The sequence below is a fragment of the Lissotriton vulgaris genome, chromosome 11, assembly GCF_964263255.1.
Source record: "Lissotriton vulgaris chromosome 11, aLisVul1.2, whole genome shotgun sequence".
NCBI classification, from domain to species: Eukaryota; Metazoa; Chordata; class Amphibia; order Caudata; family Salamandridae; genus Lissotriton; species Lissotriton vulgaris.
Window position 1 is genome coordinate 413,993,153 of NC_141699.1, and position 288,358 is coordinate 414,281,510.

The following is a 288,358-nucleotide window of genomic DNA, read 5'->3' on the forward strand; positions in this document are numbered from 1 at the left end:
ACATATACATTTAGTCTGTAGTGTTCATAGGCCAATCTGCTATAACATATCAAAGTAAGTCAACAAAAGTCAACTTATCTGTCCGTCCTACAAACCTACAAAAAGGGCATTCTCGAAGCAAAAACTGAATACTATACTAACAGGATAATGACAGCTGAGTCCCAATCGAAGGAAATCTTCTCCACCGTCCATGAACTAGCATCATCCAGCAGAGCCACGGCCACCATCCCCCCTTCCCAGCCCCTCTGCGACTCGCTCAACGAGTTTTTCATTGACAAGGTTGTCAAAATCAAACACAACATCCCCCCGCCCTCCCCCACATTTGTCAACCCCTCCCCACCCGCCACTACCCTTAAATTGACCAACATTCCATTATTAACCAACGACACACTCCTCCCTTTGCTTCATCGGGTCAAATCAGGCTCTCCCCTGGATTTTGCCCCTGCTCACATCCTCAAGGAAATCTATTCAGCCTGCCCCACACCACCTTTGACCCTCCTTAACGACTCACTCATACATGGTATTGTCCCCAGCCCACACAAATCAGCGGTGGTCATTCCAATCCTAAAAAAACCTGACGCCGACTCATCCTCCCCCTCCAATTACCGCCCCATTTCCCTCCTGCCTTACCTTGCAAAAGTCCTTGAAACCCATGTTACTACCACTTTGAGCACCCATGTTGAGGCAAATCATTGCCTCTCCCCCTGTCAAGCCGGTTTCCGTCCCCTGCACTCTACGGAGAAAGTGGTCATCTCAGTTATGGACAAACTGCGCGGAGGTATCGACATCAACCTTCCGCAAGCCTTGATCCTCCTAGACCTGTCCGCCGCTTTTGACACGGTGGACCACTCCATCCTCCTCAACCGTGTCAGGGCGGCGGGCATAGAGGGCTTGGCCTTCTCATGGCTTGAGTCCTTCCTTGCTGGGAGAGCTCAAGCGGTCCACCTGGCTGGCTTCGCCGCGGCCTCCCGCAAGGTAGAGTGTGGAGTCCCCCAGGGCTCATCACTTCCCCCCTTTTGTTTAACCTATACATCTTCCCCCTCATTTTTATGTTACAGCAGCTGGAGGTCACCGTGTTCAACTACGCAGATGACCTCCAGCTAATTTTCAACCTGTCCCACCCATCCTCATCCGCCCAGAACGTCCAGACAGTAATGACGTTCATTCAAGACTGGATGAACTGCAACCACCTCAAACTCAACCTGGACAAGACCGAGCTGGTCCTGACCGGAGGTGGTTGCAGTCCATGGTCCTCCTCTTTCTGGCCCCCATCCCTTGGTGCCCCTCCACTTCCTGTACCCAAAGTAAAAACCCTTGGGATCCTCCTTAACCCACAACTCACTGTTCATTCACAAGTTGGTTCTGTGGTTTCCTCTTGTTTCTTTTTCCTCAGAATAATCAGAAAAGTCTCCCGTTTTTTTTCTCCCTCTGCTTTAAAAATAATTGTGCTGGCCATGGTACTGTCTCGTATAGACTATGGCAACATAATCTATAATGGGGCTCCTGCCTACGCGATTCACCGCTTGCAACTGGTACAGAACCAGGCTGCCCGCCTGATCCAGGGCCTACCCAAATACCATCGGGTCACTCCACTGCTCAAAGCATTACATTGGCTCCCTGTGAAAGAGCGTGCCCTTTTCAAACTCGGCTGCCTCACTTACCAGGCCAGATCGGGCACTGCTCCCGAATTCATCTGCTCTGCCATTAAGCCCTACCTTCCAGGCAGAGAACTTCGCTCCACTCATTTGGCCCTCCTAACCATCCCCCGTTTTAAAAAACAGAAGGCTGGTGGAGCGAGATTCGCTGTCCTGGCTCCAGCCTTTTGGAACTCCCTCTCGGTTACCCTGCGTACCTCGCCTTCTTCCCTCCAGTTTCGGAAGGACCTCAAAATCTTCCTTTTTATGCAAGCCTACTCTACTTAAATTCCTTCAGCTGCTGCCGTCCACTGTTTCACCACTAGCGCCATGAAACCGCTGGGTAAAAGAGCACTGTATAAATGTTTTAAATTCAAATTAAGTAACGCACACCTTATTTCAACCTTAATTGACCATGATTTTTTTTAAATGCTCAAATGCAAATGTTTTGGCGCGCAAACCCAGTTATGCTGGGCCCCAATAGCTCATGAAACGTTCCATAGCTAACTGGTGTGCCGTCCCTCCCCAAAGCTTAGATACAATTCAATTCAAATGATCTTTATTCGGATTTAGTACATCCATAAAAGTACATACAGAATGAAAATACATTTTAAAGCATTTTAAAAAACACACATAAAAAAGTTAAAAACAAATTGTCCAATTAGGTTAAAGCAGCATATGTGACTTAAAGTGCATAATATATAAAGTGCAGGATGCATAATACAAGAGGAGCATTAGTCCGTTGATGTCCAAATTTCAAGATATAGTTGTATTCTCCCACATGGATTGGATCAAACAAAGCACATGTACAATGGAATCACTATTTAGTAACTGGCACAATGGTAAAGTACACATATACATAGGATGGCATAGTACTACTGTCCATTAGCCGTGTTCCATACTTGCCCTCGATTTCACACAGGCTTTTATGAAACAACTAACAGAATAAATGACTTCATTAGTATGCAGCAACTGCAAAAATTGCAGTGCAAGAATGGAGTCTCGTAAATTATATTTGCGAAGGATTGGTCTTAAATATTGGCAGGTATACAATTTATAGTGGCCACAAAAGAAGAAATAGTGTAATAAACTTTGTTTTCCACCTTGAAAACAGGGGCAATCCAGCTCTTCTAATTTTTTGTTGTAGCCAATAGGAAAGCTAAGCAAATAGACTATGCTTCCCTCCCGAAACCTGAATAAAAGACTCCGATTCCATCTTCCTATTGGAATTGACAGGTATCTTATACAATTATTTGTGTTATCAACACCTGAATCAATAATACGCAAATATCTACTGACCACTGGTTTGATGGATTCTGATCTCATCCTTTCCTCATTATATAAGTCCATAAATGCCCGTTTAATACTATTCTTGTGAGCGGGTACAATAGAATCAGGGGAGCTAAATAAAGAACCTTGTCCCACACACTGCAGACTGTTTTTGACAGCATTTAGCCAGGGTATATGGTGAGATCTATCACTAGACAAGCAGTCGGATATAATACTGCGCGTTAATGCTGCTGCTGGGTTTAGCCATATTTTAATCCAAAATAGCGCAGGCCTTGACTTAATGAAATCGACAATATATGGCAGCCTTAGTTCATTGTGACAAATCAAAGTGGGAGCACAAGGAACTCCCCCCAGCACCCTCCTACAGAATCTATTTTCCTCCACCTGGAGGGCCGAGCTGTTACAATAGCCCCAAACTTCAGCTCCATAAGTCCCAGTTGGTCGGCATTGGGTGCGATAGATGGTGAGAAGGGGGGTAACTACGTCAGCCAATTTTGGTTGACGAAGGGATAAGATCGAATTAATTGACTTGCCAATTTTATTGCTCGCATGGACAGCGTGCTGCTGCCATGAGCCTGAGTTAGAGAATAACAACCCTAGATAAGGGAAAGTGCTGGTGCAATTTAGAGTATTGTTACCAGATTTAATGGATGTGATGTTATACTTCTTTGGTCCGCAATTCATTATAAAAGATTTTTTAAAATTGGTATTTAGACCAAGGTCGGACATGAAGGTAACAAACCCAGAAATTAAAATGCGTAAAGCATTCGGTGTACGCCCCATTAATACTGCGTCATCCGCATAGAGTAGGGTAGTAATGGGGGAACCGTTTATTATTGGAACATCCTTAATAATCTCACTCAGAGTACTACTTAACCTATTGATATATAAGATAAAAAGCAGTGGGGCGAGTACGCAGCCCTGTCTAACTCCTCTGCTGATAGGGATATCATCAGATAAATCGCCATCATTATTAATTCGTACTCGCGCTTTTAAATCCCTATGTAAATAAGAAAGAAAATACACCAGTGAGTCGTCTAAACCATAATCAAGCAAAAGTGACCACAACCTGGAACGGTTAACAAAATCAAACGCAGAACTCAAATCCATAAAACCTAAATAAAGAGGGGATTTTTTGACAATGATATATTTAGCCATAATCAAATTTAAATTTAAACATTGTTCAATAGTACCTACTTTACTTCTGAATCCCAGTTGGCTACAATGGAGAACGTTGTTATCTTCAGCCCAGTCCCTTATCCGTTTAAAAATTACCCTTCCCAGGACTTTTAACGTATTATCGATCAGTGAGATCGGGCGGTAACAGGCGGGGTCAGACCTGTCACCTTTCTTGAATATAGGGACGATGACACTGTTCGACCAGGATTCGGGGATTGAGCTGTCATTCAGGTTATTAAATAGGTTGCATAATAGAGGGGCCCAGAAATTAATTTCTGATTTTAACTGATCTATAGAAAGGCCATCAGGGCCTGGGGCTTTATTACTAGCACTATCAATGATAGCATCCTCGACCTCAAGTAATGAAAAAGTCAAAGGTTCAGCGCTATAGGGTAGAGAGACAGTATCTAGAGTGGTAGCTGATATGGCGTAGATTTGGGAGAAATGCTCTACCCACGCCTCGCCTGTTATATTACTATTAATTGGGTTGATGTTAGAGCCAAAAGATCTTAAGGACTTAACTTCTTTCCAGAAACCTGTTGTGTTCTTCAATGTGGCAGTACGCGTAAGGGATTCCCAGTGGTTAATTACTAGGGCCTCAGATCTAATTCGTAAGGCACTTTTATAATTTAATCTTAATACTCTCACGAGTTGAGAGTCCCTTGGGTTGGTATTAAGGGCTGCCCTCAAGTCCCTATTGGCCTTGGGGCAAGAGGAATCGAACCAGCGGGGACCCTGGGAGATATTCTGCCTAGCGGGTTTGGAAGATTCAATTTTAATGGCCCCGCATAAGTCTCCAAAAGCGCCTACCACCTCATTACTAGGACTTGTGTAAGACAGGCAAATCTCGACTGTCTCGGGATGTTTTTTAATTACTCTGGAAAGAATTCCTTTATTATCAGCTCCCTTCCATACTAGTCTCAATCTGTCCGTTGATAATGCTAGATTTTGAGGCCCTGCCTCTTGCTTCACTGCAACCCTTGAGGTCTGGGGATTGTGTAAATTAATTCTAAGCGGGTAGTGATCGCTATAAGCGGAACAGACAACTTCTGCTTTTAAAATTTTTTCACTAATGTTGGGCATGTGAAAATATAGTCTATCGTTGAAGCACAGCCCTGGCCTATAAAAGTGGGGGTTGTTATATTATTTGCACTTGTACCTATAATTTCCATAACATTTACCAATTCACGGGAAGCTATATGATTTTTCAGTTCTTCCCCATTTTTACATACTGGGCTATGGCGATACATATGTGCATTAAAATCCCCTCCAATGCAGATACCATCAAAGGGTCCGTACTTTTGCCCCCCCATAATTTCATCTATAAAATTAAACAATAATATAAAATTACCATTTGGACGGCTAACAAAATCATTATTATAAAAATTAATAATACATCATTTCAATCTGTTAATGTACTTCATAGCCATAAAACAACAATTACCCGGTGTAGGGATCAATTTAGTTTGCACCCCGCATTTTATTTTGGACCAAATAGATAATCCCCCACTGGGTCGACCCATTTGAGACGGGGAAGCCTTGAGATTGTAACAGCAGAAACCCTCAATTGTTGGAGACGTTGTACTCCACGTTTCTTGTAGCAACAATATATCACAGTTATTATCGACCCAATTGAGCCACTCTATGATTTTCAGTTTAGATTTTAGGCCTGCTATATTCCAGCTAACAAGAGATAGTTCTGAGTCCAAAGGCAAATGAGTAAGGGTCTGGGGAGGTTTACTCAGGGTACTTTGAGGCAGGGATTCTGAAGCAGTCAGGGGTTCGAATGTCGGAGTCAAAGATAATTCGACAAAGGTAGTCGAAGGTGGTCAATCTTGCATATCCAAATCCGACAAAGGTGCAAATCTATTATACGTTTGGAATGGGAAATAAGGTTGTTGAAATTGCATAGGTGGTGGCCGGAAATGCATAGGTGGCGGTTGGAAATGCATAGATGGTGGTTGGAAATGCATTAATGACGATGGAAATTGCAGAAAAGGTGGGCGAGGTTGTGTTGCCATTTGTCTATAAAAGTAACTCAAGGGTAACATAGTAGCAACAGTAGAAATGGTTGAATAGTTGCTATTTCTGTTAAGGAGGTTTCTTACAGTCCCAGGGTTTTTTAAATTAAGAACTATACAGTCACCTTCCTTATCCTTGAGTAGAGGGCCGACCCACGATACCCTACGGGCAGATATAATCTCTCTTGAGATGTCAAATCCAACGCCTTTGTGCTTGGTCAGCCAGTCTATGCTCTTATTTCGCAGTTGCACCCATGATTCCCCCTGGTCCTCCCTTAGTGGCGGAACACCTGCTAAAACCAAAACAAAAGGACAAGCATCCGGTGGCAAATGTAGGGCTGGTCCTTGATGTTTAAAAGGTTTAATAGACCCTTGAGAGCCAGTACCCACGTTGTTGATGGCAGCAGTCGGTCTTGGAGCTGCGGTTGGTTTAGTTGGGCCATTATTGCTGTTTGGAACAGGAATGTTAGAAGTAGATGGAATAGCAACTTTTCTGGGAGCAGGTATTGGAGTTGGTTTTATGGATAAGTTAGCTTTATTCATAGTTGGCCCTCTTTTAGTGGTTGTGGGTTTGTTTATAGATGGCGCAGTAGGTGGAGATGAAGATGCAGAATTGCTCAATACCCCACCCAAAGTGCTGGCGATTTCCTGTTTCTTTGATGACAGTATATTGTTTGCAGTTTCCAATTCCTTCAAGAGGCGATCTGCTCTAACTTGGTCCAGGATGATTGACCCTTTCCTTTTTATTTCTACAGTCTTGACCAGGTTATCTAATCTGTCCAGTCTTTTAAAAACGTTATTAAACTGACTGATCATTTGCTTTTCAATCCGGTTAAAAATAGTATCGACTATGGTTTCTATTATGTTCCCGTTTCGTCTAGATAGGTTGTAATTGTCACCCATTAATGCTGTTTGGGTCCATATGGTTTTAGAATTCCCGCAAAGGTGAGTGGTAGTTGCATCGGAAATACTGTCCATATCAGCTGAGTCTTTATCCTCAGTAAGGACAATTTGTGCCCCCGAAGATTTATTTTTATTCCACAGACTTTGCGGTGTGGGCTGGTTTTTGTGGAATAAGGGCTGTTTCCTTTTATTAGCACTTTGCTTAGTTGTGCCTCTTTTGCGTTTTTCCCTTCCTGATTTGTTACGACTAGAGTCAGTGATGTCCAGAGTAATGACATCATCCTGCGAGGCAGTTGTAATTGTAGGAACACTCTCTGTCTGGAGGGATACTGGGGATGTCGCTGTCAGTATTGGCTTATGCATTGTTACCGCTGGTGTTGTAGAGGCGGAATCTTGTGCTATGTAGGTGACAGTATTTTCATCATCCAAAATAGTGGGCACGTCAACAAAAGGGTGTGATGGTTTTACCACAATTATTTCCGGGTTTATGTGTGCATCTCCATTGGCACAACTTGTACTGCTTGTTAAAGTCGTTTTATTGTTAATGGGAAAGGAACCCATCGAGAACCTTCTCTCAGTCTCCACTATTTCATTAAAAGCGGAGTCTATCATTGACTCAAAGGAAGTGATGAGGGAGACAGAAGTGTCAACACCCTTGTTTTCAACGTCAATGTTATTGCTATCACCCATTATGTACACCAAAGTAAGTGCTCACCTTTGATGCAGATGTTAGAGGGGTGGCCCGCCCGTCCACTGCAGTCCACTGACGGCCACAGACGGCCGCCGTTTGCCCGGGCGCTCCCCGCGCGCGACTCGCGGGGCGAGAGGTGTTGCACTCTTTTTACGCGCCTCCCGGCGCTCTGCTGGCGTCACGGCCGCCGGGGCACCTGGGAATTGTAGTTCCCTGCCCGCTCGGCGCCGTCGATCAAGGTGTGGCTGTTCGTTGCGCCGTTTCCCTCACGGCGGTGCTGTCTACCTCAGGAAGCTCCCAGTGCACGCTCGGCGCTGCACTCTTTTTACGCGCCTCCGGGCGCTCTGCTGGCGTCACGGCCGCCGGGGCACCTGGGAATTGTAGTTCCCTGCCCGCTCGGCGCCGTCGATCAAGGTGCGGCTGTTCGTTGCGCCGTTTCCCTCACGGCGGTGCTGATGCACAGTTCTGGCGTCCCAAAGGAGGTAATTTCGAAAAGCCGTTTCCCTCACGGCGCTGCTGTCTACCTCAGGAAGCTCCCCTTATGCTTAGATACATAACCATCAGTTGAAAAATAGAAGTCCAATTTGAACTATGTAATCCTTAGTAATCAATTTTTTTATCTGATTTCTTCAGGGTTTTCAAGGTTCATACAGAGGCAACATAATTCCAATCTTCAAATTCAAATGAAACATCTATGCTTAGTTCCACAGTAGTATGTCGGAATTCACTTTTCATTCTCGTTAACCATACTTATATTGCCAATGGATTACAGACAGAAAGCCCTTCCTCATGGGTAGCTATAATATAGAGAAAGAGCCATCAGTAACCAGTGTGTTAACAAGTGTAAACTATGTGTGACATGCAATTCATCAAAAGTAATGTCCGAAAGCCATCACCAAAACAAGCTATGAATGATTTCACCACTGAATTCGTACTTGGTTTAAACAACCCAAGTTTTTGTCTTTTTTTAATGAATAACGAAGGTTAAACAATGGCTCAAGTTTCTACTGTTGCTCCATTACTGAGAATATGCCCCATGCTAAACTGTGCCACCTAAAAAACAATGTAAAAAAACAAAATCAGAAATCTCCGTACAATAAACACGTTGTGTGAGCAAGAATGTAATCTGAATTTGCTGTAATATTAAGCCGGTTCATAGCATTTTTAGGTCTCGCTCTCAAGACCTATTGTCGTCAAAATGCCTCTCAAGGGAGACAGATCTGGACACGCGCGTCGATTTTACATCGTGGACGCGAACGCCCAGCCCCCGGAGCCATGCACATCTCTTTGCCCTTTCCAGTATGCAAAATAAGTCGCATTTGAAAAGTCAGTATATCCTAGAAATAAAAGTATTTTTTAGACTATTTCCTATGAATAATTATTCAAATGTCCATACTAGAACTTTTTATAAAGAATCCAGTAAGCAACACCTGTTTCATTTTGTGTTGCACACTCTGTACCGCAGTTTGAAATTAGCCTTAAAATGTTCTTCACAAATCTTTGCCGCACACACATCTTTTGCTGTTTATCAAAAAACCCAATTCCCTCGTAGACCGCACTAAAATCTTCAAATATTTCCTCTCATTAGTTCTTATTAAGTCCACAATGTGGGCAACTCTCTGATCGTTGCCTTCAATTGCCATTTTAAAATAATTCATAAGTATATCTTTAGCAGCCTGGACTTCAGTAGAAAGGTATTTTTATGCTAGGTTTTCCAACTATTTGTTTAAAATGATTATTTATTTAGTTTTACCTTCATATACAGTAATATAACAGTCGACAAACCGACATAAAAGTTTACATCAAACATGCAGATAGAGCACTTCATACAGCTTTTCAATCCAAGCCATGGTGAGCAATCCAATTTCTGCAACACCGTCTTAACCTTTTGACATGTAATTCTACTCCTCGAGTTTAGCACACTGGTGTTGTAATTGGATTGTAGAATGTAGAATGCTGTTAGAAGATGCTGGGTTACTGGGGAGTGGGGCAGTTAGTGGAGGAAGCAGGGATGGGAGAACGTGTGCTGCCTTTATACCGGATTATATGTTCCTGGCAAGGATGATGTTATGGCCTAATTCCTTTCTAGAATGCGTATTCATTTGGAAGAATGCGAGGATGAAATTTGAAATGAGTTCTATGTCGCATTCGTGCATGACGGCGGTGTGCCTGTTTTCAAAGTGGATGAGTGGAACTCAGTGCAGAAATTTTAACTGTTTACAAGAAGTGTTGAGGTATATTAATAGTGAATGGCCTAACAAGTGTAATATTACGTAATCCATTTGACCATTGTGTGAGGTGAGAGTTGAACGTACAGATGACAATGGTACACTTGTAAGAGGAGAAAAAGTGATTCCCTCCTTTTCTTTGCGTAAAACAGTTATTAATTTAGCTCATGGGGGTCATTTTGGCATATCAGTTCAGTTCATTAAGCTTTATTCGGTATGTATGACAACCATAAAAGCAATTGCAGATTAAAAATACAATTCTAAAAACAGTTCCAGCCATACATAAAACAATCAAGATAAATATATATATATATACTAGCAGCCCGCCCCGGCTTTGCCCGAGGCAGAAGGGGGCTGGGGGCAGCATTTCAAGCCTCTGTGCACCCCCCCGACATTGCCCAGACCGCATCCCTCCCGCCTCCCGCCCCGACATTGGCCATGCCGCCTCCCGCCTCCCGCCTTAAGCCTTCAGCCTCCCGCCCGCCCCCGCCCCGATATTGGCCATACCGCCTACTGCCTCCCGCCTCGCGCCTTGCGCCTTGAGCTTTCGCCCGCCTTCCGCCTCCCGCCTCCCGCCTCCCGCCGCCCGCCTCCCGCCTCCCACCTGCATTTGCCTTACCGTCACTCCTCGCTGCAAGTCCACTCCTCGCCGCAAGTCCACTCCTCGCCGCAAGTCACCGCTCCTCCCCACATATCATCATTACGTTACGTGTCGGTTGCGATCAGCGCTACGTCGCGGCCGGCGCTTGTTTTAGGGGACTACTTTGTTTACAAATTTAATTTTTTTAATTTACGTTTTTTTTTTTATTTATTGTCGCCTATGTCCATCTACACACCCTGACATTTTCATAGATGTATCGGGTGTGTAGATTGGCGCTGTGGTTCCCGAGTTTACCTGGCTAAAAGGTGCAAGTTCTCTCTTTATAATAGTAGTATAGATGAATTATCAAATATCAAGCACAATAAACCTCCTTACATTAATTGATTTTTGAATATATGATGCAACATAGAAGCATTTCCCAGGATCATTTAGAGTAACAAGTAATTTCATTGCAGCATGAGTTGTTCTCACATTGAATGTTATAAAAAGTGGTTTCAAGTAATAACTTCTAAAATACAGATACAAATTACAGAAGAGCATAAAGTACATTGTGCTTTGTTTTAATAGCTCATCACATGGGAAAGGAATAGTAGAACACCTTTTAATTGTGGGGAAAGCGACTAAGTGATGTACTGTTCCTAGTCTTAATCGAATCAATACAAAGCGATGTGAGGGCTCAGCCACAAAAGACCGATAATCTTGTATTCCTTGATAAAATATAAAAGTGGTTTGCTTCCCTGCCACCATTTGGGCATATCGAGAACCAAAGTAACAGTAAAAAAAAAAAATTGGCGGCCTAGTATTGACCGTGAAATTGAGAAATTTGTGAGGGATTGTACCAATTGTATTCATGCTGATAAATGCTTATTTGTTGCCAGACCTCATATGAGGATAACTTATGGTCCCCAGACCCATTGGATTCTGTAGCTGTTGACGGGGCCTACTGGTATGCCACAAAAGTTTGCCCTTGTTCTCATTGATCCGTTTACGAGATGGCCTGTTGTAAAGATTGTTGACCATCCTGATACTGACTCTGTTTTGGAATTTTTAGATAAGTATTTGTGTCAGAAGGTATCCCTACTACCATCTTAAGTGACAATGGTGTCCAATTCACTTCTCTCAAGGCTAACTCTTATTTTGAAAGAGTAGGTGTAAGACACAAAACCACTTCCCTCTATAATCCAAGCAGTAATGACTTTGCTGAGAGATTAAACCTTGTCATAAAGGAGGCAATCCATTTAACCATTGGAAGCAAGGAAGATTGGAAGACCCAACTCTTTTTGGAGTGACATCTATTTCCTAGTTGTAATATAATACAATTGCTGTTTGTGAAACAATTACATGTTTGAAATGCTTTGGCTATGCAGAGTATTTCCTTAAGAATCATTGGCAAAAACAGTGTATCTGCTTTTTAGGTCTCACCTATTAATCCCGCAAGGGATAATAGACGAGAGTATAGTGGGAAAACCAGGCTCTGAAACCATCGCGGATTTCGGACAGTTCGTGTGGTGCACTCATGCGGAAAGCGCGTCCACATCCAAGCCATCAGCCTCCCTCCCACAGGCATCTGAAGCTTCCCCCAGCATGCGCTCGGCCTCAGGCTGTTTCACTTTCACGGCCGCGAGGACGTGCTTCAAAGGGATCCACTCCCCCGCCCCCTGCTTCACACTTTAAAGGAATGCTCTCCCCTGCCCCCAACGGCAATGCCAAGAGCTTGGTTTTTTTTACTCAAGGGCCTCTCTTGTTATTTAATCGATGAAAAACACCTATTGACATATCGAAGAACAACTTTGAGTGTCAGGCTTCCTTCTTATGTCAAGGTTCTTACATTTAATTGTCTTCTTTCTCAAAGCCCACATACATAAGCAGCGACGCACAGTGGTCGATAAAAATGCACACAAAAAAATGTTTTAAAGCTAAGGTGTTTTTGCGAGTGAGAGTCTTGCTCAAATATTGCCAGGTGAGTTCCCTAAAGTATGGGCAAAACTGTGCGATTTACTAAAGAGTAGCATGACTTCTCGATTGTTCGGTCACATATTCACTTCTTGTTATCTTCAGTCACGCGCTGTTCTGAAGATGGGGGTTATTATACAGCTTGGTTCCACTCTGAGTGTTTCCATTTTGTACATTCTTTTGTACATGCTGCGACTGATATTAAGGGCATTAGCACGAGCACAAATCTCTGCCGCTCGCTCCCGCTCTTTCTCTCTCTCACACACACACGCAAGCACATTTTCGCACACACACTCGCACTCACACTCTCGCTCACACACACTCTCAGTCAAACGCTATCTCTCGTCTAAATCTCACCAGAGCTGCGTATATTGTTTCACTTAATAGTATTTATTGCTATTCAAAAGCGAGCTTGGAGTTTTATCACTCTGCTGAATGGTGCAAAGTTTACTGACCTCACAAGGATGAGAGGCTGGGAGGTGCACTCGGGTTCGAACCTTCGACCTTCAGACTGCACGTGTATGTCTGCCATTTATTTGGTGTGTTAGTGTAAAGATGTATTTGCACCTTGTCTGGTTTCTTTTACCGCCTCTCTCTCTCGCTGTTGCCCTTCTTTGCCGCTCTTTCCGCTCCATCCCTCCAGCTGCCCTCCTCTCTCCCGCTCTCTAGCTGTATCTCTTGCATTGTGTTCTCACTGCCAAGATCCATCTCTCTCATTCCTTTTCGCCTCTCTCTTGATGTCTGATTTTGCCCTCTCACTCCCCCGGCCTCATTGAAAATCCGCGCAGTCCATTGTTATCTCTCTGCACTGTCCCTCCCTGGTTTGCTCTGTCCGCGTCTCTCTGTCACTCTCTGCTCAAGTCACTCGTTGCTATTCCTCTGCAGAAGCCCTGTAATTCGCCCTCTATCGGTCCCAGTTTCTCTTCCTCTCTTTATCTCGCTGTTGTCTCTCTGGCTCTCTGCTTCGCCCCCAACCCGTTATCGCCCGACTTTGTCCTGCCAACTCTCTGGGGAGTGGGGATGCCCCCCGCCTCTCTATTCTATTGTCCCGTCATGCCTAAATCTCTTTCCTCCTCTAAGTCCTTCTCTGTGCCTCACCCCCCTTGCTTTCTCAATGATTCTTTACTCTTCTTTCCCCCTTTCTTGCACTCCCTCTCTCCTCCAAGCCCTTCCCCCGCAGACTCTCTGTTCTGGCATTCTCTAGCTCTCTTTCATCTCTCCATCATCCTCTATTTTCTGCTGTTTGTAGCTCAACCTCAGGCTACGACCTGGCTGCTGTGTTATCAGATGTGTGTGCAGCAGCCATTCCTCCTACAGTTGTCAAGGCGCTGGGGCTCGCTTTTTGCACTCATGTATGGGAGTGACATAACAACGTTTAAAAAAAATTATGTTAGGCTGGGAATACAATCTGTAAGTAAAACAACGATATTCATGGAGACGCTTTCCCTATTTTATTTTAGGTCTCTGCCACAACCCTTGAAGAGCATCTGCGCTCGCTGCTGACAAATGAGGCGACACACTACTTTAGTACACTTCACCCACACACTACTTTAGGCCGCCAGGCGCGTGCCCATCAAACACCATCGGCCTCGGCATCAGACTTCAAAGGAATGCGCTCCCCCGCCTCAGACTTCAAAGGAGTCCGCTCACCCACCCCCTCCCCGCCCACCCACCCCACCACGCATACTTTCTACTTTTCTGTCTTCCCTGCTTGTATAACTACCGCCCTCCTCTCCAGTCTATGAATTACCTTTACTCTCTCTTTCTTTTACATTTTTACACAGCCTGGTCGTAATTTAAATATGTTGGTGAAATTCGACATATTTCCGACTTTTACGTTATGTGAAATTTCACTTTCTATGATTTCTTGTAACTTTTTTTGAGTAAGCGGTCAACTTGTATTAAAAAAAGAAGTCTCACGAGATACCAGCAGGAGAATGATTCGCACTGAAAGTATGTTGCTGGGGAACATGTTTTCTCAATGATAAATGTTGCATTCTACTACCACATCAGCAAAGGAAGCTGTTCCTTGCATGCACCAAGGCCAATGGCATCCTTCTATACCACCGCTTCGGAGAGAGTGATTTTACTCTCTGGGTCTATCCCGCGTCTTTCTTCTTGTGTCATTGTCTTCCTTGGCAGTCTGTCCTTTCTCTCCACTCTGGATTGCATGATCTCTTTTGAACCCTCTTGTTTTTTCACTTAACAGTATTTATTGCTATTCAAAAGCGAGCTTGGAGTTTTATCACTCAGCTGAATGGTGCAAAGTTTACCGACCTCACAAGGATGAGAGGCCGGGAGGCGCACTCAGGTTCGAACCTTCGACCTTCAGACTGCACGTATATGTCTGCCATTTATTTGGTGTGTTAGTGTAAAGATGTATTTGCGCCTTGTCCGGTCTCTTTTACCGCCTCTCTCTCGCTGTTGCCCTTCTTTGCCGCTCTTTTCTCTCCATCGCTCCAGCTGTCCTCCTCTCTCTCCCTCTCTAGCTGTCTCTCTTGCATTGTATTCTCACTGCCAAGACTCATCGCTCTCATTCCTTTTCGCCTCTCTCTTGATGTCTGTTTTTGCCCTCTCACTCCCCCGGCCTCATTGAAAATCCGCGCAGTCCATTGTTATCTCTCTGCACTGTCCCACCCTGGTTTGCTCTGTCCGCGTCTGTCTGTCACTCTCTGCTCAAGTCACTCGTTGCTATTTCTCTGCAGAAGCCCTGTATCTCGCCCTCTATTGGTCCCAGTTTCTCTTCCTCTCTTTATCTTGCTGTTGTCTCTCTAGCTCTCTGCTTCGTGCCCAACCCGTTATTGCCCGACTTTGTCCTGCCAACTCTCTGGGGAGTGGGGATGCCCCCCGCCTCTCTAGTCTATTGTCCCGTCATTCCTAAATCTCTTTCCTCCTCTAAGTCCTTCTCCATGCCTCACCCCCCCTTGCTTTCTCAAATATTCCTTACTCTTCTTCCCCCTTTCTTGCTCTCCCTCTCTCCTCCAAGTCCCTCCCACGCAGACTCTCTGTTCGGGCAGTCTCTAGCTCTCTTTCATCTCTCCATCATCCTCTCTTTTCTGCTGTTTGTAGCTCAACCTCAGGTTACCACCTGGCTGCTTTGTTATCAGATGTTTGTGTAGCGCCCATTCCACCTACAGTTGTCAAGGCGCTGGGGCTCGCTTTTTGCTCTCATGTATGGGAGTGACATAACGACGTTTAAAAAAAATTATGTTAGCTGGGAATACAATCTGTAAGTAAAACATCGATGTCCATGGAGACACTTTCCTTATTGTATTTTAGGTCTCCACCACCACCCTCAGAGAGCATCTGCGCTCGCTGCTGACAAATGTGGCGACACACTACTTTAGTACACTGCACCCACACAATACTTTAGGCCACACACACTGCGCCCACACACTACTTTAGGCCACATACCCTGCACCACCCACGCACTACTTTAGGCCACACACACTGGGCCCACACACTGCGCCCACACACTACTTTAGGCCACACACACTGCACCCACACACTACTTTAGATCACGCACACTGCGCCCACACACTACATTAGGTCACGCACACTGCGCACACACACTTCTTTAGGCCACACACACTGCGCCCACACAGGCCACACACTCTGCACCCTCACACAATCTGCATCCTCACACACTCTGCACCCTCAATGCAACATACACTCCAAATAACACCCAGTGCCACATAATTACACGCCACATAATTACACTGCACTCAATGCAACATACACTCCAAATAACACTCAGTGCCACATAATTACACACCACATAATTACACTGCACTCAATACAACATACACTCCAAATACCACTTAGTGCCACATAGTTACACACCACATAATTACACTGCACTCAATGCAACATACACTCCAAATACCACCCAGTGCCACATAGTTACACGCCACATAATCACACTGCACTCAATGCAACATACACTCCAAATACAACTCAGTGCCCATAATTACACGCCACATAATTACACTCTACTGAATGCAACACACACTCAACACAATACCACTCAGTGCCACATAATTTTATGCTACATAATTACACTGCGCTCAATGCAACATGCACTCCAAATACCACTCTGTGCACAAAATTACACACCACATAATTACACTCTACTGAATGCAACACACACTTCACACAATACCACTCAGTGCCACATAATTATATGCCACATAATTATGATGCAACATACACTCCAAATACCACTCTGTGCCACATAATTACACACCACATAATTACACTCTACTGAATACAACGTACACTCCTCATAATACTTCTCAGTGCCACATAATTATATGCTACATAATTACACTGTGCTCAACGCAACGAACACTCCAAATACCACTCACTGCCACATAATTACACTGCACTCAATGCAACATACACTTCAAATACCACTCAGTGCCACATAATTATATGCTACATATTTACACTGCGTTCAACGCAACATACACTCCAAATGCCACTCAGTGCCACATAATTACACGCCACATAATTACTCTATCCATATATCTATCTATCGCCCTCACTCTATCTATCTATTGCCCTCACTCTATCTATCGCCCTCACTCTATCTATCGCCCTCATTCTATCTATCGCCCTCACTCTATCTATACCCTCACTCTATCAATCTATCTATCTATCTATCGCCCTCACTCTATCGCCCTCACTCTATCTATCGCCCTCACTCTATCTATCGCCCTCACTCGATCTAGCACTCCCTATCTATCTATCTATCTATCTATCTATCTATCTATCTATCTATCTATCTATCTATCTATCTATCTATCTATCTATCTATCTATCTATCTATCTATCTATCTATCTATCTATCTATCTATCTATCTATCTATCTATCTATCGCCATCACTCTATCTATCGAACGCCTTCACTCCAACTATCTGTCTATCTATCTATCTATCGCCTTCACTCTATCTATCGCCCTCACTATATCTATTTTTTTTGTCCTCATTTGCCTGTACCTCATAACCAGAAATTGTGTAGCCAACCACCTATCCATGCGCCCCAGATTGAAGCGCACGTTCCACCACCATAACCTTGTGTACCATCCTGGCGGGAGACTTAATCTGGGTTTCCTGAGGTATTGATGGTGAGTGACAGACTGCCAAACCCACCCCAAACTCCGTCAAGATAGAAGTTACCACCAGGCCCAGCTCATGTCTAACGGAACCACCACAATGGACCCTGGAGTTGGAGGCCTAATCATAGGACCCGGGGAAAAAGAAAAAAAAAACACTATTAAGCATGTTACCACTAACTCCAAGAAATCAAAAGATTCCAAAAGGTGAGGTTGTTACTGCTGCAAGATCTGGCCAAATCGACCTTTGATGTTTCAAAAAGGGATGATAGCCAACTGGCGTGTGTTGGTGCCTTGGAGTCGATCCAATGTTTACATATCTGTCACCGCGCAAGTAGGATTGCATAGAACAACAATTGCCTTGCTGGGCCAGTAACTTTGTCATCCATCCCAGAGATTACCAATGTTAGTGTGCAGGGTAAAGTTATTTTAAGTATTGAGCCCAGTGTTAACAGAACTTCTGCCCAGAACGCCTTAATTGGGGGACAATCCATAAACATGTGAACATCTGATGCGCCCTGGAGATTACACTTGTTACAACATTTTCCAGGTTGAAACTTCGCAAGCCTTTGTGGTGACCAATAAGCACGATGCATCGAGAACAAGTGATTCCGCCTCAACCAAGCAGGCTTGACAGTTTTATAAAGAAGAGTGAATGATCTTACCCACCATTCTTCCCCTCGAAGGTCCATGTCCATGGCCCACAGTTCATCCGGGAGTTCAAAGTCTCCATCTACCTCCTCCAATATAGCCCGATACCAGTGTGCTACCTCCTTGCCCCCTGGAGGTTTCTCCACAAGCTGTTGTTCTAGCACACTACACCTCCCCACTAGGGTATTCTTCTGAAGGAGCTCTCTAGACCAGCTTACAAGTTGTGTGTATTTAAACCTTGATAGTCTTTGGCCGACCCCTTCGTACAATTTATCCCACTTTATTAATGTCCCGCCTGCCAACAAGTCGCCCCATCTCAGTACCCCCCCCTCTCTTAGGGGTATCGATAGGTTATCTCCCAAGCACTGGGGGAGCCCCGGAGACCCCCAGATTAGAGCGAGATTTGAATAATAGGCCAGCCCTGCAATCCTCCTAATCCTAGTCCAGGCTCTGGCCAGCGATTGCAAGACCTTCAACCTCACCTTTTTGAAGAACTTCTGTTCCCCAAATTTAAATAAAAATCCGTCCATTGGCAGGCCCGTTCCAGTTAGCATGGCCTTAAACATTCTCCCTGCTGATGAATCTGTTGGGGTTTTCAGTAGCATTCTGGAAAATGACAGCTGAAAGGCCCAAGCGTAGTATTGTATGTCTGGAAGAGAGAGCCCACCCTTTTCCCTCCTCCTCCTCAGTTTCTTCCAGGCTTTCGTGGTGGACTTGTAGTTCCATATGAATGAGTTTATCTCCTGTTGGCACTTCATAAGTTGCTTTGGCTCAAATGCTAGAGGAATACAGTTAAAAATAAATGTGAGCTTAGGTAAGATTGACATTTTTATAAGACTCACTCTCCCATAGATAGTCAGCGGGAGAAAGGTCCATGCCTTTAAAAGCGCCCGACATTCTCGGGAAACCCGATCCAGATTGACCTGGGGTATATTCCCGACCTCCTGGATGATCTTAATTCCTAAATAGCGCATTGAGTAAGTTAAGTCCAATTTTGTGTTGTTGATATTCCATGCCATTATTTCCGTTTTCCCTGCGTTTATTTCGTACCCCGAGATCTGCCCGAATTCTACTGCTCTCCTAATTACTGTCGGGATGGCCTGAACAGGGTCTGGCGTATAGATACGGATATCATCCGCATACAAGCCCAGACATTTCACCCATCCGCTATACTCAAAAGGGATAATATTATGTTCCTCTCTCAGTGTCTGCGCAAAAGGCTCTAAGTATAGATTAAACAGGAGTGGGGAAAGGGAACAACCCTGCCTGGTTCCCTGTGAGATTTTAAATGGCGCTGTGAGTGTGTCATTGACTAAAAGTTTGGCGGTGGGGGCTCTGTACAGAAGCTGGACGGTTCGACAGAAGTTCTCACCTAGCTGAAACTTCCTTAATACTGCATCCAGATAGGGCCAGTTGACCCTATCAAAGGCTTTAGTGGCGTCTAGGGTTAATGTAGCCAAGGGTAAGGAAAAGGTTGTGGCGATATCTATAGCTGTGACCAGGTCCCGGGTTAAATCTGGCAACTGGGGCCACCTTATGAATCCTTTTCGGTCTTCATGAATTATCGAGCTGATCTCGCTTGCCAGCCGTGCTGATAGTACTGCAGCGAAGATCTTATAATCATTATTTAATAGCAAGATCGGCCGATAGGACCCGCAATCAGTTGGATCCTTACCCGGTTTCGGTATAAGAACTATGGTTTCTTCACTCCACGAGTGCGGAGGCGCTAACCCATTTGTGAATATGTCGTTAAATAGCGCTGTCAATGTTGCTACTAGGACCGGACACAGAACCCGGTATAGTTCCCTGGGAAGGCCATCTGGCCCTGCCGCCTTCCCTTGCTTCAGTTGACCTATCACCTTACTTACTTCAGCCTCCGATATATCTCTATCTAGGCGTTCTGTCTGATCACCCGTTAGGGTGGGCAGTTGGATCCTGCTTAGCCATAAGTTTCTTGCAGGGGGGTCCTCTTCGATATTCTCGGTGTAAATGTTTTGAAAGAACTCCTGAAAAGCGCAACCAATCTCCGTGTTAGTAGACCTGACAGTAGAGACCTCCTCTTTTCGAATTCCACTTATAAACTTTTTAGATCTGTCTGTTTTGATCTTCCAGGCTAAGACCTTACCAGCTGCCTCCCCATATTCACAATTCGAGATCTTACTTGCCGCCCACCTCCTCTCTACTCTTTCCTGTAATACTTTGTCCAGCTCTGATTTCACCTTAGCCCTCTCTTCTTCCTCAACTGAGGATTCCCCGGAGGTACCACACCTCCTATCCAAGCTATCTAGTTCTCGTTCTAAATTCCTGATTTTTTCTCTATAGACCTTTCCTCTATATGAGGCTCGATTCATAATATACCCTCTTAAAAAAGCTTTAAGGGTTTCCTATACAGTGCTAATTCCTGCTGAGTCCAAATTGGTTTCTAGGATTTTAGCCACCTCCTCTGATAGCTGGTTGGTCTCCGCCTGATCTAACAAAATCATCCGATCAAATGACCAAGACGAGTGTTTTTTCTGTTGGGTGACAGTCAGGGAGAAGGCAATCGCTGAATGATCTGAGAGATGAGGGGGTAGATACCGTAACCCCTTCACCTCCTCTTTGATATTATAGCTAAAGAGAGCATAATCTATCCGTGAGCTGTGTCTATACTTAAGGTTCCTGTATGAGACCCCGGGAGCAAGACCCGCCCTTTCTCTCCAGACGTCTGCCAACCCCACAGACGACATGATAGACGTCAGAATGGGCCTTGATTTGGATGATCCCATCGCTTTGGAGCTTGAGGACTTGTCGAGCTTGGGATTCAAAACGATATTAAAATCTCCCACCCATATAATAGGGTCATTCACAGTGACTAAGGCCCCTTGGATTTTTTGAAGGTAGGACGGATCGTCTTGGTTTGGACCATAATAACCTACCAAGATATATTGTTGACCGTCTAGCCGCATTTTACACACCAACCACCTCCCACTAAGGACCTCCTCATAGGCCAAGATCTGTGCTTTTGCTGATTTTTTAAACATAATGAGTATTCCACGGATGTTAGCAGTCTGGTTTGTGCAGATGAATTTGTCCACCCACCTATGCGTTTTCATGATTGTTTCAACCTCATGTTTGAGTAGGTGTGTCTCCTGTAACACTATGACCTGTGCTTGGGAGTCCCTAAAATATTGCAAGATTCTATGCCTCCTCCCCTTCACTCGCAGACCATTGATGTTCCAGGATAAAAATTGCACTTCCGTCATGTTATCTTTTTATACCCCCTACCATTAACTGGATAAAACACTCTCAGAAAGTGATTGCGGTGATTGGAAAATAATTTGGAATAAAAAAAAAGTATAAACAGGCTTATGAGGATTTTGTCTGTTTTGATCTTCCAGGCTAAGACCTTACCGGCTGCCTCCCCATATTCAAAATTCGAGATCTTACTTGCCGCCCACCTCCTCTCTACTCTTTCCTGTAATACTTTGTCCAGCTCTGATTTCACCTTAGCCCTCTCTTCTTCCTCAACTGAGGATTCCCCGGAGGTACCACACCTCCTATCCAAGCTATCTAGTTCTCGTTCTAAATTCCTGATTTTTTCTCTATAGACCTTTCCTCTATATGAGGCTCGATTCGTAATATACCCTCTTAAAAAAGCTTTAAGGGTTTCCCATACAGTGCTAATTCCTGCTGAGTCCAAATTGGTTTCTAGGAATTTAGCCACCTCCTCTGATAGCAGGTTGGTCTCCGCCTGATCTAACAAAATCATCCGATCAAATGACCAAGACGAGTGTTTTTTCTGTTGGGTGACAGTCAGGGAGAAGGCAATCGCTGAATGATCTGAGAGATGAGGGGGTAGATACCGTAACCCCTTCACCTCCTCTTTGATATTATAGCTAAAGAGAGCATAATCTATCCTTGAGCTGTGTCTATACTTAAGGTTCCAGTATGAGACCCCGGGTGCAAGACCCGCCCTTTCTCTCCAGACGTCTGCCAAGCCCACAGACGACATGATAGACGTCAGAATGGGCCTTGATTTGGATGATCCCATCGCTTTGGAGCTTGAGGACTTGTCTAGCTTGGGATTCAAAACGATATTAAAATCTCCCACCCATATAATAGGGTCATTCACAGTGACTAAGGCCCCTTGGATTTTTTGAAGGTAGGACGGATCATCTTGGTTTGGACCATAATAACCTACCAAGATATATTGTTGACCGTCTAGCCGCATTTTACACACCAACCACCTCCCACTAAGGTCCTCCTCATAGGCCAACAAGATCTGTGCTTTTGCTGATTTTTTAAACATAATGAGTATTCCACGGATGTTAGCAGTCTGGTTTGTGCAGATGAATTTGTCCACCCACCTATGCGTTTTCATGATTGTTTCAACCTCATGTTTGAGTAGGTGTGTCTCCTGTAACACTATGACCTGTGCTTGGGAGTCCCTAAAATATTGCAAGATTCTATGCCTCCTCCCCTTCACTCGCAGACCATTGATGTTCCAGGATAAAAATTGCACTTCCGTCATGTTATCTTTTTATACCCCCTACCATAAACTGGATAAAACACTCTCAGAAATTGATTGCGGTGATTGGAAAATAATTTGGAATAAAAAAAAAGTATAAACATGCTTATGAGGATTTTTTTTTTCTTTGCGCCCCCCTTCCCTTCCCCCTCCCCTGGGAAACCCCCCCTCACTTCTCCTGGCATGTTGGTTCGCCAGGTTTACGTTGGTGAGTTGGTCTCTTACTCCATCAACCCCCTATAGAAACTCAGTTTACTTGCCATACTTTATAGTTTTATGAAATCGTATGTCCCCTTATTAACTACATACGGAGAGAAAAGAGAACAAAAAAGAAAAAACCCAGAGAGAGTCCATCATTCCTATTTTCACTTCCCCTCCCCTTCTTTCAATCTTTATCTTCCTCTCTTCCTTCCTCCCTCTCTTTCAGCTTTAATTTGAATATGGATTCTCTCCTTGTTTTTAACTTCTGTCATATCTTTTACTCAATTCTATTGTATTCTCTTATATATTTTTATTTTTTTCCTCTTCTTCTCTTTCCCCATTAAGTGTAAAGGCCCATGGGTTTTATTCCTCATGATTTCTTTTCTTTTTCTTTTTTTTTTATTTCCCTTCAATGTTGTTTCCTTTTTTTTCTTTTCCTATATATTTTTTTTTACGTTTTCCTTATGTTTTTCCTTACATTTTTTTTCCTCGCCTTCCCTCTCTTCCCTCCGTTATCTGTTAAGACCAAATCTGACAAACTTGAGATTTATTTTTACGAGTTAATTCTTCGCCCCCTAGCATTAGCGCGAAAATGTTAAGGTTACTCATGCTTACTTCCCCGCTTGTGAGTGCTCAGAAATGGAAATAATTAGCTCATCTGCTTCCCTAGGGGAACGTATGTTATACATTTTGTTATTGTACATAACTTTTAGGAAGGAGGGAAACCTCATTTGTACTGTAGCCCCCGCTCCCCTAAATTTCTCCATTCTTTGCCCCAGCTCCCACTGTCTTTCTAGAGTGACCTTCGACAGGTCCGACCTAACCTCAAAGGAAAAATCCGTGGCTTTCAATGATTTCGCCTTTAGGGAAAGATTGAGAATCTTCTCTTTCAGGGAGTATGTCAAGAAGTTCAAAAGTATTTTCCTTGACTTTACTCTCCCCGCATTAAGGCGAAACGGATCCCGGTGGATTCTCTGAATGTCTTTGGCTAGCTCTTCCTCTGTTTCTTCCAAATTAAGGGCATTTTTTAATAAAGACACCACAAAAGTCTTAAGGTCTCCCCCTTCTTTCGCCTCTGGGATCTTTAAAAGACGTAAATTATTTCTTCTGGAAAAATTCTCCAGAGACTCGACCCTGTCTCTCATCTTATCCCCCTCCTTCCTTAGGGATTGAATCCGGGACTGTGCTGCCTCCAGGTTAGCTTTTAGCTCCCCAACAGATCCTTCCAGACTCTCAGTTCTCTCCGAGAGCCCGTCCACTTTCCGCTCCAATGTGACACATGCTATCCTGATCTCATTCTGGTTTTGTTTCGATTCTGCAATGCCCATCTTTATCTCCTCTCTCATGGCAATAAGCAGATCCTCCAGGGGGGTCCCTCCCTGCTCCTTTTCAGTATACGTTATGTCCCTCTCTGTTACACCTCCTGCTCAATCCCCCTCGGTAGCCTCTGTTGGCAATGTACTCACCACAGGTGCAGGTGTGGGTGCTGGCGTAGGTATTTCTAGCAAAGCCCCACCTGGAACCCCCAAATTTGCCATCTTCTGTGTGAAACAACCTGTGGGCTCTAGTCTTTGTATAACTGGGCTATGGGTCACCTCCAACACCTGTGGTAGTACCTTGAAGTAAGCACGCAATGAGGGTGTTATTCGTGACACCAGGCATCCTTACGTTTACTCCTCGCCTGAATATAGGACTCGGGACTCACTTTGGCCCTCTGCCCTGCTTCCCAGATTCCACCTGCGCAATCGGTGACCCCTTTGACTCCCCCCCCCGCAACTTCGCTGTGCCCGTCAGTCAGCTCAGGGTTAATGTCCTCACAGCACTCCTTTGCCCCTAAGCCTTCTCCCCTCCTCCTTCCTTTGCCACCTCTCTTCTTCGGGGGGCTTTCTTTTTTTTTGCTGCTGGTATTGATAGTATTAATGGGGGACTGCCGTGGATTTTTTTGGGATTTTAAATCGGGGAATGTCTTTAAACTCCCACCTCCCTGCAGGTCATCCGTCCACCCCCTCTCCTTACTGACACTGTTGCTGCTGCTGCCACCACCGGTATCAAGCTCGCCAGCAGGGGGTTCAACTGCACTGGGTCTCTGCCTTCTCTCCTCTCCCACTGCTTCTGATTTCAGCCTCCGTGCCGCGTCTTTCCCTGCCTCGAGTCCACTGTCCTTGTCCAACTGGGTCCGGGGGGGTGTTAATATTGGGTGGGTCTTTTCACGCCCTTCTCCCTGTCCCCCGAACTTGAGGCATCAGCGAGCCGCCACCCGGCGTCCTCGTCGCAGCTCCACGGCTGCTCGGAATCACTGCTGCAATGAGAGGGGAGGGGCGGGCAACGCCGGAGCAGAAACCGCGGCCAAACACATCCGTGCCTGACCGGTAACTTCGAAGAGCGTAAAGTACTGGAGTTCCAGACGCTTCCGGGGGACTTAAGGCAAGTTATTCGCAGGTATTTCTCTTAGTTCAAGTCCGATGGAGGAGAGACCATCACCTCCGTGCGATCCGCTCTAACTCGCGGCCGCCATGTTTTCCCCGTGCTTCCGAATTTGTCCCTCACTATATCTATTTATCTATCGCATTCACTCTATCTCTCGCATCACCACAGCATCACTCAGCACCACCACAGCATCACTCAGGGGCATCACAGCATTACTCAGGGGCACCACAGCATCACTCAGGGGCACAACAGCATCACGATGCACTACCACAGCATCAATCTGTGCAACGATTCAACAACTGGTTCAAATATGTTCTATCAATGTTTGAAGCTTTATTACAAATGTCACAAAAAGATGTTAATATTTCACTTCTGTTCTTGGATTTTTGTCACAATAAAATACACTGAGCATAATATTCACAAAAGTTATATACAAAAGTTTAAGTTATTCCCATTATAAATTACAATAACTTTTATTTAATATTAATTATTTAAAAAAATTAAAAGCAATTGTTATTTGTAATATCAATACATCTAAGTCACGTAAATACAACACATATTGCATTACAAATGCTATAGGTGTCACATTTGCGAAAGTTATAACTCAATCAATCAATCAATCACAGCATTTATATAGCGCACTACTCACCTGGAGGGTCTCAAGGCACTAGGGGGGGGGGGGATCCGCTACTGCTCGAACAGACAGGTCTTGAGCTGCTTCCTGAAGGCGAGGTGGTCCTGGGTCAGGCGGAGGTGGGTCGGGAGGGAGTTCCAGGTCATGGCGGCCAGGTAGGAGAAGGACCTTCCTTCTGTGGTGGCTCTTCGGATGCGGGGGACGGCGGCGAGGGCGTGTCCGGTCGATCGAAGTTGGCGTGTGGGAGCGTAGAAGTTGAGGCAGCTGTTGAGGTATCCTGGGCCTTGGTTGTGTAGGGCCTTGTGTGCATGGGTGAGGAGACGGAAGGTGATTCTCTTGTTGACCGGGAGCCAGTGCAGATCTCTCAGGTGTCCGTAGATGTGGCTGCGACTGGGGATGTCCAGGATGAGTCGTGCTGAGGCGTTCTGAATCCGCTGGAGTCTCTTCTGGAGTTTTGCGGTGGTTCCGGCGTAGAGGGAGTTGCCGTAGTACAGACGGCTGGTGACGAGGGCCTGGGTGACCGTCTTCCTGGTCTCGGTGGGGATACACCGGAAGATCTTACGTAGCATGCGCAGGATGTTGAAGCATGACGAGGAGACAGCGTTGACTTGTCTGGTCATGGAGAGGGAGGAGTCCAGGATGAAGCCCAGGTTGCGTGCGTGGTCTGTCGGTTTGGGTCGCTGCCCAGGGCGGGGGGCTACCAGGAGTCGTCCCAGGCGGAGGGTGAAGATCCCAGGATGAGGACTTCCATCTTGTCCGAGTTTAGTTTCAGGCGGCTGCTCATCATCCACTTGGCTACGTCTGTCATCCCTACGTGTAGGTTGGCTCTGGCGGTGGCGGGGTCATTGGTGAGGGAGAGGATCAGCTGGGTGTCGTCGGCGTAGGAGATGATGTTGAGGTTGTGTTGGCGTGCGATGGCTGCGAGGGGGCTCATGTAGACATTGAAGAGGGTTGGGCTGAGCGAGGAGCCTTGAGGAACGCCGCAGATGACTTCGGTGGCTTCTGATCTGAACGGGGGGAGGCGGACTCTCTGTGTCCTTCTGGCGAGGAACGAGGTGATCCATTCCAGTGCCTTCTCCTGGATTCCGACGTTGCTGAGGCGCTGCACTAGGGTGCGGTGGCAGACTGTGTCGAAGGCCGCGGAGAGGTCTAGGAGGATGAGGGCCGCTGTTTCTCCGTTGTCGAGCAGGGCTCGGATGTCATCGGTAGCTGCGATCAGGGCGGTCTCTGTGCTGTGGTTGGCCCGGAAGCCAGACTGCGAGGGGTCGAGGGATCCGTTCGTCTCGAGGAAGGTGACCAGCTGCTTGTTGACGGTCTTTTCGATGACTTTTGCAGGAAAGGGGAGCAGCGAGATGGGGTGGTAGTTCTTGAGGTCGGTGGGGTCGGCTGATGGCTTCTTTAGTAGAGCGCTGAGTTCGGCGTGCTTCCAGCTCTCCGGGAAGGAAGCGGTGTCGAAGGAGGGGTTGATGATGTCCCGCAGGTGGGGTGCGATGACAGCGTCGGCCTTGTTGAAGACGTGGTGAGGGCAGGGATCGGTCGGAGATCCGGAGAGGATGGAGTTCATCATGCGGATGGTGTCTTCGGTGCTGATCGGGGTCCAGGCGCGGAGGGTGGTGGTGGGGGGCGGTGGTTCAGTCGTGGCGTGCGTCGGTTGAGAGCTGAAGCTGTTGTGTATGTCCACGATCTTGTTGTGGAAGTAGGAGGCGAGGGAGTTGCAGAGGTCTTGCGAAGGGGTGATGTTGTTGTTTCCGGCGTTGGGGTTGGAGAGCTCTTTGACGATGTTGAAGAGTTCCTTGCTGTTGTGGGCGTTGTTGTCCAGTCGTTCCTTGAATGCAGTTTTCTTGGCGCGTGGATCAGTTGGTGGTGTTTTCGGGTGGCGAGCTTGAGGGCAGTCATGTTGTTCGGTGTGGGGTCTCTGCGCCAGGCTTTCTCGAGGGCTCGGCAGTTCTTCTTGGAGCTCTTGAGTTCGTCGGTGAACCATGGGGCTTTCTTGCTGCCGAGTCTGCTGGGCGGGGTCTTCAGAGGGGCGAGGTCGTCTGCGCAGTTGCTGATCCACTTCGCGAGGTTGGTGGCCTCCTGGCTTGGGTTTGTTGCGCTGGTGGGAGGGTTCAAGCTCAGGCGATGTCCTTGCTGGATGAGAACACGGGGTTGAGTGTGTGTCCGGCGTAGTGGGTGGGGGTGGTCACCAGCTGCTTGAGACCGAGGTTGGCGAGGTTGTCCAGCAGGGTGGTGGTGTTGCGGTCGTTGTTGTTCTCCAGGTGGAAGTTGAGGTCCCCGAGGAGGATGTAGTCAGCGGAGGGGAGGGCGTGCGGGCTGATGAAGTCGGCGATGTCTTCGCAGAATTGTGTGCGTGGTCCCGGGGGTCTGTAGATGAGGGTGCCTCTGAGGGTGGTCTTGGGGTTGATGTGGATCTGGAAGTGCAGGTGTTCGGAGGGTGCGAGGTTGTCGTCGGTGTTGGTCGTGATGCGGATGGAGTTCCTGTGGACGATGGCGATGCCACCTCCTGTTTGGGTGACGCGGTCCCTCCGGATGATCTTGTAGCCGTCCGGGATGGCGATGGCGATGTCGGGCGCTGAGAAGGCGTTCATCCAGGTTTCAGTGAGGAAGGCGACGTCTGGGGCTGTGGTGTCGAGCAGGTTCCAGAGCTCGACGGCGTGTCTGTGGACGGAGCGGGTGTTGATCAGGATGCACTTGAGGTGGTTGCTGCTGGAGTTCGGCTTGGTCGGTGCTGGTGTGGTGCAGGTCCGGATGCAGGTGAACTTGCAGGAGTGGCAGCAGAAGGGTCCGTGGGTGCATCTCGGGGTGGCTCGATGGCAGCCCGGGATTCTACCGGCGTTGAGTGCGTAGAGTTCGGTGGCGTCGTAGGTCCGGCGGGTGGGCTGGGGTCTGCGGGGGCCAGGGGTCCTGGCACTGGGCGCGGTCCAGGCGCCGACGGGTGCAGACGGGCTTACCTTTGGCGCAACTTCGGCGCTCAGTCGGCGCTCCCGCTGCGCGCTCCCGCTGCGCGCGTCTGCTGCGCGGTCGCTCTGGGGGTGTCATAAGAAGGGAGCCGGGAGGGAGGGTTCGCTGGGAGGCGGAAGCGTGTGAGCCAATCGGCTGGTGGGGGGGCGGGGCCGCAGACAGGCAGCGGCGGGAGAACGAGTGCGGGCTTGGCGGGCGGCCCTGCGGCGGCTGGGGCGCTTGTTGTCGAGGCTGACGGCGTAGGCGAGCAGGCAGGCAGGCACAGCAGCAGGAGGCAGGTAAGGCAGGATCAGGAGACACGAGGAGCGTGGGGGTGACCAGGCCGATGAAGGCGCAGTGGTTGCTTCCGAGAAGGAGTCGGGGTCCCCTTAAGAAGGGAGCCGGGAGGGAGGGTTCGCTGGGAGGCGGGAGCGTGTGAGGCAATCGGCTGGAGGGGGGGCGGAGCTGCAGGCAGGCAGCGGCGGGAGAATGAGTGCGGGCTTGGCGGGCGTCCCTGCGGCGGATGGGGCGCTTGTTGTCGAGGCTGACGGCGTAGGCGAGCAGGCAGGCAGGCACAGCAGCAGGAGGCAGGTAAGGCAGGATCAGGAGACACGAGGAGCATGGGGGCGACCAGGCCGATGAAGGCGCATTGTAAATGACAAAGCTATTAATTTCGCTATTTTCAAAACCAACACATAAATGAAAAATGTGTCATTTACAATACCAATAGCTCCAACTTTCCTAATGCGAGACCTATTGCATTGCAAATGCTTGTTTGGTGATAGTTTTTGTGCACTGCTTTTGATGAACAGCATGTCACACATAGTTTACACTTCCGGTCTGGGTGGTTACTGATGGGTCTTTCTCTATATTATATCATCGCCTGATGATGGGCCTTCTGTCAGAAACGCATTGGGTGTATCAATAAGGGTACCTAGGAGGAAAAGTGAATTCTGACATACTGTGGAACAAAGCCTGGGTGGGCGTTTCACTCATTTGCATTTCAAGAATGGAATCACGTTGACTCAGTATGAACTTTGAAAACACTGAAGAAAGCGGATTAAAAAATTGATTACTATGGATTACTTTGATTAAATTGGACTCCTGTTTCTCCACTGATGGTTGTGCCTCACGTGCCTGGTGTATGTCGGTGCACCAGTTAGTTATAAATCTGCTATAAAACTCAATAGGGCATTGATAGAATAGTAAGCGGGAGAGGGAGCCAAGTGAATAGGTGGGAGGGGGGTGTGGGTGGGGGCAGTAAGGCAGGAAGGAAGAGAGGAAAAAGAGTGGATAAGCGATAAAACATAAATGTATTCTAAGTAAGTACCATTATGCATGGGGTTGACACGTTTCTTAGAAGAAGAAAAAACAGGCACTTGTTTACCTTTTGCTATCTTGAACAACGAGGAGCTGAAATGAACAGGATTTTTTTTTAACACAACTCCTCACTGTGCTAGTCATTCTAAAACGATTTATACTTCTTAGAAATACTTCTTAAGTGATTTCTTCGTGCTTGCTATTTTAAGGTTATGTTTCAAAAGGGAAAAATCCCGCATTTCACTGCTTTTCCAAATATTTTTACCTTACCGACCTGGACTTGAAAATTCAGGCCAGGCCAGTAAGAAAAAACACAGTCTGGTGGCAGCTCTATTTACACAAGTAATCTGTAATTCTATTATTATGAAACTGTAAGAGGTTCTAGTTTTTCATTATTTGTAGAAACAGCAGCTATTGTTTTCCATCGCATGTGTTTATTTAGAATGTTATTACAGGACTGCAAATAAGCACAACGTGGGAAGTTGTTGAGTCATGAGTGTGTGGGCACATTGAACACGCACCAGACTGGTCCTCACAGGACTGGAGAACAATGACTAAGCCGGAGGTACTTTCGAGCCAGTCATCAAAAAAGTGAAATAGCACTAAATATATGTGATTAGGATTCGAGTAACAATGAGCTCAGCGACATCGGAGGGGGTCCCTGGAGCACCAGCTCACTCAGCCTCAAAAACCGTTTGAGCTCTAATTGTGTTGACCTATGTTTCTGTGCGGTGGTGCAGGGTGCATGCATGTGAATTGTCTCTGATTTCTTTTGTTCTCTTGAGCACACAAAGCCTTTCAAGATGGCTGGGGCAGGAGGCAGTGCGGCCGTTGGTGGGAGTGCTGCTGGACGCCGACGTGGGGCAGTGGAGGGACAGAGTGGGGTTTAGTAAACTACGGATTACGGTCTAATAGAGGTAAGTAAACATATAAATAAATAAAATGAATTTCTTTGCGCGTGCTGCATCGCATTTAGCAATGCAGCGCACACAACAAAATTTGTTTTATTTATTTATATGTTTACTTACCTCTAATCGGCCGAAATCTGTAGTTTACTACCCCCTGCCCCTCCCCCGCCCTACGTCAGCTCCCGATAGCACTCCCACCACGGACCGCTACAGGGCAGGAGTGTTTCTTGGATTTATGAGAAAACGATTTAGAGTTGCAGATTATGCCACTCACATGCGTCTTTCGCCCCGCTTTTGTGTGAAGTGCTTTAAAAGTGTGCATTCACTGTACATGTAGGAAACAGGGTGAGTGGGTAAGGAGTGGGTAAGGAGTGTGTGTTGCGCTTCCCTCTATGCCTCTGAACTCCATTTTGGAATTCCGGCCATACAAAAGGGAGGGTTTGAATGGCTGCCCCGGGCCACCAAAGGTGGCCACCTACGAGGGCGGCCACCCTTAGTGCCAGAGGATGGCACAGACCTCGGTACGGTCTAGTGTTGGGGGGACCGGATGGTCCCCCAGTGATGTCACTTCCGGTTGGGGAGTGGTCCGAGGAGGCTATATAACCTAGAGGGCGAGGGTCAAGCGCCCTCTTTGTTCCTGGCCGCTGCTCGCGCTGACCCTCGCCCTCCCCTGCCCGGACCCCGAGCTGGTGACTGCCCGTTGCTGTTTTTCCCTCCCATCCGCTTACCCTGCTTTCGGGCAGTAAGTGGGGGGGGGGGTTGCTATAAATATTACTGTCTTTTGTGTTGCAGGCGGAGTTACAGGGTGATCCAATGCAGGAAGGTACAGAGGGGTACCCTCTACAGGAGCACCCGAAGGGTGCAAGTGCAGAATTATCCCCAGGGAGATCCACGCTGTGATGGATCCTGGAGGACCGACGGCGCCCCGTTAGTCCTTCGGGCGGTTGTAGACCTGAGCAACCGGGGGTTGCCACAATGCTCCGGCCCCGAGGGGGAGCGGCGTGAGCAAGGGGCGGAATAGAGGTCCACCGAGGGGAGGGGTTAGCCCTTCCCCCGAAACTGACAATGCCACCTGCGGTTAACACCCCGGGGGGTTATGGCTCATCAGGTGGGCGGGTCGCGAGAGGCGGCCTGCTCTTGGATCGCCCGTAAGATAACCCAACATGTTGGCATAATAAAGCTGCAACAACTTTCCCCAACGAATCATAGTGTGGTGTCTGTTATTTGGGAAAGTTGGAGGAGGAGCGGTCCGGGGTATGGGCCGATATTGGCACCATAGGTAAGGCAAGCTGCCTAAATCGTTTTGCTTTGAACCTACATGCAGACCTGGGAAATTCCCTAACCTTCCCAAGAGATGTTGACCACAGCAGGGCTCTTGTGAATGGGACAGAGGAATATTCTTTCTTTTCTCGCACTTGAAAGTGAATACTGAAAGACACTGCGCCTCCCACTAAGAATGTCACTTTAGCCAGGGTACAGCTAGTTAGGCACTGGCAACATTTCCATTATGTGGGCATAATCTCACGTATTATTGGCAATTTTGCTTTAAGGTGCTATGCTGAAATGTCAAAATGATGTTATTATGCCATGTTGAGTAATTACACACAGTTTGCAGAAAATAATTTAGCTCATGGGAACAATGCAAACGACCATGGATGGATGTATTTATAAATATGTATTTTTATTAAAGATTTTTAATGACTGTTGACTTTGTATGATTTTTATTTACGGAATAATGTTTATTTGACCTGAATAAATGCAAGAGTCTGCTGTCTGTAGTGCTCGGCTCTTTGCTCTATCTTTTTAAGGCGATATGCGTCCTCTGGCCTAAGATGGGCAGTATTGTTAGGTAATAAATCTTCCAACCCACCTCAGAGCAATGTAGGGAAAACACAGACACCAGGCAGGCACCCACACAGAGGAAATGTATTTGCACCTTTCTTCTTTTATTGCCATGCCAAGGAAGAAGGCAGACGCGCATCCCAGTGTCACATCTTGGAACAATGCTTCTTCTGCCCTACTCTGACTTTCAGGGGAGCTTATACACGGAAGAAAGTGCTGTCACCAGTAAAACCCTCAGATGTGGATGAAGTCCATATACAGGTATATATACAAAATAGAATTGCCATGCAAGCAGAAGACATAGAGCAAAATATATGTATTGCAGTATAAGCAAACAAGGGAACAGAAAATAGGTTGAGCTAAACTTGTGAGAAACAGAGGCCTCAGAGTGTGTTTGTTGACAGCTGTTAACCAAGGACTTGTCAGAGAGGGCAATGAAGGTCCTTGAGTCAGGCTGGAATCGTTTTGCAAAGGAGGTGGTATTTTAGGAGTACAGAGCAAGCAGTTTGGTCAGAGACAGACATAGCTAGCTCAGTGGGTCTACCTTTTGTAGTTTAAGTTCCCTTTCTCTGTATCACTATTCTAAGCTTCATCCCCTCCCCTTGCTGCATTTGGGTGACAAAAGATGTGACTATACCGCTCTAAAACGAACACATAAGAAATCATGCACTGACGCTTACCAGCTCCAGAGAAGGACTGCAAGAAATCACTTCCACAGCTGGAAGATCTGATTGGAGAAGCTTCTAAAAATATGAACAAAACCAGAAATTGATTGGCCAAGTCTCAATTTGTTTGTACACTAGCTTTATCGGATTTCCCATTTTTCATGGCGTAAACATCAATACAAGAAAAAGAAATGTGATATTCAATATTTGAATGAGTACATCAAATGAGAAACAATAAAGTACAAGAATATGGAACAAGGAGAATACAATAGTAAGCCTGATCATATGTGATTTGTTGTGTGAATCTAGCGTGTCAGCATGAGTGACTGCGTGCACTGGCCAACACAGCACTGTCCCTAGCCAAGAGCTGGCCAAGCCTGAAATAAATGCTGGCCACTTGCTGTCCTCAAGTTGCCTAGAATCCTCATACTAGTATCAAACCCAACCCAGCAGTGTAGGAGGAATATGAATATGATAGTGATTCATAAAGCTCAAACTCTTGCGCTAGGGTGACTTGGCGCTATAAATACAGGCATAGCTACGCATTTAATAGTTCTTGCATATACTCCGATATCTCCTAGTCCTGAGAGAAGAGCCATGTTTTCAAGGCCTTTCTGAAGGTAAGTAGCGATGGATCAGATTTTAGTTCCAAAGGTAGGCTATTCCAAAAGAAGGCTGTGGTCCTGAAAAAGCTCTTACCACCTCAGGTTGTCCTCCTAAAAGAGGGGACTACAAGGTTCCTAGCTGAACCTGAATGAAGTGTCCTCACTGGGTTATGCCATTTAAGCTTGTCCTTGAAACGGGGAGGAGCACTTCTTTTGTGCCAAGACTGGGATCTTTAAGCTCCAGCCTTTCTTTTAGGTTAGGTAGAAACTTGAAACAAGGCTGGAAAAGGGACTGCGTGGGAGAAGGAGGATCTGCCTGCTGTATCCAGGAGGTCAGTGCCATCTTAAGGCATTGTCTTGCTGGATAGCAGCTTGGCCTCCCCACGAGCATAGAGGCACCATGCAGACCAGAATTTAACACAAATTTTCCAATAAACATATTTATTCCTGTGAGTGGTTGAGTAGGCAGGGCCCAGTGTGTTGCTTGGCCTGGGGAGATATAATGCTGTTAAAACAGCCCAGCAGGAGTGCCTGCCTTATGGAATGATCAGCCCAGCAGTTTGGTGACACACAGTTGTGCATGGGAGCCTGCCAGAGTAATGGCTGTACGGGCGAAGAGATCATAGCACAGTGGCCTGCTATTTGAGAAGGCTTCTCAGAGGGACTAAAGAAACCTCTATACATCATCACTGCTAGGCTCAAGTGATGGTCAGCCCTACAAGGACCAGCGAAAAGCCAGCTTCAACAGTGGTTTGCCCCTGGGTAAACTTAACAGGTCCTTGAGCCTGTTTGGTCCTCTTCCCGAAGCGGTACAAAAGGGGGTGGTTATGGACGGAGCATCGGAACCAATCAAACACTCACACCCAGTCAACAGATCTGGGTTTAGCCATCACCGTTCTTTAGCCCACTCTGCCACCCCAGTTCAGACATGGCCATATGCAAATCAGTCTGACCCTGTGCCTCCTGGGAAGAGGCCAGCCCGAACTGTCAAGCCATGCCTTCCCTGGACCGGAAACAAGCTTCCTAGGACCGGTTTCTGGCATTACAGCCGTCTTCAGCCAGGCTTGCTTGAATCCAGTGGCAAAGTGAGCAAGGGACTCACGTCTGAGCATACGCTGCCAACTTATGGCAAACAAAGCGGTACAAAAGGGGGTGGTCATGGACGGAGTATCGGAACCAATCAAACACTCACACCCAGTCAACAGATCTGGGTTTAATCCATCACTGTTCTTTAGCCCACATTGCCACCACAGTTCAGACATGGCCATATGCAAATCAGTCTGACCCTGTGCCTCATGGGAACAGTCCAGCCCGAACTGCCAAGACATGCCTTCCCTAGACCGGAAACAAGCTTCCTAGGACTGATTTCTGGCATTACAGCCGTCTTCAGCCAGGCTTGCTTTAATCCAGTGGCAAACTAAGCAAGGGACTCACGTCTGAGCATAGCCTGCCAACTTACGGCGAACAAAGCGGTACAAAAGGGGGTGGTGATGGACGGAGCATCTGAACCAATCCAACACTCACAGCCAGTCAACAGATCTGGGTTTAATCCATCACGTTCTTTAGCCCACTCTGCCACCCCAGTTCAGACATGGTCATATGCAAATCAGTCTGACCCTATGCCCCATGGGAACAGTCCAGCCTGAACTGCCAAGCCATGCCTTCCCTGGACCGGAAACAAGCTTCCTAGGACCGGTTTCTGGCGTTACAGCCGTCTGCAGCCAGGCTTGCTTGAATCCAGTGGCAAAGTGAGCAAGGGACTCACGTCTGAGCATACCCTGCCAACTTATGGCAAACAAAGCGCTACAAAAGGGGGTGGTGATGGACCGAGCATCTGAATAATCAAACACTCACACCCTGTCAACAGATCTGGGTTTAATCCATCACCGTTCTTTAGCCCACTCTGCCACCCCAGTTCAGACATGGCCATATGCAAATCAGTCTGACCCTGTGCCTCATGGGAACAGTCTAGCCCAAACTGCCAAGCCATGCCTTCCCTGGACCAGAAACAAGCTTCCTAGGACCGGTTTCTGGCATCACAGCTGTCTTCAGCCAGGCTTGCTTGAATCCAATGACAAAGTGAGCAAGGGACTCACGTCTGAGCATACCCTGCCAACTTATGGCGAACAAAGTGGTACAAAAGGGGGTGGTGATGGACGGAGCATCTGAACCAATCAAACACTCACAGCCAGTCAACAGATCTGGGTTTAATCCATCACCGTTCTTTAGCCCACTCTGCCACCCGAGTTCAGACATGGCCATATGCAAATCAGTCTGGCCCTATGGGTCATGGGAACAGTCCAGCCCGAACTGCCAAGCCATGCCTTACCTGGACCGGAAACAAGGTTCCTAGGACCGGTTTCTGGCATTACAGCCGTCTGCAGCCAGGCGTGCTTGAATCCAGTGGCAAAGTGAGCAAGGTACTCGCGTCTCAGCATACCCTGCCAACTTATGGCAAACAAAGCGCTACAAAAGGGGGTGGTGATGGACCGAGCATCTGAATAATCAAACACTCACACCCAGTCAACAGATCTGGGTTTAATCCATCACCGTTCTTTAGCCCACTCTGCCACCCCAGTTCAGACATGGCCATATGCAAATCAATCTGACCCTGTGCCTCATGGGAACAGTCTAGCCCGAACTGCCAAGCCATGCCTTCCCTGGACCGGAAACAAGCTTCCTAGGACCAGTTTCTGGCATTACAGCTGTCTTCAGCCAGGCTTGCTTGAATCCAGTGACAAAGTTAGCAAGGGACTCACATCTGAGCATACCCTGCCAATTATGGCAAGCAAAGTGGTACAAAAGAGGGTGGTGATGGACGGAGCATCTGAACCAATCAAACACTCACACCCAGTCAACAGATCTGGGCTTAATCCATCACCGTTCTTTAGCCCACTCTGCCACCCCAGTTCAGACATGGCCATATGCAAATCAGTCTGACCCTGTGCCTCATGGCAACAGTCCAGCCCGAACTGCCAAGCCATGCCTTCCCTGGACCGGAAACAAGCTTCCTAGCACCGGTTTCTGGCATTACAGCCGTCTTCATCCAGGTTTGCTTGAATCCAGTGGCAAAGTGAGCAAAGGATTCACGTCTGAGCATACCCTACCAACTTATGGCGAACAAAGCAGTACAAAAGGGGGTGGTGATGGACGGAGCATCTGAACCAACCAAACACTCACACCCAGTCAACAGATCTGGGTTTAATCCATCACCGATTTTTGCCCACTCTGCCACCCCAGTTCAGAAATAGCCATATGCAAATCAGTCTGACCCTGTGCCTCATGGGAACAGTCCAGCCCGAACTGCCAAGCCATGCCTTCCCTGGACCGGAAACAAGCTTCCTAGCACCGGTTTCTGGCATTACAGCCGTCTTCATCCAGGTTTGCTTGAATCCAGTGGCAAAGTGAGCAAGGGATTCACGTCTGAGCATACCCTACCAACTTATGGCGAACAAAGCAGTACAAAAGGGGGTGGTGATGGACGGAGCATCTGAACCAACCAAACACTCACACCCAGTCAACAGATCTGGGTTTAATCCATCACCGATGTTTGCCCACTCTGCCACCCCAGTTCAGAAATAGCCATATGCAAATCAGTCTGACCCTGTGCCTCATGGGAACAGTCCAGCCCGAACTGCCAAGCCATGCCTTCCCTGGACCGGAAGCAAGCTTCCTAGGACCGGTTTCTGGCATTACAGCCTTCTTCAGTCAGGCTTGCTTGAGTCCTCCTCCCAGGCAGGGGGTCTTAAGTGGAGTTGCCAGTTTGGTTGTAAACTTTCAAACCCTACAAACTACATCCCAAATGTCCCAAAGGTTGTGAGACTAACAGTGGCATAGCAAAGGGTGGCCGGGAAGGGGGAACGGACTGACTCTGGTAGCACAAGTTTTGGGGGTGGTGGCCAGTGGCCCCCTGCTCTTACCTGTGGCCGTCACAGGGCCGCAGGAACCCCAGCACCACCCAACTCTTAGATGAGGCCGCTGCGAGCAGCTAACACAGGGGTGGCCATGGGCGGCCTAAGGCCTAGCTACGCCACTGGGGTCTAATTGAATTCAAAGTTCACAGTTACTTTCATACTTTCATACATTAAACCTGCTATCAAAGCTCAAGGGAAGTGGGTGACTGGTTGTGAAGATAAATCGAATAGGCAGTAGCTTAGTGTTTATGAAAAATCCCTTGTCAAAGTCTGTATGCAGAGGCTGATTTATTCTGAAAAACCTGCTGTTATACTCAATAGGCAGTGTCATATTTATTATGAAATCATTTGTTCAAGAAAGGCAGTGGGTAAAGATATGTTCATTGTGTAAAGCCTTCATTTGTTGCTTATTTCTCCAAGTACATTATATTTGCATCTGTAGTATTTCACTTTATTTTTAATAAAGTACTTTTCCATTCAAAGTAAACGCGTTGTCTGGTGTGCAGGTGTTATCCAGTGGTGCTATGGTCTCTGCAGTGTTCTCACTTTCCAGCCTACACCACCTCCCTGAATATCCCTTGGACCGGCATGCGTCCAGTTTCGAGTCCAATAGTATGGAAACGTGAGGTAAAGGGCTCCAATTAACACAATTGAAGCCCTATAGCTCCTGACCATCCTGTGACCCTCTGAACCAGATTCCCTTATGTGCTGACAGCCTTCAAAGCAAATAAAGGCCCAGAATAAACAGTTGTCTCATGAGTGGTAGAACTACACCGGATGGCTTCAGGGAGTCTCTCCTGAAATACACTGTAGGGTGACCACCTCACTCCATGTCCTCGCGGACACTGCTTCTAATTCTGGGTGCTGTAGTCTTCATTTGCTTCCTTTGAGCTCACTACAGGGACACCCCTGATGCCTATGATGTTAGTTAAAACCCCATGACTGGAAACATACCCATGGTGATTTGTGGTGACATGGTCACCCTGCTACAGATCATCTCTTTCGGGGCTTTCTGCATTTTTCACCCACAGATTCATTCACTGAGGCCCTCCAAAGACCTCAGTGATCAAGCAAAGCTCCACGCCCTTAGGTACATTCTGTGTGTGCTCTTTTCCTCCAAATCCCTAACCCTCATACATGTTGCATTTTTTCTCAGTTCAGCCCCCACCTTCTCTCCATGCTGTTGAACGCGCTGACTGTCAACACAGAGAAACGACTTCAGACCCATCTCTTTGATTTTTCATTCCTCCTGCCTCCGCTCCTGCACTCAAAGAAAACACCTTGAAAGATTCAAGTCTCAGAGCTGTACTTTTCAAGTGGCTGAATATGTTGTTATGAAGTGTTATGCGCTTTTTTTCCAACAGCTCACTCAGTCCCTTGGTGTAATCACTCATTCCTCTCTGCTGAATGATCTCTCACCATATGTAGGATGAAAGTAACAAGCGTGAATCCTGGTCGGGTGACTCAGCCTTTCATCTTTCCGTGGTCGATAAGAAGACAATTCATTTGAGCATTAGAAGTATATTTTTAACAAAGCCTCACGGAGCAATCCTGTTTGTGTTGTTGGCTGAAAAATGCTTAACAATAAAAATCATACTATTTCCCTGCTGATCCCACAAACATTGCATGCAGTAAGCACGAATTCACACAGTTCCCTATACCTTGCAAACACCTCTACCGTGTATACTTACCAGTTGAAAACTGTCACAATTTGCAAATATGGGCCACGTTTAACTATCTGATTCAGTAATGGATGCCACTTGTTTAAATGCCGCGGACAATTATCTGTCCCCATTTGACCCTGCGCAGAATTGGTCCCTCTACTCTGACTGGAGCTGTCCTAGCGCCAAAACTCATTCTCGAAGTCTCCCTCTGGCGACGACAAAACACATTATAGGAGACCTGCTGAGGTGAGACCTGGCTGCTGAAGTGAAACCCGCTGTCCCTGGGCACTAAAAACTGGCCTTCCCTGCCAACCCCAAGCCCAAGTGTACTGCGAGCTGCGCGTGAGCCAACTATACCCAAACACCTGCTCCTAGGCGCAAGCGCCCACCTTTGCTACTGTGGGCAGCCCCACTGAGAACCCTTGAATCCTGGTGATGGCGACTCTGGTACCCGAGCTTTCGAGCTTGTGGAACACTCAAGGAAGGGCTCCTCTCATGTTAGTCTGTGTAACAATAACAATGCACTTTTATACAGCTCGCTGCAAAGGGTGGATCGCCTCTTCTGTTCACTGAAATAAAGAATCACCGATAGTGAACATTTATATTGATCTTTTATTGGTATATGTATTTCATGAAAGGAAGGAGCAATGTTACTGAACAATATTCGAGGGGGGGGGGGGTGCAGGGCAGACACAGGATGTGAATGAGGCCCGGTAAAACCATTTCATATGTACATCAATGGCGCCCTGTGTAGGTAGACTGTGACCAGGAGACTTAAGGTGAAAATATCATTTATTTTACAGGAAGACTAAGGAAGGGCCACATTCTAAAATTAAATTGAAAGTCACCTGTCTTTCCAGCAACACGAGAAGCATTACCCTGCAAATGGAAATGGAACACTTATGCTATCAACTGCTCTTCAGTGTGATGTCACGAGGCCCACGGTACGAGAAGAGGGGGAAGGGGGGGGGGGGCTTGGGGGGGTTCACTGCAGCAAAGGGAACATGAGAGCCCACTATCGGGTACTAAGTCGGGTAGGAAAAATACGTCTTTCGGGTTCTTCGAAGGATCATTTTTTGTGACAAAATGGTTGGATTTTCTCAAGAAACATGAAAACTCGCGTGTTACTTGCCTCTCCCTGTTAACCGTAAACACATGGCATCACCCGCAACGTGGTGCTCTATGATGACGTGATGAAAAGGATCCATTGTGACGTGTCGTCGGTTTGAAAGGCTGGTAACCAGGGAGCTGCAGCACTGCACTCGAGGACACCGGCCAGGGATGAGCTCTGCTGGCGGCTGAAGGTGCGACCGTTACGGCCGAAACTACAGGGACCGAGCAGGCCCCTAAACAAGGAAAGGGATAGGAATGGTGTAAGGGCCAAGGTGAGTAAAAACAAACATAACGAAAACTGAACTGAAAACCATCTAAACAGAAAACTGAACTTGAAACTGACGACTTTCCAATTTACCTTAAATCCTTAATGTCTTCACCCCCATTCTTTCACACAAACTCTTGGAATCCATAGCTTCTCAACCCTATGCTTCCCTTCTGTTAAGATGACCGGGCACAGGTAGGTTTACAACTTCATTTTAAGTCATCAGGTACAACACACCGGCAGGTGCGACTGTCATAGCTGCCGGTCAGGGTTCAAGATAGTCAACTGTCAAACTGGTTATCAGCTGGCATTGTAGAACGCCAGCTGATGTTACAGAGTGAGCGCGGGGGCAGGGGACGCGCGAGGGGACAACGGAAGCCTACAAGGGACACAGTATAAGGAACGGATTATAGGTGGTAGCTCAACACCATAGTTCGCGTTTCCAAAGCAATGCATTCCTTTCTCTCCTAACCCTTGTCCTGCGTCCTGCCCGCTTCTCTACCCCATCTGTCCTTATCTCCCCTTTCTCTCACTCCCTCACCAAATGTTCCCCCCTCATTCTCCAATATCTTTCCTACTACTTCCTTCCTTTCTTTTGGTTTTACTCTCGTCCCGTTTCCTGCAGCCGTTCGATACACTATCCCTCTTTTCCCTGCCCCTCAGCTCCCACTACATAACCCTTCAACCTCCTTTCTTATTCTTTCCTCCCCCTTTCCTCTCTTTCCCCATTTAATCTTCCTTTACATCCACTTACTTCTCCCATCCCCATTCTTCTATTTTACTCCATTCCTTTCCTCTCTCGATCCCCTTTCCTCCCCTCCCCTTCCTTACAGTTCCTTTCCGTCTCTATCTTTCCTTCCCTTCTGTATCATTCCCTTTACCTCCCCTAATTTTCGATGCCCTTATCCCATCCCTTGGTGTTCCCTATCTCTCGCTTCCCCATCTCTCTCTCACTTCCCCTTCATAGTCCCTTTCCCTCCCACTCCTTTCCAATCCCCTCTTATTCGTCTACCTTCATTTAATCGCTCCTCTTCTCTCCCCTTCACGAGCCCTTTCCTTTGCCTCCCTCCCGCTCATTTCTTCTCCCAATCACTTACCCTTCCGTTCCTTCCTTTTCTATCTCTCCTCCCTTCCTCTCCCCTCCCTTCCTTACCTCTGCTCCTCCTATACAATCCTCAACTGTTTCCTCCCACTTCCCCTCCATCTCTGAGTCCTCTTCTTCCCCCTCCACTGCCCTCCCATTTCCTTTCCTCTCCTCACCTTTACTTCCAATGCCTTCCCTTCACTTTCCTTCACTCCACTTTACCTCCCTAGCCTTCTGTTTCTCCCCTATCTTTTCATCTTCCCTCACCATTATATATCCCCTTTCTTATCCTCCTCCCTCATCAAGCCTCCCTCCTTATTTTAATTTCCCTCTCCTCTCCTTCCTTTCTCCACTTTCCCTCTGTTCCCTTCCCTTCCTTACTCTACTTCCCTTCCTTTTCCTTTCGTCCCCTTTGTCCTTCCCTATCTCTGCTCCACCTCTTTCCCGTTCTGTTCCCTCCCATTCACTTGCACACCCTCCTATTCCCTCCCCTATACTCCCTCCTCTTGGCTTCCGTATCATTCCATTTGCATCCCCACATTTTCGCTCCCCACTTCACTTGCGCCCTTCCCTAACTTTTGCCGTCCCTCCCCTCCCCTCCCTCCCACTCTTTTCCCTTTCCCTCTTTTTCCTTTCTTTCCCTTGTATTTCCTTCCTCTCATGTCTATTCCCCTTCTATTCCCTTTCTTCAGTTAATCTCCTCTTTTCTACCCTTCACTATCCCTTCACTATCATTTCGCTTTCCCTCTCTTCTGCTCTTCCATTCTGTTTCCTACCTTAACAGTACCTTCCCTTCCTTCCCCTTCTGCTTCCCTTTCCTTCAGCTCCATACCCTTTCGCCCTCTTTTCTTTTGCCCTCTTCCTTTCTGTTTCCATCCTTAACAATCCCTTCACCTCTCTCTTGCTTCCCCTCTGTTTCCCTGTTTTTCCCTTCTCTTATCTCTCTCCCTTCTCTTTCCTCCCCAACTGTGTGATGATTAGTAGTTGTGTTGCTACTATCATTCCAATGCTGGCTGGGTCCCCTCTCCTCCCCACTATTTTGCATCACGTTAGTCTTCTTTTCCTTCCTCAGATCCCTTCTGCAACCCCTTACCTCTCCCTTCCCTATCCATCCTACTTTCCTTTCCCTGCCCATTCTGGCACACTTGTTTTCTATACTCCAGCCACATCTCACCCTCCCTTCTTTACCATTCACATTCCTCCCGAGCTTTCGTTCTACTGGCTTCCCTTCCTGATCCTTCATTCCCATCCACTTCCACTCAATATCCACGCACTCCCTCTTGCTGCCTTCTCACCTTTCTTCATTCCATATTCTCACCTTGGATTGCAAACACACTCCTCCATTTTCCTCTCTCGAACCATACCTTAATATTTGGAATTAGCAAATATAAAGAGCAAACTCTTGGGGCCCGATGTAGGTATCAAATACCGGTCGGAAACGGCCGATTTCGGCCGTTTCCGACCGGTATTTGGCCTACTGAGATGTAGGGGACCTTTTTTTGTCCGATTCGGTATTTTACCGATTCGGTAAAATTACCGAATCGCAAAAATACCAAATCGGTAATTTTACCGATTTTTAAATTTGGGATGTAGGTGAGACTACTTTCTGTCCCACAGGCCCTTCAGATTCGGTATTTTAACACCCAATCCAATTGGGTGTTAAAATACCGAATCCAGGTGTGCATGCACATGTGTGCATGCACACCTATGCCCTGTGACAGACAGACATGCCCTTAGGGCATGTCTGTGTGCCACATGGCTCACATGCCTGTTTTGGGGGTGCTAGAGGATGTCAAAGTGACACCCCCTGCACCCATGCACAAATCGGTAATTACCAAATCGGTAATTACCGATTCGGTAATGCCTATTGATTCCTATGGGCTTCAAGGCCCATAGGAAGCAATGGGGGATACCGAATCGGTATTTACAGAATCGGTAAATTTATTTATTTATTTATTTATTTATTTTAAAAATGTATAAAGCGCAGCATATACCCGTGGGTGTCTTGGCGCTATGACTTTAGCTAACAATCTCTGATTAATCAGGGTATCTACCTTAGGGAATGTTTGTGCTGAACGGTTATTGGTCAAATAACCACGTTTTTACAAGTTTCCTGAATTGGAGTAACGAGGGTGCCGATTTTATTTCCATTGGAAGCATGTTCCAAAGTTTGGCTGCGGAATTGATGAAACATCTGTCGCCCCATTTAACCGTCCTGGTTCGTGGTACTACCAGTAGAAGTCTCTGTTCAGATCGAAGAGATCTTTTCGGGAGGTAGTGGCAAAGTTTCTGTTTAAGAAACGCTGGGCCCTGACCCTTGAGAGCTTTAAAGGTATTTACCGAATCTGAAATACCTACATCTCCCCCCCTCTAATTTACCACTTCATAAATACCGATTCGGTATGATTCGGTATTTATGAAGTGGTAAATGTAGATTTACCTACATCGGGCCCTTGGTCCGCAGATTCTCTTTTGAATCAGGCAGATCACCAGTTTTCTGATGGTGCTGCCTTCGCTAACTCAGGGGGCGTCTGAGTAAGGGCCTCAGATCACCTGCTCAATTTAGAGCAGGGGTCTCCAATCTCTTCTGGAAAAAAAGCTACTATGTACATTTGTCTTCCCAAACTACAGTCTGAAATTATCAGTGATGTGATAGTGACCAAGTCCATTATGTTTACATTGTCGGCCAACCTATGCAAGATTACCTATAGTGAACACCTAAATGCATCAGGTAGGGTTGCTGGAGTAATGTATAAAAAGCTTCAGTTTGGAATGTTCCCTACAAGGGCAATGTCATAACATCTCTAGGTGCAATGCCCCTTCCACCAGGCTAAACACGTTAGTAATAAGTCTCCCCCACTACCAGCTTCAAATATATTTAGGCCATTTGCATACATTTCCCCAAGCGTTCTGAAAATGTGCATTCAGTATGCGTACTAAATTCAAGGGAGCAAATGCTTATAATTTAGTACGCTGGGCTGCATATAGGAAAGCTAATTACTGGAAGTTGGAGAGTTACCAGTAGCTCATGAGCCACGTGTTGGAGAAGCTTGATGTAGAGTTTTATGTAGTCGGACATGCTTTTTTCTGCCTTGTCACAAACAGAAAAAACTAATTGCCCCAGACTATGGGAGTCAGATCTGAGGAAGTGGGACCATTAGTCTTTTGCTTTTCATAAACAAAGTGCTCTGGTTGCTTATTTCCGAAAAACAAAAACGTGTTCTGTGAAACATGACAGACATGAAGGAAACGTTTTTTACCTTCACTGGAGACACTATGGCGGTGGATCCTGCGAAAATAGATTACATCAGGGCAGGTGAGCATCTCCAGATATGGACAACGACCTGCTTGCCATATCTTAAATCAGTCCCTAAACCTTGATCTATCTTCAATTTTACCGATGAGAGGTATGTTCACCTATCTACATTCCATCCATACCACCTATTCACCTCTACCAATTCACTGTATACTACAGACCAGGCATTAATCTTCATACATCCTGTCTCCCCTTACCTATTCATGATAATGTACGTTCATCACCTCACTCTCTCCATCCTCTAAGCCCTTTTCACCCTCATCCTGTAAAATCAATTCTAATCATGCTTGAATCTGTTCTAGATCACTCTTTACCCTAAACTCATCAAAACACATATTTTATCTTTTCACCAATCTCTCATATCTCCATCCCAAATCTGGTGGATTCTTCTAAATGTCAAAGTGATGAAGAAACCGTTTCTCCACATCAGGGGTCACATATGGGAGTTCAACATGATCCATTCTTGACAGAAACAGGGTTGAGTGATGATGCACTAACCATATTAGATGAGAACCACCCTACTGGTTGTAAGATACTATATAAGAGTCGTCCTGCAAAAAAGACTGGAGACATTGTAGTCTTAGTCCACAAAGTTGCCTTGCTGACCAAACAAAGGAAATTGAAGCCTCCGAATGTGCTGGGATTGTCAACCAAATAAAATGAAAGCTACTCCAAGCCTCAAAACATACACCGTTGCATGAATCGACCATTAAGTACTTCTGCCCACCAAAACCATAAAACTGGCAGTGGATTCCAGCACCTGAATATTACTCAAACAAAGGTCTGACAAGCTGGCATCCGAATCTTTTGTCAGCTTGCTGTGACTTGATGGATACCGTACTGGATATTCAGAAATAGAAAAGGGGGCTATTGCAATAAAGTTAGGATGCTAACATATTTACCTATATGGTACAGCCATCACTTGAAAATCATCACAGAACATACAGCAATGAACCCCATAGTTCTTGAATCTGGTGTTCACCCACCCTTGATGCCAACATATGTAGAAATGGGTGCTAGAGCTGCAAAATTGTATTTTCAATGGTGACCAGGTATAACTAATCTGCTTGATCACTTGTCTCAGTGAATATGTGATGTAACAACGCAATCAAAATGATTGCGGTATGTTACATCGCAGTCTTTACAACGCAAGTCATTACAATGACTTGTGCCAGAGGGCTCTGGACTTAGGAGTAGTAAGATTTACTATTCCAACACCAGTCTACACACAGAAGGGAAGGTGTTGGAGTAGTAAATCTTACTATTCCTTAGGTTATAGCACCATCCAGCGCAAGTCGATGTAACACGTTGTAACGGCTGCGTTGCAACGGCATCGTGGTGTAATCACCGGGATGTAAAGGATGTTTCCCATCTCAGTATCAATAACCTTGCACCAACGTGTAACAGCTTCATGTGGAAAACACTGAATTACACCAGAGGCTTATGGTATAAGGTATGTGCTCCAATGCCATCTGAGTGGAGGAACTATGATGCATTAGTGGACTTAAAACTGAATACATGGGAGGCATTTTTACAAGGGTAATACAATAATCTCTCTACCCAAAAAGCGCGTTCTCCTGGCTAAAAGTCATATATGACCTATGTTCCGCTGAAAAGGAAACTGCCCTGAAGGTTGGCTACATTGTTATACCAGCAACCATGATTGTTAAAGCCATGAACTTAGCTCAACTGATAAGCAGAGAAAATATCCCCTTGAAGTTGAATCACATGCACTCAAAACCTTTTTCACACGCTCAAATGGCTCTATTCATGCAATTTCAGAATTCAAACTACTAATCACCAGTAAACTCACGTACAGTGGCATCAAAATTAAACCCCACGTTGAAATGTAGTGCTAGGACAATTTTATTTATATAAAAAGGGAGCAAAATATGCTTCAATCCATACACATGTTAAAAACTTTCATGCATACCTGAGAGGATAAGCATGAAATGGTGCATATACTTTTAAAAAACCAATACAGTACTGTTGGACTTGGCCTTTTTCCCCCAAAATTTTTCGCTTTTGACCCCCTTACCTAGGATGTCTCCCCCATGGGATTAAACCTGTATAGGCCATGAGTGGTGTGAGACCCCTTTTGAAACATGTAATTACCTGACATAATGTGAGCACTTGTAAAATCCCCCATTTTAAAACTGCACCCCCATTTTGGAAATGTACCTGACTGAAATGTATTGTTTTTAAAATGGATGCCATGGCCATGGGTTTTGCCACTGGACTGACATAGGTCAGCGGTCTAGTCATTAATACCCAGCAACCCCTAGCTTTTGGAGGGAAAGCCTGGCACCCAGGGTGCTCACCCCCTCCCCTAGAACCAGTTTAGGCTAGATGTGCCAACATTCTAGAAGGTCCTGGCACTGCCTGGGAGGAGGGTATAAATAGGGGGAAGTGTCACCAGAGAGTCAGTCAGCGCTGGGACAAGGAAGGGAGGGGGACCTGCTGTGAGGTGCGACCGCCACATGGGCCTGTGAGCTGGGCCCTGCACCCCTATAAACCCCCCCGCTGCTGTCCCCATGGGCCCCTGACAAAGGAGGGCCCCTACCCAGGTCACTGACGCCGTTTTGGACCAGGTACCACGTCAGCGCTGCGTGAAGAAGCGCCCAGGAGGTGAGGAATGTGCCCCTGAGGAACTGCTGTGGGACTGTCTGCCCCTTTGAAGCACCATGGGGGAGATCGTGCCCCCAAAGGAAATGCTGCTGGCTGAGGTGCTGTGAGGCCCTGTGAAAGCGCTGGGCCCTGGGACTGTTGTGGCCCCCTAGAGCTGTGAAGCCTATCTGACAAGCGCTATAACTGCGAAGCGCTGAGGAAGTGCTAGATTCCTGCCCCCCTGCGTAGTCTGAGGAAGGAGCTGAGGTGGTGGGCAGAGGGAGGAGCAGTGCGCTGTGAATAGCGCCGTTTTCGCTATTTTCTGAGGAGACTGGCAGCCTGTGAATAGCGCTGTTGTGGAGGCGCGCTTTGGCCGATATAAATAATTAATTAAAAAGGGAGCCTACCCCTTGTCGCAGCTGGAGATCACCGTCGCAGCCCGGGTGCTGAGGAGACTGTGAGGGGACTTTATACAAGAAAGGGAGCCTACCCCTTGTCCTGTCCTCGCGCTGTGTGGCAGCGCCGAAAATCACCGCCGCGGCCCGGCGCCGCCTTGAGGAGCCCCCCCCTGCTGGGGTGATCGTTGCGGCGGCCCCCGGTACCAGGAGAGGGCATGCCGAGGTGAAGAGAGGGCCGCGCTAGGCCCTGAGGCCGGCAGATCCCCCATCACGTGACGGGGGCCCGGCCGCGTCATCGGCCCGCCCCCGCCGTGCACTGATTGGCCTGCGCGGCCGTGACCTTTGAAGGCCGCGCAGGGATTGGTTATCGGCCGAGAAGGCCGGGAGAAGGGAAATCGAAGCCCCGGGTCCCCGTGAGGTAGGAGGGGGACCCGGGTGAAGCTCCGTTGCGGGGTCCCCATGACGAGGAGGGAACCCCGAGTGAAGCGACCGTCGCGGGAGGCTACCCCGCTGGTCTGTGCCCCACGCGAGGGGCCGGTGGAGAAGGCGGGGCCGGGGCACGCTGTCGGTGCCGGCCCGCCAGATCGAGGAGAGCGTCGCCAAGCCCTAGGTCCCCGTGAGGCAAGGGGACCCAGGTGAAGTGTTGGTGTGGGGCCCCCGTGCCGAGGAGGGAGCCCCGGATTGGAGCGACCGGAGCGGGAGGCCACCCCGCCGGTCTGCGGCCCTGAGTGAGGGGCTGGTGAGAAAGGCGGGGCCGGGGTACATTGTCGGTGCCAGCCCCGCCCCCTCCAACGAAGCCGGCTGAAGGGGCAGACTGCCTGTGGGGCTCCCACGCAAACGAGGGAGCCCCGATTGCGCTGCAGGAGCCGTGTGACGTGGGAGGAAAGCCAGGCAGGCTTCCCCCACGGGTGCCCAGACACCGTGTTGAAGCCCCAGGCCCCTGTGAGAGAAGGAGGCCCGGGTGAGGCGAGTGTGGCCGTCCAGAGGCCGTCTTGGAACCCCTGGGCCCCGGGTGACGCCGCGGAAAGGGGGGGCCTCGAGGCACATTGTCGGTGCCTGGTCCCCCCCCTACAGAGGAGACCCCAAAGGACGCCCCGCAGGACCTACTGAGCCCGGTGAGTGGAGCCTACGCTTAACGGTGTGGGGGACAGAGAGGGCAGCGGGGTACATTGCCGGTGCCCGCCCCGGGGACTGAGTTGCCTTATCAGGTGCCCAAATGACAGGGGGCACCTGCGACTTGGGCTCCAGATTTGCTGAACTGCCCTGACGTTCCTGAAACTAACTGCCCTTCTAGACAACTCAGGAGCAAGCTGGTTGTCCTTATAGCATATTCTGGGGTAGAGAGATTTATTCTCCCTTAGTGCAAGTATAGGTCCCTGCTGTACGGGTTGCCCTGAGGTCCCCAGTTATTAAGGAACCCTGGGGAAGGAAATGTCTAAGGGAGTCCAGAAGTAAGGAGGGTTGACTGCTGTGTACACCCTGATGTTGATACCCCTTAGTTGATGGTAAAGGGAGCCTAGTTGAGTCCTGACAGGTGTTCCTGATCTAGGAGGAGGGCCCCTACCTGATATCTATGCTGGGCGATGTATGTTCCGCCTAGGTTGGTCAATGGGTTGGCCTGATGTTATTCCAGGCCCTTGTTATGTACCAGATTGATGGGCCAGATAGGCTGATTTATTGCAGGTGTTCCTGCCCATGTTATGCCGTGATGCCCTAATGTTTTCTTTCCCTAACAGGGTTGGGTTGGTGTTAATGTGCATGAGGTATTTCTATGCTAATGTAGAATTTTGCAATTACAGCCTTCCCTGTAGGATGAGACCCTGAGTTGGCCCCGCCAGATTGGCCCCAAGTCTAATGTTCATTTAACCAACCATTTTTATTACAGCATGGACTTTGGACTCAACCCTTTTTGTCCCATGTAAATAATTCCCCAGGATGTACTCGGCTCTGGCGCCAGTTGGCGCCTTGTTGTGATTACCAGTGTATTTTTCCTTTTTGCCTTGCAGGTTGGAGATACTAAACTGCTTAATTTTCCAACTCAGATTGGTGTCCTGCCTCTTTTGTAGTGTGCCTGGTGTGTTGTCTGAGGGTACTGCGTGAGTGCTTCACATGTCCTCCAAGTTTGACCTGCCCGCTTGATGCCATGCTACCCCCTTTGAGACTTGGGCAACCCCCATTTCCATTTTTTTGAGAGGATAAGCATGAAATGGTGCATATACTTTTAAAAAACCAATACAGTACTTTTTATAAAAACATTTATACATTAAAAACACATTTTCAAGAAAACGGAGACCCATAAAGTACAGTTATCATATTCTGTTATAACCCAATAAGATCCAAACATAGTAAATTATACAGAGATCGTTTGGTAAAAAATATTTTTCTTATCCAAATGTCCCTTGTTTACTGGATTCTTTGTAGGAGAGTGCGTCAACGCGTTTCGGTGGTATTGGAGCTTGTTTAAAAGAACCACATTCTTCAGGACCAGATTATTTGGAGGGTCAAGTTTCTCCACATTATAAATATTTTATCTACATGAAAAAAAGACAGGTATCAGCCAAGCTTTTCACATCACATATATAGTTGTTATTATCATATTCCCATTATCCCAGTGCCCTATGTAGACACGTGTTCAAGATTACATGCCCTCTAGGAGCCCACTTGTCCCTCTAGAGGATATAATATCTACATGCACTACATTTCAATTTAGAGTAAAACAAAAGGGTGCCACTCCCTTATATTGCATATTTCCCTTATTCATCCCTATTTTGCGTTATTTCATCCCATACTCAATCATTCATACTTGAATAGTTCCCTTTTTCTTACTTGTTTTTCTGACTATAGCAAATGAAGATTTATATCATACGATCCATGTGCACATTGTCTTATTCATAAACCTTCCTATGAAGGAGGCTACTACACACCATTCAAACTATATCAGGGAATAGAAGGAAAAAGGGTAAGAGGATCTCTTATTGATTCTTTAGAATTTTCTTAATAGAAGTATTATCGTCTTTACCCCTGCCTCTTATCTCTTACCTTAGGGCTGGGTATTTATAGGGTGCACCTCCGCTTATTTTATATCACTGCTAAAATGGCCCACCTTTCATCTTTTCAAATAAACACGGTGCCGTGTATGTAGCAATTTGGCAGCTACACCTTCAATGAAAGCATTATCGAGAGAGGGAAAGAGACTTGTTTTATCTCTATTTTCATATCATTTCTAGAGTTCCACCTCGATGGTAGCTTGAGTTGCTTACCTTAAATTAAAATACTTGTTTGTTCTGCACAACGTACTGTGGGGGTCCGTTATTCTACCCACATTCTGAGATTACTCCCGTAGACTTCTGATATGTCTATCTGTGTTCACGGGTTACCGATAATTCAGACTTGCCCGCTGTATCTGTGAATGGTAAAGATATACCATCTTTATTTTCTTCTCTACTCGTGGCTTCTACATATATCCCGTTCCTCCTGTCTCTTAAATTGGTTGCTTTGCTAGATTTCTAGGGTTAAATATCCTGCTCGTTCGTACTGCATGCAGCTTTAAGAACGCCACCCTTTCAGTAATCAGACTATACTGCGTACGTAGAAAGCCCCCTTTTAAAAAAAACAAAAAACTTTACTTTGAGTAACTTGTAACAGCACCTTTGGGACCGCTCTACCGCACCCTTACACTCCCCATATAGTTAGGTCTCCTTCCTGCTCTTCAAACGGACCCACACAGGAAAGAAAGTTATCACTAGTCCCGAACCGAATTCTTCCCTTCCTATGGCAGCGTCCTTATTTCAACCGCCTCCAATGTAAATGCGGTTACTGGATGCTCCTTTTTTATGCGCCGCTACTGCCCTCAGCCACGTGAGAACTCATGCATTCTCCACGCGGCATGTCCCATTATTACTGCGCATGTCCCGCAGCCACATTGGAAGTACCATCTCATTCTTTTCGTGTTATCAGCCATCACGCGGAGCCCTACATTGTTATTCAGAATTATCTTTTCGCCATATTTAAATTTATTAACAATACCGCTTACCTTTCCTTTGCATTTGAAAGAAAGGAGAACTACACACCATATAATGAAGATGTTAAATATAATCCTTATTCATTTTACGTGGCAATCCATTGTCTTACTCATACTATTTCATATTTGGCATTATTCTTTGTCTACCTACCCTTTTCCCGCTTTATACCACTTCTTTCCTTACTTTACTTGGAGATAATAATCTCCCAATCCTCCCTACTGTTCACGCCATTTTTAATTGTGTCAAATTTAATCATAAACCATTGTTCTTGATCATAAACCATTGTTCTTGATGTTTTCTACGTTGCGTACAGTTTCCTGTTCTCCTCTGTTCTTTTATCTTTTCTAATATCACCCATCTAATTTCATTCACTTTATGTCCCTTCTCTCTCCAATGGCTCAATAAGGGTGCATTTTCCTTATTAGTATTGATCGCAGACCTATGTTCACATACTCTCTGTCTTAGTTCTCTCCCTGTTTTACCTATATATCCCTGCCCACATGGGCACAGGATGAAATATATGATGTTTTTACTTCTACAATTGTTCAGTGTTTTGATATCATATTTCACTGTATTTAATGTTATACTCTTAGTAGTGATACAGAGATCACATACACTGCAGTTCCCGCATTTATGATTACCCGTTGCCTTATTTCCCAAGATGGTTCATTGGGTTTCCACCACATCCTCTCTATATGTGTGTACCAGAGAATTACGCAGGTTCTTGTTTTTTCTATATGCAAACATTGGTCTAGGCAGCCTGGTATTTTCACCATCATTCAAAATCTTCCAATTATGGTTAATGATATTCTTCACCTTATTACTTATGATAGAAAACTGGCTGACCATCACTATTTTTATCTTTCCTCTTTCCATCCAGGACACTGCCTCTATCGTAAAATCTTGCCCTTTTAAAAGAATGATTAATACGTTTCTTAGGATAACCTCTTGCTTTAAACTTGCTCTTAGTCTACTCTGAATGTTTATAAAAATCTTGTAATGAGGTGCAATTCCTTCGTGGGTAGTAGCTATTGTAATGCAGTAATCTATTGCGATCTGTTTCTTTAGAAAATAGTTCCACTGTCAAATGTCCCTCATCATGCTTAATACTAATATCTAAGAAGTTAACAATGAAGAGATTAGTTTGGAAGAATTCAAATTTTTAAACAATAGGAACCCCAAAATACCGGCCTTCTTTGGACTCCCTAAAGTCCATAAGAATCTGGAAAATCCGCCCCTAAGACCTATAGTAGCAGCTATAGATTTGTTATTGGAACCGCTGAGCAAGTATGCAGACACATTTTTAAAGCCCATAGTACAAAAACAGAAATCATACATAAAGGATACTACGGCTATGATCACCAAGACTGAAGGTATTAATTTTAACAGCAGCAGTGAATATATGGTGACCCTCGATATAGAGGCACTGTATATGAATATTCCTCAGAGTGATACAATAGAGGTCATTAGTAATATATTGGAAACAACTGATATGATAGGGGGCAAGCACCATTTTTATTTTGAAATGTGTGTCAATGGTCCTTTGAAACTATATTTTTCTTTTTAAACAAGATCTCCACATCCAACAGAAATGGGCCAGCATGGGCGTGAACTGTGCGCTAAGCCTGGCATGTACATATGTAAGCTCCTTTGAGGAGAGACATATATACAATGAGATGAGTCCATTCTTTGAGAACATACGTACCTGGGTACATTTCATAGATGATATTTTCTTCATATGTACTGGCCCAGAGGAAGAGCTTTTTGAGTTCCTGGAATGAATTAACTTAGGGGATAAAGACTTAAAGTTTACAGCCCAGTACAGTAATAGTAAGGTTAACTTCTTAGATATTAGTATTAAGCATGATGAGCGACTGTTAGACCTGTCAGCCCTAGGGTGGTCTTTCCCTGTGTTTTTTTCCCTTGCCTCATTTTTCCCACTTTCTTTTTTTTGGCCTTAGGTCTTCGAGCACCTTATCATGGCTAAACCTTGTTAGGGTGCAGGTGCTCTCTACTTCAAACATGGCTGCCACTGGGCCCTGCTACTGCAGCATGGTCTTTTAGTGTAGCACCCTAGCTGCCAGGAGCAAGCTGGATCCCCATACAATGTTGCAATGCCAGCCACCCATCCCCTGTCCATAGGGAGAGTGGGGAAGCTCCTGGAACCTTCCTGAAGAAAGGCGGAGTTGGTTTTTGCCACCTTAGAGAGTGATCACCTGACCTGGGCATACTTAAGCAAGGGAGGGAACTTTTTCTAGTCAGTTGGGGCATCACTGACCTGGGGAACCCACACAGGAGTTTTAGGCGGGAGGGCCTAGTTGGGAACCTATGCTACTGGGAGTGACAGGATTTAGGTGCTGCCTCTTAAGCTGGGTGAGGTGTCCTAGATTAGCCCCCTGATATGGCCCAGCGGTAGGGAACCCCAGGGTCCATCTGTAGTGACTGATCCAGCCTCCACCCCCCCCCCGTTTCAACTTCAAGAAACCAACATCCATGGGCGCAGAACCATCCAAGCGCCAAGAAGTCTACTTTTCTCTGACCAGAGACTGCTGGGGGATCGACCAGGTACTGGACTGTGCTGCCCTGCGCACGCCCCGCCGTCATCTGGGCTTCTCTGGCCCTACCTGTCTCCCCCCCTGACTGAACTGTGGGCAGTCCCTGTTGAATTGTGTGGGAAAGCGCTATATTCTGCCCCCTTTGAGTCCGGGCGCTGTTCTGTCTGAGCCAGCTGCATTCCTGACTGGAATTCTCCACCGGCGCTGTGGCCTTACTACTCCCTCCGTCGAGCGCTGGGTCATCACTGCCTAGAATACTGAGCGCTCCCCTGAGCTAGCTGAACTGACCCCCACGAGTAGCGCTAAAGCACCTGGACACCCTCTTCCCGAGGTGCCATTGAACCCCCTCTCACCGCCGCAGCCCGGAGCTAGACGTACCGTCTGTGGTGCCTCAGGAGATCTCCTCATCATCGTGGCTCCGGCGCCATCCTGGTATCTCCCCCGAGGCGCGGCCGGCCTGCCCGCGCGGCTGCCTGCCGTTGTGCTGTGGCGGTGATCTCCCCCTTGGCGACCGCCGTATGTGAGGAGGGGGCCGCCGCCTCAAGTGAATTAGGCCGCGGTAGGCCCGAGGCCAGAGTGCGCCTCACGTGACCAGGGAGCTCCTCCGCCCGCCCCCTGGCGCCGCGCTGCCATTGGCTCAGGCAGGCGCGCCCTCGAGGAGGGCGACGCGGTTGATGGGAACCGCCCCGTCCCCTGCTCTGGCTAGACCCCGGGCCGGAGCTTTGCCTGGGGGCCCGCAGAAGACCCGGACTCATCGCGGAGGGGGCAGTGGAACCCGGAAGCCCCCTCTGTTCAGCCACACATGCTGGTCTCGCCTCGTCCCCGGCGTGGGTTCCCAGAAGCTACAGCTGCATCGCACCGGGCCGAGTGAGGCCCCGGGAGAGCCGAACACCCCTCCCTTCTGTCAGTGCCGGTGCAAGGGCCCTGGAGGGCCGAAAATACAAGGTAACCCCCGGGGAGGAGGCCGGAAGGCCGGGTAAGGCCCCGAGGTCGCCCCTCCCCTGGGGAGAACTGTGACTGGGCCTTGTTGGCCTCATTGAGCCGGTTGTATGTTCTTACAACGAACTCCATTGTAACGCATGCCTTTACCACTCATGCACTACTACGGAATACTAGTTTCACGCTTTTTCACGTATTTTTTCGTGGTGACGTCATACGTAGGAAAAAAACCCAACTGTTTCCTTCCTCTGCGACGCCGATTGCCTGCACATCTCATCTAAAGGTTAGTGGGTTTTTTGGGGGGAGCCCCCCCAGCCCCCCTTTTTTATTTGTACCCTTTACCACACATGCTTTTACTACGTACCTCGTAGTAAACGTATGCGTGGTAAAGACAGTCGTTGTAACCATGCATGCCTTGTAATGCATGCGTGGTTAAGGTTTTCGTTGAAACGGCCTCGTTGTAGTGGCTGTTTCCCCATTGAGCCTCAAGTAGTCGTGAGGCCAGTTAACTGTGCAGGCCTGGAGAACAGGCCCATCCTGAATTAACTGTTTCCAGCCCTTGGTAATAGGATTATTCAGGTCATCGACTGTTGGTGCATGGTGGCAGTTTAGGGTGCCTGTACTGTTCCGGCCTGCTTACATGTTTTCAAGCCTGCTGATGGAATGATTATCTTTTCCCTGTACTGAATTTCTTGCAGGGGCGGGCCTCTACAGTTCCTGATGGTGATACATTCTGATCCGTTGTGATTTATTCCATGCTATCTCTGATGATCTGATTCTGGTTGATATTTACAAGAGGAAGCGTTTATATGTGCTTCCTGAATGCAAGCCCATGGTTTATGAGAGAACCCTTTCAGCCTGCGGAATAGTATAACGCGACAGGCTGTGCTATGTGACGTTTCCTGCTTTACTGAAAGTACTTAATGAAATGTTTTGCCCCTTTTACAGAAAATGCAGTTTGAAAGGCGTATATGCAATGGTTTAATGAGATACTTTAATGAAATGCTAATGAGTTGCTAATGCCTTAATTGCTTTAAACTAAAACCTATATAAAAGATCTTGATTTTCAAACACAACTATTGGTGTGGTCTCCATTATTGCGCCCACTTCGTGTCTCAGCGGATGAGTGTGTTGAGTAGCTGCTTTACACGTAAGCCCCTGGCTGCCTTCCTGCTCCAGCCATGCTACCCCCCGGAGAACTGGCGGTCCCAGTTCTTACAGCGACATTTGGCGGTGAAACTATTTTCTAAAGAAACAGATAGCAATGCATTACTGCATTACAATAGCTACCATCCCAAATGCCAAAAAGATAACATACCAATTGGTGAATTTCTTCAATTACGAAGGAATTGCACCTCATTACAAGATTTTTATAAACATTCAGAGAAGACTAAGAGCAAGTGTAAAGTAAGAGGTTATCCTAAAAAAAACATATTAATCATTCTATTAAAAGAGCAAGATTTTACGATAGAGACAGTCTCCTGGATGGAAAGAGGAAAGACAAAAATATGGACAAAATAGTGATGGTCAGCCAGTTTTCTAACAAAAGTAATAAGATGAAGAATAGTATCAACCATAATTGGAAGATTTTGAATGATGTTGAAAATACCAGGATGACTAGACCAATGTTTGCATATAGAAAAAACAAGAACCTGCTTAACTCTCTGGTACACACATATAGAGAGGATGTGGTGGAAACCCAACAAACCATCTTGGGAAATAAGGTCATGAGTAATCATAAATGCGGGAACTGCTGTGTATGTGATCTCTGCATCACTACTAAGAGTATAACATTAAATACAGTGAAAGATGATATCAAAACACAGAACAATTGTAGAAGTAAAAACATCATATATCTCATCCTGTGCCCATGTGGGCAAGAATATATAGGTGAAACAGGGAGAGAACTAAGACAGAGAGTATGTGAACATAGGTCTGTGATCAATACTAATAAGGAAAATGCACCCCTAGTGAGCCATTGGAGAGAGAAGGGACATAAGGTGAATGAAATTAGATAGGTGAGATTAGAAAAGAAAAAAGAACATAGGAGAACAGGAGATTGTACGCAATGTAGAAAACATCAAGAACAATGGTTTATTATTAAATTTGGCACGATTAAAAATGGCTTGAACAGTAGGGAGGATTGGGAGACTATTATCTCCAAGAAAAGTAAGGAAAGAATTGGTATAATGCGGGAAAAGGGGTAGGTAGACAAAGAATAATGCCAAATATGAAATAGTATGAGTAAGACAATGGAATGCCACGTAAAATTAATAAGGATTATATTTAACATATTCATTATATGGTAATAGTTCTCCTTTCTTTCAAATGGAAAGGAAAGGTAAGCTGTATTGTTTATAAATTTAATTATGGCAGAAAGATAATTCTGAATAATAACGTAGGGCTCCACGAGATGACTGATAATATGAAAGGAATGAGATGATACTTCCAATATGGCCGCAGGTAATGCACAGTAATGGGACATGCCTTGTGGAGAACGCATAAGTTCTCGCATGGCTGAGGGCAGCAGAGGCACATACAAATGGAGCATCCAGTAACCGCATTTACATTGGAGGCGGTTGGAATAAGGACGCTGCCATATGAAGGTAAGAATTCGGTTCGGGACTAGTGATATCTTTCTTTCCCGTATGGGTCCGTTTGAAGAGCAGGAAGGAGACCTAACTATACAGTGAGTGTAATAGGGTGTGCTAGAGCAGTCCCATAGGTGCTGTCAGAAGTTGGTCAATAAAGTTTTTCTATTTTTTTAAAAGGGGCTTTCTACATACACAGTATAGTCTGATTACTGAAAGGGTGGCATTCTTAACGTTGCATGCAGTACGAGCGAGCAGGATATTTTCCCTAGAAATCTAGCTAAGCGACCAATTTAAGAGACAGGAGGAACGCAATATATTTAGAAGCCACGAGTGGAGAAGGAAATAAAGTCGGTATACCTTTACTATTCACAGATACAGCGGGCAGGTCTGAATTATCAATAACCCGTGAACATAGATAGTCATATCAGAAGTCTACGGGAGTAATCTCAGTATGTGGGTAGAATAACGGACCCCCACAGTATGTTGTGCAGAGCAAACACGTATTTTAATGTAAGGTAAGCAACTCAAGCTACCATTGAGGGGGAACTCTAGTAGTTATATGAAAATAGAGATAAAACGAGTCTCTTTACCTCTATTTATATTGTGGAGCAACTTGACCCTCTAAAAAATCTTGTCCTGAAGAAGGTGGTTCTTTTGCACAAGCGCCAATACCACAAAAACGCGTTGACACACTCGTACAAAGAATCCAAAAAACAAGTGACATTTGGATAAGAATAATATTTTTTACCATAAGATCTCTGTATAATGTACTATATTTGGAACTCATTGGGTTATAACAGAATATGATAACTGTACTTTATGGGTCTCCGTTTTCTTGAAAATGTGTTTTTAGTGTATAAATGTTTTTATAAAAAGTACTGTATTGATTTTTTTAAAGTATATGCACCATTTCATGCTTATCTTCTCAGGTATTCATGAAAGTTTTCAACATGTGTATGGATTGAGGCATATTTTGCTTCCTTTTTATATAAATAAAATTGTGCTAATACTACATTTCAGCTTGGGGTTTAATTGTTATGCCACAGTACGTGGGTTTACTGGTGATTAGCAGTTTTAATTCTGAAATTGCAGGTATAGAGCCATTTGAGCATGTGAAAAAAGTTTTGAGTGCATGTAATTCTACTTCCAGGGGATATTTTCTCTGCTTACTGGTTATAAGGGCTAGGTTCCCTGGAACCTTTTGGGCCACCTCTCTTGTTGTTTACTTAGCTCAACTGAGATATCAAGGTACAATGAAAACCATAGCACACGTATGAGAGAATCTGATTTCTAACTTAGATTAGTTGGTGTATGGAAAATGGTGTCTTGATGTCATCTCTTCTAGACCCCAGGAAATGCTGAAAATACAGTGTGCATTATTAGTGAAGAATGTGCCCACCCTTGGGCTACAGTAAACTGTGAGAGGTCTAATTCATAAAGGTACCTACATGTGTATATTTATTCATGGTTATATTTACTACTACACTGTCACAGGTCAGAGGACTGTATAAAAGAACTACTAATTCATAGGAGTTGAGGATCATGATCTTTATTTACATAAAAATTAGATAGTCTTGTACTGAGGATTAATTCTTCAGTTCCTTTTTTATATTTATTTTCCTTCATTCAGTTCCACTGAAGTATGCTTCCATTTGATCCTGGTCCTTCTGTCTCCTTCTGGGGCCGTCTTTCCACAGGGCTGGACGCCTATGAAAGTCAACAAGTATGGGTAAGTATACCTGTTTTTCTGTTAATACTTAATTTCTAGTGCTTGATGTTTTTCTACTGCCTGGTGGTGAGAGGGGCCACCCAATGTCATACCTGGATCTTTCTTCTGACTCCAGGTCTCCCTGGTTGGGTTCTCTGATGTTCACCTCACCCCCACTCCAGGTTCTGAATCTCAGCATCTTCATATTGCCCCCTCGTACCTGTTGTGGGGGCTGTAGACTTAACATGCAGGAGTGCCTAAAAGCTTGAATGACCCAAAGAAAGACACACAGACACTGTGCTTGCTGTGTCTCGGCCAGTTTAATATATAACCTCTGGTCACAGGATGTACATGGTGCGGTTCCGGGACAGACCGCCATTGCTTCCTTATCTGTAATTTGCTTTCTGTTGCAGTGTAATTTTTTTTCCCCAGGACCTTTGTGGCCTACTTGTAGCTATTCTATGAGCCTGCTGTGAGTGTCAGAGCAGGTTCATAGAATAGTTGCAAGTAGGCAACTGAACTCTGGAGGGGCACCTCAGGAAGCACTACAGGGAATGGTTACTAATGATGACTTTGAACTTTTGACCTGCTGAGTGCTTTCAGTTTTGCAAAACTCGTTTTTCTGCAGAACAGCAACTGTAATGCCCCAAACAAACGTAGGCAACTGAACTCTGGAGGGGCCCCTCAGGAAGCACTGCAAGGAATGGTTACTAATGATGAGTGAACTTTTGCACCTGTTGAGTGCTTTCAGGTCTGCAAAACTCGTTTTTCTGCAGAACAGCAACTGTAATGCCCCAAACAAACCTACTTGTGAAAGTTGATTTCTAATCCAAAAGTGATCCAAAGGAAGTCAAAAAGGCCTCAAATCCAAAAAAGTGCAGGCAAATGCCAACCTGAGGAGTTATTCTGATGAAAATCATCATTTTGCGATGGTTTATGCTGCTTGCTGGTGGATTTCTTGTGCAGAATTGCAAATTTTGTAATTTCGCGAGTGCGAGATTGTTGCTGCCCGCCGCATCTACATGTTCGCAATTGCAAACTCTCGTGATCCGTCACCAAACTCCCACGGGATCCCGCAGCAAGATCCAAAATGGCGCAGCACTCGCAAAATATCAAGAAAAACAACTCCGCAAACGCTGAATGACAGTAAGTGAACGATGCATGCCGCAATATTGTATCACCAAGCAAAAAAAATCCGCTGCGTGCGAATTTGCGGGTTTTCGGTAAATTCGCGAGAGTTCGTGGATTGCGAATTTACCGAAAATCCGCAAAATCCGCGAGCGGAACGGATTTTCCGCCCATGCTTAGTAGAGATGCCAAAATTCTGACATTTTTACCGGCGCAGCCCCAAGTGTTTTGAAAATGTGGTGATATACCCGCTTTCTTCAGAAAGAAGCAGTTGGTGATTTCTGAAATTAAGGTTTAGGTTGGAGAATCCTCTGGACCCATTGAGGTCAGTGATGATGTTGTCTATCGTGGCACATGTCGATGCAGAGATTAATCTTCATTGGCTGTTTTGGATTCTCTGTCATGACCATGGGGGATACCCATAATGATGGCCCAGATACCTTCTTGATGGCGCTGATAGAGCGCGCAGGTCACCCGACTAGGGTCTTACCAATAATCGCCTTGGCCCATAATTCAAAAGACATCAATATATTATCTCTGACAGGTAACCCACACTCTACTACAAGTTTGTGTTTTCACTAATTCCTATACCAGTAACATACCAATCCTTGTCACTAGATACCTAAACATGATGAATCAGGGAGTTTAATAAAGAACGGCACTCAAAATACCATAACATTTGCATTTATATAATAACCACAGACTCAGGGTAGGTTCGAACTCTTTATCTAATCATCATCAAAAGCCATGAGCCACAGATTGTAAGCAATTAAACCATCAATAACCAAGATCAGAAACAGTGTATAGCTATGTAGGAGATAGATTAAGCCAACCATTTAGTAAACTTCAAATAAAGGGAAGGAAAAAACAAGGAACATGCTAATTTTAGGAAACAGACTTTCGCAACTTGATTAAAGGAGGCTAAAGAAAGGGAACATACTAAAACCCAAAAACTTTCGTATTTCATTGGCAGTTTGGAAAAGAGAACACAATTATGCAATTCTAGATTCAGATTTAGCACAATAACAATTGGTAAGGTAAGAATTGGAACACCCTATAAATTCAACTTAACTCTGAAGGGAGGGTAATAAAAGGAACATATACTAATATGGAAACATTTTAGCATTGACTAAAGGTGGGTTGAAAATTGGAACACGCTAATAAACAGTAATACATGAAAATTTTATTGGTAAGGGACGGGAAAGAAAAAGGAAAGTAAGTTTTGCAAATTTCAGGGAAGGTAAGAAAAGGACGCGATTTTGGAAGACGATTAGCAACACAGATTTATATTTACCTAGAATAGTGTGAAGACCCACCCTGGCCACGGGTCAGTTGGAAATGACAGGAGAAACCCCAAAGACTTCAGTGCCAGTAGGCAAGCAGGTGCAGCTCATGGACAATCAGGACAGGATAACCTCAGAATTAGTATCAGGACCGGATCACCAAAGGTTAGGACCAGCAACCGCAGTTTCGGTTGCAACGCCTGCGCTACTCCCTCTCTGCAAGGAATCTGCCAAAACCCCGATTGGGTTACAGCTTTCACCAATAAAAGTCCTTCACCAGCACTTCCCAAAACCCCGATTGGGTTCTCAAACCTCCCGTCAGAGTGCTCCGCAGCCCTCTGCTCTTAGTCACCTATTGAGAGCGTTGGGTGAGTGACAGGTCAGCTATTCAGACAAGTCGGACAATATCTCTAGCTAAGCCTACGCTAATTATACTGTTTTTTAGGTCAGTGTACCACCCCCCAATGTTGCAAGTGTAAGGATCCCCAATTTTGAATGGACAAAGGAGGAGGACAGGCCATCACACCACCTACATTTTAGACTTTCTCGGTCTCCTTATTCAAATTTCGTCTACGCTCATTAAATTTCAGGTTCTCATGACCTACCCCTTCCATCTAACAATGGTGAATTTAACATAAAATACAATGTAATAATTTCAGTACAGTTCAGCTTCTTCTAGCAGGGTTAGGGTTCACCTGAGTCATGAAAACCTCTGAAACAGAGATCAAGAGCCTAGCTATGTTACTATAGTCATATTCACAACACTCATTGGTGTTTGAATAATGTGTTTAGTAGAAGAAAAAACAAAAATTATTCTTTTTCTTAGTGTCCCCTCACTCACCAGGGTTGCCCCACGGTGACATGCTTCATCATTGGGGCCATCCCAGTCCTCTACGGGCTGGGGCTTGCTTCGATTCGCGAACTACGTAGGAGCACTTAAATTAGACTATGTGTGGTGCGAGAACTGTGATGTGGTGGGGTGGGATATGTGTAAGTGATTAAAAATACCTGCCTAGTAAGCTATAAATTATTTATTCTTGCTCCTAGGTGGTAGAACTAAAAATGGGGTAGAATAAATAGGGTGCCTAAAGAACAATGAGTTTAGGTGTACCTATTAGTTCCTATCTGTCAACATGTTTCGAGTGTCCCCCAAGCTCTTCCTCAGGACTACACAGGGACGAGCCCTGTAATCGCCACTCCTAATAACGCCCAAATGAGCTAATAATGAAAACATTAGAAAATAAATCAAATTAATGCTGCAAGGGAATAAAGCATGCATCCAGTACCTACGTAAGAAAATATTCACATGGTATCTGTAAGAAAGAACACAACATTGTGGTTATGGGATAGCAAGACCCCTCAGGATATGCACATATTTTTCACACACAACACATAAAACATATAATATATGCGCCTTCTTATCCATAGTAGCCCAATGGCGTGCGTAATTTAAAAACTTTTTTCTGAAAAAAAACGTGGTTAGCACCTCGTGAAACTCCATACATACTTCAAACACACAGAACTGTTTTATTTACATACATGTAGCAGGGCCTAACTTTGCCCCATTGACTCGGAGGGTTTGTATCCCATCAATCTGGTGGTTAAAAAGAAATGGGAAAAAGTTGGAATAATGCAGAGTTAGTGGAAAAGGGCTAATTATCGAGGCAGCGGTCCCCCGGGACCTCCTGGGTCAGCAAAATCACTTACTTGATTACAGGATACTAGTTGCCGATTCACCTACTCTCACGCCTCCGGACCGAATATTAGAGAAACGGTGCCGGAAGGTTGCTTTTGTACTTCATTTCCGCATTGTCATTGTAATGCAGTAGACCGTATGAGTAGCTAACTGTTCGTGTCTCTTTTGGCTGCCATGTTGGGTGTATACCGGCCTCGCTGAAGTCATAACTGGCCAGAAACTGGACCGAAAATTTAAATAATTATTCTGTCACTTATTTCTCTTGAGGCACAATTCAAATGGAGGGGTCTTGCTACCCCATAACCACAATGTTGTGTTCTTTCTTACAGATACCATGTGATTATTTTCTTACGTAGGTACTGGATCCATGCTTGCATGCCAGTTTCTGGCCAGTTATGACTTCAGCTGGGCCGGTATACACCCAACATGGCCGCCAAAAGAGACACGAACAGTTAGCTACTTATACGGTCTACTCCATTACAATGACAATGTGGAAATGAAGTACAAAAGCAACCTCCCGGCACCGTTTCTCTAACATTCGGTCCGGAGGTGTGAGAGTAGGTGAATCGGCCACTAGTATCCTGTAATCAAGTAAGTGATTTTGCTGACCCAGGAGGTCCCGGGGGACCGCTGCCTCGAAATTAGCCCTTTTCCACTAACTCAGCATTATTCCAACTTTTTCTCATTTATTTTTAACCACCAGATTGATGGGATACAAACCCTCCGAGTCCATGGGGCAAAGTTAGGCCCTACTACATGTATGTAAATAAAACAGTTCTGTGTGTATGAAGTATGTATGGAGTTTCACGAGGTGCTAACCACGTTTTTTTTCTCAGAAAAACGTTTTTAAATTACACACGCCATTGGGCTACTATGGATAAGAAGGCTCATATAATATATGTTTTATGTGTTGTGTGTGAAAAATATGTGCATATCCTGAGGGGTCTTGCTACCCCATAACCACAATGTTGTGTTCTTTCTAACAGATACCACATGATTATTTTATTACGTAGGGACTGGATGCATGCTTTATTCCCTTGCAGCATTAATTTGATTTTTTTTCTAATTTTTCATTATTAGCTCATTTGAGAATTAGTAGGAGTGGCGAACACAGGGCTCTTGAGGAAGAGCTTGGGGGTCTCTCGAATCATGTTGACAGATAGGAACTAATAGGTACACCTACACTCATTGTTCTTTAGGCACCCTATTTATTCTACCCCGTTTTCAGTTCTACCACCTAGAAGCAAGAATAAATCATTTATAGCTTACTAGGCAGGTATTTTTAACCACTTACACATATCCCACTCCACCACATCACAGTTCTCACACCACACATAGTCTAATTTAAGTGCTCCTACGTAGTTTGCAAGTCGAAGCACGCCCCAGCCCGTAGAGGACTGGGATGGCCCCAATGATGGACTCATTTATTACACTTCACATACAACCCTAGCACTCGTGAATATACTCATAACACATACTTATAGTGACTAACAGGCAGAACCACAAAAAAATCAGAATGGCAGAAGTCACGGGTCTCACATTCACAAAAGATGAAGTAGATAGGATCATAGCATCCATGCTCCCGCTGACAGAACATTAAATAGAGACACCGGCGAGGCCAGCCAGTGCTGGGACGAACTTACTGAACTCAAGTGGAACCAAATTAAAACAATAGTCCATGGGATTGTGATGAGCGTGTATTTGAGGGCCAACACAGCACCACGGGGCCTAATAGTCAGGAATGAACCGTTTATTTTCCAACATGACGTGGCTTTTAAAAAAGATTGGTCGCTAATCTCCTGGCATTGCACCAGGGATTGGTTAGTCCTTATCGTAAAAACAGCAGCACGTCTGGCAGAGGAGATGAAGACAGAAATACATGATCTAGAGATTAAACTCAAAACATATCAGACTCCAGCGGAACTCAAAAAGAGACTAGAAGAACTTAATAAAACAATGAATGAGTTCGTGATCTCTTTAAAAGACACCAAGTATGTGAAATTTCACAAGGACAAGAAGTCTTTCTCTCATGACAAAGTCTATCCGTATATTAAGGAGGACTATATCCCTTCAGGAAGAAACCCTGGTTATAACACGGATAGTGAGGGATCTGACACTGGATCCGACACCTCGGATTCCAGCTATAACCGCAACCAGTCCAGAAACAGGAGACCAAGAGGAGGCCGGATGAGGAACAGAGGAGGTTTTGGATGGTCACCTTATCAAGGGGCACCACCATACGGTCCTCCACCACAATTCTTCTACGGACCTCCACCTTTCCATCATCCATATCAACAGCAACCCTACCCGGTTTGGGAGAATACACAAGCCCTAGAACTTCAACAACAGCCTTTTTTAGGGAGGGGCAAGATGCTGCAAAGACAAAAAAAGAGAAGAGGCCAACAAGTGCAATGGGCACAGCCACTAGAAACAGGCAGGAGCCACACACGGAGCATGGGTCTGGTGAACATGCCGTCAACCAGCAACCATTGAGCCTGGTTGTTAATCTTTTAGATATCAGTCTGACACAAGATCAAACCAGTGTCTTAGAAAAGGGTTTGGGTTTTGTACCTACGGCTACATTAGACAAATTAAAATTATGTAGCAAGTTGAAGGAATTCATCCACAGAATTAAATTGGAAGTATTCTTTAAAGACAAAGTACAACCAGAAGTGACCACTAACGACACAGGGCTGAAGAAAAAATCTACATTCACTCCACCCACAGCCAGCATGCCAGTAGAACTCCTGGCTTTTGAAAAATCTGTTCTCAAAGAGGTGGCTGAATTAGATCCAAGAATGATCAAATCCTTTCATAACACAAGCAAAAAAGAGAAGGAAGCTATACAGCAACTATCAAAAGACACATCCTTAACAATAAAACCAGCTGATAAGGATGGTGCCATAGTGGTACAGAATATCGAAGACTACAATACAGAATGCCTACGCCTCCTAGCAGACCAATGGGACTATGAGATCATTGAGAATGACCCGACACAACGTCTAAGGATTGAAATTGCAAGTATGGGAGAGGAATCACTGATTAATGATTGGATGTCTAAGAAAGAGGCAGATTTCCTTGAAAACAAGCATCCTACTACTCCCTACTTTTATACGATCCTAAAAATCCATAAAAGAATGGAAAAACCGCCTAGTAGACCAATTGTCTCAGGGATAGGTTCAATCTGAGAGCTACTGTCCAAATTTGCAGATTCCTGCCTAAGACCACTAATACAACAAATAGACACGTACCTTCAGGGCACTAAGGCCGTCCTTTGCCTTATTAAAGACCTAGACTTCAACCCAACTACCAAGATGTTGGTAGGACTCAATTTTGAGATTCTATATACAAGCTTGCCCCACAAGGAGACCATAGAAATCCTAGAGGAATCCTGTTCCAGAATACATGGCAATATAAAACTCCCAGACATTTGGTTTTAAAGTGTTGCCGGTTAGCACTTACAGAGAATTTCTTTCAATTCCAACACACCCTGTATCGTCAAAAACATGGGACGAGCATGGGGAGTACCTTTGCGCCGAGCGTGGCAGGTTTGTACGTATACCGTCTTGAGAAACAAAAAATCCTCCACCCTGACAACCCCCATCTAGGGCATATCCACATGTGGAAACGTTACATAGATGACATGCTACTCATTTGGGAAGGTGATGAGAGTGAAGTCAACCAATTCCTACTCTGGTTAAACTTACAAGACCCTTTCCTGAGATTTACATCCACACAGAGCAGATCCCGGCTTGTATTTCTTGGTCTTAACATTCAAGCCAAAGATGACAAATTAACTACAACTACACACTTTAAGCCTAAAGCCAGGAACTATCTACTTAGATTCAACAGTTTTCATCCTAGACAACTGAGGGAAAATTTGCCATTTGGCCAGTTTTTGTGCCTTAGGCGCAATTGCTCAGAGAAACAAGATTTCAACATACAAGCAAAAGACCTGAGTACCAAACTACTACAGAGAAATTATCCCCAACACATTGTATCAAAAGCCCAAAAAAGGGCAACTAATATTAACAGAGACGCCCTTTTGGAACAAATGACCACAGCTCAAACTGACAAAGAGAACAGGAGACCAATCTGTATAACAACTTACAATGTAGCCTCTGATCAAGTAACCAAAATTGTAAAAAACATTGGAGAACACTGAATAGTGGTGGTCTCAATTTCACGCAGCCTATGTTCAGTCACCGAAAAGGTAAAAATCTCAGGGATTTTTTGGTCCACACCCCCTATCATCGGGTCACTACCCATGCACAAATTGCAGTGTCTGCCATTTGACCACAGCAACAAAACAAGTACTCTGTAATAATGGAGTGAACTGGGATCGTAGATCCTTTTCCAATTGTGACACAACAGGTGTGGTTTACATGATTACCTGTACGTGCAATTTGCACTATATTGGTGTGACCACAAGGAAGGTTAGCACACGTATTGTGGAACACCGTAGTAACATCAGGTGTAAACATTCCAACACAAAAATGACAACACGTTTTTTGGAAAAAGGTCATACTCCCAATGACATGCGGTGGGTGGTTCTAGACACCATGCAGAATCACAGAAACATGGAATAGAAATTGTTTGAGAAAGAGCAACGCTGGTTTTTTAAATTGCGTTCTCACACCCATGACCTGAATGATGATATACCATTGGGGCAATTCACACAATAAAAGCACCATCCGACAGACATTTCTGTAAATACAACCCCAATGTTAAAAACTCGCTGGCTGCTAGAAATCAAATATGAGTTTGTCCAGGGTAAAAATCATACAAACACAGTAGAAAGCAATATGTATTTTGAAATTCTATGATGGCAGCATACCAGATACAAACTAATATTGATTTTCTGGTTTTTGCACAAAAAACTACCAAAATGGCTGACACTGCACCCAGCTACCCTGATCTAAACTTTCAAAAGTACATGGGGAAAACTTTTTTCCTAAATTTTCCGTTTGAATTGTGCCTCAAGAGAAATAAGTGACAGAATAATTATTTTAATTTTCGGTCCAGTTTCTGGCCAGTTATGACTTCAGCAAGGCCGGTATACACCCAACATGGCCGCAAAAAGGGACACGAACAGTTAGCTACTCATACGGTCTACTCCATTACAATGACAACGCGGAAATGAAGTACAAAAGCAACCTCCCGGCACCGTTTCTCTAACATTCGGTCCGGAGGCGTGAGAGTAGGTGTATCTTGTAATCAAGTAAGTGATTTTGCTGACCCAGGAGGTCCCGGGGTTCCGCTGCCTCGATAATTAGCCCTTTTCCCCTAACTCGGCATTATTCCAACTTTTTCCCATTTCTTTTTAACCACCAGATTGATGGGATACAAACCCTCCAAGTCCATGGGGCAAAGTTAGGCCCTGCTATATGTATGTAAATAAAACAGTTCTGTGTATATGAAGTATGTATGGAGTTTCACGAGGTTCTAACCACTTTTTTTTCAGAAAAACGTTTTTAAATTACACCCGCCATTGGGCTACTATGGATAAGAAGGCGCATATATTATATGTTTTATGTGTTGTGTGTGAAAAATATGTGCATATCCTGAGGGGTCTTGCTACCCCATAACCACAATGTTGTGTTCTTTCTTACAGATACCACGTGATTATTTTCTTACGTAGGTACTGGATGCATGCTTTATTCCCTTGCAGCATTAATTTGATTTATTTTCTAATTTTTTCATTATTAGCTCATTTGGGCATTATTAGGAGTGGCGAACACAGGGCTGGTCCCTGTGTAGTCCTGAGGAAGAGATTGGGGGAAGCTCGAAACATGTTGACAGATAGGAACTAATAGGTACACCTAAACTCATTGTTCTTTAGGCACCCTGTTAGACCTAGGGTATCCTAGACTACATAGGGTAGCCTGGCGCAGTAGAGGAAACAGCTAAACTCTAAGGCGTTAGTTAAGTGCTTACAGGACCCACTCACAGTAACTCAATGATTGACCACTAAAAATAAAAGACACTACACCAGTTTAGAAAAATACCAGTACCTTTTATAAAAATAATGATTGTTCTGTCTCTTATGCAAAATCCGTTTACATTTAGCTCAGCATAAATTCACATATGTTACACAGACCTCAATACATTTCTCACTCTAGCAATGCTAAATCACAGGTACATTTCACTTGAGATAAGTTACTGTTAATTTCACAGAATTACTTCTTCAATTAGTGATTACAGAAGGGAAACTTCACTTTATAGGTTCACAGTGTTGCTTTACATAAACCTGGCAGGTACATTACCCATCTGTACTCAGAGCCCCGGTCAAGCTTGTCAGACTTCTACCCCCAGCAGCGCTGTTCTCAAAGCCCACAGCCAACTAAAAAGCTAAACAGGAGACAAGATGGATTAATAAGGTTTCCTTTTGTTTACTTGCTGGCTACACCGCTCTGGTAGTGAGACTAACTCCAGGCGATTAATTGCCTGCCGAGGTCCTGTCAGGGAGCTCTACACGTTACTGATACACTCAGGCCCAGCTTCTAGTACAATTGCGCAAGCACCTGAACCTAGAGCCTCATTACCCTCCTCATTCCCTTCGTATTTCTATGTTCACAGTCAGCTAGTTGTTATTATCGTTCTCACGATGTTTACTTCATGAGGTCCCGACCTCTCACAGTGGCGCTGGCTATTGCCACCTCCTAAATCTCCTGTCCGCTGGCACAGCCGCCTCCCGCTTCCCCACGTTCCCTGCTTACTTCAGTTGTGAGACGATCCGACCGGAGTTGTCCCCGCGCTCAGTTGTCTTCCCTCAGCGCATACGACGGGGCCTCGGTGGAGTCGGCTTCGGGGTGGGGGGAACGGGGAAGCTTACGGCTGGTCTGGACGCTCCTCCGGCGGGACCGTGGTGACGTCGCTGCCTCCTTCCGCGCTCCCTCAGGCTGGCGCTCCGCCTCGGGCGCTTCTCCGATGACGCGGCCGAGTCCTTCCTGCAAACAGGCTCCGCCTCAGGCGCGCCTCTTCCGACGCCGCCGGCTTCCTCCTGGCTCCGGACTCCGCCTCTTCTCCCACGATAATGTCTTCCGGCAATACACGGGTCAGCTGGGCACCACCCTCGCGTCTGGGTCAGACGCGCTGTCGGCGCTCCACACAGGTAGGAGACTCCGCCGGTGTCACCGCCTTTCTTCACAGGATGAGAGCCTGTCACGAGCGTAATGAATGTGACTGGCGCACCTCAGCCGGGTAACACAGCTCTGTTTCGATGTCCACCTGTTGTGCTCACAGCCTTCAGGGTAGGTGCGCAGGTCGCTCACAAAGGTCGATTTGGTTGCAGTTTATGAGGGTCTTCTTACACACGACCCGGTGCTCTGCAATCAGTTCCCAATGTCTCTGGTCACACTTGTTGGCTGTCGTGACAGTGGGGTTTGGTCAGCCTGAAAGGGGGCACTTCCCAATAACGCGACCGCCGGCCCACAGGTCGATCTGGTCACCTCTGGTGCGCAATCCTCCTCCACAAGTCGCCTCTCTCCTCACTGGTCACTCCTGAGACTGCACAAAATGGCTGCTGGTCACTCCTTTTATAGAGTGGCCTGAGACCTCTGGAAGCCACTAGATGTTTCTGGAACCTTCCCCATGTTAACCTATGGGTCTGTTCTCCTGGAATGTCCGTTATGGCAGTTGGTGGACACCATTTTAGGTTCCTGAGTGTCCCTAGATTTTCCAGGAGCATAACTAGGCCTCACAGAATATGAGGGGAAAATGGCGTCCTAGTCAAGGAACACCTAGCCCCCTGACAGCACTGAAAAATCCTGGTGGACATATAAAAAAATAAAAATAGAAACACTGGGAGGCTAAGGGGGACAAAAATTAATAATGTTGGTTTGAACATCCCCAGATGCAGACAGGTCTAACACGCGTCCCCCCCAGCTGAAAGTGGGGAGAGCTACCCGATCCCTTGGGAGTTCTCATCACTAAGGCGGAAATACCTGGATAGACCATCTGCATTGGCATGGTCCGATCCAGGCCGATGTTCCACCCGAAAGTCCATTCCGTGTAGGGAGATGGACCACCTTAACAACTTGGGATTTTCCCCCTTCATTTGCCTTAGCCAACGAAGGGGTCGGTGGTCGGTCTGAACCAGGAAGTGCTAACCAAACAAGTATGGACGCAGCTTCTTCAGAGCCCAAACCACCGCAAAGGCTTCTCGCTCAATGGTACTCCACCTCCGTTCCCTGGGGAGTAGTCTCCTAGACAGGAAAACCATGGGTTGATCCAAGCCCTCATCATTTAGCTGCGATAACACTGCCCCAATGCCATGTTCTGACGCATCTGTTTGGACAATGAATTCTCTAGCAAAATCAGGGGCCTTGAGTATTGGAGCGGAACACAATGCTTGCTTCAAGGTCATGAAGGCTCGCTGGCAAGCCTCCGTCCAGACAACCCGTCGGGGTTGTTTCTTGGAAGTAAGTTCAGTGAGGGGTGCCACGATGGTGCCATACCCCTTCACGAAGCGACGGTAGTATCCAGTGAGGCCCAGGAAGGCTCGGACCTCAGTTTGAGTCTTGGGGGGCTCCCAGGCTATGATAGCCTCAATCTTTGCCTGGAGGGGCTGCACCGACCCTCTGCCCACCAAGTGACCTAGGTACACCACCGACCCCTGCCCAATCTGACACTTGCTGGCCTTGATTGTCAAGCCAGCCTGTTGCAGGGCATGCAGAACAGCTTGCAAGTGTTGCAAGTGGTCCTCCCAGCTGCTACTGAAGACAGCAATGTCATCCAGGTAAGCAGCAGAAAAAGCTTCCATACCAGAAAGGACCTTGTTCACCAGCCGCTGAAAAGTGGCAGGGGCGTTCTTGAGCCCAAAGGGCATCACACAGAACTGGTAGTGTCCCTGAGGTGTAGAGAAGGCTGACCTTTCCTTCGCCCCCTCAGTAAGGGAAATCTGCCAGTACCCTGAAGTTAGGTCAAAGGTACTTAAGTATTGGGCAGCTCCCAACCGGTCAATAAGTTCATCCGCCCTAGGGATGGGATGAGCATCTGTCTTGGTTACTGAATTTAGTCCTCGGTAGTCCACACAGAATCTCAATTCAGGTGTGGTGCCCGGCGGGGCAGCTTTTGGTACCAAAACCACCGGACTAGCCCAAGGGCTACTAGAAGGTTCAATCACTCCTAGCTCCAACATCTTAGCGACTTCACTTTTGATGCTGGCCTTCACCTTGTCTGACAGCCGGTAGATCTTAGACTTCACAGGTGGGCTGTCTCCTGTGTTCACGTCATGGGTACACAGGTGGGTCCTACCCGGGACAAGGGAGAACAGAGAAGAAAATTGCCCCAGGATCTGGCGGCAATCCCTCTGCTGTTCAGGAGTCAGGGATGGTGAGAGAATCACTCCCTCCACCGACCCATCCTTTTCTTGGGACGAGAGAAGATCAGGGAGAGGTTCGCTTTCCTCTTCCTCCGCTCCATCGGTCACCATCATTAAGACAACCTCGGGCCTCTCATGGTGTGGCTTGAGGCGATTGGCATGCAGCACTCTGTGGGGCTGTCTCGGGGTCTTAAGATCCACCAAGTAGGTGGATTTACCCTTTTTCTCCAATACCTCAAAGGGGCCTGTCCAACGGTCCTGGACGGCATTTAGCTCTCCAGGTTCCATTACCCACACTTTTTGTCCAGGCTCCAGTTCCACTGGGTGAGCGTTGTGGTCATACCACTCCTTCATAACTGCTTGGCTGGCCTCCAAGTTGTCAGAAGCTTGCTTCCACAACTTAGCCATTTCGCTCCGGAAGGCCAGCATGTAGCTCACCACGTCCTGGGGAAGCTTCCTGGGAGTCTTTTCCCATCCGTCCTTCACCAGGCTGAGAGGACCCCGTACAGGGTGCCCGTACAAAAGTTCGAAGGGGCTGAAGCCCACTCCCTTCTGTGGCACTTCCCTGTAAGAAAACAAGAGACAGGGTAGGAGGACGTCCCATTTCCTCCGCAGGCTCTCAGGCAGACTTCTTATCATGCCTTTCAAGGTTTTATTAAACCTTTCCACAAGACCATTGGTTTGTGGGTGGTAAGGGGTGGTAAACCGATAGGTAACACCGCACTCCTTCCACATAGCCTGCATGTATGCTGAAAGGAAGTTAGTCCCCCTGTCGGACACAACCTCCTTGGGGAAACCCACTCGGGTGAAGATCCCCATCAGGGCCCTTGCCACTGCGGGTGCAGTGATGGTCCTCAGAGGTATTGCCTCTGGGTACCGGGTGGCATGATCCACTAAAACCAGGATGAACCGGTGACCGGCTGAAGTTGGTGGATCCAATGGCCCTACAATGTCGATGCCCACCCTTTCAAAGGGGGTGCTAACGACAGGTAGTGGTTCCAGGGGAGCTTTTAGCTTCACCCCTGTTTTCCCACTGGCTTGGCAAGACACACACGTCCGACAATATGTCTCAGACGCCACTTTCATTCGAGGCCAGTAAAAGTGGGGGACAAGCCGGGTAAAGGTCTTGTCCTGTCCTAGGTGTCCTGCCAATGGTATCTCATGAGCCAGTTCCAAAAGAAAGGCTCTAAAGCATTGAGGGACCACCAAGGCCCTGGATGAACCATGTCCAGGTGCCTTGGGCTCACTGTAGAGGAGTCCATCCTCCCAGTGAATCTGGTAGCTCCCTACAATGTTTCCTGCTGCCTGGGCTTTGGCCTGTTGCCACAGCCCCTCAAGAGTAGGACACTCCTTCTGAGCTTTGCAGAACTCTTCCAGGGAGGGACCTCCCTCCACATGCCATTCAGTAGGGATGGGTAGGTTCTCCAAGGAAGCAACATTCTCCCCTGTGGACTCCAGATCCACCTCCGCCGGTGGCCTGTCTGTCTCACGAGGCGGAGATGCCGAGGCAGGGTCCTCCTGCCTCCTGTCCTTCTCTTCTCTGGCAGCCGGCTGGGCCATTGTTCCAGGCTCCAGCGTAAGTGAACTCCCCCTTCGGGCAGTCATGGACCTTGTGCTGACACAGGCCCAGTCAGGGGGTCCCAGCATCTCAGAGTGAGTCTGGTACTCCACCCTCCTCCAAGCATTGTGCTCCATATCATTTCCTAACAGGCAGTCAACTGGCACGGCAGGGCTTACGGCAACTCAAAGTGGACCTGCAACCCCTCCCCATTCAAAGGGAACCTCGGCCACCGGATAGTGGCCCAATCTGCCGTCAGCCATCACGGCGGGATGGAGTACATCTGGGATGACCTGCTCTGGAGACACCAGTTGACTCCTTACCATAGTCATACTGGCTCCTGTGTCTCTCAGAGCCTCCCCTCTTCGGCCGTTGATGGTGACCCACTGCTCATACTTGGTAGTATTAGAGGGCAGCTGGGTCTTTGGCACCATCTCCTTATCACCCAGGGACACTAAAGTGACACCGGCCCGCTCCCCTCCGTTAACCAAAGGCATCTCCTCCCCGAGCACTACACTAGTTATTCCCGGGGCTTTTTCTCCAGTGGGAGGGGGTGGTCTTTTTGGGCATCTCACATCTCCTTTATAGTGTCCCACACCACCACACTCAAAACAATGAACAACCCTGGGCTGCTGGCTTTGGCCAGGATTAGGGTTGCGAGGGGGGTTACTCTTAGGGATGAATCCTCTGCCCCTTCCTTGTGAAGTATTTTGTGGACCTTTTGAGAACTCCCTCTTATTATCCCCGCCCCCTTTCTTCTGGGGGGCGCCCTGTCCAGACTTCTGGGAATCCCCTCCAGTCCCCTTAGTCGACACCCGGGTACTAACCCAGATGTCCGCCTCCTCCGCAAGCTTCCTGGGGCTGGTCAGCTTGCTGTCCACCAAATGCTGTCGCAGCTCGGGAAGACACTTCTCGAGTAGGTGTTCCTTGAGTATGAGGTCATATAAAACTTCATAGTCCCCTACCTCGCTGCCTTTCACCCAACCCTCCAGGGCCTTCCTGGCGTAATCCAGAAAGTCCACCCAGTTCTGCTTGCCCAGTTTGTGGCTACCCCTGAACTTCTGCCTATACTTCTCAGGGGTTAGCCCAAACTTCCTTATCAGCGCCACCTTCATAGCAGGGTAGTAGGTTTGCTCACGCTGCTCCAGGGCCAATAAGGTATCCCTGCCAGCAGGTGGCATGTATTTATATAACCCACCCCCCCAGTGGGCTTCCAAGATCCCATGGGCCCTCAAGGAGACCTCTTAGGCGGCTAGCCATTTTGCAATATCATCACTGGGTACATAGCTAGCCATGACATCTTTGGGTAAGTAGGGTCTGGGTTCTCTGATGTTTACCTTGGTATCGCTGCCACCATTATCGGAATTGAGAGACCTTAGGTTTAGGGCTTGTAGGTCCATTTCTTTAATGGTTCTCTCATGAGCTAACCTCTTGTCCTCCCTTTCCATATCCATCCTGGCTAGTTCTAACTTCATCCTCCTCTCCTCCCTCCTATCCTCTTGCTCAGCGTCGGTCAAACCCCTCTCCGATACGCTGCTGCCCACCCTGGAAGGTGTCCTGGGACCTGTAAGAAGATTCCCCCCTCCCGCTTGGTACAGCGTTGCGGCCTCAAGGACAGTGTCCCGGTCACTCCCCTCTGGGTCTACTTCCTCCCCGGAATGAGCTTCCACCCACGCCCGTATGCTGGTCAGCAGCTCGCCTTTCCTGGCGCCTTTCTTAAAAAATACACCTTGCTGCTGACACCAGTCCTTTAGTTGGGTCACGGTATAGTTTTCCAGCTCTTCCACATTTACCTCCATTTTTACTTAGAGTATAAACTTTTACACAGGAGAAAACAAAAAAGTGACCTGGGGTCAACCTCCACCCACCACCAGGAGTAAATTTAGAAAAAACAAAATTCAGATTAGGAGGGCCGCAGGGAGAAAACTCCAGGTGTAGTCTCGTGGTAGGCACTGCGTTACTACTAAGTGAGTGTAAGCACAAATCCGTGATCCCACCGCTGAAACACCAATTATGTTAGACCTAGGGTATCCTAGACTACATAGGGTAGCCTGGTGCAGTAGAGGAAACAGCTAAACTCTAAGGCGTTAGTTAAGTGCTTACAGGACCCACTCACAGTAACTCAATGATTGACCACTAAAAATAAAAGACGCTACACCAGTTTAGAAAAATACCAGTACCTTTTATAAAAATAATGATTGTTCTGTCTCTTATGCAAAATCCGTTTACATTTAGCTCAGCATAAATTCACATATGTTACACAGACCTCAAGACATTTCTCACTCTAGCAATGCTAAATCACAGGTACATTTCACTTGAGATAAGTTACTGTTAATTTCACAGAATTACTTCTTCAATTAGTGATTACAGAAGGGAAACTTCACTTTATAGGTTCACAGTGTTGCTTTACATAAACCTGGCAGGTACATTACCCATCTGTACTCAGAGCCCCGGTCAAGCTTGTCAGACTTCTACCCCCAGCAGCGCTGTTCTCAAAGCCCACAGCCAACTAAAAAGCTAAACAGGAGACAAGATGGATTAATAAGGTTTCCTTTTGTTTACTTGCTGGCTACACCGCTCTGGTAGTGAGACTAACTCCAGGCGATTAATTGCCTGCTGAGGTCCTGTCAGGGAGCTCTACACGTTACTGATACACTCGGGCCCAGCTTCTAGTACAATTGCGCAAGCACCTGAACCTAGAGCCTCATTACCCTCCTCATTCCCTTCGTATTTCTATGTTCACAGTCAGCGAGTTGTTATTATCGTTCTCACGATGTTTACTTCATGAGGTCCCGACCTCTCACAGTGGCGCTGGCTATTGCCACCTCCTAAATCTCCTGTTCGCTGGCACAGCCGCCTCCCGCTTCCCCACGTTCCCTGCTTACTTCAGTTGTGAGACGATCCGACCGGAGTTGTCCCCGCGCTCAGTTGTCTTCCCTCAGCGCATACGACGGGGCCTCGGTGGAGTCGGCTTCGGGGTGGGGGGAACGGGGAAGCTTACCGCTGGTCTGGACGCTCCTCCGGCGGGACCGTGGTGACGTCGCTGCCTCCTTCCGCGCTCCCTCAGGCTGGCGCTCCGCCTCGGGCGCTTCTCCGATGACGCGTCCGAGTCCTTCCTGCAAACAGGCTCCGCCTCAGGCGCGCCTCTTCCGACGCCGCCGGCTTCCTCCTGGCTCCGGACTCCGCCTCTTCTCCCACGATAATGTCTTCCGGCAATACACGGGTCAGCTGGGCACCACCCTCGCGTCTGGGTCAGACGCGCTGTCGGCGCTCCACACAGGTAGGAGACTCCGCCGGTGTCACCGCCTTTCTTCACAGGATGAGAGCCAGTCACGAGCGTAATGAATGTGACTGGCGCACCTCAGCCGGATAACACAGCTCTGTTTCGATGTCCACCTGTTGTGCTCACAGCCTTCAGGGTAGGTGCGCAGGTCGCTCACAAAGGTCGATTTGGTTGCAGTTTATGAGGGTCTTCTTACACACGACCCGGTGCTCTGCAATCAGTTCCCAATGTCTCTGGTCACACTTGTTGGCTGTCGTGACAGTGGGGTTTGGTCAGCCTGAAAGGGGGCACTTCCCAATAACGCGACCGCCGGCCCACAGGTCGATCTGGTCACCTCTGGTGCGCAATCCTCCTCCACAAGTCGCCTCTCTCCTCACTGGTCACTCTTGAGACTGCACAAAATGGCTGCTGGTCACTCCTTTTATAGAGTGGCCTGAGACCTCTGGAAGCCACTAGATGTTTCTGGAACCTTCCCCATGTTAACCTATGGGTCTGTTCTCCTGGAATGTCCGTTATGGCAGTTGGTGGACACCATTTTAGGTTCCTGAGTGTCCCTAGATTTTCCGGGAGCATAACTAGGACTCACAGAATATGAGGGGAAAATGGCGTCCTAGTCAAGGAACACCTAGCCCCCTGACAGCACTGAAAAATCCTGGTGGACATATAAAAAAATAAAAATAGAAACACTGGGAGGCTAAGGGTGACAAAAATAAATAATGTTGGTTAGAACATCCCCAGATGCAGACAGGTCTAACACACCCTATTTATTCTACCCCATTTTTAGTTCTACCACCTAGGAGCAAGAATGAATCATTTATAGCTTGCTAGGCAGGTATTTTTAATCACTTACACATATCCCACTCCACCACATCACAGTTCTCGCACCACACATAGTATAATTTAAGTGCTCCTACGTAGTTCGCAAGTCGAAGCATGCCCGTAGAGGACTGGGATAGCCCCAATGATGAAGCATGTCACCGTGGGGCAACCTTGGTGAGTGAGGGGACACTAAGAAATAGAATAATTGTTCTTTTCCTTCTACTAAACACATTATTCCAACCCCCATGAGTGTTGTGAATATGACTATAGTAACATAGCTAGGCTCTTGATCTCTGGTTCAGAGAAGCGTGAGGCTTAGCATTTTCCCTCTATCTGCTCTTGTTGTATGATAACTTAGGGTTCATCTTCCCAGGCGCATCTTGGCTGTGGCTTTCTTGGCTCCCATTCAATGTCAAATCTTTCACACTTCCCACTGCAGACTGTCATGCGCAGAAAGGACTTCCAAGATGACGTAATAAGCACCTCCCAGGCCCAAAGAATACGATACATGAAAAGGAAACAATTTAGAACACAGAAATAAATGATTACACTGTATACAATGAATTTCTACACTATACCCATTACTTTAAAATAAACGATAGAATTAGGATTAAGCAGGACAAACAGCTTAGCAAAAGCAGCAGTGCAAGCTTCTAGCATGTGAGAACACGAAACAGCCCCATTAACACTAGTGCGCAGATGCAACAGATTTCCCTCCACAACTGCGAGTACGTCATGTCACGTGGGTATGACAGACGCATGCGCATTAGAAATTCCTGCGTAGCAGCAGCCATTTTAGACGCAAGTGTATTAGGATTAGAAAACACATAAGCAAGCTTCGCTTAGATACCCCATGTAAATGTAATATGTGCGAAATTAGAAAAACAAACAGATTGGTTACTTCGTTAACGTTAGTTGAGGTTCATGAGTACGAGCAAGTCGCTTCGTATGCGAATCCTTGCTCCATCAATCCCCTCTTTGATGATATTTTATATCATCACTAATTAATGAAACAGATGTCAACTTTTCACATTTCGGCCATTTCAATCTCTTCAAACTTTCTATTCTGCTTTTTGTCATTATTTCTAGTCGGATTAGAATTTTTCATTTTTTTATAAATCTGGCTATTCAATTCTTCTAACTCAAGTTTTTCAATATTTCTTTTTATTCCTCGGTGATTCACGGAATATTTCTTCTTATGTTTTCAACATTTGCAACAAATTATGATCCCTAAAACTAATAAACCTATTCCCGCCATTGGCATCAGTATTTTACTCACAAGACTCTTACCTAGATTAGAAAACCAACTACCTACAGAGGAGAGACCATCAGTCAATCTCTTCCAGGCACTATCAACCTCCAGTGGTTCAAGCTCTCTTTCCAAATTAGTAATTTTTTTCACATACCTCTTAATTTCAACACTTTTGTCTGGAATGTAAGGGCAACAATGTTGCGCTTTCAACATTCTACAGACTCCACCCTCTTTTGCCAATAATGTGTCAAGAGCAAGTCGATTTTGTAAAACCATAGATCTGATCACAACCAATTTGATATTGACCCTCAGGAAACCTCCAGCAGTGTCAGTTGACAACCGATCTACTGTTGATAATTTGCAGATTCTGTGTGTAGTCAGAGCCACTCCCACTGTAGGTATCAATGCACTAAATATATCACCTACTATTTCTCTAACACTTTCTCTTTTGCTACGTACTAATCCATTAGGTTCTTCATTGCTTCAAGTGATTTTATCCACATGGTATATCTTTGGGAAGACAATACCAAAATAACAGCTTCCATACCAATGATCTGGTAATTTGAAATAAGCCTTGTTCCCACATATATAATTAATTCCGGGAAACACAAGTTCTGACCCATCTTTGAAACCCCAGCCCCCAATTACCTTGTAATTGTCCTCACATTCACTGGAACCAATGAATATATTGTTATAGTAGCTAGTTTTTTCTCTATGAAGACAGAGTTTCCCCTTCTTTTCGAAATTCAGCAACATAGCAGCATTAGCTTCACCATTTGAGGTGCTACCTATACTTTCAGCCCATTAAGGAGTTTTCCGATTCTTGTCATTTGCTTTTCTCTGGAAACTCTCTCTTCTTTTCTCTACCATGTTCCGAAATATCTTTTCTTTTTTGTGTAATAAGCATGTTAAATTGTTTTTATGTGTGTCACCTATATCTATTTTCCTACTGTTAGAAAATATTCACTCATATAATGTGCTACATCTCTAGTAGTATGATTAGGATTTAGGTTTCTACCTACAGGAAGTTCAGAAAATATCACATCTGAGTTAGAATAATAATACTGTAAAGGTCCTTTCTTATAAAATAAGCTAGTTAAAATACTACAGGAAATTCCATATGTTAGCGGCAAATGGTGATATGTTACACCCTCAGCTACTGAGGTAGGCAGCTTCATACAGACATAGCAGTCTTCTATCTCCATTGCCTCGACATAGTGTACTAAAAGGTTTGCAAATACATTTAAATGAGTTCTGTTTTTGATTCTATTATAATGCAGTCCTTCATCATCTGGTGCATCTAAGTCTATTTTAGTTTATCTAAGGCTAAATGCTCTCTCTTGAGTGTCTACTCTTTGTGGTCTATTGTTCGTTTGCAGCTCTTCTGTGTCCATTGTCACTGGCTTAGTAAGGTACAAATTAGTATCTTTACTCATCATGTAATTAATAGCTATGGCTAGTCCTTTCCAAAGTATAAGTACTATTGCTACACTACATAAACATACTTTGCAGCATGTTTTTAAACACATTTTTTTCGGTCTTTCGTTAACAGTTGAATCAGCTATTTGGTCTAAAGGAGTCTCAACCCCTCTTTGAAGCTTTTACACAGTCTTTACCCTGTGCAACTCTCAGGTGGGTCTTACTTCTTCGGTAGTTTGATCAGCAATCAATTCTTCATCAGTCTCGTCACTTATCTCTAGGTTCTCAAATTCTTCTAATTCTATGTAGGTCCACTCAGGGCCCTTGTACTTGTTGTTCAGTCTTTTTAGTCATGGACTTCTTCTTCTAGGTTGTATCACAGGTGGATCAGTTTGACTTGTTACTTCATCCACTTGTTCAGGTTCTTCATTAATTTTCTTTAAACGCAGTCTCAGTCTTTTGACATATCTAGGCCATTTGTCTCCTTTTCTAAGTCTTTTAACTGGCACTGTGCTTTGGCCCTCTTCGAATGCTTTTTTGTTCTCGATCAGTTGTGGCACATCGATTTCAGTGTTTTCTTCTTCTTCCCTCTCTATCTGACTAGTTCCAGGTCTTATTTCTGTTTCTTCCGCCTGGTCACTAAACTGGCCTTGTTCAGGAATCTGTTGGATTTGCCTTTTATCTGTTTCACTTTCTTCGTCCCGAACACAATTGTCTATTCCTACCTGGTCCTGCTCAAGCTCTTCAAACTCTTGATCTTCTTCCGCTTGAGTTTCCGCCCTAATTTCCATCTGTCCCTTTTCAGATTCAGGAGTTCTGGGTGGAGTATCGATTACCTGATCTTTCCCTATCTAGTCCTCCTCAGAATCACTTTTGACATGGATTTCAATGACCTGAGTATCTTGTTCTACGCCTTTCTCATCTTCACTATCACTCTGTCTGTCTAACTAAGTTTGACTCCTTGTTCGAACATATTATGCAGGTTTGTCGATTACTGGAGTCCAATCATCTTGACTGGTACTCGGTTGTTCTTCTTCAGCTACTTCAGGATCGATATCTTGAGACCCTTCAGCTGCGCAACATTCAGCCTCAGTTTCATCAGCTTCCGTCACCTTCTTCGTGTGACTGACATGGATCCAGTGTGGAACTCCTGCACACTTTACTGCTGTGGTGGTAATCAGAATCACTTGACGTGGTTTACTCCACCTGGGTGTGAGGCAAAATTTTCATGTATGTTTCTTAATGACAACCCAATCTCCTGGGTTCAAGTCATGAGCTGGAGTTGCTGGTCTGGCGATAGCGTCTGCCGCAACCTGGCGAGAGATAGAACGCACTTGGTCTGCCAGTTCTTTGCAGTATTCCAGTACCAAATCATCAGATATGTTTAGCTGTCTGTGTCCTGGCACCCATGCTTGTCGCATTAATTAATTCATTAATTGTGGGTTTGTAATGCGCTAGAATCGACTCCCGAAGGAGTATCTCTGCGCAGTAGACCGCTGGGGAACCCGTCCTGGCTTTCCCTGTGAGATAGTCCCTACTGGGTATCTCCAAGGTGAAACCAGGCATCCCCGGCGTATGTGGGGGGCCGTTGTGGAGATGAGGCAAGCTAATGCCCAGAGTTGCCGAGTGTGATCCCTGGTTAGACTAGGCACTGAGGTGAGAATTATCGAGTCCGCTGACCCTGGTCCAACATTGCTCTTCCCATCAGTATTTCATGGGGACTTAAGCCTGTGTTCAGGTCTGGAATACTTCTAAGTCCCATCAGAACAAGTGGCAGAGCATCTGGCCTAAGCATGGGTGAATTTTGCGAATCTCGCGTTCACAAATTTTGCGGATTTGCGAACTCGCAATCCGCAAAATCCGCGAATTCTCGCGAATTTGCGGAATTTTTTTTTGTGTTCGCGCGGGTTTCTGCCAGTTCGCGAGGGTTTTGTACAATTTCGCAAACGCGAACTTACCTGTCGGGTCGCAAGTTTTGTGAACTTGTTGTTTCTACGTGTCCAGCCTGTTTGGGACACTCTTCTTCATCACTGCCACTCTCTGTCACCACTGCCACTCTCTGACTACTCATGCCACCCTCTGGCCCACCCATGCCACCCTCTGTTTCATCACAGCACCCTCTGGTTGTCCAGTGTACATTATTGTGGCAAAGCAAAGCACACCTTCCCTGCCTCAAGTGACCTGAATTAATTTGGGGCTGATTAATGTGTCACAGAATATTTTTTTCAGCTGGCACCTGCTTCCTTAGTGCTTCCTGATTAGTGATCTTTTGCACTTGCTAAGTGCTTTCATTGTTGCAAAATTAGTTACAACACCTGCCCTGCCCCAACTGACAATAATGAATTAGGGGCTGATTAATGTGTCACTGGATTTGAACTTCCAGCCTGGCTCCTGCTTGTCTGCCTTAGCTGTAATTCAGGACCTTTGTGTAACTATTCTGAGGGTCAGAGCAGGGTCACATAATAGTTGCAAGTAGGCAACTGAACTCTGGAGGGGCCCCTCAGGAAGCACTACAGGAAATGGCTACTAATGATGAGCTTGAACTTTTGAACTTGGTAAGTAGTTTCAGTTTTGCTAAGATCGTATTTTTGCAATTTAGCGCTTATTCGCGGGGCGCGAAGTTGAACTGGGAAGCAGCGAACTCACGCGAACAGTGCGAGCAAGCTATAAAATCCGCTGCTCGCGGATTTGCGGATTTTGCGGGAAATTCGCGAATCTCGCGGATTGCGAATTTACCGAAAAACCGCAAAATCCGCGAGCGTAACGGATTTTCCGCCCATGCTTAATCTGGCCACTCCAATCAAGTTGACTCATACATCTTTCCCAATCTTGACTTTATAGTGCCATTCAATTGTTCTACCACTCCAGATGCTTGTGGGCGATATGCACAGTGCAGTTTTTGCTTAATTTGGAATGCTTCACAAATTAGACCCATTATTTCACTGTTAAAATGGTTTCCTCTGTCTGATTCAATTGTTACTGGAAATCCGAAAGGTGGGATAAGCTCTCTAAGTAGAAGCTTAGCCACGGTGATGCTATCGTTCTTACGTGTGGGATAAGCTTCTACCCATTTTGAAAACAGGCAGACAATGACAAGTACATATTTTAGTCCTCGACAAGGGGGCAACTGAATGAAATCAATCTGCAATTGAATAAAAGGACCTTCTTCCTTTCCAATTTTTCCTGGCAATACCGCTGTTCTCTTCCCTGGATTAATTTGCTGACAAATCAAACACCTTTGGCAGAGTGCCTCTGCTATGTTCCTGAATTTCGCATTAAATCATGTTCATCTGAACAGACATATCATAGCATCTCTCCCCAAATGTGAATCTCCATGAATCAACATAGCCATAGGAGCAAGCAGACAGTTGGGTAATACTACTGTTTCATCAAGGTAAACAATGACACCATCTTCAACCCTTCTCTTACAGCCTAATTTCCTCCATTGTTCCTTTTCTTTAGGTTCTGCTTCTTCCCATGTATCCACACCATCCAGTAACATGAGTTGGCAGCTGTTTCCGCCCACTTCAACCTTTTTATTTACAGCCATTTTGTATTTGGCACAATGTTGGGCTAACTGGTCAGCATATCGATTACCAGCTGTCACTTTGTCATTGCCAGATTTGTGAGCAGCACACTTGACCACAGCCACTTCTTTTGGCAACTGGATTGCTTCCAGTAAATCTTTCACATATTGACCATTTCTGATAGGGGTACCTGCAGAAGTCAGAAACTCGCTTTGCATCCATAATTGGCCATAGTCATGCATAACCCTGTAACCATACTGGCTGTCAGTGAATATGGTCACTTTCCAATTTTTCCCAAATTTACAGGCCTTTGCCAGGGCAACCAATTCGGCAATTTGTGCAGACTTGACTCCAGGTAAATAGGATGTTTCCACTGGACCTCCCAAGGTACACACTGCATTGGCAGCGCTTAAACCTCCTTCCTCATGTCTCATGCATGAGCCATCCACAAACAGCTCATAGTCTGATTCAATTAAGTCCGGTCTTGGCTTTGTACTGTATTCTGTCAGATCAATGCAGTCATGCTCAACATCTTCCTTAAGTTCTGCACTATATGACTTAGGCAGTCGGGTTGCTGGGTTCAAAATGTTACACTTAGCAATGGTTACATTTCCTGCACCCACAAGAATCCTCTCATACTTAGCTGACTAGGTGTGAGATACTGAGTCTTAGTCCTGGTTAGCAAGATTACAACTGCATCTGGAACATACACAGTTACAGAATGTCCCATAATGATGGACTCACTCTGCTCAAGACTCATGCAAGTTGCAGCTACTGCTTTCAGACATCCGGGTAATGCGGCGGCCACTGGGTCTAATGTGGATGAAAAATATGCCACAGGTTGTCGCACTAATCCATGAATCTGAGTCAAAACTGAAAGTGCACAATTATCTTGTGTGTCACAGAAAAGTGCAAAATCTTTCGAATAGTCAGGCATTCCCAATGCTGGAGCTGTACACAGGCAGTTTCTCAAATTTACAAAGGCAGTCATGCTTTTGTCATCCCACTCTACTGGGTCTTTGGCTCTTTTCTTTGTGATTTGTATCAGAGGCTTTGCCAGGACTGCGAATCCCACAATCCATTGCCTGCATTATCCTACGACTCCAAGAAACATTTTGACCTCTTTTTGTGTTTTTGGCAAATTCATGTTTTTAATTATCCTGATTCTTTCCTGTGATAACTCTCCTGACACCTCTCTCTATCTGATGTCCCAGATATTTCACGGAGGCAGCACAAAATTGCAATTTCTCTGGGGACACTTTTTGTCCTCCTTCACCCAGATGATTCAGTAAAGCAATGGTATCGACAAGCGACAACACAGTCTTTTCGCGATTTTGAGGCCACCAAAAGGTCGTCTATGTAGTGAATCAAGACTGACCGTCCAGGTAGTACTAACGACTCCAGGCACTTTTTAAAAATCCGATTAAAGATTGAGGGGCTTTCAGTGTACTCCTGAGGGACACGATTCCAAACATAGACATGACTGTCGAATTCAAATGAGAAAAGAAATTTGCTATCTGGGTACAATGGGATCAAGAAAAATGCATGACATAGGTCCATGACAGTAAACTATCCAGCTTCCCATGGTATCTGATAAAGAATTACTGCAGGATTTGGCACAACTGGATAGCAAGGGACAACAATCGTATTAACCTTTCTCAGGTCCTGTACTACTCTGTACTTACCGCTGGGTTTCTTTATACCAAATATGGGGGAGTTACATGGACTGCTCATTACTTCTTGCAAAATGCCTGCTTCCAACAACCGCTTTATCTCTACTGCAACTCCTGCCTTTATTTCTGCATTCATTTTGTACGGTCGTGTGTTTGGGTAAACTGCGTCTTCCTTTATGGTCACTTTTATGGGATCAACATTTGCCATTAATCCCACATCCTTTCCAGTAAAGTCCCATACCTCTGGTTTTACCGTCTGTTGCAGTTCTTCTGGTAATTCCTTTATTGTCATTCTGGCAACTTCTATTTCTGGTCTTGCTAACATTAGTTTGTAAATGCCATCTTCTTCTGGAGTTTGAATTTCAACGCCATTTGGAGTGCAAAAGATGGTGCAATTCATTTTGCACAACAAATCTCGTCCTAGCAAGTTTACAGGACTTGAGTCACAGACTACGAATCTATGCATTTCTTTAAAATTCCCTATTTTTACTTCCATTGGTTCTGTGACTGGGGTACTAATCTGTTTATTAGAAACGCCCACTAATTGGATCGCTTCTCCCGAGAGGGGTAGGTTTGGAACGTCTGCTGTTCTCACAGTAGAACGGGTAGAACCAGTGTCCAACAGAAAGGTGACATCATTTCCTTCAACATTTCCTTCTATGTATGGCCCTGACTGGTCTACCGGCAGGGAGGTGCCAAGCACGCACTCCTCGTCCTCCCCCCTCAGGCACCGTCAGTAAGGTTCTTCACAAAAGAATGGGTCATTCAAAAGAAATTGTGAGGTTGATGCATCTCTCTTTTCCCTTCCTTCCCAATTCTGAGTCTCTACATTCTGTTGTGCTTAGCCCCTATAATTTGGCATAGGCGGTGGGGGTATCTAGTTCTGTGTTACCTGCTGCTGGGTCTTCCGTGGCACCTCAGGCTGCGTCTGCGGATTTAAATAATTAATTTGCACATTACTACTCTACACAGCCTTACACTTGTCTTTCCAGTGCCCCAACTTGCCACATCCGTGACAGGGGAACTTCTTTTTTGCCTCTTCCCTATTAAATTTTTCCCTGGGCCTCCCCCCACTTCCATTGCCTTTATTCTGATTAGTAGTCATCTGATTCAACTGTTGTTCTTGGTGCTCTGCTAATTTTACTTGTGCCCACATAACCTTTTCTTTCAATTCTTTCCGTTTGTTTTCTAGCTCATCTTCACAATATTTTGCATATTTCAGGACCTCATCTATGAGCTTAGCTTGCCAACGAATTTTATTGTCTTTAATCCATTGTGAAATTTCTGGTCTTAATCCTAACACGAGCCGATAAATAAAATGTGTTATGTCTTTCATGTCAATGTTGTCTAATCCACTTTATTGTTTAAAGGTCTGTAGTAGACGTTCATAATATGAATGCACTGATTCATCTGTATTCTGAGTAGTTCTATCTATTTTCATCCTATCTGGCTCTTTTGCAGGCACCTTTCCTTTCAGGTAAAGTATTACCTGATTATATTTCTTCATTACATCTTCAGAAGGTGCTCCTGTCTTAGGGTCTCTTGGGTACTCATCACTAGGCCAATCAACAGCTACTTTGCAATCTGTCCACAAATCCACGGGGACGACAATGTCAAATAAGCCATCTAAGTCTTTCAAAAGACACTTTGACACTTTTACAAATCTCTCGACCTGTCTGTACCACTCTACAGGCTCTTCTCGAAAATTTTGGGAAATCATTTGTAAATGACAAAATATCCTGTCTGGACCGTGGAACATGCACATAGCCTCCACCTGGTACTTCTCACATGGGACACAATTTTTCTACCTTTTGTGCTTCTTTTAAAACATATTCTGAAGTCATTTTTCTTGATCGAATTTCTTCCTTTTTCTTTGCCCATCTTGCTTTCCATTTCTCTAGTTCTCGCCATTTTTGCATTAAAGTCATCAGCTCTCTTATCTGCACCTTTTTCCCCGACACATTCATGTTTTCTAAATCTTTGTCAGAGAATTCTACTCGGTAGGGTTTCTGCAATACTTTAGATTTACCAATGTTGATTCCCATGCTAGCTGCCGTGTCCATTAATTTTTCGTGAAACACCTTTGTATTTCTGGTGATGCTTTTACAGATAAACAGTAATTCATCTTCACTAAGGGTATTTAGGGCCGGATGTAGGATCCCTAATACCGGTCGGTAACGGCCGAATTCGGCTGTTACCGACCGGTAATAGGGTTTTCAGATATAGGGGGCCTATATTTTACCCATTCTGTAAATTTACCGAATCGGTAAATTTACCGAATCGGTAAAATACCGAAACAGTATATTTACCGATTCAGTAAATCTACATGTAGGTGGGACTCTTCTGAGTCCCAAAGGCCCCTTAGAATCGGTATTTTACCACCCAATCCTATTGGGTGGTAAAATACCGAATTCAGGTGTGCATGCACATCTGTGCATGCACACCTGTGCAATGTGACACACAGACATGCCCTTAGGGCATGTCTGTGTGCCACATGGCACACAAGTCCAGAATTTGGGTGCTATAGGGTGTCAAAGTGACACCCCCTACACCCTTGCAGGATTCGGTATTTACCGATTCGGTAAATATCGAATCTGCATTTCCCATTGATTCCTATGGGCTTCAAGTCCCATAGGAATCAATGGGAAATACAGATTTGGTATTTACCGAATCGGTAAATACCGACTCTTACAGATTCGGTCATTTTTTACCTACATCTGCCTCCTTCCAATTTACCGACTCTTAAATACCGAATCGGTATGAGTCGGTATTTAAGAGTCGGTAAATCGGATTTATCTACATCTGGCCCCATATCTCTCCAATCCCACATTCCCAGCCATCATTTCTTCTATTTCAAGCCTTAATTTATATATGTCTAATAGCTTAGGCTGTGTCTTTGGTCTCTCTATTTCTCGTGTCCATCTGTCTATCTCTTCAAGAGTTACTACAGTGGCATTTCTCGTACCTGAGGAAGTCTCTATCTGTACTTCCCTTGAGGTTGTAGGTGTGGTTTTCCGCATTGAACCACCTTCAGGTTCCCTTACTGGTAAATCCATTAAAGATATCACTGATTCACATTCACTTGCCTGATCATCTAATATCAGTGGTTCTTTTCTTGGCTGTACTACTGATGCAGTTATAACTGGAGCTTTTGGACTAGCTTGTTTATCTCCGTACAAAGGAACAACTGGGCCAATAGTTACTGGAATTGTCAACCTCGGGACTGGTATTTAATTGGGAAATTTTCTGAATTAGTTCACTTCTCTTTTTGTTTAAAGCTTCTCTTTCTCTTTCTTGTAATACCCTTTCGATGGAGGTCTCATGTATCACTTGTGGAATTAAAGGTGGTTTTAAAAACGGGGTAGTCGGGTTTGAAGTGCTTGACTCCTCATTATAAGGTGGCTTAAAAAATGAGTTATTCGGATTTACTATTCTTGTTTCTTCATTAAAGGGTGGTGGATTTTTCATTAATAAATCCTCCATGTAATCATCATCAGAATCACCACTGGTCATTAAATGTTTAGCTTTCTCAGTCCTTTTACCTCCCAAAGGCTCCTCTACTGTCGTGTTCTATCTAGGACCCCGATCAATATTGTGACCTTATGCCCCTATATGGCTATAATGAATCCATATCCCTATAATGGCATAAATGATCAGAGCCATATTTCAGAAACTCGTCTCTGCAGCTCATTACAGAATATGACACAGCAGAAGCCACTATCTTAGATTCCTAGATTACACTCCGAGTTCTTTCAACAGATAAAACCCCGAGCAACCTGGGAAAGCTCCGCTTGCTATGTTTTGATTAGTAATAGAACTCTAATGAGCACTGTAAGAACGATCGGTTCTTAGTGACATCTTTATTGACGTCTTATGTCCAAAAATTTACGTCAAACAAGGCACCTTTCAGGTATAAATAATACCAACGTTGCCTTAAGCAAACACAGCGGTGGTGGTGAATACAGGAGCAGACCAGCTGTCCCTTGCAGAGCCCAGCAGATGTGAGAAGCCCACGGACGCTGCCCCTCATCCTCCTTGACGCGCTGAGAAAGACGCTGTCTTTTCTCCTGCCGAGAAAACCCAGCTCCGGCGTTTCCAGCCTACCCTTGCGGGTAACTGGGATATCGAGTCCTGAGGGGAGATACCAGACCTCCAACATTCTATTCTAGAGGTACAGTGTTGACTAAACCCTTAGAGAGAATTCTTGAAGCAAACCCTTGGCAAAACCAACTTAACTTAAATTGCTACTTACTTACTCCCTCCCAAGTATTAGGCTTAGGTCAGGTACACTGGGGTAGGCGTAGTTAGAAGCACCAGTTGAGGACGTTAGCTAAATGTATATATGAATGTATATATTTTACTCATTTTAACTATCGTATGGCTAAGAAACCATATAAATGCTTTTACAGTATTATTTCGCAATACTCCTTTTACTGTACACACTTTTCATAATAACAAGTCTTGCAATTGTGGCAATTCATTTCTCTTGCATGAGAAGAAAGACTGTTCAATAAATAATACCTTTTATTGAAAACGCCCGTCTCTCTATTCTCTGCATCCTGGTGAAAGTAATTCTTGCACAACTGACTGAGTGAAATAGCTGTCTATTGTTTCACACGACTCTAGAGATTGACTCTTATTCTAAGGAGCAAAGTTGTCATGTTTATGCGGTTGTTGGAAAACTGAATCCCTTCTTGTCTGAGCCAGGGAAGCTGATCACTTCCTATTCAGTCAAGAAAATTTCCAGTGACCTAGGAGCTAGTTGGTACAAACCCAATTAAGTTGAACATAGTCAGTCGAGACCTGGAAGACCGCACTTCTACGTCTACACTGCTGTTTATGTTATTCCAAGGAGCAGGGCCTATAGGGAAAATAGGAACTAAACCACATGGCGCCCAACGTTTGGTAAGGCGATAAAACTAACGCAAGACGTTAGAGTAACTCAGTTGTGCTTTTTCACACTGACCCTTTCTCCCGTAAATACTCCAATAGACGTCTGGAGTGGGTGAAAGGTTAAACTCCGCCCGAACTTAGTAGGAAGAGATTCCTATGTAGAGTTTCTGGTTTATTCAACGTTGAAGGATACAGTGTTCCAAAATATTGTGCACCTAATCTTTGTTTCCTTGAAACCTGATCTGCAACAAAACCCTTTCTGACAGTAAAATGAGTGAAGAAGAAAGGGATGCTACTATATTAGCACTTCAACTAATGGAGGATGACACGAGAAAGAACCGGATGCAAAAATCATCCCGGTGAACTTAAGAAAAACTATAACGTTAAAACATATAGAAAACGGACTGACCTCACGAGGTGGTACCGTCATTTTCGTGATAGGGGCACACGAATATCGGCAGACAGAGGTATTCTATTCTAGGATAAACTTTCCAGCGGCAAACGCTACAACACACGAGTTCCACTATTACAAAATAGAGGAACCACCGGATGAGTACGCTCCTTTCGAGGAGATTGAAATCCCATTAAAATACCAAGAGCATCTGCTCTGGTTTAAAGGCGCCCTAAAACACAATGATCATATTACCAGGCTCGGTCCACTAGGTAGACCAGGAGCAACGTGGCCGGTTCTAGCCAGCTACACACCACATCCGGACATTGATAAAATGTCAAAAGAAGAGCTGTTAGCACAGCTAAAAACATTAATTAAAATACATAGACAATTAGTTGAATATGTAATGCGGACTGCAACAGTCCAAACAGCTGTTAATGTACCACAGCTGGCCCCTCATCAGGGGAACACAAATAAAATTACACCACAGAACATACAATCATGTCTTGGTAAAACACCCATAAGACGGGAATAAATTCCTTTCTGGTTAGCACAGAAAATTACTCAAATAGAGGCAGTATTTCCGAATACTACCCCTATTGAGAAACATAGAATTCTGACCATCTGCCTTCCAATGGGGGTCGCACCACACGTGGAGGACTGTGACACTTGGGGTACAGTCTTTGCTTCCATTTACACAAAAGCACATGGTGTCCCGTCAATGGCGGTAATACCAGATGTGCTAAAACAGATTCAGAATGAATACGGTCCAGAACCTGCTTTAACTCTTCGTATGAAATTACTGAAAGACTTCAAGCAGGTCTCGGCTATATTACTAGCCAACATAAAGGGAGAAGCAGCATCTGTGGCGATCCGCCAGAAATTGAAAGAAACAGATATAACAGATCAACCAATTGAGCTTGCCAGAATTATAGAAAAATGTTATGAAGAATTAGGTAGAGATAGTTTAGGTGGGAAACAAGTAAAACCCCAACTACTCGAAAATCCTGAAAAATTGTTTATTAAAAATAATTTAAACACTCCTAAAAAGAGCTGGGATGGAAATAAACAATCCACTCCCAAGGAAAAAGTTTTCCAGTCCAGAGGAAGGTCTCCTCGACGGAGGGAAAGAACTCGAGAACACCAATCTCCCCAGTGGGAGCCCTCTGAGAAAAGATATAACCTTAGAAATAGGGATAACTTGAAGAAGCCTGATAGATATCAAAGTATTGATACACGTCCCTTCTGATCTTTTTCGCAGAAATCGGAAAGAAGAGGACGGTCAGACCCAGGAGAGCACACCAAGTCCAAAGACAAGGAACCTGCTCAAAGTAAAAAATCACAATTTCCAAGAAAGAAGGTAGCCAGTATTAGAGTAATCGAACATGCCGAGAATACTGAGGACACAGCTGAAAAAGGGGGAGTGGGCACAGACAATGCTAGACAGTGCAGCAGAAATCACCATAGCTCGCAAGATCCTGATGAGTCATCTGGAGACAGTGGACACGAATGAATACATTCAAGTAGAAACTGCTGACACCAGAGTTAGCGAACCTCATAAGATATACGAAATAACACTGCGTATAGAGGGAGATAAGACTAGGAAAATAAGGGGTCTATTTTGGGATAAACTCCTAAAAGGCTATGACATCCTGTTAGCTGAAAAGGATTGGTCCTCGGAGTTTGTCAGGGAGTGCCCTCGTGGCGAAGAAATGATTATGCCTGCCTTCTCAAATCACATTCCGATTCACACTAAATGTATATATGCAAGGAAATGGGCAGTAGCCCAGGCACCAGCATTGTTGGAACTGGGGTAGCCTGGCCTAGGGCAAGACGGTCATTTCAGAGGCACAGTGTAAAGGTTGCAGACCACCCAACAGTAAAACCACGCAATAGCACTCAAAAAGAAAACGCTACACCAAAAATGTGGAAAAATAAGTACTGCTTTATAAAAATAATATACTTTTCTCTTCAGTTTCAAAATGTACAGTTTAGGCACTTCAGTTTGTCATGGAAACATTAACTCCACTTTTAAGTTCTAAATCATTTTAACAACCAGCATTTACAGTACATTACATATATAGTTAGATCTCTTTTTACCAAAAGTGGCAGGTAATTCTTATACCTCAATAGATCAGTGGTGCATTTACTGTACTTTGCTTACTCTAATGCATCTCTCATTACAGCATTACTTTAACCATTGGCAAGATCAGCCCTTATTTTAGCTCAGATAAACAGTGTCCTTTACATGAATAACTTTACAGTTCTCCTCCCTATCTTATCAAAGATGAAGTTGGTAAATACCACTTAATTCAGCTTCCCATAAAACCTTGTCAGGGATTCCTCCTGGACACTGTACTCAAGGGGCCAGAATCTCAATTCATGGCACCAGTTAACTGTGTGAAAGTCACTCCCCCACGTGTCTACCTCCTTACTTGATACTCGAAGCTGGGATCGTCCTGCTTCAGGCTCACAACGGGAACAGCAAACGAAGGGGGTCGGGGAATTGCAGCTGGAGAGGCCCTCAGAGCTCAGAAGGCTCCACAATGCTCACTCCCCCGCTCGGGCCGACTCCTCAGTGGGGCTCTCGAGCGAAGGACAACCGGGGCAAATTACACGAGGCTCCACCAGCCCCTCTCGGGCCTCTAACCACTCCCTCCCTGCTCGGGCCAGCTCCTCAGTGTGGCGCTCGAGCAGGAGGGAAAGAGCAGATCACTCGGCGCTCCCTGGAGACCGGTGGCGCCTCTCCTCAGCGCCGGTCTTCAAGAACACTTCTTCCGCGGGCATGCGCTGTAGCGCTCAGCTGGCGCCGCCTCCCTCTGCGCTCGCTCGTAGAGCAGACACTTCACTCCTGGGCCTGCCTACTCCTCTGCCCCTCCTTCCGTGGAATACAGCCACAACCACTCATGCGCGAAGGCGCCGACTAGAAGCGTCTGACCGGGCTTTCCCTTGACAACCGGTTGTCACTCGGCCATACAGCAGAAGCGCGGAAGGCGCCCCCGGGGTCCCGCTCACGAGAGGAAGCCTCGCAAGGTTCCTCAGCCTCAGTGGATCCCGGGGGGGGGCTAGTCTAATGCGCAAACGGTGCCCCAGGGGTCCCGGGCCCGGCCGAGGCGGTGCTCTCCCAATCACAATCCGGCGCCGATCTCTCCTGGCCACAGCTCCACAGCAGGTGAGAGGTAACTCTCGATGGGGGTAATTGAGTGAAGGGACAGTCACTAAAACCAGGGCAGGATGGTTTTGAGGGCTGAATGAAAGGGTGGGGGCCACCAGAATTATCCCTCCACAGTTATAGGGAATCACAGCAGAATTCCTTCCACTGGGCAGAGGACTGTGCTCCGCAGTACCACAGTCTCCTTCTCCTGTTCACACCCCCCTATTTTGAAGCTAGGGGTCAGTCAGGCGCCCAGGGTCTCCCTTAACCAGCCACAGCGGGGACAAGACAAGGATCCCAAAGGAGGAGTAGAGAAGTGGATTAGCTAGGCTGCTTCCCAGTCCAGGAGATCAACCCTCACACTAGCCTCTCCCCCACCTTCCAAGATAGCCTATCCTCCAGCTGACTCTCACAGGTAGACAAAATGGCTGCCCTGCATTCCGCCTTATATAGGCTGCCCTTCAGTGGTCCAGAATGGACCAGAAGGTTCTAGAATGCCCTATGCTAGGCTATGGCCAAGTTCTGGGTGTGACAGTTAGGGCAGTTGGTAGCCACCATTTTGTGTGGTTCCAACTTTCCTGTCAGAACAGGCCTCTGGGCCTGAGGAGAAAACTTATGAGGGGGGGAAAGAACACCTATCCCTCTGGCCAACACCTATAAAAAAGTTAGTGGGACAAAATAAATAATAAATTGGAGGGACTACGTCAAAAAGCCAGTCAGGTCTAACAAGCACTATATAAAAATCATGTAGGATGGGATGAGGACTCTCCTCCTCACAAAATCCAGTTAAAAAGTCAACCGACTGCACAAAGGCAGTATCCAATTAAGCAATAAGCTAAAAAACAGGTCAGGGAGATTTTAGATCAACTTGAATACCAGGGGGTGATTGAAACATTCACCTCTCAAATGAACATTCCTTTGTTTCCTGTCTCCAAACCGGACGATTCATATCGTCTAGTCTTGGACTACAGACACCTTAACTCAGGTTGCAAAACATTTGCAGTACAAAATTCGCATAGTGCTGCACTAATGAATAACATAGTTCGCAAAAAATATAAAACAACATTAAACATATCTAATGGTTTCTTTTGTCAAAATATTGCACCAGAAAGCAGGTACTTGACCGCTTTCTCAGTAATGGGGTCACAGAAAAATTTCTGTAGGCTCCCACAGGGATTCAAGAACAGCCCAGGACTATTCTCAGCCAGAGTAACAGAGTTACTACAAATATATGATGATGAGGCACGTCGATGACATCTATCTAACAGACGACGACTTGGAGACTCACTTGAAAAGGGTGAACACCATAATACTTGGGTTCGCTGCAGAGGGTTACAAATTCAACTTTAAAAAGTCTCGAATTGCCCATCTCACAGTCTTATTTTTAGGATACGAATTATCAAGTGAAGGAAAAAGCCTAGCGGACAACTTCTTAGAGAAGTGCGCTGTACTCCAAGCACCAAAAACGCTGAAGAACTTACAATCAATTCTAGGCTTCCTGAATTTCGAAAGAACTTACATTCTAAATTATGCGGAGAGGGTTAAACCTCTCTACGAACGAATTAAACCTGATTTTAAACCAATCAACTGGACTCAAAAACACACAGAAATTTTGAGATCATTGCAAACAGACATGTTAGCAAAAACAAAATTAGACACACGTGACAATACACAAATTCTTGTAATCCGAGTCATCCCAGGAAGATGCGGATTCACTTACCTGACCTCTAATGAGGGAGAAACGGTACCAATAGCTTACAAATCTCACTTGTACACACAAGCAGAAAAAACATTCAGTCTCACAGAAAATACTGTGAAAGCAGTGCAAACTGCTATAGCAAAAGAACGAGAACTAGCACATGGCAAAAGGATCAATGTCCTCACAGCGGAATCCGCCTTCGGGGCGCTATTCAGCCCAGCAAACCTGCCTACAGTGTCACTGGATCCGAAATGGATACAGTGGGAAAATTCTCTTGCTGCGGAAGACGTGGAATACTATTTCGCCCCGCACATGAAAAAACTGAATGATTTGACTTATGAAAAAGAATATCCTCTGCCAATCGAAATTTTTCCTCTACAACAATACTCCTGTATAATCTACACAGACAGATTTGTACAGCACTACAATGTAGAAAATAAATCCTACGATGCAGCCTGAGCGATTGTTAAAGGTCGCTGGCTCTGCGGTAAATTCAGACCGAAAATAACAAAAAACTGAATCACTGAGAAAATGTTCGGCTCAGCGAGTTGAAATTAGATCTTTAAATATGGCGCTTGAAAATGCAGAACGTGAATTCCCGACACTAATCCTGTGCGATTCGCATTTTTGCGTCAACTCTTACAATAATAATTTGCAGAGCTGGGTTCAAAATGATTACAAAGATGACACAGGTGCCACAATCAAGCATAAAATGCTTTGGAAACAAGTAGTTCTATTACAGAAAGAACTACAAAAGACTCACGTGATACACACTCTGAGTCATTAACGTGACGGCGTTCACTTTGCAGGGAATTCATTGGCTATTACAGCCACAGCGAAAGCAACTAAACGGGCTTCCGTAGCCACAAAAAAACGTTCAGAAAAATATATAGACGGGGAAACGATGCTGGCAGTAAAAACGTCCTTAAAAAGCGACTGTGCAGCACTACCCATGAACTATCCACTCAATTATGCTTACGTAATTGATGCAAACTCCGTTCCTTTTGCTCGAATCCCTGGAGTGGGGGATAGGGTAATTCCAAACACGAACCGGAGAAAGTTATTAATAGCAGACGCACACATGGGTGAAGGTCCAAGACACAAACAGATGAAGGAATCACTGACTGAATTACAATCAGTATACTGGTGGCCGGAGATGAGCCTGCACCACTATAAATATGTAAAGAACTGTCCGAACTGCAGCAGAGATCGCAGTAATGAACCGGTCCAGTCTGTTGCCCAGTTACCGTTTATAGACAGGGTAATGCTGTCTATATGCAATCCAGCGTCCTATTAAATATTTAAGACTAAATTCACTTTAAAAATGTGGCTCCAGCGCTCGGCTGATGCCAAAACTGCTATAAAAGATCTGCGTGTCTTTATCGGCACATACGCAATTGCAATGTTCCATTCTGACCAGGGTCCTGCTTTCAGCTCTCGAGCTTATAAGGAGGCCATGGCCAGTATGGGCGTTGGGTTGCGATTCTCTTGTCCATTCCACCATGAGGGGAACAGTGTAGTGGAAAGAAAAAACCGGGACATAAAGCAATCTATAACGGCGAAGGTATTAGGTTCGGGTGATGTGTGGGTCAAACATTTAATAAGTGTCCAACTTAGTCTAAATAATTTATCAAGAAATTCTCTAAAAGGTTACAGCCCGTACGAACTATTGTTCGGAACTAGAATGCATATTCAGGATCTTGATAGTCAGGCTTCAGTGGTAAAAGATAAGAATAAAGACTTTGACATCAAAGATCATTTGGCTGTTTTACAGGACTTGAATGAAACAAGAAAATCCTTAAGCAAGATAAAAATAAAGCAACAGCCAACTACCACTGAAGACACACCACCTGTCCCAGCAAGACCTGTCTGGATTCCAAAGATTGGGGATCTAGTCAGAGAGAAAATAGTGGTGAAGAAGGAATTTGGGCCTTCTTACAGAAAAGCAGTACCTGTCTTGGCAATCAACGGAACAAGATCAGTAGTACTACCGCCTCTTGCGGGTAAAAAGGAGAACCGAGTTGTATCAATCGACCTGGTAAAACCGCAAGCATGTGGCCTATAATCAACAGTAGGCCAAGTGGACTCCCAAGAAATAACAGAATACCCAAATTTGCAACAATCCAAGAGGTTCAAACTGAAAGACTAATCACATTTGATAAACCTGCAGTGCACAGAGAGGGACGATGCAATAATGCCATGGAACTCGTGCCTCTTGAAACACAGATTGAAACAGTTCGTCATGAAACACCAGTCTACAATGATGTGGCATCAGAATGTGCTACCGAAAGACAAATTAAGAAAACAATTCCAACAATTGATATAACTGCCTCTGGCTACTTCATCAACTTCAATACCTTTTCTGAAGATCAAAACGACCCTGAAGTGACGCCAGAAACAAAGACTCTTAAAGAAAAGACAACTGAACTTTTTCATCAACTCAAGGAAACGTATCTTATTTCTCCATGGTTAGAATTCTGGTTTGGGCTAGGTGTATTTTTCCTCCTGCTTTGGCTAATCGTGATACTTTGTTTGGGAAAATTCATTGAAGGGAAATACAGTTCAATGGACACAGCAAGTCAGAACATCAACTTAGTCCTGAAACCGCACAAATCATCTCACGTCAAGAAAAGAGGACTATCATCAGTAAATGTCACAGCCATTCCAATACCCGGTGGGGTAGTGTGGGACAAGACTGACTATGAAGTATATGGCCCGGTCGAGATCTTGAAATATCCTCACCAGTTCAAGGTTTCATTAAGTGACTTTGTAAAACCAAGTACATTCTCTGATGATTGGGACTTTGAAAGTATAAATAATAGGATGTCGGATTTAGTGTTGTCAGCAAAATTTACAGAACATGATTATTTACAAGGTTCGTCTAATTATGAACAGATGTACTGCTTTTCACATTACGCAGACCACTACTTACATAAATCTGCACAACCTAGAAATGTTTTTAAATATAACAAATGGAAACATTGTGCTACTCCTCCTAAAAGTAGTTCGAAAACATTCTATGAGAAATTCTAGTACTTCTCAGGGTTTAACACAAGTGATGCAGAAACGTTTAATTATAAACTGTTGGATAAAACAGGGTTGAAAACAATGCTGACAAATACTAAATTGATATATTCAGAAACATTTTATGAAAAAATGATGACATTTGGTTTTGATTTCTGGAAAAACAACATTGAAACAAAAACCATCTGGGGTATGAAAGATTGGCAGGTACAAGGCCTAGAAGCATTATTTCGAGCCTGCATGATCCCAGAACAAATAATGTTCTTAATTGACACAATTCACCAAACATCCTGTCTTGGCCTAGCTAAGATAAAAGACCTTAACAAACCGTCTATTCCAAAGCCAAGTCCTGATAATGCAACAACAGAAGTTGAAATAGACGTATCACAAATTTTACATCCAAACAGAACATATCCTGATTGGAAAAAGTGGTTAATCTGGCCTACTGACATGAATAACTGTCAAGATAGATTCCTGAACAAAACACAGGGGTTAAAAATTACCAGACCAGACCCTAGATACTCCCAGAGACAACATCCAGGGATAGTAACAACATACAGTGTAGGGAAACTCTGCCTCGAATGGCTAGAAACATCCACACTGGCAGAAATTAAGCAACACTTATCTTTACTTAAAGATGGCGCTGATTTGCGCGATTTCATTATGGGACCACGCAAACAGCATCAAAAACGTTTCATAGCGGCAAGTGTATATGCCGCTTACAACGAGGCATGGAAAGTAATGCAAATTGAAACAGCTGAAAAAATACGAGAAATTGATCGTATTAATTTGGAAAAATCACTTTCTGTTGTGGACAATGGGTTAATGACTCTGTCCTCCAGAATATATTCACTGGACAGTATTGTATCATCTGCCATCGATATAATAGATAAAGACTTGCTAATGTTACAGCATGGCCAGTCGCAATTGCGTTCTATTGTACGTTCAGGCTATGTGCCATGGCATTTAATCAACACAACGTCATTGTTTTCCATCTTTAACCTTACTGATAAACAAATCAGCTTGGCACAGAAAGGAGCAGACTATACAATCCTGAGCATCGAAAAACTTGAGAGATTACCATTGACAATGTCAGAAAGACCTGTCATTGAATGGATAATACACAGGATTATCACAATTCCGATAACAACTTTCTAATTTAAAAATTGCCTTGAGTATATACCAACTGGCCAGTATGAACGATTGGGTAAAGGGTACATTAAGACAGCATGGAAATTACCATATACACACACATGCTATAGTGACAGCAACAAAAATGTATTTCTTAGTGGTGAAAATTGCAAACATTCACTAAGCGGTATACTTATGTGCCAGGGTATTAATTTACACGGTGCCTGTGAAGGAACTTCAAACAACCTTTCATGCCATCAACATGTCACACCTGCAAGCAGATAGAGCCCTTCTTTGGGCAGCTTTCTAACGGGAGTTACATTCTAATAACGGATCACAGCTGTTGTGGCTTGGTGCCAGGGAAAGCATATCTCGTAAGCGTAACTTCCATGGTCACTTGCTGTATGCAAGAATTGTTTCCGAACGGCCCTGAAGATTCCGAGACGCCGATTTGGCCTCCTTTGAATGTCTCTTCTATACAAATTGATACTTTAAGCAGAATGAAGTCTGTGCTTTTACAGACAACAGTGCCCATAACGTCATCAAAAGAGACTTATGATCTCCAAGTTGCAAGGACAACATCAGAGATACATGACCTTTTATCAACAAATTTCCCCGTGCATTTCACAGAAATGCTTAGCCAAATTCTAAATATGTCGGATGCCGTAGGTATCTCAAACGTATTTAAGACGATTTTTTCGGGACTGTTAACACCATTCAAAGCAATTCTGGGAATTATTCCCAATTTTGTCCATTCAGTCTTTGGCGGCATACCCCTAATTTTGGGACTTGTAGCAGGCATTTTATTTTGACCCTCCTGCTCCGATATGGCAAGCCAAAACACAGACATGACTCCGGCAAGGATGGAAGAAACTATCCTAGCAGTACGCTACCGGGACCGCATAACTAGAGTCCTTGGATTGGCCAGGCTGAGAGATCTGAACATGACCTGGTTTCTTTCATTCAGACCTATATGGCAGACCTGCATCTTACCTGTGCTTCGATGTATGCTATGCGGAGAAGAATGCGTGTTAGACACCTGTCTTGCACTACCATCAGCAGTACCAATGGATATCAATACTTTGCTAAGTCCTGTAACGGCTCATGCATCGTGTTGTCCCCAGCGGCTACCAATCCTGATGACGGCATTCGTTGAGACTCCTGTGCTACGACTAGGTGGCGGCAGTGGAGCGATACATGAAAGCAACATCACCCAGGTACGGCCTTCTGTGAGCATTGCTGATCCAAACATCGATGATAGCAATCATTCTCACACCTGCCAAGTTACAGCATTATCGAACTTGGTCGAACTGTCACCTGAATATGTAGACCTATTCTTTAAGAGCCTGTCTGATATGATGTTCTCCCCTGAACAACAACAATGATTTTTTGGAAAAGCATTCCAGCGCACAGCGTTCCCATGAACTCTGAATTCGGCCTTCAGTTTTGATCAACAAAAACTACTGAAAAGCGTTGGAACTCTATTCTCCCGTTCACCATGAAATTTTTTCAAATTGAACATTTTTCAAAATATTTACTTTTTTTTTCCTGGCACGAATACCTTTGCTTAAAGTAGAACTATTCATAAAGAACAGAACTTCTATTTTTAGTAAATCTAGAGACAAAATACCTTTAGCTCAGCCTCTAGCACATTTTACAGCAAATGCATTTATATGTGATGAAATAGTCTCGCCCTTCTTTTCTGTACTAAGAGACATTTCATGTGTAATTTTTTCGCAAAATCATTCAACTGTTTACATATGCTATACTTTTTGAATGATTTCTATGCCTAAAGACGTACAGTACCTATATTTTCATGCATTTCAAATACGCCATTTCAAATGCAAAATGTATTTTGGGGTGGGAAGTATTACACGCACATCTTATTGCTTTAGTTTTTAGTAATTTGATGGACATAAATTCCTGGAGTGGGTGTCGTGTTCTATCTAGGACCCCGATCAATATTGTGACCTTATGCCCCTATACGGCTATAATCAATCCATATCCCTATAATGGCGTAAACGATCAGAGCCATATTTCATAAACTCGTCTCTGCAGCTCATTACAGTATATGACACAGCAGAAGCCACTATCTTAGATTCCTAGATTACACACCGAGTTCTTTCAACAGATAAACCCCCCAGCAACCTGGGAAAGCCCCGCTTGCTATGTTTTGATTAGTAATAGAACTCTAATGAGCACTGTAAGAACGACCGGTTCTTAGTGACATATTTATTGACGTCTTATGTCCAAAAACTTACGTCAAACAAGGCACCTTTCAGGTATAAATAATACCAACGTTGCCTTAAGCAAACACAGCGGTGGTGGTGAATACAGGAGCAGAACAGCTGTCCCTTGCAGAGCCCAGCAGATGTGAGAAGCCCAAGGACGCTGCCCCTCCTCCTCCTTGACGCGCTGAGAAAGACGCTGTCTTTTCTCCTGCCGAGAAAACCCAGCTCCGGCGTTTCCAGCCTACCCTTGCGGGTAACTGGGATATCGAGTCCTGAGGGGAGATACCAGACCTCCAACAATCTATTCCAGAGGTACAGTGTTGACTAACCGCCTGATTCATCAAGCTAAATTGCACTCGCAAAGGGCAAGATTCTCAGAATCTTGCCTTTTGCGAGTGCAATTTTTGCATTTGGGATTCATCATCCCAAATGCAAATTTCGCTATTTAAGAATTCGCACATTTGCGAAGAATTGAATTTAAGGAATCTCTATTTGAGATTCCTTAAATGCAATTCATGAAGCATTTTAAAATTGCGAAATGGCAATTTTAGTCCGCTATTTACCGAGAGGTCAGACCTCTCGGTAAATAGCAAAAACTTAGAAAAATGCATTTAAATGCATTTTTCTAAGTTGCATGTTACACACACACATGTCCTTTGGACATGTGTGTGCGCGCAACACCAATGTAGATTACATTTCAGGGGCGCTACAGGGTGTCCTTTGGACACGCCTGCACCCTTGAAATCGCATCCTTATTTGCGGTTAGCTAATTGCTAATCGCAAATAAGGAATAACTCCCCATGCATTCCTATGGGCCTGTAGGCCCATAGGCATGCATGGGGAGTTATTCCTTATTAGCGATTAGCAATTAGCTAATCGCAAATAAGGAACATGTAGGAATCGCAATAATTATTGCAATTCCTACATGAATCCCGTTTTGCAAGTCCTTAATAGCGATTCGTTATGAATCGCTATTAGGGGCTCGCAAAACGGGAGAATAATGAATCAGGCTGTAAACCCTTAGAGAGAATTCTTGAAGCAAACCCTTGGCAAAACCAACTTAACTTAAATTGCTACTTACTTACTCCCTCCCATGTATTAGGCTTAGGTCAGGTACACTGGGGTAGGCGTAGTTAGAAGCACCAGTTGAGGACGTTAGCTAAATGTATATATGAATGTATATGTTTTACTCATTTTAACTATTGTATGGCTAAGAAACCATATCAATGCTTTTACAGTATTATTTCGCAATACTCCTTTTACTGTACGCACTTTTCATAATAACAAGTCTTGCAATTGTGGTATTTCATTTCTCTTGCATGAGAAGAAAGACTGTTCAATAAATAATACCTTTTATTGAAAACGCCCGTCTCTCTATTCTCTGCATCCTGGTGAAAGTAATTCTTGCACAACTGACTGAGTGAAATAGCTGTCTATTGTTTCACACGACTCTAGAGATTGATTCTTATTCTAAGGAGCAAAGTTGTCATGTTTATGCGGTTGTTGGAAAACTGAATCCCTTCTTGTCTGAGCCAGGGAAGCTGATCACTTCCTATTCAGTCAAGAAAGTTTCCAGTGACCTCTGAGCTAGTTGGTACAAACCCAATTAAGTCTAACATAGTCAGTAGAGACCTGGAAGACCGCACTTCTACGTCTACACTGCTGTTTATGTTATTCCAATGCGCAGGGCCTATAGGGAAAATAGGAACTACACTACACTACAGTTAGTACTGGGTAAAGCCCTTCCACTAACGTATTCTGTCCCCATTGTTTCATTTGTTTTTCTTTTGAATCTCGTGGAACCTTTGGGTAAAATTTACTCAGTCCTTTGTCAATCCTAGGTCTATCTCGCTCAAAAGCCTCAATCTCCCATTCTTCTAATGCCTCATATTGCGTTAATCTAGGTCTTGGATGTAAGTCGATCATTCGGGTCCTTAAATTAAACAATTCTTCCATTAAAGGTGCCTTCTAAGGGAAATGCTAGAATCCCATCATCCTTTGTGTATTCCACCCAGTTTTTCAACTATACACAGGAATGGTATCCCCTGTCAAACATCATGAATGATGCAGGAGTATTCGGTGGTGGAATAATGACTCCTTCTCTAGTTTTAATGGGCTTGTCTTTTTTAAAGTAATTTCTAACTTTATCGACAAGTGACATTTTTCTCTTACTTCCGTACATTTTGTTAGGTCTGCCTCTTAACATCTGATCCCTAGCAAACCCTAAGTATCTCGGATCAGGTCAATTTGGATACCACATATATTTCACAAAAATTCAAATTGTGCAAAAATACTTCTTTCTGTTTACTAAATGCTTCCAATGCAAGCGCGTCTTTTATTTCTTGACAACCAACCAACACTGTGATTTCAAATAATTTCAACCAATGGGTGCGCGACCTTTCCTGTGAGATGAGTTCCCACGCTCCTGCGCTCACCCCTCCTTTACAATGCTATCTCAGCTACACGCCCGCTGTCTTGACCAATACCAGCGTGGCGCTGAGTGACGTCAAAGCAGCTCTGTAACTGGCTCCCTCCTTCACACGGTAATTTGAAAAATAAATTATGTTATTTTAAAGTGCAAATTTTATTATTTAACAACGGAAACACATTCGCCACTGTACCCGAGTGACTAGATAGGAAAGAAATATCTCACTGCAAGTAAATCCCTTCCGTTTACTTTTCATACACTACGAGTAGAACCCTTCCGCCTACCCTTCACACAAGCATTAGAGAACCTGCTAATCCTCCAGACTCATCCACTCCGGGATATATACTGAGACCAAAGTTTCACTAGCGAGCCCCTTTGCTATCAATCAAGCTTAGACAAACCTGCTACTCCTTCCGTGTGACCCTTACTAGGTTATATCAGAAAAGAAGTTTTGCTAGCGAACTCTTTGCTATCACTTATTCACACATTCATACGAAAAACCCTAAATAGTGCTTCCGGTCCTGCCCAACCATGCACTAACTTCCTCTGGTAAGTGACCTCGCCGCGATGTGGCTTCTATTTACCACCTATTTACCACCTGCTATTCTGCCCCCGGGGATTCCAGACAAAACATATAACAGGTACGAACGATTCTGATAAATACATCTGCCAGTGGATTCCTCACCTTGTGAATATCCCCCTTGCGTCAGCAACATTCGGAAATTCATTCGTAGCTTCGCACCGACGTGGGCGACGTCATAGAGGCACTGCATCGCGCACGACTCCGCTGACGTCACCAACACCAATATTAGGCCTACGCCGGCGTGATGACATCAGTTCCCTTTTTTCCACGTCGTCGACGCTAACGGTTTTCTAGGGATCGTCCGTAGCAATTGCTGTAACTTTGTTACTTTGAAATAATTGTGCTTCTTTGTCTTCTCTCTCAACATGTCTTCGAAGAAGACCGGGTTTAAAGCTTGTGGCGAGTGTGGGAAAACTATGTCCATTACAGATCCACATGAATGCTGCGTATGGTGTCTAAGCTCCGACCATGACGTCGAAGACTGCCAGTCTTGTAAGAAGATGACACCTAAGGACCTCCAAGAGAGAGAAACCAAGCTTCTCGGGGCCAAACTTAAAGGCAGAAAAGAGAAGAAAAGTTAGAGGTCGCAAACTCGCCGTTCGAGGTCAAGGTCTCGATCGAGGTCGCGCTCGGACTCGTCCTCGGCCTATGCTTCACAATCTTCAAAGAAGAAACATAAGAAGAGAATCCATGAGTCCCGGCATCACTCGAGGAAGGACTCAGGTTCAAAGCCGAAGTCGCAGGTGAAGCTGGTTTAGAAGGTCATTGTGTCTTCGGCTTCGGAAGAGCAGGACGCCGAGGGTGAAGTGCCAGGTTCGCCGAGGCAGGTAGCGAATCCATCTCCGATCCATTCCATCCTTCAGGTCAGGAGGATGAAGGTGAGGAGGAGGTGGTTGGTGAGGGAGAGGCTTCGTTGCCCGAGTGTCTGTCGACTCCGGTGCACCAGCCCGAAGAGGAGGTCGACGTCGTATCGACTCCGCGCCCTCAAGAGCAGCCCGGGGGTTCGTACCTGGCCTTCCCGGCTCCTGAATGCAATGTTTGGTATATATTCCAGGGCTATGTACCCCACTGGGGCTCCTGCTGGTCCCACGGGTGCGATGGCGTTTGGTTTGGGTGTTCCCCAGACCTATGCTCCTGTGCCCTTTATGCCCTTTATGCCGGCTCCAGTGCCGCATTGGCATTTTCCGACGCCGGCTAGGCCTTCAACTCCAAAGCCTTCTACGCTGGAGCCATCGACGCTGAATCCATCGACGCAGATTCAATCAGCTCCGATGCCGAACCCTGATCGACCTCGTATGAAGATGCCTCGTCCGACCTCGGTATCGGCACCGGTGCCGGCTCCATCGGAGTCGACAGTGGATCCGTCGGCCTCGTATTTGAAGCACAGGTTGAGGCATGAAGCCCAGAGGCTTTTGGAGAAAGAAAGGTTTTGAGAAGAAAATTTGGAAGAGGGTGAGATACAGGAGTCTGAGGACCCATTTGAAGATCTGACTGTGGCTAGTGGCCTTGAACTGTCCCCTGAGTGGGATTTAGCTTCAGTGCCGGACGCACCCTCTAAAGGTGTGGCTCCTTACCATGTCGTGATAAGGAAGGTGGCAAGTTTATTGAACATTACTCTGCCTACTGCTGAGTTTAAGTCGAACCTTCTCACAGAGGTCCTTCACTCACCATCTTCAGTGGCTGAGCCAATACTGCCGTTTAATGATGCACTGGCAGAGCCAATTTTAGATGTTTGGAAGAAACTTTTGTCAGCTCCTGCAGTATCTAGGGCTGTTGCCAGGAGATACAGAGTTGCTCCAGATGACCCGGAATTTTTGTCCACTCACCCTCTGCCTGAGAGTTTGGTGGTGCAGGCTGCCTGTTCCAAGAGGTCAACGGGAGCTTTTCCACAGGTACCTGCAGAAAAGGAGTCGAGAAAACAGGATCAGGCATCTAAGAAGGTTTTCTCCACTGCCAGCATGGCGTTGAAGTCCACAAATGCAACCTGCCTGATGGGGCGTTATATATCCACGCCCTTATGGATACTGTAAAACAATTGGTGCCAAAGATACCGGAGGATGATAGAAAAGACTCCAGGAGGTAATCTCGGACACTCAGGCTGCATGCAGCAAGGCAGGTGATCCAGAGTGGTTTGGACACTGCGGATTCTGTGGCGAGGGTCATGGCTCTTCAGTGGCTACGAGAAGAGCTGCATGACTAAAATCTTCTGAGTTTTCTACAGATGTCCAGTCTGCATTAATGGATCTACCATTCGATGGATCTGGTCTGTTTGGCAAAAAGGCAGATGCTGCTTTAGAACATTTTAAAGACAGCAGGGCGACGGCTAAGTCGTTGGGCCTTCAGACCAGGGGCTCCTTTGGAAGACGCTTTAGAGGGTTTGGCAGATCTTCTTTTCGTTCCTACAAGTCAACTCAGCAGCAGCCCCAGCAGCAGCAAAACACACTGTACAAGGCGTACAAAGGCAGACAGAGAGCACGTCCCAGGGGTCGTCAAGTCACCTCCTCCTCTTCTTCATCTTCCCCTTCCCAGCCCACTGCCAACGCAGCAAAGCAGCCCTAGATCCGCCATTCCCGATCATGCGGGCCCAGTGAGGGGCCGGCTTACCCATTTCCTGCGAGATTGGGAATTGATTACATCAGATCTTTGGGTTCTCAATCTCGTGGGGAATGGGTATGCTCTTCCTTTTCGGGAGTTTCCCTCAAATGACCCTCCTTACCAGGGTTATTGTTCGGAGGACCACCTGCTTCTCTTGCAGGAAGAAGTCCTGGCGCTGTTCAGAAAAGGTGCGATAGAGGTGGTTCCAGAGCAGGAAAGGGGGTATTTTCTGATCCCCAAGAAGGATGGCAGGCTTCGGCCAATCCTGGATCTCAGGATCTTGAACTTGTATCTGAAGCAGGAGAAGTTCAAGATGCTCACCCTTGCTCAGGTTCTTCAGGCGTTGATGGAAGAAGACTGGATGGTGTCAATCGACTTACAAGATGCGTATTTTCATATTCCCATCTTGAAGTCGCACAGAAAGTATCTCCGTTTCACTGTTGGGTCCCAACACTACCAGTTTGCGGTCCTTCCGTTTGGCCTTACTACGGCAGATCGAGTCTTTACCAAGGTGATGGCAGCACATCTCAGGAGGTCGGGGATACCTGTATTCCCGTATCTGGATGACTGGCTGATCAAAGCAGAGTCGCCGGAGAAGGTGCTCCATCACCTGCAGGAGACAACTCAGTTGTTGCACAGGATGGGTTTTCCGATAAATGTACCCAAATCTCACCTGGTGCCCTCCCAGCGCAACCTGTTAATAGGTGCGCTACTGGACACTACTGTATGTCGTGCATTCCCTCCTCCTCAAAGGATTCGCGACATACAGGAAATGATTCCTTTGTTTTTCAATGGAGCGGTCGTTCCAGTCCTGAAGTTTCTTCGCTTGCTCGGTCTGATGGCTTCTTGCATTCTGTTGGTCAACCATGCATGCTGGCACATGAGGGCACTCCAGTGGTGCCTCCGCAGGCAGTGGTATTAACACAACGGAGATCTCAGGGAGTCAGTGAGGATCTCCAGAGAAACTGCAGCAGATCTGACTTGGTGGAGTGTGGAAGGCAATCTGTCTCAAGGAAAGCCTTTTCATCTACCTCCATCTGTGGCCACAGTGATAACGGATGCATCCACTCTAGGGTGGGGTGCTCATCTGGAGGATCTGGAGATAAAAGGCCTTTGGTCTCCAGAGGAAAGGTTGCTTCGCATCAACCTTCTAGGGTTGCGGGCAATACGTTTGGCACTCAAGGCCTTCCTCCCTTCCCTTCGGGGTCAGTCAGTTCAAGTTCTGACGGACAACACGACAGTGATGTGGTATGTCAACAAGCAGGGAGGAGTGGGGTCGCAGTGTCTCTGCAGAGAGGCTCTGCGTCTCTAGTCCTGGGTTCAGGACCATCAGATTTGTCTGATGACGAATCATCTGGCCAGAGTTCTGAACGTGCCTGCAGACAGTCTCAGTTGGCAGTTCTCGGCTGACCACGAGTGGAGGCTTCACCCGGAGGTGGTTCGTCACGTCTTTCAGACATGGGGGACTCCTCGTGTGGACCTGTTTGCCACTCACGAGAATGCTCACTGCCCGTCATTCTGCAGTCACCAGTATCCGATGCAAGGAGCCTTGGGGGACGGGTTTCAGTTGAGTTGGGGAAGTCAACTCCTTTACGCGTTTTCTCCCATACCTTTGATTCCTCAGGTTCTGAGGAAGATTCGCCAAGACCGGGCCCAAGTTATTCTGGTCACCCCGATTGGCCAAGAATGGTGTGGTACACGGATCTTCTCCACCTCTCCTCTCGCCCGCCGCTCCGTCTCCCGTTCAGGGCAGATCCCCTCTCCCAGATGGAGGGGCAGGTTCTACACCCCCACCTCCAGACATTACACCTTCATGCCTGGAGATTGAACGGGGCAACCTGAATTCCTTTTCTCTCCCACACGATGTGGTGGATGTCATTCTTTCAGCTAGGCGTGACTCCACTAAATCCATTTATTCATACAGATGGTCTAAATTTGTCTCTTGGTGTGGGGAGAAGTCTGTTGACCCTTTGAAGGCTCGTTTGTCTGATATTTTAAAATTTGCTCTGTCTTTGGCACAGCTGGGATTTGCTGTTGCAACAGTCAAGGGTTATCTTTCGGCATTGTCAGCATTTCTCTGTTTGCCGGATCAGCCGTCTCTTTTCAAGTCTCCTGTGTTTTTAAGGTTTTTGAAGGGCCTCACAAATAAGTTCCCTCCTACTCCCTTTATTGTGGCTCAATGGGATTTAAATCTTGTTTTAACCTACTTGATGGGTTCTCCCTTCAAACCCTTACACAAGTGTCCCATGAGACTTTTATCTTTTAAGACGGTCTTCCTGGTTGCGATCACCTCGGCAAGGAGGGTAAGTGAGCTTCAAGCTCTTAGTTCCAAGCCCCCATTCTTGACCATTCATGCTGAACGAATGGTTCTTAGGACCAGGGCTGCTTTTATCCCTAAGGTGGTAACTCCCTTCCATCTAGGACAATCTATTACACTTCCTACCTTTTATCCTCCTCCTCACCCTTCCAAGGAGGAGGAGAGACTACACCGTTTGGACCCTAAGAGGGCGGTGAGCTTTTATCTTGATAGGACTCGAGACTATTGAGTGGATGACCAGCTCTTCGTTGGATTTGCTGGCTGCAAGAAAGGAAGAGCCGTGCACAAGCGCACTCTTTCAAGATGGATCATCCATACTAATATAATAAAGAGAGAGCCCAAACATTTGAGGCGGGTAATCTCAGGAACCACAGCACCAATCACAACACCCAATACAGCGTTGGAAAGGGCAGTTGCAGCATAAGGACATAGGCTATGCAGACGCCCACAATATACATTTAAAAGGTAAAAGAACCGTGCCAGCAAAGTGGTCCCTTGTGGGCGTGTCTGCGTTGTGCTGGGGGCATGACAAACGCTGGGGGCGTGTGGTACGTTCCGTTCTTCATGCCATTTCTCATATCGTGTGCTAAACCCACCCTGCTCCCTTTGAATACCCCTGCACCTCATAATCATAGCCCATCCTTACTCCTTAAAATACCCCAACACCCTTAAACACTAACCCATCTTAACCCTATAAATATACCCTGTATCCAAAACCCAAACCTATCCCTAAACCCTAAAAATACCCCTGTACCCCAAAACCCAAACCTAGCCTTGAACCCTATAAATACCCCTGTACCTCAAAACCCAAACCTAGCCCTGAACCCTAAAAATACCCCTGTACCCCAAAATCCAAACCTAGCCCTGAACCCTAAAAATACCAATGTACCCCAAAACCCAAACCTACCCCTGAACCCTAAAATTCCCCTGTACCCCAAAACCCAAACCTAGCCCTGAATCCTTAAAATACCCCTGTACCCCAAAATCCCAAACCTACCCCTGAACCCTAAAAATACCCCTGTACCCCAAAACCCAAACCTAGCCCTGAACCCTAAAATACCCCTGTACCACAAAACCCAAACCTAGCCCTGAACCCTAAAAATACCCCTGTACCCCAAAACCCAAACCTAGCCCTGAACCCTTAAAATACCCCTGTACCCCAAAACTCAAACCTACCCCTGAACCCTAAAAATACCCCTATACCCCAAAACCCAAACCTATCCCTGAACCCTAAAATATCCCTGTACCGCAAAATCCATACCTATCCCTAAACCCTAAAACTACCCCTGTACACCATAACCCAAAACTATATCTGAACCCTTAAAATACCCAGACACCCCAAAACATATACCTCAGTACCCCAAAACATTTACCCCTATACCCATACTTACCTTATCTAAACATTTTTTTAAAAAACATGCTTTTACCATTCATGCATTTACAACGAATTCCGTTGTAAATGTATGCGTGGTAAAAGCATATAAAATGTAATGCCATGTGTTATAATGGCATTGGGGATTCATGGTACTTTCGTAATGAAAGGATGCGGGGTGATGGTATGCGGAAAGAAAGTTGCGGAATAATGGGTGTTTACCCTCCCCGGTAAGTACATTGGTGGCACGGTGGCCCACATCTCCAGCAACATACTCATATTTTTTCACCACCCATTTGAAAAATACACAGGTCTCTCTCATTGATGGCCAGCGCAGACATACACTTTTAGGCACATCTCCTGCCACAAGTTCTAGAATTGCGAACTTTAGAGCTGGGGAGCTACGTTCGAATCTCGGCATCAGCTCAACATCCTGTGATTCCAGGCAAATCTCTTTGTCTCCCCGTGCCTACCACAAACAAATGTTTTCTTCTGTAATGTAAATTGTGCTCATGCCTTGTTGTCGAGTTTGCGCTATATAATATTGCAAGGAAAAATAAAGTAGGGAAACTCGAGTTCACACACTACTGAACGCGCACTCTTAAGTGCATCAGCAGTGCACTGTGAATCGGAGCGCTTCACAGGCCTGTCACAGATAAGAAATGCTATCAAAACGAAATCCTACAAAACAATATATTACTGGCGGGCAGCATTTCATACCCGGACAACGTAAGGACGGGCTGCTAGTCCTCTGTATAAAGATCTGCTACTCTTTGGCCGGTAAGGAACCTCCAGAGGGTATAAGAGCTCACTCTACTAGAGCAAAGTTGTCAACTTCTGCTTTGTCTAGGGGTGTACCTGTAGAGGATATTTGTAGGGCCGCAACTTGAACCTCCCTCCACACTTTCGCGAAGCATTACTGCTTGGATGCCGAGGTGAGGAGGGAAGGTCACTTTGCACGCTCTGTTCTCCAGGATTTTTTGGTGTAGAAGAGTGGACACCCTCCTCTGGGAGTGGGGACTGCTGTGGGACTCTATTCACAAGGTGAGAAATCCACTGGCAGATGTATCTATCAGAAGAAACAGTTACTTACCTTCGGTAACGCTTTTTCTGGTAGATACAGTATCTGCCTGTGGATTCCTCACTGACCCACCCGCCTCCCCGTTGTCCACTCTTCTATACCAGAGTTACTGTAATGTATTTACTTTATTGTCAAGGAATTGCTTATTTCAAATGTTTTATTGCATGTGTTTCACATTGTGTGTGTTACCTTGATATTTGTGTACTGTGTATACTGTGTATATTTCTACTGTCATTGGTCCGTCCGTGTGCCTCGAATGCATGGAAAAAAGGGCGGAACTGATGTCATCACGCCGGCGTGGGCCTATTGTAGTGTTGGTGACGTCAGCGGAGTCGCGTGCAATGCCCTGCCTCTATGACGCCGTCCACGTCGGCGCAAAGCTACAAAAAGAATTTCCGAATGTTGCTGAGGCAAGGGGATATTCACAAGGTGAGGAATCCACTGGCAGATACTGTATCTACCAGAAAAAGCGTTATCGAAGGTAAGTAACTTGTTCGTTAGTTCTCTGTTATTTATCCTGCCTATCTGTCCATCACCCTAAATTAACCCTTTTATTGCTGCCGTCGGCCATTGGCTGACGGCAACACTACCTCCCCAGTGTTGCCGTCGGCCAATGGCCGACGCGGCCCCGCCCGCGCACGGAAACGCCCGCACCGCGGTGGAATTACCACCGCGGTTAACGGGTTAATGTTGTTTCTTTGTTTCTTTTCTCTTTAGGGCTAGTAACGTTGGACCCTGTGGAGCCTATCGATGGAATATGGGGTCAGTATTCGATTCCATCTATCTCTTGATCGTCCCATTTCTGACATAAACCTAGATGTAACTGCAGATTTTGCTATTCACCATTATTGAGTGTATCTTTATACCTAGGTGTAGACTTGCAAGTTTCCATTCCGATATTGGGGGCTGGGGGAAGCTCTACTATTAATAATTTTTCACACAATGGCAAGATCTATGCCACTGTGGTGGATATATCCTTATAGCAAAGAAAAGGGAAGATTCTTTAAAAAAATATTAGAAATATTCAATGTCTAATATGAATGTAAATTAATTTAAAACATTTTCTAAATTGAAATTACATTTTCATAGCAAATTAACTAATAAAATTACATTTGTTTTAAATAATTTACATTTACATATATACATTTAATGTCTAAATCATTTTAAAACAATAATTTTATAAATGACAATTTAAATTATTTAAATGTTTTAATGAAAGTTTAAAAGTTTATTTCAATTATTTTAATTCCATCTCCATTGTTTTCTATAGCAGTCACAGCACTTCTGAGTAGCCATGTGAAGTGACTGACTTACTCACAGCATGGACTGGGGTACATGTATATCCATTTTGACACCTTTATTGCAAATGTGACCTAAGAAGTATAGTTTTTAAATAACATTAGTCTTACTCCTTTGTGGGTGTATTTGTAAAAACATCCTTAAACTTCCCTAAACCCCTCCGGTTTAGTACTGAGTACCGCCCCTTTGCCAGTCAGTCACCCTTGTCTCTCCCACATTTGTTACATAAATTTACTTGTGCTAAGATATCCATACAGAAAAGATAGGAGAGGCAGAGATGAAGGTCTCCACCCGTAGCTTTTTTCTAGCATTTTGACTGATGCAGCTTTCACATCAAGTGGGGTTATCCTGAAACTGGAAAGGTATTTTAAGCCTATGGTGATCCTTAATAACTTGAGGTACATCCACGTTTTTGGGCCCACAATGGCCTACATTTCAAGGTGCATATCGTCCAACACCTATGCCAATTAAGCATCAAATATCAATCTGTCACCTCTGACAGGCCAGTGGTAAAGCATTCCTGCAAAAATCCCACAATGCCAATCAAAATTCTGTAGCAGAAGGTTGATCCTGAATAGTATGGGTGGCCACAAGGCTCCCTTGATGGCTTACTCATCCAGCATTGTGGGTGACAATCCCACCATGGTGCTACCATTATGAACCTTGATGCAAGAAGTGGTTAGACTGCTCGTGGATGGCAAGTGCGATAAACCTTCATCCTAATCCTTGTCCTTGATAGAGTCTATGGGACTATGAAGTTGAGTGAAGACACCTCCTGCCATGTATATAATAATTCTCATCTTTCTAGTCCAGTGCTCTTTAAGGTTTTGTATACCAAGAGATACTTCTAATCAATAAAAATAGCCCTGAACTATTCCCGTCTTTAAACTTTGCTGCAGTAGTGACCACATCGGATTTAATCAAAATATTGTCCTCATCTTGCAGGATTATTGGTAGTAACCACCCAGATGAATGTGACAAAATATCCTCATGACAAAATATAACGTCCAGAATATTGAATAATACATTTTCATGATGCTGTTTACGTATGTGGAAAATATTGATTTACTTTTTTAACTCCACCTGTATGTACTTTGAAGATAAATATATATCTCCCTCCCTCCACTAGCGGTAGTGCACACGACTCCATCTCGCCAGAGAAGGGGAAGGAGAGTACTGAATCAGGGGAGCTAAGCAACTTCCCTCTACCATCCTTTGAGGAGTTTTGCTCTTTGGCTGATGGGGTGACTTCTGGTTCACCTCTTGATCCTCTACCCCCTAAAATCTGGAAATTCGGTCGGGAAGAGCTGTTCTCCCCACTATTTTCCATCTGCTGCCAGTCTCTCACTTCAGCACGGGTGCCTGACTGTTGGAAACTAGCGGTGGTTTCTCCACTGCTTAAAAAGGAGAATCTAGACCCCACATGCCCAGCCAATTTTAGGCCCATCTCCCTCCTGCCATTTCCCATTAAAATCTTAGAGAAACTGGCCACAAAACACCTTTCCAACTTCTTGGAGGTAAATCATCGGTTGGATGTGGCTCAGTTTGGGTTTCGACCGGCACACGGAACAGAGTCGGCTTTGGTGACTGTTCTCGATGACCTTCGGACGTGTGCCGACCAGGGCCAAGCAGCCTTTCTAGTGCTGCTTGACATGTCGGCCGCGTTCGACGCGGTCAACCATGCAATCTTGATCAGGAGATTGAGAGAGGCTGGGATGTCGGACTTGGCCCTTGAATGGCTGGTGTCATATCTCGATCAAAGACACCAGGTAGTTGCTCTGCCACCCTTTCAATCGAACATCAAGAGGGTCGGGCAAGGAGTACCCCAGGGCTCAGCCATTAGCCCTATCCTCTTCAATTTATACCTGCGTCCTCTGATCAGGCTGATCAAGTCGTTTGGTATAACAGTCACCAATTACGACGATGACACCCAACTTATCTTCTCGTTTGAGGGTAAGGGAGGGGTATCACAGGAGGTTTTCCATCGGTGCATGTGTACTACGGCAGAATGGTTGGGGAATAACTCCCTCCAATTTAACAGCTCAAAAACTGAGGTACTAAACTGCTCCATGGACCGGATTCCCAGACCCCTACCACAGGGTTTCTGGCCTCCTGATTTCCAAGGCACTAGTTTGCCTGCTGACTCGGTTCAGAATCTGGGGGTTATGTTCAGCTCTGACCTACAGCTGGACATCACAGTAAATAAAACGGTGGCTACATGTTTGGCGCTACTTGGCTCTTTGAGAAAGATCCTACACTTGCTTCCGACACAAGCAAAACCAGAGGTAGTGCGGAGCATAATATTAAGTCGTCTCGACTATTGCAACGCATTGCTGCTGGGGGCCCCGACTACTGTATTAGAAAAACTCCAACGCATAGAGAATCTCGCTGCCAAACTGGCACTGTCGCGACGGCGTTCGGATTCTTCTGCCAAGGCACTCAGGGACCTTCATTGGCTCCCTATTTCTCAACGGGTAAACTTTAAGGCTCTATGTCTGGTCTTCAGAGCGTTACACAATCAAGGCCCGGCCCCTTTGCAAGATCTCTTTTCATGGTATCTCCCATCAAGAACAATCCGGTCAGCTTCGGCTTACTTGGTGGTAGTACCTAAGTTCAAAAGGTCTCGAATGGGCGGACGGTCCTTTAGGATCACCGCAGCACGGCTGTGGAATTCTTTGCCGTTAGGTATAAGGGGCTTGGATGATTTTGCCATCTTTAAAAAAGCGTTAAAGACTCATTTTTTCCCCAGAGCAATGTAAACAGAGTGGTAGCTGGTAAAATCATGTTCTGTGTCAACATAGTCTAAGCGCCAGGATGCCCGTCGGGTGACAGTGATAGCGCTATACAAGAACGCCTATACATACATATAAATAAATGTGAAGTTAAGAATTTAAATTAAACTACATTTAGCTATATATAATTACCTTCCTGGGATTCAGTATAAAATATTTTGGCTGTATTATATTTAAATTTTGATATTGTAGTAGAACTCCCTCCACCTCAATGCATAAAACGTCAGGAAAAGCGTTATCAATATCACATGCTTCCACGTGACTTATGAAATAACAGCAAGCCTACAATGGCACAAAGAAACAATTCAGTTATAAATCTCTCCAACTGGATAAAAACTATAATTCAAAGCAGAACTTCAAATATGTTTTGGATTGTCAATCATTTTGCACCTATATATGTTGTTTTCATAGTTTAAATGCATCACATTGACATATTCTACCACACCTGCTCAGGTATCCCCATCACATCCTGGTATGCCCACAATAATTCTTAGGCTGCTTGGTAAGGATGTCCACCATTATTATTCCAAGGATGGCCATGATTATGTGGTAGATGGCCACAGTTAGGCCAAGCTTACTCACAATATGGGAAGGAAAGCTGTCATTATGCTATGATTAGTCCAAGGATGCCCAAAATATATCAAGTTTTACCATTCTTATGCTAGGCCCAACATTATGTCATGGATAGTCATAATGGTGCCAGGCACAAACTCCTTATAGTAGTGCACCATAAAAATTTGGTATTCTCTGGCAATAGGAATTTGGGAGAAACAGTGTTTTTCGAGGGGGGACATCATACGAACCCTATACAAACACATACATAAGACTGCACATATGTGTACACATGCAAACAGAAATAGCTAAACAAATACACATAAATACATGCAAACTGAACTCCCAATATCTGAAACAAACAAAGCCTTTACCTGTCTCTACTCTCAATCAAGTCTCTGCTCTCCTTGGCCTCAGGATTGCTAATGAAAGTTTCTCACAAACTTCCACTCTATCTCCAGCTGTCCCACACTTTAGCCACTCCATTCTTGCAGGAAGGTGAAGGTGACCTCTGACACACCCATTCTTCTGGACATGGTGTGTGTGTGTGTGTGGGGGGGGGGGTTCTTTCCAGGTAGATGCAATGGGCAATGGGTATTGAATGAGTCACAAACAGACTGATTATACTAATGTTTGCTGCAATGTGTTTATGTATTGCCTTGTTATATTTTTAAGTTGATGGGTGTTTACATAATATGGTTTATATGATACCCATAGTTTATGTATGGGCATATGATTTGCATAAACCGTAATGATTCTTTATTGAATTAAATATTCTGCTGTTGTAGGTATATAAACAGATCTCTCTGGGGTGTTCTCCTTGTAATTACAGGTAACAGAATGTGCTTATTTGTCACACTGCTTGACAGTTAAGCGGTCTCAGCAAGCACTGGGTTTCCTTTTCACTGTGATCGATGTCACCTCTTAACTGCCTCTAGAAAGATTGTGTAAGCTACATTTCTTAGGAGCAGAATTTAAAAGTGTTTATTTTCAACAGGTTTACATCCACTAATTGCATGGAAATATTCTGCGGCTGCGATATTGATTAAAATCCTGCATATCAAACTTTTGTTATTGATAGTTACCTCCATACTTTTTTTATTCTCTACTGCCTCCCCCTCTCGTATACAAGTTGCTATAAATCACATGCCTATCCGTCTTAAGCTCTTTTGGAATCCATAACTATCTTATTAATTCCATCAAGCAATTGCTTCTAAATAGCCCCCTCTAGTGACCACAGCTGTGCCAATAATGAACCACAAAGAAACTGGCATGAACGAATGGCATGAGCATGCAAAACTAACCAAAAAAATAATGAACTGACCACTTACTTTGGGCGCCCGGGTAACGTGCTACTTGCCATAAAGTGTTTCGATGCTTCGTCTGAGGTAGAGAGCACTATATAAAAGCAATTTTTTTTAACTTCTTTTCTGGCCCAGTTTTCACATGTATTATATGACTGCTAGAGTGGTGCCTTCAAAGTGACTAATTTATAAATAACTTTGCTGAATTGAGAGTGGCGACAGGTGGTTATGTTGCAGTGTATGTTAGTGTGAACATGTATGACCCTCTCATTGGTTCATCTGGTGGCCACTCCAAGGACAAGGAGATTTGTAGCACTGACTAGACCATGTGAAATATGTATTGTGTTGGCTGCTATTCAGGAATCCACTTCCAAGGTACTGGCTAGTATTTGCTGGGTCACTGCAGTCACACCTTTAAACGGTCTCAACCCTACACCACCGCCTCTCTATAATGTATCCACCCTTTCCGACTGGGTATTTATTCTGTTTGCCACTGTATACCCTTAACTGTAAAAGTATAATAAAATACAAAAAAAGATTCTGGATGTTGGGTCACTGTAATCATGCCCTTGCAAGGGCTCAGCTAGCTGGCAGAGATAAAAGCAATTGGCCGGGTTATGTTATGTATGTTGTCTTACTGTGCTCACTCTGCCACTGGGGGACCCAGTAGGATATCCTGCCTGTCTGTCAAATAAGTCTCCACTAGCTCTTAGTCCAAACACGCTACGGTACAAAACGTAAGAAGCTTTTCAGTACGAGTGATAAGCTCATGTCACTTCAGCCCTGTATACCCTTGACAAATCTTAACTCTAATATCAGTACAGTGCCTAACTAAGATATCAACATATTTGGAAAAATGGAGCAGAGAAGTTGAGATTTCGATTTGGAAATGTGAAAACTGGGAGGGTAGGAGAAGAACGGGGGTATGTATGGCTATTGACGTTGAATAAAACCAAGGAGGTACATGGCAGTTAATTAAAGACATGTTGTGGTCAGACGGTGGTAGGAAAAGTATGTAGATAGAGGAAGAGATGAGAAAAATTAGGAAAGGCAGAGAAGGAAAAATGGGGAAGAGTAGCAAAGATCAGTAGTAAGTGGATAGAAGGACATGGTTGGGAGTAAGGCAGGAAGGAGAGATGAATGGATGGGGGAGGGTAGGATAGGATAGGATTCGGGTAAGGCAGGGAATACAAAATGAAGGGAAGAGAGGATGAGAGGAAGGTAGTGGAGGCGGAGAGAGAATATGTAATGAGATCAGGTAAGATTGAGGAAATAATTGCGGGTAATGAAAGGCACAGAAGAGGAGGAGGGTACAGGAGGAGGGAAGGGTTGGGAGGGAAGGAAGGGGATGGGCAAAGGGAGGGGAAAGGGAAGGGCAAGGGGAAATGGAATGAAAAAAATGAAGGGACGGGAAAAAATGAAGTGAAGGCAAAGGGCTTGACAAGAGAAGGGCTTGTCAAGGGAGGGGAAGGGAAAGGACTTGTCATGGGAAGAGAAGGGCATGTAACGGGAAGAGCCTATCAAGAGAAGGGCATATCTAGGGAGGGGCTTGTGAAGGGAAGGGCCTGTCAAGGGACGGGCTTGTCACAGTAAGAGAACGAAAGTGATGGGCTTGCCAAGGGAAGGGGAAAGGGCTTGTCCAGAAAGGAAGGGCGTGTCATGGAAGGGAGGAGCGTGTCATGGAAGGGAGGAGCGTGTCAAGCAAATGGAAAGGAAGGGAATTTGAAGGAAGGAGAGGGAAACAGAAGAGCAGGGAATGTAAAGGAGTGGAACAAAAGGACTAGAGATGTTTTTTTAGGGTGAATGTAAGGGATGTGAACGGAAGGGTAAGGTGGATGTGGAAGGGAATATAAAGGAGTTCATTGGAAGGGAATGACGTGGGTTGAACACGGCAGGGATCGAGAGGGAAAAGAAAAGGAACGGGTGCACAGTAGAAGAAAGAGGATTGGAGAGGTGACTGAGAAGAAATATGGAGGACAGAAAGAAGGATAGGAAAGTTGAAGGTGGACATAAAAAGAGCTGAGAAACAGGTAAGAAAGGGAGTGTATAGGGTAAGGGGAGTGCTGGGTATGGACGGAAATGCAAAGGTGCTTGGATAATAGAGGAATGGATGGAAGGAGTATGGAAAGGTTGCAGCAAATGGGAGAGGAGTTAAGATAACAGTAAGGGTTTGTGGGACGGGAATCAAAATAAAATGAAAGTAGAGAAGTGTTGAGAAAGAAAATGGAGAGTAGGAGCACGTGGTGCGAGAATGGAATGGAGAAGGTTTGGAAAAGGAAGGGAAGCAATGAAGATGTAAGAAATGGGTGAGGAGAGAAATGAAGGGTTTGATTTGAAAATGTGAAATATATGGTAGGAAAGGGAAGCATAGGGTTAGAGACAATGGGTTTCAAGAATAAGGCTGAAAAATTAAGGTAAACTGGAATTTCAAGTCAGTTTCAATGTCATTTTCGTTTTGGTTTCAAGTTTAGTTTTCAGTTTGGTTTGCAGTTCAGTTTTTGTTTTGCTTATGAACTCACCTTTTTCCCCGTGCATCCACCCTTGCACCCTTGCTTTTTGGATCCTGCTTAGCCTCTGTAGCTTCAGACCCTCACTGCCGCCAGCCCAACGCAGGGTCGGATTGGGATCACAATTTGGCCCGGGCACTGACGAGAAAAATGGCCCACGTTCAAGGGGCGTGGCATACATTTAAGGGGCATGGCCTACAGTTAAGGGGCGTGGCCCACATTTAAGGGGCGTGCCCTTTCATGAAACACTATTTGGTTACTCTTTGAGGTCTAATTCGTAGAGAAATATTTAGTAAATTAAGCCTTTTAAAGCTTACAGAGCAAGTAACATTGATAAAGACTAGGAGCACTGCAGGTCTGATAACCGAATACTTACATGCAGTCTTAACGCCCTGCACAAGGTCGTTAGATACTCTTTCCCAACCAGCTAATCATTACATAAATCAGAAATCTAGTACAAAGTCAAGGAGAAAGGGTAAGACTGGAATCTCTGGGAACAGAACATGTAATAACAAAAGTAAGAATTCACAAATGAGGAAAAGACAGTCTGGGGTGTAAAGAATGCTGAAAAAATGTATCTATACAATCTAGTCATAAATTTATTTCACAGCCAGCAAGTGATGTCTATATACAAAAAACATAGTTTTATTCACATCTGTTGCTGCCTTCAAGTCTGGGCCATGAGGAGACTGAGGATTACTCAATTAACCATGAAAATGATATAAAATCTTCAAAAAGGAATTCTAACCTGAACATGCTAGAAAAGTTAATTGTTCTGCACAGAGAAAGAAGTGCCAAGTTTGCAAATTTTGCCTAGGCCTCGAACAAGGCCTAGCATAGAATAAGGCTAAACAGCTCTCTTTTGAGAAATCACATTACACAAAGTCTTAGACATGTCCTGAAATCAACACACAAACATGTTGCCTTATTCTGGCCTAGGACCTAAAATAGAGTGCAGTCAGACCTACACACTACAAACAAAAACTAACCAAAACTTACTAATTAATATTTTTGGCATATAGAGAAATATGCCCCTTGTCTGCATTTTGGATGAGGCCTTTAAAATAAAGTTACATTATTAACTGGCACACAAATGAATCAGTAAATTGTGCAAAGAAATGGTAAACAAAATGGGTCCTACCGGTTCCTTCTTGCTTCAGAGGAAGGGATCGGCTAGCAACACATTGCATTTCTGGGTGCTTGTGGCAAGTCAAGTAAACCTTTGAGGAAGACCTGAGTCTAGTGCAGTATTTTCTGGATTCGGTGGGTTGACAATTGAGGTACACTCTATGTAGCTTTGAGTACTGCTTTGGTCAGCCCTGTGGAGAGTGGGATGCCAAGGGGATTAGATGGCCCCTCTTGAGTTAGAGATTGGCAGTGTGGTGCATCTGGTTACAAGAGTAACCAAATAGAAAAGGCAGGGTGAACACTCTGTAGTTCTGTATGGGAGTGTCAGTATTAGGGTGACCAACTGGCATGGGTGCAAATTCAGGATGGGGAGTGCAAAAATTCAGGACAAAGGGTTAAAATTCAGAACAAACCTTCTGGACAAAAGGTACGTTTTACAGACCCATCAGAGAAGGCTGCGCATTATTATGTAAGTAAGTAAATAGACAACCATTTAAGCACTAGTCAAAATAAGTTTAAATCAGGTTGAAACAATCGTGTACTTCACGGTTTTTCAGTATGCACGCAGCTTTGATCAACTGTGCAGGTCTTTTTGTGATATTTTATATGATAATAATCTATATATATGGTTACAGCACTGGGTTGTCCAGTCTGATATTTTGTTTACAATTCATGGTTCTGAGCAAGCATGTTTGGTGAGAGAAATGGTCGGGAAGATCTGCTTGGATAGTCATTGTGAGATGTAAAGTGGCAAACATAAGATGCCGCTAATCCAGATCCAGACATATTCAACCACTTCCAAACCTATCCATCATGTATTCTTCCATCCATCATTTCACTCATCCATCCCTCCATCCACCCTTTTACTCATCCACCCATTATCCACCCATTCATCCACTCTTCCACCCATCCATCCATTCACTCATCCATCCATTTACCCTTTTACCCATCCTGCCACCCTTTCACTTACTCATCCATCCACCCAGTCACTCACCCTTAGACACATTCACCCTTTCAGTCATCCACACATCCATCCTCACTTTTTCTCTCCATCCTCCCTTTCACCCAATCCATCTCTTCACTCATCCATCTAGCCATTTGCCCTCTCACCCATCCAGCCATCCTTTCACTTTCTTATCCATCCACCCAGTCACTCATCCTTCCAACTATTCACCCTTTCAGTCATCCATTCTCCCTTTCTCTCTCCATCGACCCTTTCACTTAGCCATCCATCCTTCCTTCCATTCATCCAACTATCCATCTACTCATCCATCCATCCATTGACCCTATCACTCATCCATCCTTTTAATCATCCATCCATCTTTTCTCTCATCCATCCTTTCACTCCTTCACTCATCTATCCAATCTTTTGCCCATGTACCCTCCCTTTCACTCACTCATCCATCCTTACGGCCACCCTTCCACACATCTGTTCATCCATTCACACTTTCACTTATCAATTAATCAATCCATCCATCATTTCACTCATCCATCCACCCATTCTCTCTCATCATCCATCCATTCACCCTTTCATTCATCCATTCACCCTTTCACTGATCCATCCAGCCATCCCTTCACTTACTCTCTCACCCACCTTTTCACAATAATTGTGAGCTGAGCCTTTGTACGCAGAGTTGCAGACAGAAGAGACTCATCAGGAACTCACCCCTCGCTGTAGTTCCTAAAGCAAAGGGAGGCGTTCAAGATGCCCCTGCACATAGTCAATCTGAAACCTTGGAAGTCATGAGTCATGCATGATGCACAGTGCCAGGCCCCGAGGTGTCTGTGACATGGTGTTGTTTCCAGGGCTTTAAGTTGGATGACAAAACTGAGGGGTCTCTCCAAAGGGGGTGTTCAATGTAATTATGGGCGTAGCTTAAAACACCTAAGCTACAAATCTGTGCTTAGCATAGCGTGCCGCCCGACTAGTATTTTGCTGCTTCTGTCATTGCGTTCAGATATATAATACAGCAAGTAATGTTACACCTACAACAAGCCAGAACTATAGGTTTTGTCAATGGTTGTTAGTTGCATAAAATAAAAAAGCTGCAACCATGACTTCCTTGAATGTAATATTGAAAATGCATCAGTTCTAAAATGATGCCACCAAGAAAGAACTTCTTGCATTGGGGGAAGGGGGGGGGGGGGGGGGCTAAGGTGAAGATTGTGCGCTTTCAAAACATCACCTGGCCTCCACAGCCAGACCCATTCTTCCTCGCCCATTGTGCCCTGAATGTGAGGGGCTGTGGGCGAGGTGTTAAGACTATCACTGTTTCCCCGGCGGCGTGGGCCCCAGTGGGGCCATGGTGAAAATGGCTCAAAAGGCCTGAGAAACACCTGGCCCCCAGGGAGGCCGATTTTTGTAAACAATCACCCCCTCCCCAGCCACCCTCAGCGTGATTGCTTTGCAGGGCAGGGGGTGCAGTAGAGGCCACAGCTGATAATCGCTGTATGGCCCACAGTGAAGCGCTTTTATTTCTGTCTCTGTCTCCGTACTGTGGTCCGTTTTTTTTCTCCCATTTCCCAGTCGACAGAGAGCAGACAGCAGAGAGCACTCTCTGTGGACTGGGAAAGGGGAGAAAAAAAAGGCCCACAGAGGGCACTGAAACAGCGGCCCTTCAGCTGATTCCCGAATGCCCGCAGTGTCAATCCGCCCCTGAGCCCAAGCCTCCAGCAGTGGTCCTTCCCGTCTGGTGGTGTTGTGTGGCCTTTCCCGTCTGGTGGTGTTGTGTGCAATGCTGCAGCTGCCTGGTTACCCTGCCTTTTATACAAAGACATCACATTGGAGTCTTTTAACAGGTCATCAGTCATCAACCCTTTGTGGCGTATTTGCCCCGAAAGAATGGTGTGTCGACTGAAAGCAGTCTCTGTTCTGTGACTGTTGAAAAGGGCTTATTGTGAACTCAGTTAGGGGTTTTATTCGGACTGGTTGGGGTTTAAAATATGATTACATTATAGAATCCATCTCCAACACTAGCCTCGTTCATATCACAGCACCGACACTCAGTAGCGGCTGCCACAACACAAAAGTGGGGGAGGGTGGGGGACGGATGGGCGGGTGGGGGGCGGGAAGGAAAAATAATCATTTTTTAAAACGTACCTTTTCCCCGTAGCCTCAGACGCCGACGGCTGCCGCGGCCTTAGAGCTCTCCCAGAATTCTCTGGGAAGGCAGAGGCTGCTAAGGCAATTTTGGCGCTGCTCGTCCCCTAGGAGAGCAGTGCCACGATTGGTCTGAGTGGCCTACTCTGTAGCTCAGACAATGCATGTGCCTGCAGCATTTCTCCAACCCGTTACGAACACAGCTGGGTTGGAGAAATAGAAGTGTCATGTATGTTTTGCCGGCCTAGGATGGCCGGTAAAACATGCATGCGCACTTTTAAGTGCCACCAACCGCCTGTCATGACCCGGCCCCGCCCGAACGCATTTCAGAATCAGCCAAAGAAAAATAAAATTATATTTTTTAATTATCATTGTATTTTTCTCAGACTACATCTGACGAGTGGGGCGACGCTCCTCCGCCATTACAGAGGACTCGCACCTGAATTGACACGGGAATAGGAGGAGGAAGCTCTTGTACGCCCAATGCAGATTTCCATAGGTCTGCTTCCAAAGAAACCGGGCCTACACAATTTGGAATATCACTGCAGGAAATGAGGGGATTCAGCTGGGTTGTGAAATTGGCACCGTTTCTGACCCAGAACCGGGATCCAGCCAGGACCAAGGTAAATGTGTTGCATTTGTCCAAAAGCGATAAGCCCCTCTTTATCTCCAGTATCATCCTGACTGGGAGCTATGTGGAGCAAAACACAGAGGGGCAGATTTACAAACCCCTCGCGCCAAAAGATGCGCCATGGTGCAGGGTATTTACAACGTGACGCATCTCCCAGATGTGTCACATTGTAAAGCCCTGCACCAGAAGAGGCTTACCATCGCAGGGGGAGGCGTTCCGGCGCAGGAACACCTCCTAAAAGTGGCTGAGGGAAATCTACAAGATTTTACTTGAAGCAGGCGTAAGGATTGACTCAGCATTGTGAACATAGGACCCCCCTGATCATTGCTGAGCTGCGTTGCGCTTGCGACGCAACTCCAGCAATGCTCCACTTTTACGGCACAGATGCGTGACGCATCTGTACCGTTTTTGCCCCATGGTTCGCCGCATTGTAAATGCGGCTCATCAAGGGTGGCGGAGCTGCGGCGCACAATTACTGGTGCCTCCCTGCCAATATGCAGGGATGCGCATTAATTGTAAATCTGCCCCCTAGATACCAATGTAATGGAGAGATTGTTATCACTTCACAAGTACATAAAAAATCTGATCTGAAGGCAGGTGTTTGTCGTTGATTAACTCCTATATGTATGTGATATGAATGCTTAGTAAGAACGTCAAATGTCCCTGTATGAGTAATAAACATATAGCAATTTAAATAGCACTTACTGCTTTGTTTTTTATTTCTTTTATAGTGTTACACATACTATTGTAGGGATATAACCACTTTACTTCACACATACAGCTTATACAGAGGCATTACATCATACAGGTGTGTCAATCAATGTACAGGAAATATTACACAGGGTAATGAGGGTTACAACATGAGTCTCATATCGCCCATGCTAGTTGTGGGCATTATATGCTAAGAATGCATTGTGGGGAGAAACACCAAATCAGGATTTAAAATGTAACACAGTGGTTAGCTTTTTCTGTGCTATTAAGACTTTATTATTACCTAAAGCAACCCTCTTTAGCAACCTTAAAAAAAAATAGATTGAGAAAAAAAGCAATAAGGTTCTAAACCCAGGCCTTGCATTTTGTAAATCGTTTTATTGCATAAAAACTAGCTCCAAAACATAGCACATCAGTTGGCAGCGGAAATTCATTGACAATTATTGATATTTGCAAGTACAGTCACAGTAAGATATTCAACCTACCCACCCTGGCCCACCATCCCTCCTGACCTAGACCCTGCCCCTAAACTACCCCAATGAATCCCTCAAGGCATATCTGCAAGTACCCCCCCCCACCGCCCACTCTCACCCTGAAGGTGACGCCCTGGCCTGTAGGGCTTCCAAAGCCCAGGGGGAAGCCAGAGCATGGATGGAGCCGCCAATCCACAGAGTTGTCAAGGCACATCCCTCAGCTAAAAGGCTCCATCCGAGCCCCTCTCACATCGGTTCCGCAGTCGGCTGCGAGTCCAGCCACTCCCCTCTATAGCGCCTCCAGGCCACCCACACACTTTCTCATTTCTTAGGGCAACCTCGACGTTTGTAAATGACCTTCTCTGCCCGCTGGCACCAATCCAGATCTCTTTCCCATTCTTCCACCGTTGGCGTTAGATCACTGCCCCACAACGGTGCGATGTTTCCTTTTAGCTACCATGCTCGTCAGGGCTAACCATACCTTGTGCCACTTCGGCCAGGTGATATCACTGGTAACTCCCAACACATGCCACGAGCCTCCACCTGCAGCTCTGCTCCCACCACTTCGGCCATGATGCCCGTCACACTCGGCCAGTATGCCTTGATCTTTGCACAATCCCACAGGGTATGGAAGAAGGTCCCTTCCTCCCCGCACCCCCTGAGACAGAAGCAGGAGTCCACATAGCCTATTCGGTACTGTGTTGTGCGTGGAGTGTACGATCTGTGCAGGATGCGAAGTGGAACCAGCCAGAACCTCGCGCGAAACGCTAACTCTCTGTCTGACTCCCACCGTTCCCGCAGGGGCCCCAGCATGTCCGGGATGTTGTTACTGAGTTTTTTATATGTGAGTGTGATTGCTTTATCGATCATGGGGTCCAATAACAATCTGTCCTCCAGTGGGGCATATTCCGGCAGCTTCTCCCCTGGGGTCAGATGCCTGTGCAGAGAGAACTTGAGCTGCTGGTAGTGAAGGAATTCTCCGCTCTCCATCTGATATTCTGCCTTCAGATCAGCAAATTTCACCATCTCTCCACGTTTCCAAACGTCCCCCAGCACGTCAATATCTATTAGGCCCCATCTACGCAAGTCTCTCAGTTTCGCCACTGCCGGCAGGAAGGATCCCACCCACAAAGGAGTCTGCTCCGTGAGCCGCCCCCCCCCACCCGAGCACTTTGGTCGCTCGTTTCCAGACGGCGACCACCGCTGCTGTCTGGGGGGAAGAGGACGGCCCCGCCCACCTCTAGTATATAGCGCTGCTAGGTACGTGTCGCTGCCAAAAGCCAGTCTGTCCACCCTGTAGGCTGGTTCCTCCAGAGGGGAGAACACCCATCCATTCACATTGATTAGCTGTGTCGCCCAATAGTAGAGGCGGATGTCTGGTACTGCCAGCCCTCCCTCCTATGGGCCCCTTTGCAGTTTCTTGAGGGCTATCCGAGGACGCCCGCCACTCCACAGCAAGTAACGCTGTTCAGATTCAATTGCCCTAAAAATCTGGTCCGGGACCAGGAAGGGAGCGCATTGTAAAACATAAAGCAAGCAAGGGAGGGCCATAATTTTAAATAGGACGGCTCGCCGCATCAGCGAAAGCGGGAGAGACCTACAATGCTCCATGTCTCCGAAACATTCAGACGCAGGAATTCCGAATCAGAGCGCGTGATCCTTATCCCCAAGTATTTGAAAACATCCTTCCATGCGATCACTTCACAATCTGCCAGTAACTGGGGTTGGGACCCCGCCAACACATGCCCCAGGGACTTACTCCAATTTATGCGGTATCCAGAGTACATACCGAACTCTCCTATTATGTCCATCAGCCTCTGAATGGAAGCCGCCGGCCTCTGCACATACAGGAGGATGTTGTCAGCGTATAAAGAAATACGCTCCTCCCAGCCCCCTCCCAAATCGATGCCCCACACTAGCGGATCCGTTCGGATCCAGTGCGCCAGTGGTTCTAGCGCCAGCGCGAACAGGGTGGGTGAATGGGGGCAGCCCTGACGCGTGCCCCGGCCAAACGGAATTCTCGCTAGAGCACTCCAGTCGCCCGGACTCTCGCCAGCGGTGCAGTGTACAGCAACTGCATCCATGCTCGGAAGTGTTCGCCAAAGCCAGTTTCTCCAAAACTGCATAGAGATACTGCCACTCTATACTATCAAATGCCATATGAGTGTCGAGAGACAGCAGGGCTGCCGGCACCTCTGATCTTGCGGAGACCTCCTGCAAGAACCCAAACAAACGCTGGAGATTGAGACGAATGCTTCTGTGAAGCATAAAGCACGACTGGTCCGGGTGTATCAGGGGCTGTATAACCGTCCCTAGTCTCGTGGCCAGAATCTTACCGAGGACCTTGGTCTCGAATTTTAGCAAGGAGATGGGCCTGTAGGAGCTACACAGCTCTTGCGGTTTACTGGCCTTATGTATCACCACGATCGTAGCAGACCGTAAGTCTTTGGGAAGTACCCCCACCTGCTTGGCTTCATTGAACATACTCAGCATGTGAGTTGCCAGGCGACTGGACACGCAACTAAACGCTTCTGCCGGGAACCCATTGGGCCCCGGCGCCTTCCCCACCTGCAAGTCTCCCACCTCCTGGACCGTTATGGGAGAATCTAGGATATCTCTATCAGCTTGTTCCAAGGTAGGCAGCTGCAAGGGAGCCAGGAAGTTGTGGTAATCTTGTTCCTGTCGAACAGCGTGAGACCGGTAAACCGCCTCGTAGTATTGTGCGAATTCTGCCGCTATCTCCTGCCCTGTTACTCGCATGGACCCATCCGGTCTTTGAATTCCCGGGATCAAGTTACGGTCTCGGTCCCGTCTCTCCAGCCAGGCTATCATTTTGTTAGCCTTGTCTCCCATGTCGTACACTCGTCTCTGGGTTGCCAGGACATGAGATCTCGCCTGTTCTGTGAGAACATCTCTAATCTCCTTTAGGAGGCGTCGCTACCTATGCATCCTGTCTTGCACCTGCTTTGGGGACTCATCCGATGCAGTCTCCAGGGACTGTAGATCCCGCTCTAACGTATCAATTTGTGCAGATTTCTCCTTACGGTGTTTCCCCACCTCCGCCTGTACAAAGTCCCTAGCCACCGTTTTGTACGCCTCCCCCACTACCCCTGGAGAGCTGACAGAGCCCACATTTTCTACAAAATAGAGGTCTAGCCTTTCCCTAAAGGCTTCCTGAAACTCCTGGTCTTTAAATAGAAAGGAGTCCAGACGGGGGGACCAGTGCGGTCCCGGTCCGGGCCGCGCAGATTGACTTCCACCGGTGAGTGGTCATATATCCCTCTCGCTCTGTGGCACCCATTCTGGAACAGATCCATGCTTCCACCCTGCGTGAAAATGTGGTCAATCCTGGACCCAAAGCCATGAGCAGCCGAAATATGGGTGTATTGTCGAATCATGGGGTTATGCGCCCGCCGGAGATCGACCAGTCCCATGGCTTGCACAAAGTCCCGAAAGTAGTTAGTCCCACCCCTAGCAGGGAGTGTTCATGACCTGTCCAGATCCCTCTCCATGACCGCATTCAGGTCCCCCCCAGGACCAGTATCCCGGGGGCATGTCTAATAGCAACTTCCCAATGTCGGGGAGGGTTGTACCGTGTAGCCCAGGCGGGATATACAAGGAGCAGATACTAATTGCCCTCCCCTCCCATTGAGCAGTGAGCGCTGCATACCTCCCTAGGGGGTCCAGCCATTGTTGTCTGATCACCAGAGGTAAGGTGTTCCTGAGGAGGATTCCTGCCCCCCTTGAGCCAGGGGTGAAGCCAGCATGTGCCCGCATCGTATAGCCAAATCTGTTGAGAGCCTTGTAGTGGTTCCCCAGCAGGTGCGTCTCCTGAAGCAGGACTATATCTGGAACACCATGGTAAGCTTAATCTTGTTTTGTAGGCCATTAACATTCCAGGAGAGTATACTAATGTGACTGGTATGTGGTGTATGCATTGTGGGTAATTACCACTAACAGCCGGGGAGGCAAGCGCCTCCCCTCCCCACCCCCCTCTTCCCTCCCGCTCGCCAATAGTTCCAAAAGAGCCAAATCAAAAACAGTAAAAACACAGCAAAACAAAATGAACATTCCCATACCCGACATCCCCCAACCCTTAGAACAATCTCCCCTCCCTGCTACCCTGCCACGCCCGCCAACCTGGTCAGGCATCCCCCAACAAGCAGAGCTTCTGTAGCCCTTGTAAACGAAAACTACGGGGGTGAGAGCTGCTACCTAAACCTGCAACCTGAGGACTACTCTCGACCCCTCTTCGTAACCTGTAACCTGCCTCGTCCTGCCCAGTTGAGTCCTGAGTACCACAGATGTGGGCAGGTCAGTCCCGGGCCTCACCTTTCCCCCAAAACCGCCACCCTTACCAAGCAACCCAGAATTAGGCGAATATATAGAAAAAAAACCCGGCTCGCCAGGGCCTCCCCCTCCAACGGGCACCTTCATTCAGTTATTCATTGTTCATTAAGCAAACCCCTGGGCATTGTCCAGGACCCCCTCCGATGTCAGGGCAATACAGAAAGACAGGAAATGTCAGTATACATCACGTGCACGCCAGCAGTCCTTCGTGGTGCAACTCAGTCCTGGCCCCTTCACCCCATGTCCGGCGAGGCTGACAGGCTCCGGGCCCGATTCCCACAAGGGGGCAAAGATGTCCGCCGGCGCCGACTTCCACCGCTTCGGAGAGCCAGCCGATGATGCAGGCGACCGAGGCGCCATGTTCCTCCAGTTGCCCCCCTGCCCGGAGCTCGCCTCGCCCACACGAGCTTCCAGCCAGGAATGAACATCTTCCGGAGAGGTGAAGAACCAGGATTTACCATCTACCAGGAGCTTTAGTTTTGCCGGGAAGAACATCATGTACTTGATACCCTTTTCTCAAAGCACTTTTTTGACCCCATCGAATGACTGGCGCTCCTGCTGCACCTTCAGCGTAAAGTCGGGGAAGAACCTAATGACTGCATTGTCTAGATGAAGATCCCCATGTTAGCGGGCTGCCTGCAGAATGGCGTCACGGTCTCTGTAATTGAGGATCCTCGCGATTATCGTTCGCGGCTGGGCCCCTGGGCGCGGCGGGGGGACTGGAGCCCTATGGGATCGCTCGACGGTGAAAACTTCGAGAGGCGTCTGGGCTGCAGATGCTTGAGGATGAGGTCCTCCAAAAATAAGTCCACGCTCGGCCCCTCCATCTTCTCCGCCACACCCCCCATGCGTATATTATTGCTGCGGGCCCTCCCTTCCTGGTCCTCCAGGCGGGCCACCACCACCTGCTGCTGGTGCGAGAGCTATTGAACTTGTTGCTGCAGTTGTTTCGTGGTGTTCTAGAGTTCTGCAACGTCCACCGCATTTTGGGTGGCCTTCTCAGACGTTTTATTTAAGTCGGCCCTTAGCAGTGTCATTTCTATGGAGACCTTGTCTATCTTTGACTCCAGCGTGGTACCCAGTGATTGTATGGCCTGCAGTATCGATTGCAACGACTGTTCTTGCGTACCCGTCAGGGAGCCGGCCTGCGCCTCGGTTCCACCGCCCGTCGCGGCAGTGTAGTTGTCCATGGTGTTAGTCTGAGTCGTCGTGAATTTTTCGGGTCTCATGGCAGCGTTCACCGGCACCGGATCCACCCGCGGACAAAGGGAAGAGGGTGCCCTTAAATCCGCAGCGTCGCCCAGCCGTCCGGTTCCATCCGATGGGGGTAGTATAGCCCGCACCAGCTGCTACCCTGGCCAGCGCTCCCTGAGGGTACCTCACCCTTGAGTCAGTGGCTCCGAAGTCGCACTCTTCAACCCACTGGAAGGGGGCACCGCCTCCACACCCCCCTATCCGCGGAGCTGCGCCACGCCAATTGTCACCTTGCAAAGTCCACGGGGTCTCTTGGTCCGCTGTGTGGTCTGCGTCCGTCCCAGCACCCGCACGCCCACTGACCAGCTGCGTGCCACTTGCACAGCGACCCCGCTGCCACCGGACAGCCACTGCACCCACGGTCTCACCAAAGTCCACGGCCAGGACGCCTGCCGGGCGGTCTCTGAAGGGGTCCGCTTCCTCACAAGCGCAGAGAGACCCCCCTGCGTGCCTGGCGCTGTATCTGCCAACGGCCCCGGGTCCCGAGTCTCGCCGGCTCCTCCGATTTCCCCCGCTTCACCCTTCTCAGCCTGCGGGAGGGAGGGTGGGGGGGGGGGAACACTCCCCCGCCGGTGGTGGTCGCGCCATACCAGGCGCCCAAGAAGTAGCGCAGGACCCAGCTGCTGACCGGCGATCCGCGCCGGCGCCTCGCCCCCTCGTCCAGCATGCAGAAGTACTCGAGGCCGCGGCCTCCGTTCGTGATATAGACCGTGGACAGGCCCAAAGTTGTCGCCAGGCAGCACGGGGCACCCGCGCCGAGCAGAGAGCCCGGGAAACCACCCCAGGGCACCGGAGCTCTCGGTGCCTCCAAATCTGAACTCCAGGGCAGTGAGGCTGCAGGATTATGACCGGATTTTGGGGGCCTCAGGCAGTTCCCCTCAGGAGGCGTGTTAGAGTGCGGCCATTTTCGGTGCCGCTCGGCCACGCCCCGTAGGCCTTGCATTTTGAATGCAGTTCCGTGCAAGTTTATAACTCACTTACTTACATTAGAATAATTGCAACTTATGAACTGCAAAAGGATAACTGTGTCGAAAGCAGTAACACGCATGCCAAAATACATAAAACCAGAATGTTGAACATATGCTTTGCAGCAGGTATAGTAACTCTCTGTGCTACTTTATAAGTTAAAGCCATGACTAGACAAAGCACAGCTCTCTCTAGCAGGTGCATTAACCATAAAAGTTATCTTATTATTATTATTATTTACAAACTGTGGCATGCAGTGTCTGGATGTTTCCAAATTTCTAGCAAGTGCATGAACTATCTCACAATTGATTAGAAGGATGCTCATGATCACTGAGTCTGGTTCAGAGGGCCGATGGCATATAATAGTCGGCTGATGAATAGAAATTATGTATCCCTCCATGAAAGCATGATAAAAATGCTTTTTAGTAAATGTTTTCATACATATGAGTTTAAATTCATGGGCAATGAATTTAAACTCTTTCTGGTATCACCACATCCCAAAGCATGAGAGAGACATGAGGTGTCATTCTGGCTAGCCCAATGCCTCTCAACTGGATAGGCCCTTCAGGAATGTTATCTATTGCTTCAGACCCTGATTTTGCCTGGGACATCTAAATCTCATTAACAGTTGAACTTAGGTCATTTTCTTGTCATCAGCTTCACGGTACTGTTGTCTTTAAGTTTGATTTCCCAATAGTGTCTGGGTTCCAAGTCCTAATAACTAAAGCAGACTCCCTGTATTCTTGTATTCATCCTCAAGCACTTACAACAAGCTTTAAGCTTCACACAGTATGCCACAGTGGGTATACATCAAGAGGGCATGACATTGGAGAAGTGTGGCTCACTGGTTAGAGGAGGCAGACCTGGAAGCAGAGCTCAGCCCGGGACCAGGGTTCAATTCCCGGCTCGGCGGGGTCTTGAGTCCTAAAATGTCCATGGACTCGACAATTCTCGCTCCGGTGCCTACTCGATTCACGGGTTCACACTCTGCGACTCTGGGCAATAGCTTGCTTAATCTCCACAATGGCCCCTCGCGGCGGGATGCCTGGCTTTCACCTTGCGAATACCCTGCCGGGGTTATCTAACAGGGGAATACCAGGACGGGGTCCCTAAGCAAGCGCTTAGAAACCGGTCGGTGATTTGCACTATATAAATTCCTGTACATTTACATTGGGAAAAAGTTGAGGGTGGAAGGGCTTCAGGGTTTTGAGGATACACTGTAGTCCCCATTCTTCTCTGTTGGAGTTAGGTTTTAAGGAGTAAAACAGGAGTTATTAGTCTGAAACATATTGCAGAGAAAGCAAAAAGATTTGATTCAAGTGAATCCCAGTTGACCTATGTTAAAGTTGAATGGAAAATCAAACATTGCAAAATTTTGCAAATTGACGCTGCACACTCTGGTTCAAGATAAAGCCATCCATCATCACGGTTGGCCCCACCATTATCTTCCAAGTCTCCTCTCACCTCTCCTACCGTGTACATCTAGCTGCTTGGAAGGATGATGTCTTCATGATTTGAGATTGGATCTCAGAATGAAATAGATTTTAGATTCTGGTGTTGGCTATTATGTTCTGTAATAAGCTGACCAAGGGGGAAAAACATTGCAACCCCCAGTAGATTATAGTTCTACATTTCCTAGATAGGTAAATCAGGCATCTTAAATTTGGTGATAGTAACTTCTGTTATTTTTAGCATTTTGGAATTGGAGAAATTTGGTATGAAGCACTATAAATTTGCATTATGTAGTTGTCCATAAGAGTGATGTTCTCAAGAATATTATTTCTCCTCCACAGCAGATGGCAAGAGGATCCCAACCTGCACTTGGCTGTCCTGCAACATACCCTATGCCAGAAGGTAAGAAATGCATCTTCATTTAGGTAAAGGGCCTCTTTGCAATGGTATATCAGAGATACATTTATTTTTAGTTGAGGCTGTGTGAATGGGTGTGGAGACTTGTGAGCTAATGCCAGACAGATTGTATCAGCTGTGCCAGATGCAACCTCTCTCTCCTTATGCCTATGCAGGTCAGTTGAGGAATAGAAGTTCCTCAATGTAAATTGTTGTTTATTTTGTGAAATTGGGTTACACAACGTGATGTGTCTGTAACAACACACTCTTCACAACTGGGACTAACCACAATGCTAACCTGTTCCAAAAATATAAATTCTAACTACAGTGCTTAGTACACATGGGTACTGCATTTATCAGTTATCTGCCCGGAGATATCATGACTGGCACTGCTAAATGACAGCCATGCCTTTTTAAGGACAAAACACATTGTTTTCCTTCCAGAAGCAAGCACAATTTCATTGTTGAGCAAAACATTACTACATTGCTTTGTTTATCATTAAAAAATCATTTACACTTTAGTTCCTGCACAGATAACGGGCTTAACCAGCTAAAGCTCTTTAGTGGTCAGTATCGTGAATCTAAAGGATGCTAATCTTACATTATATATTAATTATCAACAGGTTCAAGAGAGGAAATCAGCAGATAGTTTATCAGCAGGAACCAGTGAGGAAAGCAGCAGATAGAGTAACAAAACCTACCACAGAGGAGCTCAGCAGAATGATTATCCACAGGTGTAAGAGGAACTCAACAGATAGTTTAACAAAAGGAACCAGACAGAAACTCATCAGAAATGTTATCCTCAGGTGTGAGAGGAACTCAACAGGCGCTTTATCAACAGGCACCAAAAACGAATTAACAGAAAGGTTATTCACAGGTGCCAGATGACCTTAGCGGATAGTTTGTTAACAGGCACCACAGAGGAACTGAGCAGAAAAGTGATCTACAGGTGCCTAAAATGAACCTGAAATAGTTACAAGGCCATATCACAAACAATAGACAAACAGTGATTTGTACTTGTGTAAATGATTTCTTATTAGTATATGTATGGTATTTTAAGAAGTATACTTTGCTTTTTTTTAATCAGTGAACAATCAAAATAGAGTTCTTCAATTCATTTTATTGTTTGTCAAAATTATCCCAGTTGACAATTTACTTGCAAAACCATTTTTGGGATTGACAGACACAGATAAACCTAGGGTGAAAGCATTAGAGCTAGATACACCTGAAATAAACATTGAACAGTCTGCCAAAGACCAAGGTGAGAATTACACATGCAGGTTTGCTAGAAAATACTACCAGCACTTCTAAAAATGCTTTGTTCTGTTTCCCATGCTTGCTCTACCGGAGTTAGGTTTGCAGGACTAAAACAGGAGTGACTTGACTAAAACATTTTGCAGAGAAAATAAAAAGATATGATTCAAGTGATATCCAGTTGACCAATGTTATCTTTGTTTGGAAAATCAAATATTGCACTGCAGTTAAATGAAGCCTATTGCCAAGGAGTAATCAAGTAATCAAACATAATGAGGAACTTGATAGACACCTTTACATTTTATCAAAACTGATTGTTTGAAACTTTATGAAGCCTTTGAATTGTCATTGAGGCACCATTATGAATCCAAAGACTCACTAAATCCTGGCATATTCAGAGGGCTGGTTAATTTATTGCCAGGCATAGACAGTGCAATGGATGCACACTTGAAAAGTACAACTGTGTTTAAAGGTACTTCTCAGTCAATTCAGAATGAGTTGCTAGGCTGTATGCTGAAGGTATCAAGAGAATATTGTACAACAATTGAGAAGTGCTGTTTACATGGCTATCCAGGCAAATGATACAACTGATATTGCTACCAACTTCCTTCAGTACTAGTTTTCTCTTCATTGGTGGAAATTGCAAATAGTGGAATTATTCTTTGCTTTTCATACCTAAAACTTCATCTGCAGAAACAAATGCTACAGGTATACTTAATGAGCATCATCTTATTTTACCAGAACACTGTGCTAAAGAAAACTTAATTGCTTAGAGCTTTGATGGAGACATTGTTATCCATGGTACATCCAGTGAAGGGCCAAAGAAAATCAGGGACATGTACCCAAAAGCACTCTATGTACACTGCTATGCCCACCAACTATCTCTAATTATAGAACAGTCTACATCCAAAATATTCAGAGTTAGGATTTTCGTTTAAAAACGTACAATGGCCCATTCTGCCCCTTTAAATAAGGCAGGAAGTATGCATACACCTAACCCGTGATCAAGGAGTGCGTGAACTCCGAAACACGGTGGACTTGAAATTTGAGTAGTGGCTCTGTGATTATCGACCCAGGATACTTTTGCTGGGTGTCATTGAAGTTTTAGTTGGATGTGTGAGGTTCGCTACCTCGCCGCACACTCCTCACGTTAAGTAGGCTGGAGCAGACGCGACTACTTTGGGTGGAGATATATATGTACATATATATATATATATATATATATATATATATATATATATATATATATATATATATATATATATATATATATATATATATATATCTCCACACAGTGCAGGTTATCCCAAAGCGGAGAGACCACAGGAGGTTAGCACATAGCTCGTATTCCTTTATTCTTTTAGTGGTAGCTTGCCAGCAGTCACAGCCACAGTAAAATCACCCCAAAGATAAGTTCGCCAAACGCGTTTCAGGACACCCAAAGTCCTTTCCTCAGTGGCTTGTAATGGAAGGGGAACAGGAAGCACTAATCTTTAAGCGCCAAAGTCAATAACCAACACCTGCCTGTGAGGGCGTGGCCGTGTGAGCAGCCTTCTGGATGTTGGAGTGCGCGATCGTTTTACCCATGTGGGCGTGCTGCATGAGTCCTCTGAATTAGTCCATATTGTTTCCCAAGTGGGTGGGTGCAGATTATTGTGCGTAGACTGCCTTGCTTTTCAGCCGCCAATGACGAGCGATCAAGCCCCCTCCTGCAGGGCGCCTGATCTCCTCCTTCCGTGATTCTGACATTGGTAGCGTCAAATCAGGAGCCGCTCATCAGCGGTGGGTCATCTCCCCGACCGGGACCGGCCGGAAAACATCCACACAGTGCAGGTTATCCCAAAGCGGAGAGACCACAGGAGGTTAGCACATAGCTTGTATTCCTTTATTCTTTTAGTGGTAGCTTGCCAGCAGTCACAGCCACAGTAAAATCACCCCAAAGATAAGTTCGCCAAACGCGTTTCAGGACACCCAAAGTCCTTTCCTCAGTGGCTTGTAATGGAAGGGGAACAGGAAGCACTAATCTTTAAGCGCCAAAGTCAATAACCAACACCTGCCTGTGAGGACGTGGCCGTGTGAGCAGCCTTCTGGATGTTGGAGTGCGCGATCGTTTTACCCATGTGGGCGTGCTGCATGAGTCCTCTGAATTAGTCCATATTGTTTCCCAAGTGGGTGGGTGCAGATTATTGTGCGTAGACTGCCTTGCTTTTCAGCCGCCAATGACGAGCGATCAAGCCCCCTCCTGCAGGGCGCCTGATCTCCTCCTTCCGTGATTCTGACATTGGTAGCGTCAAATCAGGAGCCGCTCATCAGCGGTGGGTCATCTCCCCGACCGGGACCGGCCGGAAAACATCCACACAGTGCAGGTTATCCCAAAGCGGAGAGACCACAGGAGGTTAGCACATAGCTCGTATTCCTTTATTCTTTTAGTGGTAGCTTGCCAGCAGTCACAGCCACAGTAAAATCACCCCAAAGATAAGTTCGCCAAACGCGTTTCAGGACACCCAAAGTCCTTTCCTCAGTGGCTTGTAATGGAAGGGGAACAGGAAGCACTAATCTTTAAGCGCCAAAGTCAATAACCAACACCTGCCTGTGAGGGCGTGGCCGTGTGAGCAGCCTTCTGGATGTTGGAGTGCGCGATCGTTTTACCCATGTGGGCGTGCTGCATGAGTCCTCTGAATTAGTCCATATTGTTTCCCAAGTGGGTGGGTGCAGATTATTGTGCGTAGACTGCCTTGCTTTTCAGCCGCCAATGACGAGCGATCAAGCCCCCTCCTGCAGGGCGCCTGATCTCCTCCTTCCGTGATTCTGACATTGGTAGCGTCAAATCAGGAGCCGCTCATCAGCAGTGGGTCATCTCCCCGACCGGTACCGGCTGGAAAACATCCACACAGTGCAGGTTATCCCAAAGCGGAGAGACCACAGGAGGTTAGCACATAGCTCGTATTCCTTTATTCTTTTAGTGGTAGCTTGCCAGCAGTCACAGCCACAGTAAAATCACCCCAAAGATTAACTTTGGGTGTCCTGAAACGCGTTTGGCGAACTTATCTTTGGGGTGATTTTACTGTGGCTGTGACTGCGGGCAAGCTACCACTAAAAGAATAAAGGAATACGAGCTATGTGCTAACCTCCTGTGGTCTCTCGGCTTTGGGATAACCTGCACTGTTTGGATGTTTTCCGGCCGGTCCCGGTCGGGGAGATGACCCACCGCTGATGAGCGGCTCCTGATTTGACGCTACCAATGTCAGAATCACGGAAGGAGGAGATCAGGCGCCCTGCAGGAGGGGGCTTGATCGCTCGTCATTGTCGGCTGAAAAGCAAGGCAGTCTATGCACAATAATCTGCACCCACCCACTTGGGAAACAATATGGACTAATTCAGAGGATTCATGCAGCGCGCCCACATGGGTAAAACGATCGCGCACTCCAACATCCAGAAGGCTGCTCACACGGCCACGCCCTCACAGGCAGGTGTTGGTTATTGACTTTGGCGCTTAAAGATTAGTGCTTCCTGTTCCCCTTCCATTACAAGCCACTGAGGAAAGGACTTTGGGTGTCCTGAAACGCGTTTGGCAAACTTATCTTTGGGGAAATTTTACTGTGGCTGTGACTGCTGGCAAGCTACCACTAAAAGAATAAAGGAATACGAGCTATGTGCTAACCTCCTGTGGTCTCTCCGCTTTGGGATAACCTGCACTGTGTGGATATATATATATATATCCAACAACGCAGGAATCCATTAGAAATGTGGCCTCAGAGAGATGAAAAGTTTCTCAGTAATTTAATGACAGCATGCCGGCAGATGACAAACGGGATCCATAGTTCACAAACTTCAAGCGCCAAACGCATTTCTAATTAATTTTTGGGTCTCCATAATTGTGATTACCATAAAGGGAATTATTTAATTTCCTTCTTTTGCACTTTTTGACTTCTTTTTGACTTTCACGTCCCTAGGTTAGGGTGGGCCTTAGCGTGCCCATACCGCTGGGGTTTAGTCCACTATAGGTCTTGACGAATGCCAGGTAATTTGAAACCAACATTGGCAGAAAAATGTTGACTCACTTATAACTTTATTGGAAACAGCCAAACAATCTATTTGGTTTATTTTCCAACACATTACTTTTAATATGTCCAATTGATCAAGTAATAAATCATTTTTTGATACAATTTAGACATTTGTAATCTCACTACCAACACTATCATCTAGCACTCACTATTCCACATTACCCGCTCTGCAGTAAATCTGGCGTTGAAGCACACTGGGGTGGCATTCGGCCTCTCCCAGTGGGGCCCTATGATGAAGCATGTCACCAACCAGGTTGGTGAGTGAGGGCTTTCTATAAAAACCAAATTGGTGCTGTATATTCTCCTTTCCTCTGCTCTGGTTGTTCTACTCAGAAGCCTTCTACACTCTTTCTTTGTTTTGTATAATATTGAAAGTGATCAGCGCTCCCACTGGGAAGGACATATGGCGCACTACAACATCCAGGAGACCGTAGTTTCGGCCACACCCACAGGGGCAGGTGTTGAGAATAAAGAGTGTGCCATGCAACAGTGCTTTTCATTTCCTCAAAGAACATTACGCCACTGAAGAAGGGATTCTTTTATTCCCGAAATGCGTATGGAGCTTGAAGTTTGTAAGCCATGTGTCCCTTTTGTCATCTGCCAGCATGCTGTCATTAAATTACTGAGAAACTTTTCATCTCTCTGAGGCCTCATTTCTAATGGATTCCTGCGTGGTTGGATTTAAAACGGCTGTTCTCCAGTCGTGAAAGAAGCCCATCACCGGTTAAGGCGGATCCTGCAAGTGCCGATCCGGCGCTTGTGCATCAGGAAGAGAGAAGGGCTGGCGCCGATGCAGGGTGGTGCCAACTCACTCATAATGCCAGCACCAAAGCGGGGCAAATGACAGCGGATGCCCGCCTCCACCAATTAGGGATTGAACTATGTTTAATATTGAAAGTGATCAGCGCACCCACTGGGAAGGACATATGGCGCACTACAACATCCAGGAGGCCGTAGTTTCGGCCACACCCACAGGGGCAGCTGTTGAGAATAAAGAGTGTGCCATGCAACAGCGCTTTTCATTTCCTCAAAGAACATTACACCACTGAAGAAGGGATTCTTTTATTCCCGAAACGCGTTTGGGCTTGAAGTTTGTGAGCTATGGGTCCCGTTTGTCATCTGCCGGCATGCTGTCATTAAATTACTGAGAAACTTTTCATCTCTCTGCGGTCTCATTTCTAATGGATTAATAATAATAATAATACTGGATTTTGTAGAGCGCGAACAGCTACCTCGCTAGGAGGTGTCCCGGCGCTAGTAGAACATAGATGACCTGGGGCTACAAGATAGGAAAGCTAGCGGGGTTGGGAGAAAAGCCAGGTTTTCAGCAGTTTCTTGAAGCAAGGTTCAGAAGGGGCCTGTTGGATTTCTTGTGGTAGGGTATTCCACAGAGCGGAGACGTTTGCCGAAAAAGTCCGACCGCCTAGTCGAGCCTTTTTCGTGCGCGGGACGGCCAATTGAACACGGCAATTGGACCGCAGTGCGCGGGTTTGGGAGTATCTCGGGAGGCGGCTTTTCAGGTATTGTGGACAGGAGCCATGCAGAGATCTGAACGCCAGCGTCAGAGCTTTAAATTTTACTCTGCTGGCAACTGGCAGCCAGTGCAGGGATCGAAGATGCGGAGAGACTGACTGCTTGAAAGGGATTCGCAGTAGCAGTCTCGCAGCCGCATTTTGAACTACCTGAAGCTTTTGTGTCAGGTATTTTGGTAGGCCTAGGTAGAGACCATTGGCATAATCCAGCCGTGAGGTAACAGTCGCATGGATCACTGTTTTCCGGCAGCTCTCCGGAAGGAGTCTCAGGATTTTTCGGAGATTTCTCAGCTTGCTCAGGCAGCATCCGGCGACTTGTTGGATATGGGAGGTAAAGGACATGTTATCATCCCATCTCACTCCAAGATTTTTTGCCGTGTGACTGGGTGAGGGGGCAGGGCCCATCTCCGTCGGCCACCAAAGTTCTGAGGCGGGGGTGGGACCCTTGCCAAAGAAGATGACTTCAGTTTTATTGGCATTTAGTTTTAATTTGTTTGTGTTCATCCAGTGTGCTATATCTTGGAGACAGCCTTTGAAGTTTGAAAAGGACTCCTGCGTCATCTCAGAGTACGGAAATACCAACTGGGTGTCGTCGGCATACGAGATTGCCTTGACACCCCAGTTGGCAATTAGCGTAAAGAGAGGAGCCAGGTAGATGTTGTACAAAAGGGGGCTGAGGGCCGACCCTTGCGGAACTCCACAGCTGAGGGTCTTGGGCGCTGAAGAGATCGTCCCAAGTGCCACCTTCTGCGTTCTCTGGGATAGATAGGAGTGTATCCAACCCAGCGCCCTATCCTGAATACCTATCTCAGCCAGCCGGCTGAGTAGTCTGGTGTGGTCCACCATATCGAAGGCGGCCGACAGATCCAGGAGTACCAGCATTGCTGAGTTACCTGCATCCTACCTGCATCCATCGACCACCTCACTGACTCGGCTACCTCAATAAGCGCTGTTTCCGTGCTAAATCCGGGTCGGAAGCCAGACTGTGTTTCATGTAGGATATTGTTTACTTCTACAAATTTGCTCAGTTGGCGCTGTATGACTTTCTCCAACATTTTTCCCGGGGCAGCTAATAGAGATATTGGGCGGAGATTAGTGAGGTCTTCTGGATCCCCATTTGGCTTTTTCTTTAGGGGTAGGAGAGTAGCATGTTTCCAAACGTCCGGGAATATGCCCGAGGCGATGGAAGAGTTCCAGATATGTTGAAGTGTGGGAGCTACAAAGTCAGCTATAGAGCTCCATAATTTAGCTGGGCAAGGGTCGTCGGGGGAACCGGATTTACATCGGATAAGTTCTTGCCTTACCTCACTCAGGGGAATGTACATGAACTGGGTGAAGGTCTCACCTGGCTCGCCATTACTCGCGAGGTCCTGTTTCACTGTTTTTATTACTGGACCAAAAGAATCGTACACCTTTTTAATTTTTTGGTCAAAGAACTCGGAAATTTGCTCGCATAGCGTAACTGTTGGTGCGACCTCCCTTTCAATGCACTTTGGTTTAAAAAACGACTGTACCACTTTGAAGATCTGTTTACTTGACTGTTCTGCCTGTAGAATCGAATCCGCATAAAAGCGTTTTTTACTTTTTCTGATAGCTTTCCGTAGTTTTTTGGAAGCTTCCTTATACCTGGTTCTTTCTTCCAGGCCGTAATTTGCTCTCCAGAGTCTCTCCAGCTTTTTACAAGCTGCTTTCTCATTCCTCAGTTCCTGCGAGAACCAGGGAGCTGAGGGAGAGTCTCTTTTTGATAGTGCTCGGGTGGCTGGAGCAATGGAGGAGACCATCTTTCCGACCCACTCATTGAGGAGTTGAGCATCTATATTGGCGTTATTTGTCAAAGATGGGGTGGTTTGTGCCAAGACAGGGCCCATAGTATCGGGGGTCAGTTTTTTCCACTGCCTCTTCAGGAAGTAGCATTTGCTAGAAGCAGGAATGTCATACACCATGTTCAGTGTAAATGGGACCAGTGAGTGGTCTGACCATGTCAGAGGGAGCGGTGTCTCAGGCAGCACGTTCTTGATGTTAGAGAAGATGAGATCAATAGTATGGCCCCCTGTATGTGTAGGGCCCTCATTGATCAGTCTAAGGCTGGCCGTATTTAATGTTGCTCTGAGCAGCTCGGGTTTATCCATGTGGATATTGAAGTCACCTACCACAATAAAATGGGGGTGGAGGAGCGAGCTCTGGACAGTGGTATCTAGTAGGGCGGTTAGGTTGGGGTCTGCGCCGCCCGGTGGGCGATATATCACTAATCCTGCTAGTGATAACTGAGGGCTCACTTGAAAGCAGAAGTGAAGGGCTTCGATTCCTTGAATAGTAGTGGGGGCTGAGGATGTTAATATTAAATGCTCTTTAAAAATAATGGCTACACCACCGCCTCTTTTTGTCCCAGAGCGGTTGGCGAGGCATATTTTAAATCCCAGAGGGACTGCAAGTGCGATGGAGGTCAGGTTGTCCTCCTTGATCCAAGTTTCTGTTAAAAACAGGATATCCCATTCCTGCTCTTCTAGTAAAAGCCAGACATCATCTGCATGTTTGGCTAGGGATCTGCAGTTCAGTAAGCCAGCTCTAAGGCATATCTGAGGTGGGGATTTGGGATTAGGGGGTTTCACAGAATCTTTGCTGCCAAAAGCTATCCCACAGTTGCTACAGATCTGAGGGGGGTCGAAAGTCAGAGGATCTGTATTGTGAGGGCAGCATTTGGATGGGGGATCGAGAGCCTTTAAATCCTCACCTGACCACACTATCCTTCCACCTTGTGTTCCATTACCGGCAGCATAACTGGCCCCGGCCGCGGTCTGGTCGCGGCAGGGCGCAGACGGGCTTGCCTTAGGCGCTCCCGCTGCGCTCGTCCGCTACGCTTCCAGTGGCAACACATAATAAGTAGAGGTGGAGGAAGGGGTGTGGCCTGACAGGTGGTGGGCGTGGCCTGCGTGTCCCAGGGGAGGGCGTCCATACCAGGAGTATCACGTGGCACAGGGGATCGAGGTAGGATTGTATTATGTCACAAAAATACACTCAACAAAGGTAAAATCAGTTTTAAAATCACATCAATTACACCAAAAGTTTAAAAAAATCGCTAGGGCGAATCTCCCGGCTTCCGCCTCAAGAGGTCACTAGGTTCTGCCTCGTGCTCAGTTTGGCGCGCTATTTAAGTGCTCGGCGAAAGGGGCATGGCCTGACAGGTGGTGGGCGTGGCCTGCGTGTCCCAGGGGAGGGCGTCCACACCAGGAGTATCACGTGGCACAGGGGATCGAGGTAGGATTGTATTATATCACAAAAATACACTCAACAAAGGTAAAATCAGTTTTAAAATCACATCATTTACACCAAAAGTTTTAAAAAATCGCTAGGGCGACTCTCCCGGCTTCCGCCTCAAGAGGTCAGTAGGTTCTGCCTCGCGCTCAGTTTGGCGCGCTATTTAAGTGCTCGGCGAAAGGGGCGTGACCTGACAGGTGGTGGGCGTGGCCTGCGTGTCCCAGGGGAGGGCGTCCACACCAGGAGTATCACGTGGCACAGGGGATCGAGGTAGGATTGTATTATGTCACAAAAATACACTCAACAAAGGTAAAATCAGTTTTAAAATCACATCAATTACACCAAAAGTTTTAAAAAATCGCTAGAGCGACTCTCCCGGCTTCCGCCTCAAGAGGTCAGTAGGTTCTGCCTCGCGCTCAGTTTGGCGCGCTATTTAAGTGCTCGGCGAAAGGGGTGTGGCCTGACAGGTGGTGGGCGTGGCCTGCGTGTCCCAGGGGAGGGCGTCCACACCAGGAGTATCACGTGGCACAGGGGATCGAGGTAGGATTGTATTATGTCACAAAAATACACTCAACAAAGGTAAAATCAGTTTTAAAATCACATCAATTACACCAAAAGTTTCAAAAAATCGCTAGGGCGACTCTCCCGGCTTCCGCCTCAAGAGGTCAGTAGGTTTGCTGTGTGGTTGGATTTATATATATATTATATATATATATATATATATATATATATATATATATATATATATATATATATATATATATATATATATATATATATATATATATATATATATATATATATATATATATATATATATATATATATATATATATATATATATATATATATATATATATATATATATATATTACCTACTGGCGATAGCCAGTAGGTATATATAGTTAGGATTTTTTTCCTATGGGACTTTTGAAAATTCTATGTCTAATAACTTTGGCGTTTGTGGACGGAATCGGCTGAAATTTTCAGGAAAATGGCACATTTTGTTTCTGAGCAGCTCCTGAAAATTTGGGGGGGGTTCGTCAAGGGGGGGCCGAGAAAAAAGGGGGGTCCCAAAACGCGTTTTTCCCATGTTAATTTCCATAGGGCGGTTGGACTCACTTTTAGCCCGAACGGCTGAATGGATTTCCACGAAACTTGGCAAAATTGTAGGGACTGTTAGCCCGATGTGCCTTTGCTAGGTCTCAATATATGTGCTTCAGTGGATTTTGAGAAATTAACGTTTAAATCAAGATATATATCTGTAACAGCGCTCCGGGCAGCTATCCGGTTAGCGAACCTTTCGCGTATCGGAACTTTGCAAAGCGAAGCTGATTGGCTCTCCGGTGTCTGTCAACATTCTAAACAGTCCGGTGCGGCCGCCATCTTGTCTCTCGGTAGGATCGAGAGACAAGAGGAGGCCAAAACAAAGGGGGAAATGAAGGAAAGGGGGCAAGGTAGACCCCTCCTGACCCCCTAGGATTGATGAGAGGGATATTATAGAGCCACGCCGGGCCCAAAAAAAAAAAAAAAAAAATCCGATTTTTTCGCCGTAGAGACGCGTCTTGGTTCGCGAACCGGGCAGCTAACCGGGCAGCTAACCGGGAAGCTAACCGTCAGTGTAACCCAAAAAAAAAAAAAAAAAAAAATCCGATTTTTTTCGCCGTAGAGACGCGTCTTGGTTCGCGAACCGGGCAGCTAACCGGGCAGCTAACCGGGAAGCTAACCGGCAGTGTAACCCAAAAAAAAAAAAACAAAAACAGATTTTTTTGCCGTAGAGACGCGTCTTGGTACGCGAACCGGGCAGCTAACAGGGCAGCTAACCGGGAAGCTAACCGGCAGTGTAACGGGAGTCTGAGGAGTAGCTGATTGGCTGTCAATATTGTAAACAGTCCGGAGCGGCCGCCATCTTGTCTCTCGGTAGGATCGAGAGACAAGAGGAGGCCAAAACAAAGGGGGAAATGAAGGAAACAGGGCAAGGTAGACCCCTTCTGACCCCCTAGGATTTATGAGGGGGATATTATAAAGCCACGTGGGGCCAAAAAAAAACAAACAAAAAAATCCGATTTTTTCGCCGTAGAGACGCGTCTTGGTACGCGAACTGGGCAGGTAACCGGGCAGCTACCGGGAAGCTAATCGGCAGTGTAACGGGAGTCTGAGGAGAAGCTGATTGGCTGTTATCATTGTAAACAGTCTGGTAGCCGCCATCTTGTCTCTCTGTGGGATCGAGAGACAAGAGGTGGAAAAAAAAAAGGTGTAAATGAATGAAAGGGGTAAGGCAGACCCCTCCTGAACCCCTAGGATTGATGAGGGGGCTATTAAAGTTCCCTGGGGGGTGAAAAAAAAAAATTTGCGATTTTCGCGGTAAAGGTGCTTCCTGGTACGTTAACTGGGCAGCTAACCGGCAGCGTAACGGGAGTCCGACATATTGTGTTTTTTGAACGTTTGTGATATGTGCACGTGTGGATTTTGTCTAATTAAGGTTAAAAAAATATATATATATCTTTAAGCGTGTTCTGGCGCGCTTACGTTTTGGGTTTGGTTTGCGCTGCAGAGACGATACGTCACGGTTATGCGATGCATCATGAGGCGTCTCACGGGCTACGTGATACGTCACTTAATAAAGAATATATTTTACAGCTATAGATATTAGCTTTTAAAAAACCAATGAAATTCACAGAAAAAACCATAGGTTATAGACCATATATAGTTAGGAATTTGCATTTACAAAACCTTGAAAATTCACTGAAAAAACCATAGGTTATAGACCATATATAGTTAGGGATTAGCATTTAAAAAAACCTTATTTTACTTGCACAAAACCATTGAAATTCCATATATAGTTAGATGCACTAACTATATATCGCGGACCCGCAATCCACTGCTAATGATGTCACATATTACATCATTCATGACATGGTCAGTGACATCACTGATGACATCACTGATGACATCTCAAATGACATCACTGATGACATCACTGATGACAACACCCAGTGACTGTATGTTTCTGTAAAGTTAAAATATGTCTTACATATTGAAGAATGAGTGGATGTATAAGTGTCTGGATGAAGGATTTAGTAGGTGCATGACTGACTGTATGAGAGAATGATTAAATGTGTCTCACTGAGTGCATGGGTTAGTGATTAAAGTGTCTTAATTTGGCAATCATTATTTATGTTCTTCTGTAAACTGCTGCATGTTTAAATCAGCAGCTATATCATTAACTATATGGGTTATTGAATGGTTGCCCAAGTATTTGTATGGGAGACTGAGTATGTGTGTGGGTGGCTGGGAGGTGTATATAGATGTGTGAGCAGTTGATTCCCTATGTGTATGGGTTCAAAAGTGCATGTAGAAACAGCTGTATGGACAGTTGACTGTGTGCATGAGTATATTGGTGAGTGAATGGATATCTCAGTTCTACATGTTAAAGTAAGTACATATGTAAAACACACTCCATGTGAGAGTTGACATATATAAATAACTGAACATAAGAGCCAGTGAATGTGAGAGTGGCTGTATGAATCATTGTGAACTTGTATCAAGGATTGTATAAGAGAGTAAATATGTGTTAGTATATGTTTGAATAAGTAAGGTGTGTATAACTGTATAGTTGAGGAAATGGAGGTGGGATCGATTCTTTGCATGACTGACTAGGTGTGTGGGTAACTCCATGGATGTGTGACAGTCTGTGAGTGCCTGTTTACACTGAGTGTATCTAAGGTTATATTAGAGTCTGAAGATGTATTATCACATAAATGATATCATCAGTGATGTAATCAGTAATGTCAAATGAGATGTCAGTGATGTCATCAGTGATGTCATTTGAGATGTCATCAGTGATGTCATCAGTGATGTCATTTGAGATGTCATCAGTGATGTCATCAGTGATGTCACTGACCATGTCATGAATGATGTAATATGTGACATCATTAGCAGTGGATTGCGGGTCCGCGATATATAGTTAGTGCATCTAACTATATATGGAATTTCAATGGTTTTGTGCAAGTAAAATAAGGTTTTTTTAAATGCTAATCCCTAACTATATATGGTCTATAACCTATGGTTTTTTCAGTGAATTTTCAAGGTTTTGTAAATGCAAATTCCTAACTATATATGGTCTATAACCTATGGTTTTTTCTGTGAATATATATATATATATATATATATCCTACTGGCGGTCCCCAGTAGGTAGTTATAGTTAGGACCTAGTTTCCATAGGAAATCGGCAACATTCTATTGGGACATTCTATTGGGAATAACTTTGGCACCGGTTGTTGAATCTTCGCGAATTTCTCAGAGAAGATGGCCCACTCCGCTCCACTCCTTCCCTGAAAGTCTCGGGAAGATTCGTCAAGCGGGCATTGAGAAAAAAGGGGGGTCCCAAAAAGGGTTTTCCCCATGTTAATTTCCATAGGATGATTAGACACGGCTACAGCACGAACCGCTGAACGGAATTACACCAAATTTGGGAAAACGGTAGGGTCTGGTACGCAGATCACACTTTTGGTTAAATGGTATAAATCCCTCCAGTAGTTTCTGGGAAAATCAAAAGAAAAAATATATATATATCCACACATCTCATCGTGAGATCTGATTGGCTGTCAGCACTTCATCCAAGAAGTGTTGGCAGCCATCTTGGGACCAATATACATGATAGCACCTCATTAAAAAGCATTGCAGTTAATAGAAGGTTTTAGGACTTTAGTTACATTATAAATCATTGTTGATGGTACCATACTCATTTTAGGAATTGCGGTGTGTTCTAAGGTGATTTTACCATGTGAAAAAGCCTCCTGCTGGGATATCATGAATCATGTTTGAAAGAAAACTATTATCTCATGCTTTTCCCACAGTGGTTTGGAAGGGGATCAATAAGCTAAACTGAAAGCATATTTTCTGTAAATTCACATTATCTTTCTCAGTCATGTGAGAATGAAGTCTGACATTCTCAGTAAAACATGTACATCCAACAAGGACAGAGACTGTCAGTTGATTCCTTTGTGTTCTACTGCAGCTTCCCAGAGTGTTCTAAAGACCAACTAGAGCGCTAACAGTCCTACTTATTACAAAGGTATGGCACACCTGAAGCCATCTTGATTGGAATAAAGTGGTAACTCCTAAAACATTTAATTTAAAAAGGAACAAAATGAGAGGCTATATTTTGCCATAGAAAGTATGATTAGTGCTGCAGTAAGAAAAATCAGGGCACATTTTGAGTGACTTCTCAAATCCTCTTCTATTTCATTAAAACATTCTGACATGCAGTTTCCCAAGATGGCCACCAGAGACAAAAGAGCCCAAATGTAGCCCCAATATCACCCAGTTGTAGCAGAAGTATAGCCCAATGACAGAATGTCCCAGAGTGTTCTAAAGAACAACTAGAGCGCTAACAGTCTTACTTATGACAAAAGTATGGCACACCTGAAGTCATCTTGATTGGAATAAAGTGGTAACACTTAAAACATTTAATTTGCAAAGGAACAAAATGAGGGGGTTCATTTTGCCATAGAGATTATGATTAGTGCTGAAGAAAGAAAAGTTAGGGCATATTTTGACTTCTCAAATCCTCTTCTATTTCATGAAAAAAATTCTGACATGCAGACTGAAACATGCACTTTGAATACCAGCAGCAGACTTCCCTGGTGAGCAGTAGCTTTACTACAGTGATCTAATGAGCAACTAGAGTGCTAACATTCAGAATTTATAGCAAATGTGTGACACATCTGAATGCCTTCTTTCCGGAAGCAAAGTAAACGAGCATTGAAAATGCAATAGATCTCAGCCTCTTTTAAGCTAAAGCCATTCTGTTTGTAATGCGGTGGCTTTTTAGCTTTGCTTTTATTAATGTTTTTCAAACTTTCATGTAAATAACATGCATATGTATGCATATATGTATATGCATGCATGCATTTATATTTGTATTTACATAGATATGCAGATTATATGTTATATATGTATATATATATATATATATATATATATATATATATATATATATATATATGCACACACATATATAAAATACATATGCATATCTATGCATATATATATGTATATGTGTGCGTGTAGAGATAGGTAGAGGTGTAGAGGTAAAGAGGTAGAGGTAGAGAGGTAGAGGTAGAGAGGTAGAGACTAGTAGAGAGAGAAGTAGAGAGAGGTAGAGAGGTAGAGAGTAGAGAGTGAGTAATAGAGAGTAGAGAGTGAGTAGTAGAGAGTAGTAGAGAGCAGTAGAGAGAGTAGCAGAGAGTGAGTAGTGGAGAGTAGTAGAGTGAATAGTAGAGTGAGTAGTAGAGATTAGTAGAGAGTGAGTAGTAGAGAGTGAGTAGTAGAGAGTAAGTAATAGAGTGAGTAAAAGAGAGCAGTAGAGAGTTAGTAGTAGATAGTAGTAGAGAGTGAGTAGTAGAGAGTGAGTAGTAGAGAGTGAGTAGTAGAGAGTAGTAGAGAGTGAGTATCAGAGAGGGAGAATAGTAGAGAGTAGTGGAGAGTGAGTAGTAGAGTGAATAGTAGAGAGTAGTAGAGAGTGAGCAGTAGAGAGTGAGTAGTAGAGAGTAGTAGAGAGTGAGTAGTAGAGAGTGAGTAGTAGAGAGTAGTAGAGAGTGAGCAGTAGAGTGTGGTAGTAGAGAGTGAGAAGTAGAGAGGGAGTAGTAGAGAGTAGTAGAGAGTGAGTAGTAAAGAGTGAGTAGTAGAGAGAGAGTAGTAGAGAGTGAGTAGTAGAGAGCAAAGAGTAGTAGAGAGTGAGTAGTAGAGAGTAGCAGATAGTGAGTAGTAGGGAGTGAGTAGTAGAGAGAGAGTAGTAGAGAGTATTAGAGTAGTAGAAAATGAGTAGTAGAGAGGGAGTATTAGAGAGTAGCGGAGTAGTAGAGAGTGAGCAGTAGAGAGTAGTGGAGAATATTCCAAAGTTTGGCACAGCACCACTTGCGCAACAAGTCCAATCAAATCATATCACTTAGAGTCCTTATTGAAGCGCTGAATCTTGGTGTATATTCGAACGCTTTTATTTTCCTTATGTTTATGTACCACAGCCAGCCAAGGCGTTTCGTTCTGTACAACAGAACATCTTCAGGGCGTTCTTATTCCCTTCAAGTTATGTCGGTATCCTGTTGTCATATAACTAGATATTTCTTCCAAATGTTAGACGAGTCGTAAGTACATTCTTATTCAAAGTGACTAGGTATAAATTTTACCCACACAATTCGGGCAGACTTGAGTAATTTATAGCATCCTCAAAGTCAGACTTTCAAAAATTCCAAAGTATAGGACATTATCATCCAAATCCAAATGTTTCTCAAGAAAAGTCATTTTCAATTGTTCGGAATATCGGCGTTTGGGCAGATATGACCCACGGATACGGTTTATGACTTTTCTTGAGAAACATTTGGATTTGGATTATCATGTCCTATACTTTGGAATTTTTGAAAGACTGACTTTGAGGATGCTATAAATTACTCAAATCCATGGATGCTGCTGGGAACACCCCCAGCAACACCCATTGCACGCCCCTTTAACGCAGGACACTACGTTAAAGGGACTGATATTTATGAGGCAGGATCACGCCACAAAAAGTGGCTTAGTCCTGCCTGATAAATATCACTCAGTCTTCTACGCCACCGGAACGTTACAAAAAGGGACATTCCGGAGGCGCAAGGGGCTCGTAAATAAGGCCCCATAGGTTTCACACTCGTTAAAGTTAGGAATTAGCATTTTAAAAACCTTTGAAATTCACTTAAAAAAACATAGGTTTCACACCAATTATAGTTAGGTGGACATTTTACTCATTCAAAACCATTGAAATTCCCCCGTTATAGTTAGTTGTAGTACTCACTATAACTCGTGCGCCCGCAATCCACTGCTGATGATGTCACATATTACATAATTCATGACATGGTCAGTGACATCACTGATGACATCACTGATGACATCTCAAATGACATCACTGATGACATCACTGATGACATCATCCAGTGAATGTGGTTTGCTTTGATATTTAACCACATCGCTGCTTGAGAAATCCCTCTGCTGTGCTGGACAGCAATGAAAACGGTGTGGTCATGACGAGCTGAGCTCGTCATGAGCACAGGAGCACTGTACTGCATGACGAGCTGAGCTCGTCATGAGCATGGAAGGGGTTAAGTATGTATTATAAATACACTACTTTGCATTGAAGAATGAGTGGATATATAAATATAAATGTGCGGAGGGTGGATTTAGTAACAGTGTCATGGATTGTTTCCTTGACTAATTTGTAGAGTCTAACTATATATAATGTGTAGTTACTAAACTGTGTGAAAGTCTTTTTTGCTTTGTCTTAATTGATAAGTAAAAGACTATGTTTGTTATTGGTTTCTTAACTGAGTATTTGTATGGGTAAATGAATGTCTATGTGGTTTGGTGGGGGGTGAGTGATTGCCAAAAAATGTGTGAATAGTTCATTCAGTAGGATTATGAGGTTAAGACTGCATGTTATAACAGTTGTTTCAGTGAGTGTATATGTTTATGGGTGTGGTGGTGATGAAATATTTCTCTCAATGGTACATCTCCATTAAACTTGAAATAAAAAGGCAGTGTATGTGATAGTTATATCTAATTAAGTGTGCCTAAGACTTAGTGATTGTATGAGTCACTATATGGATAACTATACTTGTAATAGTGATTTTATAACACACTAAGTGTGAGTTACTATCTATATAAATAGATGAAGTGGTGTTTGTATAAGTGTGTAGGTGAGTAAACGTAAGTATAATCAATTGTTTGCATAAGTTAGAAGGATGTCTTTATAAGTGAATACAATGTGTGGTGGTGTGTAATGTTGAAATAGGCGTGTAAGTATATTTAATAGTGTTCTGTTGATTATTCACTGCATATAATACTGAATCTATAGTTAAGTGATTAGATGTATGTATAGTTCTATCAATAACTGAGTGGGTGTTTAGAAATTTCTATTGGTGTGTCAATGGTTTCAAATATGGCACTTTCTATTTTACAGTGAATGAGAAAGATTATACTAGTGTGTGATGAGGTGTATTTGATTGTCACATGGATGATGTCATCAGTGATGTCATTTCAGATGTCATCAGTGATGTCATCAGTGATGTCACTGACCATGTCATGAATGATGTAATATGTGACATCATCAGCAGTGGATTGCAGGCGCACGAGTTATAGTGAGTGCAACTAACTATAACAGGGGAATTTCAATGGTTTTGTATGAGTAAAATGTCCACCTAAGTATAACTGGTGTGAAACCTATGAGTTTTTCAGTGATTATATATTGGGAGCCAAATAGCGTACACAAAAGTTAACGCCCCTTTGCACAAATTGTAAATATATGAATTATGTCGAATAAGAATACTTTGGTTAATTACTATGTGCACAGTAGTGCAAAATAGTTGTCCGCTTTATTTTTAAAGCTTCTGTTTTGATTGTGCCGGATATAGAATGTGTATTTATACAGGAATAGTGAAAGCACTTGCACTTTATTACCATACCTTGCTCCGTGGTTTTGCACATGTATTTGAAACAGTGTGTACAAGTGTGTTTTCAATTTGTCCATTTAAGTAACGACCAATCAGTGATGACGCTGACGCTGCACCAGCACTTTAAATTCACGCAACTTTTTTCGTTGCGCCATGTGACCAAGCCCTCTGTGTAGGGCGAAACGTTATCCTGGCGTGGTGTGCGAAAAAATAAAAAAACTCACCTGCACTCTGGGTCTTCCGTGTCCTTGTTGGAGTTGGCTGATCATTGATAGCTGGCGCAGCGGCGGGGCACAAGTGGCGATACATTTCGAGCCGGTTGAGTGTTTCTCCGGCGTTTTGGAAGATCCCTCCTTCGTAAGTGGCCGAGCAGCAGGAAACCGTGACCTCCGCTCAACCGGAAGTCTTTTGCTTTCTCCCGTTGGGGAGTTACTTTCTCGGCCCCTGGACGTCTGGGACATTTGTTTGCTGTTGGGCTTTGTCGGATGCCTTTTGGGACGGCTGTCTCAACTGTGACGTCCGCGTTTCAGCAGCAAGCCTTAAAGAACGTTTCCAGTGGAGGAGTTGTGCATGACCGGAGGAAGGGCAGCGATTACTGCAGCAGCCTCCGTGTTCAGTGAGTACGACAACTGTTTTAAATTTAGCATACGCCATGTCAGCGGGCGCACGCAAAGGGAGAGAGGTTGCCGCTCTAGAAGCGTTCGATGATTCCCCGGCTGGGGGGTCTACAGTTACCGCTACAGAAGAGGCTGGCGCCGCCTGTGGGGATAACCTCCGTGACAAATTTAAGACTCTTGAAAAACTGTACAAACGAGAGCAATCTAAGTGGTGGGAGCACCGCTCCCTCAGTCGGTACTTAGAGGTCAACCGGATACCGCGAGGGCTAAGAGTCATGCTAGCCCCGAGCTACGAATATATGGACCCGGCGTTGCTGAAAGACTGGGCTGAATGGAGCCTTGATTCTTCCCGCCGTTTGGTTACAATGCTTGTGCATTACGCAGAAAGTGACAGAATTAAGATCCAATCGGAAATCGATGCACTTGAAGCAGTAATAGCAAGTATGTGCGAGGAAGATACCAATGTCACGCAAGAATGTAAGAAATATAGGGAAACTATGGAACAACGAGTGCAGAAAGAAGAGGATGTAATCAGGAAACGAAAGGCATTCAAGTTCCAGCGTGACAAGAATGACTACAACGAAGGCAGAATTTTCACGTTTGCCCGTAAATATGATGCGATCAAAGCATCAAAACTAAAGAATTCGCGGGCAGGCACCACCACAGCTCAAGGCACATTGCAAGCACGCTCTAATTCTCTCGAAGGATCGAGTCTCACAGACCTGAGTTCCAACATGGACAGCGGGTCAGAAGCAGAAGCCGGAAGACCTTCTGAGCGTCTGGGGTTTACACGGCTCACGGTGGAGGAGGAAATGGAATGTGTCCAGCAGGACAGGCGAGAAACGTTGCGCCCCAGATTCCCAGCAGTCGCAAAACCCCAAACGCAAAGCGGCGGGAGCGCAGGAAAAGCAGCGCCAAACGAAAAGCCAAAGAAAAGAAACTACAGACACTGGAATGCCAACAAAAAGCAGTGAATAACACAGCATGCGCAAGGAATCAGACACAGGCAACTGACAAATGTTCATCTGTTATCAACCTGACTGATACATCCTTTTCGGACCTGGAAATTAATATTCTTTCTAAAGGATTGTCGTACAGCCCCCCCAGCAACTTCAATTACGTGGACACAAGACTGGATCTTTTTAAATTTACGCGTAAATTGAAGCTTAAAAAACATTTTGCCATCAATAAAACGCGCAATATTGGCAAAAAAGTGGTGGCAGCTGACACATCGTGTGGCTTAATGGTTAATGATGTCCCGCTCATGCAGGATTTGGCAGCTCTCCGAGCAGAAACATCAAACTCTCAAAGCACTCAGGGACAAGATAAGACATACACTGGTGGCTTAAGCAACCTTAAACCACGTTCAACATTCACTCCAGTCACTCCGTATGACAATATAGATATTTTCCAGGATGCAGTGGTGAAACAGATCAAAGCACTACATGTGAAAACTTTGAAAACCAACCAAAGCAAATGTCAAGGAAATAACAACTATCAGAAACTGATTACAAAAATCAAAGCGGACGGAAACATGATAGTCAGGCAATCTGATAAGGGAGGCAACGTCGTGCTTTGGCCCAGAACATTATATCTTGAGGAGGCCTACCTACAACTTAATGACCCAGATTGCTACAAACATTGTGATGCGAATGCCCTTAAAAAAGCACAAACAGACTTCCACTCTCTTTTTATGGGATGGCGTTCCAGTGGTATTATCAGCATGGACGAACTGAAATGTCTTAAAAATGACCATCCTGTAACCCCCGTGTTGTACCTTATTCCAAAAGTACACAAAGACCCAGTTAAGCCGCCAGGTAGACCGATCATTTCGGCGTGCGGGGGGTTACTTGAGAAAACTACTTCCTACATCGACTTGTTCCTCCAGGAGCATGTACTGGCATTACCGTCATATATCCAGGACTCCAGCGATCTAATGAGGAAGTTGATGGATTTTGAGTGGCAGGATGACTATTGGCTGGTAACCCTAGACGTGGCTTCCTTATATACCAGCATAGTGCATAAAGATGGACTCAGGGCCACAGAATTCTTTCTGGGCAAGCGACCAATAGAGCTGTTAGAACATAACAAAATGTTGCTTGCTATGATGAATTTTTGTTTGCATCACAACTACTTTATGTTCCTTAACCGCTATTACCAACAAACGAGAGGGGTCGCCATGGGGGCCTGTTTCTCTCCCAGTTACGCCTGTCTTCACATGGGGTACTGGGAGAGACAGGTCCTCAATGGCATTCATCAAGACACCTGTACTCGCCATGTCATTCGATGGTATAGATACATCGATGACATTCTCATGATATGGCGGGGTACATTGGAGCAAGTCACCAGTTTCATTGACACTTTGAATCGAAATTCATACAACCTTTCATTCACATCACATATCAGTCAGGATGTAGCACATTTCCTAGATGTGACGCTAGAGGTCAGCCAGGGCAAGCTAGAGACCAAGCTGTTTAGAAAGCCCACTGCGGGCAATACTATATTGCATGCAGAAAGCCACCATCCCCCGCATTTAACTCGAAGCATCCCCTATGGGGAGATGCTTAGAATTAGGCGTGTTTGCAGTACAGAATCTCACTGCAGGGAGGCACAAACAGCAAGCAAGCTAAGGTTTCTAGCTAGGGGCTACAAGGAACATCTCATTGATTCAGCAATCAATAAAGCTAATGCCCTATCCCGCACAGAAGCACTGACCCATAGAAAACATCAGAAACCTAGTGCAACTAGCAGTGAGCAGCCAGTCAGACTCATCTGGGCATATAATAGTCAGCATGGGGCACTCAGGAAAATTGTTAATCAGAACTGGAATTTGATTAAACTGGATCCAGTTATAGGAGATCATATGTCTAACAAGCCAGCAATCACTTACAGGAAAGCATTTGCAATGCAAAATGCTTTGGTTAAATCCAGCCCTGAAGTGATTCCTCTTAAAAACTGGTTAGCTGCAAGCCGCGGATTCAGAAAATGTTCTAGCTGCAAGGCCTGCGCGCAGGGACTCAATAAGACCGAGTTTCTAACAGCTTTTTCTACAGTGCCACGTAAAATCACCAAGCAGCTGACATGTAAATCAGAATATGTGGTGTATGTGCTGGAGTGCCCGTGTGGCCTGCAATACATTGGCAGTACCAAACTGCAGGTTCACAAGAGGGTGCTCCAGCACATCCGGGCTATCAACACCAGCGACGCCACATATCCTGTGGCTAGGCATTTCAAGGAGTTCCATAACAACAATAGTGGGCTCCTGAGATACTATGCCATTGACGCCATAGGCCCACTCAGAAGGGGAGGGAATAGAGAAGGGATCTTGAGGGCTCTCGAGACCAGGTACATCCTGGAGATGGACAGTAAAAGCCCCAATGGGCTTAATTCCACGGAGGATTTTTACACATGTCTATAGCTCCACATATTCCCATCGCCCTTACCAATATCTTTATGATCTGTGCTGCTTACTGTTTTTAACATGTCTATGTTCCGTCGCGTATGCCTTGAAATTGCTATTCACTGTATCAGCTCTTCCGTAGCTAAGTTAACTGTAGTATAGATCATTGTATTTAGCAATATATGAACAGCATTGCTTTTTAACTTTCACTTGTTTATTATGGTGCTAGCACTTCAACGTCTTAGGCGAATATTAATTTAACACCTTTAGCAGGGTATGAGCGATTTCTGAAAGGGTACGTTTAACTTTAGGCCCTACATGTCTATCCGGCACAACATTACCAGTTTAAACCCCAATGGTAATTATTGATATACGTATGTAAAATATTCGTTGTATATAGATGTATATATATGAATTAATGTATATATTTTAATTAGAAGTTTTGCGGACCTATATGCTGGACATAAATTGGCTTTTGCATTTATGCAGTGACTACTTGGGAGCCAAATAGCGTACACAAAAGTTAACGCCCCTTTGCACAAATTGTAAATATATGAATTATGTCGAATAAGAATACTTTGGTTAATTACTATGTGCACAGTAGTGCAAAATAGTTGTCCGCTTTATTTTTAAAGCTTCTGTTTTGATTGTGCCGGATATAGAATGTGTATTTATACAGGAATAGTGAAAGCACTTGCACTTTATTACCATACCTTGCTCCGTGGTTTTGCACATGTATTTGAAACAGTGTTTACAAGTGTGTTTTCAATTTGTCCATTTAAGTAACGACCAATCAGTGATGACGCTGACGCTGCACCAGCACTTTAAATTCACGCAACTTTTTTCGTTGCGCCATGTGACCAAGCCCTCTGTGTAGGGCGAAACGTTATCCTGGCGTGGTGTGCGAAAAAATAAAAAAACTCACCTGCACTCTGGGTCTTCCGTGTCCTTGTTGGAGTTGGCTGATCATTGATAGCTGGCGCAGCGGCGGGGCACAAGTGGCGATATATATATATATATATATATATATATATATATATATATATATATATACATATACATATATATATATTTTCGTTCAACAACGAATGAAACATGCTGTCACGGGTTGCCCGAGTCGGGATACCGGAGATCCCAATTATTTTCTCCACAAGTCGCTGTGTATAACAGGAAACACTCTGACTCCTCAATGTACTGCAAAAGACTTTTAATGGCAGACTCAAAAACGACGCAGTTCGGCTTTACGCCTTGCTGATGCTCATTGAAGCCAAACAACACACATGATTATATCCACTTCCTTCCAATCATTAGAAGATGGACTAACCACCTCCAATGTATGTACAAAACTAGCAACTGTGGCGGCCATTTTATATAGTGCAAAATTCATTCAATGCATATAGAACTCTTGTATCGTGGATACATATAATATGTCCATAATCAATACACTTCATATATTTATTCTCAATCAATGATCATGAGTAATCCAGTGCGTATTGCTGCTATTGGACTTAGTGTCCAGAAGACAATCTCCAATTTGCAGCAGGTCGCAGTCATGGCGGTCTCGCCCAAGTGGGCATTAACAAAAGAGGGGTCCAATGCATAGTTCAGGTACTATGGAATACTGTACAGAAAACAATCTTTTCTCTGCAAGCACATAAAAACAATCATAACGTAGCGATCTCGCTCAAGTGGGCTAATGCCTATTATGTAATGAAAGACATAATGGTAGGATAATAGCCCAGCAGTGCAGCCCATGTGGGCATTACTGTACATCATGTCCTGGTAATTGTAATCCAAAGTGTCCCAGTAAATTCATCATCATATGAACAAAACAAAATTAGCCACATATACCTATTTGAACAGTTGATAGATGAAGTGCCCAAACCTAAAAAATAAATAAAAGATTAAACTTACTAAAATCATAAACTGCTGCTATATACATGAATTCTATTCAACATTATTATTAGTCATACAGATGGATTGCCAACTCCTCACTCGAATTTAAACCTTTAGGTGACATACTCTCAAGGTCTATAATGTATTGTGATTCAAGTTCCCTATTCTCCCTCTGGCTCCCAAGGTCACAGAGTCAATAACACCATACGGTCTCATCTTGAAAATTAAAGGCATGAAAATGACGAGCTACTGGGTATTGCTTGTTGTTCCTTATTGCACAAATGTACTCCAGTACCCGCTTCTTGGCCCGATGTATTGTGCTCCCCACATACCATTTATTGCAGGGGCAAATCAAAACATACACACAATATGCTGTGTTGCACGTTTATGTTTTTCTAATCACAAACTCCCTCTTGGAGTTAGGTACCAACAGCCTGTCACAGTCAATACTACATTTGCATGCATTACAGTTCCTACAACATTTCAATCTAGGTCGGCCTGTTGTACCCCTCTCTCTGCTTCTGTGACATGATTGTGGCTCAGCTCATCTTTTAATGAACAGCTTTTTCTGAAAGTAATCTGGGGGTTACTACCAAGATTTTTCTTTATATGATCATCTATCAACAATACATGCCAATGTTTGTTGAAAATCCTACGCACTTCACTGGCCTGACCTAAAAACGTAGTTATGAATTGTATACATTCACTACTCTCTTCCTTTCTTCTGGGATGTAGCAGTTCATTCCTAGTCACCCTCTCTACTCCGGATACAGCCTCAGAGATGGTCTTCTCACTGTAACCCGTTCCTTGAACCGTTTGCAAATTATGTCCTCCTCACACTTATAAGCAGCACCAGTTTCTTTTAGCGCGTAACAGTTCCCCATAGGGGATGCTGTACACGAGATTGCGAGGGTGTGAAATATTGGCACTCAGGATGCTATTCCCAGCGGTCTTTTTTGGAACAATTTTGTTTCTAAAGTGTCACATGCACCTCTAGGTGTACATACAAAAATTCCATGGAGCTCTTACTTATATGTTCAGTGAACGAAAGGTTAAACATATTCATGTTCAACTTATCAATAAAGCATCTGGCCGACTTCTCATCCCAACTTTAAAATTAAAAAAATATCATAAATGTATCGCAGCCACAGGACTACACTGCTTCCAAATTCCACCATTTGCAAGGACATTTTTTTAAAACACAATCAATTTCATTGCTACACCAATCTCAGATGACTTTAAACATGATTGACTTTTGTTTGATTAATAACTTTTTTATCTTTGATGATACCACCTACATGCAGTCACAGGGCACTGCGATGGGCACCTGCTTCGCCCCCAGCTACGCAAATTTAATCATGGGCTGGTGGGAGGAGCAAGTGACCTTGCAAATGGTGGAATTTGGAAGCAGTGTAGTGCTGTGGCTGCGATACATTGATAACCAGTCTGTAAGGAATCCCTGGGTATATTACTCACACGGAGGAATTTTTCCTATATTTCAACTAACGCCACATTACCCTCCCCATATTGCTGAATACTAATGTGGGGGAAGAAGGAGAAAAGAGCAAATTCCACACTAAAATAGAACGTTCACAATCTTTTTAATCGACAAGAAATTTTTACAAAAGTTTGATACATACATAAATTGGTTAAAATATCAAAGCAAGAAAGAGTTTGAATTCATATATTTAAAAACAAGGATCTGAAAACAATTCAATATAAACAGTAAACAGACACACATTCATTTATCACAATTCATATATCACAGTAAGCAATTAAAAAAACATATTAAAAAACAGTTAAGTCAGACAAAAGTACTGGATGATAATGAATAAAAAAAAAACTACACTGTGGCCTCTGGATTTCTGTGCTACTCCTATGTCTAGATCCAATGGTCTTTTGTCTATTAGCACATGGTGTAGTCAGAAGTACCCTTAATAAATCATTATCTACCGCTTCCTAGACCCTACTTGGATTCTGCGTAGCAAAAGAAATGAATGCGTCGACGCGTTTCGGTGCTGTAGACACTTGATGTAGTAGCACGTTCCTCAGGACATGCCGTTTCTTTGGGGTCACCGGCTTCAGGGATTGTTATTTACCACCCTCCCTGCAGGTACATATAAAGAGAATACATTGATGATAGTTTTTCATTTGGAGTAGGGATGAGAAGTAGGCTAGATGCTTTATTGATAAGTTGAACTTATACTCACCCCTAAATTTGTGGCCTTATTGGTTCTCCTAGGATCAATACAATGTGTATTATCAGTACATAAAATCACTGTTTTCCCTTTATTAAGGGAATATCCGGAATGGAATCCAAATAAGTGCGTGACTGCCTCTATCTCTATGATCGCCCCTACTGAGTCAGGTGTTAAGATTGCGACATCATCAGTGTATGCTAATAACTTGGATTCATATATTACTGTCACAACTGGTTTGATTCTCGCATTGTTTAAAAGTTTTAATAACAAGGGATTAATGTAGAGAGCAAATAAGATTGGGGAGCACAGGCATCCATTTCTGGTTCCCCTTGATATATTGATGGTACCTGATTTGCACCCCATAATTTGTAGTTTGGCCTTTGGCTCTTTATACATTGCTTTTATTGATTTTATGAAGCTAGGCCCATAGTTATAATGTTCTAGGATAGCCCACATGAACTCCCATGACACTCGGTCAAATGTTTTCTCGGCATCTAGGAGGATCATTGACATCTAGCCACCCGTCGCGGTCGTGATGTCAAATAACATCTGTCAGGATCTGCCAAGGCGCCTGCCAAAAATATAGAAACTACAACTCCCAGAAGTCCTGAGAGGGGGGCGTGGTCCTATAAAGGCTGGGTGGGCCCATTCTACTCTGTTCGTGATTTTGTTATCGACAATGCTTTTGGTTTCCTGTAGCTGGGTGCTGTTGCTCGTCTTCTCCCTGTTTTCTGCAGAGAGAGGCCTTTGTCCCTTTCATACCGTTTCCAGCGGCGAGTGAAAGAGGAAATGCGCTTTGTACTTTGGATTGACTCGGGTTCTTCCGAGTAGCGCGTGTGTTGTGCATCCTGTCAGTAATCTCCTGGTGTTCCTGTTGGCCGCTTCATACCGTGGCTGGAAGGAGAGGAGTTCTAACGGAGGAAGAGCGGACCCTGACTGCTCGGTACAAGTACTGTGAGTTAAATAAGCAGCGCGTGACATTTAACGCATTGCTTGGGTTGTATTGTATTGTTCTTTTCTGAGTGCAAGAGAAATACTTCGGAGTGTAAGACAGGCGCGGCTGTGTCCTGCAGAGGAGTTCTTGTTTTGTTAAAAGGGAGAGCGGAGTGTAGTGGGGCAAGCCTTTCTGCTCACTACCGCTACGAAGAAAGGCACTAGTGTCTAGAGGGTAAATTGCCAAAGCGGAAGGTAGTGGGCAATTCTACACCTTGCCGTGTTTGGAGCATTCTTTATTGAGGACACAGTGGATTGTCAGGCTGAGAGCGGAAGACTGTAGTAGGAAGCTACGTCTTGCCGTGTCTACTAAGGATTCTACTTGTACATACATTGAGGAAACACTTGTCTTTCAAGTAACCGACTTTTGTTTTGGATTCACGTTGGATGGTGGAGTTATACACATTTATTTTGGGGCACTGAACTATCACAAGGCGGGGTACGTACAAATCAAATAGAGAGATTTGGACATCTGTTCACTGTGGTATAAGAGTGTAACTGGTGTTTATGTTCCATAGGGAATAGCGGTTCGGTTATTCATATTCGTTACACAGGGAGGAGGTGGAGTGCACTTTCTTCAAAAAAGGTGAATCATTTAATCTACTTAGCGAGAATGAAATGAGAGTAGGATTTCCCTGTGACCATTTGTAACCCGTATACTTGTTTTCTTGTCTTTCAGCCATCCCTTCCCTGCTGTCCCCTTCCGTCCCCTCCTTGTTCTGTTTCTTTTTTCCCTCGCCCTATCCCTCTAACACACTGTGTTTTTAGTACCAGTGTGTTGGTGAGGTTGGGAGGTGGAGTTTTATGTACAACAACCGGATCCTGCAGCGTGGAGTCTGACAACGTCAGCCAGATGCTTTATTGATAAGTTGAACATGAATATGTTCAACCTTTCATTCATGAAACATATCAGTAAGAGCTCCATAGAATTTTTGGATGTCCACCTAGAGGTGAAAGGTGACACTTTAGAAACAAAATTGTTTCGAAAAAAGACCGCTGGAAATAGCATCCTGAGTGCCAATAGCTCACACCCTCACATTCTCATGTACAGTATCCCCTATGGGGAACTGTTACACGCTAAAAGAAACTGTAGCACTGGTGCTGCTTATAAGTGTGAGGAGGACATCATGTGCAAACGGATCAAGGAACGGGGATACAGTGAGAAGACCATCTCTGAGGCTGTATCCGGAGTAGAGAGGGTGACTAGGAACAAACTGCTACATCCCAGAAGAGAGTAGTGAATGTATCCAAATTATAACTACGTTTTCAGGTCAGGCCAGTGAAGTGTATAGGATGTTCAACAAACATTGGCAAGTATTGTTGACAGATGATCATCTAAAGAAAAATCTTGGTATTAACCCCCAGATTACTTTCAGAAAAAGCAATTCATTAAGAGATGAGCTGAGCCACATTCATGTCACAGAAGGGGAGAGAGGGGGTACAACTGGCCGACCTGGATTTAAATGTTGTAGGAACTGTAAATCATGCATATGTAGTATTGACTGAGACAGACTGTTGGTTCCTAACTCCAAGAGGGAGTTTGTGATTAGAAAAACATTAGCGTGCAACACAGCATATTGTGTGTATGTTGTGTTTTGCCCCTGCAACAAATGGTACGTGGGGAGCACGGTACATCGGGCCAAGAAGCGGGTACTGGAGCACATTCATGCAATAAAGAACAACAACAAGCAATACCCAGCAGTTCTTTATTTTCATGCCTGTCATTTTCAATATGAGACTGATGTCCGTATGGTTGTTATTGACTCTGTTACCTTGGGAGCCAGATGGGTCAATAGGAAACTTTCCCTAAGAAAGCTTGAATCACGATACATTAGAGACCTTGAGAGTATGTCACCTAAAGGTTTAAATTCGAGTGAGGAATTGGCAACCCATCTGTATGACTAATAATGTTGAACTGAATTTATTGTATGTAGCAGCAGTTTATGATTCTAATAATTTTAATCTTTTAGGTTTGGGCACTTCACCTATCAACTGTTCAAAGAACCATATGTGGCTGATTTTGTTTTGTGCATATGATGATGAATTTACTGAGACACTTTGGATTGCAATTACCAGGACATGATGTACAGTAATGCCCACATGAGCTACACTGCTGGGCTATTATCTTACCATTATGTCTTTCAATACGTAATAGGCATTAGCCAACTTGGGTGAGACCGCTACGTTATGATGGTATTTTTATGCGTTTGCATTGAAAAGATTGTTTTCTGTACAGTGTTCCATAGTACCTTAACTATGCATTGGACCCCCTCTTTTGTTAACCATGACCGCCATGTCTGCGTCCTGCTGCAAATTGGCGATTGTCTTCTGGACACTAAATCCAATAGCAGCAATACGCACTGGATTACTCATTATCATTGATTGCGATTTAATATATCATGTGTATTGATTAGGGATATATAATATGTATCCCCTACACAAAAGTTCTATATGTATTGAATGAATTCTGCAAGTTATAAAATGGCCGCCACAGATGCTAGATTTGTACATACACTGGAGGTGGTTAGTCCATCTTCTAATGATTGGAACGAAGTAGATATAATCATGTGTATTGTTTGGCTTCAATGAGCGTGAGCAAGGCCGAAACGTGTCATTTTTGAGTCTGCCATCAAAAGACTTTTGAAGTATTTTTTTATTCACAGTGGCGGATCCCCACCCATCCCTAACACCTGCCCCCATCACTTTCAAACTTCTCCAGCCACCACTGAAACCATACCTCTGGTGATTTGGGGTGAATAGTCACCATGCTCCAATTCCAGTGGGTACTGATCAACAAGTTATATTCAAGGCACTCTGTATTGCTCATCCACAGATTCATTAACAGAGGGCCTAACCTCGGTGATGAAGATGGAGCAGAGCTCCACCCCCTACGGCACATTCTGTGTGATCTTTTCCTCCAGAACTGTAACTTACAGAACACGCTAGATTTCGCTTTAGTTCAAGCCCTCCCTTCTCTCCATGCTGTTGAACACACTGACTGTCATACCAGAGAAAATACTTTTTTTTATTTTTTATTCTTCCCGGCTCCTTTCCAGCATTCAAAGAAAACATCCTGGAAGGTTCAAATTTCAGAGAAGTATTTTTATTTTTTTTATTTTATTTTTTTAAACAACTTCAGTGTATACAGAAATGCAAAACTCAGACATAAAAAAAAGCAAATAAGACATTTCCAACAAGAGCGCAATAATAATATATCATAGAAAAAGAGAACACAGAATATGATAAAAGTATATAATTATGGAGTCGAAAGAGTAGAGGGAGAAGAACAAAGAGAACAAGACAGAGCAATTACATACGTGTTATCTTCAGTGATACAAAATGAAGCAAAGACTTTTAGGCTCTCAATTTGGCATTAGTACGGTACTCGAGGCTGAAATGGGAGACCAGATCTTATCGCCCAGTCGTTTAGATTTCCTGCCCCTGGTGGAATAGATTGCTTTCTCATGATTATATACACCCAAAAAGCGGGTTAGCCACATTTAAGAGTTAGGCGGGTCGGGGTCTTTCCAGCGTGCAGCAAGTATAATTCTATATACTGCCGTTCCAATGAAGAGAATGGCTTCCTCATCCGGGTTTAGTTTTAGCGTACTATCATATCCGAGCATATAAATTGTGGGGGAGTCTGGCTGTTCACGCCCAAAGACCTCTTCCCAAAATTCCCAGATCATTTTCTTAAATGATAAAAGCTTACCGCACTCGTAGGACATATGCAATAACGTGGCCGGGCATGTGTTGCATCTCGGACACTCATCATTTAATCTCTTCCCCCATGCATGTAATTTGTCTGGAGTGAAATACAAATTGTATATAGTTTTATACAATTGTGCTATTAAGTTCGATGAAAGCAACAAACTTGAGGTCAATGTTGGAATCATATCAATGCCAACGTCTGGGTTATCTAGTTTACCAGCCCATAGTATTTCGGTGCACTCTATGTCATCTTGTAATTTTTCAAGTAGGGAAGTGTAGATTCTGCCAATTCTTGTAGAGGATTTATTAATAATTTCAAAAAGCTGTACCCTATCCCATTTAATACTGGGTAATTTAGAGCTTACAATAGTATTTATTTGGAGAAATTGAAATTAGTCAGACCTGGAGATATTTAAATTACTTTGAAGGATAGGGAAGGTTGCATGCATGCCGTTGCCTAGAAAGGCCCAAAATTGTGATGATCCCTAGTCTTTCCCATTTAGTTGAGATTACATCGTTAACATGTTGAGGGAGCAGTGATGAGTGCAAAAGAGGAGTATGGCGGTTAAATTTATGTATTTGCATACTTTGTGCAGCTTTCAACCAAACTTTCCATGCACTGAAAATAGTTTTAAATGTATCCTTCTTAAAATAGCTAGGTTCTAGTTGTCTCAAGAGGAGCCCTTTGGGCTTCTTACCAAGTGCTAATTCAAAAATTGAAGGTATATCCAGTTCCTCTGCGTTCTGAGCCGAGGGAGCAGAGTTGATCAGTGGTGCAAGTTGTTGAAGAAAGGCCGCCCAGAAGTATAGTAGCATATGTGGAATCGCTAGACCACCTCTGCTCTGTGGTAGGGATATTTATTTCAAAGATCTCCTAATCTTACTGTATTGCCAAATAAATTGGGAGATCTGAGAGTCAAGGGCTTTAATAAGATTATCTTCAATTAACAAGGGGATGGCACGGAATAAATAAAGTACCTTGGGTAGGACATTCATTTAAACATAATTCCCCCTCCTTTTGATTGAAAGGTGAAGGCTATTCACTCTATTTAAATCTTGTTTGATTGTATTTATTAGGGGTTCATAGTTGATTTTGGAGATATTTTGAACGTCAGAACTTATACACACCCCTAAATATGTGGCCTTATTGGTTCTCCTAGGATCAGTACAATGTGTATTATCAGTACATAAAATCACTGTTTTCCCTTTATTAAGGGAATATCCGGAATGGAATCCAAATAAGTGCGTGACTGCCTCGACTGGGTCAGGTGTTAAGATTGCGACATCATCAGCGTATGATAATACCTTGGTTTCATATATGCCTGTCACAACTGGTTTGATTCTCGCATTGCCTAAAAGTTTTAATAACAAGGGATTAATGTGGAGAGCAAATAAGATTGGGTAGCATGGGCAGCTTTGCCTGGTTCCCCTGGATATATTGATGGTACCTGATTTGCACCCCATAAGTTGTAGTTTGGCCTTTGGATCTTTATACATTGCTTTTACTGATTTTATGAAGCTAGGCCCAAAGTTATAATGTTCTAGGATAGCCCACATGAACTCCCATGACACTCGGTCGAATGCCTTCTCGGCATCTAGGAGGACCATTGACATCTGGCCACCCGTCACGGTCGTGATGTCAAAGAGATGGCTCTGCGTGTGTGATCCGTGGTGCTCTTCCCGGGGATAAAGCAGTGTTGCCATGGGCTAACCAGATGTTCAATAACCCTCCCGAGCCGATTAGCCATAATTTTAGCATAAAGCTTTGAGTTGGAGTTAATAAGTGAAATCGGATGGTATGACCATGGAGAGTCGGTGGGTTTGCCTTTGTTAGGAAAGATAATAATATTTGTGTCTTTCCAAGATTCGGGTGAAATACCACTCCACTGGATTCCAAGAAATAGATCTAATAGAAGAGGCAGTACAGATTCACCTAAAATTTTATATAGCTCGAGCAGAATTTTATCTGGGCCTGCAGTTTTGCCAGAGGACAATTCAGTGTGATTTCCTGCTCTTGATCATTTTTAGTGATGTTATCTAGGCTCCTGTCTATGGAGGCTATAAAGTCATTTAAAAACTTTTTTGTTTCATCCCGATTGGCAGAAGTATCGTTCTGATATAGTTTTTGATAATAGTGTTGAAAAACCTCAACAATATCATCCATTTGTGTATATACAAGATCATTTAATTTAATAGATGGAGTTGTATTATAGGAGATCTTCTGTCTAGTATGTAAGGCCAATTGTTTACCCACTCTTTCTCCATTTTTGTACAAGTTTCTTTGATTGACATTAAAGATTTATGCAGATTTCAGAGTCAGCCCCTTATTCAGATCAGTTTTAAGTATTAATATTTAGCGCATTGTATCTTTTCCATCACCCTCTTGTGCTATTAATGCTGTGTGATCTGCTTCTAACCTAGCTAGTTCCCCGATCTTTGGTTGTATTCAGTGGTATGTTGTTTTTTAACTCTTGCGAAATAGCTGACAGTTCCCCCCCTAAGGGCAGCCTTAAAGCAGTTCCCTACAATTCGGGGGGCGCTATACCGATTAATATCGAAGAAGTCCTGGGCCCAGTTTCTAATAAAGTTGATATAATCCCTATTGACCAAAAGTTTCCTGTCAAATGTCAAGGCGGAACGTTTTCTACCAGGACAGGTTAGTTCGACTGTAAGAGCAAGGGCATTGTGATCAGAGACTAGTTTAGGGTATTTAATAATTGTTGCTTGGCTAAAAATATCGCGTGTTGTAAATATATAATCGATCCTGACGTATTTATCATGGGGATGTGAAAAATATGTGTGGCCTGGATCCATTTGGTTTTTAAGGGTCCAAATATCAACTAGATTATAACTATCTCTAAGTGAGCTAATTGCATTGAATACTTGGGCTTTCCGGCCGATATATTCAAGTTTATTTGTGTCATTGAATGAGGGAGGTGGGCGGATTTCGCGGATCCATGATCCGCGAATCTGCGGATTCGCGGATTCGCAGATCCGCAAAATCCACGAATTTGCGGATTCTCTGATTTTGCGGATTTTTTTAATGGGGCGGGTCTTCTGTGCGAGTTCAAGTGCCTCTTGTGTGTATAAATGGTCAAAGACCAATCAGAGCAGCAGATGAAGAGAAAGAAGCTCCTGGTCACAGGAACAGCACGAGGATTGCGCTCGTGAAAGTCAATGATACAAAGGCCTCTATCCAGCATCACAGCTGATTTTCGACGGTAGATTTGGGAAGAAGGCACACCTGCCCAGCCTCGACGACACTCTCGATTGTTTTTGGGCTGATGAATGCGTCACTGAATTTGAGCTTCAACTAGTTCCAGCGACCATGTGTGTGTTACTATGCAATCGCACCGATGTGCGCAGGGGTCCCTTGAGTGACCTGTCCATCCATCATCTTCCTGTGACTATTTTAGGATGGCGCCGGCAAGCTACCAGCGCCATCCTAAAATAGTTACTAAATTAGCTTTGCTAATAGATAAAATAAAGCAGGTGCTCGAGCACCTGCTTTATTTTATCTATTAGTGCTTCCTGTGCTTCCTGTTGCAGCTAACTTTGTAACTATTTTAGGATGGCGCTGGCAGCTTGCCGGCCCCATCCTAAAATAGTTACAACAACAACTTCAAGCTTGAAGGCTTGAACTTTTGCCCCCGAATCCGCAGCTCGCGGATTTGCGGATTTTCGGTAAATTCGCGGGAGTTCGCGGAGTGCGGATTTACCGAAAATCCGCGAAATCCACGAGCGGAACGGATTTTGCGCTCATGCCTACCAAGCGAGATATTAAAGTATCCGCAAAATATAAGTGGTCCCGACCAGGAGGCTAACTCTAGTTCTAGGGTCTCAAAAATCGAGGGATCGTCCAGGTTTTATCCATAAACTGAGCAAAGGATTAGTCCTAGTGCGAGCTCAATAATACCCATCTGCCCTGGTGATCGGCAGCTTGACGTATGGGTGTTCCTATGAAGTTTTTGGCAAGTATGGCTACACCACGGGTATTTGAAGCTTGAGTGGTGGTTGATAAAACATTGTATCCCTGAATTTTTAATAAGTTTCTCTTCTCCCAGGGCAGGTGGGTTTCTTGAAGGCATATTATGTCGAAAGAGTTATGTTTAATTATCTCACTTATCCGCCCACGCTTGTCTCTGTCTTGTAGCCCTGCAATGTTCCAGCTAAATATAGTTATCCTCCCCATAATAATGTATATTTGGTACCAACATTAAAGGCCATGTGTAAGTAAATGTTATTATGTTGAGATATTGTGCTTCCCTACTGTTGTCCATACTGCTGAGGATGTAATGTTGTGGTTTCGGCTAGATAATGTCTCTTTTCTTATTTACAAATCTTGAGTTGTTTGCTTTTTAAAAGTTTTTGTCCCCTGCCCCCCCCCCCCCGGTTCCCCCCTCCCACTCCTCCCTCCCCCTCCCTCCCCCCTCGTGCCCAATATAAGGCAAAAAGACTCCATTGGAGTCTAAAAGTTATGAAGGTGCAACACGCTATCAGGTTCCGACTGAGACTTGATATAAAAAAAAAAAAATTCGAAAATGTAAGAGAGCATATTATTCGTCGGAAAAATAAAAAGAATAAAATAAAGTAAATTATATACGAGCTAATGCTCTAACTGCCTACCTGGCCAGCTCTCAGAAATGAAAAAATCCCAGTAAATGACATCCTCAATAAATCATAACAATACTACAATACTACAATCAGTTTATTATAGAATCATTAACTTCACTATCAGTCAATATGTATATCTTATACCAATTAATTTCATTAATTTTAAGAAGTGATTTTCAGAGACACTTAGGGTATATAAACATCTTGATAATCCTGATTAAAGCAATGTTTTCCAGGGTGTTATATTATTTTAAGCCATCTAGGTATTACTTTGCTTTAATTTCAGAAACGAAGAACTTAGTTCGCCCCCCATAGATAACCTTGAGCCGTGCTGGATTGTTAAGATAGACCAGAGCTTTTTTGTCCTGAAACGGTTTTATCAGTTGGTGTAACCTCCATCTTCTTTCCACTGTTGTATGGCAAAAGTCTGGGCGTGAGAAATATGAAATTCCTTTGGAGGTACGCTTGGCTTCTGGTCTGGTGTTTTCGAAGATTGCTTGCCTGAGCAAAAAGTTGCCAAAGAAAACAAGAATAGCCCTGGAGTAGGATCCAGGTTTCGCTGGGGTTTTCAGAGTGAATGGCATACGATGGGCCCGTTGGATTTCAACATCCCAATTCCAGGCTGAGAGCTCAGGCAGGGAGTCATGAAAAAGATTGATCATGAAGGTACGAGTGTCTTCCCCCTCTGCCGCTTCAGGATCCCCCAAAATGCGAAGGTTGTTTCTACGCTGGCGGTTTTCATAATCCTCAAGTTTCCATCTAACATCCGCCAATTCAGAATTGTGGGCCTCAACCCGCTCTTGGTTTGTAGCAATTTCAGACTCATTCAAGAGCTTCCCGGATTCCATCTCAGTCAGATGGTCTCTGAAAGAGCTGCAGGTCTTTGTTAGCTTCCGGACTACTCCCTGGACCTTACGTAGCGCAGCTTGAGCTCTACGCCAATCCGGTGAGGTCTCTTCGCCATGTGCTGCTATTGCTTGTAGCACTGTGTCAATAGATGCAGGTGATAGATCTGTAGGGGTAGGCTGGGGAGGCTGTAAGGTGAAATCTGCGGGGGGAGCAGAGCGGGTTAATTGTTCCGTGGGGGTTGAGTCCCAGGCAAGGCCTGCAGCGTGAGCTTTCTTATCCCGCTTATTAGTCATTTTTGATTTGGGTTTAACTGTTCGGGGCTCCACAACTTCCTCGCTCATGCTACCTGACTCATCGGTTAAATATGAGGTAGAGGTATCAGCCCACTCTGCTTCCAATTCCGCCTCATCGGAGAAGGAGAAAAAATCGCAGTTTTTTTTTATCCAGATCGACATGTATGTTGCAGGCATTATCAGCGTGGTCCATATTTGCATTATTAGCAGCATTAGGTGTATTAATCGGCGTTTTAGAGGTAGGATTAGGCGGATTGCTAGTGTCAGTGTTATCAGTCTTATCAATTCTATCAATGCCCTGCTGAGCTATTAGGTTAGATATTCCGCCCCCGCATCTGGCATTATCACCCAAGCTCGATTCTCCATCCGCAGTGAGCGCTGCAATACTATCAGTCTCAATGTCAGTAACAGTTACAGTATTATTCATTGTATCCAGGGTATTGTCAACGCTCACCTCAGAGGTAGCTGGGATGTGAACAAGCGGTTTGCCCATGGCCCTCGCTGCATCATCAGCAATTTTGACGATTCTCCCACTGAGTTCCTCTGTAGGGTTGAAGCTGGCTGTGCCTGCGATGATCTCCGGCTTCTCGGGCATCGCGGGAGTGTTCGCATTCTCAGCGAGTGTGGCCTGACGCTTCCTCTCTTGCCCCGGAAGCAGACCGGGGCCTCTGCGCATGAGATCAACCAAAGTCGGGCCCGCGATGTCCTTCTTTGGGTCGTTCTTCCGGGTGGTGGCTCCCATCCTTGGTGAATCAAGTGCGGCAGGCGCCGCGGCAACTTTCTCAGCCTGCTCCGGGCTTATTCAGTGATTGATCCGCTCTCCCAGTTTTCTCCGACGCGGTTAGTAATCCATCAAGACCTCAGCGATCGACTGCATCGCGCTGGGCCACCCTCGCGGCGGTGGACAGAGGAGCAGTGGCGATCTTGGGAGCCATGCCAGTGCTGTCTTGTGAGCCTGCCTCGGTGATATCTGCTGACCTTGAGTGGTGAGTACAACAATCGGGTTTGAAAAACAACGCTGTTGGAGTTCTTAGAGCGACTCTCAAAACTGCCCACCCAATAATGGAGTAGAGTGTGCTGATTGTGTTAACAGCGGGGGTATGTAGATCCATCCAGCCTTCTTTGCTCAGCAAGGTATAGTTAGGCAGATCGCTCGGTCATCCGTGCTCTCAGCGCATGACTGGTCGGGAGCTCTGTAACGTGTGCACTGCGATCAGTGACAGATCGCCATCTTGCCCCCTACGTTCGAATAACGCCCACTTCTAATGACAATGTGACCCAGTAAAGTCTTAGAGAAGCATTTTTCAAGTGACTGCATCTGTTGCTGTTCAGTGTTTTGTGCATTTTGTTCAGCAGCTGCCTCAGGTCCTTGGCGTAATCATTCATTCCTCACTGTTGAATGATCTCTCGCTATGTGCAGGATGAAAGTAACAGGGTGAAACCTGACCTTTCATTTTTCCTTGGTCAATAAAAAGCAGAATATTGATTTGGGCGTTGGTAGTATCTTTTATTAAAGCCCCGTGAAAAAATCCTGTTTGTGCTGTTTGCTAAAAAATGATTCACAATAAAAAAATAATACTACTACTATGCAAACCCCCACAAACCCCCACATTGGCTTCAAAGTGTAGCTTTACTCTCAAACAAAAACATGGGTTGTGGTGGTCTTTAGCTTAATTTGGCAGTGCCAGAAGGGCTGGTCGGAGAGGTCAGTGTATTGAGCCATTATTGGCTGTTTGTGAGCCTGTTTTACAGTGTGGTGGGTCAATTTTTACTCTTTATGTCGCTGATGTTACCACAAACACTGGCTGCTGCAAGCTTCCCAAGCCTTGCAAAACAGCGATACAGCGTCACTTTAAATGTTCAAAACTGTTCCCGATTTGCAAACGCTGGCCAAGTTTTTAGCTATCTGATTCGCTAATGGGTGCCACTTGTCTTTAAATGCCGGGGCCTATTTTCTGTCTCAGTTTGACACTGAACAGAATGGATCCATCTAGCCTCTGGCTGGAGCTGCCCTCATGCCAAAACTCATGTGCAACGTCATCCTCTGGCAACGATAAAACAAATTAAAGAGGAGACCTGGAGAGGTGAAACCCAGCTGATGAAGCAAAAGCTGCTGTCCCTGGGCACTAAAACTGGCTATCCCTGCCAACACCAAGCCCAATTGCACTGTGAGCTGTGCACCCGAGCCAACTACACTCAAACACCTGCTCCTAGGTCCAAGCTCCCACCTTTGCTACTGTGGGCAAACCCACTGAGAACCCTTGAATCCTGATGATGGCGTTTCTTCTACCAAAGCTTCCAGGCCTGTGGAATAATGTTCGAGAAAGAGGTCTTCTCATGTTAGTCTATGTCACAATAATACTGCACTTTTATACAGCTCACAGAAAAGGGTGAAATGTTTCCTGACTTTTTAGCGGTCTTTGATTTTACCATTATCCAATTCTGTAGGATTTGTTTTATCGGCCCCAAAAGATAAATGGCTGAGTCGGTCCTGCCAGAATGCAAATGCGTGATCTGTGGCTTTGTGAGTGCACTCAGTGTATTTCATCAACGCTGGCGTAATCAGAATAATTTTGGTAATTCCACATTACTCTTTGACCCGATTTACTGATCGGGGGGGGGGGGGGGGGGGGGGGCGGGGATTGCATTTTTCTTGCTTTGTATTTATAAAATCCAGTGTGTGCATGGAGCTGGGATCTGTGGCACTACCAGCTCTGCAGCTATTTCAGGTGGAGGAAAACCAATTCTGTAGAAAGGTTCTATCAGTCCCCCATCCACCTCTCATTTTATATGTGATGAGGAACTGGGCTTGAGTTATATAGAGAATCATATTAGAGTTAGCACCCTACTTTTGTTGTCGTCTATATTGCAAACCAAGAAAGCGGCTCTGAATCAAGCTATTATTAGAGATTGTCTAGCATGTAACAAGGACCTTAATATCCCATGGTTAGCATATGTGAAAAACAACTCTCTGGGGATGGGGCTGTCTCCTATCTTCGCTGAGTCATGTTCTCATGGCTGTCATTTAGTGGTCGCCAGGGTCGCAGTTGTGACCCTTGGCTTGCCCCTTGCTATCCCTGGCACTTTCCTTTCGACCCCTAGCCTCGGAGGCTGCAGAAGCAGGTTAGGAATAGTGAGAAAACAGGCGTTTCAGAGGTGTTTACTCTGTCCACCCAGCCCCCTTCCTCGTGAATCTCAGAGATGCACTCTCCCGCTCATGGTGAGCAGCAACAGTATCATTTTGACCTAGAGAGCAAAGGCGAAACTGTGAATAATTGAAAAACAGCAAGATAACAGGGTAGGCCCCAGCCATGATCGTGTTCTGCTTTTAATGTGAACTGAAGAAAATTAGCTTTCTAGGTTCTGGTGGGATGAGTTTTAGCCTCTTTTCTTACACTGTATAACATTTCTGATTTGAAAGGCACAGGCACCACAAGCCTCCCTGCACTTTACACCTGAAACAATGTAATAGATTTCAGGGATCTTTAGGTTTATGAATATGAATATTGAATCTAAATTGAAATGCAATTTTGGTAAGACCCTGGGCCAATGCAATCTAAAGCTATTAGCATATAAAACACACCCACAGTAATCAATAACAGAACTATAAATACAACCCTGGTGATACCGCTCCTGATTGGACCAGACTCTGGTCTGCGGTGGAATCTTTAAAGTCAAAACCATGGTAGGACGATACCAGACAATGATAGAGTTGCAAGACCCTTCTGAAAGCCTAGATGTTTTATGGGAGTGGAAGCCTTCCCGTACAAAACCTATGTTTCAATACTTTCCCTCCTTTTTTGTGTGCTGTATAGTACATAGGCAAAGTTAGAAAAAAGTTTGACTTTTCAAAATTGCTTCTCTGTTACATCTGTCTCCATGAGGCATAATTTTCTTTACGCAAATCCCTAGCTAAAAATGTGTAGATAGGGGTTTGCATAAAAACCGTGGGGTGGTTGTATGGGAATGCCTATTTACAACCCATAATATACCCCTTTGACGTTAAGTAGCGCATTGCGCTACTAAGTGCTATTTTAGTCAACATTTCACAGCAAATCATTATTTGTTTTTGAACGTAAATCCCATCACAACATTTTGCACTAGGTTTTGTCTCGTTTGTGACCAAACTAGGTGCAAATGTTTGTAAACCTGGTGAAGGTTTAAACATGAAATCATATTTTAACTCTAAAGATGCATTTGTAAGTTATGTGCTCCCAGTGTTTAGAAATCAGAGATGTTATAATCCAGGATTGAAGTGAAATGTGTGCACCGTGTGAGTTCCAGTACTGACTTACATTGGGTGCTGTAGGATGGGTGGCTGTTTGGACCTGGCTTATTATTCAGTTCCTGAGGCAATCGGTGGTAAGTGGGTAGATAATACTGATTAACTAATGCTTAAGGCCTGATTTAGAGTTTGGCAGATGGGAGTTTGGCAGATGGAAGACTCCATCACAAACGTGGTGGTTATTGAGACCCCGGTATTGCAAGTGCATTATATCCTATGGCATTTGAAGTAAGGCGGGCAAGACATCAATCACATCTGTGACAGATTATCCCAGCCACCAAACTCTAAATCAGGCCCTAGGTGTCTTGTACAATATTGTATTTCACATAAGTGGCAAGTATTCCTAAATGGCTGTATGGTGGGGTTGAGCATTTAAGGTTTAGTCTAGGAGCTAGAGTTTCCACCTTTCCAAGAGAAAAATACTGGGCATATGTTCATGTTTTTTAGAACCTGCGATGGCCTGGACATGATACATGAATAGACCTTCATGAATCTTTTATTTTCAGTTGAACATAGTCTTTCTGACTTTGATTACTTTGGTTATCGGTCTGGTAAAATTAAGGAAGCTCTGAACACACTTTAAAGTGTTTCTTCTATATATTTATTACTGTGTGTAAGTATGTGCTGGTAAGGGGGTAAACACTGACTTTAAGTGATTTTTACTTTAATTTGTGATCTTGCTGGGGCATGAAAATACTGTTCATGGCGTTAAAAAACAACAGTCAGGTGGCAACCCTACAAGGAGGAGATGAGTTTTGATGTCTTATTCAGTAAAACACAAAGAAATAGCACTCATTAAAAGTTACTACCCAGTCAGGGTTACATAGTAGAGTTCTTTATACAATAACTCATAGAAATGCGCAAAAAAAATATGGACCTATTGACTTCTGGTGTGGAATACAATCCCAAAAAATGTAATAGTGCTTAGGCAGCAAGGCTCTACAGTTCCATAAAATATGGACATCTAATCTACACACAATGTTATTTTCTGTGGGAAAGATATAGAGCCTCAATTTAAAAGCTATTTGAGCATGTGAGTCTGACTTAGTGAGGCCACAATTTATTTTTATAGTAAAGTTAAAAGATTTTTCATTTCTGACACAGGATTTTGCTGCTTTGACAATGTATTTACATATTATATATTATATATATATATATATATATATATATATATATATATATATATATATATATATATATGTATATATACACACACACACACACACACACACACACACACACACACACACGTATATGCCAAAACGTATAGCAGCTCCTCAGTTAATATATGGGCGGTAAATAAACTAGAATTTATAATTGTTAGCAACTTTCTTGCAATTTCATTAATCTTCAATTTATTGTATATTGTTTTAAAACAACACTAGTGTTGCCACTTTTTGTGATGTCATCAGGGTCAAAGGACATGTGACATCACTTCCTTTGATGTTATCAGGGTCAAAGGTATGTGATGTCACTTTGGTGAATCAATGTCTATGCCTGTTTTAGAGGGGGGGGTAGGAAAATAGACTGTGAAAGCACTGTTGCTAAATCTCACTTAGTCACAAAAGCTTACAACAGAATGCAAAAAACCCTCAGTACATTTGAGCACTGTAAATTCTTTGGGAACAATATTTTTGTTTGACACACTTGGTCGAGCAAGCTCCATATTATTCCACTTTAGGAATAATATTTACTTTGCTTTCCCCTGGGCTATCAGAAAAATGTTTGTATGTGTCCATGTCCCTGCAAGGAAAGGTCTTCCCAAATGGAGCTACACTTTTTTTCTTTTGCAAATTTGATATAAAACGCAAGAAACATTTTAAAATCCCAGTTATTAAGTTGTGTAATTTTAGGCAGTGTAGACCAGCCATGCTCTTCATCCAACAATTGGCGGGTGCTTTTTGTTTTATATAGGATCTTTTCTGAAACTAGCCACCCTGTCACATAGCACTATGCTCTGTGAGTGATTTACATTAACCACCTTCCTATTTTGAAAGCGGTACATGAATTTTTAACCTTACGGTTTTTGTATTGTGTTGTGATTTTATAATCATTGTTATTTTGCAGGATGTTTAACTTTGGTTTTTATTGGATAAATGCAAGTTTATGGCTACTTTGCACCCGAATTAAGGAATTTTTTACTTAAATTATGCGATTACTCCTGCTCATGTAATTATGAGTAATTTGGGGAGGGAGAGAAGTTACAGTGAGAGCACATTTAGCGAACATGAGTGGCCGCTCACGCTCTCTATTTGTGTTCTACTGCATTGAGCGCTATTTCTTACTGCAAAATGATCCCTGCACACAAGGTTGCATTTAGCGCTAAGCAAATAAAATTAAATGCTTTGAGTAAACTGTGAGAAAATTATACTCCAACAGCATATGCTGCTCTATTGCTTAGCGCAAAAGGTATTCACCCACCCATTTTTGATCAGTCTTGGCATTTTGTGCTAAGAAAATAGCGCTAAATACCGGGAGTAAATTGGGGGAAAACCCCTACACCAAGAGCACATAAAGGGCCAGATGTAGGTATCCAAATACCGGTTGGAAACGGCCGAAAATACCAATTTTCGGCCGTTTCCGACCGGTATTTGAATATTGAGATGTAGGGGCATGTTAAGTTAAAGAATCGGTAATTTTACCGAATCTGTAATTTTTCCGATTCGGTAAAATACAGAATCGGTGAAATTACCGATTCTATAATTTAACATGTAGGTATCACTGTAATCAGTGCTACAAGGGTTTAAGAATTCGTTATTTACCACCAACTAGAAGCTGGTGGTAAATAATGAAAACCCTTCAAAAATGCTTTAAAAAATGTGCCATGTTGCAGACATACATGCCATAGGGGCATGTATGTCAGTAACATGTGCACCCATGCACAATTGATGGGTGTAACAGGGTGTCAAAGTGACACCCTGTCCCCCTTGCAAATTCGGTAATTTTACTGAATCGGTATTTGCCGATTCGGTAATTGGCATTGATTCCTATGGCCCTCAAGGCCCATAGGAATCAATGCCAATTACCGAATCGGTAAATACTGATTCGGTAATTACCGAATCATTCCGATTCGGTAATTTCAAAAGTGAAATTACCTACATCCCATTTACCTACTCTTAAATACCGAATCGGTATGATTCGGCATTTAAGAGTAGGTAAATCGAGATTACCTACATCTGGCCCTCAGTGAGTGTGGACGGCTCCTCATGCCCGCTATTCATATTCTGTTGCATTTAGAATTATTTCTTGGCACAAAATGCATTCTTGCACCCATTTTGGAAGACAGGATGAATTTCTGCACTAAGAAATAGCACTAAATGCAGAATTACTCTTCCTGAAAAATTACGGGTAATCTCACGGAACTCCCAGGTAATTCTGCCTGATGCTGCTACACTGAATTTTGAGTTATGACCACCCCGAGGGTACACTTGCTTTGTGTGTGGGTTTTTGCGATAACCTTTTGTAAGGATATGAGTGTTGCATCTAATATGTGTAAAAGTGTATCTCTTCAAGTAGCAATGTGTAGAGCTTGTGTATGTTTGTCTCAGTGCACTCACAGATGTTTATGTTTATTTTTTTATTTTATTTTTATTTTATTTTAAGAGTTTTATATAGCGCTGGCTAGACCCGGAGGTATCAGAGCACTTAACATGAGGTTCCACAAAATTACACGATTACATCAGTTCCAATTTACATAAGTTGCTAGATAAACAATTACAAGAACATAGAAACGAGATAAGGGAAGAGTAGAGGCGAAGGGGGTCAGGGTAAAGGGGTGGGAGGGAGATACAGCAGAAAGACTAAGGAAAGTCTGTCCAAAGTCCGGCTGGGTAGGTGACGGTCGAAGGGAAAGACCCAAAACCCATTTCCTCTATAGCTATCAGGTAGCTCCATCGGGCTTTGGCCAAATAGCTAGGTCTCAATGGGAAACATTTAGAGAACATGGAGGGCAAAAATGGAGCGCAGAGGGGAGGGGATAGGGGAGGTGAGAAAGAGAGGATAGGGGAGAGACAACAAGGAGAGATGAAATTAAGTCTGTCTAAAGGCCGACTGGGTAGGTAACGACCAAGCAGGGAGTCCACTGCCCATCTCCCCTATAGCTAAACCAGGTAGCTCCATCAGGCATCAGACCAAATAGTTCAGTCTCAATACATTCAGAAAGGAGAGAAAGAGAGACCTAAATAGAGGGAGGATGCAGGAAGAGACAACAGGAGAGACGAAAGGAAGTCTGCCCAAAGTCCGGCTGGGTAGGTGACAGTCGAAGGAGAAGACCCAAAACCCATCTCCTCTATAGCTATCAGGTAGCTCCATCGGGCTTTGGCCAAATAGCTAGATCTCAATGGGAAACATTGGTAGCCAAATACCGGTCGGTAACGGCCGATTTCGGCTGTTACCGACCGGTATTTGGCTTTTGATATGTAGGGAGCATCTGATTTACAGAATCGGTAAATTTACCAATTCGTTAAATATACAGAATCGGTAAAATACGGAAACAGTAAATTTACCGATTCTGTAAATCAATATGTAGGTGGCACTTCACAGAGTGCCACAGGCCCTTTAGGAGTCGGTATTTACCACCCAATCCTATTGGGTGGTAAAATACCGATTTCAGGTGTACATGCACATCTGTGCATGTCCACCTATGCCATGTGACACACAGACAAGAGAGGATAGGGGAGAGACAACAAGGAGAGAAGAAATTAAGTCTGTCTAAAGGCCGACTGGGTAGGTAACGACCAAGCAGGGAGTCCACTGCCCATCTCCCCTATAGCTAAACCAGGTAGCTCCATCAGGCATCAGACAAAATAGTTCAGTCTCAATACATTCAGAAAGGAGAGAAAGAGAGACCTAAATAGAGGGAGGATGCAGGAAGAGACAACAGGAGAGACGAAAGGAAGTCTGCCCAAAGTCCGGCTGGGTAGGTGACAGTCGAAGCAGAAGACCCAAAACCCATCTCCTCTATAGCTATCAGGTAGCTCCATCGAGCTTTGGCCAAATAGCTAGATCTCAATGGGAAACATTGGTAGCCAAATACCGGTCGGTATCGGCCGATTTCGCCTGTTACCGACCGGTATTTGGCTTTTGATATGTAGGGAGCATCTGATTTACAGAATCGGTAAATTTACCAATTCGTTAAATATACAGAATCGGTAAAATACGGAAACAGTAAATTTACCGATTCTGTAAATCAATATGTAGGTGGCACTTCACAGAGTGCCACAGGCCCTTTAGGAGTCGGTATTTACCACCCAATCCTATTGGGTGGTAAAATACCGATTTCAGGTGTACATGCACATCTGTGCATGTCCACCTATGCCATGTGACACACAGACATGCCCTTAGGGCATGTATGTGTGCCACATGGCACACAAGCCTGCACTTGGGGTGCTACAGGGTGTCAAAGTGACACCCCATTCCCCCTGCCAGGATTCGGTATTTACCGATTCAGTAAATACCGAATCGATATTTCCCTTTGATTCCTATGGGCTCCAAAGCCCATAGGAATCAATTGGAAATACTGATTCGGTATTTACCGAATCAGTAAATACCGAATCTTACAGATTCGGTAATTGTGTTTCAAAAATTACCTACATCTGCCTCCTTCTAATTTACCGATTCATAAATACCGAATCGGTAAAATTCGGTATTTATGAGTCGGTAAATTACATTTACCTACATCTGGGCTTCAGAGAACATGGAGGGAAAAAATGTAGCGTAGAGGGGAGGGGACAGGGAAGGTGAGAAAGAGAGGATATGGGAAGAGACAACAAGGAGAGACGAAATTAAGTTTGTCTAAAGGCTGACTGGGTAGGTGACGACCAAGGAGGGAGTCCACGGCCCATCTCCCCTATAGCTAAACCAGGTAGCTCCATCGGGCATCAGACAAAATAGTTCAGTCTCAATACATTCAGAGAGGAGAGAAGGAGAGACATAAATAGAGGGAGGATGCAGGAAGAGACGACAGGAGAGACGAAAGGAAGTCTGGCTAAAGACCGACTGGGTAGGTGACGTCCAAGGAGGGAATCCCCGACCTGTCTCCCCTGTAGCTAAACCAGGTAGCCCCGTCAGGCATCAGACAAAATAGCTAGATCTCAAATGACAAGGGAGAATTCACAGGTAGACAGAGTAGGGACTAGTGCCAGGATAGGTGAGGGCAGAGGTCAGTAGCAGGAAGGTGGAAAGGAGTAGAGCGGGGAGGGGTAGGGGGAAGGTAGTTCGGTAAAAGTTACAGAGGGAAAGTGATACAAGGGAGAGAGGAATGAAATAGGGGGAGGCAGGCAAGGAATAAAGGAGCGAAGAGGTGTGGGAGGGGGTAGGAGACACAGCAAGGAGACGAGGAAGACCAGGCTAGAACTGGATGTATCAGAGTGCTTTACATGAGAATTAAGACATGTTATAGCGTTACATTAATTAGAGTAACATTACAGTTGGATTCTTTGCTTTTGAAGAAAAACAATATTGATGGAGGGAGGGAAGGGAACATAACGGGGAGATGAGGAAGAAAACAATGTCTGATGTTCAGATGGCCCCACTGCTCACCTTTGGGGACCACACAGGGCGTAGACCTGAAAACGCCTGACCGATGCCATTTTGAAGATAGGCAACACCACCTAATATGAGATATTGGGCAAACAAAGCAGGGACCAGGAGTGTGAGTATAGGTAAAATGAATGATCCCTCCAAGATGGCCACCATAGTTTGGGAAGGGAGTAGGCCCATTTCTATTTCCATGCTCAGTAGATCCTCCAGATCAGGGAAGGGGGCGCCATCTTCGGGATCAGTGGTAAGAGGAAGATATGGCAGTCTAATTATAGCAAAAGGCCATAAACATACAAAATGGGAGCTCACAAATGCACACTTCAGCCCAAAGAGAGTCCCAATGACAGACTCGGCTCATGTGGCAGCTCATGTTACTTTATCACCAGCTTATGATTTTGTGCTTATGTGCTTGTATGCCCAGGAAGGGGCAGATGCAACATACAGCTGAAAGGCTTGAATCCTTGGTGGATGGCTCTGCGTTTTGTCCAATCAAGGTATGGGAATGGAGTATCCCAGAGTTGAGTAATATTTCTACTTTTGTTAAGTCCCAAGAGATGTTTCAGTTTGTGGCCCATCCATGAGAAAGGGCAAGAGAGCCGGTTGAACCCAGCATTGGCAAAGCCAAGAGGTTTCGTCTATGCAAGATCTACTGGCTTTGTCCATGTTTTTAAGACATGCTGCACAGCAGCTCAGGTTGGTGTGCAACATCGTATAAAGAAAACAGCTATGACGTGGTCAGTGCTGGCTGTGTCATAACATTTATTTTCTTTACTTTAAGCCATGTTGCAAGTAACCCGCACTGCTGTACAATATGTCTAATAAAAAAGTAAATGGATCTTGGCAATGTGTTTTTTCTTCAGACACGGAGAAATTATTGGCCTTATTACAAGTTCGGCAGTCCAACTGATGTACTGCTGCGGCAGCAGTCCGAAGAAGACCTCCATATTTCAAGGGCCGGCGGCAGTCTTTCTGACGCCAGTGAATGTTTTCTATATTTGTTGATGCGTGTTTGCATATTCTGACTGCACAAGTTGTCAAATGTACACACATGCATGACACATGAAAAATACCTACCACCCATTGCTGGAGTCTGGATCATATGTTCCCAGTCCAGCCAATGGGTAAATGCTACAAAATGGACTTAGCTGGATTTCGGCACCAAAAGGGATATTTTCTTTAGGGTCACGATGCTGCTGTAAAGGGATGGCCTAGAGGAAGGGATCCACATTGGAGACTGAAGGGAAGAAAAGTAAATGGGTGAGTATGCACCTCAAAAGCTTCGTTTCTGATGACATGAAGCAGGTTGTTCCACTTCCACAGTCGGCTCGTCAGAAAGCCGACTCGTAATTCGGATGGCATAGAAACTTTTCTGTACCACCCTATGGCAGCTGCTTTCCCCAGACCAACACCTCAGAAGTTGGTGAATGGCTGCCGGTGGTGGCAGTGCACTGATGGTCTTCATTCTGAAATCCAACAACATCATAATGTGGCAGGTGGACAGCTTAGTCAGCGGTGGTTATTCTGATGGGCTACGGTGGTGGTGGGACCACCAAACACCGAATCAGGCCCTAAGTGATTTGCCCAGAATTAAAGAATGTTCAACGTATACCGAGACTTGAACCTGAGTACCATATTCCGAAGTCAGCAGCTGTAAGGAAAAGCCTCTTTTTGCATGTTCACCCCTACATTTCTGGGCTGATACTGCTGTTTTTTTTTTACTTTGATAATGCACTGAGGTCTACTAATCAGACCACAGTGCCAGTGCTCTTAGCCCTTAACAAATGTATGTCGAATTGGCTATAACCAATTGTCAAGTATTGACATAGTATAAATCTCTTCTATATGGTACCCTGGGTATGTAAGGCAGAGTGTCCACACAGGGTGGCAGCACTGGTTCTGACACCCTGAGTGGGACAAAGGATAAAATTGCTCTCAGTCTGCCACCACATTCTGATGGATACATCTGCAAGTGGATTCCTCACCTTGTGAATATCCCCTGTGTCAGCAACATTCGGAAATTCTTTTGTAGCTCTACGCCAACGTGGACGACGTATCAGAAGCATGGCATCGCACGCGGCCTGCTGATGTTACCGATTCCATAATAGGCCCACGTTGGTGTGATTACATCAGTTCCCTTTTTTCCGCGTCGTCGACGCTAACATTTTTTTTAGGGATCCTCAGTAGCTACGTGGTAACTCTGTTATAGTTGATTATTTCTAATGTTTTCTTGCCACTTTGTTTCCTGTCGAGATGTCTTCGAAGAAGACTGAGTTCATGCCGTGCGGAGAGTCTGGGAAGATGATGTCCATAATGGATCCGCATGAAGACTGCGTATGGTGCCTTTCTTCTGACCATGATGTCCAAGGGTGTCCATGCTGCAAGAAAATGAACCCCGAGGAATTGAGAGAAAGAGAGGCGAAGCTTCTAGTAGCGAAGATGAAAGGCAAGAAAGATAGGAAGAGTTCGAAGTCACGCTCGAGGGGGTCGAGGTCGCGTTCGAGGTCCCGCTCGAGGTCGCCTTCGAGGTCGTCTTCGGGGCATGTTTCTCGATCCAAGAAGAAGCACAAGAAGAGGAAGCATGGGTCTCGATGCCATTCTGAGAAGGATTCGAACACGAAGTCGAAGTCTCCAGGTGGAAGACATCAGAAGAATTACATGTCTCCTTCACCTGTTGTTCCGGATCCAGAAGGTGAGACTTCGCCTTTAGAGTTCTCCGCTCCGGCTTCGAATCCGTCTCCGGTGCTATCCCGTTCTCCATCTCGAGAAGACTGGAGAGGCTCCATTGCCGGAAGGGTCTGCGACTCCGGGGCATCAGCCAGAGGATTTGGCTGACACAGTTCCTGTACCTTGGCAGGAGCAGATTGAGGGTCAATACCCTCCTTTTCCAGGCCCAGGACAAGACCCTACGCATTATTTAAATGCTAGATATGGTGTCTTCTCGAGAGCCATGTACTCCTCTGGAGCACCGACTGGTCCCATGGGTCCGATGGCCTTTAACCTAGGCGTCCCTCAGGCATATGCAACAGTGCCGTTTATGCCTTTTATGCCGACGCCGGCTTGGCATTTTCCGGCGCCGAGGTCATCGACGCCGATTCCATCTTCACAGGCTCCGGTCCAACCTCATGCACTCCATACTGATCCACCGGCTCCATGTTCGACGCCGGCACCGGCTCCGGCGGAGTCAGTTGTGGCTCCGTCGACGCCGACCCCGAAGATGAGGTCTAGGCGGGAGGCACAAAGGCTTTTGGAGGACCGTAGATATAGAGCGCAGGAGATTGAAGAAGGTGAGTTGCAAGATTCCGATGACTTCTTTGAAGAACTTAAGGAGGCTAGTGGTCTGGAATTATCTCCAGAGTAGGAACTTTCCTCAACTCCTGACGTCCATTCGAAGGATGTTGTGCCATATCACATGGTGATCAGAAAGGCAGCTGAACTTTTGAATCTCAATCTGCCCACTGCGGAGTTTAAGTCAAACATTTTAACTGAGGTACTCCATTCTCCCTCTTCAGTGGTGGAACCGATGCTGCCTTTTAATGAGGCATTACAGGGCCTGTCTTTGAAGTTTGGAAAAAGCCCTTCTCATCACCTGCTGTATCAAGGGCTGTTGCTAGGAGATGTAGGGTGGCTCCTGGAGATCCTGACTTTCTCTGAACTCATCCGTCTCCAGAGAGTTTAGTTGTACAGGCAGCCTGTTCCAAGACATTGACTGGAGCTTTTCCGCAGGTACCTGCTGATAAGGATTTTAAAAAGCTGGACCAATCAGCTAAGAAGGTATTCCCTTCAGCTAGCATGGCTCTCAAGTCCACAAATGCCACGTGCCTTCTAGGACGCTATATACACGATTTGATGGACTCTGCAAAACAGTTGATACCAAAGATACCGGAAGAGGATAAGCAGAACTTCAATGAGGTTCTTGTGGACACTCAGGCTGCTGCTCGCCAGGTGATCCAGAGCGGTTTGGATACGGCTGACTCTGTGGCAAGGGTCATGGGATCCTCTGTTGCCACCAGGAGGGCTGCTTGGTTGAAGTCTTCTGAATTTTCCCCTGATGTACAGGCTACTTTTAATAGACCTTCCATTTGATGGTTCCGGCCTCTTTGGAAAAAAGGCGGATGCTGCCTTGGAAAGGTTCAAGGATAGTAGGGCAACGGCTAGGTCTTTGGGCCTTCACACCAGAGGTACATCGGGTAAGAGATACAGAGGATTTGGGAGATCTTCCTTTCGCTCAAACACGCAACCATAGTAGCAGCAACAGCAGCAGATTCCTCTGTACAAGTCGTACAGGGGTAGACACAGAGGCCGCTCAAGAGGTTGTCAAGCTTCCTCCTCCTCCTCCTCCTCCTCCTCCTCCTCCTCCCCCTCCTCCTCTTCCTCTTCCCACCCCCTCCTACCAGAGCAAAGCAGCCCTAGATCCGCCATTCCGGATCCGGATCATGCTGGTCCTGTAGGGGGTCTGCTTACTCATTTTCTACAGGATTGGGAATCGTCACATCGGATCTTTGGGTTCTCAATCTCGCGGAGAATAGGTATGCTCTTCCCTTTTGGGAGTTTCCCCCAAATTACCCTCCTTGCCAAGGGATTTGCACAGAGGACCACCTTCTTCTCTTACCGGAGGAAGTTTCTGGCTTTACTAAGGAAAGGTGCGATAGAGGTGGTTCCGGCGCAGGAAAGGGGTCAGGGATGTTACTCCTGGTATTTCCTGATACCCAAGAAGGATGGCAGGCTTCCTCCGATCCTGGGCTTCAGGGTCTTGAATCTCTTTCTGAAACAGGAGAAGTTCAAGATGCTCACCCTTGCGCAGGTTCTTCAAGCGCTGCTGGAAGAAGACTGGATGGTGTCGATCGACTTTCAGGACGCGTATTTTTACATTCCCATCCTGAAGTCGCACAGGAAGTATCTCCATTTCACGGTGGGATCGCAACATTACCAGTCTGCGGTCCTTCCTTTTGGTCTTACAACTGCACCTCGAGTCTTCACCAAGGTGATGACTGTGGTGGCAGCACATCTCAGAAGGTCAGAGATACCAGTATTCCCTTATCTGGACGGTTGGCTGATCAAAGCAGAGTCTCCAGAGAAAGTTCTCCATCATCTGCAGGTCACAACTCAGTTGTTGTACAGATTGGGCTTTTCGATAAATGTGCCCAAATCTCACCTGGTGCCCTCCCAGCACAACCTGTTTCATAGGTGCGGTACTGGATACCACTGTGTGTCGGGCATTCCCTCCTCCACAAAGGTTTCTCGACATACAGGAAATGATTCCTTTATTTTACAATGGAACGGTCGTTCCAGTCCTGAAGGTCCTTTGTCTGCTCAGTCGGATGGCTTCCTGCATTCTGTTGATCAACCATGCACGCTTGCACATGAGGGCACTCCAGTAGTGCCACCGCAGGCAGTGATATCAATACAACAGAGATCTCAGGGAGTCAGTGATGATCTCCAGAGAAGCTGCAGCGGATCTATCTAGGTGGAGCGTGGAAGGCAATCTGTCTCAAGGAAAGCCCTTTCATCTGCATCCATCGGTGGCCACAGTGATAACGGATGCATCCACCCTAGGATGGGGTGCTCATCTGGGGGACCTGGAGATCAAGGGTCTTTGGTCTCCAGAGGAAAGGTTGCTTCACATCAACCTTCTAGAGTTGCGGGAGATACGCTTGGCGCTCAAGGCCTTCCTCCCTTTCCTTCGCGGTCAATCCGTGCAAGTCCTGACTGACAACACTACCGCGATGTGGTATGTCGACAAGCAGGGAGGTGTGGGATCGCATTGCATTTGCAGAGAGGCTCTGCATCTCTGGTCCTGGGTTCAGATCCATCAGATTTGTCTGATGGCAAATCATCTGGCAGGAGTTCTGAACATACGTACAGACAGTCTCAGTTGGCAGTTCTCGGCCAACCACGAGTGGAGGCTTCATCCGGAGGTGGTTTGTCTCGTCTTTTGGACGCAGGGAACTCCTTAGGTGGACATTTTTGCCACTTACGAGAATGCTCACTGCCCGTCATTCTGCAGTCTCCAGTATCCGATGCAGGAAGCCTTGGGGGACGCGTTTCAGTTGAGTTGGAGCTCTCAACTCCTTTACGCGTTTCCTCCAATACCCTTGATTCCTCGGGGCCCAAGTCATACTGGTCGCCCCGGATTGGCGAAGAAGGGTGTGGTACACAGATCTTCTTCACGTCTCCTCGTGCCCACCGCTCCATCTCCCTCTCAGGGCAGACCTCCTCTTTCAGATGGAGGGGCAGTTTCTACACCCCCACCTCCAGAACTTACACCTTCATGCCTGGAGATTGAACGGGGCAACCTGAATTCTTTTTCTCTCCCAAATGACGTAGTGGATGTCATTTTATCAGCCAGGCGTCATTCCACCAAGTCTATCTACTCTTATAGGTGGTCCAAATTTGTCTCTTGGTGTGGAGTGAAGTCCATTGACCCCTTGAAGGCTCGCTTGCCCGACATTCTTCAGTTTGCACTTTCTTTGACTCAGCAAGGATTTGCTGTAGCGACAGTGAAGGGTTATCTTTCGGCCTTGTCGGCATTTCTTTGACTGCCGGACTCGCCGTCCTTATTTAAGTCACCTATTGTTTTAAGGTTCTTAAAAGGCCTTATGAATAAATGTCCTCCCACTCCTTTTATTGTGCCTCAATGGGACTTGAATCTTGTCCTTACTTTCCTAATAGGTTCACCTTTCGAGCCCTTGCACAGGTGTCCCTTGCGGTTGTTATCTTTTAAAACGGTCTTTCTGATTGCAATTACCTCGGAATGGAGGGTAAGTGAGCTTCAAGCTCTAAGTTCAAAACCCCCGTTCTTGACTATTTATGCTGAAAGAATGGTACTCAGGACCAGGGCTGCTTTTCTGCCTAAGGTGGTAACTCCCTTCCATCTGGGGCAGTCCATTACCCTCTCTACCTTCTATCCTCCCATTCACCCTTCTAAGGAGGAGGTGCGGCTTCACCGCTTGGACCCAAAGAGGGCAGTGAGCTTCTACCATAACAGAACCAGAGAGTTCAGAGTTGATGACCAACTCTGTGTGGGTTTCGTTGGTGCCAGAAGAGGCAAATTGGTGCACAAGCGTACGCTGTCAAGATGGATTGTCTTGTGTATCAAGATATGCTACTCTCTGGCCGGTAAGGAACCTCCAGAAGGTTTGAGGGCTCATTCCACTAGAGCAAAGTCTTTTACATCTGCTTTGTCTAGAGGTGTTCCTGTAGAGGACATTTGTAGAGCGGCAACTTGGGCTTCCCTCCACACCTTTGCGAAGCATTACTGCTTAGATTCCGAGGTGAGGAGGGATGGTCACTTTGCGTGCTCTGTCCTTTAGGATTTCTTTGTATAGAAGGGTGGACACCCTCCTCCGGGAGTGGGACTGCTGTGGGAATCTATTCACAAGGTGAGGAATCCACTGGCTGATGTATTTATCAGTTACTTACCTTCTGTAACACTTTTTCTGGTGGATACAGTATCTGCCTGTGGATTCCTCACATGCCCACCCGCCTCCCCGTTGTCCACTCTTCTATGCCTACGATAATGCAATGTTTTAATGTTTATATGTTACTTTCAAAAGAAGTGTGTTATTCTACTTGGATTGCTACATTGTCTTCACACTGTGTCTGTTACCTTGATTTTATTGTACTGTGTACACTGTATATATACTGTTGTCCGTCCGTCCGTGTGCCTCGAAGGCACGGAAAAAGGGCGGAACTGATGTCATCACGCCGACGTGGGCCTATTATGGAATTGTGACGTCAGCGGGGCCGCGCACGATGCTGTGCTTCTGTGACATCGTTCATGTCGGCGTAGAGCTTCAAAAGAATTTCTGAATGTTGCTGACGCAGGGGATATTCACAAGGTGAGGAATCCAGAGGCAGATACTGTATCCACCAGAAAAAGCATTACCGAAGGTAAGTAACTTGTTCGTTTGGAAGTGAAGTGTGTACACTCCTAGATCGACTTTGGTCCTAAACCCAATGGCAAAGCCATCATTACCTTAACCTTACTTGTAAGACTCCCCTAAGGAAGGTCTATGAAGACCTATGGCAGGGAGCTATATTCTATTAAGTAAGACATGTATTATTAACATGTCTTAAAAGCAACACTTCAAAATTGTCATTTTACTGGGGAAAAGTTAGTAGCAGCATGGGCTAACATGGTTACTGGCTGACAACCCATAACCATAACATCTGAATAGGACTACCTAACTGGGTACTGTTAGGTATCATCTTAATTGTAGCTTAAAATCCAACTTGATGACCAGGTAGAGATTTATGTCACTTTTAAAGTTAAGCAACGTTTAGAAAGTTGCCACTCTGTGTCCAGCTAGTCCACAGCTAGTCCAGTTGGTCCAGTTGCCTCACAAAGGCCTTAGCACACACACATTTCTGCCTACCTGGTGAGACATGTGAATGACTCCCTGGATAAGGTACAAAGGGAGTTGCCACAGAGTCAGGTGCTACCTTCTCGCCTAGGAAAATCACTCAGGTGGTAGTTTAAAAAGCAAGCTTCATAGGGGAAGTCGCCTTTGAAGGGACTCATGCAGCAACACTAGGACAAGGATACGGAGGAAACTCTTCCCAAACCAGTTTTCTAATGGGTGTTTAGCTAACAGGAAGCCAAACCTCTTGGATGGGCTACTGAGCTCATGATGACTGGGGAAGGGTCCCAACATTTTGAGTGTGGCTAGAATAGTGTACTCTGGGAAAGCCAAATGCTGCACATTGCAGGAAACTCATCGCTAGGCAGAAGGGTCTAAGTAGCCCATTGGCTAGTTACCGTGTGGTCCTCTCAGGGCACTTCCTGGGACAAATATGGCACCCCTGGCACCCTGCACATCAGATCACATTGGACTTGAAGAAAGGATCCTGCCATTGAAACTGCACGGAGAAAGGTTGCACTATCGGAAGTAATGTACCTAATGTACTTTGGGCTAGTGAAGCTTGGACTGTGCCTGCTGCTCCTGACCCGGGAAAAAGTTGATTCCCAGCTTCACTGCATATCAGTGACTACAAAGATCAAGTGGCTCATCCATAGGATCCAGCTCCAGGGACACAAAAGCTGAAAGTGCCCAAACCAACAAGTTGGTAGCCACCGCAGATGTTTTGCTGCAACCAGTCGCAGGGTGCACAAAAAGACAAATCTGATATAGCTAAAAGTTGCCCCTGTATCTGCCAGACCAGGAAGTGCTGTCAGAGTTTGGATTTATTGTACCCAAAGGATACTAGCTACCACCTAAGAATTTCACACCAACCATAGTGCAATGATGCCAATAGCCCGCATCAGCTGGCCTGCTACTGCAACGTAGAAGATTTTCATTGCTGTGGCCAGAGATGACCTTCATCACCTGTTGACAGAGGGACAATCGCAGAAACACCTCTATTGATCGCAACACAACCCGAGCATCCTTTGCGCATATATAGCCTGCATCCCCAGCCTCAGGAGACCTCCGTTATAGTCTAAGGCACCATCCTGTAAAGCTTGAAATTTGCCTCAGTAATGCTCGGTCAGCCAGGTAACTGTTCAAAGTATCGGATCTGGACCCTTAGACCTCCATCCTGTTGGATTTGGTCACCCAAGTCAGGCCAGAGTTGCTGAACTAAATCTTCCAAACTTTTCAAGAGTTTACATACATTTTGTTGACGAATGCTTTGTTAAGGCTGCAGTTGCATTCAAAAGGATTTCTAACTTCAAAAATCTGTTTCTTCGGAATCCACTGGAGGATTTTGATCATCAAGGTCTCAAAATATTAATAAGAATGTGTCCTTTTTTATAAATTCTTATTTGTGTCTGTTTCTTGTTGAGGGACGTTCTTATTTCATTGTTTGGTGCTCTTTAAATGCTTTTTACCAGTAGTTCTCAACCTTTTGAGTTTTGGGGACCCCCAATTAACCATGACTGAAACTTGGGGACCCCCCTCGGAATCATCATTGGAATAAAGGGACCTCCACTGAGTCATGACTGCTAGCCGATGGCCTCAGCCTAAGCATTGTCGATGATTTGAACTGCAAAACAATGCACAAAAAATAAAGAAAAAAACATTCGAACAAATAGACAAATGATGACAATTTTTTTTTAATTCACAAACACATATAACTAAAAAAAAAAATAATAATATGAAGGTTGGAGCTTTTCTAAATTCAATGGAGGCCACTCATCATGCATACTTTATTTTGTTTGATGCACTTGCATGCTCACACAAATCAATCGGAGGATACTAATTTAATTTTTAGACTCCGATTTCAAATTCCTATGACAGTTTTTGCAAGTGTATTACATAAAAAAGGCCCACAGCCATACCATATAATACACCCACATCCTCACATTGGTGCAGAGACCGCACCAACGGAGTCGGAGGAGGAATCACTATCGTCCACAAGAACAGCATCAGGGTCTAGCACCGAGGACACTCTCAGCAGCGCCAAACACATGCGTTTCCAGATCCACACAGACCCCAACTCCACTCTCAGAGGCACCCTCCTCTACAGACCCCGACCCCAGTTCAGCGACTCCATCGCCGACTTCGTCAGCATGCACGCCCTGACCTCCAACGACTCGGAGACCTGAACTTTCACCTTGAGAACAACAACAACAGCAACTCGACAACCCTGATCGATAACCTTGCCAACCTCGGACTGAGGCAACTCATCACAACACCTACCCACTCCGCTGGCCACACGCTTGACCCCAGCTTCTTCACTAGCCCCCACTTCTCCTCGATTTTCTTGCCTCCTGCTCCCCTGATTGTTCTCGTTTTCTTGCCTTCTGTTCCCATTTTGGTGCTCATTTTTTTGCCTTCTGTTCCCCCTCGCACCACCGAACTCCTCTGGACCGACCACCGCTGCATCCACTTCTCCTTCCAGAAACCCACCATACACCACCGCACCCAACAGATCCCTCGCCGCTACTGGAGAAAAATCACAGAAGACTAACTGCACGCAAACCTCACTCTCAGCCCACCCACCGAACCCTCCAACACCGACGATGCTGCCCACAGCCTCACAGGATGGATCGACAACTGCACCAACACCCTCGCCCCGCTGAAGAAACCACCCCACAGAGACACCAGCAAGAGGGCCAGCTGGTTCACCCCAGAACTCCTAGCCTCCAAGCGAGCCTGCCGGAAACTAAAGAAGGAATGCACAGCGAACAGACTCCGGACAGCTACGCAGCCCACAAGGACGACACCCGCAACCAACATCACCTCATCAGGACTGCCAAGAGGACCTCCTTCAAAGACCACCTCGACAACAACGCACACAACAGCAAGGAGCTCTTCAACATCCTGAAAGAACTTTCCAACCCCAGCTCCAACACCAACGACATCCCACCGTCGCAAGCCCTGTGCGACTCCCTCGCCACTTTTTTCCACCGCAAGATAGCAGACATCCACGACAGCTTCATCACCCAGACAGCCCCAACAGACAGCACTGGGGGCAGCCTCGACACCCACCGGCCGCGCACGCAACCTGGGAATCATCCTCGACTTAACGCTCTCCATGACCAAGCAAGTCAACGCTGTCACCTCCTCCTGCTTCAACAACCTTCGCATGCTCCGCAAGATCTACAGGTGGATCCTGACAACTACAAGAAGAACAGTCACCCAGGCCCTCGTCAGCAGAGTCAGAGTCAAAAATACTTTATTCGATTAATTAAAATCATAAAAGTATACTACAAACACATACACATTTAAAAATAGAAAAGACATACATACATGTCATTCATTTATAAGACAATACTGTTCAATACATTGCAAGCATTTGTAAAAACGTTAAAAAAACTGTGAAAAAGGTTAAGAACATTTGTGCAGGGAGAGGTCAGGTTCAATTATTACTTTTTTCTTGTAAACAATAGATCATGTACCTTAATTAATCCATCACTTTTGATTCTATAGGTAATTTCATTGCCATTCCCAAATTACTACGATTCTACAGGGAACAAAAAATGTACGACACATAAGGAAATAGGTTGAGCTAAACCTTGCTATTTACATAATACATTCAGTGGTTGAGGTATTCAATAATCTAAGCCGTTTCGCTCTCATAGCTGCTACCAAAAAACTTGCAACCCCAAACATTACAATAGGGGTCTCCATGAGTATTAGAAACAACAGGGCGGGTTTCACTTGCATAAATCCCCTGTTCCTCAAAAGTGCTAGTATATATTTTTCTCTCCCCTCCGCAAAAAAAGGACAGAAAAATACAAAATGAGTCAGATCTTGGTCAGTAAAAGCATCACATTTGCATGGAACATGATCCCTTGGCTTATTCCATTTCGGGTATTCACCCAAAAGGAGGTGCATCTGATTGAAACGGAATTTCGTGAGAAGCCACCGGTGATATGGCCTATTCACTACCATCAAATAAGGCTGAATGGACATGGTTGATAGTACAGTATAGTGAGCCCTTACAGTATTTTTCTCAATTTCCTGGGCTTCACGTTGCATGTTTCTAAATTTTAAAAAGTGAGCTTTAATCCATGTGACATCCTCTTTACACAGCCTTTCAGGATTACTATACAATTCAGCGCGACCCAATTGAGTAGCAACAGATTTGATATAGTTCAGCCATTTTATGTCTTTAGCTCTGTCTCTCCCCATGCAGTCCCTAATGATTTGACGATTTAGAGTCAAACTGGGGTTCAGCCATAGTTTCACCCAAAGAAGTAGTGGGGCCAGGTTAAGAGTATCCTCAATATATCCTTGCCCTAATTCCGACAGGACAGAGAAAGTGGGTGTAGACTGTGGTAAACCCAATAAAGAGCGCATGGACCTATTCTCTTCTTTCTGAATCGGGAGTAAGTCCCTAAATCCCCAAATCCCGGCCCCGTATCTAGCCAAGGCCAGGGTTTTGGCTCTATACAGGGTAAGTATGGCTTCAGTAGGTTTCCCCCCCAATCTCTTTGCAAAACCCAATATCGCTGCAAATGACCTTCGTATAGCCATCGCTTTATTTACAATCTGTGGGGTCCAGGTGCCCAAATCATCAAAAATAACACCAAGGTATGTAAATGTTTTAACTTTGGTCAAAATCACTCCATTACATCTCAGGGTTTTTGTAGTTTTCTTTCCTTTCCCAATAGACATAACGTGCGACTTTTCCATATTTACAACCAGGTCTAGTTTTTGCATAAAAGCCCCAAAAGAATCAAGGAGCGACTGTAAACCATTAGGGGTTCTGGCAATGAGGACCGTGTCATCGGCGTACATCAGTACAGGCAGAGGTGACCCACCCATGTTAGGTATATCTGGGGTAGCTGTTGATAAAACTGAATACAGAGAGTTGATATACAATGAAAATAACATGGGGGCCAGAATGCACCCCTGTCTAACCCCTCTTGCTGATCTAAACCCAGCGGTGCATTTACCATCCATTGTCATACGGACTGATGCAGTCAGGTCACTGTGCAGGTAGGCTAAAAAGTTTACCAATGCAGGGTCCAAACCCATCTCCGAGAGAATCGTCCACAACCTCGACCTATTTACTAGGTTGAATGCTGTGGACAAGTCCATAAAAGCCAGATGGACCGACCCCCTAGCAGTGACAGTATATTTACAAATGGTCATGTATAAATTAAGACACTGTTCCTCAGTACCCCTCCCTGTTCTGAATCCATATTGGGTATTGCATAAAATTTCATTTTCCTTTTCCCACATGTTTATTTTATTCAAGATGACCTTGCCAAGAATCTTAAATGACGAATCAAGTAACGATATCGGTCTATAACACCTAGGATCACCCCTTTGCCCCTTCTTAAAAATTGGGATGATGACCGAGTGTGACCAAGAAATCGGTATGTCAGACGTGTTCATACATGCTAAATTAAAAACATTTGCAAGTACTATGGACCATGTTAGAACTGGCTATTTCTGGTAGGCTAAGGCTGACGCCAAAGCCAGGCAGAAACCACCATTCTAGTCAGGGCAAGGAAGTCACACGCCAAGATAACCTCTGCTCACCCCCTTGGTAGCTTGGCACAAGCAGTAAGGCTAAACTCGGAGGCAATGTGTAAAGCATTTGCGCCAGCGCACAACAGCAACAACATACTAGGCACACCACAGAAGAGACTCCACAGAAGGTTATTATAAAAATAACTTTTGTATTGTAAAAACACATCAGATAAAATCACACATATACATGGTGCCAACTGGCACGGGCAATATTCACAGGGATTATGTACACAAGACAGGGCCACAAGGGCCACTGTCATATTCAGATATAGCACTTCTAGATAAAATGTAGAATATCAAATCACTTCTAGAATAAAGAATAAATGTAACATAAAATAATAATCAAAGATAACCACCAGTAACCACTGGTAACAGGAACCAGGACCTTACTAGGACCACCTGTACTAAGAAAGAAGAACCACCTAAGTATCACACAGCATTAGGGGTCTAAGAAAGGATACATTACCCATGATGTAATAAACCTACATTCAGAGGAGTAGAAAAGACAACCACCTAAGAATAACCACATTTAGGGGCATAAACCAGAACACCTTACCCATGATGCATGAACACATTCAGAGGAGTAATAAGGAGAAACACATGATGACTAAACATTCAGAGGTGTTAAGAATAGAGCACATGATGCAATAAAATCACATTCAGGGGTGCAGCGCAAGTGGACACATGATGACTAAACATTCAGAGGTGCAGCGCATGGAAAGGAAGACACATAATGCATAAACATTCAGAGGTGCCATAACATAAGTCAATAGCGCAAAAACTCATATTAGCAATAACTATTAAAAAGCATAGAAATCACATTGCGCCAACACTACATAAGCCACCACCTGTGGCAGTCCCTAGGCCAACTGGCCTTGTGGGGCAAAGATGCCCTGAGTCCAAAGTCAGGGTGCGCTGCCATGCAGCGCCAGTCTCAAAGTACAAAAAGCCTAAACGTGGCAGCTGCCCACAAAGTGCTGGGCAACTGGGAAGGCTGGGCACCACTGTGCCCTCTCTGTCCCACACAGGGACTCTCTTGAAATTGCGCCTAAACGGTGCAGCCGCCCACTAATTGCTGGGCAGTTGGGATGCAGAACTGCGGTAGGGCTCTCAGTAGCCCCCAGAACAAATCTGCGCCACCTGAGCCACACAGGCTCTGTCACTAACACTGTGGCCAAACGTTGGAGCCCTCAGGCTCTGCAGACAATGCCCCTTCGAGCCTTCTCCTGGCTCTGGACAACGTTGGGGCGACCCGCTGCCAACTGGGGCCGCCCTGACTCTGTGTCTTTTCGACAAAAGGGCCCTCGAGCCACGCGGGCTCGTAAATCAAAAGAAATGGCCCCCTAGAGCCTCTCTGGACTCATACACGTGTTGGGGCGACCCACTGCCAGCTGGGGCCGCCCTTGAAGCCCTCGTGGCTTCATACAAACAGAAAGCGCGAGCTCGCGCTATGGGGGGGGGGCAGACACCGACAATGCGTCCCGGCGCCCCCCCCTTCTCCTCTGCCACTCGCTCACCGGTTCGGCTGACTCCTGCGCCGGCGGACAGTGCGGCACCTGCGGGGCTCCCTCCTTCCTTACGGGAGCTCCGCGCTGCTACCAGCGGTCTCAGCCTCTGTGTCCCGCACTTCACCTGGGCCGGCAGGATCCCCGGTCTCCCTCGGCACACGGGAGACCGGGAGGACGATCTCCAATCAGGGGGCGGCTCTCCAAGCGAGCCCCTCGTGACGAGGCAACTTCTTCCCGGGGCCCGCCAATCCCAGCGCGGCTCTCCGGGACCCGCCTCCAACAGCGGCCCAATCAGTGCGCGGCCTAACAGGGCGAGCCTCCCAGGCGCACCAATCCCAGCGCGGCACCTTCGCTCAGCTTCCCTCGGCGGCCATGCACCACAGCTCGGGCCGCAGCGGTGAACAAAGGGGCATAACGAGGGGTAAGCACCCTCGAGGAGTATCTGACATTCAGAAGCGAGGTGGGCACTCGCAAAACAATCCAATAAACGGGGTGGCACCCGCAACGAAGCAAATAGCGATATCGGGCATGAAGCAGGGTGGCACCTGCAAAACCTCACGCAAAATGCGTGATAGCGACACGCTCGCTACGGGTCCAAAATAAAGCGCTCTCAAGCGCTATGGGACAAAAATAAAGCGCTTCCATCGCGCTGGGGACACTGGCAGGACCCACAGGCCCCTGGAAAGGACCCCTATAACCAGAAGGGTCCCAGCATCACAGGTTAAGGTCTCCAGGGCAGAACAAAGTCCAGCAAAAGTCCTCAAAGATGCAGCCAGGCAGGGGGACAGCCAGGAAGAGTCCCCCAGCAGTCCATCAGATGTCCAGGAGCTGGGCAGGGCCCAGGGATCCCCCTGAGCCCTAGCAGCAGCATGCCCCTGGCAGATTCAAGTTAGAAACAAGAACAATTTGGAAGGGGATACAACCCCTTCTTATACAGTGCAAAACCTTTGAAGTTCTTTGAAGTCCTTTGAAGCAGGCAGTGTGAGAACCAGCTGGACTGGTTTAGAGGGAAGTCCCCTTCAGTATCAGGGACAGAGGTGTCAGTCGCCCAGCGGGAGGTGGAGCCAGCTTTGTAGTTACACAGGAATAGCCCTTCACTATCAGGTGCCATCTCCTCCCACTTCCCTGGCAGCAGATGCTGCCTTTCATCCATGGGCTGACTCAGACAACCTCCTGGGCTCTCCAGCCCCTGTCATCCTCAAACCAGACAGTCAATCCACAAGCAGGCCCATGCACTCTGGGCCAGGCTCACCAGCCAATCACACGCTAGCAACAACCTACACAAATATGCCAACTTCCACAAGTAGTACTTCTAGACTAGACACAGTCATGCTGCATACATCATTTTGCAGCATTCACTCTCACGAGTTGATACATACCAAACTCGCCCCTGCACTCCCCACACATCAGGAACTACCATGGGCATACATATTCCCCATTCATTCCTATGGGAGGGCAGGTCACTCACCATTCATTCACAGAGAGCTCAAGCACTTTACACTGTACCACAGTGAAAAAGTGCGCAGAGGCCTAAAATCACCAACACCAGGTTCCATAAATAGGCTAGGAAAACGCAAAAAGTCTAGGGGTGAACCTGCCTAATGGGCCGGGTCCAACACAACCCCCTTCCAGCCAAAACGCAGGGTAGACCAATCACACCACTGATGGGTTTCACTGCTTTGGGCGACAAAACCACGGACACGGCCTCGCACAGCAGGGACACCGTCCAGTTTTTCGCCACTCTGAACCTACATGGTTTCCTCCAAATAATAACTCTCTGACTCAACTAGGGTACCCCACTGGTACACACAAGTCATCCACAGCCAAGACCAGGCCATAGGCCATCCAAATCACAGGTCCTAACTAATCCACAGAGTGGGGGGTAGTAACCCCTGGCACACAATAGCCATGCTCCACTCTCTCTCTCAGTGTAGCTACAACCACCACTGATCCAACAACCTAGGGACCATACCCTCAGGCTGACCAGAGGTCACGGGCAAGAATGCCCCACCCTACCTCTACTTCTGGGTTTCCGCACCCTCACAGAAAAGCACTTCACCAGGACACAATTCTCCTACCAGATCAGGACCTCACTCCATCACTGGTCTACCACCTGGAAACTATTCCACTTCTGAGGTACAAAGCACACAGCACAGTTCCTCTTCAAGCAGGTGGGGGGACACTGCACACAGCAAAGCCCCCTTTCCTCTACCTTGGTGGAAACAACAAACTGCAGGTGAGCCCCAGAACACACAGCAAGGGCAGCCCCCTCAGTCTCTTCAGCTGATCCACTTTGGTAGAGATTCCTCTTGACCTAGAAGTTTCCTAATCTCCCAACCTAAGATCTAAACCCTCAGGTTACACCGGGGTCAGAAGTAAGGACACCGTCCCTCTGCACCCCCTTCCAGTTCCAGTATGTCTCAGGCTAGACAGAGCACACGCCAGCGGCGTATCAGCGACACACTCTCCTCCAGTACTCCTTCCAAGTCAGGCCACACCCCAACCTGGCTTTCCCCCCTCCTCGGGGAACGACCTCCAGAGGCCCCACAAATGGTCAAGCACTCTAGACGGTCCAATGCTCAGCGAGCCAGGACTTCTGCACCCTCCACTTAGGAGCGGTACTGCCCAACACTAGGACCGCCGGAGTTCTGGTTACAGACACTCCCCGTCCTCTAGACACAGGCAGATCCTCCTCAAATGACCTATGTACAGCTTAGGCCCCTGACCTGGCGCTCCCTTAAGGAACCCTCCAGGCCCTGAGATAGGGTTTAAGGCCAACGTGGGACACACCGTCCCACACTCACTCCGCCTCCACTGAGACAGGGCGTGAGCCCCTACACCCCTACCATACTACTGGGACCAAGCTGGGTTACACATGAACCTCTTCCCCTTTACAGGATCATCAGATACACAAGCCACTCCTTTTGGAACCACTCCCTAATGCCTCTGCAAGACATCTAGCACACCGCCAGACATCCACCGTCTTGTCCAGTTCCTCTGCAGGACCTCCTGCACACCACCAGAGGTACACCTCACGTGCAAGCTCTTTAACAAAAAGAAAACTCACACCAACTCCTCCAGTTCCGAACATCACTCATTCGCACACTCCCCCCCCTCGGACTGGTAAGGCAGTTACTACCACCCCTGATCACTCAACCTGACCACACGTGACACAGGTACCAAACTCTGGGAGCGGGTAATGGGAATTAACACACTGGACACATTAAAGCTGCCACCACTGGATCCTACCACACTGGGGAATCCAGACACACACACTACACTCAGGGAACAACCACCCTCCTGAGCTAGTCATTTCTCCTCCACACCCCTTCTCTCTCCTATCTACCCACACACACACACATGGGGACAGGATTTGGGATTGGACACAGGACCCAGCAAGGGATTCCTAATCTATGGGAACCTCCCCCTCTACTGGCGTCCCGCCCTGTCAATTTCTCTCATCTGCCACTAAACATAAAGTGCAGAAATACATTTGAAAATGACACTCTTGAGGAAAAAAAATCAAAAACAATAATCCCAAACATGTGACTATCTGAAAAAAAACCAATTGCAGAGTTTTGTAATGTAGCCAGTTGTCGCTATGGCACTGCGCAAACACAAGTCCAAAATCCGCACCGCTGACCAACAATGTTAGAACTGGCTATTTCTGGTAGGCTAAGGCTGACGCCAAAGCCAGGCAGAAACCACCATTCTAGTCAGGGCAAGGAAGTCACACGCCAAGATAACCTCTGCTCACCCCCTTGGTAGCTTGGCACAAGCAGTAAGGCTAAACTCGGAGGCAATGTGTAAAGCATTTCCGCCAGCGCACAACAGCAACAACATACTAGGCACACCACAGAAGAGACTCCACACAAGGTTATTATAAAAATAACTTTTGTATTGTAAAAACACATCAGATAAAATCACACATATACATGGTGCCAACTGGCACGGGCAATATTCACAGGGATTATGTACACACGACAGGGCCACAAGGGCCACTGTCATATTCAGATATAGCACTTCTAGATAAAATGTAGAATATCAAATCACTTCTAGAATAAAGAATAAATGTAACATAAAATAATAATCAAAGATAACCACCAGTAACCACTGGTAACAGGAACCAGGACCTTACTAGGACCACCTGTACTAAGAAAGAAGAACCACCTAAGTATCACACAGCATTAGGGGTCTAAGAAAGGATACATTACCCAGGATGTAATAAACCTACATTCAGAGGAGTAGAAAAGACAACCACCTAAGAATAACCACATTTAGGGGCATAAACCAGAACACCTTACCCATGATGCATGAACACATTCAGAGGAGTAATAAGGAGAAACACATGATGACTAAACATTCAGAGGTGTTAAGAATAGAGCACATGATGCAATAAAATCACATTCAGGGGTGCAGCGCAGGGAGACACATGATGACTAAACATTCAGAGGTGCAGCGCATGGAAAGGAAGACACATAATGCATAAACATTCAGAGGTGCCATAACATAAGTCAATAGCGCAAAAACTCATATTAGCAATAACTATTAAAAAGCATAGAAATCACATTGCGCCAACACTACATAAGCCACCACCTGTGGCAGTCCCTAGGCCAACTGGCCTTGTGGGGCAAAGATGCCCTGAGTCCAAAGTCAGGGTGCGCTGCCATGCAGCGCCAGTCTCAAAGTACAAAAAGCCTAAACGTGGCAGCTGCCCACAAAGTGCTGGGCAACTGGGAAGGCCGGGCACCACTGTGCCCTCTCTGTCCCACACAGGGACTCTCTTGAAATTGCGCCTAAACGGTGCAGCCGCCCACTAATTGCTGGGCAGTTGGGATGCAGAACTGCGGTAGGGCTCTCAGTAGCCCCCAGAACAAATCTGCGCCACCTGAGCCACACAGGCTCTGTCACTAACACTGTGGCCAAACGTTGGAGCCCTCAGGCTCTGCAGACAATGCCCCTTCGAGCCTTCTCCTGGCTCTGGACAACGTTGGGGCGACCCGCTGCCAACTGGGGCCGCCCTGACTCTGTGTCTTTTCGACAAAAGGGCCCTCGAGCCACGCGGGCTCGTAAATCAAAAGAAATGGCCCCCTAGAGCCTCTCTGGACTCATACACGTGTTGGGGCGACCCACTGCCAGCTGGGGCCGCCATTGAAGCCCTCGTGGCTTCATACAAACAGGAAGCGCGAGCTCGCGCTATGGGGGGGGGGGGGGGGCGGACACCGACAATGCGTCCCGGCGCCCCCCCTTCTCCTCTGCCACTCGCTCACCGGTTCGGCTGACTCCTGCGCCGGCGGACAGTGCGGCACCTGCGGGGCTCCCTCCTTCCTTACGGGAGCTCCGCGCTGCTACCAGCGGCCTCAGCCTCTGTGTCCCGCACTTCACCCGGGCCGGCAGGATCCCCGGTCTCCCTCGGCACACGGGAGACCGGGAGGACGATCTCCAATCAGGGCGCGGCTCTCCAAGCGAGCCCCTCGTGACGCGGCAACTTCTTCCCGGGGCCCGCCAATCCCAGCGCGGCTCTCCGGGACCCGCCTCCAACAGCGGCCCAATCAGTGCGCGGCCTAACAGGGCGAGCCTCCCAGGCGCACCAATCCCAGCGCGGCACCTTCGCTCAGCTTCTCTCGGCGGCCATGCACCACAGCTCGGGCCGCGGCGGTGAACGAAGGGGCATAACGAGGGGTAAGCACCCTCGAGGAGTATCTGACATTCAGAAGCGAGGTGGGCACTCGCAAAACAATCCAATAAACGGGGTGGCACCCGCAACGAAGCAAATAGCGATATCGGGCATGAAGCAGGGTGGCACTTGCAAAACCTCACGCAAAATGCGTGATAGCGACACGCTCGCTACGGGTCCAAAATAAAGCGCTCTCAAGCGCTATGGGACAAAAATAAAGCGCTTCCATCGCGCTGGGGACACTGGCAGGACCCACAGGCCCCTGGAAAGGACCCCTATAACCAGAAGTGTCCCAGCATCACAGGTTAAGGTCTCCAGGGCAGAACAAAGTCCAGCAAAAGTCCTCAAAGATGCAGCCAGGCAGGGGGACAGCCAGGAAGAGTCCCCCAGCAGTCCATCAGATGTCCAGGAGCTGGGCAGGGCCCAGGGATCCCCCTGAGCCCCAGCAGCAGCATGCCCCTGGCAGATCCAAGTTAGAAACAAGAACAATTTGGAAGGGCATACAACCCCTTCTTATACAGTGCAAAACCTTTGAAGTTCTTTGAAGTCCTTTGAAGCAGGCAGTGTGAGAACCAGCTGGACTGGTTTAGAGGGAAGTCCCCTTCAGTATCAGGGACAGAGGTGTCAGTCGCACAGCGGGAGGTGGAGCCAGCTTTGTAGTTACACAGGAATAGCCCTTCACTATCAGGTGCCATCTCCTCCCACTTCCCTGGCAGCAGATGCTGCCTTTCATCCATGGGCTGACTCAGACAACCTCCTGGGCTCTCCAGCCCCTGTCATCCTCAAACCAGACAGTCAATCCACAAGCAGGCCCATGCACTCTGGGCCAGGCTCACCAGCCAATCACACGCTAGCAAAAACCTACACAAATATGCCAACTTCCAAAAGTAGTACTTCTAGACTAGACACAGTCATGCTGCATACATCATTTTGCAGCATTCACTCTCACGAGTTGATACATACCAAACTCGCCCCTGCACTCCCCACACATCAGGAACTACCATGGGCATACATATTCCCCATTCATTCCTATGGGAGGGCAGGTCACTCACCATTCATTCACAGAGAGCTCAAGCACTTTACACTGTACCACAGTGAAAAAGTGCGCAGAGGCCTAAAATCACCAACACCAGGTTCCATAAATAGGCTAGGAAAACGCAAAAAGTCTAGGGGTGAACCTGCCTAATGGGCCGGGTCCAACAGACCATATATAGGGATGTGCTTTGTACATATCGGCGGGAACCCCATCCGGGCCGGGGGCTTTACCGCCAGCAGTATTTTCTATGGCATTTAGTACTTCTTTAACCGTTACCCTTAGTGGAGTGTCTGTGCTTAAGGAATCTATAGGGATAAAAGGAGTAGTGGTGATCTTACTTCCATAGATGGTTTCAAAGTGGTCTAACCATTGTTTCTCGGTGATATTCACCTCTAGTGCTTCATTCTCTCTACCATTAAACAAAGGAGAGTTCACTATAGACCAAAATTTTGCACTATCCCTTAATGTTAGATTGTCATATAGTGCTTCCCAGGCTTTATCTTTTATTTCTCTTTTTCGAGCCTCTATCGTACTTTTATATTCTTTCCTTAATTGGGACACTTCTATTGGATTGCGTGGCTTGCATTTTAGGGCTTCTAGAAGGTTTTTGTGTGCCTTGGTACATTCGGCATTAAACCATCCCTGTGCTTTGCATGACTTATTAGTGGATTTGCATGTAAGTGTCACTGCAACATTTTTACATATGGTTTCAAAAGCTTTAATGACATTCCCTCGTGTGGTCAATGGATCCCTGCATATATTTAGTTCAACGCTTAGTTTATCACACAAATTATTAAAAAAGTCCTCGACGTTAATCCTAGACCATTTAACTCGTCTACCTTGGTCGTGTGCCCGGATTGCAGTGGGGTAGATTGACTGTTGACCATAGTTTATTATGGTAGGATTAATATTGGTCAATTCCATAATAACCGGATTATGGTCACTAAATGCCGTCAAAGTGGCGTTATATGAGATGACATTATTAAGAATGCTAGGTGACCCAAAGATAAAATCAATGATAGTATTACTACCTCTAGCACTGTAAGTTACCACTCTGTCTTTTGGATTCGCAAAAGCGGGTTCTGACATATCCAAATTTATCAGCAGTTCTTCAAGGGCACCCCCTTTTGCAGAGTGTTCAAAGTGCGGATGAGTCAAATATTCATCTTCCTGGAAACCACCGTTATAACAGTTTAGTTGACAAAGGTGTGTGTTAAAATCACCAAAAAGTATATAGTGAACAAAAGTAGATTGACTCTTTTTATAATTGTTTAAAAAATCAGCCAACATTAGGATATTTTCACTTCCTTGTGACCCTTCTGTTGAATTATAAAAATTTACATAGAGGATTTTTTCCCCCGTATTCATCAAAACCTCTAGCGTTAAACAGTTAGGAGAGTTGGCATTTATAATTTTCATCGCCCCCATGTGGCTTACCGAAATTAAGAGTGCTAAGCCTCCCTTGCTTCTGCCCCTATTTGACTTTTGTGCTGCTACAAAGAAAGATACATATCCTTCTACCCAAAAGTTACATTCGGTGTCCCAGGTTTCTTGTAATGCAACCACATCCTGTTGCTTAACGATTTCAAGCCATTGTGTATCATCCCTTTTGGCTTGTAGACCGGAGATATTCCATGTCATTAGCTTCACAGTTCTGTTGACCACATTATTTCCTGGCTGTTCCTCCATCCCCTCCTGGGTGGTCAGTCAGATGTTAGTGTCAAGGTTTGTTAGAGCATCAAAGCGGTTTCTTAGCTCCAAGCCAGGGGTCAAAGCCTCAGGGTGTTTGTTATCTAGGGTCAGTTGGGATCTTAGAGGTTGAGTTGCCCAGTTAGCAAGTTGTACTTTGAGTCTTGGGGTATTTTTCCTGTATGTTGTGTCATGGGTAATTTGTTGTGTTGGACGGGGGTAGAAAAAGCCCAGTGGGACCGCACGTATTTGTCCTTGGGATATATCAGTTGCGTCCCAAAAAAGCCTTGTGCAGACATGTGGATTCCTAAATTTGATAATGACGCAATCACCAGAGAAGCGTTTGGCCGTCGGACCCAGCCAAGTAACTCTTCTCGCCAGGCTAATATGTGCTGAAACATCACTAGTGCCTGAGCAGTTTGTGTCGCACCAGCTCTTGACATTTTCCATAAGAGTTAGCTGAGTTTCAGGTACTCCCGGGGTTAGCCTTGGAACGTTAACCAGAACTGCCACGAACGGGGTTGCCTCAGGGGGTAAATTAACCATAGGTTTGGGATATAGTCCATTCCCCGTTCTCTTGTCAGAAGTGTTATCAGCAACCTCATCATTTGCCTCGCAAATGTGGTTAGTTTTAGAGTCCGAGGTGTTCTGTCGAATAGAATGCAGTGTTTTATCGACAGCTTTATAATTGATTGCAGAGCTCACTGTCGGAATAAGTGGCAACTGTGCTGGGTTGGGCATGGTGTCTACGCTATTGGCCTCCTCCATAGGTTGGTTATGTTGTTCTGTGGTCTGTAGTGGGTCTTGAGCAAGGCGCTCTGTCACCTTTAGGAGCAACAAAGAGTTCATCCTCTCACATCGGCTCATAATACCTGCTACACAATCTTTTAGGGTTTCAACTATGTCACTTGAGATCTTAATCAGTGTAGATTCGATGGTATCTGTTAGGACCCTTTCTATCATGTCTTTGATTGAGCCTTCGAGCTTAGTTGATGATTGTCGTGATTTAGTGTTGGCTCTATATTGAAAGGGTTGTGTTTTGTAAGATCTTACTCTTTTTCTACTTTTGCATATTTTTGGATCCCCCTCCAATGTTTGGACACGCACAGGGGTGTCAGGTACCACTATAGGGGGCTCATGGTGTACTGAGTTTTGGTCATCGGGTAGGATATCATGGGCACTGGTAATGACAATGTTAGGTTCTAGGGGTATCCTTGACTCGTTGTGCTCGATAGATACACCCTCTAGGCCGAGTTTGCGTTCTTTCTCAGCGATTTCTTTGTTAAGCTTCCCCACAGCAGATGTTAGGTAAGTCAAGATGCTTTCAGGTGCATTGGTTTTACGTGCTATTTTGACTTTACTTGTGCCCCCTGTGATCGAGGTCTGTAGTTTTCTCTTACCCATTTCCGAGCAGTAGATGTTAGGGGACCGGCCTGTCCTGTCCTCTGGCGTCCCCTGACGGCCACAGACGGCCCGCCCTCTGCCCGGGCTCCGCCCGGCGCCACCCGCGCGCGTCCCGCAACGCGGAGGGAGCCTCCCGCTGAAGTAGCGGCCAAACCGGAAGTCCCCGCTAGGCTCCCCTGGGAGCTGTAGTCTCCAGCCGCGGGCCGCGAGATGGAGCAATGCGGCGCGGCGAGACTGCAGCGGTAGGAACCCAGGAGCCTTGAAGCTGGTGTCAGGTAGCGTGTTGCGCGTCCTCTTCCTTCCTCAGCACCTCTGTGAATCGAGTGCCTCTCCCCCGCTCCACCGAGGAAGCCTCCCGCTGAAGTAGCGGCCAAACCGGGAGTCCCCGCTAGGCTCCCTGGGAGTTGTAGTCTCCAGCCGCGGGCCGCGAGATGGAGCAATGGGGCGCGGCGAGACTGCAGCGGTAGGAACCCAGGAGCCTTGAAGCTGGTGTCAGGTAGCGTGTTGCGTGTCCTCCTCCTTCCTCAGCACCTCTGTGAATCAAGTGCCTCTCCCCCGCTCCACCGAGGAAGCCTCCCGCTGAAGTAGCGGCCAAACCGGAAGTCCCCGCTAGGCTCCCTGGGAGCTGTAGTCTCCAGCCGCGGGCCGCGAGATGGAGCAATGGGGCGCGGCGAGACTGCAGCGGTAGGAACCCAGGAGCCTTGAAGCTGGTGTCAGGTAGCGTGTTGCGCGTCCTCCTCCTTCCTCAGCACCTCTGCGAATCGAGTGCCTCTTCCCCGCTCCACCGAGGAAGCCTCCCGCTGAAGTAGCGGCCAAACCGGAAGTCCCCGCTAGGCTCCCTGGGAGCTGTAGTCTCCAGCCGCGGGCTGCGAGATGGAGCAATGCGGCGCGGCGAGACTGCAGCGGTAGGAACCCAGGAGCCTTGAAGCTGGTGTCAGGTAGCGTGTTGCGCGTCCTCCTCCTTCCTCAGCACCTCTGTGAATCGAGTGCCTCTCCCCCGCTCCACCGAGGAAGCCTCCCGCTGAAGTAGCGGCCAAACCGGAAGTCCCCGCTAGGCTCCCTGGGAGCTGTAGTCTCCAGCCGCGGGCCGCGAGATGGAGCAATGCGGCGCGGCGAGACTGCAGCGGTAGGAACCCAGGAGCCTTGAAGCTGGTGTCAGGTAGCGTGTTGCGCGTCCTCCTCCTTCCTCAGCACCTCTGTGAATCGAGTGCCTCTCCCCCGCTCCACCGAGGAAGCCTCCCGCTGAAGTAGCGGCCAAACCGGAAGTCCCCGCTAGGCTCCCTGGGAGCTGTAGTCTCCAGCCGCGGGCCGCGAGATGGAGCAATGCGGCGCAGCGAGACTGCAGCGGTAGGAACCCAGGAGCCTTGAAGCTGGTGTCAAGTAGCGTGTTGCGCGTCCTCCTCCTTCCTCAGCACCTCTGTGAATCGAGTGCCTCTCCCCCGCTCCACCGAGGAAGCCTCCAGCTGAAGTAGCGGCCAAACCGGAAGTCCCCGCTAGGCTCCCTGGGAGCTGTAGTCTCCAGCCGCGGGCCGCGAGATGGAGCAATGCGGCGCGGCGAGACTGCAGCGGTAGGAACCCAGGAGCCTTGAAGCTGGTGTCAGGTAGCGTGTTGCGCGTCCTCCTCCTTCCTCAGCACCTCTGTGAATCGAGTGCCTCTCCCCCCCAGCAGCAGACTCCACTACGAAAACGCCCCGACCGAGCTCATCCCACGACTCAACACATCCAAAACGCCTCAGCACGACTGATCCTCGATGTTCCGCGCCACGGCCACATCACCCCCCACCTGAGAAACCTGCACTGGCTGCCCATCAACAAGAGGATATCCTTCAAGCTCCTCATACACGCACACAAGGCACTCCACGAGACCGGCCCAGCCTACCTCAATGGATGACTTTCCTTCTACATCCCTAACTGCCAGCTCCGCTTCGCCGACCCCTCACTCGCCACAGTCCCGCGCATCCAAAGAACAACCACTGGCGGGAGATCCTTCTCCCACCTCGCCGCCAAGACCTGGAACACCCTCCAACTGAGCCTACGACAGACCCAATACCTGCTGACCTTCAGGAGGCTTCTCAAGACCTGGCTGTTCAATCAGTAGAGGCCCCCTCCCCTCCCCAGCGCCCTCACGGGTATGTAGCGTGCTCTACAAATGGTTGATTGATTGGGAGGAGGGAATCCTATACAGTGAGGCAACAGACCCCCACCAGAGGAAACCAGGAGAGTGGTGGTCCCTCAACAGTACAAAGAGTTCCTCCTTAACATAGCCCATGACATCCAATTAGCTAGATATATGGGGAACAACAAAACCTGGGTCAATCTGGTCTTTCACTTTTATTGGCCTCAGATGTCAGAAAAGGTGAAGGAGTTCTGCCATTCCTGTGTTACCTGCCAAGCCAGTGTCAAGGCAGGCAGGAACCCAAAGGCTCCCTTTATACCACTCTATGTGATGGGTACTCCCTTTGAAAGAGGGGGGATTAATATAGGTGGTCCCTTAATCTCACCTACTTCCTCTGGGCATAGGTTTATCCTGATGATAGTGGACCATGCCACTAGATATCCAAAAACCATATCCCTTAGGACAGTCACTGCCCCTGCAGTAGCTAGAGACCTACTTGGTGTTTGTACCAGAGTGGGTTTCACTAAGAAGATCATTTCAGACAGAGACACAAACTGTGTCTGTCTATCTGAAAGCAATTTGGGATGACTGGGATGACTTACTAATTCACCACACCTTACCATCCCCAAGGTAATAGCCTTGTTGAAAGATGAATTAAGACCATGAACGACATGATTATGGGTTTACCAGAGAAACCCATGAGAAAATGAGATATTCTACTCCCATGCCTACTGTTTGCCTGTAGGAAGGTTCCTCAAATTTGGTTACAGATGGATCGGAGAGACCTCTCAAGAAACCCAAACAGGGCATCTCAGATTATGTACTAAGCCTTAGTTTAAGGATGGCTGAATACATTAAAAAGGCAAACAGGGGGGCGTGGCCGACCAAGCAGCGTAATGGCCGCCTAACGAGCGAGCTCCGCCGGCTGCCGCACTTTATCCTACCATACTCCTGCTGTTTCGTGTAGAAACCTAAAGAAACTGGGCTCCACCTGTGTCCGATGGTCTGGGGCAGACTCGACGAGAACCTGAGCGCCCTGGGGTGAAAGGGGCCGGCTGGAGGACCTCCGACTAGGTGGACCGAGCCGAGCCCTGCCCGCTATTTGTTGGCTGTGGAACTCCGCTCGGGGTCCCTGTACCAGGCGAGACCGCAGCTGTGTAGGCCTGACCGCTGCGGAGCATGGGTGGACAGCACCGGAGGAGAATCCGCGCCTGCTAGGCCAGGTACCCATAATTGTGCTCGCCACTGCTGATTTATAGCAACGCGTCATCTTGTGGACTAGTCGGTTTGCCTGGCTGTGCGGGCGGCCGCGAGCATGGGCCGACATTTTGAACTGAGCTGCGCTGCCGCGAGAGGCGGCTGGAGGAGAGGCCCTCCCAAGAGTACTGTGACTTTGCTGCTGCCCGGAGGGGCAAGCTGGGGCTTCAGTGGATTGTGCATGTGCTAGGGGTCGAGATATAATCCTGCTAAGAGGCAGAACATATGCCGTCCGGCACCTGCATGCGCACGGTCTGAGTCTGGTGCTGTGATTGTGAGGTCAGTGCGGTGCCACATTGTTGTTCCCCGAAGCGGACCGCCAGCAGCCTACCCCGGCGCAAACAACACTTGCTGCAAGGCGCTCAACATGGGGAAAGGCGACACCAGACAGCCGAGGCTCACTTTCGAGCAGAAAAAGCAAACCAAGCAATCAGAGCAGGACTCCATGGCGGCAGGAGGGTCAACCCAAAGGACTCCCCCAGAAGTGGATGTTACTGCATTAATACTGGAGGTACGCTCAAGTCTAAAAAGTATCAATGCTAAACTAGACGCTGTGACCGCCCAGCTGGAAAATGTGCGCTCCCAGGTTGCCGCGCACAAGATGCGCCTCGACAGCCTCGAGAATAGACACACTGAATGCTGCGAGTTCCAACAGGCCTCTAAGTCGAACATCACTAATATGGAAAAGAAAATTGAGGCGCTATGTGCTAAGGCAGATGATTTGGAGGCGCGCTCCAGGCGCTGCAACGTCCGGGTCACAGGAATTCCGGAGACCACAGCAATGAGGAAAATGGAAGTCTACATCACGGAACTACTGCACGAACTTTTTGACCCCAACCTATCGCCGGTGTTCACTGTCGAACGAGCCCACAGAACACTGGCAAAGAAACCGCTGACTGGAGCAGCGCCGCGACTGATTCTAGTAAAACTCCTAAACTACCAAGACCGAGACTTGATACTACGCCTAGCTCGGGAAAAGGGTAGGATTACACACAAAGGGAACAACATCTCCTTTTATCCAGACTTCACGCCTTGGTCCAGGCTGCTCTAAAAGAATTCCTACCTGCCAAAAAACTGTTGCTGCAAGCGTAAATTCCCTATTTCCTCATGTACCCCGCCAAGCTAAGGGTCGACCATGATGGCACAACGCATCATTTTCAGGACGCGAGGTCGGCTTTGAAATTTGCGAAGCACATAAGTGGGCCCAGAACCAAGAGGAAAGCTCCAGCTGATACGGAAGCTGATGGCCAGCTAAGTGACAATGATTGACATGTACTTACCTGTCGGGTTGCTCTCCCTGATCTAATCGCCCGACCCAGAGGTCTGCACAGAGGGACATATTATTGTTTTACAATGTTGTTTGAGAATGGTGGTCATCCCAGGTTACCAATGTTGCATGCTCATTTTGTTGTGATTTGCCATACGGCATGATGGTTGAGCCTGCCTAACTGGCTGCGAAACAGCATTCACTTGTGCAGCCACCTTGTGCAAACAGGGGTGCACGCTCGAAATGCCATGCACTCGAGGGGTATCTCCCGAATCTTACATGTTCTACTGTTCTGACGCCTTTGGCGTGTTAAGGGGGGTATTGACACAACCTAATTGAGGGGTTGATGTGAGAGGTGGGTGGAGTTGGGACTCGGGTTGGTTGGTGCATCGTCAGTGTTTTATGCATACATCTATGTTACCGCGCATGCAATGTCGTGGAGTGGGTCAATTGTTTAACCTTTGTGCGATCCTAGTCGAAGTGCAATGGGGGTGACCAAGGTTCTTACCTGAAATATACGAGGCTTAAATGACGGCAGGAAAGCCAGATTAATGCATGGCTACCTCCTCAGACACAACGTTGACATATGCTTCTTACAGGAGACGCATATCAATTCCACATGTTCACCTAAACGTAAGCATTCCAGATGGGGGTACACGTACTCAGCCATTTTCTCTAACTATGCTAGAGGTGTGACTATACTTATAAGACGAGGCCTAGAATGGAGGGAACACACTGTGGCAAGTGATAAAGAAGGAAGATATGTGATGTTGCATGGTACCCTACAGGGCAGGAGTGTTGTTTTGGCTGCTGTGTATGGTCCAAATGTTGACGACCCCGAGTTCTTCAGGGAAATATGGGCACAGATTGCGATTTTGGACTGCCAAACGATTATTTGGGGCAGGGATTTCAATGTGGTTTTGGATGATTCCATGGACAGACAGGGCGTATCCCGGAGACTGCACCCACATGTCAGTCAGGCACTACAAGACATTATAGATGAGGGCTCACTGATTGATATATGGAGATCCCGCAAACACACACACGAAAATAGGCACATGCATCACTGCGCATCACGCGGCCTGGTCCAGGCTGGACTTTTGGCTGGTATCCAGGGACATGGCTACATGGACAACGAATGTGGGCATCATGGCTCGGTCCCTATCGGAGAAAGAACACACTGGGAGCGCGCGGTTACACGCCCCACTCCCAGGTGCACTGCGTTTGAGGGTACAATATCCAGTTCAATTTTTAAACCATTCGACCTATTTTCAGTTTATACAGAATTCTTCGTGGGTGCTTGTCATACTGTTATCATGATATTCATCAAATCCACATATTTATCGTACTGTATTTCAAAAACTTCTCGTATTTCCATGTGTCCATCCAGACTTCTTTCGGAAATAAGATCATCATACACTGAGTGGTTCAGAGCAGCAGTCTTTTATTTTATCTCAAACCCAATGCATTTCGGGCTAAAATCCAGCCCTTCGTCAGGGGTAACTGTGAATGGATAATTATAATCATATATTAATTACAAATAATATCAATACCTTATTTACAGACTTTTAAAAAAAAACTTAAAAATAAAAAAAAACAAGCTATCTGATGTTCAATACTCAGCGGTGCTAAATAAATATACAAAATGCAAGAATGTCCCAGTCCTTTTTTCGGCTACAACTATTGCATTTGACTAACCCTTCACCCTCCTGAATAATCCGATCTGTCACCCCATATGAATTAACTTTACCAAACATTAAGGAAAAGTCAATCCTACATTCCGTAAAAAACTGATGCGGTTACTTTCGGAAAGCGATGTCTCTCTTACTGTGCATTTATCCTCTTAACAAAAATACAACATGTTCGTCTTTCTTCTGACTGGTACAGCACAAGTTTCTGTGTCACCACTGCACGTTTAAACGACGTTTTAACATACCTGCTCATTCTTTCATCTCATTCAGCCCGCGTGGCGCGCTAAAAATAATTAAGTTTCTCACGTATCCTGACCTGAGCTTTAACCACTTCCTACTCCGCCCACTTCCTCCCCAAACCTGATTATCCATGTCCATACACCTGAACCACATTTCCCATAATGCATCACAATTTAAGTGCAATATAAGTACCGAAATAACCTTCTAATTTCATGCTTGTTTGAAATACAGAAAATGCTTGCGAGATATGTCCGTAATCCATCCCTAAACAAAAAATGCTTTTGCTGTCCATCCATGTATTTGTGGTTACCACCATCTAAGATTGTCGCTCCGAACACGATGTTCAATTCTATGTGGAGTCCTGAATATTCGTCCAACGCTTTATGCATTTTCACTGGTGCCGGGTGCAACGACCAACGGGGGGCTATTTATAATATGAACATTGTGTAGGTGGTCTGCACACCATATTTTACATTCTTTTCCGTTTCATTTAATCTAAGCATTTTTGTCCAATTGCGTGCGTCCCTGGGTTGTGCAAGCCCAAATGCACTAATACTAAGTAAGAACACACGGGGAGCGCGCGGTTACACGCCCCACTCCCAGGTGCACTGCGTTTGAGGGTACAATATCCAGTTCAATTTTTAAACCATTCGACCTATTTTCAGTTTATACAGGATTCTTCGTGGGTGCTTGTCATACTGTTATCATGATATTCATCAAATCCACATATTTATCGTACTGTATTTCAAAAACTTCTCGTATTTCCATGTGTCCATCCAGACTTCTTTCGGAAATAAGATCATCATACACTGAGTGGTTCAGAGCAGCAGTCTTTTATTTTATCTCAAACCCAATGCATTTCGGGCTAAAATCCAGCCCTTCGTCAGGGGTAACTGTGAATGGATAATTATAATCATATATTAATTACAAATAATATCAATACCTTATTTACAGACTTTTAAAAAAATACTTTAAAAAAAAAAAAAAAAGCTATCTGATGTTCAATACTCAGCGGTGCTAAATAAATATACAAAATGCAAGAATGTCCCAGTCCTTTTTTCGGCTACAACTATTGCATTTGACTAACCCTTCACCCCCCTGAATAATCCGATCTGTCACCCCATATGAATTAACTTTACCAAACATTAAGGAAAAGTCAATCCTACATTCCGTAAAAAACTGATGCGGTTACTTTCGGAAAGCGATGTCTCTCTTACTGTGCATTTATCCTCTTAACAAAAATACAACATGTTCGTCTTTCTTCTGACTGGTACAGCACAAGTTTCTGTGTCACCACTGCACGTTTAAATGACGTTTTAACATACCTGCTCATTCTTTCATCTCATTCAGCCCGCGTGGCGCGCTAAAAATAATTAAGTTTCTCGCGTATCCTGACCTGAGCTTTAACCACTTCCTACTCCGCCCACTTCCTCCCCAAACCTGATTATCCATGTCCATACACCTGAACCACATTTCCCATAATGCATCACAATTTAAGTGCAATATAAGTACCGAAATAACATTCTAATTTCATGCTTGTTTGAAATACAGCAAATGCTTGCGAGATATGTCCGTAATCCATCCCTAAACAAAAAATGCTTTTGCTGTCCATCCATGTATTTGTGGTTACCACCATCTAAGATTGTCGCTCCGAACACGATGTTCAATTCTATGTGGAGTCCTGAATATTCGTCCAACGCTTTATGCATTTTCACTGGTGCCGGGTGCAACGACCAACGGGGGGCTATTTATAATATGAACATTGTGTAGGTGGTCTGCACACCATATTTTACATTCTTTTCCGTTTCATTTAATCTAAGCATTTTTGTCCAATTGCGTGCGTCCCTGGGTTGTGCAAGCCCAAATGCACTAATACTAAGTAAGAACACACTGGGAGCGCGCGGTTACACGCCCCACTCCCAGGTGCACTGCGTTTGAGGGTACAATATCCAGTTCAATTTTTAAACCATTCGACCTATTTTCAGTTTATACAGAATTCTTCGTGGGTGCTTGTCATACTGTTATCATGATATTCATCAAATCCACATATTTATCGTACTGTATTTCAAAAACTTCTCGTATTTCCATGTGTCCATCCAGACTTCTTTCGGAAATAAGATCATCATACACTGAGTGGTTCAGAGCAGCAGTCTTTTATTTTATCTCAAACCCAATGCATTTCGGGCTAAAATCCAGCCCTTCGTCAGGGGTAACTGTGAATGGATAATTATAATCATATATTAATTACAAATAATATCAATACCTTATTTACAGACTTTTAAAAAAAAACTTAAAAAAAAAAAAAAAACAAGCTATCTGATGTTCAATACTCAGCGGTGCTAAATAAATATACAAAATGCAAGAATGTCCCAGTCCTTTTTTCGGCTACAACTATTGCATTTGACTAACCCTTCACCCTCCTGAATAATCCGATCTTTCACCCCATATGAATTAACTTTACCAAACATTAAGGAAAAGTCAATCCTACATTCCGTAAAAAACTGATGCGGTTACTTTCGGAAAGCGATGTCTCTCTTACTGTGCATTTATCCTCTTAACAAAAATACAACATGTTCATCTTTCTTCTGACTGGTACAGCACAAGTTTCTGTGTCACCACTGCACGTTTAAACGACGTTTTAACATACCTGCTCATTCTTTCATCTCATTCAGCCCGCGTGGCGCGCTAAAAATAATTAAGTTTCTCGCGTATCCTGACCTGAGCTTTAACCACTTCCTACTCCGCCCACTTCCTCCCCAAACCTGATTATCAAGTCAAGTCAAAAAGCTTTATTTCGATAAAATTTCATTATCATAAAAGCAAAACAGTAAAATTGATAATAATTTTTGTAGTTTACATTATTGCATTTTCTAAAAAAGAAAGGGAATTTCTATCTTCCTGGCCTGATCGAGAGAATAAAAACAAACTCTGGGTTTTGTTTACTCAGTAACACATAGCCAGTTGATGACAAGAAGTATGACATTACCAGAATAAATATTGTTTAAAAGGGAATTAAACAGAGTATTTTAGCTTTCTGGCTCGAATAGCCCAAGCCCAGGTTAAAAATTTGGCTAGGGCACACGCATAGGGTACATAGCTATCTGAAACAAGTATCCTGATTGCCACATCATGGCTCCTGGTTCCCAGCTGACGGCACAGGTTCTTCAACCACACCCTTCTTGGGTTAGCATATTCTTTACAGGCAAATAAAAAATGAGCTAATGTCTCTGGGTGGGCTAAGCATGATGGACACAAATCAGTTTTGCCTATACAGGATTTCCATGTTTTGGTAAAAGTGTTCAGTGGCAAAGTACCCGTTCTAAATCTAAAATACAAAGACCGGGCAAGAGGTTTCCCGATTATATCTAAGTAGGGTTCTCGCCTGGGACAGTCTTTAAACATCAAAAAGTCCTCTGTAAGCCTGCCAAGGGACGTGCTGGAATGTCTTTGGGAGCAGATCCAATCCCAATTGAGCTTTTTGAGTGTTTGTTTTGGAGGTGAAGTTCTGCTTAACCAAAAATCAAGTAGGCCCAAGTTGGACAATAGGATTTTCATATCTTTTAGCCATTTGATTCTGGCCCAATGCGGTGATGCCAATATTTCTTCAAGACCTCTGGCGTAGCCATTAAGTTCTTCTACCCGCCAAATACGGGCCCATAATAGGAGAGGGCGGAATTTCGCAATTTCGCCGATCTGGGTACAGCCAAGGTCCATGTATAAGGGTAAAAGTGGGGTGCTTTGAGGGAGGGACATTATTTGTCTACAGAACTTATTTTCGGATCTTTGCAGAGCTTCAGTAGATGCAGAGCCCCAAAGTTCCGCTCCATAAAGGGCAGAGCTGACGCCTTTAGCAGCGTCGATCTCGAGGACTGTTCCTATTGGTTTAGATGAACTGGAACGTTGCTCCCTCAAGAGGGCACCTGTAATCCTTTTATGGCTCAGTAGCATCTTGTCTAAATGGGGCATCCAATCCATTTTGTCTGAAAGGCGTATCCCTAGGTAATCAAATACCTTAACCCTTTCCAAGGGCTCAGTGTTTAAGATGGGGGGACGCACTTGCTGTTTGGGGGGATTAAGGACCAGGTACTTTGTTTTATTGGTGTTAATTACCAGGCCCCGGTCAGTGCAAAATGATTGGAAATTGTCCAAGAGTTTCTGTAGTCCCATTGGGGTTTTAGAGATTAAGAGCGTGTCATCTGCGAAGAGGAGGGTCGGTATGCGTGCCCCAGCCAGGGATGGTTCGTCAGATGGAGATTTAAGTAAATGCTCAACCACCCCATTGATGTACAAAGAAAAAAGGGTGGGAGCCAGAACACATCCCTGGCGGACCCCTCTCTCGACCGGAATACAGCCCGTTTTCTCCCCTCCGGAACCCCACCTAATTTGGGCAAAGCTGTCCTGATGGAGCCTGACCAGTAAGGATAGTAGATACTGTGGCAGCCCCATGTTGGCCAGAACCTTCCATAACAAATCCCTAGGGACAAGGTCAAAGGCAGTCTTTAAATCGATGAATGCGAGATAAAGACTGCCCTTGCCTATCACTACCACCTTCCAATAAATCATCATAAGCCTAAATGCTTGCTCTATCGTTCCAATACCTACTCTAAAACCGGCCTAGAAATCGGTTAGAATTTTGTTTTCTTCTACCCAGTTGAGTATCCTGAGTAAAAGAACTTTACCGACAACTTTTTGGCTGACATCTAGCAAGCTGATCGGCCTATAGTTGGACGGATCATCCCTTGGGCCTTTCTTGTGGATAGGAACCACCTCCGCCCCCTTCCATGACAAGGGAATGGGAGCGCCCCTACAGATGGCAAAAAGGAGGGAGTGGATAAGTTTGCCCCATTTAACAATATCAAGTTTTAACAGGTCCCCGGGAATGCCATCTGGTCCAGCAGCTTTTTGTGGAATAATGGAGTTTATAGCATATTCCACTTCCTTTAGCGTAAAGTCAGGGTCGCTAGGGAGAAGCATATAGTTAATGTAAGGAGAGGATTGTGCAAACCCTCTCTCATTGGGGCCATTGTGACAGGAATAAAGTTTGGAAAAATGGGCCTCCCATACTTGTCCCGAAATGTTGCAGGTTATAAGGTCACTATCCGGTCTGTTTCGTGCCCTTATAGCGTCCCAGAAACATTTGGAATCTTTTTTCATACTTGCTTCCTTAAGGGTTAGCCAGTAGGCATCATCCCACTCCCTTCTAGCTAACTGCAAGGCCTTTTTATGTTCTCTTCTGGCAGTTTGAATTAATGGGAGGGACTTCCCTTTAACTGCCTCTATTAAACGAGATTTGGCCTTCCTGCATGTTGCCGAGTACCAGTCATGTTTGCCTTTGGGTTTAAATGGAGGTTTCTGTTTCCCTGAAAACGATTGTACCCAAAAGAGGTCCCCTATGGTTTTTATGGCAGCTTCAAAAATAGCAGTGGCCTTGACTGCTGATTCAATTAAATCAATAGAGCCAATTTCGGCTTGCGTGCCTTTAACCACTTCATCTATGGTGGATAATTTATCGGTGTTACACATAATCTTGCTCCACTTAAGACGCCTGCCACAAGTGGAGACAGTAATCCCCTGTGGGCAGCGTAGTGGGACTGGCAACACTTCAATGGGCCAAGGGTTTTTTAAAGATAAGGAGAGTGAGTTGTGGTCACTCTCTATGGTAGTAGTAACAACCATGTCGATAACAAGACTCCAGAGGCCCCTATCTAACAGGATATAGTCAATCCGTGTAGAGTGGCCAACTCTGTTGAATGTGGGAGCACCCAGCAGATCAGATCGAGTACGGCCATTGGCTGCTCTTAAACCAAACTCCAATGTGAGTGCGTTTAGATGGACTGCACTGCGAGTCCAGCGCTTGATGGGTGGGATAGAGAGGGTAGGAATACCCCATCTGCTATCCTCTTCTCCTAAGTCAGGTATTCCTTCTAGGGGGAGTGGCTCGTATGTGCAGTTAAAGTCCCCTGCTACTAAAATATGACCAAGTCCACTCGACTCCCCTAGTTGGGCCTCAAGCTCCATTATTGTAGGTGAGATGCGCCCATTTTTTGTTCCTCTGATGTAGACATTATAGAGGTCGACAGTTTTTCCTCCCTGTAAGCCCAGTAGGGAAATACCAAGGATATCAGGTGTTCCTGCCTTCTTGATAGTTAGCCTGCAGTTAAGCAGGATGCTTATCCAAATAATAAGCCCCCCCGATGGCCGCCCCTTCCCTGCCTTGGGTTTTACTGCTGGTGTAAAGAAAGTGACAAACCCAACCCGGTGCAGTGGTTCAGTAGCCCATGTCTCTTGGAATATACAAATTTTATGAGTATCAACCAGGGCATTCCACTCCGGGAGACCCAATTTCCTTGAGATCCCAGCAAGATTCCAACTGAGGATTTTTAGCTCGCCATATGGTGAGTCTCCATCTAGGATCACGGCAAATTGGGGGGTAGGTGGATCCACACTGCCCCTAGTTGGTGAAGATAGTGACACCTCTGGGTATGTAAGAAGAGATGTATCCAATACTACATCCTTCGTAATGTTATTACTACAAGGGAGGTTAATATCTAGGCCTCCCTTGGGGGAAAGTCAATCGACCTCATCTAATACACAGTACCTATTTGGATGGGCAAACTGTGAATAAGAGGGGTTAAAGGATGAAGACGGGTCTTGCCATGGCTGCTGCCATTGATGGTTAGCAGATATTGGTGGCTGAGGGAGTTGTTGCCACTGCTGGACAGGTTGGAAAAAAGGTGGTAAAGGGTGGAAAGGTTGTTGCCACTGGGGGCCAGCATGGTGCGGAGCCAGAGATGGAAAATTAGGCGGCTGCTGCCAGTGGTTAGGGGCATATTGTGGGGGATGTGCAGGTCCTTGATTGCTTGGAAAAATAGGCCGATGGAAGTTGGATCTTAACGAGTTAGGGAGGAAGTAAGACAAGGGGAGTGGTTTTATTTGGGTGGCAGGACCACTATTAGGTGTATTGCAGATGAAACTCGCTGCCCCTACATCCCTAAAATTGACAGTAATTACATCCCCTGATATTGTTTTCTTACTCCTACCCACCCAATCCCCTCTACGTACAGCAAGGATTTCCCCACTCATACTACTGGGTAGGGGTCTGTGTAGTTGAAGCCACTGGGCACATTTGTTTCTTAACTCTACATAAGTTTCTTTGACTCCTTCCTTCAGTGGGGGGACAGCAGTCAGCACAACCACGAAAGGTGAGACTTCTGGTGGCAGACTAATAGATTTGTAGCGAGCCTGCCTAGGCTTAGGAGCTTCAGAGTTATTTGTAGAGTGAGAAACTGGGGTGTTCGTGGGTTTCCCTTTAAAGTCCTTTGCTTGGGAGGTGGTAGATTTAGTACCAGCGGCTGGTTGCTGCAAGGATGAAACATCGCTCACCGCTTTTGGAGTGGGGACAAGTGGAGGTTGAACAAAATTGTTCCCTGGATGGGGCAAGTGTGATACAGGTGGATCCTTGGTGGATGGGGCTATTTTCGCCTTGTCGGTTATAGTCTTAGTAACCTTGACTGGAGGTTTAGGATTAGGAGGTGGTTCTCTGTGCCCTTGTTGCTGGACAGACCCAGGCTCATTGATCTTGTTGGGCCATTTTGTATTAATGAGTGACGTAAGTCTGTCGAGTTTTGAAATCAAGGGTTTAATTTGAGCTGCTATTGTGGCCTCAAGATCCTGCTTGAGGTCCATAACCATATTTTCGACCCAACAGGGGATGCCAGACGCCAAGTGTGGAGTAGGAGATACCAAATTGTGGTTCCTGGGTTTAGCTTTGGGCTTCTCCTTGGGTTTAGACTTGGGCACTGCATTTATAGGTATAGTAATAGCCTTACCCCCGAAGTCACTAGGCACGGAAGGGGTCGACTTGGCAGTTAGCCCATCCGGGCCCGGATCCATCTCTCTAGGTGTCCGGCAGGCTTCTAGATCTGGGGTCGCCTCCAGATCCACAAAGGACGGGTCCGAGTCCGAACAAGTAACTGACAAGTCAACGGCACTCGGTACTGTAGCAGTGCCTATAGTGGATAAGGGCAAGGGTAAAGAGCGGTTGTTCAAGGCTAGCTGGGAAGGTGAATTTGCATTTGCAAGGGAGCCCAGGGAGGAGCATTTGGCATTCATAAGGTCCAATGAGACTCTTTTCTCCAGAAGTACAATGCTCTTGTCAATTGTCTCGTTTACCCGTGAGATAAAAAGGTCAATGGGACCAGTCACTTGTGCTACCTCCGTAGCTTTTTTAGTACAGCTTCTAGTTTTGTGTCGCATGATTAACGTTGGTAAAACGGTACTAGGTGTTGAGAAGATGTGGCCTCGAAGAGGAGTAAGCGACAAATCAGCCTACCTGGATGGTGGTTTCAGGGCGAAGAGACAGGGATTCAGGGCCTGGGCCGTCCTCTGCCGTCCTTGAACGGCCTTAAACGGCCCGGTCTTTGCCCGGTCTTAGCCCCGGTGTTTGCCCCGCGCGCGTCCCGCGTGCGCGTTGCTGCCGCAGGTTATCTAGGAACGTCTGGTGGAGGGGGCGGGAAGAGGACCAGCTGCGGCCAATCAGTGCCGCGCTGCACGCTGGTCCTCGCAGTCCCGCCTCAAGCCTTAGGGGAGCAGATGACAGGTCGGCAAAATCGCGTTGGTGCTCCTATGCACTTATCAGCTACCAGGGACAAGTCTCAAGCAGAGTCTTTAGCCTACGAGCGGGACCCGCGAAGCGGGGGCCGCGAGGCGCTGCTCTGCAGTCAGGAAAAGCAGGACACAAAGGGATCAGCAGTCTCTAGGCTTCGGCAGCAGTTCCCAAACTTCTCTCTCACCTCGATGTTTTTATTGGGTGGAGGGGCGGGAAGAGGACCAGCTGCGGCCAATCAGTGCCGCGCTGCACGCTGGTCCTCGCAGTCCCGCCTCAAGCCTTAGGGGAGCAGATGACAGGTCGGCAAAATCGCGTTGGTGCTCCTATGCACTTATCAGCTACCAGGGACAAGTCTCAAGCAGAGTCTTTAGCCTGCGAGCGGGACCCGCGAAGCGGGGGCCGCGAGGCGCTGCTCTGCAGTCAGGAAAAGCAGGACACAAAGGGATCAGCAGTCTCTAGGCTTCGGCAGCAGTTCCCAAACTTCTCTCTCACCTCGATGTTTTTAATGGGTGGAGGGGCGGGAAGAGGACCAGCTGCGGCCAATCAGTGCTGCGCTGCACGCTGGTCCTCACAGTCCCGCCTCAAGCCTTAGGGGAGCAGATGACAGGTCGGCAAAATCGCGTTGGTGCTCCTATGCACTTATCAGCTACCAGGGACAAGTCTCAAGCAGAGTCTTTAGCCTACGAGCGGGACCCGCGAAGCGGGGGCCGCGAGGCGCTGCTCTGCAGTCAGGAAAAGCAGGACACAAAGGGATCAGCAGTCTCTAGGCTTCGGCAGCAGTTCCCAAACTTCTCTCTCACCTCGATGTTTTTAATGGGTGGAGGGGCGGGAAGAGGACCAGCTGCGGCCAATCAGTGCCGCTCTGCACGCTGGTCCTCGCAGTCCCGCCTCAAGCCTTAGGGGAGCAGATGACAGGTCGGCAAAATTGCGTTGGTGCTCCTATGCACTTATCAGCTACCAGGGACAAGTCTCAAGCAGAGTCTTTAGCCTACGAGTGGGACCCGCGAAGCGGGGGCCGCGAGGCGCTGCTCTGCAGTCAGGAAAAGCAGGACACAAAGGGATCAGCAGTCTCTAGGCTTCGGCAGCAGTTCCCAAACTTCTCTCTCACCTCGATGTTTTTAATGGGTGGAGGGGCGGGAAGAGGACCAGCTGCGGCCAATCAGTGCCGCGCTGCACGCTGGTCCTCGCAGTCCCGCCTCAATCCTTAGGGGAGCAGATGACAGGTCGGCAAAATCGCGTTGGTGCTCCTATGCACTTATCAGCTACCAGGGACAAGTCTCAAGCAGAGTCTTTAGCCTACGAGCGGGACCCGCGAAGCGGGGGCCGCGAGGCGCTGCTCTGCAGTCAGGAAAAGCAGGACACAAAGGGATCAGCAGTCTCTAAGCTTCGGCAGCAGTTCCCAAACCTGATTATCCATGTCCATACACCTGAACCACATTTCCCATAATACATCACAATTTAAGTGCAATATAAGTACCGAAATAACATTCTAATTTCATGCTTGTTTGAAATACAGCAAATGCTTGCAAGATATGTCCGTAATCCATCCCTAAACAAAAAATGCTTTTGCTGTCCATCCATGTATTTGTGGTTACCACCATCTAAGATTGTCGCTCCGAACACGATGTTCAATTCTATGTGGAGTCCTGAATATTCGTCCAACGCTTTATGCATTTTCACTGGTGCCGGGTGCAACGACCAACGGGGGCTATTTATAATATGAACATTGTGTAGGTGGTCTGCACACCATATTTTACATTCTTTTCCGTTTCATTTAATCTAAGCATTTTTGTCCAATTGCGTGCGTCCCTGGGTTGTGCAAGCCCAAATGCACTAATACTAAGTAAGAACACACGGGGAGCGCGCGGTTACACGCCCCACTCCCAGGTGCACTGCGTTTGAGGGTACAATATCCAGTTCAATTTTTAAACCATTCGACCTATTTTCAGTTTATACAGAATTCTTCGTGGGTGCTTGTCATACTGTTATCATGATATTCATCAAATCCACATATCGGACCACGCCCCCTGCCTCTTAGAAATTGACATCCCAGGAGCCCCCACTAGGGCCTTCTCATGGGGACTCCCGCCGCATGCGCTTCAAGATGCAGCCTTTACAGAAGAAATTAGGCAAGACATAGAAGACTATTTTGCCAATAATGAGGGTTCTGTAGACACGGAGTTGGTCCTGTGGGACGCTTTCAAAGTGATTATTAGGGGGCAGTGCATTGTGAGAAAAGCAGGCGTGTTGAAGGCCATTAGAACTACCATAGCTAGAATAGAAGGTGAGTTAAAACAGCTTGAACACTTATTCTGTGCTGACCCCACCCGACCTGGCCTCTCGGATGAAAGCTAAGTTACTTGAATTTGCTGAAGAGGCTCAACGTGAGGTAAAATTCCTGGGTAAGCAGGCTGAGGCCCGGAGATACGGAGAGGGGGACCGACCCAGTAGAACCCTAGCTAGAATGTTGAACAACATAGCTCCACCCACCCATGATGGGACTGAGAAAATAGGCCACGGGGAGATACTACAAGCGTTCGCTACATACTACTCGGACTTGTACACGTCTACACAGACAGCGTCACAAGACAACCTCCCGCCATTTCTGGAGTCAATAGCTGTAGTCTGGTTCAATAACGCCCATAGACAATATATGGCACTGCCGGTTACAATACAAGACATCGTTAAAACGATTAAAGCCCTACCGTTGAACAAAGCTCCAGGTCCTGACGGACTCACAGCAGCATTTTATAAAGCCTATGCAAATGAGCTGGCCCCCAGGATGCACGCAGTCTTTGCGGAGGCCCTGGAGATAGGTATACTATCTGAGTAGATGAGGGAAGCCCTTATCATAACCTTGCTGAAGCCAGATAAAGATAGCCAATGTCTGGATTCATATAGACCCTTGTCGCTCATTAACGTGGACGTAAAAATTTACGTGAAAATAATAGCAGACCGTCTCCAGCCTCTGCTTCCCATGGTCGCACTCCCAGATCAGTCAGGGTTTATACCGGGCCGCGCAACCTCGCACAACTTGAGAACTGTGTTCTCAGTGCTGCATTATCTGCATCCTAATGTCTAAGCTGCGGTGGTGTTCTTGGACGCCACAAAGGCGTCTGACTCTCTTGAGTGGTCCTACCTTTTTACTATACTGGAGCGCATGGCTTTCAGCTTGTTGCTTATAAATCAAATCAAGTTGCTTTACACGGCCCCTAGGGCAAGAGTGCGAGTCAATCGAATGATATCCGACCCGTTTACGATCTCAAAGGGAACGAGACAGGGTTGCCCACTGTCCCCACTACTGTTCGCAATTGCTATGGAACCGCTAGCGGCCAGAATCAGACAGCACCATACCACCAGGGGTATTGGATTCAGCTCCCGCAGCCTGCTCATCTCCCTCTATGCCAATGACGTCACTCTCTACGTGGGCAATCCGACTGAGAACCTGAACCCGCTCCTAAGAGAATTTGTTAAATTCAGTGGTCTCTCAGGCGTCTCTAAAAACTGGTCAAAATCGGTTATCTTCCCGTTGACTGATAACACCCTAGAGGTGCACTCGGACTACCCCTTGCGCTGGGAGGCGGATGAGGTGAACTACCTGGGGGTTTGGGTTAGCCGCAAGCTCGAGGACATCTGGACTCTGAATTTTGGCAGAGCGATATCCTGGCTCGAAAGCAAGGTGGCCATTTGGTCAAAGCTCCCTCTCTCAGTGGCAGGCAGGATTGCACTTACAAAAATGATTGTACTTCCCAAATTTCTTTATTTATTTGCTAACATACCCATCCCACTGACACGGTATACAAACTTTACAACAAAACTTTTACCACGCACTACCATTACAACGCAGTCATTACAACGCAAACCATTACAACGCATTGCGCTGGGGGGCGCTCTAGGATAGGGAATAAGTTTAATTTACTATCCAACACCTTCCCTAGTGTCCACGGGGACTGGAGTTGGAATAGTAAATTAAACTTTTCACTATCCAGCACCCCAAAGCGCTATGCGTTGTAAAGGCATGCGTTGTAAAAACTGCGTTGTAAAGGTATGCGTGGTAAAAGTATGCGTTGTAACGTCATACATCCCACTGACACAGCACTTCTTCACCTGCTTACGTTCACACCTTCTGGCGCTAGTGTGGGCTGGGAGTCAGGCTTGAGTCTCGTGGGCATTGCTAACACACCTGTTGCGAAAAGGGGGCATGGGCGCACTAGATATGCGTCTGTATGCACTTTGCGCGCAAGCCCAATATCTCCACTTCTAGGCCTATCCTACACCCTATCAGTCGCCCGTGGCTGTAGAACTAGACATGGTGGCTCCGATGCCCCTAAGTGTAGCATTGTACCCCAAAACCCCCAGACCCACACAGGACATTGACTCGGCTAACATGCTCCGCTGGTCGTGGAGAGAGTTGCAGAAGAGGGCGAATCTACCCCTGCTATATGCGCCTGCTATTCCCATCAGACAGAATCCCATGCTCCCATGCCTGGAGGAAGGGGGGGGAGACATCACAGTTGCAGGGTCCACTTTGCGCACTTTTGCGGACCTCTACCCAGATGGTGAGTTCCTAGCTCTGCAGGCTCCTGAGGAGGACCAGCCATTGTCATTTAGAGACAGGTTCACCCACCACAAACTGAAGGCTGCATGCAGGGCGCTAAGTGACAATTTTCCTGAGGAGCCGCAGCACCTACACACATTACAAAACATTTTAACCAGGGCGTCCCGGAAGAAACTTATAACGCGTTTATACAATGCCATGCAGGAACAGTCCCCTATTGTGGTGCCCAAGTCGCTGTAGTGGTGGAATGAAGACTTGGAGACGCCCCTAACCGAGGACCAGTGGTCGTTCTGCTGCAGACAGCTATTGGAACTTTTCCCAAACTACAAGCTGCGTCTCATCCACTTTAAGTTCCTGCATAGATTTTATCGCACCCCGGTAGCTCTTCATCGAATGGGTATTAAAGAAGATGATAGATGCTGGAAATGTGGGGAGGAGGGCGCTTCGTTCCTGCATATAGCTTGGCATTGCTCTGCGCTGTTTGACTACTGGTCTGCAATTTTTGTTGTGGTCAACCAGATCATACACAGAGCGGACACTCCTTTCCCACTCCTGGGGTTCCTGGGGCTCCTGGGGTGGGTGGCTCAAACCGAACCGACGAACGGGAAACTGCATGCCCTACTGTTGCTATATGCTAAGAGACAGGTGGCCATGAAATGGGGTCGCAGATCCCGTCCTAACTTTGCAGACTGGATCTCCGATGTGACGTATGGACACACACAACTAACCACCTATTGGGAACTGATGCCATCCACCTCCAGGCCGAGAGACATTTGGGAATCGTTTCTGCAGTGGTCTCAAGGCAGGGTGGAGTCCCCCCGTGTTGTGCCTGCAGTTCTGGCCGATTAACACCATAATGTCGTACTGGAGCGGCCCGCCTTCTGTTCTGGGGCATTTATAATACTTTTGCTTTGTATGGGAGACGTGGTGCAGTATGCCCTGACTGGGCATGTCGTATTGTCCATTTGAGCCTCACGTGGATACTAGTTGTTGTACGCACGCTCCTACATCTGTACTCTGACATAGGTCATATGTTGACCGCATGTCCATTGACCCTGTATGCTGTCTATTCTTTTCCCTATTTGCTAGTTGAATGATGTGCTGTAATACCTATTTTCTTTTTGGACTGAGGCCAGCCTAAGTTGTTACATGTTTCAATTGGGGGGGTAAACCCTTATCCTCCTAAACTGTATAGCACCACTGATAATACAACTTTCATATGTTGTTTACTTGCGTGTAAATGTAATACTACTGTGCTATATGCTACTGTACAAGCTTTAATAAAAACATTTAAAAAACAAAAAGGCAAACAGAAACTCGGAGGCCAACCAGGAGCTTGTCCAGCAGTCGTATGGACAAAAGACTTCCCTTATGGAATACTAGGCTGGACAATTGGTTTGGGTGTTTGAGATTGTAGCACACAGAACATTCCAAGACCAATCGGCTGGGCCTTAACCTATCTTGGAAAAGAAGAGTGAAGTCACATACTTGGCAGACCTAGATACCCCAAGGAACCCACATAGGGTGATAAATGTAAATAGACTCAAGTTATATCATGACAGAACAGACATTACCCTGCTCGTGGTGACAGATGGGTAGAAGAGGAAGAAGGTGAACATCTCCCAGATCTGATATCATCCAATGTCAAGGATGGTTTAAAGGAGGGAGCAGTTCTCTCTACTACTCTGACCAATCAGCAACAGAAGGACTGTTACAACCTGCGTGGGCAGTTTGCTGACCAATTTTCCTTGGTCCCAGGACTTACAACATTGTGCACCCATGACGTGGACCCAGGTGACATTTTTTTTGGTGGGGGGGAGTTTTAAATAGCGCAAACTGGACCCGAGGGTAGCGCTCTGGTTTTACATGAGCATTAGGTGCATTACATACAGACACATTTATTTTTGTTAGGCACAGGGAGATTAAGTGATTTGCCCAGAATCACAGGATGTTGAGTATCCCTGCTGAGACTCGAACCGGCTTCGTGGTCAACCGCTTTAGCCATTAGACCTAAAAATATCTGAACACCTTTGTCCTGATTTTAGGGTATTGGCAGATGGCACTCACACAAGGAGCCAAAGAGAGCTCTACCTTTTCAACCCCAATGTCCACTTTCAATTCAAGGTGATACCCTTTGGGTTGAAAAATGCACCTGTCACCTTTCAGAGGGTGATGAATTTAGTAATTTCAGGCTTGGAAAGCTTTAGTGCAGCATATCTGGATGATATTGCTGTCTTTAGTTCCACGTGAGAGGATCACCTGGCCCAACTCAAGAAAGTGCTTCACGTCCTTCATAAGGCAGGGCTGACTATGAAGGCAGGCAAGTGCCAGGTAGGGCAAGGGTCTTTGGTTTTCTTGGGCCGCCAAGTAGATGGAGGCCATGTACTTCCCCTCCAGCCCAAAATTTAGACAATTCTGGCTTGAACGCTCCAAAGACTCAAACCCAAGTCAGGGCCTTTATAGGCCTGACTAGGTACTACAGGAGGTTTGGAAAAGGATATGGTACCAAACTGGCACCTTATATCATGACAGAACAGACATTACCCTGCTCATGGTGACAGCTGGGTAGAAGAGGAAGAAGGTGAACATCTCCCAGATCTGATATCATCCAATGTCAAGGATGGTTTAAAGGAGGGAGCAGTTCTCTCTACTACTCTGACCAATCAGCAACAGAAGGACTGTTACAACCTGCGTGGGCAGTTTGCTGACCAATTTTCCTTGGTCCCAGGACTTACAACATTGTGCACCCATGACGTGGACCCAGGTGACATTTTTTTTGGTGGGGGGGAGTTTTAAATAGCGCAAACTGGACCCGAGGGTAGCGCTCTGGTTTTACATGAGCATTAGGTGCATTACATACAGACACATTTATTTTTGTTGGGCACAGGGAGATTAAGTGATTTGCCCAGAATTACAGGATGTTGAGTATCCCTGCTGAGACTCAAACCTGCTTTGTGGTCAACCGCTCTAGCCATTAGACCACAATACATGACAAGTTTTCTTGTCAAATGGAAACTATCCAGATTGTCAGATCGGGCTAAGGCTAGCATTAAAACAAAAGTTGCCAAGATGCTAGGGTTGGGGGTGTTTAAGCCCTCTAGTAGTCCTTGGTACAGCCTAGTAGTTCTGGTGCCCAAACCAAACCTAAATGGAGAAAAACCAGAGTTAAGATTCTACGTGGGATATAGAGGCCTAAATACAGAAACAAAAACTGATGCTCATCACATACCAAGCGTCAATGAGCTCATTGATGAGGTGGGGGCTGCAAAATATCTGACACCTTTGTCCTGATTTCAGGGTATTAGCAGATGGCCCTCACACAAGGAGTCAAAGAGAGCTCTACATTTTCAACCACAGAAGTCCACTTTCAATTCACGGTGATACCCTTTGCATTGAAAAATGCACCTGTCACCTTTCAGAGGTTGATGAATTTAGTAATTTCAGGCTTGGAAAGCTTTAGTGCAGCCTATCTGGATGATATTGCTGTCTTTAGTTCCACGTGAGAGGATCACCTGGCCCAATTCAAGAAAGTGCTTCACGTCCTTCATAAGGCAAGGCTGACTATGAAGGCAGGCAAGTGCCAGGTAGGGCAAGGGTCTTTGGTGTTCTTGGGCCGCCAAGTAGATGGAGGCCATGTACAACCCCTCCAGCCCAAAATGTAGACAATTCTGGCTGTAACGCTCCAAAGACTCAAACCCAAGTCAGGGCCTTTATAGGCCTGACTAGGTACTACAGGAGGTTTGGAATAGGATATGGTACCATACTGGCACCTTCAACAGAGTTAACCTCCAAGAAACAGCCAAGGAAAGTCAAAAGAACTGACATGTCAAAAGGCTTTTGACACCCTTAAGGAAGCTATGTGCTTGGCATCTCCTGTGATGCCACCTGATTTTAGTAAAGTGTTTGTTGTCCAAATTGAGGCTTTAGAACATGGGATTGGGTCACAGCTGAATGGCCGGGATTAAGATCAACCAGTTGCCTTTATCAGCAGGAGGCTCCTTCCCAGAAAGCTTCACTGGAGTGGCATTGAGAGGAAAGCCTGTGCTGGGATTTGGTCCCTAAAGAAGCTAAGACCCTTCTGTTTGAGACTCTCTTCACAGTCCATACGGACCATATGCCTCTCAGATGAAAGGGGAGAACATTAAACTGTTGAGGTGGTCCATTTACCTACAGGGTAGGAGATTCACATTGAAACATTGACATGGAATTGGACTGGCCATGCCAATGCACATGGCTTTTCCAGGTTCTTCCATTCAGATGATGAGAATCACCAGTAAAAGGTTTAAGTTGCTCATTACCTTTTGTCTAGGGGTTGGGGAATGCAAGGAAATGCCTCTTTTTTTCCATGTTCACCCCCACATTTTTTAACTGATGTTGCTGGTTTTCGACTCTGAGTGTGCTCAGAGGCCTGCTAACCAGACTTCAGTGCCAGTGTTCTTAACCCTTAACAAATGTATGTTGAACTGGCTATACCCAATTTCTTATAAGTCCCTTGTATATGGTACAGAGGTCATGCAAGGCAGGGTGTCCACACAGGGTGGCTACACTGGTTGTGACCCCTGACTTGGACAAAGAAGAAAATGGCTCCCAGCCTGCCACTGCAGACTGGAAGAGCAGTGTGTATACTGCTAGTTATATTTAGTCATTAAAACCACTGACAAAAAACATTTCCCTAACCTTATATGTAACACTCCCCTAAGGAGTGCCTATGATGCCCTATGGCAGGGAGCTATATACTATTAAGACATGTATTTTTAATATGCATTAACAGCAACACTTTGAAACTGTCATTTTGCTGTGGAAAAGTTAGACCCATTGGCTAACACAGGGTTACTGGCTGGCATCCCAGCCTGGCTAACTTCTAAATGAGACTACCTAACTGGGTACTGTAAGGTTTCAAGTTAATTGTGGCATTAAATCAGAATTTATACCCACGTCGAGATTTATGTCACTTTGAAAGAGAAGCAATTTTTAGAAAGTTGCCACTCACTGTCCAACTAGTCCAGTTGCCTCACAAAGGCCTTAGTACACTGACAACGTTCTGCCCACCTGGGAGGACATGTGAACAACTCCCAGGCTACGGAACAAAGGCAGTTGCTGCAGAGTGAGGTGTTACCTCCTCGCCCGGGAAGGCCACTAAGGGTATTAGCCCAAAAGGCAAGCTTTAATGGAGAAGCTGCATTTGAAGAGCCACCTGCAACCACACTCCCAAGCAGGATGCTTTTTGTTCCTGGATACAAGTTGGAGACAAGTACAGGGAGGGAAACCCCATCCCCAAACCAGTTTTCCTCTGAGCATGTAACCCACAGTTAGCCACACCACTGAATTCTTGATGAAGGAGGAAGGCTCCCGACATTTTGAGCGTGGCCAGAATAGTGTATCCTATGATAGTTAGATGCCACACATTGCGGGAAAATCTTCACTAGGTGGGAGTGGACCCAGTAGTCCATTGGCTAATGACTGCATGGACCTCTCAGGGCACTTTCCAGGGATAAATATGGCACCTCTGGTGCCTGCACAATAGATCACATTGGACTTAAAGAAAGGACCAAAGAAGGACTGCCCTGCTGCCCTTGAAATGACATGGAGAAAGGTTGCACCATCAGAAGGACTACACCTGCTGCACTTTGGGCTGGTAAAGTGTGGACTATGCCTGCAGCTTCTTACCCAGGGAAAAGTTGATTACTAGCTTCACCGCACATCAGTGACTCCAAAGATCAGGTGACTTATCCCCTGGAACCAGCTCTAGGGACACAAGAGCTGAACGAGCTTAACCGAGCAAGTTGGTAGCCAACACACATATTTTGCTGCTACCAGTCACTGAGCGTGCAAAAAGACAAAACTGAGATAGCCAAAAGTTGACCCTGTTTCTGCTGGACCTGGGAGTGCAATAAGAGTCTGTATTCGTCATACCCACAGGACTCTAGCCCACATCTAAGGATTTTGCCCCAACCGTGGTGCAACAAGACCAGTAGCCCAGCATTGGCTGGCCAGCTACTGCCACATAGAGGACTTTGATTGTTATGGCACCCTTTGTCATCCGTAGACAGTTGGACAGCTGCCAAAACATACCCGTCAACTGCACCACAACCGGAGCATCCTTTTTTAGTATCTTTAGTCTGCATCTCCAGCTTCAGGACCACTTCACTGTAGTCTATGGCGGTCATTCTGTAATGCTCTGGTGTTCAAGGTATCCCATACAGCCCCCTAGACCTCCATCCTGTTATATTTGGTCACCCACCTTGGGCCAGAGTTGCCAAACCAGTCTTTTATACGTTTCAAAAGTTTACAGACTTTTCGTTAACCAATGCTTGTTTGCAGTTGCATTTAAAAGTATTTATAACTTCAGAAATCTGTATCTCCGGAACCCTTTGGTGGATTTTGATCATCAAGGTCTTGAAAAATTAATATAATTATGCTCTATTTTTATAAATTGTTGTTGTGTCTCTTTCTTGTTGTGTGACTTTCTTATTTTGTTCTTTGGTGACAATAAATGCTTTGCACTAGTTTCCTTTTTTAAGTCTTGCAGCTTAAAACCACAGCTACCCAGGGTTCAGATTAAGGTTTACTACTGAGTCTGATTGGACCCAAGACAGTTTTTGTGCGTGTAGTACACGATAAGGCCCCACAGCCATTTCATATAATACATCCAAACCCTCACAGCACCTCTGGCCATTTGGCTACATCTTTGCTATTAATCAACCTGATGTTTTCCATGGATTGCTGATAAATGACTAAATTAATAACAATCCTTTTCCTTATTTGTCTACTTATTTAATTAGTTAGAGTTTCATAGAGCGCGAACGTGACCAATTAGGTTATTAGAGCGCTTTACAGGCATAACACGTTGTATATAAATTAGAAATAAACAGTATCATAAGTAGGGATAAAAGGAAGTGAATACACTTGGGAATAATAGGATATATACAATATTCAGACTAGCAAACATGTGAGCACTATCCAGAGCTATCCAGCATTTACATTTTTGTGAGTAACAGGTCAATACAAAAAGAAAGAGCAACAAAAGCAGTCAAGAATCTAGCAGAAAACATAAAGCAATGCCGCTGAATAGTGTCTGTGTGTAATGAATGAGAGTTAGGGAGGAGCTTTCCCATTAGAAAGATTTTAGCTTCTTTTTTAAATATTGACAGAGAAGGTAGTTCCAGATTCTTGGTGTGGCCCCAGAGAAGGCTCGCTTGTATGTTTTTTCCTTTCGAATGCGGCGTGGTTGGAGCTCAAAGTCTCTGTTGGGCTCAGAGTTTCTGGCTCCTCCAGTAACCATGCTTTTCTGGACAAGGTATGCAAGGGGTTATGAGTGTAGCTCTTTGTGCGTGATACAAGCCACTTTGAGTTGGATTCTGGCTTCAAGAGGAAGCCAGTTTAGCGCCTTTAGATGCAGTAAATTGTGGTAGAAGTTTTTGAACCTGTTAAGAGTCTGGCATTGGTGTTGAGGCAAGCTTTAAGTGGGCCATGGAGATCTTGGGTAGGCCAGATAGGATTGAGCACCTGTATTAAATTCTGGAGATAACTAATGCCCGATCTGCCATTTTTTGTTCCAAAGCATCAAGGAAAAGTTTTAGTTTCATCAAGTAGCTCAGGGGAAACCTGGTAGTTTTGGCCATCTAGTTGATGTGGTCTTAGATTTTCAGGTTGCTGTCCAGGGTTTTTCAGAGAGATTTGGAATAATACACTATGGTCGGTGTGCAGTTTAGTGCTGTGTTCACCTTGGTTCAATCTAGCATGTCAGTGGTACTTTTAGGGGAGAAGATTAGAAGGAACTCTGTCTTTTATGCATTTAGTTTGAGCTGGTTGCTGGTGAGCCATTGTACAGTCAGCTTTAGGGCCTCATTCAAAGAGTTGATCTCCTCTAGGGATGAGATTTTGATGTAGATCTGAATATCATCAGCACACATGTTAAAGGAGATGTTGACAGTAAGTAGTATTTCAGCTAACAGTTCTAAGTAGAGATTGAAGAGGGTTGGGGAAAGAGTGTAGACTGGGGGGGACTCTGATTGTTATCAGGGAAGAAGCAGATAGATTACTGTTGACTAATTATCTCTGGGAACAGTTCCAAAGAAGGATCTGAACCATTTAAGATTGGTTCCCACTACTTCCATCCTGTGGTTGACTGTGTTGAGTGCCGAAGATAGCTCTAATAGAATTAAGTGACATGTTTTGCCTTGGTCGAGGGCTTGAACAGCGTCATCTACAATATGGAGAATAGTAGTTTCCATGCTGTGACCAGGCCTGAACCCAGATTGGTATTTGTCTAGCAGGTTGAAAATTGTGACATTTTGACTCAGTTAAAGTTTCCCACATTTCTCCAGAACTTTTGCTATATGTGGAATATTGGATATTGGTCTGAAACTGTTTGGAATAGCAAGATTCAATGTGTTCTTTTTCAAGATGTGGATGACTTGTCCGGCTTTTGGAGAGTCAGGTATAGTCCCTTGTAGAAGGGAAGCGTTGATTATTGAATTCAAAATTGGGAATGATAAATTGGGAGGTACAAGCTGTTGGAGGGGAGATGGGTCATTAAAGTGGTTATTTGGTTTTAAGAAGGATAGAATTTTCGAGATTGAATAGTTGTCATATAAGTATATCTCATAGGGTGATTGAAACATCGTCGACAACCAGTACTATGACTATTGCATATTACCCTATTGTTAAGTTCAATTGGTTTGGTACCAGAAATTGTGACATGTTTTTTGTAACATTAATAGTTGTCACTCAGCTCTAAATGTCTTGAGTTTTTCATGTTTTAACCTTGTAAATTTCCCTTATATGTTGTCACGTGTCCCACATTTATTATCATTCTTTTCTACTATGTGATTGAATAAATGTTTAGTAAATTCCTCATGCAAAATTTGTGACATATATCTCATTGAATTTCCATCTGTACTGTTAGATGCATTCTCAAACCTAGAGACCACCTGTTCCTTGATAAACAAGCCTTAGCCCTGGTATACCTATGGATTCCCTTGTCCTTGAAAACACAGCAAATGATTTTAGGCTGCTTTAGCAGAAACCAATATAGAGCAGATACAATTTTTAATGAAACACAATCTCAAGCTTCCAACTCCGAGCCCCAAGGTCCTGAAGGCCAGAGAGGATTTGAAAGGATGTTAATAAATTTATATAAAGAGATCTGGGGTAAATTCGCAATTTCGGAAAACAATCCGGTGAAGATACAGGAAGCTTGTGATACCCTTTTGGGCAAAATTAATACCTTAATGGGGAGAATGAGAGCTGTGGAAAGTTCCCTAGAAGAGCTCAAATTTGGGAAGTTGAAGCTAATCAGATAGATATTCAAGCATTAAAAACAGGGGAGACAGAATTTGAAGATAAAATGTAATCCTTTGAGAATAATGCAAGATGTAGCAATCTCATAATACTGAATATCCCGTAAAGCTTAGAGGGAAAAAACTGTAAAGGGTTCATGATAAAGCTGCTCAAGGAAGCTATACATTCAGTAGACCCCAATGAGCTTGAGGTACCTATATTCATAGTGATCCTTTTACAAAAATTCCAAATTTGAAAAATCCTAGGTAAATCCTGATTAACTTCAAGACTTATTCTCTGAAAGAACACATTTTATCTGAGGCCTTAAAAGCTGCTAAGTTCACAGGAGGAGAGCGGTCTTTTTGCATTAGATCATACATTTCTAGGGCAACACATGATAGACCGTGGGAGTTAGGGAAGTACATTCAAATGCTTAGAGCGCTGGGAGTCACTGCCCAAATGAGATTCCCTGCCACTCTAAAAATCATGTGGAACAACAAGACGCATAATTTAACAAACCCCAAGGAGGTAGGATACTTAGTGGAACAAGTTAACTCTCACCTGAAACAAAAATAAAACACTATGGAAGAATAGGGCTCAAATGAGTATAGTGAGAATACCCGACATACATTGCTTTAGGGAGGGTTCTCCAGGGTGGGCGGGGAGGATCAGGTACAACAAGAAGGTGAATAGAAAAGAAATACTGGGTGGGGAACATGTGGGACAAAAAATACAAAAATAAGTCCTCTTTGGCAAAAAGGCAAGAAGATGAAGAAGATAGGGAAGCAAGGAGCTCATATCAAGACATAATAGATTTCCATAGGGTAAAATAGTTGACCCAAATATATATGCACCATTAAAGGTGATAACATGGAATGTGAACGGTCTTAGGGTGAATAGAAGGAGAAGAATTCTGGATACTTGAGACAATAAGACAATGAAGTTATAATATTACAGGAAACTCTGTTACAGGAAGAATGGAAGGATATTCTGAAGAGACAAAGTGGTCAAAAAGTTTGTGTGCCCCAACCAATCATGTAGTGTTAAGAGGGTACCAATTTTGATCAAAAACTCAGCTAAGGGCACCTTGGGTGAATAAGTTCAAGTTCAAGTTCAAGAATTTATATAGCGCACTACTCACCCAGAGGGTCTCAAGGCGCTTGGGGAGGGGGTTCATTATTTATCGAATAGCCAGGTTTTAAGTTCTTTTCTGAAGGAGATATGGTTCTGTATAAGGCGGAGGTGAGTGGGGAGCGAGTTCCAGGTCTTGGCCGCCAAGTAGGAGAAGGATCTACCTCCCATGGTGGATCTTTGGATACGCGGCACTGCGGCTAGGGCTTGATTGGAGGATCTTAGTTGGCGGGAGGGTGTATAGAAGGACAGTCGAGTGTTGAGGCATTCGGGTCCTAGTTTGTAGAGGGCCTTATGTGCGTGGGTGAGGAGACGGAACGTTATTCTCTTGTTGACGGGGAGCCAGTGGAGGTCTTTCAGGTGGCCGGTAATGTGGTCTTGGCGAGGGATGTCCAAGATGAGTCTCGCTGATGCGTGTTGGAAGCGTTGGAGTTTTTTCTGTAATTTGGCTGTGATTCCGGCGTAGAGGGTGTTTCCGTAGTCTAGTCGACTCGTGACCAGTGCGTGGGTGACAATCTTTCTTGTCTCGGAGGTGATCCAGCGGAATATGTTTTTGAGCATACGAAGTACGTTGAAGCAGGAGGATGAGACGGCGTTGACTTGTTTGGTCATAGAGAGTGAAGAGTCAAGAATGAAGCCCAGGTTACGTGCGTGGTCTGTGGGTATGGGTGCTGTGCCCAGAGCCGAAGGCCACCATGAGTCGTCCCAGGCAGAGGGGGATGATCCTAGGATGAGCACCTCCGTTTTGTCTGAGTTAAGTTTTAGGCGGCTGTTTTTCATCCATTCGGCTACTTCTTTCATGCCTTCGTGAAGATTGGTTTCGGCGGTGTTAGGGTCTTTGGTGAGGGAAAGGATCAGCTGGGTGTCGTCAGCGTAGGAGATGATGTTAAGGTTGTGTTGACGCGCGATGGATGCGAGTGGACTCATGTAAACGTTGAAGAGGGTGGGACTGAGTGATGATCCTTGTGGTACACCACAGATGACTTCGGTGGCCTCTGATTTGAATGGGGGGAGTTGGACTCTCTGAGTTCTCCCAGTTAGGAATGAGATGATCCAGTCCAAGGCTTTCCCTTGTATGCCGATGTTGCTGAGGCGTTGTATGAGGGTGCTATGACAGACTGTGTCGAAGGCGGCGGAGAGGTCGAGTAGGATGAGGGCCACTGTTTCTCCGTTGTCCAGTAGTGTTCGGATATCGTCTGTAGCTGCAATGAGGGCTGTCTCAGTGCTGTGTTTGGCTCAAAAGCCGGACTGTGAGGGATCGAGGGGGTTGTTGGATTCAAGGAAGGCGGCGAGCTGGCTATTGACAGCCTTCTCAATGACTTTGGCAGGGAATGGGAGGAGGGATATGAATGTATTGCAGGTCCAGGAGGGAGATGGCTAATTACAACATTGAAATTGTATAATATGTGGAATGCCTTTGTGGGATACTATGGGCCGAATGTTGACGATCCAACACCCCTCAGAGCTTTTTACTGCCAGCTGTGAATGAAATATGAATGAAATATTTTTTATAACGCGCAACTATGCCCAGTGGGCGTCAAGGCGCCTAAACCAAAATATAAAGCTGTAAGCAGACAGAAACAGAGCCTACTGGTATGCCTTAATAAAGAGCCAAGTTTTCACTGACTTCCTAAAGAGATCAAGGGAAGGAAGTAGTTTGATCTCAAGGGGGAGTGAATTCCACATCAGAGGTGCCAATATGGAGAAAGCTTTGGACCCCCATCTAGCCTTCTTGGCTCTGGGGATTACCAGTTGGTGTTGCTCGCTGGATCGTAAACATCTGCTCGGAACATATCTGGTAAGTAATGAACCAAGGGCATCAGCCGAGCCTGCAGTTAAAGCCTTATATGTAAGGCAAAGGAGTTTAAAAGTGATCCTTGACGGAATGGGGAGCCAATGGAGGTTCTTCCTCGCTAGGGTCATAGATGACAGCCAGGGCAAAGCGAGAGCAAACCGCGCTGCAGCGTTCTGTATGACCTGTAGACGCTGGAGCAAGCCCTTGTTGGCCCCGGCGTACACTGAGTTACAGTAATCAAGCCTTGAGCCAACAAGGGCAATCACCACCTGTTTCCGCGCCTGTGGGGACAGATAGTGCACAATCCTTTTTAGGGTCTTGATGACACCCCAACAGGTCGCCACCGTTCTATTCACCGTTCTATTCACCTGTAGCTCCATGGAGCTGTTGGAGGTCAAAGCATCTATAGCGGTAGCAGGGAATTTTATTGTATTATTGGACCATACCCTGGATAAATCTACTAAGATGGGTACAGCGAGCTCCCCAAAGATGTGGATGCATGCATGGCAGCTGGTGAAAGACCTGGGTTTAATTGATATTTGGAGAGAAACTTCAAATCAAATCTGCACTTTCCATAACCTGTCTCTAGCATAGATTTATTTTTGTGGGTATCAGGTTAAGTAAAAAAATTAGGAAAGTAGATCAGCTTCCTGCACACTTCTTAAATCATTCAGCAGTGAGGTTAGAGATAGTCCTTGATAGAAAACCTGCCTCTTCTTGATGGTCCTAAAATAGACTATTACTGCTGTATTCAGCATTAATAAATCGGCTAAAAAAAAAGACACCGTGAACTTTTCCAACTGAATAAAAACTCTGCCCCTACACATGTAATTAGAGACACAGATAAAGCCTTTATTAGGAGAAGGAAATAAGTCAGGCAGCAAACTAACATAAAGAAACTTAAAACAGATTAAGAGATCTAGAAGCAGGAATGGAAAGATGTCAGAGAAAGGCAGAGATTGCACACAATGCCCAGGATCATATTGAGGTGGATCAAGAGATTAAAGTGCATGGGCTGAATTAGTAGACAATCTGGATGGAGTACTAAGTAGCAAATATGACGCCAACAAGTTAGCCCACTATGAGTTTGGAGAGTATTGCATGAAATTGCTGCCCTGGAAGTTGTAGGCAAAATACGCTAAAAATATAATTAGAGAAATTGACAATAAAGAAACCAGTAAATCGTGTAAAGAAGACTCAGATTTAGAACTGGCTTCCACCAGCTTTTTTCAAGAGCTTTATACAGAAGATCTAGATGCTTGGAGAATCAGATAGACACCCTGCCGATATTAGAAGCTGGATTAAAACACCGTTTAAATCAAAAGATTAGTGTGGTGAGGTTCCGGGGTCTTTTAAGTCTCTAAAGAGAGAGAAAGCAGTCAGCCGGAACAGATTGCAGATTAAACTATACTAGGTTTCAAAAGTGGAGTTAATCCTTTTTTTAAACTGACTAATTAACTGGCGTATTTTCCGAGGGTCACACATTGCCACAATCTTGGAATGAGACTATGATTACCATAATTCTGAAACCAAATAATGATCCTAAGATTTGTGAATCATATAGGCCGATCTCACTACTTAGGGCCCGATTCAGATCTCGCTCAGAAAGCCCTACGGCTGACTCGGTCCCGTAGAGCTTTCAGTAAATCTCATGCTCCTTCGCTCCGAATGCCTGAGTATGCTGCTAGTATGCGCTGATGGACTCGGGTCGCTCAGAGCCCCATTGAAGTCAATGGGAGCCTGTTGTATGTCGCGTACATAGGCTTTTATTGTGAAAAAGTTTGTTGTGGAAAAGGGCGCCCCCTGGCGTGGGTACGCGTGGGTGCGCGTGGGTGCCCCCCCACTTTACATGCATGTGTCCTGTGACCGAGTCGAAGGGCTACAAGTGAAGGGGCCCCGCTATGGCCCCCCGAAGTACCCTTCCCAAAGCATTTTCGAGTCGGAGTCTCAGAGTCAATCAGGCTGCTCGACTCGTGCATTGTACTTGGTCGTACGGAAATCGGACCCATTATGCTGCATGAGACGACCATGTTGTAGTCTTCTGGAGGGCTTCACTGACGGGTACAAAACGCTCGGAGCACGAGATGATATTCACATTGTACTTGCTCGCTCGTACGGAGGAACCAGAGCCGGACTGGCCATAGAGGGCACCCAACATTTCCCAGGTAGGCCGCTAGCGTGGGGGCCGGTTTTGTTACCGGGGGCCGGCAATATCGGCCCCCTGTAACAAAATTGGCCGAGATGAGCCCTCGCAAACTGCTCGGCTGCACTCCCCCTCACCCCAGGGGGGGGCGCAGCTGAGCAGTTTGCCAGGGCCGGCTTCTGTTCCTAGTCCGGCCCTGGGCAGATGACTCGGTCAGAAATTGCGCTCACGACTCGGACTAACTCTTGACAGATGCCGTCAGAAGCCCTTCCGAGCGATATTAGAATTGGGCGCTTAATAGCGCCTGCAAGATCTATATGCATGTATTAGCAAAAAGATTGAGGAGGGTGATCAGGACTCTAGTGCATGAAGACCAAAAGGGTTTTATTAAGAGATGACAACTTCATGAGTTTGGTGGGTGCGATAGATATGGCCACAGAAAATAAATCTCCACTAATTATAGTAGCCTTCAATGCCGATGAAGCCTTTCATAGGGAGGGTTGGCCCTTTTTTATAATATGTGATCAAGCATTATGACCTGGGAGAAGAATTTGCAAGAGCAATCAGTTCAATCTATAAAAAAACAACAGCGAGATTTGTTGTCAACGGGAATTTAAACAAGTAGATAAATATAAAATGAGGGACACGCCATGGGTGTACGCTGTCACCTGTGCCTTTCAACTTATATATTGAGGCATTAGCAAACAAAATTAAGAAAAATAAAGACATACAATGGATGGGTGAAAAAAGATGCACTCTATGCTGATGATTTGCTAGTTTACACACAGGAAAAAATGACATGGAACATCAACTGCGACAATCTGCTTGTAAAAAAGGAAATAAGATACTTAGGAGTCCAGGTAGTGCAATATTTAGATAAGATGGCCCAAATCAATTTTGAAAAATAATAACAGAAACCAGGAAACTATCGAAATGATGGGGTTACTTCCAAAACGTACTTTTAATTTTAATACAATACCATTATCCTTTAAACCAGAGTGGTTTGAGAACTTACAGCGGAAGATAAGTAGTTTTATTTGGTCATGTAGGCGGCGAAAATTGCTTGGCGAAAACTATGTAGAAATTAGTGGGAAGGAGGCCTAGAAGACCCTGATTTTCAGCTGTATTACTGGGCCTTTCTGCTAAAGAATGCAAGAATATTGTTATCTGAAGGTCTCTCCTACCCTCCTTTATTTCAGGCTCTAACAAAAAAATCTGCCCCAGGCTGACAAACATTTTTTGTTTAAATTTGACCTTCCAAAGTTCTTTAAAAAGATTAGACTGAAGATTTTGACCGCAGACTCAAAGCTTTAGTGGTAGGTCACACGGGTACTGGGGATACCTTACTATAGTGACTTTGCACCAATATTGAAGTCACCTGGAACACCAAAATATCTTCAGGATAACCTAGCAAGATTGCTAGTAGATGCAGGTGTGAATAAGTGGGGTCACAATTATCGAGGAAAACTTTCCGGTTCCCTAGGAAACTCTGTCAAGAATGAAAAACAATAAATTATCGAAATTCAAGTGTTATCAATGGGCAAGTTGGGCCCTTGGACAAGCCAAAGATGGGGATGGGAATACGAAATAGGAAGGCTCTCCGGACAGAAAAGAAGTTCCTGAATGGTATTGGATGCTAGTGCAAGGCGGGGGTGGAGTCTTTATGTTGCCAGATGAAACGTGGAAAAGGGACCTGCCAGCACTGGAGTTAGCACACTTATGGCAAGTATCAGTGTCTACTTTATGGGCCTCAGTAAAACCTGCACCTCTCAATAAATCATCTATTTACAATGCAAAGGGCATACTGGACCCCGAAAAAACTGCCCAGCCTAGGAGGCTGAGATACTAAGGCTTGCCGCAAGTGTGGTAAGGAGAAGGCAGACAGTGTACCTATGTTTTGGCAGTGTCCCGCTATCCAGGCATTGTGGCAAGAAGTGGGTAAAGCACTATCTGGCATAGTAGGAAAAGAAATAGAGGTGAGCCTTGCACTGGTGATTTTTGCCACTATAGAAGGTGGTGGGTCTTTGATAAAGCTACTGAAAAAGCAGTTATCACTAGTGTTTTTACTAAAACTGCTTGCACGAAGGGAGATCTGTCTGAAATGGGTTTCATCAGCAATCCTAGTGTTTATGGACTGGGTAATCTAGGCTCAGCGGATTAATCTGGAGGATCGTAGCAGACATCTTGGCAACAGAGCTGACATGTGGGAAGTTGGGGAGCAGTGGTATAGTGGAATGTCTAGGGAAATTTAAGTTTCCATCATTGTTGTTAAGTTTAAAAGTCCAATGATCACAAATCAATAACAATCAATGATAAGAGTAGTGGCGGGCCACCACGAAGCCTCCTATAGATGGTTGCATGAGGGCCTACACCGGAAACCAGGGAATTGCAGCTTTTTCTGTGAATTTTTGCCTTTTGCTGTCCACCTCCTGAGCGCTTACCTCCCACAGTCAATAAGGCCAAAAAAAATATTTTCAATATAGTCATAGAGTACAGACATTCAGCTAAACCAAGCAAGGCGACTGTTAACATTATGTGATGTTCCTCCATTTTCTGAGTCTACCGTTCAACATCAATTCAAGTTCTTCAACACATGTAATATTTACAGGTCATCTTCATCTGACTCGCTTTTTAGGGCTCGGGCCTACGTCACACTGCGTAGCAGTGTGGGCGGAGCCCAAGAGTCCTTGTTTTAGGGTCTCCGAAATCTTACCTAACACATTCCTGGCTGCTCGTGAATTTTTGTCCTTTTTTTGCCAGCTGCATGGCAATTGGACCTTGCATGCGTGTGTTTTTGCAGGAGAGCATGCAATAGGCCATAGGTGTTTGAATTGCTCCGACTAGTGCATATTCCGTGCGGACACATGCAGCAGAAGGGCATATTTCTTCAATTACCAGCTGTCAGGGGCCGCGGTAATTGAAGATAGATGCTGGGCCGCGTGCACCACTCTCCAGTTTGTTTTTTTTCAGCTGTGTGTGTGCGCATGCTGGTTTGTGTAGTGGAAAGCTGAGCACGATGACTGCGTGGCCACCCCCGTTGCACTCGCCCCAGCCCCCCCTTGCCTACGTGGGCGCGCGTGCACCACTCTTCAGTTTGATGCTGGGCGCAAGTTTGAAGCTGCGCTTTCTGTCCGTGGAAGCCGCGGAAAGTGAAAGTTCGTAGCTTCATACAAAACAGTTAAACAGACTCAGACGCTGGAAACCACAATGTTTTTTAAGAAAAAGACAGTTTGACTCTCGCAGCCAGCCGCGAGTTTGGGAAATGTGTGTCTCCCTATATTTATAAACGGTTTATACATCCGCAAAAAGGCAATGCATGGTTTCTACCTGTGGGACATATGCTTACAATTCAGTATAAGTGGAAAAGATATTCGTTGTCACGAAAAAAAAACACTAAAGGCGGAGCATACCAAACTCCAGCTGCTTGTTGACAGCTGGCTGTTCCCGCCCCGTCCGCATTCTATTATGCAAATTACGAAGCAGAAAAGAAGATCAAGCTGTCTAAAGGCGTCTGAAAGCAAGCAATGCACAAGCTTTGAGCACAGCAGAGGTGTGCCAGACAACACGCTTAAAATCTCAGGTCAGAAATTCAAAAATCGCTTGTACCTCAGAAAAAGCAACACTTTCCACAGGGTTTAGACGTATTCCGTGCGGAGGTTTTATTGCTGGCAATACTGATGAAAAGGAAAGCTCTCAGTCGTGATTGCATTTGTGAATATAGACTTCTGCGAGTATCATTGAATCTTAATGTGCGGAGGAATCATGGGTGAGTGGTCTTAAGCGGTTCGCAAGTTAGCGCCAGCGCTATACAAATAATCTATTCATTCTTGGATATGGTTCAGTTAATGACCGGCCATAAAAAAACCTTCAATAACTGGAAAAGTGTCTGAGAATCAAAATCCATTAAAAGCCTCATCTATATAGTATGTTCTCGGAGGGTTCCTACTGGGCCAAACATAGTACTGACCATCAGGGTTCCAACAACATACACCATAAGTGTGTACTCGCAGTATTACAGCATACCTCAGACATAGTGTGTGCCCTGAGACTTCTTACAGGCTATATCAGATATAGTATGTCCTCTGAGGGGTCTTACAGAATATTATATCAGACATAGTACTCGCCCTGAGGATTACTACAACATATAAAAGAACCTATGTATACTCGGAGGTTTCCTCCAACACACATCAGATGGAGTATGCAGTATGAGGATTTTTACAACATGTATCAGAAATTGTATGTACCCTGAGAGTACCTTGGCCAGCAACGAGTGCGAAGGGAGACAGACCGCTGCCTTTAAGGCAACTACTGGGTTCATGAGACTGTGACACCTTTGTGGCGAGCGTACTCTGAACGGATGCACGTTTTCTTGCAAGGTAGCGCTGTGATACTCATCATCGAGGGGCTGTGGGCATTTGTATTTAGTGGAAGACGTCAGACCGTAGCAGGGTCTCTATCACGTTCACGGTGACCCACCCTTGCTTTCGCTGTGGGGGCAGGGAGGGTGAGTGTGTACAAAGCACAGCTGCTGGATTCCAGGGATCTCACTCCCAGAGATGAATGAATTCCTTAAAACACCACAGGCGCCTGGTGTAACCAAAACATCGTAGTGACAGATCCATAGCTGCATGTTTTTGAGAAGCTAAGGAACACCAAAAGGGGGTTGGCTCAAAACGCAGTAAGGCTGCGCCACATATCAATATAAACAGAACAAATGCCAGTACTGCAAAAATAAGTAAGCAAACTTTCTATGCCCAATGACATTAAACAATTGTAGCATGACCACCATACACAGTGTGTTAGAATTAGTTATTTTTATTTTATTTTTTAGAATATAGAAAAAAGGTATTGACAAATTTCATTGACTTCTAATGATTTTGTATGTTAGGGAGGGGAGTGGTTTGTTTTTTTAAAAATTCGAAAAAGTGTGAACTAGAACGAACAAATGAAGACAAATAAGAGGGGTGATGCTCATACAATTCAATTCCTCCTTTGCTCTGTGCAAAACTCTCATACAACAGTTCTCACTCACAGGGATGGGTAAACAAACACAAAGTCAGAAAAAAGTATTAAACTTATTATAGAACAGGCCATCTAACCGATGTATAAATTGATTCATATACAAAAACATTCACTACAAAGATTGGCCATATAACAACAGAAAAAGCAGGTCGACGCGTTTCAATCACGATTTGATGGCACCCTTAACCGGGCCTCAATGACTCCTCTCTCGCGCTCGGCGTTTTCGATTCTGCCGTTGTGATTGAAAAGGACTTTAAGAAATCGTCATTGCACGCAATTTCCCCACTTCAGCACGAAGCTTGAAAAAGTGCCCTGCTTTACATTGAAAACCAAATCCTTACAAGAAGACGAGTTTTTCTAGAAGACAAGGACTAATTCCTTTAAGGTCCTGAGGAGAATCCACGCATTGAAGGGGTTTCGAAATGCGTTGACCTGCTTTTTCTGTGTGAGTGAGGAATGTGAGTGCAGAGTGTGAGTGCAGAATGTGAGTGCAGAGTGTGAGTGCAGAGTGTGAGTGTGAGTGCAGAGTGTGAGTGTAGAGTGTGAGTGTAGAGTGTGAATACAGAGTGTGAGTGAGTGCAGAATGACAGAAGTGAGTGCAGAAAAAGTGCATAGTGAAAGTAGAATGACTGAAGAGTGAGAGTGAGTGAGTGAGTGCAGAGTGTGAGTGAGTGCAGAGTGCGTGCAGAATGAGTGCAGAGTGACAGTAAGCGCAGAGTGAGTGCAGAATGCTGAGTGCAGAGTGAGTGCAGAGTGAGTGCAGGGGCAAAGTGAGTGCAGTTGCAGAGTGAGTGCAGGGTGAGTGCAGAATTAGTGAAGAGTGAGAGTGAGTGCAGAGTGAGAGTGAGTGCAGAGTGAGTGAGTGTAGAGTGAGTGCAGAATAAGTGCAGAGGGAGAGTGAGTGCAGAATAAGAGAGTGCAGAGTGAGTCAGGAGTGCAGAGTGAGTGCAGAATTTTTATTTATTTATTTTATTTTGAAAGTTTTATATAGCGCGAACCAGATCTTTGCAGATATCAGAGCGCTTTACAGTGCATACAAAACAGGCCATTAGATATGGTGATATTGTAGGTAATAAGTGGGGTGGGGAAGGCATAGGAGTGAGCATAGTAAAGCAGTTACATCAATAATGCAAGTGGAAAAAATAAGTGAAAATATAGATCGTCAGGTAAATCAAAAACACAAGTAGAACAAATAATCGAAGGGATCTAACAGATAGTAAAGACTGGTGCAGCGACCTTGAAAACCGTCGTCAATAGCTCAGGTGTATTTAGCCATGAGGATAGCTTTTACTTCTTTCTTAAAGAGTGTGATGGAGGATATGAGCCTGGTTTCAGGAGGGAGTGAGTTCCAGATCCTGGGTGCCATTCCAGAGAAGGAGCGTTTATAAGTTTTTTCCTTCCGGAATCTTTGAGGTTTTAGCAGAAGATTGTTTGTGCCTCTAGTGTTTCTAGAGCCGCCAGAGATTGTCAGCTTCTGGGTGAGGTATCTGGGTGAGCTTAGGTGTACAGCCTTGTGTGTCATGCAGGCGATTTTCAGATGTATTGTGGCTTCAAAAGGCAGCCAGTTCAGGAATTTCATGTCAGGGGAGATGTGCGAGTGTTTTTTAGACCCAGTGATGAGCCTCGCTGCAGCATTTAGAGAAGCTCTTAGGGGTGCAGTAGAGGTTAGAGGGAGACCGCAGAGAGCGATGCTGCCATATTCTATTCGGGGAATGACTAGTGCTTGTACTGCAGTTTGGAAGTCTTTGGCAGGGAGGAAGGGTTTAAGTCTCCTCAGGGTATTGATTTGGGAGTTCGCTCCCTTAGTTGCCATGCCGATATGTTGCTGCATGTTGAGATTGGTGTCGAGTGTTATGCCTAAATATTTTGCTGAGTCCACGATGGTGGGTTGGACATTGAGTGCAGTTAGGTGTTTAAGCCAAAGTTGAGTGGAAGAGATCTTCGTGGGAGGTGCGATCAGAAGGAACTCTGTTTTCAGAGCATTGAGTTTGAGATGATTATCGGCAAGCCACGATTGTGTGCTTCTGATCGTTGAGTTCAGGATTACAATGTCTTTGGGGGATTATAGTTTGAGATATAGTTGAGTGTCATCGGCGTACATGTGAAAGAGTACATTGGATGCTTGTAACAAGGTGGTGAGAGGTTCCATAACTAGGTTGAACAAAGTTGGGGATAGGGAGGATCCTTGGGGGACGCCTAACGATACCGGTATTGGCGCGGACATCAGGTTGTTGCAGAGTTAGAGTGAGTGAGTGCAGAGTGTGAGTGAGTGCAGAATGTGTGCAAAATGAGTGCAGAGTGACAGTGAGTGCAGAGTGAGTGCAGAGTGCTGAGTGCAGAGTGAGTGCATAGTGATGCAGGGGCAGGGTGAGTGCAGGTGCACAGTCAGTGAGTGCAGGGTGAGGGCAGGTGCAGAGTGCACAGAGAGTGAGTGCAGAAAGAGTCAGTCCAGAGTACAGAGTGAGTGCAGAGTGAGTGCAAAGTGAGTACAGGTGCAGAGTCAGTGCACAGTGAGCGCAGGTGCAGAGTGTGTGCAGAGTGAGTGCAGAGTGAGTGTAAGTGCAGAGTGAGTGCAAAATGAGTGTCAGTGCAGAGTGCGTGTAGAGTGAGTGCAGGTGCAGAGTGAGTGCAAAATGAGTGCAGGTGCAGAGTGAGTGCAAGTGCAGAATGACTGCAGAGTGACTGCAGCATGTGTGTGACTGCAGAGTGACTGCAGAGTGAGTGTGATTGGAGAGTGAGTGTAGAGTGAGTGCAGGTGCAGAGTGAGTGCAGAGTGAGTGCAGGTACAGAGTGAGTGCAGAGTGAGTGCGAGTGCAGAATGACTGCAGAGTGAGTGTGACTGCAGAATGACTGCAGCGTGAGCGTGAATGCAGAGTGACTGCAGAGTGACTGCAGAGTGAGTGTGACTGGAGAGTGACTGCCGAGTGAGTGTGAATGTAGAGTGCCTGCAGAGTGACTGCAGAGTGAGTGTGACTGCAGAGTAACAGTGACTGCAGAGTGACAGTGACTGCAGTGTGTGAGCGTGCAAGGTAAACAGTGTGTGAGTGTGCTGGGTGAAGAGTGTGTAAGTGTGCAGGGTGCACAGTGTGTGAGTGTGCAGGATGAACAGTGTGTGACTATGCAGGGTGAACAGTGTGAGTGTGCAGGGAGAGCAGTTTATGAGTGTGTAGGGGCACCGTGTGAGTGTGCCGGAGACGAACACTCAAACTAAGTCCACCACACACATACATAAGACCACACACAAAACACCACACCACACACACATACACCACACATACCACACTCACACACACCACACACACATCTGCCTCTCGCCACCACACACTCATCACCACTCACCACCACACACTCACCACGCACACTCACCACCACACACTCACCCCACAGACTCACCCCCACAGACTCACCACTACACACACAACCACACACCACCAGCCGTCAGTGCACGCTTTCACCAGGCGCAAACACCACCAGCCAAAATTGTACGCTTTCATCAAGCACAAACACCACCAGGCGTCAGTGCAGGCTTCCACCACGCACACAACACCAAATGTCAGTGCATGCTTTCACCAAACACACACACACACACCACCAGCCGTCAGTGCACACTTTCACCAGTCACACACAACACCAGTCGTCAGTGCATGCTTTCACTAGGCGCACTCACCACCAGCTGTCAGTGCACCCTTTCACCAAGCACACACACCACCAGCCATCTGTGCACGCTTTTAACAAGCACACACACCACCAGCCATCAGTGCCCAATTTCTACAGGCACACACACCACCACCCATCAGTGCACACATCAATTGTTAATGCATCCACAATTAACTATTGTAGCAATTGCAATATGGTGCCCTTTACATTTAAACATATTTATCTAAAGCGCAGCATGCCACCATTCCTACTATTCCAATCCAACACACATATTTCCACTACACACCACATACATACACTCCATAACACATGGCGAAAAGACATTGCCATTTACAATTCCATTAGCTCTAACTCAAAAAAATCCGAGACCTACTGCATTTCTAATGCTTGTTCATTTAAGCGGCGCATTAGGCATTTAATTTTCATCACTAGTTTCATATGTCTGTTTAAACTTTAACACATGTCCATGTTCAGTCTCTAAGCATACAACAGATAAATACCAGCAGGCGAACATGCAACCAGCGTCCAGACATGCATTCTTGTACTTTGAGTCGGCATATGTTTATGCACTCTCAAATAAACACTGTATTTATTTATAAAGGCACAACAGCATAAATTCATGTGCGTTGTGGTGTTTTAATAAGAGGAGTTAATTTCCCTTTCTGAATGGCTCAGGTAATAGGAGTAAATTGAGAAGGGGGAGTAAATGGTGAGTGAAGTGGGACCGCAGCTGAATGTAGGGCATCGACTTTTAGCCAGTCCATTATGTTTCCTATGTGTAAGGCCTGTACCTCGGTCCGACGATTGTTTGCTTAGCGTAGGATGCTACAGAGTAATAATTTAGAATTAGCTTTCTCCCACTTAGCCAGCTGTTTTTGACTGAAGACATTTCCTGGGGGAGGGAGGTTGGAACAAGAGCACGGTCGGTGGGAGGAGGGAGGGAGAAGGGAGGGAGCAGCTATATCATGGACAACGGGTGGAGGGAACTGTAGACATATTTACACTATAATTGTGTGTATGAACATTTATTTTTAGTACCTGCATAAGTGCGCAGCCTGTGGAAGGACACTGGTCACAGACAGTAAGCTGTACTTGGTCTATTCTCCACAGCAGGGATAAACACACAAAGCCCCAGTTGGAACCAGGAGGTGCTGACCAATAATAAGCAAGGAAATAAGAATGATGTCGAACCTAACCAATGGGAAGTAATGGTCAGTAACGAAATATATCGGAGTCTCTTTTAAGCCTTAAGGACCTCATTTACAAGACGCCTGCGCCACTCGAGCATCACTTTTTTCTACGCTTTGGTGGTGCTGTGTCATGCTCCATATTTACAAGGAAACCCTAAGCCACTTTGCCTGGCTTAAAGCTGCCTTGTAAATATCGTTCCCTTTGATGTAGTTTTCTGCATTAAAGGGGCATGCAAAGGGCATTGCTGTCAGTATTCTCAGCAACACCCATGACCTTTTGTCACTGCTCCAGATTTACAAGGAATTGTAAATCTGAGGCATAGCCAAAAACGTGCACCTCCTCAGGTGAGGCGAAGGGTGGCGCAACTAGGAGAACTACTTTTATTTCCACTTGTTTTGCATTTTGCAGCACACATACAAGGAGCAAAACACCCTTCCTGCACAACATCAATCATCTCTGCAACACAGGCACACTGTATTCTTGTAAATACAGTGCATTCCTGCACTTATACAATGAAGCAGATTGGCGCAGCAAACTTGCATGTGGCACTGCGCTGCACCATTGATTTGTAAACATACCCCTTAGTCTACAAGAGATTTCTCAAGTGTGACAGCACAAGCGCTGCCTACAGGCGAAACCTAAAAACGAGAACTACTGAGGAATGGCAAAATAGTCACAAAGCTCTCCTGTTTCCGATATCCATGTGTGAAATTCACATCCAGATCCTTTTTTTGTCTGTTTTATGGGATTTATTATCCTGTACATTTACTACAAAATCAGGACTACAATTCCCAGAATAGAAGGAAAAAAATCCAGAACTGTGTAAGATTCTGAATCATAGATGTGGATATTTTGGGACATTTCTGTGGCCATAATCTATTAAGGTGTCTAGAGTTCACAATAAAACTGGGTATTTGCTTGAGCATGTTAAAAGTAAACCACAACACGTAGAGGAGTCTATAGTCCAACAAGAGTTTAATGCAAAATAGCAAACAACACTGCAAAAAAAACAATGAAAAATGCCATTTCATCTGACCTGGGCTTTCGCTAGAAATGGCCAGTTGGAGCTAAAAAATATCACAGTAAAAAAACGAAACCAATATATATTGATTTTCTCTCAATACCTTGTTACTGTCAACGAAAATGTATCTAATGTGCAGGTGGCAGGTTCTTCCCCTGAAGGAAGCACAAAACGGCCTTGAGGAGAAGATATCATTCATGTATATAATATTAGCCTCATTATTTAAAAAAAATTCTGCATCCCTCGCCAGGTAGAATAAGAATTTACTGAGGCAGTCGCGACCGGCATAACTTGCGGGTGGGGGAAGCTGGGTCGCGCTGGACGGAGTTGCGCGGGGGTTCATTCTAAATCAATAGAAAAAAATATATAACTTGCCTTCGCGGTCCGCTCCGGTCTGGTCCCATGTCGTCCCGCATTGTCTCCATGCAGGAAGCAGCCAAGCAGGCAGCTTCCCCTAAGCCAATCAAAACGCTGCAATGGCAGCGTTGTGATGGGCTGGTACGCCGACCGCACATGCGTCTATGTGGAGGCCGTTTTCTTCATGCAGGCTGCATGCAGCTTACATGGAGAAAATAGAGAGTGTGCATGACTGGTTTGGTCGGCCCTGGGGCTGACCAGACAGTCAGCGCCCACAACAGTGGGCAAGCCACTGCTCCCCTGCCTGGAGCAGGACCAACCCCCCCAACCAAACCCTTTTGCTTTATCGCAGTACAAGAAGCAAAAACATAAAATGGTATTTATAATACCATTATGTGTTTCTGCTTCTCGCACTGCAAGAAAGCACCTGGAGGAGCCGCCCCTGCCCTGAGCCCTATAGTTTCTGGATTTACTAGAACCATGAAAGTTCTTGAATATATTGAGTGTCAAAGGAAGCTTCAAGCTTAACATATAAAACAACTTCCATATTTGGTTTAATGGTGGAAACATTTAGGACTGCGCCTGCGGTTACCAACACTGCATTACATACCTGTTACAGGCTGATTTTAGGTTTCTTTTCACAAGCACGAAGATCAGGGGCCCCATGGAGAGTGCACTGCCCTTTCCATCCAGGATGATTTGAGGAGTAGGAGGCGTAAGAGGGCGATACAAGTCTATGACTCAGCGGCTGTGTGGTCGCTGCATCGACTTCATTGCAGAAGCTGCTCAGAAGGAATCATTTCCTTCTGCGTTGATGACCACCCACCCTGATGCAGATGTTTTGGAGATTTAGGAGCAGATTGTGCAGGGCTTTTTCATGTGGCATGTTGTCGCTGGGAGCAAGCAGTGCAAATGTTCAAAGGAAGAGATTTGGGTAACAGGGAAGTGTGAAATGGGATTAGTAGGGGAAAAGAGAAAGTAACAAAGGTAATCTGTGACCTAGTCCTAAAACCAAGTATAGACAAGATAGACAAGAAAGGCGAAGTGTAAGGAGAAAGTGACAATGAGTATTAGGTGGCCATACGGCTTAGTTCCTTTATAGGGTCAGGGAACTACAAGGTGGCCTGCAATATCCTTTTAATTTATGGCAGAGGGTATTGTATTCCTTATAATACAAAGCCACCACATCCCACAAACCACTTATATTCTTGGTGTCTTTCTCTTTTATATGAAAGAAATGGTATGATTGCAGTTATGAAGAATAAAAGCAGGATGGGTAGTGCAAAACTAAGCACTCAAAAAAGCAGTTATGAAAATATATATAATAATTTCAATGTAACCAAGATTTTAAAAGGCTGCTTTTCAGAATGAGTTTTTTGTAATGGACTAACGTGTGCAAAAATAAAACATTACAATTGATTAGATAACTCATTTTCTTATTAGGCGATTAGAGACAGCACACAACTCAACTGTAATAGGAAAAGTAGAGACGGGGATTTTTACAGGGATTGTAGGCTTACATGTATTTAGTTAATATTCTTATTCTTAGATCATATTAGTTTGTGTGGCCAAGACAGGCTTTAAAGTGGGATCTCTACTTTCTCCTCCTTCAAAGTGCGCTTTTTCATAGAGGAGACAGTGTCTGTGGTGTTCCTCTCCCAAGTGTTTTTAAATGTGAATGCGGAAGCAGTCACTTAAAAAGAACAATATTGCTCACGTGGTTGTCTGCCAACACTGGAGGAGCAGCAGCACATGTCTTACTAAAATTTGTTAAATGCAATGAAGCAGTGAAGGAGATTTGAAAAGCAGGAGAAACGCACACCCGGTCTATACTGCTCAAACTACCAATGAATATTTATCTCTCACAAGGCCGGCTTTAGGTCTGGTGGCACCCGGTGCGACAATCATTTTTGGCACCCGCACGCCCCGTTACTGTCTCTTCGGATTCTCTCACTGCCACTGGGCAAAAGTGCCTCTCACTTCTCCAATCATAAGTTATTGCTAAACACAGCGCCCCTCTTAGTTCAGCGTCCCCTCCACAGGTCAGCGCCCACTGCGGCTCCACCGGTCGCACTGTCCTAAAGCAGGCCCTGATCTCCCAGAAACATGTTCCACAAACCTCAAAACCAGCTAGATGCGGGGAGGGGAGTGCAAGCCCAGTCCACACCTACAGACAAACAAAAAGCTAGGGGAACCTGCATAGTGTCACTGACAAATGCCACACAGGAAGCTCCAATACAGGAAAGAAAGGCAGCCATAAACCCATGCATAGCCCTCCTAATATTATCAGGAGTATTACCAAGAGTATGTTTATCATTCTAATCATGGCAGCTTGTATAGTTAAAGGTTTATGAAAATGCCAGAATTATCCACAGTGTTGCGACAGGCAGGTCAAAGGGCACACAACATCAGCCTGGCGGTCTTAGTATCTCGCTAGAAATGCAACTTGACATGTACAATTGATTTCCTGCAATCTTTCCGGCAAATTTGATCTTGATCACCTATTTATGAAAACCTAGTTCAATTAGCTCTATTCAATACTTTGTACAATGTACTTCGTAATTGGTCTAAGTATTTTTTACTGATCTTAAATGCACATCACCGTCCGTAAGATCTAAAGTGCAGTATGTTTTTTAAATTTCTTTTTAAATTGGGACTTGTCAAGCTGGATTGCTTATCCAATTTAATAGTTAGACCTCTACTAGAAGAAATAGGCATATGGATAAGATTGTTCATAAATGCCAAACAACATATTATGATCTTGAAACCTGTCCATTGCATTCCCATGTGACTCATTAGAGAGGGGCTTATGGAGGCTTGCCCAATTTTTCCAACTCCTTAGCTGCGAGGGTCAAGAAACTCACAGCCTTGCACGCTCCCTGGACCGGAATCCCTCCCAATAGGTTAATTACAGCTGGTTGGCATGATCTTAGTTACAGCAGTCTTAAAGATGGACATATGAGTTTCTTCCTGAGTGATAATAAGGCCAGACTGATACATAGCAAATGAAGCAATGTTTCCTTGCAATAGCTGCAAAGTCGACACTCCGTGGTTAGCCATGACTGTTTCCATGCAGGGCTAGGTACTTAGATGGAAAAATGCCCAGCCTGATTAGCATCAGGTCGTGCTTCTTAGCCTCGGAAAAATGTGCATACAGGTATGCCCCCAAACTGTGTGTGAGGGCAAAACCACCGACCCGTTTTTATTATCTGTGATGAATGATTGACGCTTGGCTGCTTTATTAATTACTCTTTAAAAATAGAATATTCCATTAAAGTGCACCAAGGCTCTTCTATTTGTAGTCCTGCTATTGCCTGTTGTAGTATGGAATACACAGATTTATTAGCGTGAGCCTTTTCTATTTCAAGCCAGCTCTGGTGGGCCAAAATATTTTCTACTGCTGCCCTCATACTCTAATAGAATTTTACTAGGGCTCCATGTTTGACCGAGCCCTGGTATTGCAGACCAAACTCAAGTCTGACTAGAGCTTGTGAAACATGTTTTGGGATTGCAATTTTTTTTTAAATAGGCTTGATTGTAAGGTGTTCAAACTCACTGCTTCCTTGCTTTTAAGTCATTCCGAGCCATACTCAATGGAGGGGATGAATTTCTCTCCCAAGACCTGCAAAATATGGCTTGTGGAGCAGTTTCTTATCTTTTGTTGCAGGATTTTAAATGCAAAAACCAATTTGTTTGCTGTGACTCGCCTAAATAACAAATGTTTACAATTCAGGTGACAATCTAGATACATTTCCAGGTATTTATATGTCTGATGGATACATCTGCATGTGGATTCCTCACCTTTTGAATTACCCCTTTCGCAACATTCCCCAGAAACTTTTCTCCTCAGCTCTCCAATGTCAATGAGGACATCACAATGGAATGGCTCCACACACGACTCCGCGTGACATAATTGGAGCCATAAGAAGACCCCTTCGGTGTGATGACATCAGTTACCTTGGGCCACACCATCGACACGTATCAGTTTTTCCCCAGGCTCTCCATTTCTGTGAGTTTTCTTCAATACTGTTGCTAGAGACTTTGTACCCTATGAAGATGACTCCTCCTAGAAATTCAGGGAATGCAGGGGCCAGATGGCCGTCAAGGACCACAATGAAGATTGTTTGGGGTGTTTGTCTTCGGATCACAGGTCAGGACATGCTCTTCGTGCAAACAGATGAATCGGAAGGCTCTAAAGAAGAGGGAGGCCAAGTTATTCATGGCTAAAGCCAATAAACAGAAGAGGGGTCGCAGGAGATCTCGCACTCGGTCGAAGTCGCCGACGCCTCACACTTCGAGGTCCTCCAAGAAACATAAGAAGAAGCAGCACCATGCTTCTTGGCATCACTCTGCGAAGGATGTGACTCCGAAGTCAGAGTCTCGGAGTCCTAGGCGTCATCTCAAAGATGAAATCTCACTAAAACTTTCTCCAGGGGTGTTTTTGACACAAGGGCTATTATCCCTCTAACTCCTAGGAATGTCACTCCTCCTTTGGCGCCGAGGTCTGTGACTCCACCTCCGGCACCGGCCCGAGAACTCAGACTCAACAGTTAGAGCCGAATTTGGTGCTTCCATGTACGGTTCCAGGGCACTTTGTTCTGGATCCATCATACCCTGCATTCCCGACTCTAGGATCGGATCCGTCTCATTTTTTAAATGCTATGTTTAACATTTTTGCAAGGGCTGCAAATCAAGCTGGTGCACCTATTGGCACCAATGATATACTTGCATACTTTCTTGGAGGGTTTCCCCCTCATTGTATTGGCACCATTATGCCTGTATGCCTGTGACTCTAGGAAGTTAGCCTCCACAGGCGCCGAGGCTGCCAACGCCGTTGCATTTTCCAGAGAATAGTGCCCCTTTGGATGGTTCATCTCCAGCGCCTTGTGAATCTGAACCAGCGCCAGTTCCATTTCAATCGACCTCAAACCCTGTTCCTTTGGATCCTCCTACGACACTGGTTCTGAAGTCACCGGTGCCTCGTTTGGCGCCACTGCCACTGATACCGAAAATGAGATCTCGGCGAGAGGCTCAAAGGCTGATGGAAGAAGAGGATTACAGGGAGGGGTTGAAAAAGAGGAAATCGTGGACCTTGACCCTGAATTTGAGGGATTAGAAGAGGCAAGTGGTCTCGATACCTCCCCTGAGTAGGAATTGGTGTCACCTAAAAGTTTACCATCTCCTGAGGTGACTTCATATCATGCAGTTATTCGTAAAGCTGCCAAACATTTGGGGTTGCCACTTCCCACAGCTGAAATGAAATCGAATATCCTCACGGAGGTACTCCATTCTTCGGCTTCCGCATCAGTACCATTGTTGCCCTTCAATGAGGTCTTAACAAAGCCTATTTTAGATGTCTGGCAGAAATCAGTGTCCTCTCCTGCAGTTTCCAGAACAGTGCCTAGTACAAGATAGCTCCAGGGATCCAGCTTTTCTATCTTCCCATCCCTCACCAGAAAGCTTAGTTGTCCAAGCTTCTTTATCTTATAAGTAAACAGCAGGGTCTTTTCCAACCACACCTGCTGATAGGGAGTCAAAACGAATGGAGCAGTCAGACAATTTTTTTTTTTTATGGCCTTGAAATCTACAAATGCCACGTGTCTCTTGTGATGTTACATTCACGCCGCTATGGATTCAGCTAAGGGGGTCATCCTGAAATTGCCTACGGAGGTCCAAGAGCATTTTTCTGAGCTGCTGATGGATGCTCAGGTTGCTGCCCATCAAGTAATTCAATCTGTCCAAAAACAGACAAATAATAATGGTCATCAAAATACTAGGAGTCGAACACTAACAGCAGGATTGCGAGCCTTAAAATGCAAACTCAGAAAATCCATAAGGGGGCTAAAAAGAACAGCACCTGACGTAGCGGCCTGGGATAGTGTAAGGCAGTTAAGAAAAGATTATAAAAAAGAACTCTGGGAAAATAAGAGAAAAAGCAATGACAAATTCTGGGCCGAACTAATCTGTAGCTCCAAAAAAAACAATTCAAAACAGTTCTGGTCAATTATGAATAATCTGTAGAGGCCAGCGAACGCATTAACATCAAATATACATGAATCAGAGTGGGTGGAATTTTTATCCACAAGGTTTACTGAAACATCAATCCAACATACATCTGAGGGAAACACCCAAGATCGAGATATGGGTGAGAGCAAATATAAGGATGTTAATGAAATGATTTGCCCAGATGACGCGAGATCTCCCCATAACAAAGAGCAACAGGCGGTTGATGCTATTCCAATGAGGACACTGCCACATGGATAGCGGCAAAAAACTTCTCGCCAACTACAAATGAAGGGGTTAGATGTATAATTAGGAAAGGCAGAAACAATGGTGCACCACGCCCTAACGGAATACCCCAAGTTATTTTTAAACATGATATTTCATTCTGGGGCACCCACATAACCAACCTATATCAAGAAGTTGAGCAATTAAACAACATACCAGTAAACTGGCAAGGTTCAATCTTGACCCCTATATTTAAAGGAGGAGAAAGACCTAATCCAGCTCACTACAGGCTGATAGCCTTGCTTGATGTAGAGGCTAAATACTATGCTACCTTGGTGTTAGAAGAACTTAAAGAATGGTCTGATAACCTTAACCTCATCCCGGCCAATCAGACAGGCTTCAAGCAAGGACTAGGGACGACGACTAATATTTTAGGTCTAACTATAATTGTAAACAAGTACAAGCAGAGGAAACCTCATCCTTACCTCTGCTTTATAGACCTAAAAGCAGCATTTGATAGCGTCAACCGCCACCTGCTGTGGAAAAAGCTGCGTTCATGGGACATCCCTGAGAAGCTATTAAAATGCATATTGCTATTTTATTCAAACACCTGGCTAAGGATTAAGATAGGCGATGGGTCCAGGCTCTCAAGGAAGCTTATAACCACCAGAGGCCTCAAACAAGGGTGCGTTTTGGCCCCCCACCTTTTTAACTTGTTTTTATCTGACCTCTCTCCAAGACTGAATTGTATCAACGCCCACCCTCCGAAACTCAGCAAATTGAGGCTTTCCCACCGTGCCTATGCAGATGAAGTGGTACTTATGAGCCAAACAAAGATCGGTCTTCAAAGAAGTCTTAACGAAATGTCATCTTATATTGAAGAAAACAACTTTCAAATAAATATTTCTAAGACAAAAATAATGGTGATTGGTAGCAAACAGAAAAGCAAACAGGCAATTTGGCTTAACCCCTTCGATGCTGCTGACGGAACGGTTCCGTCATGCACGTCGGGTGAGCTGTGCGGATGACGGAACCGTTCCGTCATGACTCCGCCCGCGCAAGGCGGAGTCAGCATGGGCGGGGAATTCGCGCCGCACGGAAACGGTTAACGGTAACCAACTTGAGGAGGTAAACAAATACAAGTACCTAGGTCTTTACATCGACAATTCAAAAGACCTCAAGGAGCAAAAGTGGTACATGTCTCAGAGATCAAGCGCACTCATATTTGCCTTCAGCTTACTGGCTAAAAATCTAAAAGGTCCTTCATTTAAACACCTGCTAGCTGTAATGAAGGCAAAGATTCTGCCAACCTTATCTTATGCAAGTGCAGCATTTCACAGCGAAGATGGAGAGGTCTTACACAAATTAATAGTATCCATCTACAAAAAAGTATTTCAGATTCAAAGATCCGCCTCTCCAGCCCAGGTGCGCCTGGAATTCGGCCTAATAAATGAAGAGATCGGCAGAATGTACACAACTGTGAAAACCTGGTATCGCCTGAAGCAAAATAAAGCTACATCACAAATCAACGAAGCCCTCTGGTCTGAATTAAATGAGGAAAAAAGCTCCCCTTTCAGTCAATATTTGTACAAATCCCTTTTAATCACAGGTACAAAGGACCTATGGGATAAAAATCTACTGTATCAATCTTTTAAACAAGTCTTAAATAAAGTTTCAAAAATCCATATGTTAACATTAGACATAAATATTTTTAGATCGCGGGCGCACGCTTGGATGATGTTTAACAACTATAAGCTACTTGCACCAGCAGCATATCTGAGCGATACATTTTCTATCATAGTAAAAAAGCAACTTCTGGTTCTTCGCTTTGGGTCACTACCATTTCTGGCGGACCAGCCTGCCTGGGTGCATACAGGTATAAAATCATGTCGGCTGTGCAATTTTCACAAAGAAGATTTTATTCACATAATTTGCATATGCAAGAAACTGCATAAAGAACGAGCTAGGATTTTAAAACCAAGCTTCAATGACAGAGGCATTAGATCCTGTAGAGCCACAATAATGGCATGCCTAAATCCCTCAGATCCTCCACTGAACGGCAGATTGATAAAATTTCTTACAGTATTTAATAAGCTGTGCTAACCACAGCACCATGGTTTTCCATCATGCACAGAACTTTTTCTAAACATTGACTTTCAAAAATATTATGAAGAGACAAAGAGACTTGTATGTTTAATTCTTTTTTAATGTATTTCTATTTTTATCTTATTCACTTTTTCGTTTTTTTTTGCATTTGGTATTTGCCTTAAATTGTTATGGTTTTAACTAACTAAACAATAAACATTTATTATTATCAATCTGTGCAGGACACAGCAGGCTCTGTGGCCAGAGCAATAGGGTCTTCAGTGGCAACAAGAAGGTATGCCTGGTTAAGGGGTTTAGGTTTTTAACGCGATGTTCAGGCTACGTTGCTGGACTTTCCCTTTGATGGGTTCTGTTTGTTCGGAGCTAAGGCGGATTCTGCAATTAAACGATTTAAGGACAGTAAGGCAACAGTGTAAAGATGCCAGGTAATCTTACCTGGAGCTTTCACAGGAACAGAAGGCAAAGGTTCCCAAATCCCTCTAATAGATCCTACGGAGACCGACTACCAATCTGGTCTCCAAATGAACCCCCCCAGTGGGAAGGGGGAGTGGATAAAACAACACACAACAGAAGAGGTTGTCAGGACTTCTGGCTTCCAGATTCTGCCTGGTCTGCTCAATTGTTTTCTTTCCGTTTGGGAATACCTAGAAGGCTAAAAATACAACAATTATTGCAACCCCTATTTTACCTCAATTCTATGAATACATCTCTAGTCTTTTTTACAACCTACCCAATTCTTCCTGAATCCTAGACTTCTCTTCTGAACTTTATTTTAAGAGTTCTTTTAAATGTTGAATAACGCTCTCTCTCTAGTAATTAATTCCTTTAAGCTTAACAATCTTGAAGAACCTGAGGAAACTAAGCACAACAATTATTTAATTTCTATTCTAACTTTATTTCATACTATTAATATTTCTTCTTCAAAATATAACCTACCTGTCTTTCTGTTGATAGGCCTTTTAACCTTTGAAATGAAACCTTTCTATTTCCATTTCCTCTTATTCACATAACCTTCACTAAAACAATATTTATCGATACATGCACCTGTAAATGCATTATAGTTCCACCTTTTACATGTAATTTCTTTTTTTCTTCTGGGGAAAGAAATCAAGAGTTCGTTCAGGTAAGTTTCCAAAGAATATTTACAGAATTTCAGTCTTAGCTCTCTTATTCATATAGTCTATAGTTCGTAGATTTTTCACTTGTTAGTCACACTGCCATAGATTGTTACTTATGTCTGGAATTTCTTCCGTTCATCAAATGGCTGGGCTGTCAGCTGGAAACTCCGCTTTTCATAGATGTCAGACAAAGTGCATTCTCCCCCCGCCACACTGCATGCTTTACAAGGACCCAACCCCACATCAAACTCGGGAGTCGTACTTGATTTTCTGCAGTGTGCTGCTTGTTTATTAAAATTTAAGTTCTCTGGTCAATTACCTCATTGACCCACCAATCTCTTTATTTATTCGTACATATTCAAATACAGTATTTAGGAATAAACTTGCACTTATAATACAATATATACATTCACCGCCCATTCCACTGGGCCTTTTATTTGACTTCAGGGTTGCGCCAGCAGGCCACAATCCAGATCACCTGCCCCATACGTTAACCCCCTTCTGGTCAACAGAGCCGCAGGTGAGGAAAGCGCCCACTTGGGCAACCAGCGGCCTCTGGGGTAGGGCTGAAAAGCCAAGGCCACCAGCAGGTCGGCCCCAACTCTCCCGCCAGCCCAGAGTCCATACTGATTTAGCAAACCTGTTCAGAGTTAACTGTCTCTAGACAAGAAGTTCCCGTGGTATTCTTGTCCGGAACCCCGCTACTGCCCTAATCGAATCCTTATTAATAGGGATGGGTGGGTGGGTGTCTTCTCTTGGAGACGTCCGACTCCTGGATGATCAGCGGACAAAGAGGGGGCCTCTATGCTGGTCGCGGGCTTTTAAGCCTCGCGCCCTACTAACACTTCCGGGGCTTACCTCGTCCTTTGTTCCCATTGGTCCCGACACGACGCTCACTTCCGGGTCACGCAACCCGGAAGTGACCCGGCTCCGGGTCGGCCCTTTGGCTGCCACTAACGCCGCCATTCCCCGATGGGGGTTGGCGCCTTCCATAGATGTCAGACAAAGTGCATTCTCCCCCCGCCACACTGCATGCTTTACAAGGACCCAACCCCACATCAAACTCGGGAGTCGTACTTGATTTTCTGCAGTGTGCTGCTTGTTTATTAAAATGTAAGTTCTCTGGTCAATTACCTCATTGACCCACCAATCTCTTTATTTATTCGTACATATTCAAATACAGTATTTAGGAATAAACTTGCACTTATAATACAATATATACATTCACCGCCCATTCCACTGGGCCTTTTATTTGACTTCAGGGTTGCGCCAGCAGGCCACAATCCAGATCACCTGCCCCATACGTTAACCCCCTTCTGGTCAACAGAGCCGCAGGTGAGGAAAGCGCCCACTTGGGCAACCAGCGGCCTCTGGGGTAGGGCTGAAAAGCCAAGGCCACCAGCAGATCGGCCCCAACTCTCCCGCCAGCCCAGAGTCCATACTGATTTAGCAAACCTGTTCAGAGTTAACTGTCTCTAGACAAGAAGTTCCCGTGGTATTCTTGTCCGGAACCCCGCCACAGGACGAGGAGCTTACTGGCGAACTCGACCTCCCCCCCCTGCGCTCAAGAGCTTCGGAGACGGCTCCTAGGACTGTTTCTATAAAGATCTCCATACCCGCCTCCGACAAGTGGACTCCGTCCTTTGCATATAACTCCGGCCTTTCTGCCTGAATTAATTTATGGCGAATCGCTTTAATACTCGATTGTTTCAGGATTTCCGCCACCGATTGGTTCAGTCTTTTGACTGATCTGTTTATTGCCTTCATGGGTGCGCCCCGAGCCCACACGAGTCTCGGGATGACTTCCAACCACAGTACTATAGCTTCTGGGAAAATGTTTTTGATTGCTGCTAGGGTAGAAAACAGGGATTCCTTCACTTCTCTCCTCCCGCCTGGAATCATGTCGTTGCCTCCGCAGTGCAACACGAATACGTCTGGCGAAGGCATGCCTTTTGCCAGAGCCGCTTTTACATCCCTCGGGACGTCCGCTAGGCGCTGCCCGCCAATTCCCACCCAATGATGGTCACAACCTCGCATCATGGTCACCCTGTCCCTGAGTGTTTTTTCGAAGTGCGCCCCGGCCCTGCGAATGAAGGAGTGGCCGCACCAACAGATTTGGGTTCTCTTAGGGGAGGTACCTAAAGTAAATATGAAGAGTAAATGTGAAGAGATACAGGCAGTCGATTTTCACAAAAAGGGGACGCAACCGAAAGATACGTCAGACTAATTGCGGGCGGATATAACGTTCATAACAAGATGATTTCCAGCGACCCAATCTTTTTATTACCTGTTCGGGTAAGCCTAGGCCAGCAGCCGTTGTCGCTGCTCCAATTCTAAACGAATGTGATGTAAATTCGGCCGGATCCACTCCGATCCGTGCCAAGGCCATTTTTACTACCCGAGTGAACTGGAATCTGGTAAGGGGTAACCCATTCTCATGAATCAAGAGTCTACCATCAGTTCCCTGGGGCCTAACTTGGAGAAATACCCTCAGCAAATTGACCGGACAGAAGGGCTCGCCCTCTACTCTACCCAGTTGTAACCAGGTACCTCTACCCAGCGGATCCGTTTTTGATCTCCGCACCCTTAGCCGTAGGACTCCTTTGGACTCGATTATATCAGAGCACCTCAGACCCCCTTCCCTATCTGATTTAGACGTCGGGAGTAATTCTGAAATCCTCAGAGCCCCACAAAAGGCTAAGGTATAGGCCACCCGGAACAACTGTGTCTCATACTGGGAGAAACATACGAAGGGGAGAGCTCCTAAGATTTTTATCAGTTTTTCTACGTTTATCGGCCTCCTACAATCTTTCTCCCCGGGCGCTAGGCGCTCCCAACCTCTCATTGCTCTTCTAACTCTCTGGTCTTTAGTCGGATCAGACACCCCCCGTAGACCCGCATAAAATGCTAAAGCCGACAGCTGCCTTTTCATGAATGCTACCGACTTCGCTTGCTCTTTCTGCTGCACGATGAAGCCTAGTACACTCTGGGGGGCAAAGATGTCCGCTACACCCACACCCCTCAGGTATGCCATATACGACCCCCATGACTTCTGATACATACTCATAGTCCTTGGAGCCAAGGATGCAGATATCAACTCGGGGGCTGTGGGGCACCAAACTTCCATAGCTCCGCTGGGAAAGCTGACATTGACGTCTCCGCCTGGGGCCAATGCTCCCGGAACTCTGTTAACGTAAAACGAGACAATGCATCAGCCGCTTTGTTTTCGACACCTGGAACATGTTTAGCAGTGAATTGGACATTATGGCTCAGGCATTGCAAAACCAATTCCTTCAACAACCTGAGTACCCAAATACAGGTGGCCCTCTGGCTATTAATCACCATAACTACGGACATATTGTCTGACCAGAATACTATACTCTTGTTTGCCAGCAGATCTCCCCACAAGTGCAAAGCCACCACTATGGGGAAAAGTTCAAGGAAGGAAATGTTAGTAGTCAGGCCTCGCTCGATCCAGTCATCTGGCCAGCACTGCATACACCATTTTTGACCGAATATAGCTCCGAAACCAATACTACCTGCAGCGTCGGTGAACAGCTCAAGATCCGTATTAGAGGAACAGGCTGCTCGCCACAATACCGTGCCATTAAAGTCCCTCAAAAAACTTTTCCAAATCATAAGATCCTCTCTAACTGTGGCTGAGAGCCTCACTCTGTGGTGTTTGGCCCGTAGTCCAGACATCGCCCTCGCTATACTCCTGGAGAAGGCCCTGCCCATAGGAATGACCCGCAGAGCAAAGTTCAGTTGACCCAAAAGAACTTGTAGCTGATGTAAGGTTACCTTCCTTGCCCCCAGGCAGCCATCAATAGCGGCCCTAAAGGCATCGACCTTGACTTTTGGCAGCCTGCACACTCCTGCTGTCATATCAATCTCTATGCCCAGGAAGGTCAAACACGTGGTCGGGCCTTCGGTTTTTTTCCGCCGCCAAAGGTACTCCGAGCGCCTCAGCCAAGCGCTGGAAGCCCAGCAGGGCCTTCCTGCACGACTGGGAACCCTCGGGGCCCATGAACAGAAAATCGTCCAGGTAGTGGACTACCGCATGTGAGTTGTCCGAGGCCAGAAACTGCTCAACCGCCCATTCTAGGAACCTTGCGAAAGTCTCGAAAACTGCACAGGCAATAGAACACCCCATAGGCATGCACAAATCCAGAAAATAGTTACCGTCGAATGTGAAGCCCAAGAACCTGGTGTCATCCGGGTGCACGGGCAGTAATCGAAAGGCTGATTCGATATCGGCTTTAGCCATTAGAGCTCCCTCCCCTAATGCCTGCAATTTCTCAATAGCCGTGTCAAATTTGGTATACTTCACTGAGCACAGATCCGGGTCTAACTTATCGTTGACTGAAAGCCCTGGGGGACTCGACAGATTATGGATCAGACGGAATTTACCCTCCTCCTTTTTCGGAACTAGACCCAAAGGGGAGCAAACCAGATTATGGGTAGGTGGTTCTGCAAACGGACCCCCAACCCGCCCCAACGCTACCTCCTTCATGATCTTTTCTCGAGCTGCCTCCATATTTCGCAACACTGAGCTCTGATTGCGAGGTGGGACAATGGAAGGTGGGGCTGAAGACGGGATGCGAAAGCCAATTGTAAAACCCTGCAGTAGGAATTGAGCCTCCCCAAGATTATCGTACTTACTGAGGAGGTGTGTCAGGACATGCCGCTTAATTGGAGTTGGTAGTTTTTTCATGGGTCTTAGCTGGCTTTCCTTTTGGGGCACTGTGGCTGGCTTGTTCTTTGGGGTTACCGGTTTTCTTAAAACACCTAATCTCGGGATGAGAGGTACCCCCGCAGTAGGAACAGCAGTGCTTGAATTTACATGAGACCCCCCTGGTACACTCATTTCTATTAAACTGCCAGCAGGCCTGTTTTTTCTCACCGACCCCTTTGTCAGTCCGAAAGGACTGGCTCTGAGTTGAGGGGACTGGGGTAGGCGTTGAAGGGGTGGAATAAAAGACTGTATGCCACAAATTAATCTCCCGTTGGTCCCATGCTATACCCGGGTGGACTGCCTTCATCTGCCTGAACATTTTATCGTATTTCAGCCACCCCTGGCCTGGAAACTCCGTTGCCGCTCCATGTATCAATGATATATAACTCATCATTTGTGGGCCTAAAACAGGATATTTTTCAAGCATAACAGCGGCATATATTGCAAATCCCGTGATCCAATTCTTCATGGACCATTCTACCCATGATTTCTTCTGATTGTAATCTCCCTCCTTTCCGGCTTTGGGCTTCCCGGCCGCCACCCCCGCGTTGATAAGGTCGAAAACTTCTATGTATTCGCCTCTGAGTATCCTGTCCTTCATATCTGCTGGCACATGCCACGTTATCCCCCCGGATGGCGATAAGGTCATCGAGGAAGAACCAAACATTAGAGGGCTGAAAGCTAATAATGGGGAACCAGCTGGTTGCCCCCCCCAACCCTCCATGCATCTGGCCATTAGAGGGACCCGGAACCTCACCCACTGCATTCGCCCTTGAGCCCTGACTTGGACACCCTAGGTTGGAGAAAGCGGTCATCGCTAAGGGGGACCCGTGAGCTGAGTAAGCGGGAAACATTGAGCTTACCGGGCTGCTACCTATCGCCTGTCCATGTGACCCACATAATTGCATCCCTGGTAACTGAGCGACCCCCCCGGGCTGAACCCAGACTTGCGACACTCCGCTACCCGGCTGTGCCACTACTGCGGTAACATACCGTGCGGACCGGACCCCCCCTCAGAAGAGACGGGGAACCCTCCTATCAGCGTAGGCCTAGTTGCCTCATACTGCCCATCGGCGTCATCTGTGTCATTTTCTGCGCCTGAGTTCGAATCAATTGCCTCTGGCGCCTCCTCCTCACCTGGTGATACTGGTCGTGAATCCGTTGGCCTAGATCGCTTGCCTCTTGCCGAGCTTCTAAGCTTTCCTGGGGCCTGCTTCGTTCTTTTGCCTCTCCCCCTCTCCTCCTGAGAGTTCGCATCTGCTTTTGCCCCATCTCTCATATTCTTAAGTACCCAATCCATGCCCTTCTCTCTTGTGAACTCCAGCAGCTCCGTAAAGGCAAGGAATTCCTCCTTCTTGGCTGCGGGTTGTTTACCCTTCGGTACCTTCTTCGACGGCATCCTGCACTTAAAGAAAACAACGTTAAAAAAAAAAAAAACTTATCGAGAGACGCAAAAGGCTTTTTAGGCCCACCGCGCCACGGATGTGCCCGGGCCCTAGGAAATCGAATGATCGAGCGCCAGCGCTCGCCCTCCCCCCCCGGACACGAGGATTTACCGCTGCAAATCCCCCCCCCTGCCAATAACCTTTAAATCCAGAAACTAAACGCGAAAGGCTGTAAAAGGCTGTAAGGAAATCTAGCACACACTGCAAGGCCCGCTAACCTAAACCACGAGTCGGGGTAACTCTCGCTGTATACTCCAACGCGATGCTCCCACGATGTCTTCTCTTGGAGACGTCCGACTCCTGGATGATCAGCGGACAAAGAGGGGGCCTCTATGCTGGTCGCGGGCTTTTAAGCCTCGCGCCCTACTAACACTTCCGGGGCGTACCTCGTCCTTTGTTCCCATTGGTCCCGACACAACGCTCACTTCCGGGTCACGCAACCCGGAAGTGACCCGGCTCCGGGTCGGCCCTTTGGCTGCCACTAACGCCGCCATTCCCCGATGGGGGTTGGCGCCTTCCATTTCTAATATTCTCGTCTGTGACAAGAAGGAGAGCCTCAACTGGAAACGCCAACAGAAACATGTGCTTCAGAAGGAGAGCGCAGACTCGAGGCTTAGGATGCAAGAGGCTGCTCTGTACCAGATACTCTCTCCAAACTCCTTCACAAGTGGGGATTGCCTAAACCCGACAGGCTGAAGTTGAGTAGAAGTGAAAGTCGTATGCAACTACGCGACGCAAATGGAATGTAAACTATATTCCTGGAGCGACTATAACTAGGTGCGCATTCCGAAAATACTTCAGTGAAGTGCGAGTTCCCCAAGTGGAGCGCACTTTATCAAGATTACAAAACAGTGTGTGGTGAGTAAGCTAGACCGCGAACTGGCTTAAAAGGTCGGCAGCCATCTAAGAGTTCTTTCTCTGCCATGACGTGTTCCAAGAGAAATGTTTATCTCATCCATCTTTCATCTTATTACATCTCTTAACCAACAAGGTGCAGATTATTTTAAGTGAAATTCCTGGAGGTCTGACAAACAGCAAGGACCTTAGGACTTCAGACCCAGTCCAGGAACTATAGACAGTTCTTCAGGTTTCAGGGCTTTGCTAAGAACTTGTCCTTTCATGGCAGACAACAACCACAGCAGCAGACAAATCCTCTGTTTAAATCCTACAGGGTAAGGGCCAGGGGTCACCTGCGGGGTTCTGCCCGGCAACAAGTCTCCTCCTCCTCTTCTGCTTCTCTGATCGTTGTTGCAGGGAAGCTGCTCTAGCTTCACCATCTTAGAGCATACTTGTCCTGTGGGAAGATGGGTGACCTATTTTCTACCTCATTGGAGGTCTGTCACTAGAAACCTCTTGGTTTTAAACATCGTAGAATTCCTTCCAGAAGTTTTCCCCTTCTTTTCCCTCCCAGTCAGGGCCTTTCCATGATAGGAGCATCTTCTTCTTCTCCAGCAGGAAGTTCTGTCATTGTTTCAAAAGGGTGCAATCGAGATAGTTCCAGAGTTAGAAAAGTCAGAGGTGCGCCTCCCGGTACTTCCTGATTCCCAAAAAGGATGGTTGTTTACGGCCGATTCTCAACCTCAGGATTTTGAATTTTTACCTCAAACAGGAAAAGTTCAAAATGTTGACCCTAGCACAGGTTTTTCTTGCACTGGAGAAGGAAGACTGGATGGTGTCGATCGATTTATAGGATGTGTATTTTCACATTACCATTCTGAAGTCGCATCGGAAGTATCTCTGTTTTATGGTGGGATCTCAACATTACCAGGTTGTGGTCCCTCCATTCAGTCTTACTTCTGCACCTCGGGTCTTCACAAAGATGATGGCGGTGGTGGCAGCACATCTCAGAAGGTCGGGGATTCCTGTGTTTCCCTATCTGTATGACTGGCTGCGAAAAGCAGTCTACAGTTTTTTGTTTTTTTAAGTTTAAGTTAAATTTTATTTAGCAGAGTTACTTAAAACCAATACTACAAATAAGTCATTGCAAGTTCAAGAGTCAAAATCGATTAAAAGACATTATAATATTTACAGTCCGTTAAAAGAACAAATAATTATTCTAGCAACATCAGTCTCTTTCCTTGTCAGCTGCAGTGCTGATCTGATTTAGCATTTTCTTCTCCACTTTTCCTAAAAATTTCAGAAACCTGCAGTTAAGTTGCGGGTCCCCAGGTGAAAAGCACGCTAACACGGCCTGTCACCGTGTACGGATGCTTCTCTGATTGAAAAGAGGTTTTAAAAGCTGTCTCCTTTCCTCTGTTAGGTCTTTGCATGTACAGATGAGATGCAGCATATCTTCTTCCGCTATCCCACACAGACGGCAGTTAGAATCAGATTGTTTTTTCAGCCAATGTGGAAAGTGGTTTGTGCATGGAAACAAGCCTAATCTGTATTTAAAAAATGTAATTTTTATATGTTTGGCGAACCCGAAAGCTAAGTACTTTTGTGCAGCCTGAGAAGAGTAATGCCTAGATGCATCAACCTTTTTAGGAAGTGCAAACGGTGCGAATCGCAAAAATCGGCCGTTTGCACTTCCTAAATTGGTTTCTGGGATGCATCAAGCATTTTTGGAAATTCGCTATTTTTTGCGAGTTCCAAAAATGCGATTGCTTTTAAGGAATCGCAAATTTGCGATTCCTTAAATGCAATGCATCATCCTCACAACATTTGCGATTCTACAAATTGCAAATGCAAATTACCACGAAGTTGAACTTCGTGGTAATTTGCAAAAATGTGTAAAAACGCATAAAAATGCATTTTTTAAACGTCTACGTTACAGACACACATGTCCTTAGGACATGTGTGTATGTAACTCACATGTAAAAGTGCATTTCATGGGTGCAGGGGGGGGTCCTTTGGACCCCCCTCTCCACCCTTGAAAGGCTTTGTTGCATTCCGATTTCAAATTGCGAATTCGCAATTCCCATTCATTCCTATGGGCATTTCAGCCCATAGGAATGAATGGGAATTGCGAATTCGCTATTTGAAACTCGCAATTTTATTGGGATTCGGTAAAAATTGCGATTTTTACCGAATCTCAATAAAATTGCGAAATTATTGATGCATTGCCATTTGCGATTCCTTATTTGCGATTCCTTATTTTTCGCAAATAAGGAATCGCAAATGACAACTTTGATGCATCTACCGGAATGTGCCCAGGGTCATCCAGCCATGCGACCTCTTTGCTGGGGCTGCCTTGCCTTCAATCCAAGATTCCATTTTTACAATTTTCTTTGTAGCTTTTTTAAGAAGACAATGGCTTGTTGGGGTTGCCCGAAGGTCGATAAGGCCCAGGATTAACACACTTGTAGCTAAATATTTCGCTGCTGGAGATGACTGTTTCTGTTGTAGCTCAGTCCATAAGTGCCAGTTTAGGGTACCTGGATTAGATTTCCTTACTTTGTCCCAGAAAATGACTGTTGCACCTTTGCTTGCGATAGTCTGTTTTTGCACTCCAACCTCGAGCCTGATTTGTGCTGGAGAGACTCGTGTAGGGAGACCTAAGACCATTCTATATACTTTACCAACCACGGTGTCCGAGAGCTTGGAATCCCTTCCTCTCTCTGCCTCGCTCCCGTAGGTTATTGTCGGAAGAAGTTGTGCTCGTATAACTTCAATCAGAGGGGCAAGTGAGGGGCTCGTTATTCTGAAGTTTAAGTTTCTCATTGAGGCAGCTAAGGCTATGCCTTTCCTTTAAATTACATCTATTTGGGTTACAAAATGCCCCCCTTTATCAATGGTCACCCCCCGGTATTTATACTCTGAGACTGAGTCTATTTGGATCTTATCCCAAAACCAGACAGGTATTTTCTTCGGGTTCTTTTTGATTGCCATGGTTTTCGTTTTCTCCAGGTTGATGGTTAGGTCATTAGCCTCCGAGTATCAGAACGTGATGTCTAGAAGACGCTGCAGACCCACCTTCGTTTGACTAATCAATACTAGGTCATCAGCGTAAAGCAGACATGGTAGTGTTAGATTCCCAATCTTTGGGGAGTGTGTGTTGCAGGCGTTTAATAACGGGATCAGATCTGCAAGAAACAGGTTGAATAGCGTTGGTGCCAGTACACAGCCTTGCTTAAGGCCTTTTGTTGTTGGAATTTTCCTAGATAGCGTTCACCCGTCGCCAAACTTTACTTGCACCCAAGTTTCAGTGTGCACGTTGATTAACAGGTTCAATAAAGCCTGGGGAATGCCCCAGCCTGCCAGTTTCAACCAGAGTTTCTGTCGGTTCACATGGTCAAAGGCTGCCCGGTAATCGATAAAGCATAAATGTAGTGGTTTTCTTGTGGCCTCAGCCTTATCAATTAACAAAGCCATTGTTATTATGTTTGTCGAGGTCCCCACGGATTTAGAGAAACCAGTTTGATTTAGGGGAATGATTGAGTTATCTTCCGCCCAAAGTTTTAGCTCATCCAGCATTGTCTCAGCAAAGTATTTTGCATCATTGTCCAAGAGGGCGACTAACCGATAACTTTTGGGGTGGGACTTGTCCCCTGATTTATAGATTGGTGAAATTATCGCGATCTTCCAAGATGGAGGGAGTCGGCCTGTTTTTCTTATTTCCCAGAACAAAGGACTAAGAGCCTTTGTCCAGTATTCTATGTTTTGTTTGTAGAGCACGGGTGGGATTCCATTAGCCCCCGGAGCCCCTGCTTGCCTTCCCTTCTTGATGTACTTATTAATTGATGTTGTATAATCACTTAAAGGAATAAGCCCCAATGATTCTCCTTTAAACAGTTCCTCAGAAATTACATTTCCCTCATTGGCTTGATGCTTTAAGGTCGTATGCCGCTTTGTAGAGTTGATGCTGGTTTCAACGTGCGAAGCAGTCCTACCTTGCTTAAAGTGGTTTCCAAGGAAAGTGGCCCAGTCCTCTTCAGATATATTTGAAGACAGGCCCTTGTGCGTCGGGTGAGTAAATCTTTTTATAGTTTCCCAAAATCTCGCACTGTTTTTTAGTTTAGTGTCCGCATGCAATTTCGCCCATAGGGTATCCTTGTTGTTGTGCCTGTCTTCCCGGATCGCTTGCTTTAGGCATGCTTTCTGTTGTCGCAATTCAACAAATTTTGTGATTTCAGTTGGATACTGGCACACCTGCCGCAAAGAGTGATTGTTGCATTTTTTAATGGATTTTATCTTACTCTTTTATTTGCGTGGTAAAGTTAGCATGCCCCTGCTTTGAGTTAGATTTAATTGGGGCGGAGTAAGTCGTAGCCAAGGCGTGAGTAAAGCTTATCCATTTCTATTTCATTGACCCCATCCCGTAATTCAAATAGACTTTTAGCAGTTTCCTGAAAGTTATCTTGCGATGCCAACGTGAATTTTATTTTCCTGAAGTTAATAGTTGCAGTTGTGCCAGGTAAGCCCTTCCATTTGGTAAATCCCGGAATATTTGTGTGCAAAGTAAGTTCCTGGGGCCGGTGATCGCTGTCAGCTTTGTCTCCCATATTAAATGAAAGAATTTCTTTGAAAAGAGTTAGGGACACAAAGGTGTAATCCAGCGTTGAATTTTTTGTTAAGGAAAGATGAGTAAATGCGGGGGATGTATCGCCTGAAATTCTTCTATTTGTTGCTCGCAGCTTAAGATGTTCAAGATTCTCTATAAGAAGCTGACCAATTTTGGAGGGAGCTGCTGCTGAATTACTTCCCTGTTGCTGTATGTTCCATAACTGGTTATGTAAAGAGACTTCTTCTGCTTTTGATGAGCCAAGTAGATGTAAGTTAAAGTCTCCTGTCAGTATCATGTCCGATGTATTGATTTCACTCAAACAAGACTCTACAAAGTTAGCCAATTGCTTTGCGTCATCAGATTTCCTCTTAGGATGTATGTATGTATTTATTATTATTATCTCTTTGTATCTATACCATAATGGCCTTTTTATGGATGAGATTTTAATAGTGATAGTTTCCAGTGTTAGAGCAACTTGATGGACTGAATTTGGGCAGTTGTTGCTTACGTAAGTGACCAGACCACCCTGGACATGACCAAATCTTGCTCTTCTAAGAGCTGGGGCAAAGAACCGTAGATATCCTTGTAGATGTGGTGGATCCGTCAACCATGTCTCCTGGAGAACAATGATGTGGAATGACTTTAGATAATTCATGGTGGTGCAGTCTGGCAACTTGCTGTTTAACCCATTGATGTTCCAGGAGCATATCCATAATAAGTTTTTCACCTTCTAAGAGATTATGCCTGCTGTCCTGTCATTTACTTATTTCATGCTTGGAGGCTACCACTGTCATGGGCCATCCTGAGTCTTCGTAGCAGGGGTCTCAATTGAAAAGATTCTGACGATGGCTCCCGTTGTCCTGAGACTGCCTCAAGATGGCCGGTGATGGACCCCTTGCCCCTCTCAATATTGATTTAGAGGCGTTAGGTCGATCAGACACCCGACAATCCCCTTGATTTTGTAGCAGAGGTGCTGGGTAACCAGAAGAGGTGAAGGGTTTTAATTCTATGCCCCAATTTCTAAAGAGATAGTGTTTCATCATTTGCACATAACGCTGTTGTTGTTCAGCTTGGGATTTTCCATAAATGTACCCAGATCTCACTTGGTGCCCTCTCAGCACAACCTGTTCATAGGGACAGTACTGGGCACTGCTGTGAGTCATGCCTTCCCACCTTCATAGAGGATTCAGGGCATCCTCGCTATGATTCCACTGTTTCAGAATGGATCATCTGTTCCAGTCCTGAAGGACTTGCGCCTGCTCCGTCTGTTCGCTTCTTCCATTCTGTTGGTCAACCATGCACATTGGCATATGAGGGCCCTCCAGTGATGCCTCCTCAGGTAGTGGATTCAACACAATGGAGATCTCGAGAAGTTGGTCAGAAGCGGATCTGCAATTGTGCAGTGTTCCAGGCAACCTGTCTCAAGGGAAGCCATTTCACCATCCTTCTCCAGTGGCCACAGGGATAATGGATGGCTCCCACTCTAGGGTGGGGAGTTCATCTGGGAGATCTGGAGGTCAAATGTCTTTGGTTTCCAGACGAAAGGTTGTTTCATATCAAACTCATGGAATTGCTGGCAATACGTTTGGCTCTTAAGACCTTCCTTGCTTCCCTTCACGGTCAGTTGGCTCAGTTCTTAACAGACAACACTACCGCAATGTGGCACAACAGCAAACAGAGAGGAGTAGGGTTGTATCTTCTCTACAGAGAGGCTATGCGACTCTGGTCTTAGGCTCAGGACCGTCAGGTATGCGTGATCGCAAATCATGTGGCCGGAGTGCCTAATGTGAGTGCGGACAGTCTCATTCGGCAATATTTGGCTGATCACTACTTCACATTTTTAGGATGTGGGGATTTCCGAAGTTGAAACTGTTTCCCACTCATGAGAACATGCATTGCCCGTCATTCTACAGTCTCCAGCATCAGACACAGGGGGCGTTGGGGAACGTGTTTAAGTTAGATTGGGGCTCACAGCTTCTTTACGTGTTTCCCCAATACCCCTGATTCCTTGAGTTCTGAGGAAGATTTGCCAAGCCCATGCCCAAGTCACGAAGGGTGTGGGACACAGAACTCCTTTACTTCACATTGCACCCTCCGATCCATCTCGCTCTCAGGGCAGACCTCTTCTCGCAATCGTAGGGGCAGGTTCGACACCCACACCTCCAGAGCTTGCACCTTCATGCCTGGAGATTGAACAGGACAACCTGAGTTGTTTCTCTCTCCCACCTGATGTGGTGAACATTATTGTATCGGCCAGAAGACACTCCACTAAAACTATCTATGTTAGTAGGTGGGCTAAATTTCTGGAATGGTGTGGAGAGAAATCAATTGATCCTTTGAAGGCCCATTTATCTGATGGTCTAGGTTTTCTCTTTCCCTAGCGCAACAGGGTTCTGCAGTGGCAACTGTGAAAGTCTACATATCTACCTTGTCAGTCTTTCTTTGTTTGGAAGATCAGCTCTATTTAAATCTACTATAGTTAAGAGATTCATTAAGGGTCTCACTAATAGGTTTCCTCCCACTCCCTTTATTATGCGTCAGTGGGATTTGAATTTGGTTCGCAATTTTTTTTTAGGTTCACGCTTTGAACCTTTGCAAAGTTGCCCATTAAGGTTTCTCACATTTAAAATGATGTGGCTTATTTACAAGACCCTTGGGCTGCTGGTGCGTCACTTTTTGTGAAGCACCGGCAGCACAACCTGCTGCCCCATATTTACAAGGACACGTAAAGCCACCCTGCGTGGCTTATCATGAAATATGACCCTTTACACGCAACACTTAGTGGCGTGTTATGGGTGTTGCTGTGGGTGTTCCCACGCAACACCCATGGCTTTTTCTGCATTTCCAAATTTACGAGAAATGGTAAACCTGGAAAGGCATCAGAATGCTACTCCTCCCCAGGGGAGGTGTGGGGAGGTGCAACGAGGAAAAATGTTTTCATTTCTCTGCATTCTTTTCCTTTTTTTTGCGGTCTGCATTCTGCAGCACACATAGGAAGAGGAAATCACCGCTTGCGATTATTTTTGTGCAGGAAGGTGTCCCTTCATGCACAAAAGCTATCATCGTTGTGATGCAGGCATTCTTGCACCATGGTGCAAGGGTGCCTGCATCAGCGCATTGCAGTAAATTGTGCACCAGTGCAGGGTAGAACAAAGGGATCCATCATATTGTATAGATATGACGCATCACTTTGCTTCAGAATTAACGCAATGTGGCTCAGCCAAATGGCTTTGGGCACCGTGCTGCGCTAATCCCTTGTAAATAAGGCCCTGGATTTTTAGTAGCAATTACAATGGCTTGGAGGGTAAGTGAATTGTAGGCTCTTAGTTCCAAGCTTCCTTTTACTTCTTTCCATGTGGATAAGATGGTTCTTAGGATCAGAGCTACTTTCCTGCCTAAGTGGGTTCACTTCATTCCACTTGGGGCAGTCCATCACCTTACTTACTTTCTACCATCATCCTTCTGAGGATGAGGAGAGACTTCTTCGTCTGGACCCCAAGAGGGCAGTGAGCTTCTTCTTGGACAGAACCAAGGACTTCAGCCTGGATGATCAACTCTTCATAGGATATGTTGGCAATATGAAGGGCAAGGCTGTCCACAAAAGAACGCTGTCCAGGTGGATAATCCTGTGCATTAAGACCTGCTACACCGTGGCCATGAGGGAGCCTCTTGAAAGTAGTCAAGCTCATTCTACCAGAGCTGTCTTCTTCTTCTGCTTTGGATAGAGGTGTCCCTGTAGTTGGCATCTACAAAGCTGTAACTTGGGCCTCCCTCCACACTTTTGCAAAACACTGTTCCTTGGATTTGGAATTGAGGAGGGGTAGCCATTTTACTCATTCTGTGGTGCAGGATCTTTTGGTATAGGCAGGCAGTCACCCTCCTCCAAGAGCGGGACTGCTTGGGGATTCATTTCAAAAGGTGAAGAATCCACAAGCAGATGTATCCATCAGAAGAAAAAGTTACTTACCTTCGGTAATGCGTTTTCTGGTGGATACAGTATGTGCCTATGGATTCCTCACTGACCCACCCACATCCCAGTTGCCTGTATGCTTATACCAAAAATTAACTAATTCATGTTTTATGTGAGTTATTGATTGAATCATGAGGTTACTTGGATTTGGGAAATATGTATGATGTAGTATTTCCATATTTGGTTGTGTTTTGTATACTATGTATATTTGTGAGAAGGTTGTTGGTTCACCTGTTACACCTTGAAGGCATGGAAAAAATGGCTGGAAGTGACGTCTGCATGGCAACAAGGTCCTCTAATGGCTCCGATGATGTCACACGGAGTCGCATGCAGAGCCGTTCCATATTGACGTCCTCATCGATGTGGGAGAGCTAAGCAGAAAAGTTTCAGTGGAATGCTGCACAAATGTTTTTTCAAAAGGTGAGGAATCCACAGGCACATGCTGTATCCTCCAGAAAAAGCATTACTGAAGGTAAGTAACTTGTATGTTGTAACAAGTTTTAGGGCATTTCCATTTGCCCACCCAGAAAACCTGGCCTGTTTGTTGTTACCTCTGCTCCTAAAACATAGAACCTTCGTTTTATTGTAGTTAAGTTCCAGACACAGATTTGTGGTATAGCCCAGTAATTTGTCTATCAACCTCTGTAGCCCTTTTGGGGTTTTACTAAGAAGAAGAATATCATCTGCATATTGCAGGCTGCTGCTTTGTTCTTTACCCAGCTTAGGTGAATCTCCCTGCACTAAGTACAGGTGGTTGTCCAAATCAGCTGTATAGATGTTAAAAGGGCCGGGTCTAAGAACCCATTGCAGACTCATGCTGTGTCCTTAGGAGCTGCTGGCCCTCTGTATTTGTTTTCATTACTTTCTTTTTTTAAATGTTATCCATAAAATGCACGTTGTGCTGGAGGAGAGACACAACACAAACTGGATAGTGACACATCTGATGAACAGAAACATGTAGCGGGCTTAGAAGATTGTTCTCTAAATACTTTCAGACGTTCTGAATTTACACAGTCCTTTACATTGTAGCACATTGTAACTTTAAAAACGTTTGTGAACCTCTGGATTGATCGGCCAAGTAAGCTGGGATGAGTTCCCTATCAGATTTGATTATTCCTTCAACAATTTGTAGTCTCTGTTACTCACTCTGCTGGACATATTTGTAATACTTTTTTCTGATAGCATTCTCTGTCCCTCAACTGACTATCTTTTGCGATGTTTTTGAAGTTCCATTTTCCTTTATTTCCACCATCTTATAGATTGAATTCTCTTTGAAATATCTCTATTAATAATGTACTGATTAAAATGTGGGCAGAAATAACTGCTTGTAATCTTAATCAAGCATTTCACGCTATCACCTGTAAATCTCAATTGCCTCAGAGCAGGAGGCCAATTCAGAAATGTACTATGAATGGATTAATTTGACACTTAATACAATTGGGCTTAAAAAACATGAATCGCACTAGAAGGGCAACTCCTTGGTATTCAGAGGAGCTTTCAATTGAAAATCGTCAATGTAAAGCCCTGGAAAAAGTTTGATGATACAATTCAGTATCAAAAAGATATACCTCTTCACCATTTAAAAATTAAAACAAAACTGTCAAACAAGTTAGATCTTTTTTTTTCTTGTGGAACATCAACAGCCTGGGATCATTGTGTGAGGTTTTTAAATAAATAAAAGTGTATTTGATACCACCCCGCACCGTGCCTCTTCAGTTAAACCCTCAGAAGGTCTTTGTGATTAATTGCCTGCTTTGTTTGATGACAAAAGTCACAAAATGTCACTATCTTTCAAAAAAGGTCAATTAAAGTTTTTCACTAATTAGTCAAGATATGTGTATCCAATCTCGTCAGTTTTTGATCCACTTACTCTTGGAACGACTATGGGGCTCATTACGATGGCGGATGGACAGCAGTCCTACAATAGGAAATACGATGCGACCGCCACTGTGGAGCTGCAGCACCTGCCGCAATGTTAAAAAGGGATGTTTTACATATCCCTGTACTACGTGACAGGCACCATGCAGTGCCTGTCACTTGGTACAGGGATATATTGGGGGGCACCATAGGTTCCCCCAACACCCACAGGAATGGGACAGGGGCGAAGGGGGGCCCGCTATGGGCCCCCAACGTCCATTCCCGACAGCCTTTTCATGGCGGTTGAACTGGCATGGAAAGGCAGGCGGGGATGGATATCATAATCTGTCCAGCGGTGTCTACCAGGCACCGTCACAATTCTGGGTATTGTGGGTTGTCCATTTGGTGGTCGGATTCTATCTGACTGTCGGGACCGTGGCGGTCCATTTTCGGACCCCCCACCAATTTGACCGCCATCGTAATGTGGCAGTCTGTCTGCCCTTAGAATTGGCGGGAAGACCACCACCGACGGGCTGATGGTGGCGGTCCTCCCGCCATCGTTATGAGCTCCTATGTCTCTGGCAAGTAAGATTTAGTCCAGATCTCCCTTTGATCCCTACCCTGCAGTCTTTTTCCATAAAGTGCTGTACACTATTGGACAAGTCATATTTACCATATGAAATGTATTGCTTTCATCAGTTACCATCTCACAGGCCTGAAAAAAGGATGTGGTGGTTCTACTGTTAAAAAAAATCTTCAGTTGATCCTTCATATCTCAGTATCTGCTTCCCCCATTTTAATATACTTCTTCAGACCCCTCTTTGGCATTTAATCTGTAATCCGATCTGTCTCAGAGGACTAGCAAACTATATTGAATGAATCAAGGAGGCAGAACAGTACTTATTGTATTAGACCCCAATGTCCCAGCAATTTTTCTTTTTTCCTGATTTTTTTAGATCCTTTTAGGTTTTAAATCATCATCCTTTAATGTAGTTAATTTTAGACTTCATTCATGTATAGAGAATCAGAAACTCTTCTCTGAGCATAAAATTCTGTTATTGAGCTTTTGTATTACTGTGACTGAACTTCTTGTCAGCCTTATTCTGGTTTGCCTGAACTTCTTTAGGAGGTTGGGTTATCCAGTTGTTATTCTGTATCTTTACAGTATGGTATTGAGATTTGTTTACCTTAAACTGACTGCTAACCTGTAATAAATCTTCGTAACTATAGTCACTGATTCCTGGTCCCTATTGTGTAGCCCATGGGTTGTACTGTTATAAAGTTGAATCTTTAAATGCTAACTCCCTTTACCTCTCAGTCGGCGAAATAGGTACACCAGATAACAATGGTAAGAGGGTTGACCCAGCTCTGGATCAGAACAGAATCCTCCTGATCAGTCCTGTCCAAATGTATTGGGTGTGTTGTCCCTCAAGGTTCATCCTTACAACCATCCAGGTCATTACAATCCAAACTTCATCTCTAAAGCTGAACTTTTGTGGGTGTAGTTTTTTTGGAAGCCAGGATCATTGTTATTTTTAACAATGACATTGACCTCCTTTCACATAATTTCAGTTCTTGTATGTCAGCAGTTCCTCTCCTAATGAAAAACAACTCTCTGAAGCTAAATGGTGAAACAAATGCTTGACTTATGAAAGTTTCTCTGACTTGTGGTTTAATAAATGGTAACCTGCTGAACTAGCCATGTTACCACCATCAACTAGAAATATTGTCATAGTGTTTACCAGTAAACGTTTCATTTTAAATCAGATCAATAATATAAAAAATATACAATCCAGTGCATTGTGATGAGACAACCTTGTGCCAAAGGTTGCTTTAATCTCATTTTACCTCTGTCGAGAAACCCAATCCCTGAGGGCTTTCAACTGCATATGGAGCAGCTCAAATCTGGAATCCTATACTGTAACACACATGTTCTGTTTGGGAACCATACACTGTAGATTGGGATTTATTCTCTGCCACTACTGTGCCTACCTATGTGTCAGAACCCCTCGGAAGTATCTCCTCAGTCATCCTATCAATTGGGCAGGTGCTTCCCAAACCTGCGTCCTTATGATGACCCTGTCTAAATTGTATACATAGGGTCAAAAGACTGACACTATAATTGTGTGCTGTTTTTTATTTGATTCTGGAGTATTTTCATTCTGTGTCAGAGTGTGCACCAACCACATTTACATCCTTAATCAGTCACTATTTATGTACATAGACTGTATAGCGCCATTGCATTTTACACTCACTTATTTCATTTGCACTGTGCCATTGGGGATCACCTTTTTAACTTTCAATTTGGCTTGAGTGTATAGAAGTTCAATGATTTTTTTTTCTATTATTGAACAAACTGAATAAAACTGTCTTGTTTAGAAATGGAACCAATCTTTTGATGGTCAAAATCATTTTCTCCAAGGAAGTAGAGGTTCACACTTTAATATATATTAATAGTTGTTAATATATTGTATTTCAAAGCTCCACCAAAATCACCAAACCACTTGCAACTCCAGTTCCAGTCATACTGAATCATGAACTTATAGCTTCCCAGGCAACAGTTGCTTCCAATGTTTTAGCCTCATGTAAAACATACCTTATGCTATATAATCATTAAATAGCATGCTATTACCAAGCACAAACATACAATATTGCTGGACCTTTATTACATGCCACACAGCACCATCTTTACCAAACAAAATATCCAAGCCATTTGGTTTAGAATAACCATTGCATGGATGACAATCATCTCTTCATTAATCTTAGTTAAAGCACCTGCACTATTAGTAGCTTTTCGATCTACTACAGACCACTTTATAATCTTCACATCATTGAAAGCCAAATCAATAGGATGGATCAGCACATCAGATATATCCATAAGCACTTGTAAAAACAAACTATTCACTCTTGTAAGACTCATTTATTTTATTTCTCCCCTTTCACTCACATAATACACTCTCCCCTTTCACTCACATAATACACTTCTAAATAAACTAATGCCAAGTTTTAGGAACATTACTTGGTATGCTAAAATGAGCTGATTTACCACAAACATGATATCCCTCATTCCTAATTGGGGAGACGCTTCGCCCCTTCACTTTGTGTGGTCAGCAGCAGTGCAGAACAGGCAAGGTCTCGTGCACCCAGAGACCAGCGGGGCTTCGAGAGGACGGACAACCCCTCTTCCTTACTACCGGGGGCTTTAACAGCTTCTCGGGTCTCCCGCTCCGTGCGAGACACTTCGCACTTCACTTTGTGTGGTCAGCAGTGGGGCAGAACAGGTAAGGACTTGTGCACCCAGAGACCAGCGGGGCTTCGAGAGGATGGACAGCCCCTCCCCCTTACTACCGGGGGCTTTAAATGCTTCTCGCGTGTCCCGCTCCGCGGGAAACGCTTCGCCCTTCACTTTGTGTGGTCAGCAACGGGGCAGAACAGGTAAGGACTCGTGCACCCAGAGACCAGCGGGGCTTAGAGAGGACAGACAGCCCCTCCCCCTTATTACCGGGGATATTTAATTGCCAGCGGACTCGCGCGACGCGGGACGTGCGCTTGCAGATGCCGGCCAAAGCCTGGGCAAAGGGTGGGCCGTCTGTGGCCGTCCAGGACCGTTCGGGGCTCGGCTGGGCCAGCCCCCAAACAACTTGAGCTTAACTTTCAATTGGACTCTGCAGAGGTGAGTGGCGTACTTTATTTTTGGCACTTTTTTTAAATTAGGTGGGTTGTGACATTATGGGCAAACGCAGCGCCACCATCCCAGCGCAAAATTACATCCATAGACACTATGCTGGAACAGGCAATGAGCTTGGTTAGCAGCGAGATTGAGCTAACTGAGAGAAGACTGTCCTTGGGCCCCTTAAAATCTCAATGTGCAGATCATATTGATACTACAGACATAAGTGAGGCACAGGCAGCGAGACATAGAACGATTGAACATTAGCCCCAAAATCTTACAGGAGAGAATATGCTGGACATGGAAGGCCATGGCTCTACAGGACTAATTGCTGATCTTGAAACTGGATGTAGCCCAATTGAATCTTTGATCACAGCCAATCCGGACTTATCCCCTAACCCAGAAGTATGTGGGACGAGAAAGAAGAGGAAGGTGTTGAAACCAGCCTGCTCCAAACCCAAACGAAGACAGCCCACACGTTTGAACTCACAACATACAACTTTAAACATGTGGATTAAGGGTGCTACGATCCCTGTAGACCCAATCCCCAGTAGCGAACCAACTGACTTTTTGATGTGGTCACTCAAAATAATTCCACCCAGACGAAGTTTACGCAAACTGCTTTTTCTAACTTCACACTTGGGGACACTGCTATAGATATCATTGTTGACACATTGTATGATCGTGTTAAAGGGCTTGTGGATAAAAGTTTTGATAAGTTATGTAAGCAACTAGTTCGCCTGGAATCCCTAACTACCAAGGCCACACCACCTTGTAGGGAACACAATGAGGCAAATCGACAGATTAACATCTCGGAATATCCCCCTCATAATGTGCAACTGGTTCGACAAGTGCCCCTAACTGTAATGTTGTTGCCTGTTTCCTCTCATTCTAATAAAACAATGCGACCCGGTATCACCCAAAATGTAAACCCTGATGATGCACAAGGT

The 288,358-nt window shown here is 45.6% G+C and overlaps 1 protein-coding gene across 1 annotated transcript; it reads right to left on the reverse strand.

Moving 5' to 3' along the window:
* Window positions 1-268,503: 268,503 nt before the first annotated feature.
* On the reverse strand, window positions 268,504-276,779 carry LOC147679906 (uncharacterized). Its single transcript, XM_086942482.1, has 2 exons — window positions 276,597-276,779; window positions 268,504-269,019 (listed from the first exon to the last, which is right to left on the reverse strand). Exons 1-2 carry the CDS (start codon window positions 276,777-276,779, stop codon window positions 268,504-268,506), a joined length of 699 nt encoding a protein of 232 aa, XP_086798608.1.
* Window positions 276,780-288,358: the final 11,579 nt, after the last annotated feature.

What these genes read in the sequence shown, in the direction of transcription:
- LOC147679906 (XM_086942482.1), bottom strand. Translation starts at nt 276,779, where the DNA reads ATGGCTTTGTTAATTGATAAGGCTGAGGCCACAAGAAAACCACTACAT. An exon ending in ACACTGAAACTTGGGTGCAA is followed by an intron (nt 269,020 to 276,596) that starts GTAAAGTTTGGC and finishes TGTTTCTCCCAG; the next exon opens with TATGAGACACAGTTGTTCCG.